Source organism: Watersipora subatra, chromosome 9, assembly GCF_963576615.1.
Source record: "Watersipora subatra chromosome 9, tzWatSuba1.1, whole genome shotgun sequence".
Lineage (NCBI taxonomy): Eukaryota > Metazoa > Bryozoa > Gymnolaemata > Cheilostomatida > Watersiporidae > Watersipora > Watersipora subatra.
In genome coordinates, this window is record NC_088716.1 from 23,765,907 (window position 1) to 24,028,189 (window position 262,283).

General features: G+C 36.1%; 6 protein-coding genes across 8 annotated transcripts; 3 read left to right on the forward strand and 3 right to left on the reverse strand.

Annotated features, from left to right (window-relative positions):
• Positions 1 to 30,174: 30,174 nt before the first annotated feature.
• On the forward strand, positions 30,175 to 52,823 carry LOC137403547 (G1/S-specific cyclin-D2-like). Its single transcript, XM_068089493.1, has 5 exons — positions 30,175 to 30,634; positions 40,260 to 40,478; positions 45,139 to 45,298; positions 50,323 to 50,456; positions 52,154 to 52,823. The coding sequence occupies exons 1-5, from the start codon at positions 30,443 to 30,445 to the stop codon at positions 52,289 to 52,291; spliced, it is 843 nt and encodes a 280-aa protein (XP_067945594.1). The 5' UTR covers positions 30,175 to 30,442; the 3' UTR covers positions 52,292 to 52,823.
• A 5-nt stretch (positions 52,824 to 52,828) lies between these two features.
• LOC137403546 (lipoyl amidotransferase LIPT1, mitochondrial-like) lies at positions 52,829 to 64,516 on the reverse strand. The gene is made up of 5 exons (XM_068089491.1): positions 64,234 to 64,516; positions 61,818 to 62,011; positions 56,983 to 57,093; positions 53,820 to 53,969; positions 52,829 to 53,286 (listed from the first exon to the last, which is right to left on the reverse strand). The coding sequence occupies exons 1-5, from the start codon at positions 64,511 to 64,513 to the stop codon at positions 52,930 to 52,932; spliced, it is 1,092 nt and encodes a 363-aa protein (XP_067945592.1). The 5' UTR covers positions 64,514 to 64,516; the 3' UTR covers positions 52,829 to 52,929.
• A 2,405-nt stretch (positions 64,517 to 66,921) lies between these two features.
• On the forward strand, positions 66,922 to 89,506 carry LOC137405493 (serine palmitoyltransferase 2-like). Of its 2 annotated transcripts, XM_068091785.1 has the most exons (10): positions 68,507 to 68,639; positions 69,650 to 69,811; positions 76,109 to 76,263; positions 77,441 to 77,586; positions 78,188 to 78,512; positions 79,747 to 79,966; positions 81,888 to 82,014; positions 85,085 to 85,220; positions 86,887 to 87,016; positions 88,860 to 89,506. In XM_068091785.1, the coding sequence occupies exons 1-10, from the start codon at positions 68,514 to 68,516 to the stop codon at positions 88,953 to 88,955; spliced, it is 1,623 nt and encodes a 540-aa protein (XP_067947886.1). In that variant the 5' UTR covers positions 68,507 to 68,513; the 3' UTR covers positions 88,956 to 89,506. The 2 variants fall into 2 exon arrangements, with proteins under 2 accessions (XP_067947887.1, XP_067947886.1); XM_068091786.1 differs by lacking the exons at positions 86,887 to 87,016; positions 88,860 to 89,506 and adding an exon at positions 66,922 to 66,940 and having other exon boundaries at positions 85,085 to 85,224.
• A 7,908-nt stretch (positions 89,507 to 97,414) lies between these two features.
• LOC137404912 (uncharacterized) lies at positions 97,415 to 108,050 on the reverse strand. Its single transcript, XM_068091139.1, has 4 exons — positions 107,955 to 108,050; positions 102,311 to 102,491; positions 98,120 to 98,242; positions 97,415 to 97,649 (listed from the first exon to the last, which is right to left on the reverse strand). The coding sequence occupies exons 1-4, from the start codon at positions 108,048 to 108,050 to the stop codon at positions 97,582 to 97,584; spliced, it is 468 nt and encodes a 155-aa protein (XP_067947240.1). The 3' UTR covers positions 97,415 to 97,581.
• A 6,336-nt stretch (positions 108,051 to 114,386) lies between these two features.
• On the reverse strand, positions 114,387 to 137,494 carry LOC137404913 (NFX1-type zinc finger-containing protein 1-like). The gene is made up of 11 exons (XM_068091140.1): positions 137,439 to 137,494; positions 135,285 to 135,448; positions 132,391 to 132,612; positions 130,025 to 130,136; positions 128,617 to 128,759; positions 127,426 to 127,584; positions 126,412 to 126,546; positions 123,467 to 123,613; positions 116,277 to 116,445; positions 114,601 to 114,810; positions 114,387 to 114,549 (listed from the first exon to the last, which is right to left on the reverse strand). The coding sequence occupies exons 1-11, from the start codon at positions 137,492 to 137,494 to the stop codon at positions 114,387 to 114,389; spliced, it is 1,680 nt and encodes a 559-aa protein (XP_067947241.1).
• A 73,436-nt stretch (positions 137,495 to 210,930) lies between these two features.
• LOC137403820 (uncharacterized) lies at positions 210,931 to 240,177 on the forward strand. 2 transcript variants are annotated; one of them, XM_068089882.1, is made up of 14 exons: positions 210,931 to 211,192; positions 217,603 to 217,773; positions 220,761 to 220,896; positions 222,026 to 222,052; positions 226,008 to 226,114; positions 227,136 to 227,255; positions 228,169 to 228,388; positions 230,986 to 231,125; positions 231,966 to 232,126; positions 232,242 to 232,374; positions 233,477 to 233,677; positions 238,395 to 238,491; positions 239,015 to 239,144; positions 239,776 to 240,177. In XM_068089882.1, exons 1-14 carry the CDS (start codon positions 210,995 to 210,997, stop codon positions 239,789 to 239,791), a joined length of 1,857 nt encoding a protein of 618 aa, XP_067945983.1. In that variant the 5' UTR covers positions 210,931 to 210,994; the 3' UTR covers positions 239,792 to 240,177. The 2 variants fall into 2 exon arrangements, with proteins under 2 accessions (XP_067945983.1, XP_067945984.1); XM_068089883.1 differs by lacking the exon at positions 222,026 to 222,052.
• Positions 240,178 to 262,283: the final 22,106 nt, after the last annotated feature.

Below are 262,283 nucleotides of genomic sequence, written 5' to 3' on the forward strand. Positions count from 1 at the left end.
TTCACCCCAACATTTGCCACCAGTTTTAAAAAAGGGGCTTAAAAATGTGAAAAAATGTGTTGCGTCTGTCAGTAGATATTATTACCTTTCAGTGTAGAGCAAATCTCGTTGTAGGCTCAATGTGATAAAGTTTTACTAATTTTAATCTTGGAACATCCTGGCAATCAGATCACCACAAATGTTAAAAATAATTGAAAACGATAGAAAAATACCGATAATTTCTGACAAAATCTACAAAGGTTTTATGTAGGTTCATCTTAAAAGAATGTGAAGATGTTTATCAGCAGATATGATTAACTTTCAGTATATAGCGGAATCTCATTTCAGGCTCAACGTGAAGTAAATATATTTTTGTGGGTATTCAAGTAGTCTGATCACAGCTGGTATTGAAGTTGTCTGATCACGGCTAGTATTGAAGTTGTCTGATCACGGCTTTTATTAAAAGGCTGTTCAATAAGCATATCGCTTGAATTCAAATTTTTTTTTATCATAAATAGTGTGAATAGTTTTTATTGGCTCCATAACTAGAAAATGACTTAACCATTATTTTACATAATGAACAGTATTTTAAGAGCTGGTATTATATCATACGAAGTACAATAAATTTCACATAAATACTCTATTAATACTCTGTTAATAAAGAAAACTAGAATGGGAATAACGGATTATATCTTTGTTCTAACAGATTCTTCTGAATAAAAAAAGTAGAGAAAAACCTTGTTCGTTTTCTTCTAATAAACGAGCTACGTAAAACGCAAAATATAGTCAGTATTTTATAAACCATCATGAGCATTACAATATCCGCCTACTGCAGTCGAATACTAGAAATAATGACAAGGAGAGAGAGAGAGTGTCAGTTGATAACCGGGCGGCATCATTAAACTTTCTTCGCTTGTCACATGGATATTGGGGACTGGCAATTCTGTTCAGCATTTGAAGTAAAAAAAGTCAATTTTTTTGTTCCAAGTTTATCTTGTCTGGGATCTGAGGTGTGTAAAAATACAGGTTGGACTGTATGCTCATACGATAAGAGACCATAATTAGACATATTAATTTTATAGGAAACATACTATCGAATTCCACAATAATTACGGGAGTCGTGGAATGTGTCTAAGGGGCGCAAGTGGTTGTTACCTAATGGGTGTATGACTAGATACTAAACTCCATTTACATATACAGTGTACCCCCCTCCCCCCGGGTAGATCTGGGCGATTAATCGATCAGACAATACCGATTTTGATGCTAGATCGATTCTTTGGCACCAAATCTACTAAATCGATCTTCTTTATATACTATTGTGTCATTTTTATGAACTATTTTATTAATTATATCTTATAAAAAATTGGTTTTTGTTAGCAACACAATACAGCTTTCATCTGTGATTTTTTTTGTATTGCACGCAAACATCATCTGGCTCATCATAGAAAAAAGGATGGTGGCGCACACTCGTTCGGAAGACTTTGACAAGATGAATAAACAAGAGGCTTCGTACCATGAACGCAAGCAAGAAGTCAGCTATTGTGGTAACACTATATACTTTCACAATCATGAACGGAGGAACCATAGTGCTAGCTATAACAGACTTGTTGGAAACAAGCAAGTATCTAGTCAAATGTCAACTACAACTAGTAATAATAGCCGTGGTAACGGCAGTCAGCTGTCACCAACAACTTTGTTTGTACAGCAAGATTTTTCCAAGGCCCAAAGATAAGCGGTTCGCCGATAAGGCCGGAGATACTTGTAGTTGAAATCAATAAAGCAGATGTGAGATTTATTGTCAAAGATGGACTTCTTATCTACACCTTTGAAAATCTTGTTTCCAAAATTTGCTCTCAGTGTTAGATCGTCGCTATCAGCCGCCTAATAGAAAAAAATTCTCCAATAAGTTACTACCCAAACTACAATTCTGAAGTGGACAAACAGAAGAGTTTTCTTATGAACCAATGCTCCTATGTATTCTTCTACTTCCGACTTCTTGTCAAGTAATACATCAGACACAAGTTTAACCATACACTTTATTGATAAAAATTGGTCTTTTCAAAGCAGATGCCTACAGTGCCTCTATACTCCAGAACATTATAATGCTGAAAATATTAGGAGGTTATACAGAATTCCTTAGACAACTGGTCATTGCCATTGTGCGAGTTTAGTGCAATGACCACTGACAACGCTAGTAACACGGTGAAAGCTGGTAGACTTTTCATGATTCCTCTGTTGCATTGCTTTGGCCATTGTTTGCACCTTGCTATCAGTGGTGCTATCAAGGATGAAAAGGCTGCTGCAGTGATTGGTAAATGTCGAAAGATATCCAGCCATTTTACACGAAGCTTCCACCTTGCTATCAATGGTGCTCTTAAAGGTTGACTTGCAACAAATATCACATTACAGTTATTTGGTATCAAAAGGTTTATCATGTCTTACTCTGCTGTGTTGTAAGTGCAAAATATGTGGAAATGTGACTACAAGCTCTAAAAAGCTCAAAAGCGAACAGTTAATCGCAGCCACCACGAAAACGCCGTAGTTTGGAATATCTTTATTTAGATGACGTTCTCAAACATTGTGGTTATTGTTTTTACACGTAATGTATCTTGTGAATTGAAAGGCCAATAAAAGGCTCAATATAAAATGTCTCACAGCACTAGCTTATGACAAACACTTCGAGTTCTACCAAAAAGCCCATATCAAATATAGCTGCTCGCTACTTTACAGTTTTGTTTCGGCTTGGTCTAATCGTCTAGACGTAATCTGATCATGTGACCCATATTCCCTGCCAAACAGCGCGAATAATTTCTGCAGCATTTTTCGACTGTCACAGGTGACCAACAGGCTCGTCATGTTTATCAGACAATGATATGCACTCCTTCTAGCTAAGGTTAAAAGAAGAGATGAATTTTTACAGTAGGTTTTTAGATATCAGTGCTCAAAGTGACAGCATTACAATGGTGACGAAATAGAGGGGTAAGGCCAATAGACATGGTTTTATTGAATGCCTCAAGTATATTTATGAAAATATTTCGACGAATGAGGTTGTATGAAAGTGTAAACAGAAGCCATTGTGTAACCTACGTCCCATTTGAGCCGTTCTGGAAAGGGATTCCAATCTACGGCGTTTTCGTGACGGCTTCAATTAACTGTTCATTTTTTAGCTTTTAAGAGCTTGTAATCACAGTTCCACATATTTTGCACATACAACACAGCATAAGCTTTTTCTCTCAGTTCGAGGTTATTCATTGTAAGTTACAGTATAGTGAAAGCGAAACCGGAAATAGATAAGTGATAAAATGGCAGACGATCACAAAATTCAAGTTTAGTTTAGCAAAATACATGCTGAAACTTAGCTTTCAAGTGTGTGTTTAGTCGGCTAAATACATTTAAGTTGAGTTCAAAGTTTATGTTATATGTCTGCCTCGAAGGTGAGAACTCCTAAGGTACGTACTACACGCAGTACATTGTAATATTACATTTTATTGCAGATAACCGCTAAATATACTAAAGTTACTGTAGGTAACTATAGTTACTAAGGTTAACATATTGTTTTGTTATACAGAACGTATATAAAACTTTGATGATTATTACTATGGGTTTCTATACCAATCTATATGATACTTTCACCTTATGATGCCAACACCGAAATAAATTAATGTCATTTGGCGCATACCTAGTACCTAGCACCTGACCTAGTGAGATCCCTCTGCGAGTATCACTATAATAGCAATCGTTGTGCAGTTGTGCAAAGAAGTGCAGTGTTTGTGACCCCCTTCATCTTTAACAAACTCAAACCTAAAAATTGTTTAACGAACTTAAGGAAAAAAGAAAAATGTTTACTATTCATGAAAAAGTGACTTTATTAGATGTCAGTTTGTTTACTTTTATTTCATGAATTTCTTTCACCGAGTAGGCACAACTCCCTATTAACTGAGTTGTTACAGTACACCAAATTATATTTATTTAATAGAGTTAAAAATAGATGAAAATATAAACTAGAATAAATAGATCTCTCTCAGACTCTTGCCTGGTGAAATCTCTGTGGTAGCACTCGCGATAGTTCACTGTTTTTTGTGTTGTTTTTATGGCATAAACTGCAAAGTACTTGTGACACCCTTCATCATACTTCTTAAATGCTCTCAACCCTAAGAATTGCCAACTGGAGAAAAAAAAATGATTACTATTCTTGAAAAAATGACTCTATTAGATGTCAGTTTGTTCGTTTTTATTTCATGATTTTTCTCTCACCACGCGAGCACAACTCCCTATTAACTGAAAAACGCTAAGGGTTACAGTACTCCAAATTATTGCTAAGAAGTTCTTTTAAAACAGCTTCAAAACAATCGCTTACATGTATGTGTTTGTTTCAGTACTAAAGGCATTCATCACATCATCATTTATTTCTTCAGCACAAAATAATTTTTCTAACTACTTTTGGCTGTAGTACTATTGGCTGTAGTACTATTGGCTGTGGTACTGTTGGCTGTAGTACTGTTGGCTGTAGTACTGTTGGCTGTAGTACTGTTGGCTGTAGTACTGTTGGCTGTACTACTGTTGGCTGTAGTACTGTTGGCTGTAGTACTGTTGGCTGTAGTACTTTTGGCTGTAGTACTGTTGGCTGTACTACTGTTGGCTGTAGTACTGTTGGCTTTAGTACTTTTGGCTGTAGTACTGTTGGCTGTACTACTGTTGGCTGTAGTACTAATGACTGTACTACTGTTGGCTGTAGTACTGTTGACTGTAGTACTGTTGGCTGTAGTACTTTAGGCTGTAGTACTGTTGGCTGTACTACTGTTGGCTGTAGTACTGTTGGCTGTAGTACTGTTGGCTGTAGTACTGTTGGCTGTAGTACTGTTGACTGTAGTACTTTTGGCTGTAGTACTGTTGGCTGTAGTACTGTTGGCTGTAGTACTGTTGACTGTAATACTGTTGGCTGTAGTACTAATGACTGTACTACTGTTGGCTGTAGTACTGTTGACTGTAGAACTGTTGGCTGTAGTACTGTTGGCTGTAGTACTTTTGGCTGTAGTACTGTTGGCTGTACTACTGTTGGCTGTAGTACTAATGACTGTACTACTGTTGGCTGTAGTACTGTTGACTGTAGTACTATTGGCTGTAGTACTGTTGGCTGTAGTACTGTTGACTGTAATAGTGTTGGCTGTAGTACTATTGGCTGTAGTACTGTTGGCTGTAGTACTGTTGGCTGTAGTACTGTTGACTGTAGTACTTTTGGCTGTAGTACTGTTGGCTGTAGTACTGTTGGCTGTAGTACTGTTGACTGTAATACTGTTGGCTGTAGTACTAATGACTGTACTACTGTTGGCTGTAGTACTGTTGGCTGTAGTACTGTTGACTGTAGTACTGTCGGCTGTTGTACTGTTGACTGTAGTACTGTTGGCTGTAGTGCTGTTGGCTGAAGTAATAATGACTGTAGTACTGTTGGCTGTAGTACTGTTGACTGTAGTACTTTTGGCTGTAGTACTGTTGGCTGTAGTACTGTTGGCTGTAGTACTGTTGACTGTAGTACTGTTGGCTGTACTACTGTTGGCTGTAGTACTGTTGGCTGTAGTACTTTTGGCGGTAGTACTGTTGGCTGTACTACTGTTGGCTGTAGTACTGTTGGCTGTAGTACTGTTGGCTGTAGTACTGTTGGCTGTAGTACTGTTGGCTGTAGTACTTTTGGCTGTAGTACTGTTGGCTGTACTACTGTTGGCTGTAGTACTGTTGGCTGTAGTACTTTTGGCTGTAGTACTGTTGGCTGTACTACTGTTGGCTGTAGTACTGTTGGCTGTAGTACTGTCGGCTGTAGTACTTTTGGCTGTAGTTCTGTTGGCTGTAGTACTGTTGGCTGTAGTACTTTTGGCTGTAGTACTGTTGGCTGTACTACTGTTGGCTGTAGTACTGTTGGCTCTAGTACTGTTGGCTGTAGTACTGTTGACTGTTGTACTGTTGGCTGTACTACTGTTGGCTGTAGTACTGTTGTCTGTAGTACTGTTGGCTGTAGTACTGTTGGCTGAAGTACTAATGACTGTAGTACTGTTGGCTGTACTACTGTTGGCTGTAGTACTTTTGGCTGTAGTACTGTTGGCTGTACTACTGTTGGCTGTAGTACTAATGACTGTACTACTGTTGGCTGTAGTACTGTTGACTGTAGTACTGTTGGCTGTAGTACTGTTGGCTGTAGTACTGTTGACTGTAGTAGTGTTGGCTGTAGTACTGTTGACTGTAGTACTGTTGGCTGTAGTACTTTAGGCTGTAGTACTGTTGGCTGTACTACTGTTGGCTGTAGTACTGTTGGCTGTAGTACTGTTGGCTGTAGTACTGTTGGCTGTAGTACTGTTGACTGTAGTACTTTTGGCTGTAGTACTGTTGGCTGTAGTACTGTTGGCTGTAGTACTGTTGACTGTAATACTGTTGGCTGTAGTACTAATGACTGTACTACTGTTGGCTGTAGTACTGTTGGCTGTAGTACTGTTGACTGTAGTACTGTTGGCTGTTGTACTGTTGACTGTAGTACTGTTGGCTGTAGTACTGTTGGTTGAAGTAATAATGACTGTAGTACTGTTGGCTGTAGTACTGTTGACTGTAGTACTTTTGGCTGTAGTACTGTTGGCTGTAGTACTGTTGACTGTAGTACTGTTGGCTGTACTACTGTTGGCTGTAGTACTAATGACTGTACTACTGTTGGCTGTAGTACTGTTGGCTGTAGTACTGTTGACTGTAGTACTGTTGGCTGTACTACTGTTGGCTGTAGTACTGTTGGCTGTTGTACTGTTGACTGTAGTACTGTTGGTTGTAGTACTGTTGGCTGAAGTACTAATGACTGTAGTAATGTTGGCTGTAGTACTCTTGGCTGTACTACTGTTGGCTGTAGTACTGTTGACTGTAGTAATGTTAGTAGTACTGGTGGTTGCAGACATTACTATTACAATGAGATATAGCTTCATTGGATGTTAAATCACCCATGTCCCAGAGATGAGTTTGTCAACCTGGCTTTTTAATGCTGTTAACTTGATAATACAGTGATTTCATTTATTTCTTCAGCACAAAGTAATCTTTCTAACTGTAGTGGAATAAACTGCCTGTCGGCATCGTGCATGGTGATAAACTTATCATTCGTGGAATTTTCGCTTTGATTTTTCGAGTCAGTACAGCTGCTAAAATACAATAATACTACAGATATCTATGTTTATATGGATTCAAGTAGAAAATACAGTTTTCTGTGTTTTTAATAAGTAGACTACAGAGTAGTACTACAAGTAGGCTGCAGACCAAATCAACTGCAACCCCTCGAGACTCTGCCATGTTTAGCTATCAGAAGTCTTTCAAAGATTTTCTTATAGACGTCACCCTTAAAGATGGCCAGGTAGACCTACATGTAATGCTGGCCATCGTAAATAATGCACTGAAGGCAGACAACTCCCTGGGCAGCCTTTTAGACTCACTGAAGTCAACCCTCCTCAAAGATCCTGCCAAATTTCATGGACAAGTAGGTAACTCGCTATATGACCACTAGGTGCCAAACAGTTGCTACTGGGGCTACTGGGGCTACTGGAGCTACTGGAGCTACTGGTGCTACTGAAGCTACTGGTACTACTGGTGCTACTGGTGCTACTGGTGCTACTGCTGCTACTGGTGCTACTGGTACTACTGGTACTACTGGCGCTACTGCTGCTACTGCTGCTACTGCTGCTACTGGTGCTACTGGAGCTACTGGTACTACTGGTGCTACTGGTGCTACTGATGCTACTGCTGCTACTGCTGCTACTGGAGTTACTGGTGCTACTGGTGCTAGTGCTGCTACTGGTTCCTCTGGTACAACTGGTGCTACTGCTGCTACTGGTACTACTGGTGCCATGGGTGCTACTGGTGCTACTGCTGGTACTACTTGTACTACTGGTGCTACTGGTGCTACTGCTGCTACTAGAGCTACTGGTGCTACTGGAGCTACTGGTGCTACTGGTACTACTGGCGCTACTGGCGCTACTGGCGCTACTGCTGCTACTGGTGCTACTGGAGCTACTGGTGCTACTGGTGCTACTGGTACTACTGGAGCTACTGGTACTACTGGTGCTACTGGTGCTACTGGTACTACTGGTACTACTGGCGCTACTGCTGCTACTGGAGCTACTGGTGCTACTGAAGCTACTGGTACTACTGGTGCCACTGCTGCTACTGGTGCTACTGGTACTACTGGTACTACTGGCGCTACTGGTGCTACTGGTGCTATTGGAGCTACTGGTGCTACTGGAGCTACTGGTACTACTGGTGCTACTGGTACTACTGGTGCTACTGCTGCAACTGGTGCTACTGGTGCTATTGGTGCTGCTGACGTTTGATTTGATGTATTGATGCCGTGTATCAATCGTGACATGATAGTGTGCATTAATCCTAAATCAGATCAAGTGAGATCCAGCTCACTCAGATACAAGAACTAGTGGCACTATAAAGGATGTTGTGTGTGAATGGTCTTAGCTGGAGTGTTGATCAGCATTGATCCTTTTTTGAACATCACGTTTTTGAACAACTTTTTGAATGCCTGCTAATTAAGTAGCCTTTACTATGTAATAGCTAAGCATGCACGCCTCTGTTAAAGTAAATCTGATTTCAAGATTAAAGTATATGAGCCGCTTATCCAGACTCTGATACATATCCCCTGATTCATTCTAGTAACTCACCATTGATAGCACGCAGTAAACCTAAATCAAAACAATTCATATTACAAGTCACTCAGATACAAGTCACTCAGATATAAGAGCAAGTGGCACCATATAGGAAGGTTGTATATTGATAGCTGATGTAATTATCAGTGAAAGCTTGCTTTACAGGTGTATCGGCAATATAATTATTAATAACTAATTATTAATAAATCACTAATAATTATAATACACTGTATTGTCCAGACTGCTCATCAGAAATATCTACTATATGATTGTCAAAGCAGGGAATGTTTCATGATAGAATGACTCTTCACCCAATTGTTATCCTCCGTACCACTTGCCAGCACTTGCCATCACTTGCCATAATAACATAATTATACTAATGTTGCATCATGAAGGCTGTTCTAAAGTTATCTATTTCTATTGACTTGTGCAATGAAAGTAAAGCTACAGTATCACCGGGATTGCATAAATCAATTTTCTGAACATTGAACAAATTAATGCTTGCACTTTTCATTACATCGGTAGAAAAAGTCCCGTGAGTTGGAGAAACCCCTTGTTTATCGCTTGTGCAGCCACTTACTGCAGTTTTGGATTGCAGCCCAGCCAAGCAAATGACAGTCTTGTTGACTTCAGTTCATCAAAATTGACCCCAAATATTTATTTGCAAGTTGCACTCTTCTACAGAACAGACTAGTTATCATGAATTTGATAAGATTTAACCAGTGGTGTCAAGAATACCCTCAGCTAGTCTGTACCTAACCATACCACTTCAACTGCTATTTCACTAGAGCTGCTACGTAGTAACTACTTGTCACCTAATGCCAGAACTCGGCTATTTCCCACCTCAACCAACAACTAATATGCAGTGGAACTTAAGAAATTAAATCGTTCGCAAATGTCAGAAATTCTAAAGCCATCTGTTTCTAACTATACCCATCCTCATATGATCAACTGTGCGTAGATACTTATGATTATTAATAAAAACCAACTCAAATTAAGGTTTAAGCTATTTAGATACTATATGTCAAAGTGTCAATCATAGTCACAGATTATTTTTAACCTAATCAATTACAGTATACGCTGTGTTTAATCTACGACTATTATGTTTGCCGGCGTGAGCACAATTATATGCACAGTTATAGTGGCTATTGGTGCAAATGAAAGCTCAAGTTTCAACCTTTCAACATTTTCAACATTTCGGCTTTGTTGATCGAGACTTCAGTTTTAGCAAGAAAAAAAAGAAAAATAATGGAAGCAAATATGTTAAGGCATAAAAATAGTATGTAATAGCTAAGCATGCAATTCTCAGTTGAAATAAATCTGATTTCAATATAAAAGTAGTTCAGCCGATTATTCAAATTCCCCATCTCATCCTAGTACTCATCCCAACTCCCCAAACATACCCCCCATCTCATCCTAGTACTCATCCCAACTCCCCAAACATACCCCCCCACCTCATCCTAGTACTCATCCCAACTCCCCAAACATACCTCCCCCCATCTCATCCTAGTACTCATCCCAACTCCCCAAACATACCCCCCATCTCATCCTAGTACTCATCCCAACTCCCCAAACATACCCCCCATCTCATCCTAGTACTCATCCCAACTCCCCAAACATACCCACCCCATCTCATCCTAGTACTCATCCCAACTCCCCAAACATACCCCCCCCCATCTCATCCTAGTACTCATCCCAACTCCCCAAACATACCCCCCCCCCATCTCATCCTAGTAACTCATCCCAACTCCCCAAACATACCCTTCCCCATCTCATCCTAGTAACTCATCCCAACTCCCCAAACATACCCCCCCCCCATCTCATCCTAGTAACTCATCCCAACTCCCCAAACATACCCCCCTCCCCATCTCATCCTAGTAACTCATCCCAACTCCCCAAACATACCCCCCCCATCTCATCCTAGTAACTCATCCCAACTCCCCAAACATACCCCCCCCCCTCATGACTCACGACTCATCCTAGTAACTCACCTCTGACAGTGTGCATCTATCCTAGATCAAATCGATTCAGATCCAAGCTGCTTACGTACAAACCCAAGTGGCATCACGAAGGATCTTGCATGTATTGATGATGAATGCCTGTGTTGCTCACACAAGCCTATCAATAACTTATCTATAGGATGGGGATTCCCCCAAAATTATTGTAAGGCAAGCACGTAAGCAGTAAGAGCTGCCAAATGCTGACTTCATTATTGCAGTCACACCTCAACATACGAGTGCTCTAACATACGAGTGTCTCAACATACAAGAAATATAAAACACATGTACAAATGTACACATGTGTACATGTGTACATGTGTACACATGTACACATGTACAAAGAAAGTTCTGTGCAAAATTTTGTTTTCAAACACAAGACAAATTTGAGATATAAATATACGAGACGGCTTTTGATGTGGTTAGTCGGTGGAGTATGCGAGAATAGCGTTAGTGAGTCTTTCTCGTCAGATATGTTTAAAAATTTTAAAAGGCCGGCTAAAAGTGAAGGTGAAACCGAGTCAAAAAGCGAAACAAAAATAGTCAAGCTTGGAAAGAAAAGTAACAAACTGGGAACAAAGTTAGAATTAAGTTTAGTATAACTTAAAATTAAAACTTATTTCTAATTATGTCTACAGTAAGTTCTTTTAAGTTCAGTTCATTTAAGTTAAATTTAAAGTTTATATTATCTTACGGAGTGTCAGAAAAGTATAGCGGACTAAATGTGTTACTGTCAAGTCTCTCGCACACTGCTGTTAACAACTACCGTCTGTCTCAAAGGTAAGAACTCAACTCAATACAATATTGTACATAATAATGTTACAGTTTTTTGCAGATCGTAACCGTTAAAAAGCTATTTTTTACTTTATGGGCATAGGTTGTAAATTAGAACAATTAAAGAAGAAAAAAGTTTTCCATTGTAATATCCTGTTTTTGGGCAGTTTTTTTCAGAAGATAGGAATGAATTAATTTGTATTTAGTTATTTTATACAGGAAAGATTGATTTGAGACACGTAAGAATTGTTGATGTACCGTAAACCGGGACTACTTTGAACAATTTTGCATTTCAATCGCAGCTACCATACAAGTACTGCAAGCGCCACACAATCATTTGTGCCCAGTATTGAGGCTTTGGTTGGTAGAAGCCATTAAGTTGATCAGCAACATTAAACAATCTTTGCTTGTTAAGCAAGGTGAGATAAATCATGTGTTCAAAGTAGCCCCTGTCGTGAGGCTACTTTGAACAGGTCCCAAAAATTGTTCAAATTAAAGCAAAACACTAGAGTGAAAAGTTATTAAAACATTTTATTTCATTAATATTGTTAACTGGAAACAAACACAATATGTAATGCAATTTATTCAATTCAATGGCGAGTAGGTTTATGGCCCGTTTATGGGCCCTATCGGTTTTCTATATCTGGGAAAGATATGACCCCTCGATTATTTAACACAATGTAGCCAATCTTGGCACTCACTATCTCTGACCAATCGTAGTGTAATATGTCTGCAGTATTAGGCCATCGCCATCTTGCCCCTTTGCATTTTATCATGCTGCTGATGGTGGCCCCATCTTCATCTACCTCCAGTACTTTGCCAGGACTAAATTCCCCTTCATATTTGAATATAGCAAACACCCCTTCTTCAACCTCGGTCCTGTCAACTCCCTGATCCTCAAAATTTATAACCGTCTCAGTTATCTCCAGCTCATCAGTGTTATTTTCAGCATCACCATCAATAACTGGCATCTCTGTTTCTTCATCTTTGTGTAGTCGTTGCGAGGGTCCTAAATAAGAGTCAGCCATCTCATCAATGACCTGATTAGGGTTGAAGGGAACTATTTCACACTTCCGGAAGCCACTCACAAGGTTCGTTCTTTTAGTTTTTAGTTTTTAGTTCATCTGTGAGTTTGGTCAGCAATGCAGGGAAGCACTGTTTGTTTAAGTTTCTTGAGTTTTTTTGCAATCCTGACTTATACTGTGGGTCCTACCACACAAAGTTGTCGTCAGAATAGTTCTTCTGGAAAAATTATTTTTAAATGTACTTTTAAATTAAGGCAAATGAGCAACTATAGTTTCCATTTAACATTTGTAGTCTAAAAAATAGTCCACTCATCAGTATTTCAGAAATTAAGCTAAGTTATGCTTGTGGCTCTATCACTTTTGCACAAAGATAATCTGAACAATTTTTATTGAGTATGTTCAATAGCTTCTTTAGCTAATAATACGTATGTTTGTGCAAACGTAAAAATATTGTAATATTCTGTATTAAAGAGGAACTGGCGCTAAACTGCAGTAGTTTTATGTTATGTTTCTCAATAACTTGAAGTTTATAATGTGGTTATTTCAAAGGTTTGAAATATTGGGTCCTTCAAGTGTTTGAATAACGGCAGTAGTTTATTCATAACTTGAGATTAGACTGATGAGTACCAAATATGATTTCATTTATATAACATTTTTTTAGCTTCATAGCTTAGAAAAAGCATAAGTATCAAAAAGCTTTAATGAATGATAAAAATATAGCTTTTAGCTTTTCAATAATAGAATAATTGATTTCTTTGCTTTCAAGCATCTCAACATTTTATCAAAAAGTATCGGTAATTTTATCATTTGCAATTGCTTTTGATGTTTGATGTGATCTGACTGTTAGGATGTCTCATGATTAGAGTCAACAAAACTTTATTGTCATTAAACTGCTCAGATTAATATAAAGTGTGATAATGATGTCTATAGCCGTAAAGAGATTAACAGAATAGAGACTTGTAATACTGCAACTTGAACATAATAGCTGATACTAACCAAAGCAACGATAGCAACTAGTGATGTCATTTTGGTTAATATTTTTCTTCTTAGCTTTTAAACCGCAATCAAGTTTTTCTATTTTAATCTTGGAACATCAGATCGCCTCAAGCATTAAAAACAATCACAGACGATAGAAAAATACAGATATTTCCTGATAAAATCTACAAAACTTTAGTGCAAACTCATCTTTAAAAACAGAATGTTCATCACACATCTTCAGTAATTCTACAGCGTGTTGTAGAAGTAATTCTACGGCGTGCTGTAATCCTAAAGCAAATTGTTAATCAATGATAGCCAACTTTAGGAACTTGAGTTATATCTTTTTCAGCTTCATCTAAACAAGTTAAGCCAAAAAAGCTAACTGCCAAAGATCAACTACTGAGAAATTCACCAACTCCTCCAAAGCGACCACCATGGATGACAGTGCATCAGCGAAAGGAAGAGTTTAAAGAGACACTAAGGGGCATGACTGAACAACTGAATCAGATACGACTTGGCGAAAATGTCCCGGCACGACAAAAACCAGGTAATCACAACTTCCTGTATGGAAAATACTGTAGAACTTCTAACACGGTGTAAGCATTCATGACTCACCAGATGTACTAGAGGGCTGAATGCACATTTATGTTCAAAAGTTTATTTAAAGTTAGAAAGTTATTTAAGTTTAGAAAGCTATATACAATTGATCGATGCTCGTAACTCCTCTTCTATTGAACATAAAAAGCTAGTTTTGGCTGCAAACTGTAGCAAACATATCAGTGAATACAATGGGCTTTGATGCGACATTGTTAGATATAGATATGAAATAAAGATATATCTTCAAATTTAGAATGAAATAAAAAATTGAAAGTTCCAACTAATTGCAAAGCTATATACACAGGCACATAGCTATACACAAGCTATACACAGGCTATAATATCATCGCAGGTTAATTGCAAGCAATAAAGATATAGACTGGTAGAGATATTTCTCGGTTTCTCAATGCATATTTATTAAGAGATCTTTGACAAGTTGGAGTTAAGTTAGCAGATTTATTGTATTCAAAAGGTTTAATATTGTTCCACTGGCAAAAGAGAGCAAAATATAGGGGACATTCGCTTCGCCTGTAATAGGGCTAAATTTATCTTCCGAAAGTTCTGGCGAGCCATTTGAAAAATACACCGCCGGTCTCTATTTGGCCGATACTATAGAGGAAAGGTTGAAACAGAAAGTGCTATGGGGTTCATTTAGGGGTTTTATGGTATGTATATTTGTATATATATATATATATATACATACCATATGTATATATATACAAATATATACATACACATATATATATACATATACAAATATGTAGATGTATATTATGCTAGAAATGTTAGTTTCATAATGAATAGTAGAAAAAAGCAATCAATGCACAAATTAAATTATATTATAATATAGAATATGCATCACTATAATATCACGATATCAATACAATAGCAGTTATCTGTTAGTAAATCAGGTCTGTGTGATTAATTAACTGCTAAGTGCTTTTAATATTTATATTACAATAATACATATATACATATATACATATATATATACATATATATATACATATATATATATATATATATATATTATATATATTATATATATTATATATATTATATATATAATATATATATATATAATCTCCTGAGTCAGGAAAGATTTTACACTAATTCCACAAGACATTCAAATTTTAACTGTCCAATTCGTGTGGAAGATGAGCTGTTGACATAAATTTCTCCTGTGACTAAAATAACCAACTCAGGTCACCAAAAGTATCTTCTCTTATTGTAAATAAACTGAATATTGATATTGCTATATATGTATGTACCTTTTGGTAGGCCGAGTATATGTATAACTTGGTGTTTGGAGCGGATCCAGAGACTTTGATTTTCTGTCCTTACTTGAGCTGTGGAACGCCTCTGTTGAACATGCACAGATATATGTCCAGAATTCGACCAGTTACTCCAGGGAGTCATACAGTACAGTTGGATGACAAGATTGAGCTAGAGACGGAGAATGAGGCAATCAACAACAAACCGTCACATCAGAAGCGGTCTGCAAAGACAGAGCTTGAAAATTCCCTTGCAGTGGAACTCTTCGTTTTTCCTTCACGCGATACTCAGTCACAACAATCGGATTTAGGTGTTGTGTGGCGTCAGAGACATAATAACCAAACCAGCAAATTCTCAGACCAGACTAATCGGCGTTCCTTTAGTTCTTCAACTGGTGAGCTCTGATTCAATGGGTACTCAGAACAAACAATATATTATGGGGTAGAGCATTTTATAAGCATTTGTTTAGTCTTACATATGCGTTGGAGCTATCTACTCTTGGAGTTATCCTCTCCATATCACTTTCCGTAATACCTGACTAATACAGTTATAACTCTATCAAAGATCTAAAGAAATATTTTAGCATAGACTGAATTACTTTTAAACATGAAGATAAGATAACCTACTACATATTTTGAAAGAATTTAATATTTATAAATAAAATGTAATTAAATTTATAATTATAAATTTATAAACTATAATTATAAAAAAACAGAAATTAGATATAATAAACTTGAAGATAAACAATTAATTTATCATATAGAGTATGTATAAACATATTTATCTTTAAGTTTATAATTAATCAGCAATTTATGAAGTAGTTATGATAAAATAAAGAAAGTTTCACTTGAACAAAATAAATATAAACAGTTTATTAATTTATGCATGTTTATGCATGTGCGTTATAAAATATAGATAGATATATCATTTTTAAAATTTATGTTTTTCAATTCAACAATGTGACGAAGCAAGCATCCATTTATAGTAGCTTAAAAAAGAATATTCATAGAGATCGCTGGGTGTTTTTAATAACGGCATGTCATGCATGTGCTTGTCATGACATGTGTTTGGTGACAGTGCGCATGCACTGTCACCAAACCCGAACCAACTCAGTTATCGTGTTATTCAAGGCTAAGGTTACCATAATATTTGTGCAATTTTGGGAGGTATGCAATAGGAATCTAAACTACTCGCATATACCCTAAACATATAGCCCTAGGACCTTAAGAATTCTGTAAGCACAACTGTGATACAAAAGATAGCGGAGGTCAGTAATACTAATGTAAAATATTGACTGCAAGTAATTCCAAAAATACTTTTCTTGTCTGAAACATCATGAGCTTGAAGCATGAGTTCAAAGCAAATGTTTTTATTCAAGTTATGCAGATTTATAAGCAGATTATGTGTACTTATTTGATGGGTAGCAGAGGTCAAAGTTTGACTAGGTAAATTGGCTGTTGCCAAACAGCATCCGTGTGCTTGTACCGGTGTTTATCTCCGATGTCACAGACCAGATATCAATATTAGACCAGTGGGTCAAAGAACCACAACAAAATATTTGTTTTACGTTAATATGTTATCTCTCTTTAGAACAAACTACTTTGTTTGTGAATGAAAATACTTTCAGCTAAAACTGTCTTTAGCAAGCGCTATGTAAGTGAGAATCGCAATCAAGTTCTATTTTATTCAATTGAGGACAAATTGTTTCAAATCAATACATGATAGGTGTAAGTAATTCATATCATGCTGTACGTACAGTGTATTGAGTTACCTTACTGTATCTGTGTAAATCCATTACAGCTGTTATCTGTATAAAGTTTACTGCAGACATGTAAGAGCTGTGCAAAGTTGTTATTAAACTTACCTGCTGACAGTTCCAAGTATCTTGAGTTCCAATCTTACGGTATTAGACCAATTAAAGATTAATCTAACAGTATTAGACCAATTAAAGACCAATCTAACAGTATTAGACCAATTAAAGATCAATCTAACAGTATTAGACCAAATAAAGATCAATCTAACAGTATTAGACTAGTTAAAGATCAATCTAACAGTATTAGACCAAATAAAGATCAATCTAACAGTATTAGACTAGTTAAAGATTAATCTAACAGTATTAGACCAATTAAAGACCAATCTAACAGTATTAGACCAATTGGAGATCAATCTAACAGTATTAGACCAAATAAAGATCAATCTAACAGTATTAGACCAATTAAAGATCAATCTAACAGTATTAGACCAAATAAAGATCAATCTAATAGTATTAGACTAGTTAAAGATTAATCTAACAGTATTAGACTAGTTAAAGATCAATCTAACAGTATTAGACCAATTAAAGATCAATCTAACAGTATTAGACCAATTAAAGATCAATCTAACAGTATTAGACCAAATAAAGATCAATCTAACAGTATTAGACTAGTTAAAGATCAATCTAACAATATTAGACCAATTAAAGATCAATCTAACAGTATTAGACTAGTTAAAGATTAATCTAACAGTATTAGACCAATTAAAGACCAACCTAACAGTATTAGACCAATTAAAGATCAATCTAACAGTATTAGACCAAATAAAGATCAATCTAACAGTATTAGACCAATTAAAGATCAATCTAACAGTATTAGACCAAATAAAGATCAATCTAACAGTATTAGACTAGTTAAAGATTAATCTAACAGTATTAGACTAGTTAAAGATCAATCTAACAGTATTAGACCAATTAAAGATCAATCTGACAGTATTAGACCAATTAAAGACCAATCTAACAGTATTAGACCAATTAAAGATTAATTATATTATTCTTGTTAATTATTAAATCAGTTCAACTTATACATCACATAACTTCTGAAAAAATTATTTTTAAATTCACTTTCAAATTTAGGCAAATGAGTTAGAGTGTGTTACTATAGTTTCCATTTAACATTTGTAGTCTAGAAAATAGTCCACTCCTTAATATTTCAGAAATTAAGCTAAGTTATGCTTGTGGCTCTATCACTTTTGCACAAAGATAATCTGAACAGTTTTTATTGAGTATGTTCAATAGCTTCCTTAGCTACTAATATGTATGTTTTTGCAAACGTAAAATTATTGTAATAGTCTGTATTAAAGAAGAGCGTGCGCAAAATATTCTTTAATAGCATCATTCTGATCTTACAATTGATCGATGCTCGTAACTCCTCTTCTATTGAACATAAAAAGTTAGACTGCAAACTGTAGCAAACATATCAATGAGTGCAATGGTCTTTTATGCAACATTGGTGAATATAAATAAAATATAAAATAAAAATATGCCAAAAAATTTAGAATGAAATAAAAATTGTAAGCTCAAACAAAATGCAAAGCAGGACATAAGCTATAAATAACATCGTAGGTTGATTGCAAGCAATAGATTTCAACTGGTACAGATATTTTCCGGCTTCTCAATGTATATTTATAATGAGATCTTTGACAATTTGGAGGTAAGTTAGTAGATTCATTGCATCCAAGAGGTTTAATATCGCTCCACCAGAAAAAGAGGCCACAGTATAATAGGTGGCATTCGCTACGCCCGTAAAAGGCCAAAATTTAACTTCCCAATGTTTTGAACGCCACCAATTTGAATGCTATCTCCAATTGACTGCTACCATAGAAGAAGGGTTGAAAAACAAAGCGCCATGGCGTTCAATTAGAGTTTTTATAGTATATTGTCAAAATTTGTCACATGTGCACCGTGAGCCAAATTGATAAGGGCATCATAGACCACAGTTTCCACTGCTCCAACAATCAAAATTTTACAAATTGTTTTTATATCAAGTTCTTCAATTCTGACACGACAGTTAGATTGCAGTGTATAACTTGTTATGTTAACGAGTTATACACTGTTATAACACCGCAAGTTATAAACTGCCATCTATAGTTTTGAATGTGTATTTATTTCTTTAAATGATCATGTTTCATCTTTATCTGATTCTTAGGTAACCCCAAGCAATACTAAACTACAGTATGCAATCGTAGCAGCACATCAGCGGACAGATCAACATCTAAACTAAGATGTGCTGCTGTACAAACTGTCCTAAAAATGTAGATCAGTCGCTGTTGAAACAGCATGGACATGTCAGTAGCTCTTTGATATTGATTTGAGCTGGAAATTTTCCTGATAAATAGTCATGTTGGACTACATTATTCATTTTGCTAGTAATTGCTTTTAGACTCTTTCTTTGAATATATATGAACAATATATTGTGGGGTAGAGCATTTTATAAGCATTTGTTTAGTCTTACATATGCGTTGGAGCTATCTACTCTTGGAGTTATCCTCTCCATACCACTTTCAGTAATACCTGACTAATACAGTTATAACGCTATCAAAGATCTAAAGAAATATTTTAGCATAGACTGAATTACTTTTAAACATGAAGGTAAGATAACCTACTACTTATTTTAAAAGAATTTAATATTTATAAATAAATTGTAATTAAATTTATAATTATGAATTTATAAACTAATTATAAAAAAACAGAAATTAGATATAATAAACTTGAAGATAAACAATTAATTTATAATATAGAGTATGTATAAACATATTTATTTTTAAATTTATAATTAATCAGCAATTTATGTTCTTCATCATTTGTTTCTTCATTTTCAAGTGATGGATTTCTACTGTAAATACTATGGTGATATTATAATGCTTTTTTGTATTTCACTGTATTTATTTAAAATTGTAATATTAACAGCATAGTTTTAACCATATTCATTTATCTTAATGTTAACCAGTAGTGTTAACAAAAAAAACAATTCAAAAGGAACTGAAAATGATGTCCTGCCGTGATATGTTCGAAGTGCCCAGAGTAGTGATTCATAGTACCCCATCATTGCGGCACTATAAACCAGCAGAGATGGTTTACAAAATTGGGTAATGTTTGAAATTAGCACATTTTTGTGCGTTCAATTGGACAAGCTTAACAATATTTAATAGTTTCTAACATTTAAATTGGTTGTACGTATAACATTCTATTGGCACTGGTAATTACCAGAAAAATGATGTTTTCCATTGCATGCCAAAAGAAAAAAACATAAAAAGACAATAACACTGACACGCTATATCGCAGCGTGTCAGCGTTACTCCCTCTATACAACGCTGGTCGTTTGCAATAACATTGTTCATACTATCACATACACATCTAAAATTACATTGGCTAATAGTTCGCTACATAGTGCTCTTATTATACAATGGAATAGCTAAAACAATGAAAAGCGAGTCCGGCATCAACTATCATAACGGGAAATATAGGATAAGCAATCCAAAACAGCCAATTACCAAAATAGTACATATTGAACAGACTGTCGGGGGTTCTTTATGAAATATGCGAAAATTTTACCGATGCAATGTTTCCAGACATATTGCCGGTGCTCCAGCAATGTCATCAGTTTACGTTGTAGTCAACAAATAGTGTTGAGAGGACAACTCCAACATATGATGATACAATGTGATCTAGGCCAGGGGTCGGCAACCCCAGGCCTAGATCCCTATAGACCCTGATCCCTAGACTCTACCTATAGACCTAGATCCCTATATATACATATATATCTATCTATGTATATATATATATATATATATATATATCTATATATATCTATGTATATATATATATCTATGTATATATATATATATATCTATATATTATATATATGTATATACATTATATTATACATATATAATATATATATATACATGTATACATATATATCTATCTATACATATAGATAATATATATATATATATATATATATATATATATATATATATATATATATATATATATATATGTATATGTATATATATATACACTTGGACCTTCACCCAAGGGTGAGAGAGCTTGCGGAAAATATCATCAACAAGATGTCAGCTGCTAATGATTATGGAAGCAGGGTACCGCTACGAAGAGTTAGCAAGGCCATACCTAAGAAGCTGTTAGAAGACATTAACTTGGCACTGGAGTCGATCTCAACTGGATCAATCAGTGAAACTAATGCCTTAATCTACAGTACAGCAACCGTCATCTTGGAGGAGATGGATATTAAGCCACTGCCAACAAGGCTTCAAGTCATTCCATCCTGGCAGCTGAGGCTACAAAATAAGATCAAGGACTTGGGCAAAAAAGTTAGTAGGCTCAGTGAGAGATCTAACCACAGTTTGGAGCGTCCAAAAAGGGAAGCCACAATAGAAGCTCTAGATCTGCCAAACAGCAGCTAGTAGCACTCTCGGCACGACTGAAGCGGTACACCAAAGAGCGGGATAACAAGAGAATGAACAAACTGTTCATCAATAATCCATCTAGAGTGTATTCCCAGTTCAAAGGTGAACTGCAGAGGCCAATGTCTGAGCCTCCCCGATCTAGCACTTCAAAGTTCTGGAAGGACATCTGGGAGAAAGAGACTACTCATAACACCACTTCAAATTGGCTGAAGAGGCTTAAGGAGAGCCATCAACACACTGTGGCTCAGCAAGGACTCACCATCAGCAAAGAGGACATCAAGTGCAGAGTGCAGCGTATGAAGAACTGGGCAGCACCTGGCCATGACATGATTCAAGCCTTCTGGTTGAAGAAATTGACATCACTTCACACTAGAATGGCGAAGCAGATGGAATGCCTAATAGAACAAGGTGACCATCCAGAATGGCTGACCAAAGGACGAACTGTGCTTCTGATAAAAGATCCAAAGCAAGGGCCGATTCCCAAAAACTATCGACCAATAACGTGCTTGCCCACCACTTGGAAACTGCTCTCAGGAATAGTTGCAGACAAACTGGAAGAGCACATGAGTCACTATATGACCAGTGCTCAGAAAGGAATTAGGCGCAACACCCGAGGAGCTAAACATCAGTTGCTGGTGGATCGGACGGTCTGTCAAGACAGCAGGAGAAGGCAAACCAATCTTGCCATGGCTTGGATTGACTACAAAAAGGCATGTGACTCAATTCCCCATAGTTGGATACTTGAGTGCCTCAGTATGTACAATGTTCACCCTGCTCTTGTGGCATTCATCGAGATGTCAATGACCAAATGAAAGACGGAACTGGAGGCTAATGGCAAAAAGCTGGCGAGTGTAAAAATTAAGCGAGGCATCTATCAAGGTGACTCCTTATCACCGCTGCTCTTCTGCATATGCCTAAACCCTCTAAGCAACATGCTGGAGGAGACTCAATATGGGTACCAGTTTAAGAGTGGCACCAAGATTAACCACCTCTTCTACATGGATGACATCAAGCTGTATGCTAACAAAGAAAGGGACATTGATTCGCTAATACACCTCACTCAGGTATACAGCAAGGACATCGGAATGACCTTCGGTATTGAGAAATGTGGAAGGCTAATTCTCAAGAAAGGCCATTCTATGCTCACAGATGGCCTAAGAATGCCAAATGGTACCATCAAAGATATAGAAGAAGGGTACAAGTACTTGGGGATTATGCAAAGCAACATCAACCACGAAGCCGAGGTACGTCACAAAGCCATTACCGAATACAAGAAACGCCATCGGCAGGTCTTACGGAGCCAGCTCAATGCCAAGAACCAAGTCATGGCAATAAATACCTACACACTGCCAGTAATAAGATATCCAGCAGGCATAATAAAGTGGACTGAGGAAGCCATCAAAGAAACAGATATAGCAACTCGTAAACTGCTGACCATGCATGGAAAACTTCACCCAAAATCTGATACTACTAGATTGTATCTTGTTAGGAAAGATGGCAGTAGGGGGCTCAAAAGTGTACATCAGACAGTGAAAGAGAAGGAGCAAAGCATCAAAGCATATGCAGCCTCCATGGCCATTTCAGATAAGTTGCTAGCTGAATTTCAATCGGCTGCTCTTACAACGGACCTACGCCCTGATGATGAGGAAATTGACTGGCACACGAAACCTCTTCATGGTGCTTACCACCAACAAATATCTAAGGTTGGCGATCTTCGCCAGACATATATGTGGCTGAACAAAGGAAACCTAACGGCCAATACAGAGTCGCTAATCATGGCAGCCCAGGAGCAAGTGCTCCCAACAAGGCAACTCCAAACGAAAATCTATCCCACTAGAGACGATCCTAGATGCAGACTGTGCAAAGATGCACCTGAGACCATCCAACACATCATCAGTGGATGCAAACAACTAGCTGGAAACGCATACAACTGAGCGGCATAATCATGTCGCAGGTATTGTGTATAGAAGTCTATGCGATGAGTATGGCCTTAATAAACTACAACACTGGTGGGAAGCTCCTGGTAAGGTCAATGAAAATGACCGCGCTAAGATCCTCTGGGACTTCTACATCCGAACTGACAAGCATGTCCTAGCAAACCAACCAGATATAGTGGTGGTAGACAAGGAGAACAAGAGAGCTACTATAATAGATATAGCAGTACCCAATGACTACAATATAGCCAGCAAAGAAAAAGAAAAGGTAGAGAAATATCTCCCTCTTGGAGAAGAGATTGAAAAATGCTGGAAAGTAAGAACAACTGTAATCCCAGTAGTCATTGGGGCACTGGGCGCAATAACACCGGCGCATAAAATGTGGCTTGCCCAACTACCAACAACAATCAACTCAGGTGAGTTGCAGAAAAGTGCGCTATTGGGAACAGCTAAGATCTTGAGGCGAGTGCTCAAACTCCCAGGTCTCTGGTAGGAGACCCGAGTTAGAGCAGAATTTACCACCCATACGGAGTATCCGGGGTGAGGAAACATTTTTATATATATATATATACAGTGAAACTCGGATGACTCAAACTTCAAGGGACCGAGCAAAAGTGTTCGAATTATCAGAGCGTTCAAGTTATCAGAGCACTGTCACAAGTCCATGTATTTACTTATTTATTAGTAGATACATGTACATATACAAACTATAATATAAATCAAAAGCACAAATGGCTTGTTTCAAATTAAATGCTTCTAATGTAAAGTTTAAAACGTTTTTATCAAAAAGTATAGAGATTTTTTTATCACTTGAGATTGGTTTGTTGTTTGAGGTGATGTTATTGCCAGGACGTTTTTCAGATTGACATTGGCAAAACTTGATCGTTGCTGAAATGCTCAAAAGAAAAGACATCTTTTTCTTTTGAGCGTTTTACCCACGATCAATCTTGCCGATTTTTCTTGAAGTTTATGCAAAGATTACCTTACTTTACCTGGGATTCATTAAGAGCAACACTCCGAGGCAGTTCAATTAAAAGTTTTACGAGGTTTTATGGTACATTGTATATCACTCACACTTTTTGAATGGATACTTATTGAATGTACACACGTATTCTGTGTTTAGGTCAAACGATGAATAGTTTTTTTTAGCTAAGACAACGTATACGTTTAATTACAACAAGTTTTAAGACGTTTTAAACATTCAACATTCCGACGTTGATTCAACACGGAATCAACGTCGGAAAACTATTCATCACGGGCTAGCCGGGTCACACACTCAAGGATTTTCGCCACGCAAAACAAAACAAAAACAACATGCTGTTTTTGTTTTGTATGTGCGTGGCGAAAATCCTTGCGCGCGTGACCCGGCTAGCCCGTGCTATTCATCGTATAGCAGTATAAATCAAATTTCACCAAACCTTTAGAAAAGTCGTTGACAAAAATATTTTGCCGATGGAGGTAATAACGACGCTTATGAATTACGAAAAGTTGAGGTTTACCTCTATGGCTTGGAATAAAGTGATTTTCTAAAGCGATAGCAACCGTTTCGGTAGCCGTTGGGCAAAAACAGTTCGAATTAACAGTGTTGAGTTCGAGTTATATAGAGCCATTTATCATTGAGTGGGAACGGACCAAGCAAATCCATTCGAGTTAGCCATGTGTTCGCTATATCCGAGGGAGAGTTATCCATGTTTCACTGTATATATATATATATATATATTGTATATATATATATATATATACAATATATATATATAGTAGTGTAGTGATGGGCTGTAGTGATATATATGGGCTGTAGTGATCGACCTTCTGGTCACTCCGGCTGTAGGGCTAAACCTTCAGAAAACCGAGGAAGGCTCAGCCATTGCTAAGATGCTCAGGCTACTGAGATAAAACTTAGAAAACCGTGAAAGAGACACCAAGCGTAGAGCAAAGGAAAAGGGGCGGAGCCTAAAAAGAAAGTAAAAGTATAAAAGGGAGAAGATTCGATTGTTTTGTCAGAGCTGTACGCGCACCCTCTCTGCATGCTTTGAATGTGGTTTATTGCCTGCCATGTATGTAAACTTATATATATAAGTTATATATATTTCTCAAATTTCTCAAAGTATGTCCTTGAGCATAGCTCAGCTAGTATATATATATATATATATATATATATATATATATATATATATATATACAGCTATACTATATACAGTATATAGCTGTATTGTAGTGGTTAGCAGTTTGGACTCGCAAGCAGTAGTTCAGTGGTCCAAATCTCGTTGCAGTTATCAAGAAGGGTATAATGTTGTAAATGGCTTCTGCGCTGACTCCAGGAGTAAAGGAGAATAACCCTGATAGAAAACTTGAGGCAGGCAACAGAGAACCACCACAGTACCCTCTCATAAAAAAGCCATAAAACTTCCAATCAAACAATTAAAGAAGATATTTCGCAAAAAATGTTATCTAAGGAGCATTTTTTAGACACTGGTAATATAGTGCAGCATGTGAGATCGTCAGGTGTAATAACTATACCTACAATTATTCTGCAATACCATTAGGCAGTTGATTGGTGCAGTTGTCATAGTGTTGGTCTACCATGCTGAAAGTTGTGAGTTCAAATCCCAGACAATGCAATCTTTTTTCTTAATCTTCCAGTGTGACTTTAGACATACATGGTTCTTATTATATCAAAAGCTAGTACATGTACCCTGCTAGTCTACCGTGCTGTGAAAGGTGGTAATTGTGTTAATAAAGCTCATAGACTAAATATGTGTACAATTATTCTGAATAAGTAAAGGTGAAAGAACAGCGCAGGCGGCAACATGCTGAGCAACCATTGCACTAGTTGTGGGTTCGATTCTCGTAAAATGCATATTTTTTCTACCTTTAAGAGTGACTTCAAACACACATGTGGACGGATAGAGAGACACGGGACACTGCTTCTATTATAGTAATGACTAGCTGTGCTTCCCGGTGTTGCCCGGGTGTTAAAAATCAGCTTATAAACAAAGGGAAGTAATGAGAGTTGCCTGTAACTTGCTATTAGCCTGAAGTTTGAAATTCAAAGTTTGAGTAAGCTTACTAATGAGAGCTATTCGTCTCCATGAAGTTATGCAATCACCCTGCATAGTACGCAAAGCCGTTGGGTATTTGATCTCATATAGCGACATGTATCGGCTAGCAAACATATCAATCTCTGTAGCCTAATTGGTACGGCATCGGACTGGCTAATGAGAATGTTCGAGATCAAATCTTTTTTGGTACGAATTCTTTATTCCAAGATTTTAATAATAACTATAGCTAGACATACCGAAAACAGACGACAGACGACAGACGACAAACTTTGAAAAATATATACGTATATAGATTGAAAAGGTCGACAAGTATATGGTAGAAGCTGTCAAATTTGATGCATACATGCGTGCGGTAGCCAGCATTGCATTCTGTTACTAAATGGATATGGACAGTTAATTTTCATATCTTAATGTTATCTTACCTTAGGTTAGTATAACAAATATACAAAGGCCAGTCTCAACTCGACAGCCGCCCTTTTGCCAAGCTTTGGAAAGTATTGGTAGAGAGAATAATAGTTGAGGTCTGATTTCATATGATACTTTTTGCAAAGGAAAATGTTCTACTACGATCAATTAAATACAGTGAAGCTTCAACAAACATTTTGGAGTTGCCTTCCTACTTCTATATGATTTCCTACATAGATTAATGCTATAATAAAGTATATTTAGATTAAATATTACAAATTGCATAAAAAACTAGTATTATGTTAATTTGTTTGTCTGTTACATTTCTAAAATCTTTTATATACTGTATACTATATATACTATATAATATATACTATATATTAAATACATTTCTAAAATCTTTGGTTCCGAATGCTATTAGCTGCTGTTTGTTAGTAAAAAATATCAATAATTTATCAATTGATATTTATCAATATCAATCAATAATTTTTAAATGAACTTCGCATAAATTTGTATAACTTTTTATCACCATTGCTGTTATTTTTTGTTTTGTATTCTTATTGATTATTAATGAATCTTATTTTGAAAGCAGTATCATTAGATTTACAGATTTTAGGTGTCAGGTAGTATTTTATCCAATAATCCAAACCTGATAAACAACTTGGTCATTCGCGGTGTTCGAACTGTCAGTGCTTCCTTCGGAAAAGTTAAAAACCATCTGTGGAGGAACAAGCATGTAACCATCTAAGATAAGCGTAGGTATACAAAGCTATAGTCCTAACAGCCCTATTATATGGAGCTGAGACCTAGACAGTGTACCAAACGCATGTGAAGAGACTGCGAACAGTCATGATGAGACAACTACGCAGTATAATGAATCTTACATGGAAAGATAAGGCCAAGAACACCGAAATCCTATGACTGGCAGGCTTCCTATCCAAGGCGGACATTTTGATAGAAAGAGGCCTAACATGGCTAAGCCATGTGCACCGGATAGATCAAGGGCGATTGCTAGTCATCTATTATAGTAAATATATATAAATATAAATTTATATATATATAAATATATATAAAGACATATATACACAGCAAATAGTTTTTGCTATTGTCTAGACAATGCTCGCCTAGTTTATTTATGTCTATAGCCTTTGTTCTAGTTAATTACATAGACATGCATTTTTTCATACGTCTCTCTAACCTAAGGCATCAAAATTTAATAAAGATGCGACTTAGCAACTGTCAACTCTATGTTCAGGGTAAATTTGTATTAGATTAGAAATATATTGCTGGTTGCCAATTGGTTGAAGAGTGTGGACAACTCTGAAGTTTATTTTCACGCCATAAAACTGTAAGGCTAAGCAGTTACAGGCAACTGTAACAGGCAGTTATAGCTGTAACTACAGTTTATTGTTTTTGTTTAGGCTAATTGCATAGATATAAATTCATTATTCCGCCACCAGCACTCAATTTTTTACAATTAATATTTAAACATAACTTAGAGATTAATGTTTCAATCAAGTCATACGTTTTTTAAACAATTAAGTTATTTCAAGTATGCTATGAATTTTTTCATTTACATGCACATATATTTGAGTTAGTTGTGATTGTCAGTAAATACATGAAGAGCAGACAACTACTAAAATCATGTTATTGTTTTTACAGCATACCAGGTGGCTCCTACAAATGATACAAAGTAATAATTATGGAAAGACATCTGTGGATTAAATAAAAGACCACAGGCTACAGTAATAATTATATGATATAGAAAAGTGAGATGATACATCTATGAAAAAGGGTCGTAAAGATTGCAAGTTAAAAGTTAATACAAAAACTAGTTTTTCTTCATGTCTATATAATAAATAAATAAATAAATAAATAAATAAATGGATACATTTAGTAGAAAAGTAATTTGTACAGTTTTGTCATGTTCGCAGTTACCATTTCAAAAAGTGTACTATCGATTAAGTTTGATCAAATTAGGAAATATTTTTCTAATATTTCCACTAAAAAGCCTGACTTTGTTCTATTGAATAACATTCAGGGTAGTTTTAAAATCTCATTCTAACTATTTAGAACATTTTTACGAAGTGGAAAACACTTCTAAAAAAGCCAGTGTAAATTTACTGGCTTGGACTAATTGCTATTTGTTGGAGTTGTCCATACAATAATAACTTGTCGAGTATGACACGTCAGGAGGTTGTAGTAACAAGGTTCTGAGGCTAGGATAGCAACAGATGACTTTAAATCAGTAATTAGCTCAATGGTTTTATAAAGCTGCCTTCATGAAACCAAAAGCATGCTAAAGTGGATGTAAAAAACAGATTAATAGTAAACAGAAGTATAACAAAGATTTATTAATATTATTTTTTTCAAAATTATACTAACTCTTTAAAAACACTATAAAAACTATTAATCTTTTTAAGTCTCTGATAATTTTGTGCCAGAATCAAAAGTGTGACCAGCCTCAGAACAATAAATAAATGGTAAACACATTCAATAAATTAGAATATGGCAGTTGCGACATCTTACAGTTTTTTAAAAACTAAAATAGTTCAACGGTCATAGGCTTTCGACTCCAGGTTGTCATTAGAGTTTGGCAATAAGTCTAGTTGCAGCCACCTGCCTACCCGCGGCATCTTGGTCTATCTTATGTCATAAAAGCCTCATAGACATCCATATATATGTTTAGTCATAATATCTGTGCCTAAATATTATCACTCTCTAGCTTGTCGCTTTTTATCTGAGTTTGTACAGTGTATCCTATTGAGCTTTCGATTGACAAACTTTCTTATCTTTCTTACAACGAGAGCACAACAAAGCAGTAACGCATAATATTGTGAGAATATTTAGGTGGCAAGACTGTCATAAAATATACTTTACTTTGTAGTTTCAATGTACATGTAAATGGAACGATACAACTGTGTGATATAAGCTGCCATGCTTTGTCATCTGCTTCAATTTCCATGACAAAACTTCCAATTCGTTCAGTACACTTGAAGAGTTTGAGTGCAGCCTTAACTCATAATGCAATAACCACTAATGGGACCAGAGTAGAGTGCCCTTCTCTGATGTAATAGACTAAGATCTGAAAACAAACAAGAGCCTGTCCTGATTGACCCTTCCTAGAAGGTAGAAGATTCTTTGTCTCCGCCCACTTTGTTGGCTGATGGGCTATTCAACCACCAGCTCTTATTCAACCACCTTTAGCCAAAAGGCTAACTACTCAGCCGGACTGAAAAGTGTCACTTTTGTATTGCCAGTTCTACTGGCTCGGAGCTGTCAAAAACTCTACTACTGTTCTACCTGCTCAGAGCTGTCACAAACTTCTACTACAAGTTCTACTTGCTCGAAGCTGGTCCACAACGTTTACTACCAGTTCTACCTGGTAAGAGCTGTCAAAAGTGAACTTCAGAAGTAAAACAGGGCCAGTTGTCAGAAACGGAGCATTTCTAAATAGTTGTATTACAACGGCCTAGAACGCTGACGGCGCTGATAGCCTGAGAGCAGCATGGAATTGCTGTGCGCAGAAGGCAACACTATAAAGAGAGCCTACAGAGATCCGGTGTTCCTAAAAGATGACAGAATCTTGCAGAATTTATTGAAGGCAGAAGAGTTTTACTTGATACCCGCCCAGCACCTTGAACCACAAAAAGAAGTTAGGCCATACATGAGACGCATCGTCGTGCAGTGGATGCTCGAGGTAAGCCCGATTGTTCTTGTAGAATTATGTACAATTGGTGAGTGTTGTTAGCATATGGCAGAAAACCATTTAAGACAGACATTCAAGTGGAAAAATCTGATAAACTGTTTAAAGTGTGGCCAAACATTAGAGTCATAACAGGTTGAGTCACTTGAAAACTTGCCTAAAGGTGTGTTCACAACAGAACAATTTGTCAGAATAGTATTTCCGCTGAGAGAGTTGAAGTTAGAATGGCCTCTAGTCTCTTTACGACTTGAAACACTTTTTTTTTGCCAAAAGCTTTACACTAGACCAACTCAAACTCTGACTATACAGAATGGTTTAATTTTTAGCCAATGAAATACAACATTGATATCCATTCCATTAGCTTGTATTTTTGACATTATTAACATTGCGATATATGATTGGTCAATTCCATATTGCAATCCCTCAATGACGACCGACCGTATAAAACGGACAAACACAGTATGCAGCATTTCACTGATCGTGTGTCAGCCACTGAGACAGAGCCGTTTTTACAACCACTTTTTGCTTTATACCACTCAGACTTTGTCAAAGCTGGTGCCAGGGTTCACCAGGTCGTGTGGAGAGGAAGGATATGCTGCGACCGCTGCATATCAGGTGGTAAACGCATCTTAATTCTAGATAGAAATCACTTGGCTATTTCAAGGTGACAAACTCAGCTTTATGCTGATGGTTACTGCCCCTCATGTTAATATTACCACGGCTCTGGCCCATCAAACTCAGATGATAGCATTTATGCTGTGAGACACACACTGCTACAGACACACTACACACACTACATACGCTGCTATGTGTATTTTGACTACATTGATTGGTGCAGTGGACTCTGCTATACGACATTAATTCGTTCCGGTGTTGTAATTGTAAGGCGAAATTGTCATATAGAAGAGTAATAGGAACTCATAGGGATTATCTAATGCAAACACTTTCGGTAAAAACATCAGTTTTTATATACTTACCATACATATTAAAAAATAGTAACAAAATAGAATATTAACTTTATTAACTTAAAGTTTCTAGTAAATATTATATTAAACACTAAACTACACAATAAATTTGATATCATTCCACTCATGCAAGATCAAGCCTTCATGATACACAAAGAATGCTAAACTGAGACAGAGAGAAAGCATCGTATCTCTTTCAGCATCGGCATCGTCGGGACTCCGACGTACGCGGCATACCAACCGCCAAATTTGAATTTTGAGAGACATTTTTGCTGATGTCATGTAGCAAAGAAAATGCCGTAACGAGGAGCCGGAAAAATTTCATGTTCCATATCATAAGGCAAAAAACCATAAGACAGAGGCACCTTAACCCTCCATTGTAGGGGTAACCCTACAGTGGAACCCGTAACCCTCCTCTTAAGGTATCCCCTGTATTTCACTTTTGTACACAAAAACTGTTATTTACTCTGCACGTACAAGAATTTAAACTCTGGAGATGAAGGGTCTCTATAGAGATGAACAAGTTGAAAGTAGCCTGTCCAAACAGCCCTATCTCTGTTTGTATACTCAACCTCGCTGTAGCCACTCATGGAGATATATCTCTCTAGGGTAAGCAGCCCTAGAGAGATATTTGTTCACCATGGACTGTCTGGAGCATCCGTACTAATTCAAACAAACCTTGTTGCATTTCATTGGTTATTTCTGCTACCACCAAGTACACTTTTTACTTTTGCAAAAATTGTTGCATGCTGTAGTTTAAAAAAAAAAGTGAATACTAAAAGGTAACTTCGCTGGTTGATTATAGCGACATGTTCAAGTACTGTAGAAAAATGCTGGGTTTATGCATATAGTTTCCATCACTCATGCCTCCAGAAGTTACCATCTATAAGCATATTCGTACTGAATGTCTTATAAGCGGAGCTATAAATGACTAAACTTCTGAGTGTAGAGATCAAGGAAGAGGTACCGAATCTAGAACCCTCTCTACACTAAATGTTAGAGTCTTACGAGCTCAGCTGGTTAGAAGAGCTGTTATTATGTAATAAATTTTGAGTGTAGGAGGCTGTAATTGCGGCATCCAAGGCATGCATGTTTTAATTACCCCTTACTTAGCCCGAGTTGTTAGTGCATTCTTCAATTAGATTAGTAATCATAGCTCAGGTGTCCAATATATAATGTATATAGCTTGTAAAGGAAGCTAGAACTAAGGTTAACCAGCATTGCCTTGACTAACAGGAATACAGGTCACTAAAAATTCATGGTTTTTCCAGTTTTGAACCTAAACAAAGATTGAACAGTCCAATGAATTGTGCAAGGTTCTGTCATCTTTTAAGAATACTGGATCTCTGTAGGCTCTCTACCAAGTTCCTTCTGCGCACAGCAATTCCATGCTGCTTCCTTGATAGCAGCGTTTGCATTAGTTGTAGTACCACTGTTGAGGAGTGCTCATTTCTGACAATTGGCAGTGTTATACTTTTGCGGTGCACCTTTGACAGCTCTTAGCAGGTAAAACTGGTATTACTTAAAGTCTTTGAAGCTCCGAGCAAATAGAACTAGTAGTACAAGTTTTTGACAGCTCCTAGCAGGTAGGTTCGGTAGTACAAATATTTGATAGCTCCAAAGAAGTAGAACTGGTAGTACAAGTATTTGACTGTTCTTAACTGGTAGTGCAAGTTTTTGACAGCTCTTAGCAGGTAGAACTGGTAGTAGAAGTTTTTGACTGTTCTTAGCAGATAGAACTGGTAGTGCAATTTTTTGACAGCTCTTAGCAGGTAGAACTGGCAATACAAAAATGAATTTACAGTCCCTTATACATTCACCATTGTTGAGTACAAAGACCATAAGAACTAAAGTTCATAAGTAGAAATCTGGACATTTCTTCGAAAGAGTCATTTTCAGATAAAGTTTACATGGTTAGCTGACAACTTCAATTTATTTTTCAAATTTTTGGAGCTGCCAAAATTAATTGGGTTTTTGAAAATATGTTTTATTTTCTGTTGATGATAATAAATTTTGTTTGGTTCACCAATTTATTCTAATTCTACAAAATATGACTTTAACTTACAAGTTTTCAATCGGTAATAGAGTTTAGAAGTTAGCTGGTAGCTGTGTCTGTGTTATACAATGCCAGGTATCTATAGGAATGTCAGTGTTTGTCTTTCTGACATTTTGTCAAACCCTGTGTTTGGTGTAGCGATTAAAATCTAGCTATGATAAATCCACATGACTCTGGATTTGATCTCGGACCTCCAGAACTAGAGGTAATGAACTTAATCATTAAGTTACACAGAATACAATGGATTCATTGGGCAAATAGCTATTGCATTGGTTAAGATATTCATGCGCTAACTTTGAGTTAATAACTAGCATTGTTGACGTTACTCGTAACAATTGTTAATCTGGCCCAAAATGGGAGGATTGTTTTAGTAAAGATCTGGCTTTCCAGGTAATTTACTCAAATTCATTAGGTAATTATTATGTTACCCGTGCCACACTGAGCATTCATCTAGTATAATTATATAACAGTAATATACAATTATTACAATGCCAGTTGTGGGTGAAACTAATCAAAGGGTTTAAATTGACCACTGTTCTTCATACAGTAAAGGTCTTTCTGCTCATGTAAATTTAATGATAGGCCTATACAAATGTTAGAATTAATATGATTATTCATATATCTTTATATTGAATCTGAACGGAGAGATCATACAATAGTAATTCTATTAGTTAAATATTTTGTTATAAATAGCTAGGCTGTATAGTTAGAGAACACAGGCTTAAGCTGAAAATGGCCTGTTAGAACCCTTTTGTAAAACTAGAGATAATAACCTCTATTGTAAGGATTATAAAATAAACTTTATTAAGTCCAGCAGACAATTCCATTAATGGAAATAATTAAATCGTAGTATTATTATAGGAAAAATAAATAAGCTAGCCTAGAAAAATACAGTGTTATGCGTTTGTCCAGTAAAGACGAATTGATAAAACCACTAACAAGCAGAAGGAGAATAGGGCGTAATGCGCTGAAGGAAAGCCCAAACAGTGTGTAGAATATTACATGGACAGAGTAAATATTTACTGAATGTATTCCTTTGACCAATTGAAAATGGTTAATTAGAATTTTTGTAGCCACAAATGAGGCCATCTGTTTATACAAGTGGTTCATAGGCATAGGTCCTTTTCTGTTGCTTCGTATGCGTCACACGACCATCACTCTACTATACCACTCTATGAAAATATGATCTGCCTGTCGACGGAGTGTAGCCCTTCCGCACTGGTGCATCCAGTTGTTGCTACACTATTCCTGCATAGAAACTTGAAAACTATTTCGTGAAGAAAACATAAACATTTATTGTTCATTCCAGCTGATCCATGCAATATTTTCAGCATTGATGTCAACAACATTATAAAACATAGGCCTGTTTAATCCTTTGAACTCTGACAGCTGGTATTCTGGTATTCTGGCATTGAGTAAGGTGTCAGAAACCCTAACTGCTGGTGTAAGTCATTCACATGGCTCTGTTTACAAATGCTGTTTCTAAGTGGCAGCGTATCTAATCAAATTAATTTTTGCACAGGATGTTAGACTAGAAATCTTACTTCCATTTTTAACCATTTATAAATACCTTTATCAACTTCATTTGTTATAATGACAGTTTTACTCGGACGATCGGCAAAAAAGTTAATGTGACTCGTTTGTTGGTATGTGATAGACGTTTGTCGGTATGTGATAGACGTTTGTCGGTATGTGATAGACGTTTGTCGGTATGTGATAGATGTTTGTCGGTATGTGATAGATGTTTGTCGGTATGTGATAGATGTTTGTCGGTATGTGATAGATGTTTGTCGGTATGTGATAGATGTTTGTCGGTATGTGATAGATGTTTGTCGGTATGTGATAGATATTTGTCAGTATGTGATAGAAGTTTGTCGGTATGTGATAGATGTTTGTCGGTATGTGATAGATGTTTGTCGGTATGTGATAGATGTTTGTCGGTACGTGATAGATGTTTGTCGGTATGTGATAGATGTTTGTCGGTATGTGATAGATGTTTGTCGGTATGTGATAGATGTTTGTCGGTATGTGATAGATGTTTGTCGGTATGTGATAGACGTTTGTCGGTATGTGATAGACGTTTGTCGGTATGTGATAGATGTTTGTCGGTATGTGATAGATGTTTGTCGGTATGTGATAGATGTTTGTCGGTATGTGATAGATGTTTGTCGGTATGTGATAGATGTTTGTCGGTATGTGATAGATGTTTGTCGGTATGTGATAGATGTTTGTCGGTATGTGATAGATGTTTGTCGGTACGTGATAGATGTTTGTCGGTATGTGATAGATGTTTGTCGGTATGTGATAGATGTTTGTCGGTACGTGATAGATGTTTGTCGGTATGTGATAGATGTTTGTCGGTATGTGATAGATGTTTGTCGGTATGTGATAGATGTTTGTCGGTATGTGATAGATGTTTGTCGGTATGTGATAGACGTTTGTCGGTATGTGATAGACGTTTGTCGGTATGTGATAGATGTTTGTCGGTATGTGATAGATGTTTGTCGGTATGTGATAGATGTTTGTCGGTATGTGATAGATGTTTGTCGGTATGTGATAGATGTTTGTCGGTATGTGATAGATGTTTGTCGGTATGTGATAGATGTTTGTCGGTATGTGATAGATGTTTGTCGGTATGTGATAGATGTTTGTCGGTATGTGATAGATGTTTGTCGGTATGTGATAGATGTTTGTCGGTATGTGATAGATATTTGTCAGTATGTGATAGAAGTTTGTCGGTATGTGATAGATGTTTGTCGGTATGTGATAGATGTTTGTCGGTATGTGATAGATGTTTGTCGGTACGTGATAGATGTTTGTCGGTATGTGATAGATGTTTGTCGGTATGTGATAGATGTTTGTCGGTATGTGATAGATGTTTGTCGGTATGTGATAGATGTTTGTCGGTATGTGATAGACGTTTGTCGGTATGTGATAGATGTTTGTCGGTATGTGATAGATGTTTGTCGGTACGTGATAGATGTTTGTCGGTATGTGATAGATGTTTGTCGGTATGTGATAGATGTTTGTCGGTATGTGATAGATGTTTGTCGGTACGTGATAGATGTTTGTCGGTATGTGATAGATGTTTGTCGGTATGTGATAGACGTTTGTCGGTATGTGATAGACGTTTGTCGGTATGTGATAGATGTTTGTCGGTATGTGATAGATGTTTGTCGGTATGTGATAGATGTTTGTCGGTATGTGATAGATGTTTGTCGGTATGTGATAGATGTTTGTCGGTATGTGATAGATGTTTGTCGGTATGTGATAGATGTTTGTCGGTATGTGATAGATGTTTGTCGGTACGTGATAGATGTTTGTCGGTATGTGATAGATGTTTGTCGGTATGTGATAGATGTTTGTCGGTACGTGATAGATGTTTGTCGGTATGTGATAGATGTTTGTCGGTATGTGATAGATGTTTGTCGGTATGTGATAGATGTTTGTCGGTATGTGATAGATGTTTGTCGGTATGTGATAGATGTTTGTCGGTACGTGATAGATGTTTGTCGGTATGTGATAGATGTTTGTCGGTATGTGATAGATGTTTGTCGGTATGTGATAGATGTTTGTCGGTATGTGATAGATATTTGTCAGTATGTGATAGAAGTTTGTCGGTATGTGATAGATGTTTGTCGGTATGTGATAGATGTTTGTCGGTATGTGATAGATGTTTGTCGGTACGTGATAGATGTTTGTCGGTATGTGATAGATGTTTGTCGGTATGTGATAGATGTTTGTCGGTATGTGATAGATGTTTGTCGGTATGTGATAGATGTTTGTCGGTATGTGATAGATGTTTGTCGGTATGTGATAGATGTTTGTCGGTATGTGATAGATGTTTGTCGGTATGTGATAGATGTTTGTCGGTATGTGATAGACGTTTGTCGGTATGTGATAGACGTTTGTCGGTATGTGATAGATGTTTGTCGGTATGTGATAGATGTTTGTCGGTATGTGATAGATGTTTGTCGGTATGTGATAGATGTTTGTCGGTATGTGATAGATGTTTGTCGGTATGTGATAGATGTTTGTCGGTATGTGATAGATGTTTGTCGGTATGTGATAGATGTTTGTCGGTACGTGATAGATGTTTGTCGGTATGTGATAGATGTTTGTCGGTATGTGATAGATGTTTGTCGGTACGTGATAGATGTTTGTCGGTATGTGATAGATGTTTGTCGGTATGTGATAGATGTTTGTCGGTATGTGATAGATGTTTGTCGGTACGTGATAGATGTTTGTCGGTATGTGATAGATGTTTGTCGGTATGTGATAGACGTTTGTCGGTATGTGATAGACGTTTGTCGGTATGTGATAGATGTTTGTCGGTATGTGATAGATGTTTGTCGGTATGTGATAGATGTTTGTCGGTATGTGATAGATGTTTGTCGGTATGTGATAGATGTTTGTCGGTATGTGATAGATGTTTGTCGGTATGTGATAGATGTTTGTCGGTATGTGATAGATGTTTGTCGGTACGTGATAGATGTTTGTCGGTATGTGATAGATGTTTGTCGGTATGTGATAGATGTTTGTCGGTACGTGATAGATGTTTGTCGGTATGTGATAGATGTTTGTCGGTATGTGATAGATGTTTGTCGGTATGTGATAGATGTTTGTCGGTACGTGATAGATGTTTGTCGGTATGTGATAGATGTTTGTCGGTATGTGATAGATGTTTGTCGGTATGTGATAGATGTTTGTCGGTATGTGATAGATATTTGTCAGTATGTGATAGAAGTTTGTCGGTATGTGATAGATGTTTGTCGGTATGTGATAGATGTTTGTCGGTATGTGATAGATGTTTGTCGGTACGTGATAGATGTTTGTCGGTATGTGATAGATGTTTGTCGGTACGTGATAGATGTTTGTCGGTATGTGATAGATGTTTGTCGGTATGTGATAGATGTTTGTCGGTATGTGATAGATGTTTGTCGGTATGTGATAGATGTTTGTCGGTATGTGATAGATGTTTGTCGGTATGTGATAGATGTTTGTCGGTATGTGATAGATGTTTGTCGGTATGTGATAGATGTTTGTCGGTATGTGATAGATGTTTGTCGGTATGTGATAGATGTTTGTCGGTATGTGATAGATGTTTGTCGGTATGTGATAGATGTTTGTCGGTATGTGATAGATGTTTGTCGGTATGTGATAGATGTTTGTCGGTATGTGATAGATATTTGTCAGTATGTGATAGAAGTTTGTCGGTATGTGATAGATGTTTGTCGGTATGTGATAGATGTTTGTCGGTACGTGATAGATGTTTGTCGGTATGTGATAGATGTTTGTCGGTATGTGATAGATATTTGTCAGTATGTGATAGAAGTTTGTCGGTATGTGATAGATGTTTGTCGGTATGTGATAGATGTTTGTCGGTATGTGATAGATGTTTGTCGGTATGTGATAGATGTTTGTCGGTACGTGATAGATGTTTGTCGGTATGTGATAGATGTTTGTCGGTATGTGATAGATGTTTGTCGGTATGTGATAGATGTTTGTCGGTATGTGATAGATGTTTGTCGGTATGTGATAGATGTTTGTCGGTATGTGATAGATGTTTGTCGGTATGTGATAGATGTTTGTCGGTATGTGATAGATGTTTGTCGGTATGTGATAGATATTTGTCAGTATGTGATAGAAGTTTGTCGGTATGTGATAGATGTTTGTCGGTATGTGATAGATGTTTGTCGGTATGTGATAGATGTTTGTCGGTATGTGATAGATGTTTGTCGGTACGTGATAGATGTTTGTCGGTATGTGATAGATGTTTGTCGGTATGTGATAGATGTTTGTCGGTATGTGATAGATGTTTGTCGGTATGTGATAGATGTTTGTCGGTATGTGATAGATGTTTGTCGGTATGTGATAGATGTTTGTCGGTATGTGATAGATGTTTGTCGGTATGTGATAGATATTTGTCGGTATGTGATAGAAGTTTGTCGGTATGTGATAGATGTTTGTCGGTACGTGATAGATGTTTGTCGGTACGTGATAGATGTTTGTCGGTACGTGATAGATGTTTGTCGGTATGTGATAGATGTTTGTCGGTATGTGATCGATGTTTGTCGGTATGTGATAGATGTTTGTCGGTATGTGATAGATGTTTTTGATGCAGATAAAGAATTATATAATAGTATTAATAATTTTCCAGATTATTTTGGGCCATAAAATGATGATGAACGTGTGCTCGATGGATACGATGCTACTTGAAAGATTGTTAGAAGTGTTTAAAATCGAACAAATTTTGATGGTTTTAATCGAAAAACTGTGAAAAAATATTTTTATATATTTGGTTGCATTTACTTTGTGTTGTTAGACTTTTTTACCATTGTTGTACCATATATCATTGTTATACGAGCATATTTAGATATATTTAATAGGTTTCAACACTTCCTATCGTTGGACAAATGGCCCAGGAATACTGACACACATTAACATGGACAACCAGGGTTCAAAGGGATAATCATTCAATCTGTGGTCATTCTGCAAGAAACTGTACATTTTGCTGTACAGTTGGACATTTTATACTACATAAAACGCTAAGATCAAACAACTTAGAAATCTAGGTATATCTTGTTACTCTATACAGGTCTGCGAAGAACAACGGTGTGAAGAGGAAGTATTCAGCCTATCAGTTAATTTTCTGGACAGAGTACTTGCCATAACTACCAGCTTAGAAAAAAGACACCTGCAACTGCTCGCCACAGCTTGTATGTTTATAGCCTCAAAACTCAAAGAAACATTCCCATTGACAGCAGAGAAGCTGGTTCTATACACCGACAGGAGCATTAATCATAGGCAGCTCGTGGTAAGTCAGAATATGTTGTGTCTAGCAAAGATTTGCTCCATTTGAAATGCTGAAAGGCTTAAGATATCTTCAGCAAAAGATCACTGTGTTTATGTAAATCACAAATATTAGAAATAATTACAAGCTGCAAAGGCCAGATACTTCAGATGACTTTCTCACATTTTAAAAACAATGCTACCGCCATTACGATAAGCCTAATGTAGCTACAAAACAAGAAAATGTCCTTGACCTCCATTTAGACCTATGGAGAGGCTACGAAAATCCCAGTTTGTAGTGCTTTTGCTTTTGTTTTTCCTTGCATTTTGCATTCTGAAAAAAAATCCCAAACAGGAACTACCCATGCAAACATTTTTTTCGACTAAGATAAATTATCATCCAAGGACCTTAAATGACCTTAACTTAGATTCATCAGCCAATAGGAGACCAGTATTAGCAATTCTTAGATTAAGCGCCGTGAAGAAAGCATCAGCATGCTAGGCCTGTAGCTGTTCAAATATCAGAACATAACAACTTGTTAAGGTGACAAACAAGCACTGCTCACTAAAGATTGCCCCTTGGTATGAAGTGGTGTGGAGAGCATCTCACAATATTTTATTGATTTCTGTAGTGCTTGAAGCAATTTGGTTTTGTGATGAACTAAACATTGATACACTAAGGGTGCTTTCGGATATCTCACCTGCTGCGGTACACGTTTGGCCAATCTCTCACTCCACAATTTTACAAAAATTATAGGAGTTTTTGTCTTGATAAAGGCTCATAATGGGCCACAGGCTATGAATGGTGGATAAGTGCACATAATGGGCCACAGGCTATGAATGGTGGATAAGTGCACATAATGGGCCACAGTCTATGAATGGTGGATAAGTGCACATAATGGGCCACAGGCTATGAATGGTGGATAAGTGCACATAATGGGCCACAGTCTATGAATGGTGGATAAGTGCACATAATGGGCCACAGTCTATGAATGGTAGATAAGTGCACATAATGGGCCACAGGCTATGAATGGTAGATAAGTGCACGCATGATGATGCATCAGCAATATCCACGGCCAGAGATCTTTATATATAACTAGTACACTGGGTGTCTGTGACGCTGTGAGAAATAGTCAGGTGTATCAATATAGTACATAGAATAAGTATGTGCACAATTATTCAGAAATCCTTGGAATGAATGATTATTGCTGGGGTAGTGTGTTGGTCAGTTGAGCAGAGCGTAGTGGGTTCAAATCTCGCATGGTGCAATATTTTATCCCAACCTCCAATCATGGGTTCAAATGGACAGTCATGGCTCCTATTATAGTAAAGATTTTAATGTTTTTAGGTTATGACAACCTTACTAGAAGTGCATTCAGTGTATGCTAAAAATTATATATGCACCTTCTTCACACATAACAGCCAAAGAGTGCTTACTGTGTCAGTAACATACCGTCAATAGCGTATGGACAAAACAACTACAAGTCCATGGGTACCCGTGGATAAATCTGTGTTGCGTACCATATTATATAATAAATATTTTTATGATATTTTACGACGCATCCTCGCCTCTGGTACATGAGAGAACGCAAAGGCATCCTGTATGATGTTCCTGTTGTAGCCTATATTTCAATAGGTAGGTAAACCGTCAGGCAGTTTTCACTTATGGATACACTTAGTTATGGCTACTTTATCATTAGGGTCTATCAGTATCAACTAGGAACGATTATACTTTCCCATTTGTTTGATGCCTTTACGATTCAAATCTCAAAACTACCTAACCATTTCATTATCCAGCCCATGATCAAAGTTTTCAATGATCAAAGATCTCATTCCAATGCAAATTTGCAGTATTTGCCTCCTATTTGTTCTACAGAACCTAGCAAAATCGATTATTTTTACTCCGATTTATAACATCTGATTTTGTGCATTGATGAATGTTGAAGCAATAGCTGTAGTGGCCAAGCAAGTGGAATGTCAAGGTCGTTAACGACAACAGTTGACTCAACCTAGTGTGTCTGTCAATTGTTGACTAAACTTGCTCAAATTTTTCAAGGATGACAGTCTTTCAAAAGTAATCACTTAAATTGTGTCTAATTAGGTCGAAATAATTTCTGTCGATTTTTGCTGATACAATGTCGTTTAATGGTTATATTATATTCCCATCATCCAATGTATCAATTTTTGTCAATCAAATTTATATCGTAGACATGCACTGTGGTGACATGGACATGCACTTAATGGTAACGTGACCAGTTTTAAAGTGAAGGCTTCTTTTAGTTTTTTGGAAAGCAAATTCTTGAGTCAACTCAAAAGCCTCACAAGTTTCATTCACAGAGCTAAATATATTTCCATTCACATAGCCTAGTATAGAGAGGCTTGTACAATTTGTGGCACTGGTGAGCAGCTCAAATCTGTTTCTACTATAATTTGACACCTCACATGATAGAAAATTAAAAGGTGCAAAGCACTTGTTGTTAGTTGTCATGGCGTAGAAGGTCACATCAAGCCACAGAAGAGGTCACATCCTTTGTACGAATTTTGATTGATTTCTCGCACAAGCTATTTGTAAACGATTGTGAGTATTGGTTAAACAGGTTCTTTGTCTGGCCAAATCTACTCATGCAATCTAAACAATCACTTCTCTTATCAAATTGGCTAAATTTTGGTGTCAAAACGAGAATTTCTTGAGATTGTGTAATTAGAGGTGAGGCAAACACTAATAGTTATGGGGTCTCTGGTCAACACACCTGCTGACTCTGTTATAGGCTCTTCATCACTAATAGTCTTGTCAACTTGAAATAAATAAGCTATTGTCTGTTTCCGTTTATGCAAGAAAAATACTTATTACCCTACCTATTCAAGCAGGTAATTGGCAAAAACCCCTGAAAACTGGTTGCAAATTCATTGTCAGGTATCAATCCCCTTGGCTGATACTTTGTAAAAAAATATTTTTCAACGGGTTAGCTTTCATTAGATGATTGGAAAAAAAGAATTTCATTGACAAGTCTATTTCCTTTTACAACACTAACTTTGGTCTCATTGAGAGCAAATGTTTTGCCGTGTTTATCCATTTTGAAGTTAGTATCTTTGTTTTTTAATATTTTTTGATGCATTAGTAAAACTGTAAAAGAATAAAACGGTTGTAGCAAATTGGCATCAATCCTCCAAGAGTTACTCACAAAATGGCTGCATCAATGGTGGTATACTTCAATGTATTGCCTGTCATCTGCCTTCTTTGTAGCTACTCCATTTATTTACTTTTTTCTATTTAAGTCATAGTTTAGAAACTATATGTTTGACGGCAGTAAAACTCCAATGACAATGAAATAGAAAAATACAAACAGTGAAACCTAATTTGGTTTCCTCGAAGTGGAATTCCATAGAAATGAATGTACATGGTTTGTGTTACTTACTAATGTATATTGAGTAAGATGCAATGTACACAAACTGCGCTTGCATGGCCAAATACCTGATAAGGCAACTTCTAATGTATCACAGGAACCAGACTAAACGGGTCTGGAGAGCTCACTTTCAAGGTTAAATAAAAAACAAATGCAATGCCGTTTCTCAGGCCCAAAAAAGACTTTGTAAAATTTGAAAAAAAAATTAATATCGTAAAATTTAAAAAAGTAAAATTAGAGAATTTATTAATGAGGAAATATGGATTGTTCCTGTTTACTTCTCTGCTCTAATTCTGTACCAAGGCAATCGTACAAAGACTAGACTTCCTCCATACGTCTCTTTCCTCTTCCTAGTTTACAACTCTAGACTAACCAAGAGAATAGTTACTCGCCTGCACTCTTCTGATATTCATAGAATTTATCAATGGAAAGATAGAAGAGATTGTTCGCCGCACTCACGTGGTTTTATCTCTGTGTTTAATAGGTTTATCTAACCTCAAACCAGCAGGTTTCTCAATCACTTGTACCCAGAGTTGTTAGTGTCTGATCGTATCTCACCACAACCAATCCTCATAATCAGGCAAAGATCATGTTTCTAGTACTGATGGGCGCTTGAGGCAAACTTACCTGCTGAAAGTAGTTTGTAATATACCTTGTCTCACTAACTTAGGGCTATCTACACAACACAATTTCATGGAATCGAGGTTATAGTTATATAAAAACAACTTTGACAAAGAAAACCACATAAACTGTAAACATAATTTTTTTGCAGTCTTTCCATTAGTCTACCAGTTGTTCCTGGTGTATTCTTGACAGATCTCTCAAGATTAGTGGATTATTACCGAACTATTGCCATTGTTCGTGTGGGCTTGATAAAATAAATGCAAATTAATTTATGGGTTGACTATTATGTTTTTTATAATATATCTATTTATAGTTCATTTCACTCTAAACTGACACTGACAGTGATGTGAAATGTACAACCTGCAGTTGCGTGTCAAACCAGTAGTTAGCTGTCCAACCTGTCGTTAACTGCCGAACATGTCATTACCTGCCAAACATGCAGTCACCTGTAGTTGCATGTCATCATATCATTGGACTCCCAGTTTTACTAAAATGGAAGGAGTTTTTTTGAATTACTATATTTTTTTTTTGAAAATTTTTGTATTGAGGTTTTTTGCATTGTAGCCTCCAAACAGCAGGCTATGCCTTCAACATGCAATAAGTAGTTTTATAATTTTCAACTTTTAGCCTATTATTCTAAGAATTGAATGTTTGCAGGATTGGGAGCTGTTGGTACTGTCCAAACTTAAGTTTGATGTCAGCTCGGTGATAGCTTTAGACTTCCTTGACCTTTTAATAGAGAAGCTAAGACTATCTCGAGAGATGACAGTGCGACTTCGGAGTTACTCCCTGCCATACATCAAACTCTTTCCACTAGGTAAGTTAGTCAGTCTGTAGGATATGTCCTAGTAGTTCTGTAGACTCTTGTCATCTTTGAACCCGGCAGCTGTTGGGCGATATGTTACAGATTTCTCTAATCATAGCCTGTTTTCTTTAAATTACATGAATGCAAATCTAATGAAGTATACAATATTATAGCAATTTATTATTTAGTAGACAAATCCTTAGAGTTTCCTGGTCAAACAGTTGATATGTTCAACGTTCATCTTTTTGCTCATAACTCAAAACCGGTCTGTTTGTTCTTTATTAACTTGTAACAAAACTGGTCAGTAGAACATTCTCTACGAAATGATACCAATAATGGCTCGATCACATGAATACACATGAAATTTTTGTTATCATGGATTTAACGACCAGTGTGTCTGAGAAATTCGATCGTCACAATAATTAGAACTACACTTTGGTTCAGTCACTAAGGTCTAAATGTGACCCATTTTTTCAGTTTTCGATAAAATGGCTCACAGCCAAAGCTGAAAACTTTAAAACGTTTAGATAGACTCTTAGAATGCTCTTCTGGAGTAGCATACGACATCCAACGTTACAGGTCCTAAGTATTTTGGTTTTTCTCATAACTTTCAAGGTGATATGAACGAAATAAGTAATAATTTTATGTTTTACTTCAAGTAGTTCCTTGTTTAGCTCTGTCTGATACTTATATGCATATGAAAAACAATTTTCAAATATTCTGACATTCACGGCAGCCTTAATTGGCTGCATAATTTATAATCAATAATATTCAATCGTTTTGAACTTCCACTTTTTAAAAGAAATCAAAAAAGATAGATAACTTGACAGTCAATAATAGAACATATAAGGGAAAGACAAATGGAAACAACAGAGAAACTATCTGTGCGCAGGGAGCAGATGTTGGAGAAAATCATATGGGTATTTCATGAGTAAACCTTCACAAATAAATCACGGAATGAATTTCACCTGCTATAAACAAGCTTTGTGATTACCCGCTCAGAGATGCAGACGAAATTCAGTGTTCTATTCACAACCAAGTTGCTCATCAGCTGCTACTAGTAGACCAAGACTCATCTGGCGCTCATTAAGGGGAGGAGAGGGATGCCCTACTTAATTTTGATTCCATTTTTAGAAATGTCGTAGCTTGGAAACGATTTCATTGTCTTGGTTACACAAAGAAATTCTTTTGTTTACAAAGTGGGGGGTGAAAATTTGGCGGAGTTCCAGGCTTGGACGCTGGCGTTTGTTGACTCAACAAAGTAGCCTTAATTTGTAATCATACAGAGAATTATCTTACCGGACCCTTCATGAATTTGTTTAAAATTGGAACTCAGTCTACGGGGTGGTTTTACGGCGCAATTTAAAGCGTGGCGATTAACTACCTGCTTTATTGTGTGGACAGGCAAACTTAATTTGCCAAAGCCGCAAATCGAGCCCAGTAAACAAATAGAGTTGAGGTGAAGGGCTTTCCGAATACATCTGCTCTAACATTTCTTCCAACGCTCACCCGGCCTCACTCAATCCTCATACATTTCAACTAAAATTTTTGGACCACAGGCAATACGAGACATCTGATGGTGGTAGGAACGAGCATATGGGGAAATGGACAGATGATACTAGAAACTCATATCAACAGACCCAGTGCTTTTAAACATCACTAGAATAGATATAGGCTATAAGTCAAAAAGCGTAAATTACAGAGTTGCTCAACCTCAAAAAGGATTCCTTTGCTTGAATTATTTTAAATTAACCGTAAATAAAAAACATACTGTAGAATTTCTATTTGAGCGCCACCTTTTTTGTAGATCAATTCTAATAGTATGCCACATGGGGAAAGGTTGAACAATGCAGCAGTGTGGTGCTCAAATAGAGGTTTTACGGTAATTTAAGGAATTTTTCACTACCTTTTGATGACTACTCCCTGATATTTGTATTCTAAGCTATCATTTACTGGAAGACATTTCACATATTTCTAAATGTGAACTTCTCTTGTAATTTTCACCAATATAAATGGCATTGTGAAAAATCTATTGTGAAAAATCCTGTTTCGATGCTAATGAAAACTAGATAAATAATACCTAATATGAGTCATTTTAAAAATCTGCATTTGTAAAAGCTCAACTTACTGTCACAAGGAAAGTACTTTAGAAAACAGTTGAATTCTGTTAGGCACTAGTAGAAAGATCAGTGAACTCCTTCAAATTGTCAAAGTTTAGAAGATTTTTGAACTATACAGCGAAAGTTCAGTTTTTACAAGGCTCAATGGAGGCTGTTCTCAGGTTGTGTCAACTCGCAGATTAATAGGAGTCACCAGGTCTCCGTGATAGGGCTAATCTGCAAGCCTGCCATTCGAAAGTCAAGTGGAGTTTTCTTACTCAAAAATTTTTATGGAATGTTTTATGCTTGTGAAAAAAGCAGCACTAGCAAATAATGGGCAAAAACAGCCTCACAAGCGATTCCATTTTAAATACATTCCGCAAATCAGTCATTCCTATTTCGAAAGCCTGCTGTTAAAAAAGACAGGAGTGCACCGCTATGACTTCTGGCATAGAATCTTTTTTTTAAACAAATCGCTTACATTAATTTGCAACATGAAAATGTGGAACATTGACAGTGCACGATAACTCAACGAGCGCACAACTCCAAATCTACTTAATCCGCACAATGGAAACATCGTGAATGTTGATTGGCCTGTAAACTCAGTTATTCCAACTGCATGTACAGTTAGTTGGCTGTTTATTATAAGAATTTATTATTAATGTACTCAGTATTTATATGCAACCTGCAATTCCATCTTTCAACTCTGATTGTGAATGAAAACACTAAAAAGCTGTCGACAAGACTGCCTTATAAACTGAAAATCTGAGGTGCATACTGCATATCTTTTACATATTAGGCGGCCCACTAGAAGCGCCCCAATCATAAACAAGATAAAAAACAACTTGGTCTAAGAACACTTCTAAAAAATATTCTTCTTTGAGTCACTCCGAGTGCCCGTTACAACGATGTTAGTAACATCCTCTGGCCATAGAAATGATAGACTCTGTGCGCATACCAACGTATATTCTCTTGAAAGAAGGTATCATTTTGCAGCAGATGAACACAAGGAGGTTTTAAAGTGAAAGTGTATTGAATAAAACTAAAAGGCATTATGCAAACACATAGAATAGCTGGCATTTGTACAGACTAACTGAGCAAATATTTCATTCTTTAAGAAAAATACAGAGCAAAATTCTCATAACACGTCTGTGAAAGGATCGGAGACGCATTTTTGTTGATACAGTACTATAAAGGGTTCGTCAAAGACTCAGCAAACATTGCATTATCAGGAACAATTCTGTCCGTCTCTCATCTACAAGATAATTCTAATAGCTTTGTATCACAATGAGATAGCAGAATACAAACAGTGAAATCTAATTTGGTTTCCTCGGAGTGGAATGCCATGGAAACGAATGGGCATGGGCAGTATTAGTTACAATGTATATCGAGTAAGAAGCAATGTACACAAAATATACTTGAATGGATAGGATACCTGATAAGGCTAATTTTAATGTATCACAGAAACCAGACCAAACGGGCCTGTAAAGCTCACTTTGAAGTTTAAATGAAGACCGAATCCAAGGTCATTGCTCAGACCCAAAAAAAAACGTTTCATGAAAAAGCTCTTTGATGACAACACCCCCCAACAGTGTCTGGCCAACTCACAATAACAGAACTAAGGCCATCCTTACCATGATTGCACCTAACATTGCGTTTCAAGGCTACACTGAACGATCATTGTTTTAGGCGCTAGACAAAATGTTTTTTTTAACGATTGCTCTGATTATATTTTAGTCGATGATAATTTCCGGGTTTTATAATACATGTATGTATAAGTTATTACCACTATTATTAAATTTTCGTGAAACGATTGCACATCGAAGGTACACACGCAGACGAGCTGAGGTTATGAAAATAGTTTGCCGATGTTCTTTAGATCGTCATTTGTGATGTTTCAGAGAACTTGATAATGTTACATACTACTATTGAACTCTATGCACAGATCCACACCGTTCTAGTTTGTCATTAAACTTTCAGGATCAGAGGGATGCAAAGCAATTTAATTATAAGTTTAATATCAATTTTTCTGCTATGGATACTGCTGAACTTTATATGTCCTTGTCACCAAAGCCATTATGTCATTGATGCCTTGATTCTATGTAAATTTTTATCGAAATTTATGTATGATGGTTTACAAACAATCACATGATCGACTATTCGACATTCCATCGTTTTGGTCCCAAACTTGGATTGTCTTTTCCACAAGCTTTACTTGTCATCAAAAGAATTAGCCAATGTGATTAAAGTGATGCCGAAGTAATGCATTCTAAACTTATTAGGTTTAGAGTGCTTTTTGCTAATGTTCATTTTGCTGGTCCTCGGGCTAAATCCACCCTTTCTAAACTCTAAAAGAACTCCTGCTCATATCGGCCCCAAACATTTGCCTCTTAAAGGCTGGTTCACACTATAACACCGTTTGTCAGCATTTTCCTTTCCGCGTTTATCATCGATTATGTGAACTGTGAACCGATAGCATCGACAAAGCATCACGGACACGTCAGGAAAGTTTGCAGCTGTCAAACTTTCCTGATATTTCGCCAAGCATCGACGACCTCCTTTCAAGTGTGAACCATTTTGGCGAGGGTTATTCACGGTCAAGGATAGGGTGATTTACTCATATTCATTTGTGATAGTCGCTGCGGGACTAGTGTTTGATTCTAGCACTCAAAAACAAAGAGGTTTCTTCGCGAAAATTTATAAAGATAAATTAAAACATTACTACCATTACGTGGAGTATTTCCTGATACAAACGCGGATGGGTTTGTGATAGTGTGAACATTGTTATCATTGACGATCACCGAAGTATTGTGACATCAATGGTGAGATGCGGCGATATAGTGTAAACCAGCCTTTAGGCAAAGTCCTAGATTGATAGGTAGCACTTACTAACTTACTCACAATTAACACTTACCATACTTCCTGTTTGTGTTGCAGATGAGAAAGGTGTGATTTACCCTCCATCTATGGTGGCTGCTGCCTGTCTCTGCGCTGCAGTCAAGGACATGAGTAATTCTTGGAAAGCCGATCTCTATGCACGAATATTGAGAGACATGATTGGAGCTGACTTGGTAAGTAATACGACTTCTTGTTTTTCTATTACTTGCCTTTTCATGCCTCAAGTTGAGGAGATCACAGTGGGGGAAAATTCACTCTAATGGTTTCATTGCAAATGGCTTGATAAGAATGTAGTTTTATATCAGAAATTCGATATACTGTACAGTTTCTCTACAATAATATAAAATTATTTAAATGTATCATTATTCCTTTGCCAAAATATATTAAGGCAGTTATAGACGATTATAATTCGTGGGCTGAGAGCAAAATTGTTTTAACTTCATATAGAACAAAGGTGAAGTTACAACAATTTTGCGCTCAGCCAACAATATGTAATCCAAAGTTTTTGATTGTTATAAAAGACTCGGTCAGTTTGTAAACTAAGTGCTTGCTGATCACAAATGTGGCTGTTTATCACTTTAGGTTTGCGCCTATCATAAAAACTCTTTACATTAACCAAATTCAACTGTGTTAAATTGAACTTTTTTATGCAAGTAGCAGTAGCAACCAAATTTTTAAACTCACATTTAAATTTGCATATTGACATGCATTAAAAGATTGAGATTGAAATGTCATAAGCTAGATTTAAATGAATGATAGAAGCCTTTGTATTTTTAAGCAGTTCCATTCATGAGAAAATACTACAACTTTTCACGCCGGAAACAGTGCTAATCCATGGGACATTCACAAACGCTTGCCATGAGCTTCATAATTATTAACCTGTTCGTGATTGACAGGTGAATAGCTTTAACTAAATGAAGGTGTTTTATTTCCAAACTGAACCTTTCTGCTGAGGAGTTAGCTGATATCAATCTTTAGATCTTGTTCACAATTGAGAAGGAACATAATGTGAATCACTGAATATGATTCATACTTGTGCAGAATAAACTGGAGTCTCTTTGTTTCTCAATAACATTTCTCAAACTTATTTTTAGTTTGTTGTTCTCGTCTTTGTTACTAGTAAATAAACCAATTATATACCAATAGATAACTATATAGTATATAGTATAACTATATACTATATAATTATACAACACTAAATTTAAAATCTTGTCAAAATTCAGAATATCCCATTAAATACAAAGTAGGATGTACTCAAATTGGAATAGACGCCATTTCTTGAACCGATGTAATAAAAATGATTGGATTGTTTATTTCTGAAATTTATACATATAAATTTTGTTTCTAAAATTTAGTTTTATAGGCATATATGACTAAATAAATAAATATGACTAAATAAATAAACTAAATGAACAAATAAAAATGTACATGAAGTGACCGTATTTGTGTAGATTGTTATTTTCAACCATCAAAAAAAGTGATATGTTCAAAATTTAGCATACATAATCATCGAAAAATATAACTTTATAGCTGTTTGGTTTAAATGTAGGAATCAGGACCAAATGAGGATTAATTTAATATATAATTTATTTTTATTGACTAAATTTACAGTGAGTTGTGAATTTAAAAAAATGTTATAAACGAAAATTTTAGTTCTTCAAAAAGGATTGTTTATGCTGTTCACCGCTGTACTTGCGAGCTAAAATATCTCATTGCTGATTGGAGGGTCACATTGATTCGAGAATAATCAAAACTCATGAAAAACACTTATGTTGTGAAAGCATATAGAAACATCTATGAATAGGACTGTTATAACTATCAGCTTGTGTTTCACCTAAATGAAAGTTGCATGTGCTGACAACTCCTGTAGGACTGTCTCAAGTCATGCTACGAATACTTAGTGAGAAGGGCTGATGAAGCGAATACCGGTACAACGAAATCTACAGAGGAAAAGCATGTTACACAGCCTGGGACACCAACAGATGTTTTGGAGATCAATGTTGACTAGAATATAGTTGGTCACATGTCACTGTTTTGCCTCAAAATAGACTGCATCAAAATCCGTCAAAAAATATAAGTAGTTATTTTTTTACCTTGTTTAAAGGGCCTATCCATATGTTATACCTGCTAGTATTGTTCAAGCATTACCGCATTGATACGCCTTCCAACGCCATGCCATCCATTCACCGTGACAATATTTTTGTCAGTATCGAGGAGACAATTACAACTTGTTGGGACCATTTGCCCTATATCATAGCTCTTCGGCTTTTGTTTGCAATCTGTTAGCTTATAATTTATTATATACATTGTTAATCTATATATGAAATATTTAACTTTGCTAGATGTTTATATCGTTAGCCATTCTCTCAGTTTGTCAGAAATGGCATATCGACTTTTTGTCATTTATCTTTCTAGATGCAATCATGGGAGTGCAATGCAATATTTCACTGTACTTACGCAGTAGATGTGCAATAACAAGTACAGATTTTAAGATGCAATAACTATGCAATACTTTCTGGATGTTTCTTGTGCGGTTTCAGTTTTCCGAATAAATACATAAAACATCAATGATATTGTCATTTTCAAGTTTGAATATTTACAGCAACAGGACATTTTCATGATACAAAAAGGTAAATAAAGAGAGATTCAACTTACTGCAGTCAAATCTTTAAAAAGTTTAACAAGATGACTGCAAACAATATCATTGCTGAGTGTTTTGTCTTGAGATATGACAAAAGGGACAGTGACTGGACAGAAGGGGAGGCCTATGAGGGTACGAATGTTGTCAGTCGTGTAATCAGGGTAATGAGATTTTACTGTGATGTCACAAATTTTTCCACCCTCCACTGACAAGTTCAGAGTTGTGTCACCCTCAATGGACTGATTCAAAGAAAACTTGGGAGTTCTCCCATAAACCCACTGCCAGCTGGTGAGTTCCCCTTTGATCTCTTCGATACCGGGGTAACATCTATCGCAGATATCGCGAATTTCCACATGCGTAACCTGCAAGGTGAAGTATTGGTAGAAATAATTCTCAGATTCCCTTTGCATATTTATCAAGCTATCACTGGCTAACATCAACCATCAATTAACATTCGAGCATAGAAATTTGCTGCACCATCCCACGGCCACTTTAGTATGTCATACCAAACAGTCAAGGAATGCCAATAATCTGCACCAATCTTTGGGCTATAAAATAGGAACACCTTGTTTTAGAAAAAAAACCTACATCATAATCAGAAATGTCACCCATAAGGTTATAGCCATATACAACTGGTTTATGGACAACCCATTTTTCTAGTTTGAATTATCATTTCAAGGATTGAATAGTGTGCAACTTGCAATATATTCTAACAAAATATTTGTCAAAAAGGGTTAATATTCAACGGAGTATAGCATTATACTATTTCAACTATGTAAAACAGTGAAAGACTTTTTTCAAAAAATCAACAATTTTTTAAAGCTGTTCAACTCATGTCATAAGGTTGGACATTCAATCTAAACAACATGATAATAAATTATAGAGAACTTTCTACCTGAGTGTCCTGACACGTCAAGGAGCACCTGCTCTGGTAGTCATCTGCCAGAGCATGCATCACTTGCTCCGAATTAAGTGGGTGATCTTGATTGCTGAGCATAGTAACAGGTGAGGACAGACTCTGCGAAGCATTGCTCTCTATTTTTCCCTGTGGCATAAAGAAAATTCCGAGTCAGCAAGGTCATCTAGCTGACTGTGACCCATCTGACAGTCTTACAACGGACAAATTAAACATCAAAAAGCAATTATCTGTGTCATAAATACTATTAACTTTAACTGCTGACAAGGCATGGCAGGTGATATCCAATAATGTGCTTACAGATAAAGTTGCATAAAACTTAAGAAGATTTTTTCTAGAAAGTATCGTTATTTTTTTATTATTTGCGATTGTTTTTGATATTTGAGGTGATCTGACTGCCAGAATATTTCAAGATTAAAATTGACAAAACTTGATAGCGGTTGAAACACTCTGAAATCGCTGGATGGATACATGGAATCGATCATGCGTACCGAACGACAGAAAAGGTCTTTTTATGCTTTTGTCATCGTTATACTTTTATTTACAATACACATTCACAATGTTTTACAAACCTTAACACAATTTTTACAAATAATATATTTTTAATAAATATTTATATAAGTAATAGATTATTGAAATGTTACTTTAGGGCTTGCCACCTATTTTTCGAAAAGTGTTGGTATCGATAACAAAGTCCAGGAAAGTAATCACTTCATCATCTTCGTAGGAGCAGACCATAATTAAATTTAAGTGAAAAATATCGGAAGAATAGCAAAAACATAGATAAGCAGGATAACTTTTGTACTAGTCTATGGCGCTCGAAGAACCTGTTTCCGCGGCATGAGAGCTATGCGCAGCCACTGCGCAATAGCTGTTTCCTTGCTGCGAATTTGCACTGGCTTCGCACTGACCAGTGCGCAGTGATTTCAGTGCGAAGACGCAGTTTCCATGATTCGGAGAGGGCGCAACTTCGAAGCACTGCGCATCATGGAAACATAGTGATTAATTATCCTAACGATAACAACGCGTGATGTCATTTCACACCTACTTTTCATCTGAGCATTTTAATTGGGATCAAGTTTTGTCGATTTTAATCATGAAACATAATTTTTAATATGTACAGTACATATATAAAATTTTGATGTTTTCGCTAGTGGTGTTTACATTAGATAATCATTATGGGTTTCTATAGCACTCTATATAACATTTTCGCCTTACAAAGCCAACACTGGAACAAACTGATGTGGTATGGCGGGGGTCTATTGTAATTGCTTTTTGAGCAACATTAAATTAAACAGTCAAGTCGCATTTTATTATGTTGAAGGATAAAGGAGTGAGTTTGAGATCTTGGAACGGGTCAGGTAGTTTACATGTATTTTATTGTTCGCATAATGTAAAGTCCTCATAACGTCAATGTTCCAGGAACGAATTATGTTGTACGGACACCTACTGTACTGTAGGTGTTTCGTCCTAGCAAAGCCCATAATGTTGTATGGGCACCTACTGTACTGTAGGTTTTACGTCCTAGCAAAGCCATAATGTTGTATGGGCACCTACTGTACTGTAGGTTTTACGCCCTAGCAAAGCCCATAATGTTGTATGGGCACCTACTGTACTGTAGGTGTTACGTCCTAGCAAAGCTCAACTCAATGATGCTAAAATACGATATTCACATCAGACTGTAGCCTGTCTTGTCAAACTGTTGTTTTTGCGGAGTTGTCCCCCCGTCGAGCGGGCGAGCAACACAACAGCTTGTCAAAAGATTTACTGTACCTGATGCATCAGCTGCACTTATAGGGAGTTGTTCTCTTCTGTCTATGCGGCTTGGTTGCGATGTTATGGCGGTCGCTTCATTGGTAATCATAACGAATTTTGCGCAAAAATTTATGTAGAAAAAAAATGAGACTACAACATTTAACCAGAAACAAGTCTCTGTTGTAAACTTTAGTAGAACTTAAGAATAAAATAAATTGAAAATAAAATCCATAAGAACAAATAAAACTGACTGATACTAAAATAGAAATAAAACTGACTGAGCGCACAAATAACGACATGTTTAGTAGCTGTTGTTGCCTAAGTTCTCAAGTTCTACTAAAGTTTACCGCAGAGACTGGTCGCTGGTTAAACGTTGTAATCTTTTTTTTCCTAAATACGTTTTTGCGCGAAATTCGTTATGATTACCACTGGAGCGACCGACATAACATCGCAACCAAGCCGCATAGACGGAAGAGAACAACTCTCTATAAGTGCAGCTGATGCATCAGGTGCAGTATGTTTTGTGACAAGCTGTTGTGTTGCTCGCCTGCTCGACGGGGGAACAACTCCGCAAAAACAACAGTTTGTCAAGACAGGCTAATCAGACTGGAATTACCAAATCTAAAAACAAATATAAAAGATACTTTGGTTTACTGACACAACACTGTATGGCTGTGCTGACGCAACACTGTATGGCTGTGCTGACGCAACACTGTATGGCTGTGCTGACGCAACATTGTATGGCTGTGCTGACGCAACATTGTATGGCTGTGCTGACGCAACACTGTATGGCTGTGCTGACGCAACACTGTATGGCTGTGCTGATACAACACTGTATGGCTGTGCTGATACAACACTGTATGGCTGTGCTGACACAACACTGTATGGCTGTGCTGACACAACACTGTATGGCTGTGCCTCACATAGCTGAAGGTAAAACCTGAGCGTGAGTTGTGGTTGAGTTAATGATCTGTTAGCTGGAGTCCATTTTATTGTTTCATGTAACAACAGTATGTCGTTGAGGCAAAATTACTTGGGAATCAGGAACTGTACATGAAGAAAATGTGACTGGGGTGAAAATTGTACTCCTGCCCTCTTGACCTCCTGTCTTAACAGTTTATATGCATAGCAGTGGACCAAGGTTGGCTAGCGTGTATATTGCATAGATAATTTTTCTATGAAATATATTTTTCATGTAGTCAGCATATTTTTTCATCATGTCAGTGAAAATGGCCATTTCCTACTTTAAATACATTAATTTAAATTTTTGATCAAATAATTTTCTCTCTGCTTTGGCATCGCGCTAATGAACACCAGACTTAGCATAATGAATATAATTAGTCTATTTGTTAGGAGTCTTAGTATTTCACCTATGTAATAGATTTACCTTGATTGGGGAGTGGAGGCAAGAATGCAGCAGCTCTGTGTCACTATCTACTAGTAGTGTACAGTGATGGTAAGCCTTGGTCCTTGTCATTCTTGCTGCTGTGCCAGAGACCTACTAATCCACAACCACATTTGATAACATTTCCAAACACACTAACATAGAATTTGATGATAGAAATTGTATTCTCTTTTAACAATCAAATAGTCCTATAATTAAAAAGGTGGGGTAGACAACCCCTCAGTTTTTCATAATCCAGTATAGACAACTAGAGACTGTAGATGACTAGACACAAAGTACAGTATAGAACCACAGATAAAACACAAAACTTTCAATAGCCTTTACTATAATAAGAGCCGTGTTTGTCTGTCAGAAGCCGCAGTTGGAGGTTGGAAAAAGATTGCGTCGCACAGGATTTGAACTAGTAAACACAAACTCGAGATATAAATCGCAGGGGTACAGTAGTTAAAATTCCTATAAATTTGCTAAGACTAAAAGAAGATGATTCCCATACACATACAAACGGATTTCACTCTATTAGTAGATTTTTTGAATTTTTTCACAAAATTTAGTCTTATGCCTGATTCAAACCAATATTTTTGGATAAATCATGTGACCGCGTAGAACAATGCTCTTGTGGAGTGCATGCAGGAGTTAGTTGCCTCATCCTGCGATATCATAGCTATTGGGGTCACATCAATCACACACCTGCATAAGCTTGCATAGCTGGGCACAGCAATATATGCAGGTGTGCCTGCAACACCTATAATATTTACTATAATAAGAGTTGTCTGTCCAAAGTCATGGTTGGAAGTTGGGAAAAAGATTGCATCACACAGGATTTGAACTCATAAACATGAATTTAGGCCTTCCACACAACACCAAACTTATTCTATAACGTATATGACAATAAAAATTGGCTAGGTTAATTTGTAATCTTTACATAAATATGCCTTGTGAAACTAAGTGAAGACTTGCACTGCCTTGCAAGCCTTCACTTAGCTTGATGCAAATTTTAATGTAATCCTTCGATTTTTCGTGACGTCATTTTATCGTTGTTGGCCATCTTTATAGACAATTCTATCGTTAAAAACACGAAGCTTTTGAAAACGATGCTTTTGTCTGCAATTTTTTTATTATAGTATCAAAACAACACCAAAAAGTACTATTAAATAAAAGAAAAACGATCGTTTTCTCCAAAATAGCGGCTTTTCCATAAACGAGCGCATGTGCAAACAACTTGATGACGTCAAAAAAAAATGATGGATACCTGTTTGCTGAACCAGGCATTTCCATCAGCCAGGAAATATTGCCTCACGAATCCATCAGTAATGACAGATAATGATGTGGAAAATAGTGGCAGAAGTTTTCTCACCAGGTCAAAGTACAGGAGCTTTTAACCTTACCTAGTATGGACACTATTTAGTTGGAACATTTCCTATCCCCATTATTAGCACTATTCATCAGGCGGTGGATGTAGCCTGGTATGATTAATCAGTGCAGGATAGACTTGGACTTAACTGGAACACGATTGGCTAATTTAGAAAGATGGTTTTATGGTATCCAATGAGCATTATTTGAAAAATGGAATGCTCCTAGCCAAAAATCAAACCCATAGAAACGCTAAAAACAGAAAGCATTCAGAAGCATTCAAAACTACTTTTCCAGTGTGTACTTTAATGTAATAGAAGGCATGAACTCTGATGTCACCAAATGAACCACAACTGTTCCATAACATTCAAGCTCTATTTGCAAAACCAAACTTCGCTGTTAGTTGAATAATGAATATTTACGTTGTGTTATTACTACTGGTACCCTGGCAGTCTCCAATGTGCTGTTAGAGGTCGTCAGGAGTAATAACTACCTATATGTACAATTATTATAGAGCTAGAGGAATGCCCGGCGTTGCTCAGGTGAAAAAGTGCTGTATAACATGACTAGCTGTAATACCCGGCGTTGCCCGAGGATTAAAAATCAGCCTATAAACAATGAGGGGTAATGAAGTTGCCTACCAGTCGCTATTAGCCTGGCACATTGCCAATGAATAATTGGAGTACGCTTACTAATAAAAGCTAACTACAGTGAAACCTCGGTTCTCGACCAATTCGGTTTTCAACAAAAAAAATTGAGATTTGTTCGTCTCGGATCTCGAAAATAGGTTCAGTTTTCGACCAAACCGGATGCGCATTAGAATTAAACATTCGGAACAGCTCCGGAAACAGCATGAAACATCCGTTAACCAAAGGAGAAGTAAGTCACGCCTAATAAATTCTTTACAAAAAAGGAAGGAACCATCTGGGACGACGTCACTCTACCGAAGAGATTAGCTAGGGAGACAAATCTTCCAGTCGAGTTACCCTAAATTGTTTTAGAAGAGGATTCTACTAGCGAATAGGAGGGTCTGAGATCAAATCTTCTTTGATACAGGTTCCTTATTCCAAGATTTGAATAGCTATAGCTGTACATACATATACACGCACACAAACTTTGAGAAATATAGATGCCAGGGGTAAACTGATTGGCGAAGTTGTTAGTGTCAATCAACCATGCCAAAAGTCGATGTTCAAATCCTATACGATGCAATCTTTTTCCCAATCGCCAACCGTGGCTCTAGACAGACGGACACAGCCTTTATTATAGTAACAACTAATACCCAGGCAGTCTGGCGCGAGTGAGAAATCGTCATGTGTAATAGCTATGCGCATAATTATTCTTAAATGTGTAAGGTGATTGAGCTGCACTTTCCTAGTGCAGCTAGTTGCATGCTTGACTGGGAAACTGAATATTCATGTTCGGATCCAGTGTGGTGTAAACTTCTTTCCTAACGTTCTTAGCTCGGCTTCAGACAGATAGACAGACATGGCTCTTGCTATAATAAGGATCGAATGTAGCATTGTCAGAATGATAAAAAATTCTTGAGGCAACATGCCTTCCAAACCCGTCTCATTTGCCAATTAAGCGTAAACTCGAGCGATGTTGGTCATTGAATGTGCTTAAGACAAAACCAAGAACGGTAAAGAGCTTTTAGAATAGATAAAGTATCATCAGATCTTCGTTTTATAGCGTCAATTGATCTCGCTAAGCATCAAACAGAAAAAAATACAAGAGAAAGCAATTCCTACACACAATGATGTACAGTCAAACCTCGACTTCTATAACTTGACATGCAAAGTTGCCAACATGATGTAAACCCTACACCCAAAATAATTTTCAATAAAGTGTTCAGTTTTTTTCAATTGCATTTTTGCAAGTAAAACTGACAAGGTGGGTGAAATTTTTAAATTTTTGTTCAATTTATTGTTTGCAAATATAATTTGGTTTTTTACTTTAGTTTATAAATATTCTATAAAATCCTTTCTCTTTTTTTCTTCCCCCTCATTTCCCCCCCCCCCTCTCTCCCCCCCCTCTCTCTCCCCCCTCTTCCCCTCTCTCCCCCCCCCTCTCTCTCCCCCCTCTTCCCCTCTCTCTCCCCCCTCTTCCCCCCTCTCTCTCTATCTGGTAAGTACCAAATCCAATCACGGTTCTCCCCACTTCATATAACCATGACTTTCCTAGGCAGGTCCTTCTGTTGGGTGTTTTTGATTGAGACACCATAAAGGGGTGGTCACAAGAGAGCCGAAACGAACTAAACGACGCCGCTGTCAGTTGTAAACTGTTCGGCCGAAAACATTTCTCGCCGAAACGAACCATTTCGGTCCTGCTCGAAATTTCGTGATCGAACCCTTGCTCTTATTGGCTGGTTAAAATTCTAGCGAGCACGCGTCACATTTCCCCTTACGAGTGTGTGACCAAAGTTGAAGAAGAAATGAGACGATCTTTTTATTTCGTTAAATAAACAACATGAAGCAATTTACGACAAGGCTCACCCGGACTGGTGATTGTGTTGCATAAATGTAAGATGTTGCACCTAAGTTTTACATAAATGTAATATAATGGTTGTGGTTTTCTTTCGTGTAGAATAGAAACAATGTGCCATACTCATCCTGATGAAGAATCGTTGACTGATTTATTTATGTAAAACCACAGTACTATGATAAAGACTGTTTTTGTTTGCTATGTACTCAACATAGAAAAACGTTCATATGTTAACAAAAAATATAATTTTGTTGATGGGAAGAGTTGGCAAAATCTTTGTATCGAGTGACTTAATTTGAGCAGCTGAACGATCTTCTGATAAATCTGCTGCGTAATTATAATTATTAATTGTTCCTCAAATTTTTTTGTTTAGAATAAAAATATTTAGCTCAAATACATAAAAACTACCAATGAAACAGTGTCCTGCTTTAGATGCCGTGTGACATGTGGCTTAGTCGAACAGAAGCAAAACAACCTCCAAACCGAACCCAAGTCGGCTTTAGGCTAGCTAGCTGATCATGGGTTTGCAGAGAAGCTCCTTCGCCCTTTGTCAGATTTTGTTTTTTGCCTTGCAGGGTCGCTAACCACCCTCTTCATCCAAGCTGGAGCGCAAATGGGGGAGCCGGTTTAGTTGCTGACGATAAGGAGCACAGGAGAAATCGTGGTTGCCACGATTTCCACTTTTCTACTTTACTCACAATTTCTCCTTGAGGGAAAATCCTTTTATCACACGATTTTACTTTCCCACAATCGTATTCTATACAATACACTTATTTAAATGGAATTTCTTAGAGACTTACCAGTAGCTTTTTGAATGTATGAAGAGCTAAACAAAATAAGGGGCTCTTTCAGATAAATATTTCCTCCAAAATAGGAGAGTTTTAACATACGAAGTCGATCTGACTTAAGATCAGATCGATCAGAATTAACTTCATATGCAATGATTTGAGTGTGTCATTGATTAATATAGAGGTAAACATCACCTTGTACTTGCCATTAAGAAGAATATCATGGCGGGAGTTAAAGGAGAGGTCGAGATGAGGCCATCTAAACATCAAGGAATCACATATGAACTCTAAGTTGTCCCTCCTTGAATGCTTTTCCCTATGGGTTATGAAGCTCACGTTGATGTTACCCATGTCATGGTAGACCGCCCCGCCCCCTGACTTCCTCCTAGCTACCGGTACAGAGAGCCAATGAAAAACTGACTACGAGTAGAAACTAACTCCTATGAGGCAGTAAACTATCCAGCCAATAAGAAGCACCATAACAGTTGACACAAATGTATTCTCACAAAATTTAAGAAATAGTTTTGGAATATTTTAAAATGATCAGAAAAGGAGAATTCATCAACTCTTCCGCTACCACAAGCAGCACAGTACAACTCGGCAGAGCGTTTGGGCATGGCCAAAAGCTGCATGGTGCGGCTTTAGTAGACCTCTTTCAAAAAGGTTCTCATTAGTGAGTAGTTGATTAATTAGCCTATCGTATCTGTCCTTAAACGAAAGGAAACGATTATCTGCATGTGTTGAGCCAATAGAAAAGATGTTTGCAACCCATCCTGAGTGTAGTTTCGCTTTGCAAAAACTACCGTACTTTTCGGACTATAAACCGCACCCCTATATAAGCCGCATCTGCTTTATTTTCCAAAAACCGGTAATAAAACAATACATAGGCCGCACCTTTGTATAAGCTGCAGAACTCAGGACGGTGCTTTTTAACACGGCAGCAACTTTCCTGTTTACAACGGAACAGTGCCTAACGGCACTGTTTCATATTAACCGACGCTTTTTAACCTAGTGCCTTACGCAGGGGTCATCAACCTTTTTCACTCAAAGAGCCATTTGAACCCGTTTTCTGCAGGAAAGAAGGCAGTGGGAGCCAAACCCCCTTTGATATTAAAAAAAATAAATACTACATGTAACGTTTTTGTTTAGCTTTTAATGCTGTTATACCATGTTTACACCATAAAATGCATGGGTGTGGCATGTATAATGATTTAACTGCTGAAAAACAAAATTACACTTTTGTAAAGAACAATAAAATAGCTAATAATAACTTGAACGTAATGTGATAATATTATGCTGTTTTTAAGGTTGCTTTCAAGAAAAATTGAAAATTTGTGTTTAATTCAGTCCTTTTAACAAAGCGCCGAACTTAAATTCCAACTGCAGCAAACGTGCTACGTTTCTTCTGTGTGCTGTCATTTGGCGTGTACGGTGATTAAGCGTACATTTCTCATTACATATTAAGCAAACTGGTGAACCAGTCTTATTAGCAGTGAAAGCAAACGAATCAGCCCATGTAGAATTAAATGTTCTATTTTCCTCAGTTACTTTTCTTTTCTGTTAGTATTCACCATAGTTTGCCTACCTAGGGAAAATCAAGAAGTGTCGTGCCGGCTGGTGTAATTTTGGCGGTTTTATTGGCGTATAAATAATGACGCATAACAAGCGACAATGTTTGATCTATCACCATAATTACAATTTTTTAAATTATTTTACAAAATCTAGTGACAAAACTTCTATATTTTTATTTATTACTTGGCATATGGTGAAAAATGAAAAAAATCAAAGCCAAAGGGAGCCGCAGGGAGAGAATGAAAGAGCCGCATGCGGCTCTGAAGCCGCGGCTTGCCTACCCTGGGCTAACGGAATAGTGCCGTTAGGCATTGTTTCATATTTTCTTTCACCGCTAGAGGCGCACTAACCGGAGAGTCTGGTTTATGTGCTCTAGCGGTGAAAAAAAAAGCCACAGAATAGCCGCACCCTTAAATAAGCCGCATGGCTCAAATCATCAGAAAAAAGTAGCGGCTAATAGTCCGACAAGTACGGTATTTTTTTATCACAATTTTTTCTCAGCAAGGACATGTCATGTCAGACGCATTACAGCTACAAAGGTTTCACTAATTTTAGATCTAGGTATTTTGGGTTATATCTATGGAGCAATAGTACTACTGAGAGTCATTATATTATTTGTAGCAGTAATAATAATAATAGTAATAATAATGCTGTAAGCTGTAATAATATTGATGACTCGGGCATGCTCATGGTTGATTGTGAAGAAAATGACTAAAAAAGTGGCCGAGCTCATTCTGCAACACATTTGCAGCATTTTTTGCGGCATCGGCTAATGTAATAAGCTGAATAATTTGGTGTCAAAGTATCCTTTATAAACCCTGTGGTTCAAAATTTATGACAATTTATACGAGCCCTTGTCAAATATTATGTTTTACAAAGAGCGTAATTTTGTCCCGGAAGAGAAATTAATTTGGGAGTGAAAGAGTTAATAGAAACAATCAATATTTATTGAATTTCGACAACAATAAACTTAGAGGGAGATAATCAAAGATAAATTACACAACGCTGAAGAGCTCCAAAATTTGTAGTTAGCACATACCCAGTGGAATGCTCTTGGCTTTCATAACGCTTGAATTACATTCCATCCACTGATTCTGAAACTTTCCAATAACCACGCACGGACGGTTCCTCCAAAAGAGCACCGTTCTATCATCAGGGGCATAGTCAATATTCTCATAGAGCCAATCCTCCAGAGCTAAATTATCAAATATGGAATCTGAATGAGAGACAACAACTGTACTTTTCCTTCGACTGCTGTCCAATGAGCTGGCAGAGCTCTTCCGCTGTAACCACCGCAGAAGCTTGAAAGTCTTCAACATTTCCAAATCTGCAAGAAACACACTATACTGCAGATAATTGATTAGCTGAGTGCATGGAGGGGACAACTCTACTGCTAAAATACTTAATGATGCAATCAAATTAGCTGAGATTCAAATTAGCGGTTGGCACTCATCTCACAAGTCCGCTATTTGGGAATGGGCAGAGTTTAAATTTATTAGGAGTCAATCGAGGACTAAAAAATCCTGATGACCTTCATCACTAAACATCCAAGCTATGCTTTTTTTCTGTAAATAGATTTGTGAATCTCTGTTTGTTTCACGTTCATGGTTCATTTAAATCAATAGCACATTTACATCTGTGCTATTTGATGGTAATAAACTCAGCCATATAACATTACCGCTTTATGTATTGTGTGACAACTGTAGTTATTCACTCGTGGTAACGCGAGCCTTACTTGTGTGCAGGCAGAGAGATACGACTGAAGCATTGTTTGGTTGATGTCACCTGACCTCATGACAATGATCATGATCAGTTATGTTTCACCCATAGGTTGCCAGACCAACTAGTGAACCAAGAGATCTGAGCTAACCAAATTAGCTGAGATTCAAATTAGCGGTTGGCACTCATCTCACAAGTCCGCTATTTGGGAATGGGCAGAGTTTAAATTTATTAGGAGCCAATCGAGGACTAAAAAATCCCGGAGAGATCGCAATTGGAACACAAATATTAGTCCAAAATTATGTTAGGAATTAATCTTGCAAAAGACTAATTCTGCTTACAAAGACTTGCCTATTAAGAAATAGCTTTACCAGCTAAAATCTGTTTAGATTTTTAAATTCAGCATAATTCTTTAGATATAAATACAGAAATCTAGATAAATATCCCAACTTCTTGATATTGGTTGCTATGACCAATGATATACAGCCCACACAGCCTGCGTATATTACACAGTAGCTTGCCATTTTACTTCTAATATTGCATTTTTCTTATTGCAGGGGAGAGATATAAACATATAATCTTTTCCTTTCATTATTGCTGCTTGTTGTACATAATAACACCCAGTACATCCCAGCACCATTGCAGCTACAATTGCAGTTCTCCTATTGCACTGCAGTGCCATTTGACTGCTAATATTGCATTTCTCAACCAGCAGTACCCTTTCTTTTTCCATTATCACTTTGGTCGTGGGCTGTATGATAGGGGAATTTCTAGTTATAATATTATGGAAATTTGTGCTTCATTGACAACAGCAGTTCAATTTTTCCACACAGTGGAAATGGGTATTCATGAGCAAAAAAGGGGCAATTAATTTGTGGTGATGAAGTGATAAGGGGTAGTTTTTTTATTGTGTAATTCAGTAAAAAGGGTGCATTTTATAACATTTTAGACTAGCCCTTGGGGATGAATAGACAAAAGTGAACCCCCTGGGGGTTCGCGCTTCAACCACGGTATCACAGAAATTAAATTCGGCGGTTCATTAGTCTCCAAAGGTGCCTAATGTGATGAAAAATTACATTCACACGAATTAAAAATATCCATGATATTCTAAACATGCCCACTTTAATTTGCCAAAATTTATTCCATAACCTGTTTTTAACAAACCCTATTGGTGCAGCGCTAGCAGACCTGCCAACCTTGGAGTGGGGAAAGGAGTGAGAGTCTATTTTGGGGGCAATAAAAACATGAAGATTTGATAAGTGGGGTTAATTTTCATGGCGTATAAAAACACCACAGCAAAAGATAATATAACTCCATATGGAAACAACATGTCGTAGAGGTGGAGGTTATTGATAGATGAGAATGCCTCAAATATGTTTATAATACATAGTTGTTTATTAGTAGTAAGTATATCATTACTATTTGAAGATTGGGGCAAAAAACAGGTTTGCTTGGGTAAAAGGGGCAATTGCGTGGTACGGGCGTGAGATGCGTGAGGCATGGGGCAATTGCTTGAGTGTCACGCCAAATGCGTGAGAGTTGGAAGGTATGAGCGCTAGTTACAGAAAGGCTACGGGAAGGCTACTAACTCCTTGTTTAATGTACATGATTTGTATGGATAAGAAAAACTGTTAATGTAGACATAGAAAAAGCTCCGTTATCGTTCTAAATTTGTTCTTTTATGCCATAACCATTGCACGCCTTTGACGAATAGTATGACTGCCAACTTAATTTGCTGCAACGACAAAACAATATTTAGTAATCGAATTAACATTTGGGGGATTCGCATCATATAATTTAAGCCGATTGGTCATTTTTTCACAAAGCTCTATTATATAGCTCTAAAATGCGACCGCATCATCAAAGTCACCAAGCATAGCTATAATTACATGTATAGAGCTTGCAATATCTGCTAAAAGGTAAACGTGTGTTCGGTTACCGGAACTTTAGAATAAACGGCATAACTCAACCACGCGAAAATCACGTGGGAACGCAAGATTGGGATCATAAGATCGCAAGTTGGAAACGTAAGATTCTATTATCATAAAATGAGGTCATAGAACAACCCTTACAAAATAGAGTTATCAGATGGAATGCGATATTTGTTAATTCTCAACCTCTGTTTCTTAGCTTGCAAAGTCTCCGCATTCTGCTCCGCCCATTTTGTTTTGTTTCCGTCGGTTGATAATAAAAATGTTGCCATGCAAGATAAAATAACACGATTGTAAACATTAAACCTGTTTTATATGCGATACAATTTATATAACAAATATATTTTAGTTGCGATTATTTTGAACGAGTTCTACAACAATATTGATTGAAATTGGTTGAAGCGTAATCGTAGTCATCATATGTTGTAGTTCTTTCTAAAATGTATTTGTTTTTTGTTAGTTTTATCAAGCTGTTTTATTTACTCAAGTTGTTTTAGATATACTTTGGTTAAACTGAGCTAGCAAATATGAAGTGCAAGATAAGCTGTTTGTTATTTACGTGATGTACGCAATTATACTTTTGCACCATTCACCGAGTGTTGCATGTTATTTCTCACAGCCATGATTTGTAACCAAATTTTAAGTATAAACGATCTTTTTCTATTTTTTAGCTAAACGTACTAGATGGTTGTGCTAAGAGGTTTGAAAATTTATAGTATGTGCAGCTTTCTAGACTGCTGAACATATAAACAATACTGTTCGTAAGTCAAACGCCACAATTTTATAGGCTACTCATGCGTTTCCTGAAAAACGCTACTTCTCTAGCTAAGATAATTGCTTATTTTAGTATTTGCTTGTCAATATTAGAGTAAATAGTCAGTTAATAATCTAGAGAAAATTAACGGCAAGACTTTCAGATGGACATATGGCTTTAGTGATCTTGATGTTTTTTTTAAATGATAAGTAGAGACTAACAAACCCTTAAACGCAGACGGGAGCTAAAAGACCTTCTCAGCTTCAATAAAATCCAATCTCAAGGTCTTCATGTTGTTCATCGGTTCACACAAACCGATTCTCAATATTTTACTAGCCGATTCAACATAGGGTATACTATAGGCACTAACGCAATGAAAAAGTAATTTTTTAATTTAGTATTGAAGTTTTAGACTTACAATTTATTTAACATTTTTGCTCTGTTTTTCACTAGTTAGACCATTTTATCTCCACAAAATGACTGTCACAGGAGATACTCTGCAGAGATAGATAGAATTATTTAAATTATGATAGCCCTGACTTTTTTATCTCTGAAAGCTGTCCTTCATTCACAATTGTTGTAATACATTTACTTTGTTATTAGTTATGGTAATCAGTCATATGCTGAAAATCTTAAATTACAGTTGCATCATAATTTGTATTAGTTGTTCACGTATGTAAATGTAAACTACAGCGGTTTTTTCAATTTTTATGCTATGACATAACTATAAGAACTTAAATCAGCCTTATTGAAGCTAAAAAGTACTTGTTGTGCATGTCAGCCAGCTTTTAACTTCTTTATCTGCTTAATATACACTTTTAGGCCGATCGACAAACATATCTAAACATAATATTGCTACTACATGCACGTAGAGTATTGTTCAAATGACAATTGTGTATTACATTTAGCTATACTATGGGTAAGAGCCAATATCCCAATGAACCCAATCTGAAGGCTGTGAACGGTGCTGCTTCTTTGTACTATAATGGAACTGGAGACACTGTAAACCAACAGATGAAAAAATCAGATGTACCAGTTAAGGTAGTAGTCACCTTAATCCGTCTGCTGGATATCACTATTTTGTTTCCTGCTTGCGAACTATATTTTGTGCCGATGTCTTCCTGCCTTTAGCCACCAATCAACAAATGCCAACAAAAAAATTGTGCAGAGGTGATGCCAATTTTAGCCACTTTAGTTTTATCATATTTTTAGTGCATTTTAAAATGGAAAATACACTGACAGACAATAGAATGGTTGACTTAAATTCTTCTGCATTATTTTCAAGTTTGATTAAAAGCGGCGACATAGCAACAATTAACATTACTGAGTGTTGGCTTTCATGCTAGTACAATATATTGATATAGCGTTGCTTGAATTGATATACGGTAGAACAAAGCGAACTGAAATTCTTTAGCAAAGCTTGCTTCAAGAATTAGATAGAAAGAAAATTATGTTTGTTGTAAAATTTGTTTCACAACGATTATTCGGCCATCTTATATAATGATGTACAAAACCTCTGATATAAACAAACAAATGATAATAAGACATTGTCACAAGCATGAAGTTTCTCAGCTAGCCAAAGTGGTCATCATCTAATCGACATTTGTCATGGGGCTGTGCTACTGCTCATTGGCTGAGGTGCCACGACTGTTTTTTCGTCATTGTCCATCCTTTAAATGAAGATAAAAACTCATTGCATCGGCTTGGAGATCGAAACTTTTCTGATTAAAACTTTATAATTGTGAATTGCTGCATAGAAAAGTCAAATCAAGTAAATTTTACAAAACTTGAGTAATGATTTGAAAATGGGTGCATTTTAGTGATGTGCTCATAACTCTGTGATTATTTGCTCAGTTGGCCAATAAATTTTAAGAAATGGACAATTCTTTTGCTGAAGGCTGTTTTTTAGACATTGAAAGGATGTTCCTTTTTAATTTTGTCAAGTTTTTGTTCTGTTATCTAAATAATGAATTTCTAATATCTATATTTTTAGAGTTTTCTGAATAAGACAACATTTAATCTTTCTCTTAAACACAAATTCTTTTTTACAGCCGCCCCAAGTACAAGAGGCATTCGAGGAGACACCCCTATTGATAGCCATAGTGACATACATAGGCTATGGACTACTCGTGCTGTTTGGCTATTTGAGAGAGTTGAGGACTTACTACGGCTTGGAGAAAGCACACCAGAGTAACGAGTCTTCAAGGAATGAGGTATGCTGACCGGCAGCAGGTCAAATCACTTCCTAATATTCTATAGATTTATAGTTTTCTTTTGTCATTAAGGTTGTCATATACACTTTTATGATCACCATGTATGCTTCATTGATCCGTAGCTGTCATATGTAGATTTGATGACATCGTTTCATAGGCAATGCTAGTTTGATGTTTAAAGTCCTATAGATTGGTGAGGAAGGTTTCGAACTAAACTTTTCATTTAAAGATGAACGTATACAAAGCGTTAGTATATTTTATCAGAAAGTGTCATTATTTTTCTATCATTTGCAATTGTTTTTGATGTTTGAGGTGATCTGACTGTCAGGATATTTCAAGATTAAAACCGACAAAACTTGATTGAGGTTAAAAGCTGATGACTGAAAATTGTAGTGATTTTGATGGTTTTTACCAGGTAGTGATTGCATTATATAATTACTATGAGTTTCTATACCACTCTATACGTCTATGATGCCTTATCATGCCAACACTGAAATGTACTAAAATCATATAATTCTATACCAAATAATTTTTCATTGTAATCGTAGCAAAACAGACTATATTTAACCATTAGCCTACTTGCTAATGATTTCAAATTTACATTTAAGCACCTTTACAGTTTTATTTTTCCTCCTAATTTATTTCAACAAAAAGCTTCTTTCATGATATGAAATTTAAAAGTTTCAGTAGTTTGAAAAAGTTTGAAAACTTTTACAGTTGTTTTGTTGTTTCTCTTAATTTATTTGAACTGCACAAAAAAACACTTCCCATGATATGATGTTTAAAATTTAGAATAGTAAATGTTGTATGCGTTAATTAAAAATACATTTTCTGTCCAAAGATTTTTTATTACCCGGGTACCGCCGGGCTTTCATCTAGTATTTTTATATATAGTCTAACAATTTCCATATTATTTATTAGGTACCTTTTTAGATTTATCTATAAATTAAGTAGGTTATTGACCTTGGTATTAGGGATGGAGATGCCAAGGTCAACCACAAAGCAATTAATTGCTACCACATGTTGTGCTAATACAGTCAAGCGTCAAACGACTGTTTTGAAGTATGAACCTTTTGACATACAGTGGAGAATCTCTAGCAGATTTTTGATTGTAAACCCAATGTGCCGTCCAACAAACAACTTTGAAAGCTTAGTGACAATTTTGTAACCAAAAAGACGTGTGGGGAAAATAGCAAAAGTGTAAAAGATTAGGAAGTGATAAAAAGATATATAATTGAAGTTAGTTTAAGGTTTACCTAGTATAAGTAATAGCGAGTTACTTTTCATGTTTTATCATCTCTGCCTCCAAAATTACAATTATCTCTTTTCACTGATTTTTTTTATTAATTTATTTTTTCAATTTTGTTTACCGTTGTTTTCTTAATGCGCTCATTTCGTTCTAATGTCTATTATATTGAAGACAATATAATATATAATAGATATATATTATACTATCTTTGCTACCCGTCGTTGTTCGGATATTAAAAATCAGCTTATAAACATTGAGAGGTAATGAGAGTTGCCTGCCACTTGCTATTAGCCTTGCACACTGCCAATGTACAATTTGCGTAAGCTTACTAATAGGAGCAACCAGCTTCTCGTGACATTATGCCATCACCCTGCGTAATAATGGAAAGCCATGGCGTATTTGCTCCCATATACTGACATATATCGCCAAGGAATTTATCAAGCTTGTGTGGTAGAATTATTAAGGCGTCCGACTGGAGTACTGGAGGGTCTGAGTTCAAATCCTCTGCGATTCTTTATTTTAAGATTTTAAAAGCTATAGCTGGAACCACACACCAACATTGAGAAATATATAGTGTCCCAATGTTCCAAAATATTCTGTTGTATTTAGTAGGTGTTGTACTGCGGCGCGAATTAAATTAGTTATATTATTATTTTATGGGAATACTTGATCCAACATACAAAGTATCTTGTGTAGTGGTTTTAACTGGGTCAAACTTGTGATCTCTGTAGGCTGCTTACCCACTTCCCTAGTATCAGTGCTACAGTCAAATCTAAGCCATATGTATCATCAACCCCTTGTGAGATAAGCACTCCTAGTGTGGTTGGGCTTGGCACTTGATCCATACTGACTGTATATTTAGCATTTGATGCATACGGACCAACGAAGTCCTGGAGTTATTTATAATGAAAAGCGATTGCATTGAGGCGTGAAGGTTGACCTACCTCCTCGGCTCACATGTGTTCTACAGGAGCTAAGGCTTTGTTTATAATATCCAATTAATCCCTAGTGAAATTCTTAGAATGTAACCTTACAACAAAACTTTTTCTGAGCTTAAATGATGGACCTGTTAAGAGATAGCAATCAAGCAATGCTAACTTTGATTAAATTGCTTAAAGTTACAGCGTTTGTCATCTCCCTATTGGATGGAGCTAAATGTATATTATTGGTCAGTTGTTCGCGGAAAAGCATTGATGTTCAGGTTCACCCAGAATATAACTGGCGTTATCATTGGCCGAGTCAGATGACCAGCTGCTGAGATTCGGTGCCGTGAGACTGCCATGATGAAACTAAGGTTTCGTTTTTTCGTAGGTTTAGTTGAAAATTCGACTTCATTGTTTGTGAAATTTGTTTGGGATCTAGGCATGACTGCCTAAAAGCCTAAAAATATGATCCTCTTCAAAACGTGTTATTTCACTGTTTTACACATGTGCCGAAGGTCACAATTTAAGTTTCAATCAGTTTTCTTTTAAGAACTGACTTTCCTTGCACAAAAGTTTATCATTTAAAATATGTTAAATTCGTCATTAAAAGTTGTCACAACAAAAATCCTATTGGCCTTAAATTATCAATCATTTTGAAAGGCACATTTGTCAACGCTTAGTTTGTGCTGCACCCTGACAGAGCAGCCATTTGAGCAGCTGATAAACCCGTAACCAATATACCTACCAATAAACCTATAACCAATATACCTTCCAATAAACCTATAACCAATGTACCTTCCAATAAACCCATAACCAATATACCTACCAATAAACCCATAACCAATATACCTACCAATAAACCCATAACCAATATACCTACCAATAAACCTATAACCAATATACCTACCAATAAACCCATAACCAATATACCTACCAATAAACCTATAACCAATATACCTACCAATAAACCTATAACCAATATTCCTACCAATAAACCTATAACCAATGTACCTACCAATAAACCCATAACCAATATACCTACCAATAAACCCATAACCAATATACCTACCAATAAACCCATAACCAATATACCTACCAATAAACCTATAACCAATATACCTACCAATAAACCCATAACCAATATACCTACCAATAAACCCATAACCAATATACCTACCAATAAACCTATAACCAATATACCTACCAATAAACCCATAACCAATATACCTACCAATAAACCTATAACCAATATACCTACCAATAAACCCATAACCAATATACTTACCAATAAACCTATAACCAATATACCTACCAATAAACCTATAACCAATATACCTACCAATAAACCTATAACCAATATACCTACCAATAAACCCATAACCAATATACCTACCAATAAACCTATAACCAATATACCTACCTATAACCAATATACCTACCAATAAACCTAGTTTAACGAATGGGTGTATAACTAGCAAACATATAATTAGCAAACTATTTACTGCTGAAGGTATAGCAACATGAAAATACAGAAATTGCAACAAACTTGATGACCTATAAATCATGCTAGTAAACTTGATGACCTATAAATCATGCTAGTAAACTTATTCATCTATATTCATTGATACATCAAAATGTGTGACTTGACTTGCTATAAATGAAACGTGGAACAATGTGATCCCTGCTGTTTTCACTATTGTTTTTATTATTTTGCCTGCCAGCAGCTGAGCAGTCTAATCTTATCAATCATTACTTTGCTATAGGACCAGTTGACATGCCTGCCATGTTATTATTGACAGGGCAGAGTGTTTGCTTACACTGCCTAAGATTAAATATCTATATGTATAACAACTGAACTGTCTTCTGTTCCTAATTAGAGATTCCAGTGGAAAATCTATGTGTGTGGATTTGTAGGCCTATGTGTTCTATAGAAGTAAAAACCTGGGGCCAGATGTGAGAGGAAATGTAACGAAAAGCATCAAAAAACATTTTTAAACTGTTTCAGATTTATCAGTTGGTGGTAATTCTAACTTAGTTCAACTCTGACCTCCGCTGCTCTTCTGGATGACTTGGGTACTTTGGGCGTTATATGGCCCAAGGGTCCTATACGTAGGTAGTGGCATATTTGCAGTCATAATCTTTTCCAATTGGAGATAAATTGGATAAACAGGATTTGCAATGACAGAGTTAGCTAGTCCTAGTGTATTTGTATGTACATGTAGCGTATTCTTGTGGTATAACAAATGCACTTAGTAGGCACATAAAGTGGTTTTATTGTATTCACTAATGAATCATCTCACAATCCTTCATTTTTTCGTGACATCATTTTATTGTTGTCGGCCATCTTTATAGACAATTTTGTTGTTACAAACATGAAGCTTTTGCAATGATCTTTTGAAAACGATGCTTTTGTTTGCAATTTTTTTATTATAGTTTCAAAACCACACCGATAAATACTATTAAATAAAAGAATAGCGATCGTTTTCTACAAATATGGCGGCTTTTTCTTGAACGAGCGAATTTGCAAACTACTTGATGACGTCAAGAAAACGATGGATTTGTGAAATATTTGGTACATTTGGCGTACCATATTTAATAATCCTGTGCGCTGTGAGAAACCGTCATGTGTAATAACTATATCCATAATTATTCCATGACACAGAGAGGCTGTCGAGTGGTGCAGTTGGTATCACGCTTGCCTGGAAATCCAAATATTCAGGTTCGATTCTCATGTGGTGCTATATCTTTTCCTAACACTCTTAGCGTGACTTTGAACAGATGACACTGCTCTGACTATAGTAAGGATTATCGAGTATCATTGCACATGTTGTATAGAAGATAACTCCAAATTTATGGATATGTGCGGGCTTCAATTATTGTTGTCCACATATTCCCATTGAAATATGGAATATTCCCATATTCCACATATTCCCATATGCGTATCCACTGTGAGCCCGCTTGTTGTATAGTTGGATGTTTTAAAAACAAGGTTACTTTGATGTTTTAAGCTGAAAAACTTCATGAAAGCATCAATTTTTATAGCTAGTGTAAAATATTACAAAGGTGGAGTTATCTGTTATTTTCGTCATAAAGTTAGAATGCAAGAGAAGACAATTATTGATCGTTTGAGAGATTAATAACTCATTTACTAAACAGCTATCTAAATTTGCGAAAAAGTAGGCTTTTATGAGTGTTCAATAAATAGCTCATGATTTTTCTTACAGAACCCAGTGTACACCTTGCCCAATTTGACAGCTTTTCAGAGAAGCACAGCTTCTAGAAAGCCCATAAGAGAGGGCAGTTGATATGATTACCAACAGTGACTAGTGGTTGCCAATCCTGTCTGATAGCATATAGTAAAATGTTGTCGGTTGCATTGATAATCTTTGGTTGTAAACAAACTCTGCAGTCATGGAATTTGCCATATATCTCTCAGATATATTGCTAATCAAGCCAGATGCATCAACCACCTGCAACCACTGCTAACACATTCTAACTTTGAACTAATCATCAATTCTCTGGAATGTTGCCAGACATTGATATGTCCATGCAAACAATGCATGAAAATGTCTGTAAACACAGTAGTAGGTTTTCTATGTTGATTAATTCTTTGGTTCAGGGATGGTGTATGCGCTATTAAGGAATGTTTGGTTGATGCATGCTACTGGTAGTTTACAAAATTAAAATAAACAACAGAGACTAGTGAACTCTCGAAAAAAATTTTTAACAATTTAGATTCTGGTCTAGTCTTGCATGGGCGATGTCAGAAGGACTATGGCTTAGTATAGCGGGTCATCTGATTGGACAGAAAAAACATCAGAGGCTGTGATTGGATATAAAAAATAGTGTGGAATTTATAATAGAATAACAAAAAATCTTGAAGTTTAACTTATTTAGATTATTTGTAAAGATATTGCTGTATGACATGAAGAGTTTTCTGCTCCTGCAATGGTTGGAGAGAAAAATAAAATGAATAGCAATTTTGAGATAAATTTGCAGTAAGTTTACAAAATTGTTATGTATATTTGTTAAAAAGGCGTAGGTGTACAGACAGTAAATTCATTAAACAAAATCTCATTTGAAGTAACGCAGAGCTGAGCATTAATAATAGCTGTTCCATTACAGAGCTTTGTGCCACTCTACCAAAGCTTTGAGAGCTTCTACACCCGTAACATGTATCGGAGGATCCGCGACTGTTGGAATCGTCCGATATGCAGCGTTCCCGGCGCCACACTCACTCTTGTTGATAGGAGGTCGGATGACTTCGGCTGGACTTTTGAGTAAGTGTCTCAGTTGCTTCAGTTGGTTCTGTGGTGGGTGTCACCATTCTTCCCGTAGTGAGTGTTGTAATAGCAGATACCTTTGCTACTATCTCCAGCTTTTTATTAAGACTTGGTTGAGATGATAATCATGAAGGTCTTTCAATATTGAACTGTCATTGGCTGAGGTCTTTCATTTCTTTCCATTAGCTAATTGATCACAGAAATCTGAAAGTGTTTGCTTTTTAATATCAATGGCTATTTCAGGTTTGTGTAGTACAGTTATTAAAGCTTGTTGGTTTGTTTGTTAAATACAGTAATCCCTAGCTTTTCACGGTTAATTAGTTTTGACAAAACTACCCTCAGAACGTCTGACCACAATAAAATTTAGAGTGAACCTACGCAAACACTGTTTTAGATCAAAGCGTATATTGTATCTTAATCACATTTTTACTAAGTAATATGATTTTTCAGGTTTCACATTTTTATTTATGTATTTTTTAGTCAGCATCAGTTTTTTTATGAGCATATATACAAACATTTCATTTTTCTTACTGAGACAAATACACACACGCTTTAACTTTTAAAAAATTGAGAGCGATGTCCCCGCCATAAGTTAAAATCCACGATGGAAATACGTACTAGTAGTCTAGTACTGTAACCCCTCGTGTTTCTCAGTTAATAGAAGTTGTGCCCCCGCGGTGAGAGAAAATTCATCAAATGAAAACGAATAAATTCATATCTAATGAAGTCACTATTTCATTAATTGTAAGCATTCTGCTCTTTGTTGAGGCTCATTAGACAATTTTGAGGGTCGGGGGGGGGGGGCTTTTAAGTGGCACGATAAAGGATGTTACAAGAACTTGGCACTTCTCCAGCTTATAAGATGTAACAAGAAAAATGGGGAACTGCTGTGACTGCTAACGCAATGATGCTTACGGAGGGATCTCACTCGACCAAAGTATAAGAGATGTATTTTATAGATTTTAATTTTTTGTTCAAAAAAAATTTTTGAGTAGTTTTTATCTTGCGAAGTATTGAAGACACGAAAAGTGAATGACACAGTACCGATGGATTACTGTAAAAAATTTTATATGTTGACCAATTGATAATTATATTTCAACTGGAAATAGATGTATCAAGAAATAACTCTATGCTAAATTTAGCCTCTTCATTTATTGCTGTCTTTTCTTGGCAGAAATACTGGAACTACCACTGAGGCCCTTAACCTTGGTTCCTACAACTACTTAGGTTTTGCTGAGAACCACGGGCCATGCGCAACTGCTGCACAGAATGCCATTAGGGAGAGTGGAATTGGAGTGGCCAGCACTCGGCTAGAAGCAGGTTTGTCAAGTCGTAGTTGCCTTTAAACTTTAGTATTATCTCCAATGAATGTTTGCCGTGGTTTTTTTCCGAATGAAAGCGTATATTGACAAGTCTCCATTGGGTTTGCTGTGGGCCTCTGGGGTGACATATTTGTGCAATGTTGATGATTGAGGGGAGCCAGCATAATGTACTTGGATAAAACGCCTCTTTTCATGTTCTAGGCTGGGGTTGAGATACCGGGTAGAGCTAGTGAAAGCTTTTCTCAGGCCATTAGGAATTTTAGCTGAAAAACTCTAGCTATTCCAAAACAATCTGTATTTGTCTTAATAAGCTGGTCTCTAAAACGTGTGAAAAATTCAACCAATCAAAAGTCATTGTCATTGACCAGTTTGTTGATACGGTTGTCTTGGTTTCATGCGTTTTTGCTGATATTATTTGTAAGCATTCTATCACATCTGCTCATCAACCCTTTCACAACCATCTCTAGTCTAGTGGCATAGCTTTCTGAACTATTATAAAATCTGATGATCACTCATTTAACATTTTAAATCTGGAGTTATCTCCTCTTGTTCACAGGAGGACATAACTCTAAATTTAAATCAGTGTCCTTTTGTTTCAGGATCTTCGAAGCTACAGTCTGACTGTGAAGAATTGTTGGCTGAGTTTCTAAAAGTTGAATCTACTATAACGTTTGGTATGGGCTTCGCTACTAATGCCCTTAATATGCCTCTGCTTGGAGGCAAGGGAACCCTTCTAATCAGTGATGCTCTAAACCACGCCTCTCTGGTGTTGGGGGCGCGGCTTGCTAGCGCCACTATCAAAGTCTTCAAACATAACAACATGGAGGATTTGGAAAAAATTTTATGCAACTCTATTATCAATGGACAGCCAAAATCTCACCGGCCCTGGAAAAAAATTATTATTATTGTGGAAGGTGTTTACAGGTATGTATTGGCAGGTGTCAGCGAATGTATTTGTTGTCACGGCAGTTGTCAACAGATATCATGTTTTACCGTGCATTTTGTGATGACGATAAATTGTGCCTGTTGACCTTGGTATGCTGAAGCATTGCTCCTCACTGCCAGAGTGACAAGCCTCGATAAGGTGCTTGTCTTCTAGCATCCAGTACTAATTGTCTCAACAGATGGCAATGAGAAGAGCCAGCGATTTCTTAGAGAATGCGGACTATCCATGCATTAGTTGATAATACAGCTTCACGATTTCTCAAAATCACCAGACGATTTATTATTTCAAATAGACGATTAGTGATATATCGCGGTATTATTATGTGACAAAAGTAAATTTTGTTAATATTTTTTGTATATTTTAACACGAAAGAAACCGTTTTGTGTTCATGATAATTATAAACATTTATTTCATATATACATGTGTGCGTGGCCATGGAATGAGCTTATCATAAGACTACAAGTCTTGAGCGTTTTAGTGCAGTATCGCGCACTATGAATATCGTCAGGTGTGAGAAAATCACCATTACACCATTGTATCGTTTATATGATTGGCGATATCTCTTTAAACGGTGGCGATTTTCAAGCATGTACGTTGAAAGTCACTATCAAGCAATTAAATCGTCACACGGTGAAGCTCTAGTTGATAGCCTTAGCTCCATTACACCAGGGCAATTTGTCAGAGCTGCATGTCCTCAGGGAGTGTTGAAGTTGGAACGGCTTCTAGTCTGTTTATGATTTGAAATGTTTTTGCACCAAACCAACTCAAACTCCAACAAAATAGCTCGCTTAAAATTTAACCACTTATTTGGATAAACAAACATAAAAAACACGAAAACATTTTTTGCTTTAAATCGCGTCGTTTTAAGCAGCTCTGATATATTGTCCAGGTGTAACCACACTTGAGTTCGCAAACATTTTCCATTGCGCTAATACTCCCAGCTCTCAAATGCTGCTTTTCATGTTAATAGCCATAGTTCTTACATGTTCCTCTTGAAGCTAATATTTACTATAATAAGAGTCATGTCCTAAGTCCATCCGAAGGCACGCTAAAAGCGGTATGAAAAAAATGGTCTCGCTCAGGAATTGAATTAAAGTGCCTTGCCATATTACGGAACAATTATGGACATGTTTATTACATATGATGATCGCTCATAGCCTGCCATGTGGTTACTAGTAGCTATAGTAGTCAATGTTTGATTTCTTACCGCAGTATGGAAGGGTCAATAGTGAAGCTTCCAGAAATAATCGCTCTCAAGAAGAAATACAAGGCTTACCTCTATCTAGATGAAGCACACAGCATTGGGGCCCTCGGTAGCTCAGGAAGGGGCGTCGTTGAGTACTATGGTTGTGACCCTCAAGATGTAGATGTTCTGATGGGAACTTTCACTAAAAGTTTTGGTGCAGCTGGTGGCTACTTGGCAGGAACAAAAGTAAGCGGTTTAACTGAATTTTAGTAGTTGTCTTCTCTATTCTTCGTGTTGAGAAGATGACTCCTATTATTATTTACATTGTTGTATAACTATTTATAAACTATATATAGTTACAATAATATTAACAATAGTTGCAGTTAGTCAAGTGTGAACACTGAGAATTAATATTTTGTTCTGCTATAATGAACTGAATCAAAGTAACACATCGAGTTAACATTGACGAAGTAGTTGTCAACTCCTGGCTATCGACGAATTAAAAACAATCACTTGAAACAAGTCTTTGTCATGCAGCTGTCAGGTGATTTGAAGTTGCTGACACAGTTTCAGACATTTCTGCACAAAACTTACTAGTCCAATAGTCTAGACTTCTTGAACCGGCTGCAAATTGTCTTGTGTTTATAATGGGCTACGGCGTGTAGTGAGAGGCCCTTTCAAACATTTTCTGAACTTGCAAGATTTGGAATTTGATTCTCTAATGTGCTCTAACATACCAAATATCATTCACTGTATTGTTTCTCCGATCCCATCACAGCCTATCCAATTGTTTTCCTTTTATTTCAGTTAATTTGCAATTCGTTGTACACAACACGCCTTGTGTCTGCCTAACATCCTAACGCTAGACAAAATATTTCAAAATATAAACTTTCTATAATTTTCCAATTTTTTCATAACGTCATTATTCTAGATTTCCTCATATATAGGTTACTCTGGGCAGTAGTCTCAACCAGGGTTGGCTCGGTTTAAACTAAAGGTTTAAACAAGCCGGAAAAAGCGGCATTATGGTTTTTTCATTATTTTTGTGGAAAACATAATATTTTACGCTCCTAGTGGTTCCTGTGCGGTAGAAATGCAATTCTATGTAATTATCAGCTGTGGAAGTTTATTTAGGACACAGTAGTAAATTGATGGCAGAGCTCAAGTTGAAACTACGTGAAATCCTAGCGCAACAATGAATTAGGGAATTTCATTTTCAATTGGTTTTATCAAGTTATATGATGATCTCTTTAATGATGAAATATAAAAGCCATGTGAAATATACTAATCCAATCATCGTCTCTAATAATGAATGAATACTTTCTCAAGTCTGGCCAGTGAGAAAGGATTGCTTATAATTAGAAATTAAAACAATAAAATCCTTTTGGGCAAAAGCTTTAAGTTTGCAAACTAATGTTTCATTTATTGGGCACAAGCAAAAGTAGTTTGATTGTTAGAATTCAGTTTATCAAGTTTTTTGTGTTTTGAAAAGTTAAAGTTGTGCCTCAAATTTCCATCATGCCTCGCAAACAGGATCCCATCTGGCAGTTTTTCACTCGAACTGCAAAAGGCAAAGGTTTTAAGACAAAATGTAATAGGTGGCCTGTCGTAACGCAAAGTCACGCATATGGGTTTAAAACTCACGTAGCAAAATGTCAAGCTGACAACACCAATTTAGACAGTGATGCTAGTAATCAAGTGATAGAAGTTGAGTCATCTGCCACTGTCCCAAACACTAGCAATGCATCTACATTATGCTCTGCTCTACACTACCACACGACTAATCACTGGGATTAAAATTCCTACTTATACATAGAGCTGTATGTAGTATATTCACTTTATGTGATAAGATTTCTGCTCTGTATTTCACCAATCATGTTTGATTAAAGATTCATTTTGAAATTTCCATATGTTTTCCCTCTTTTGTCCCATAACAACTCCCACAGTACCATTTTTAACAGATGATTTCACATAATTATGTATGTTCAATACTCAACTATGCAGCTATAGCAGGTGATGTTAATTAGACTCAAAATTGCAAAAACCTTGGTAAAATTATAAAAACCCGTTTAAACAAAAAAACCTGGTTTTTTCATAAAAACTATGGGTTTTTCCAACCCTGGTCTCAACACCTGCCAATAAATTAGGTTTCTGGGCTATGTTGTAGAAATTCATATCATACATAAGAAACTACTCACACACAAGTGCCTATGCCTCAGCTGTCTCTGCACCTGTGCTCCAGCAGATCTATTCCAGTCTCTCCATCATTATGGGACGGGATGGAACGCAGGATGGTGCGTACCCATTATTCTGGCTATATCTTTAGTCCTGAGGCTAGTGTGCATTGTTCTAACTGAAGTCAGCTAATAGTTCTGGAGAATTCATGATATTTAAAGATCAACTTGCAGAATGTTAGTGGATTTTATCAGAAAGTATCAGTATTTTTCTATCATTTGAGATTGTATTTAATCTTTAAAATTATCTGACTGCCAGGATGTTTCTAGATTAAAATCGATAAAAATTGATTGCAGTTGAAATGCTCAGAGGAAAAATATGCGCAAAATGACCTCACTAGTTGGTATCAGTTATTGTGTTCAAGTTGCAGTATTACAAGTCTCTATTCTGTCAGTCTCTTTGTAACTATAGATGTCATAATCACACTTTCGTTTGATCTGAGCGTTTTAATTGTGATCAAGTTTTATCAATTTTAATCTTATAATACTTTCTTCTATAATTACTTGCTCAAGTTCATCTTTCAGGCTGTAAGATTAGTGAATACACTAATAGAATTATTTTATCAGCTTTTAGGTTTTTCTTGAATGGTTAGTAAATTATACAAATTATAAAATATCTTATATTATCTAGTGAATTATATAGAAACATTTCTGATGTTATAGGATTGTAGTCAGTGAAAGGTGTTGAAGCTTAGAGCTTGTGGTAGGACGTCTGGATGAAAGCTTGTTTTATGGAGCAGTAGTAACTCGCCATGGACTTGAAGAATTGATAGAGGCAACCCTTGTTTGTTCATACTAATACAGACTGCAACAGACCATATTTTAATCTCATATATACTGTGTATATGCTTACTGTACCATATCGTAGCCTAGGAACATGTGTGCCAGGCAACATAGGCTTTTTAATGTACGGTACTGTACATTAAACAGCCCATATTGTCTCGCACTCTTATACTCCTAGGCTACAATATGGTATAATAAGCATTTACAGTATACATGAGAGAGTAAAATATAGTTATACCGACAATATAATATTCATAGCAGTAATAATAACAAGCGATAATTACGGTACAACAAACACTCTGGCGGAAAACACACGGCATGCGTCGCTTGTGTCGTCTGTCGCAGGAGCCACGTATTGGTTCAATTTGTCCCTCCTCAGTCAGACACGTATTTGACAATCATTAGGACAATTAAAGTCCCGGGGCATAAATTTTAAAGAAGGTGGTGGGTCGACTGTACCTACCTAGTTTTAAGAAAATTTTTTGATAGTATGATAACCTCTTGTAACAACTTAGATTCAGGAGGGTTCAGTATGGAGTGCCATTTGTAAAATTTTGTGATATCCACAATATAAAAACTTTTTTAGTATATAAGTTTACATGTTTAATATGTGAAGATTCATGTTTAGTATGCTAACTTACATATTTAGTATGCCAACTTACATGTTTAGTATGTGAAAATTCGTGTTTAGTATGTCAGTTCACATGTTTTATATGGCAAGATTCATGTTTAGTATGCTAATTTTCATGTTTAGTATGTGAAGATTGGTGTTTAGTATGTCGAAATTCATGTTTGGTATGCTAACTTTAATGTTTTGTATTGCGAAATGCGCATGTTCGCTATTCCGCTGCGATCCTGTTTGATATGCCAATACGCATGTTTGTTATTCAACTTTTATTTTATATGCGATCTCCTTTTTATTACATTTCGAAGAAATGGTCCTAAGTCAATCGCGCCCTGTTTTACACGTAGCCCGTGGCCCATCGATAAATAGTTGGCAAACTTGGAGAATTCCTCAATAACTATCTAACTTTTAATAACATCTAATAACTAACTTCCTCAATATATTATAAAAAAAGGTCGTTGAAGAACTCTACGTCGTTGTTACTACAAAACAGAACAGTAACCTACAATACTCACTTGCTGTGATAAAAAATCACATATATAGAAAGTTGAGTCTTAATAGAATCTTGACTCTTACATTTTTTCAAAGTCAAGCAACTTTTGAATTTGAAAGAATTTTCTATTAAACGAGTGTGGCAAAGCTAGCTTCGGATGTACGCAAGTGAGGAAATCTCGCTATAGTGTCTTCGCTCCCCAGGGTTATTGATCGAAATTCTCCACGTTTGCCAACTATTTATCGATGGGCCGCGGGCTACGTGTAAAACAGGGCGCGATTGACTTAGGACCATTTCTTCGAAATGTAATAAAAAGGAGATCGCATATAAAATAAAAGTTGAATAACAAACATGCGTATTGGCATATCAAACAGGATCGCAGCGGAATAGCGAACATGCGCGTTTCGCAATACAAAACATTAAAGTTAGCATACCAAACATGAATTTCGACATACTAAACACCAATCTTCACATACTAAACATGAAAATTAGCATACTAAACATGAATCTTGCCATATAAAACATGTGAACTGACATACTAAACACGAATTTTCACATACTAAACATGTAAGTTGGCTTACTAAATATGTAAGTTAGCATACTAAACATGAATCTTCACATATTAAACATGTGAACTTATATACTAAAAAAGTTTTTATATTGTGGATATCACAAAGTTTTACAAATGGCACTCCATACTTCAGAGTTGGAGAATCTCTTTTGGTTTCTCACAACCAGACAGATCAGATGACATCATTGAAGCATTTATCACCTTGTACGAAATGATTACATAACTTTGTCATCATGAGCTAGACTCATCCTTATAGATATTTAGACTATTTTCTCATGGCATCCTCGGGCTGGTGGTCTAATATTTTTGTGCTTTGTTCGAGGTCTGAAGTGCAATATTCGTTAGTAGTTTTATAGAGTAGTCTTCATGTTTGGTCGAAATTTAGTTAATGAACACAATGCAAACTTTGTAATATCGCGTTGAATTGAAATGTGCTGCTGTCTGTACGTTCTATACTGTTGCTAAGGTAACCATGGTTACAATATTCACAAGAAGACCTTCCATTCTTGATATTCTGGTCAACTAGACAGTTTTTAGGCGTAGATGATTATAAGTGAATTTCTATTCCTCTTTTGTACAAGGGAAGACAATAGCTAAGGCTAGTTGTTAAATTGCTATTATTGTGAACTGTAGGCTGATTGCCTGGTTTTTTAAACAGGGAGGAAGCGTATTGCTCAGCTTGCATCCAATGCCAGGTATTTCCGACAGAAGCTCAAAGAGAACGGATTCATCATATATGGGAATGACGACTCCCCAGTTGTGCCATTGCTGCTCTTCATGCCAGCAAAGACAGCGTGAGTTCTTACATTTGGACCCTTTGTACATTGTTCAGTAGCCTAAAGCCAGTGCATTTATTTATGCAATAATGATAGCTGAGTGGAATGGCAAGTTTTCTTAAAGGTTGACTTGCAACAAAATTCACATTACAGTCATTTGGTATCAAAAGATTCACCATGTCTTACTCTGTTGTTGTAGGTGCAAAATATGTGGAAATGTGATTACAAGCTCTTAAAAGCTCAAAAATGAACAGTTAATCGCAGCCATTACGAAAACGCCATAGGTTGAAATCCCTTTCCAAAACGTCTCAAATGGCACGTAGTTTAACACGATGGCTTCTGTTTACACTTTCCTACAACCTTATTCATCGAAATATTTTCACAAATATACTTCACGCATTCAATAAACCATGTCTATTGTTCTTACGCGTCTATTTTATCGTCATTGTAATGCTGTCACTTTCAGCACTGATATCTCAAAACCTATCGTAAAAATTCATTTAATTTTTCAAACTTAGCTCGAAGGAGTGCATATCATCCTCTGATAAATATGAGGAGTCTGTTGGTCACTTGTGATGGTCGACATATGCTGTAGAAATTGTTCGCGTCATATGGCAGGAAGTACGGGTCACATGATCAGATTACGACTAGATTATTGACCAAACTGAAACAAAACTGTAAAGTAGCAAGCATTTATATTTGATAAGGGCTTTTCGGTAAAACTCAAAGTGTTTGTCATTAACTAGTGCTACGAGACGTTTTATATTGAGCCTTTTATTGGCCTTTCATTTCACGTGATAACATCACGTGTCAAAACAATAACCACATGGTTGAGTACGTCATCAAAATAAAAAAGATTCCAATCTACGGCGGTTTCGTGATGGCTGTGATTAACTGTTCGCTTTTTAGCTTTTAACAGCTTGTAATCACATTTCCACATATTTTGCACCTACAACACAGCAGAGTAAGACATAGTGAAACTTGATACCAAATAACTGTAATGTGAATTTTGTTGCATGTCAACCTTTAAAAATGTATTATGGACATACATTCAAATCTCGACCTACAATATTAATCCATATCGACATTGGCTTCATCCGGCGTAACTTCTTATGTTGGAGTAGATATTCTTATAAAAGCAGTTGAAACAATAGTTTGTTATTAGCTTTTAGCCACTGTCAGTTTTAAGGATGCAGTCTTTAGGAGCACAACCTTCAAACTATTTATGTATATTTATATGTATAGATCTCAGAGTTTGTGCGTTTTGGTTTGTCCAGCTATAGCTCTTAAACTTTAGGCATGAAATATCCATTTCATGCCTAAAATATCATGAAATACCATTTCATGAAATATCCATTTCATGCGGGATTCGATCACCGAACCTCTTGTTCACCAAGCAAATATTTTACCAATTGATGGATTCTTTGGGCGATATATGTCGCTATGCGAATGAAAATACGCATTACGCTCTTCGTGTGGTGCAACGTCATTTTAGGCTTGCTCTTAGGACTCTTATTACTAACTTCAGCAATAGGTTACTCAAATTAGCCATTGGCAATGTGTCAGGCTAATGGCAAGTGTCAGGCAACTATATTACCTGTCACCATTTATAAGCTGATTTTTAATGCCCGTGCAATGTTGGGAATTTCGCTGGTATATATGTATACGCAATATGCTGTCACAGGGCATTTGGAAGGGAAATGCTAAAGAGAGGAGTAGCTACAGTGGTTGTCGGGTTTCCAGCCACTCCTATCATAGAATCTCGGGCTCGATTTTGCATTTCAGCCGCTCACACACCAGAGATGATTGACCAGGTACGATCTCTCAGATTATCTCAAGTCTCTCTCATAGAATCAATATTTCATGGGTACATCTATAATCACAAAATATTTTACTGATGAACAAATTTGCTAGTATTTAAAATGTGTTACGTGAGCAGGTTGAGTGAAGTTGAAGCGAACTTCAAATTTGGACTTTCGGTTATGGCTTGAGCAGAGAGAATCACCTCCAATTTTATTTTCTTGACTAGGTCATTGCCTTGTATGTGGCGCTTGCTAGTTTCCAAACAAATATACCACGCCCACTGTTTTGTATAATTTCTGATGGAGAGACCACAACATTAACAAACAAAAATATCTCTCAATTGCATTAGCTCTAAAATTGATTGTTATATTATACACCATTTGAAAGAGAGCAAAGTTCCCTATTAGATGATGCCAATAATTTTATAATTTAAGAGAAGACAACCCTTTTAAAGCTCAAATTACACACAAGTCTTACATAAAGTAGCATATAGCTTAAATTCTGATAGTTTTTGTATCTGCAACCAGTTTCTGGTTTGTGTTTTTAGAGGAGTTATATGTTTTGATGGCTGTGCAAAAACGTTGGGTGCTGCTGCTAAAAAGTCAACAGATATAACAGCATAGTGGCTGGCATCAATTTTAGAGCTACTGCAAATGTAAATTATTGTTGTTTGTTAATTTTGTGGTCTCTTCATTAGAGATTATAGTAGGGCTGACCTGATTGTTTGGAAACTAGCATATCTGTTTTGGTTTTGATTACACGACTCTCTCATAGATGGCACTGGACTAGATATGGTGACCTCTTGTGGTACATTCACTAGAAGTTAGGTTGTCTTTAAGCCTATGCCTTAACAATAGAGCACATGCGATGGTTGGTTGCTTGGTGATGTCACCTCTTACGTTTCAACTAATCCTCCAATCAGATACCAGCTGACACGAGTGAGAGATAATTCTGCTTTCTTGTGTTGAGTATTTGACACTGACTGTTAAAACAGACAGTTCTGGTGCCTGTCAAAATCTTTCCATCATATGCCATATTGCGATATTCATTCGCAGGCAATATCGCTGCCGAAGAGTTGAACTTGGACTACAGTTTTTCTATGGCCATTTCAAAATGCTTATAAAAATTATATCAGTGAGTTTCTGGAAAGATTTTATTGCAGGAAGTTGTGAAATTTTTTGCGAAAGGTTGCAAGAAGTTTATAAGTGCCATCACGTCGGTTGTTTAGAACAGGTTACATCATATTATTTTTCTTGAAAAATGACATGCAAATGTAAAAAAAATAACAGCAAACAATTAAAAATTAGAAAGTTGAAAGTGTAATACAATGAATTAGTAAACGCTACTAAAGACCAATTAAATGCAAGCGTTGCTTGTCATTGTTTAGAAGTTTTAATTCCATTCAATATTTATGGTGAGGCTTTGTGCAGTCTTTATTTTTTTAATAATTTATGAGCTATAGTTCCATTTCAAACAGATAATAGCTAGGGCATTAGTAAAGGAGCTTGCAATGATATGTTTAGAATAATCGCTAGAGATTGTGCTGTATTCAATTTGTTTTTAATTTGAAATAAGTTGGAAACCTGTAATTGTCATGTGAAAAATGAGGACCACAAACCATGAGAGATCTTGAAACCTATGATTGCTTTAAAAGTTTAGCATGGGAGAGACAGAAAATGCAAATATTTGAAAGGATAATTTGTTAGAATAGGATATGCTGGAATATGTGTTCTATATTCACAAATAACTTATCAACAGTGTCTAATTTGACTACTGATACACTCGTTTTTCCATAAGTGGCATGCCTCACAGGTACTCTGTCAGACTCCATTCATCTAACTGTAATCTTTGCAGGCACTTGACACCATCATAGAGGTCGGCGAGTTACTCAAGATCCGTTACAGTTCTATTCCTTATAAGGCGTCGACGGCTAGCCCATCCCTTGAGTGACACACAAGAACTGGTGCTTGCATTTCTACTCTAGCATCTCTATTAATGTCATACGGTACTTGAGATGCTTGCGTTGCGTATTGGAGAACTCTATTGGTAGCTATATGCTACGAATTCTTCATAACTCTCTGTGACTCTCCCAAAATTTTTAATTTTGTTTTGATAAGTCCTGTGTATATGCAAGAACAGACCTCCTTGTCAATTTATTGTGCCAAGGCTGAGCAATTTCTTCACATTTGAACAAATTTTGTTTCACTTATCATATATGTATTCTCGTTTGAATTATATTTAATGTTACATGAAGTCCTGCGCCTTCCTGTTCTATATCACAATCGCTACTCCATCTTACCTCCGCTGCGGCTGACCTCTGCTCCGACTGACCTCTGCTTGGCTCTTATGGCTCTTCCATTAAGATTGTTTGGTCATGGTTTGTTTATGTGATTAATTTGCTATTTATGATATCAAACATTTTCTATCACGTTATTTTCTTGTACATCTCTGCGTGTCAGGGACAATTTTCTATTTCCCGATTAACATTGTTCTGTCCTTAATAGCATTTGATGTGCTGGCTCCACGCGGAGTTGTCTACTTTCAAGCCTGTATTGTCTACTCTGTAGTCTATTAGAGGTTGGACAAAAATGGCCTCTCCTAGCTCTAATCTAGGCAACATTGGGTCAAAACTAATTCGGTGAGATGGGATTTTAATTGTGAGAATAGTATGTATTTTAAATTACACCAAAATTAAAGTCTTGAAATTCGAATCAAAGTTGAACCAAATTAGATCTAATATACATGTAGAAGTATTGCAATATAATATAATAAGCACAAACAGCACATAGCTATGTTAGAGCATGATGATAAAATGAGTAGCGACACAAGAATTAGTGCATGCGTGCAAAATGATATGGTTAAATAGTTGAAGGAAATAACAAACTACAATTTTTTTAATCTAGTTTAATTTATGACTAGACGTGATGGTCATGCAAGTTTTAGATATGTTAAAACATGCAGCTTTGGATTCACATAGACGAGGTTAGCAGCTTACTGCAATTTTCCATTGGCAATGTGCCAGGCTAGCAGCTTGAAAGTTACACTTGTTTGACAGTTTTAAAACCTTTCCAGTTGTTTTAATTTTTCTCTTAATTTATTTCAACTACACAAAACACTTCTCTCATGATATGTAGTTTGAAAGTTAGAATGGTAAATGTTGTTATAACTTATACGTTAAAAACAAATCAATTTTCTGTCCAGACTTTTTTATTACCCGGGCAATGCCGGAAAGCACAGCTAGTTATATATAAACAACACACGCATATCTTAACAGCTATTTGCAGACTTTTTGGATTTCTACAGCCTATTTTTGAACCTAGGGCATGTTACACAATTTTCCTAATCACCTAACAAGGTTGCCTGTTTTTGAATGGTATTTTTGGAAATACTCCGTTTACATCCTTTGGTATTTTGTGATCTTTCCAAATATTATTTTTTCTTGTATATCGCTGGCAGATATCATGAGTAAGTAGGACTATTGTACTATAGAGCTCTGTGAACTTCATGTGTCTCTGAGCGCAATGGAAGTCACTGAATTTTGAACCAACTACTTTCTGCATGTATGTGCGGAGAAGACGCATTAAGCAGTAATTCACCCTGAAGAGAGCTGTTGGGAAATGCTGATGGCTTTAAATGCCAGTCAAAGGAAAAAACTAGCTTTCAATGGAACTTAAGTGGGTTTTCCAATTTACAATATTAAGGTTATGAAACTCGACAGTAAAACCAAGTTTATAATCATTTAGAGTTTTTACTTGCAATATGCAAGTTGAGATAACTCTTGAAGTCTTCCCAAGTGCTCTCGGAAAGGTGGCAAAGCGTTCAATTTTTCATCAACACTTCATCATGGATTTTGTTGTTAAGTAACCGTTCCTTCAGGAAGGATTAGTGCACAGAGTATATGCACAGCGGTCTAGAGAGACACAGTTAAAACGTTCTGAATACATGTAATGCACAACCTATTAAGACAAACATTGCAAAAGCATACATATGGCCTACAGAGAGGCACAACATCAGAACAGTCCTGTACCAAGCAGGTTTAGAAGCTACAAAAGAGCACCAGTTCATTTCAAATGGAGCATAGCTCTTGTTCCGCATCTCTTCTGACCTTTTCCACCGCCTCCAGTTCATCGCTGAGCGCCCACGGTATTGTCTCAGGGCAACAGATGTTACAGTTATACCAGAGAAATAGCTTGAAGCTGTTTACTTGTCTACGTTTCATGTAGGCTCTGTAAATTGATGAGTGCAAATAAGCAGAACATTTTAAAATTGTTTTAGTTAATTGCAATTGACTAGACTGAGAGTCAAACGATTTAGTGAAGCTTTTAGTTTGAAGAATTGTAAACAAAGAATTCTTACGACATTAAAAACTAGCCTCAGGGCTAACAGTATTTGGTAATACATTTGATGGACATCATCTGAAAATAGGGATTCATTCTTTTCACTCTAGAGAACTACTAGATAAATACTTTGGTAACTTACACTAATTTCTTACTACAAAAAATTACATGTTGGACTTATTAATTTGATTTCCAGTTTTTGAAGTTTATAATTAAATGTGTTCTTAATGATCAGCTGATCCGGTTTTAACAGCAAAATCTGTCCAATTATCAACTTGTGATCACACAGTTTTACATCATTAACAAAATAATATTATATATTAATAAACCCCACTTTGTCATTGTGCTTGTCTGTTCGTCCACCTAAACACTGCATTGCCATATTTTTTGAGTGATTTTGTCCAAACCTCACACACATATGCCTTCTGCTAAATAAAAATACAAATATTTGATTTCAAAACTCCATCTGGTTCAAGATAGAGAACCAGCCTCTTAAGCACCTACTTGCTGTCTGTTTAATTAAAAATTAAAGAAATACCAGGCATCGCAAGGCTTTCTGCTTATAAAAGATCTTTCACAGTTGTGAAGTTTATGAAGGTTTACGCATATCCTGACATTTAGGTGTTCATCTATATGAGTAAATATTTAACATGAAACGTTTGCTGTGCATATGTTCAATAACAAAGATGAAATTTCCTTAAAGCTTTGTGCCACTCTTCAATGATATTTTTTAATACATTTTCAGTTTTTAGATATCAAACACCAACGAATAAAAATGTTATAGTTAAGAACGTATTACAGTAGATAATTGACTTTTGAACCTATTTTAATGCTTATGTTGAGTTACTTTATAATAATAAAACAAACTAATATGTTGTTACTAATATGTTGTTACTAATAATCTAATATTTTCTTAAATACAGCACATCGAAGATAGACTAAAAACATTAGGCCTGTTATTGAATGCAGTGGTGGTTATTGAGAAACAAGCAATCAAAATTATTCCTCACTATAATTTGTTGATTAGCACACGCTTTGCTCATGTATTGTCTTAGATAAAATGAGAAGATATAATTATAATGAGAACATTGTTAAACTAGTAGGGAGTTTTTTGACCAATCGGTAATAGCGTGTTAAGTATTCTAATAAATTTTCTGATTGTTTCCATACAAGTTGGCAGTCCTCAGGCTATACAGTTATAAACCGTTTTGTGGCCGATGAAGGTGGATGGTTTTTATTCTTTAAAATATGTTGATGCTACAAGCCATACACATTTTACAAACCATGTTTAAGTATGAATGACAACAATTCAAAAAGCAGTGCCATACTCGATGCTAGCCTGTGGTCCTCAAATAATTCCATGCTTCTAAATGCTGATAAGACTGTAGTTATGTATATCTCTTTATCTCAGTCCACTTGATATAATAATGTTTTAGTAAATAATGAAGTAGTTATCTCCCCTAACACAGAAACTAAGTTATTAGGAGTAGTTGTTGATAATAATTTAAGCTTCAACAGCCATATACACCAGTTGGTACGTTGGCATGTTGCCAAAAAAACTAGTCATTTGCATTTTGAAGATTTATAATAAGCTCTGATTGCCCAAACTACCAGATATCAAACTACAAGATTTTAGCTAACATAAACTGCTCCGTCTTGAAAAGATACCCAGAGGGAATCTCCGACATCTTTATCCTTAATTTTTCACAGATGATTTCATGATGAATCAAACCATTTTAGTTTCAATTATATGACATCAATGTGATTAAGATTTTAAACTTGTTCAGAGTATCCTAATCTGTGTGTTATTTCAAATCAGTGCACTGTGAGCGAACTGGAAAAGCTTTGAACAGGCTAGCCTCATCATGAAGTCACCTGTGAACCATTAAGGATAAAGATGTCAGAGATTCTCTCTGGGTATCTTTTTAAAAAGAGCAGTTTATCTTCAAAATGCAACTGACTAGTTTTTTGGGCAAAGTGCTGTTTTGATAAAAAAAGCTGAGCTCATTATAGAGGTATGAATTGTAGCATTTGCTGGCCGTAAAATCAATTTAACTCAAATTCAACCCGAGTTCCAGAATGGCCTTATAACCCACAAAAACTACTCAAAATTTTATTGGAAGGGCTCTTACCTGTTTGTTGTGTAAAAAATGCAAATAACTCTCATTTTAATAGCATTTTAAAATGGGCGGTATTAGCAAAACTGATAAGAATTGTGATTTGGTTTACTAAAATAAACAAAGTCAAGTACCCAGTTCTTTTTACTCTCTTCACACAAAGGCTGAGCCTAACAAATGCATAGATCAAATTTAACCATGAGTTTCTGCTTGTTATTATGCTATTTATGTAGTTGAGTTGAACTATGAGCAGATAAAACCTACCTGAGCGAGAGAAGGGTGATAAACGCGATGAGAAACACACTCAGGTAACACATGATGAATATAGTCTTCCAGTGGTTGAGTGCATCTTTCATGCTAGAACCTTTGCTCCTCCAATTACTCTCTACCACAACATTATGGTAATCCTGATGATTAGTTCACAGGCTAAGCCCACATTTCTTATGGATTGAAAGAATACTATCGATAATATAAAAAATTTTTTTTAATGAGAACTGGGCTGTAATGAAAAACCTAAAACTTTGTGTTGAATAAAAACCAAAAGGTTTGATGAAATATTTCAGACTCATTGAAAACAACTCACTTTTGTAATTTGATACATACTTTGTTGGAATGTATTCCGCTAAATGTAATTATAAAAAAGATGCTCGCATAAAGTTGGAGAAGAATATAAGGTGAGCTTACCTAACATATGCATAATGCTCTGTTCAAGGTACAACTGTAGTTGTGCTATACGTTAGGTGATACGCTGTGTCATAGGAGCAGACGGTAGCTACTGGCAACATAGAAGGACTGTTTTCAGGTATTGTTTGCTTAAAAGCTATGGTTAGAAATTTTGTTAGGTTTAAACTAAAATAAAGACTAGAAATTCCACTGTCATACAGCCCACGACCAAAGTGATATTGGAAAAAAGAAAGGGTACTGATGGTTGAAAAATGCAATATTAGCAGTCAAATGGCACTGCAGTGCAATAGGATAACTGCAATGGTAGCTGCAATGTACTGGGTGTGGGTGTTATTATATACAACAAATAGCAATAATGAAAGGAAAAGATTATATGTTTATATCTCTCCCCCTGCAATAGGAGAAATGCAATATTGGCCAATATTAGAAGTAAAATGCACTGATATTATTAGAATAACCAATATTATTAATATAGTAATAGTATAAAACCAATGCACAATTTTGTTTACATTTCAAAACGTCATAGCTAACAATATCAAGAAGTGATATTTATATAGATTTTTAGAAAATCTATTTAAAAAAGTGTTTGGTCATGACAAACAGCAATAATGAAAGGAAAAGATTATATGTTTATATCTCTCCCGCTGCAATAGGAGAAATGCAATATTAGAAGTAAAATGCACTGATATTATTAGAATAACCAATATTATTAATATACATATTAGTAGTAATACGTGTAATAATAGAAAACCAATGAACAATTTTGTTTACATTTAAAACGTCATAGCTAACAATATCAAGAAGTATCAAAAAGAATATCCAAACTTAGTAATAGTAATACAGTAATAATAGAAAACCAATGCACAATTTTGCAGCGATCTTTAACAGGAAGCAAGTATGAGCGTTCACGCGTCTGAAAGTTTTCTGCAAACTGGAGCAAAATAAAAAAAGGTTCTCGTCATAAAGGGGCGCTGTAGTTCAGCCCTAGCATGTACATAAGTTGTAAAGAATTTCGGCTAACGTTTTCAATAACGAAGCCTTCGGTGATGAGACAAAAAACATAAGCTGATAAACTGTGTACCACAATTTCGTACTTATAAATCGGTCAACGCCTCAAACGGTCTACGTTTATTACAGAAACCTTCAAATAAATTTGATTACAAGTAAACAATGCCATAGACTGGTGAAATGTGCACGTTATTTTTTCGCGAAACGCGCATGACTTGATCGTTCTATTCTCTGTCGACCGCCGTTTCAATTTCCGGTCTTAACTTTTATTAAACTAAGCTTTTCAAGCGTTTTGTGACGATTTTCGTCCTAATAAATCTGTCTATTTGTGTATAATCCGATCAGATGGGTAAGTTTTTCGAGAATTTCGATAATTTACAAAGACTTGATAACATATTTAAATAGGCCTATATGTGGTTTGTATCGTTATTATACTTTAACTAATCTACCAAACGATGGTTAAATTTGTTGATGAAATTTTCAAACAAGGGTTCGTCTCAATGTTGATGAATAATTTTCGTAAGTTGTGTGCACGTGCATTTATCATAAAAACTCCCTAACTTCGCATTCGCTCGTTTGGTCGTGAGAAATTATACTTCTTCAAATGTACACAATTAGTATTAATAAGCTATTTGTTTTGTAAGTTATATTTTTTCAGGCTAATTTCAGTCTCCTAGCTAGGCCAAAAATCTTAATTTTTTCACATCAGATGCCGATGCAACTCTGTAGGGGCTCTTTAGACGCATATGTTAGCTAGATGTTGGTTTTTTGTCGCTCACTAACAGCATAGATAGTCTTTAACTAATTACATAATTTAAATCATTTTTTGACAGCGATTTGAAACATGCTGTTTATCAAAATACCCGCCCACAATCGATTATCAATATTTGAATAGGGAAATTAGGTTAAAAGTGTCTGACCTTTTGGTTTCAAGCTCTAGAAAAGGTCGTTTTAGAAAAGGGCTTCCACTCAGACCTGCCAACCCAAGAGTGGGGCAATGCGTGAGATTTGGTTTTGGGGCAATTGATGTATCAATAATAGTATACATAAAATTGTTGAAATTGGGGCAAAAATCTCACGCATTTTCATTTTTTCTTTGGGGTGATTGCGTGAGTCTCACGCCCAATGCGTGAGAGTTGGCAGGTATGGTTCCACTGCCAGATTATTCTCTTGAGGTTGATCCAAACAGCATGTGATAACAAAAAAAAATAATAGCTAATCAAACAGCACTGTCTTACAAAGCATCAGTTTGATTTTCTGCTTAGCTGCAGCTTAGCTGCAAAATGTTACTGTGGTTTCGAGGGGTTGAAAAGTTTTTGTACAAAATAGCAACAGATGCAGCTCGGATATAATTTTGGCCATATTAGCACCGTTGATGCCATATCTTATAATACATTGATGACTGAGTATGCATCGTATGTTTTAGTCGGAAAGGTCATCAAAGCTGTTAGTTTGACTAATTTTCCTGAAACTATCAAGGTTTTATATGTAAAATAATATGGTGTTTTGATCTCAAAAACAGCTGATGATGAGCTAACTAGTTGGCTATCCAACTAGTACACATAGCGACTGCAATCAGAGTGTCAAACTTGCTAAATAAAATTTATGGGTTGAATGCTATCTTTCCTGATTAGTGAATTTTACACACGCTTTTAGTTTTACCGATTTAGGATAAATTACTCAGCGAATATCTTCAATGTATTTACCTTCACTAAAAATCTCGTCATATTGTAGGTCTGGGTATCCACTTATTTGAATTAGACATGTATTGTCTCTCTCCCCTCCCCCTCCTCTCTCCTCCTTAGTCACTCTCTTCTTATAGTCTCTTTATTTGGTTGTTTTATCTTCCCTAAATGATGATTTTTTATTGCCATTGTCCATGTCCCCTCCTCTTTCTGATCTTTCCAGATCACACAGAGACGTACTATCTAGCTCAAAGGCAGCTATATCCATGTAAGAAAGGGTTAAATATGTCATCACAAACTATTGCAAATAGTGAAACAGATGAACAATTCATTGAAAGAAGTGCATAGATGTTGCAGTTTATTGAAGGAAAGTGCTTTTTGGTATCCATAAGGCTATGCTCTGACATGGTGGGTGAAAAGTCAATCAATGATGGTACAAAGATGCTTATGGCAAATGCAAAGCAGTGGATGCATTATATACCTGAATGCATAGATATTGCTGTAACTCAAATATGTCTGTGTATTATAATGAAAGTGATTATATCGATTATACATCATCATGTATAGAAGGCAAAAATAAAAGTGTTAAAGAGAATAGTAACAACTATTAGGAGAAGATAAATCCTAAAATACCAAACTATATAAAGTAGAAAGTAACTGAACAGATATCGAGAGTAATTATTAATCTATATTTAGCAGTAGCTGAAGAGTGTTCTGATTGGTTCAATTCTTTCTCTTCCGGCATCTACTTGCGGCGTTTTTTGCCAGATTTGCGTGATTTACCACTTTTAGGTGGACTGTCAGAGTCCTGGCCTGTTAAATAATATTTGTACAATAGATAAAATTTTACCATTGATAACAGGGTAAGAAGCAGCTGCTATCAGACAGGATTATTACAAGTTAGCATTTGGAATTCTTCGAATGCTCCCAACCTCCGCTGGTACTTTAATTGTGTGTCGTAATATGTGTCTTGGACTATATAAATTGCAAAAGCTGTTAGAATCGTGCTCACTAATACTTTGTTTAGCCAATTAAAAGTGTTTCATTGACGATTTGGGTGTGCATGCACAGCTCTGACAATTCTGTGAATTTCAGTCGAATAATTCTGTTTTTCATTCATTTTGTGATTTCGGTCAGAATCAATGACAAAATCGTTGCGTGTGGCCGTATCTGCTAGTAGAATTAGAGTCAGCACATTTGGGTTAGGTGCTTACAGCCATCGGTTAGCTTATCACCAATTGCTACCAGTATACAGTAAATAATATTATTGAAACAACCTTCACCTTTAGCCGCTTTCTGTTTTTGAGCAGGCCCCTTTGGATGTCCAGCTTGAGCCTTTTCTTCTCTCTGCTGCTTCTTGTTTTTCATCCGCCGTCCTTTTCCCTTGGGATTTGGGTTTTGCTCAGCTAAAATGATTAACAGCAGATAAATGAACCACTATTGAAAATATATGGAGTGCAAATAACTCCAAAACTATAGCGCTGGTGTTTGAAGTTTGATTTACAGTTGTGATTGCAAACAATGCTAGAACCTCCTAATGAATAATTTGTAGCTATCACCAGAACCTCTTCAGTAGGGTTGAAGCTATAACAGATGAATTTTGTTGATTGTTGATGCTTACATCGGTTATTGTATGCTCTCTTCAGATAGTTTTACCCAGTTTATAATTACTTTTCAATGAGGCAAAGTTAGGCTTAAAATTTGTTCTAAATTGCTATCATTTGTTCCATATCTCTTTCTATGGCCTGAGGCTACAAATCACAGATTACAAGTTGTTGGTGTACAAACTCAATGCTGTCAGTATGTAATTTTATGATCATGAATTATAAACAACTAGTACACTGGCAGTCCAGGGTCCTGAGAGACATCAGGTATGATAACTAACGGCACAATAATTGTGAAGTTCTAAGAGGTGGTTGAGTGCAAAGGTACAGCCACATGTAACGATATTTTCGTTGATTCTGACCGAAATCACGAAATGAACGAAAACCACAAAACTATCCAGCCGAAATTGCACAGAATTGTCAGAGCTGTGCATGCACACCAAAATCGTCGACGAAATGATTTTAATTGGCTAAATAAATTTTTAGCAAGCACGATTCTTGCAGCTTTTGCAATTGGTATAGTCCAAGAAACGTATTACAACACGCAATAAAAGTACCAGTGCAATTCAACATAGCACATACAATGCAACTGCTTAGATTGCGCTATTGTTGGTTTTTTATCGTTCGGACATCATGGCTACCAATCGTTTCTTTTTTAATAATGACAATTTTTATTTAGCAGCAAGATTGCCGTTGTAAAAAGAGTTGCCATATTTAGTGCAATCGAGTCAGTTGCATCATATTTACTATGTTAAATCACGTATTTTTCTTGCGTGTCGCGTCATGGCTTGGGCTATATAAATCACAAAAGCTGCTAGAATCGTGCTCGCTAACAAATGTTTCACCCAATTAAAAGCGTTTCGTCGACGATTTCGGTGTGCATGCACAGCTCTGACAATTCTGTGAATTTCGGATGAATAATTCTGTGTTTTTTGTTCATTTCGTGATTTCGGTCAGAACCAACGAAAAAATCATGACATGTGGCCGTACCTTTATTCTACCAAGCTGAATGTGGTGAGTTTGACACAGCTGTGGTGTATGATGAACACATTTTATCCCAACCTCAAACTTGGGCTTCAGCCAGACGAACAGACACAGCTCTTACTATAGTAGGTTATTTGATCTTAGTCAATTTAAAGCTGATAGATGACTGATAAATTATGACGATTATAATCTTTCAGATTTTTTATGGGAGGGTCAAAGCTTCCTTTCAGCACATGCACTTCATAATATTTTCTTCAAACTCACACATATGCTAAAAAGGTATGGAGTTTTTTCAAGTTGGATATTGCACTTGTCTGATACTTAAAAATAAAGAGGCGAGTCTGTTCAGCTAAGGCTAGTCAAAAAATCAAAGTTTAAACAACTTCCCAAAGACAGACTATTAATGTTACAAAACTCCATTTAACTTTGTCATCAATTTTAACTTGCACTACTGAACGAATCTTGTCTAGCCTTGTCTTATAACCAGGCACTTGGGAAGCACAGGCTATCTAGATATCTTTCTGTGCAAACGCTTTTAAAAGTAGAATAATAAACATATTTTCAAATTTTCTGAAGTTGGCATTAATCTGGCTTCCTTTGAACAAGGTTACAGCTAAAATATGACAGTGTTATGGCTTTGGTCACAATGATATAACTCAACGGGTAAAGTGTGTCGGTCAGCGGGTGAAATTATAATCCTTTAATCATTTAATTGGCCTTTTTTACCACCTGTCCTGAGGCACATGCTGCCTTGGGACACATGCTGCCTTGGAACACATGCTGCCCTGAGGTACATGCTGCCTTGGGACACATGCTGCTCCCAGGTACTGTACTACTCACTAAATGTACTCAGAAGGCAAGTGTTGCATAAGAATATAAATAAACAGAAAATAACAGCGCCTAAATTCAGCACTATGAATTTTAGAAAAACCGGTGCCATGAACTGTGACTCTATTTTTACTATGACTCATAATGTATATATGTTTAAGACCCTAACTGTTGCGTGGTTTTCTCACAGTAACATATCCTCCAAGAACATACATTTTTGTAAAACATTTCATATCATTACACTGTTAGTAAGATTGTCTAAATATACGTCTCTGTTTGTCTGTCGGTTGTTTGTCGTTTGTGTGTCCAGTCACAACGATAAAGTTTTAGGAATTAAAAATCAAGCTTCGTACTGGATTTCAACTCGGATCCTCCAGGTTTATAGACAGGCGAGCTAACCCACTACACTGTCCTTGCCATACTATGGAATAATAGTGCAATACTTACGCAGTGCTTGCAAATAGACTAGCATGCTGTAAGTTCATGATTGCGTAAGAGATAATGGTAACGTAACAAGCTGGCTTCAGATGAAGGACAACTCTTATTATATCAAGCCGTCAGCTTTACTAGCTTAAATTACTCAAATTCATTGGATAGTTATTTTATTACCCGTGCAATGCCAGACATTCATCTAGTCTATATATAAATTACAGTGTTTGTTTGGCTGTTGGTCATTTGTACATCCAGTTATAACAATAAAGTTTTAGGTAGGAAAAATCCACTTCGTAGCGGATTTGAACTCTGAGCATCCAAGTCTGCAGACAGACATTCTAATCACTAAGCGATATGACTTACTTAAAACAGAATGAATAACTTTGCACGCAGTTATTACACCTGCCAATCTTTAATGGCGATTGGGTAAAATATCTACACTACGCGCTAGAACTAATTTACTAGAAGAAAAATTTACTGAGAAAAATTTTACTAGAAGAAAAATACCTGCTCAGACCTCCCGAAAATGCTATAAATATATGTATATATAGCATAAACTTAATTAGACTTATAGCACATGCAGAAATGAACAAACGTCTCAATTTAAAAGTTAGATAGTAAATAAAAGTTGATTTTCTGAGAAAAAACCTTTTTATTACCTGTTCACCACCAGGCATTTAGTAGTATAGCATAATTATGCAATTATAAACAATGAGTCATTGAAACCAGGAATAGTACATTTAACAACACAGTCTATATTAGTGTTGGGCCGGTATCTAATATAGTGCCGGATCGGATATCCTTGCACATTTTTATCGGTTTTTCCGGTATCGGTATCCTCGGTATTTACCATCTTCGGTATCCTTTGCCAACTAAGAAAGTTTGGTATTGTCGGTACTATTGTTCGGTATGTGGTTATCAGTGTGTCTTTAAATTGTTTAAACTTTAAATCATAACTGTCTCGAACAATTTTCATCGTTGTGCAAAAAGTAGCCTGTGCAAAAAAACATTCTTTAGTCAGCAGTATATTGTTACGGCAAAGAGACTCCTTGTTTTAGAAAGCCAACAAAGATGGAAATATAATTTTCATGATAGATGTTTTTGTTTATTCTATTAAAAAATATTGTTATTGATACAAACGTTATGTATAATAAAGAACAGATAGATAATGGCAATGGGCTCTCTTTGTTAAATATACTGAAACAGTTTAAAAAAAATCTTACTATCACATATTGTAATCAGGTAATGTAATCACATAATTATACGCAGTTCAATTAGAGTCCAGTCCCGTTAGAGTCTTTATACGTCCTCCCATCTGTGTAGAACTCGCAAACCTTCGAGGCTGGTGACATTATCAATGTAACGTAATATAATAGTAGATACAGTAAGCGTGGAAATTTTGAGATTGGCATGTTCGTCATGAAACGTTTTAAAAATCTCTCTGGATATCCGTATAACCATATACCGATAGACTTTTACGGATAAATACCGATCATATCAAACCGGCCGCGGATACCTAGCTGACACCGAAAATGATTGGTTTCCTCGGATACCTAGAATCCCTCGGTATCGGTAAGAGCGGATAACCCAATACCGGCCCAACACTAGTCTATATTAATATTCTACCTTGTGATGAGCTGTCTTCTGTTGGGGGGTTCTTCTTGGGAAGGACCACTACATGAGACATCCGCTTGTGTTCCCGAGTTCGGCTAAAGTACCTGCGGGTGTTCCACAATGGTTTCTTGCAGAAATTGTAAGGGCATGCCCATTCATGAGTTTTATACACCAAGTAATGCATGTATGGTTCCTACAAGAGAATGGTATCACTACATACCAAACGAAAAAAATTATATTCTCTGAAATTAATATGAAAGGTTATTGGCACTTCGGCCCCTTTAGCTCAGGAGCACAACTCTCAATTGTAGGATGAGGTAGAGGCTGAGAAGAACAATCAGCTACAATTGCTCCTCTTTCAACACTACATGTATTTGGTTTTTATTGTACAATTATTCGAAAAACGGGTCATGCAACCAAACTTTAAAGGGTTATCTTGCTATGGTGTTAGTTTATATCGGTAGTTTGCTCAAATGTGCACATTTAAAGGTTTACTTGCAACAAAATTCACATTACCGTTATTTGATATGAAAAGATTCACCATGTCTTACTCTGTTGTGTTGTAGGTGCAAAATATGTGGAAAGGTGATTACAAGCTCTTAAAAGCTCTAAAACGAACAATTAATCGCAGCCATCACAAAAATGCCATAGGTTGAAATCTCTTTATTTTGATAACGTACTCAAACATTGTGGTTATTGTTTTGGCACATGATATCATCACATGAATTGAAAGGCCAATAAAAGGCTCAATATAAAACGTCTCGTAGCACTAGTTTATGACAAACACTTCTGGTTTTATCGAAAAGCCCTTATCAAATATAGATACTCACTACTTAACAGCTTCGTTTAAGCTTAGTCTAATCATCTAGTCGTAATCTGATCATGTGACCCGTACTCCTTGCCATATGGCGCGAACAATTTCAACAGCATTTTTCAACTATCACAGGTGACCAACCGGCTCCTCATTTTTATCAAAGGATGATATGCACTCATTCGAGCTAAGGTTAAAAAATTAAACAAATTTTTACGGTAGGTTTTGAGATATCAGTACTCAAACTGACAGCATTACAATGATGATGTAATAGATGCGTAAAGACAATAGACATGGTTTTATCGAATGCGTGAAGTACATTTGTGAATATATTTCGATGAATGAGATAGCGTGAAAGTGTAAACAAAAGCCATCTTGTACAACTACATCCCATTCGAGCTGTTTTGGAAAAAGATTCTAATCTACGGCGGTTTTGTGATGGCGTGATTAACTGTTCGTTTTTGAGCTTTTAAGAGCTTGTAATTACATTTCCACATATTTGGCACCTACAACACAGCAGAGTAAGACATGGTGAATCTTTTCATATCAAATAACTGTAATGTGAATTTTGTTACAAGTCAACGTTTAATAACTTTCTTTACTTATCCGGTCGTAATTGTTCACAAAACTTTAAAACAAAAAACCGCATGCCATTTTTCTTTAAAGAATAGAGAAAGCATAATATTATTATGCTTTATTAGTTATCTTGAGGTGTTGACTGATGTTCTAAAAAAAGAATCAAGGAGATTAACCCACTAGAAGAACCCTACAAGAACCAACTAGAAGAGTTAACCCACTAATAAAGAATCAGAGGAAAACCCTTCGAAAATCCCGAGAACTGTGACGTATGAAATCGACTTAATGGTCATGTGCCAGAGTTGCGCACCCTTACCGCCGTTACTTATAATGATTGTTTTGACTACGAGATGTGAAACGCTTCTCACGATAGTAAATAATTTACAGACTAGCTCTGGTTTCTCAGGAAATTCAAGCAAACATTGTGTGGTAAAGGCATTTGCCCACAACCCCTCGCCATGATTTTTCAAAACAGAAGAGCGGATTTTAACTATTGGGCTTCAAATTTTAACTCGATCTCCACGGATATGCTCCGAAGATCCTCTGTTCAACGAACGGCGGGTGTATAGCCTATATGCGACATCCGCGATTTGCAGTTTGCTTAGAATATGAAATGGGAATGCGATTTTTTGTTCAATCATCATTTTTCTACTGTGTATCTACTGTAACATTCAGTTGATTTTCATGATTATCGTCACTATTAACAGACTGTAAGTTCACTACAGCCATAATCTTAATAAGAATAACTTGACCGTGCTGCTCTTGCTGTAAGAAAAGAAAACGATAACTTTTGATTTGATTTTTCTATCGATCTATTATCTAATCTATGATTATTTTTTATGATTAATATAATAATCATAATGCATATTATACAAAATAATAATATAACTGCGTATAGAATAAATGATGTAACTAATATAATTTGTAGAAAATTCAAAATGATAACCGAGATTGATGATTGATTTAATTGATTCCATTTATTAGCTATAGTTAAAAAAATCTGAACAACGCTAAAGATGAGTTTGAATAGGGAAGCTAAGTAGGAGAACAACAAAACTGAGCTGAGCTAGCAAGATAGCGAAATGTTGCGAAATAATAGATGCGTGTAATCATTTTATGCTAAAACTAATCTACACGTCAGAGGGACTGGTTCGGAATTCTCAGAGCAATGATTGTTAGGCCCAACTTGATTGTTTTATACTTCCAGGGATTAAACCAATTAAAACGCCGTGATTGTTATAGGAGAGCGCATTAGTTGGCTTACTTGACCAATGGCACACAAGTCGATTTCATACGTCATATTACCAAAACACTTATGTTTTTTGGTAGACCTATGTTTGGCTGGCTATATCTCAGCTTCTGGTTGGTCAATCTCCTTGATTCTTTTTTTAGAACATCAGTTAACACCTCAAGATAAATAATAAAGCATAATAATATTATGCTTTCTCTATTCTTTAAAAACGAAATAAAACACGAATACGCAGCAAGACTCGTAAATAAAGTACATTCGCCTAGGCACAGCAATGGAGGTCTCTAATGTATTTGTATAGTGCAGCAGGACATCCAATTTAAAATTATCAGTTATTATCGCTTTAAAGTTATCGCTTTTATTTATTGCAAATAAAAGCGATTATCAATTAAATTAAATTCTTAAAAAATTGGACCTCAGATCTATAAAGTCTTTCAGGTTTTTTTAAGTGCTCTTAAGTTCCTTAAGACCTATCAAGTTTCATTAGCTCATAAACATAGCAAAATAAGCAATGCTAAGAATTGTGATTCAACTATTGCAAAATCATTACATAGCAAGTTTCAAAATCTGTGCATTGATGTCTTGATATGCAAATCTGTAAGTACTTCATATGAAGTCAGAGTTTGATTTAGCCTGTGATTTTGTGTACCTATGAAGAATTTGAGAGGCTGACATAGACGCACTAAATGGCAGCATGAATGACTAGCCACACAATATTCTTGCGCATGACAGGAAATTAGCATTGCTAGTGATGACACTAAAATTCATATCGTTTTTGCTGTTTGTATGAAGAGCTCAGGACATTATAGTATACGTGGATGTTGTACTACGACTAATGTTCCAAGAGGGGACAAGATTTTAGCTCCTATAGTAACCTTTAAGAGAGGTTTAACACACAAATTTCTTCAACTTTATATGACGAAGGGAAATGCTTGTTTGAGCTTTGAATTTTTGTTCTGCATTCGAAGCAAACTAATCTCTGACGCTTTGTTAAAACTCGAATTTGTTCGAGATCTGAGAAGTACGGAAATCAAAGTTGGGCTTGTGACTATATCAGTCGTAACATTTGACTCTAACGTAAATTATGCTATTTTAAATAAAGTTTTGTTAAATGCCTCAAACAACAGAAAACAATGTGGTAATAGTATGTATTAAATTTATTTTTTACGATTGTTAGTTTATTATTAATATTGTTTTTGCATTAAGTTTATTATTAATACATATTAAATTTTATTGGCAGTCATTGAGATAGTCAGCAGCGTAGCTATGATGACAAACAAGACTTTGTATTTGTCCTTGACCTGTTTCATTGTTTGCGCAAAATCATGCCATGCAATTATCTTTGTTATAAGGACATTACTGTTGAGTAAATTAAAGTTATCTGCCACAACCCTTTTTGCAGATGAGTACACTTTGCAGCTGTTAACCCTTTGACTGGGGAAATGACCAAAATGTCGTCTATTGGTTCCGTGAGGAAACAGGTTTTCTGTTGCTTTTGGTAGACGTTTATAAAGCTGTCGCCTAGTAACAATAAACAAATGATATAAACGCTAGTAAATCTTAAATATTATCAACAATATATTAGTCGATGAATTAAAATATGAACCGATTATCTGTGAGGCATTGCTTTGTGCTAAAAGCTAAAGAATTGCAAAATCGCGACTCCTTTGAAAAGTTGGAAAAACCATTCAACATGCGGCTCAGCGCACAGAACGAAAAGATAAAAATTTATTTGATCCCGCCATCGTTAGTGATCTTTTGTCTGATCAGTATAATAATAATTCAGATGATGGTAGTGATGTAAACTCTGAAGACTTTGAATATACAGAGAAAAGTGATAGCTATGGTAGCTCGGACGATGACGATGCCGCTGGCGTTGGCTACGCTGTGGCGTTGGACTCTGCCAAAAGGAATGCTTCCAAGCATTTCATACATGGACAATTGTACATAGCCGTAGCTTTTTTTGTAGCAGTACATATGTAAATGAATGTTTATGTACAAAAGATTTTGTTAATAAAAAAATTTCAGTTTGAGCTATGTATGTTCTAAGAATGCTGATTTTATTGAATTAAAAAAAATTACACGATTTTCGTTTGTTTTTGCGGGGCTTTTACACAGCCACCAAAGAGTTAACTTCTCTTTTAAAGGTTTCAATACAGCAATTGAACTGAAGCTCCTGATAACAAACACCTCATTCACGAGAATCAGTTGAAACCAGAACTGGCTTCAAGTTTTCAGTTTATTTTCTGTCACGCACATGGGATGCTTGAGTGTCACTGGACAACTTATAATTAGCGAATCAAATTTTCAATTAATTTTCTCACATTGTGTACTACCTAAACATGGAATCACACCATAATAAAACAGGAAACAACAAAAGCAATTTCAAGTTCAAGAGCTAGCAATGCTTTTCAAAGAGTTTGATTTGATGAGGTGCTTTTGAACAAATATTTTCATAATTGCTATTTCTTTACTGAAAATAGCCTTTCTTTTTGACTCATTGAAAGCTTTAAAATATGCGCAATTTGAAACATTCAGTTCTGGTGTGTTCCGTCCAACCTATGACACTTTTGGTAGAAGACCTGTTAGATTGCCATCATAAAGCTTAAATCAAGCTAACTTTGTGCTATCTATTCTACTAAAGCTAAATATTTTAATACAAGTTATGCTTTTGTTTAGCTATTTATTAAATAGCCATAGCTAATGGTTATATAAACCAAGTCTGGAAGGCAACAGTGCAATACATACTATGAGAGTGAATAAACCAAATCTTGTGTTATTATTCATACAGGTAACATTTATTACTGTTATACTTTCCTTGTTGTCTCTACATGTTAAGGCAATACATACTGTGAGAGTGAATAAACCACATCTTGTGTTATCATTCATACAGTAACATAACATGACCACTAAAAGCTTTCAATCAATGTGTTCAATCGATCAATTTATGTTCGGTTCAAAAACATTCTTGAACACTGTCAAGTGGTTTAGATAACAGCTCATAAGCTTGGCACACCTACCAGCATCATATGCTTGCAGTCTTCTAGAACAATCCATCGCATAGTCATCTCAAATTTTCTATATACTCCTGGAAGATTTTCACTTAGCAAATCCATCTGACGAGGCAAATCACACTCAGGACACATGAAAGGGCATCGCTCACCACAAAGACCAACACAAGGATATTTCTACAACCAATAAGATGTCTCATTAAAGCTACATGTGGCTTTTTTTACCAATTGAGGCTGTAAAAGGCCAAAAAAGACTAAAACAGCTGCAATGAGTAAACAACTCCTTAACAGCTTTACACGTTTATTTGAACATCTGGAAACTGCCTCAAAAAAAATCGCATTAATCTTTGGTACATAATTTTTTTAATAAATGAGCTATTTATTAACAACGATAATCACAAAAAATCTAAGAGCCATGTCTGCTCTTCCGCCTGCCTGAAGCCATGGTTGGATGTTGAGATAAAAAAATTGCTTCATGTAGGATTCTAGCAACAACACCAACCAACCAACAACAATTTAGAGTTATTTGCTATATAGTTATAATACCTGAGGATCGCTCATGGCACACGGGGCTACCAAGGTATTAGCAATGTATTAAAGAAATGATAATTGTTCACTGTATACGGATTAACAATTGGTGCAAAATGTCATGTCATCAGTGACCATTGCTCAATTTTTCTACAACCAGGACTAATTGGTGGGGAAACTACTTGGTTCAAGGTTTAGTCTGATGATGTCCATCCTGACTGGTGTGCACAGGTATTAATAAACTTTAGGTTTTAAAGAAAAGGGAACCACAGTGACAGCTCCAGTAACATTCTAGTTTTACTGAATGGCTGCAAGTACATGTAAAGTTAATGAGATAACTGTAATGCTCTATCCATATAAAAATTCAATATAAAAGTTGTCTCCTCTTTTATGGTTTCTAGCAGAAGATCTAGCAAGAATTTGTAGAATGGTAGGTCTTTGGTACAACTTTGATTTTAATCAAAAGCTCATTTATACCTTACTTTATTATAATATGATTCAAAATTTTTATACCAGATGCAACTGGAGCTGCATAGAGTTAGTCAATACTCAGCTTGTGTTCAATATCTTTTCCCTGTAAGCGATCCATCCACCTACATGTAATAGTAGTTCTTCCCAAGATAAATTGGTGCTAAACCTAAAAGACTTGTTCAATATAGAAAAGAAACTCTTATTTATGAAAACTGCCTAGTAGGAAAGTAGACAAAATACACAAAAGTGTTGTAAACTAAAACAGTTTGGTTTTTCAGCATAAGTAAACTTCAAATTGAAATGTATTAACAAGAACCTCTTGCACCCACCTACATCACCCAGTCCCTCACGCTGAGAATATACCTACCTTACCTGCTACCCACAACGATAATACATGTGTAGCTACACTCGGTTTAATGAGAAATCATTTCCAAGAAGCTACAAACACTATGAAAATAGAAATACATTAAACAACGTGCGAGCGCTCATGATCAATTGGTATCGTATTTAGTTTTTTTTTTTATACTTTTATTAATGTATTTTAATATTTAGTTGTTATAGATGTGCTTTTAGCAATCACAACAATATTTCTTGTTAAACAAAACTGACTTGAACAGTTTTGTGGCCAAAGAATATATTTATTAGTTATTACCTATCGCACTCATGTTAGCATTTAGCCTATGTTCATCACATGAACATTACACTCAGGTAAATAATTAGCTTGTGTTCACCATATATTGTATACCCCTACGTATTAGCTAATTATAAAATGCAAAAAAGTTACCAAACCTAGGGGTCAAGCTTATACGCGCCTAAGTCTGATTGAAAGCAAACCAAATGACATGCTAACTTATAACAACTGCACCTCTAACCTTTATTGACTCAAGTTTATTAATAAAAGAAAAACAAAACAATAATAGTTACCACTAGCATTAACTCTTTTGCTACCAAATACATTTTTTTACAAAGACAATTAAATATTCAGTAAAACCAAATGTTTGACTTTGGTGCATATAAGTTGACATAACATTTGACCAAATTGACTAACATAAAATTGTACATCATCTGATGCCATAAAAAGGTCACATAAGTGTTGCAGAACCAGTTGGGACACTTTTTGGTCCTTTTCATACTATCATAGTGAACAAGCTAAGCATCTTCTGAGTCAGATGAGTTACCACTATTACTATAGCCTACAGCATTATTATTACTGTTACAAATAAATACTTACTGTTACTACTACTCTGGTGCAATAGATAATCAACACAAGTGTATTGATCTACAACTTGTGAAACCTACATGTACATAGCGGTAATGCGTCGGATAATCGAGAAATACCTACTGAAATGTGTTTTTGCAAAGCAAAACTAAGGTCCATGTGAGATGCAAACATGTTTTTCATTGTTTCAAAGAAAACATGATTGTTTCCGTTCGATTAAGTAGAGTCATAATAAGCTAATTATTCAACTACTCACCAACCAGAAATGTTCTATACTAAGGCTGCAAAAGCTGCTCAATTTGGCAATCTTTTGCTGTGATAGGTACGACGGCGTTTTACGATTTATAGGGCTGTCTTATATGCGAATTCTAATAAAATCCCTGATTTAAGGCGGTTTTTCTAAGTTTTGCTTATATATAAGTAAGGCTTATATGCAAGGACATAAGGTAAATATTACACTAGCATTTAGCCTGTGTTCCCACATACATATCACACTCAAGTAGGCATTTAGCCTGTGCTCAACAAATACATATTACACTCACCACATACATATTACCCTCAGATAGGCATTTAGCCTGTGTTCAACATATACATAATACACTCACCACATACATATTACCCTCAGATAGGCATTTAGCCTGTGTTCAACATATACATATTACACTCACCACATACATATTACCCTCAGATAGGCATTTAGCCTGTGTTCAACATATACATAATACACTCATTACTAGCCTGTCTTGACAAACTGTGGTTTTGCGGAGTTGTTCCCCCGTCCGCGGGCGAGCAACACAACAGCTTGTCACAAGACGTACTGCACCTGATGCATCAGTTACACTTATAGGGAGTTGTTCTCTTCCGTCTACGCGGCTTGGTTGCGATGTTATGTCGGTCGCTCCATTGGTAATCATAACAAATTTTGCGCAAAAATTTATGTAGAAAAAATAAGATGATAACGTTTAACCAGCGACCAGTCTCTGCGGTAAACTTTAGTAGAACTTGAGAACTTAGGCAACAACAGCGACTAAACATGTCGTTATTTGTGCGCTCAGTCAGTTTTATTTCTATTTTTGTATCAGTCAGTTTTATTTGTTCTAATGGATTTTATTTTCAATTTATTTTATTCTTAAACTCTACTAACGTTTACAACAGAGACTGGTCTTTGGTTAACCGTTGCAATCTTATTTCTTTCTGCATAAACTTTTACGCGAAATCCATTATGATTACCAATGGAGCGACCGACATAACATCGCAGCCAAGCCGCATAGATGGAAGAGAACAACTCCCTTTCAGTGCAGCTGATGCATCAGGTGCAGTATGTCTTGTGACAAGCTGTTGTGTTGCTCGCCCGCTCGACGGGGGACAACTCCACAAAAACAACAGTTTGTCAAGACAGGCTAACTCACCACATGCATATTACCCTCAGGTAGGCATTTAGCCTGTGTTCAACATATGCATATCAAACCCAAGAACAGATTACTTTGTTTTCAATTATTTCTTGTCCAAAAACCATTGGTAATTCCATAAATCCTAAACATAGAGTGATGCCAGAGTAAAATATTCTCATCTCCCATACAGAGGTTCAGCTGAGTGAGAAACGTTTGCGAGCAAGAACATAGTGATGGTGCAAATTTAATGACAGACAAGACAGAGAAGTTTACTTCCAACTTGATTTATTTAACAGTATTCCAACCACTCTAACAGAATCTTGAATAAATTAAACGAATGTTCCTATATAGCTGATTGGATAGATTCAGCTCCAACTTACCTTTTGACACTGTTTGCACTGGATAAGCTTGTCACACCCTCTGGGACATGGAGGGACTGAGCAAGGCTGACAACAGTCCTTCTCACACTTCCTGTGTTTGCAGCCGATCCTGCACTTGAGATCTTGAGAACTAATTGGAAAGCTGCAGTCTTTATAGCAAAGTTTGGGGCACTTCGAGCCATGGCCACATCTGCAAGCAAACAATATTTAACCTTTACTGCACCAGAAGGCCAAATCAGAAAAGTTGCTTAAAGCAATGGTAAACAGGATGAAGCAGAAAAGTTGCTGCTAATGTTTCAACTCAAAATTCTGCAGTAACATGCTTTTAGGTCTAAAATTTGTTAGAATGTTTATATAAATTTTTCTTACTTAATTAAACATTTTTAATAACAATGATAATGCTGTCAAAAACAATTTGCAACTTCAGTATCATTTCATTATTGGCAGGAAAGCAGCTCTGTTTATGCAAGCTATTTTAGTTTGAGCCTGATTTTATCGAAAAGCTCTTTGCACTAAATGAACATTTACATTTTGCTAGTTAACTCTTTAGAAGATCAATTCCATCGATTCATCGTGTGAAATGTAAGTGTGTGGTCAAACCCCCTGGCAGCAATAGCGATATTGTTCACTAGAATAAACTAACTTCTGATAAGCAGCCCTGCATTTGAAAAGCTTTTTGTTTAACATAACAAATTGTGACAAAAATTGATTTTGATAAAAATTTTCCTATTTATTTCACATTATTCTTTAATTTATATTATTTATTTAAATAACATTTAAATTCATCCCATTTAATTTGTTATATATTTGTTTTATTTATTGAAATAATATTTTAATTAAGTAATATTTAACTCATGTGATATATTTATATTATTTATTTCAATTAATTAATAAAGATATAATTCTAGCAAAATATATTTTTTTGTCCAAACAACAGATTTTTTGTGTTCGGCTAAAAGGTTGTGGGGACAGAGGATGATAATGAACTGAATGATAACAATTGGACTCGTGACATTCAAACATAGTTTGTTAACCCTTTGACTAGGGAAACGACAAAAATGTCGTTTATCGGTTGCGACATTTATTATGCGACATTTATTTATCGGAAATGACATTTATGTCGCTTTCGGTAGACGTTTATAAAGCTGTCGCCTAGTAACATTAAACAAAGGATATGAACACTAGTAAGTTTTAAATATCATCAACAAGATATTAGTCGATGAATTGCAATATGAAACGATTATTTGAGAGGCGTTGCTCTATGCTAAAAGCTAAAGAAATCACGCCTCCTTGGAAAAGAATAAAAGTTGGAAAAACCAGTCAACACCGACTCGACGTTCAAGACGGTAAAATAAAAATTTATTTGATCCTGTGATCGCTTGTGATTTTTTATCTGATCAGAATAAAAATAATTCAGATGATAGAAGTGATGTAAACTTTTTGGACTTGGAATATACTTGGAATATAGAGAGAAAAACGATCTTTATGGTAGCTTGCACAGCTACGTTATAGCGTTGGACTCTGCTGAAAGGAATACTTCCAAGAATTTCTTACAGGACAATTGTACATGGTTGTAGTTTTTTTGTAGTAGTAAATATGTGAATGAATGTTTGTGTATAAAATATTTTGTTCATAGAAATAAATTTAAGTTTGAGCTATACATGTTCATAAAATACCGATTTTATTGAATTTTCAACAATAAATTATACGACTTTTGGGTGTTTTTGCAGGTTTTAACCCAGCCAAATGGTTAAAAACACTCATGCAAATACATTTGCTTATCTATAAACTTACTTGAGCTGACAATCTTCTGTGCAATCACCATGACCTTTGGCATCCGTACAAGTTATGCATCGCTTCTTGCACACATGACCGCATCGCTGTCTTTTACCACAGGGTTTTATACACTTACTGTGGCCTGTTGTACCGCTGTAAGCATGATCAAAGTATTGTCAGAGCTCTTCAAGTAACATCAAATCATGATATGATTGAAATTTATGAAAAATAGCCAAAAATTGTCAAAAAAATCTTGCATAGCTTTTTAAAAAGTAACAATATGGAAAGTTTGTTCGGAAAATATGAAAGAAAAATTCTTCAGTTTTGTGTATTCAAAATGTAGTAATTATTTTGCTAAAAAAACGTAAGGTCTAATGATGTTACATGAGCAGTAACTATGAAGACAGGAACTTGGGGTTCGAGGTTCTGTTGGGATAAAGAGGTGAAAGGACAGTCTTTAACATTAACAGCATAATCAGATATACATTTTTAGATTTTCTTTATAAACACTCAGTTCACACAAATAAAAATCGTGAAACCTATTTAGTTTTCCAACGGATAGTCAGTGATTTTGAGACACTAGTAAGTTGAGATTCTATCTCATCAACTTTCTGGTTGGCTGAGGAGGTGGTTTCCTGAAGCCTTTAATCAAAGGCAATCAACTAAATTGGACGAGTTATTCAAGGCACCAAATGCTCATGAGGTATTTCCCACCTCCTTGGTGTTTTCTCAGATGTAATGCCACTGGCTTTTTGTGACGGTGAGCGACAACTCCAATGAGAGAAGCAACTGGTCTAAGTAAACAGCACTCGTCATTGTCAGCGACAACCGGTGCTCCCCTAAATTATTATTAGAGCATAAAATATGACCTACAAATTTGCTATGCTCACCATTGATAGCACACTCCGCGGCATTTGTGACCACATGGCAGCTCTGAGTTACACGGTGTTTCACACTGGAAGCTATACTTAGAGCTTTGTGAAGACAAAGAAGTTGCCATTTCTTTAGCTTCATAGCATCTCATCTTCTTGAGCTCATTGCATCTGGAGCATGCCCTCTCTACTTGCACTTTGCATATTCTTGTGCAGTCCGCTGAGCATCTAAATTGAAGACAAAATATTCACCTGAACAACTCTGCAAGTGTTTAGGCATATAAAAATAAGTTGAAAATACAATTTGATCAGAAAGACTAATCATCTCTGTATAAATGAGCTATTTCAGATATAATAACCTAGAGAGCCAGGTGTTTGTAAAACTTTTAAGCCCACCAACAAACTTATCAAGTAAAAGTTTTATTGATTGTGTATGAAAAATCATTTTTTCAAGCGACAATAAAGCTGTTCTACTGGTTACAAATGTACTATATTTTACAGTTTTAGTTTGCATTTCATATCTAAAAGACATTTTCGCCTTACGATGCCGACACTAGAATAAATTAATATCATTTGACGGGGGTCCGCTTTATAACTGGTGGGGGTCCACTGTACCAAAGAGGTGAATTTTAACGACCATACTGTATTGCAAGTGTTAATCACGGTAAAACTGGTGCTTGGAGATTAACATGCTTGTAAATTATACTTAAACTGTAACCAGCATTATTTTACTTTGAGAATATTTTGGAATTTATAGTTTATCTTTACACCATCGCTACCTCAACGACCAATAAAAAATTTAGTTTAATTTCATTTTTAAGCTAATATTTATTATATTGTATAGCTTATAATAGGTGTATATAAATTATGAAAATAAATAACTTTCTTGTAAAATTACATGTTAAAGCATATTTTTAGTCAAACTTTAATGAGGTTCCGAAATCTGGCGATTCTCATAATAAAAAATCATGTGGATTCCAGTCAGTGTGCTTTTAACAGAACCTCTACATATCGGATTGAAATCCCGTTCATATTTACATTTTGCCTTGACTGGTCACACAAGAACCCAAAATAACCGAGTCACATAGGATAGACTACTACATGCGTGGATTGAAAGCTATTGTCAGATCTTTATAGATATTTTTATGGTTCAGCTGCGATAAAATATTTTGTTAAACTTGTTAATGAGTCATCAATAAAGTAACTGCCATACTTGATCAGGTGTGGAAGACAACTCCAAGCTTATGCGTTGGATTAAGCAAATGCTCCTTGCTTACCCAACTCAACAATAGATATTGTTTCAACATTTTGTAACTTGCATTCCTTCAGAGAACACAGTGCTTTAGAGAACAGATAGGGCACCCTCGGGTAACCTCAAAAAAGTCTACTTGTAAATCCGTATTGTTAATGAACAAATGATACAACAGAAAAGCCATGTTCCTGTTTGGGGACCTACAGTATGTAATTGGAACAATCAATCGGATTTTACTGGCTGTAGGGAAAACTTGTTAGCAGTTATGTCCTAGAAGGAATTATGGGTCTGTCGAAAGATACATTTGAAACATGACAAACCAGTGGTTAGTGTAAATACTCCTCAAATAGAATATTGATAACCCAATTATTCAAATAAATCAAATCAAATAACAAAATAATTCCTTGAACATATATAATAAAAACTGTAGAATGTAACTTACTTCTCAGCACATTTATGTCCACAATCAGGTAGCGTCTTGGAACACGGAGCAATACATTGTAAAACTGACTGTTTAGATATCATGTGGCAGGCAACTTCTCGAGTATGTCCACATACAAGAACTTTGGACACCATCTTGCAGCACTCTGGACACTTCTGATGACACATGGCTTCAAACCAAATATATACTTAATGTAATTGGGGTTTGATGAATTTGCAAAGTTTTGTAAAGCTGTGGGCCTTCTAAAACTTGAAAGATCTACATACTTGAAGGCCAAATTCTGGTACTAATATGAGCACTGACTTGTTTGGAAAAAACGGCACTAATAAAATGGGAACCAAGTTTAACTTACTGGTGGTGTTTTTTTCAGAATAGTTGTGCATTACCCGCGTATCGTTGGATTATTTTGTTCATGACGAGTACATTCAACCATTTTAAAAATTGTTAAATTTACTCGTCATGAAATCAATTAAAAAGTTATCTAAAACTTTGAGCCTTAGGTATTTTATAACCAAAAAAAATATAAAAGATATTTGTAATAACTTCACTGGTTTTTGCTATAAAGCATAGGCCTGTGTAGCCATTTCCTCTTATAATATGTAGATTAAAGTTCGCAAAACAATAATTTTATCTATAAACTATAATTCTACCTATATATGTAAAATATAGCAAATGATACAGTTAAGAAAAATGAGACAAAATGTAAAGAAATGCTTCCAGAATTAAAGTAAACTGGAAAACTTTAAATTCAATATATTTCAATATATAAAAATCAATAATTCAATCGGTTTTATTTAAAAAGAGATTATGTGTCTAGACAGCAAAAAACTTAGGAATTTAAAAAGACATTTTCACCTTCTCTTGCTAAAACTATGCCAACAACGACCAGCTCAATACAGTACTTTTTTCAAGAACTTTAATTCCATGTTGCAACATCTTAAAATGTTTGTAAATATAACATAACACATTTTTCACAAAAACTAATCTAGATAAGTCTTAGTGTTTGTCTGTCCGTCGTTCATGTGTCCAGTCACAGCGATTAAAATCAAGAAATGAAAAACTTGTTTCGCAATCGAATTGAACTCAAAACCATCTTTTCAACAGACAGGCGAGCTAACCACACTGCCAAGCTAACCACCACACTGCCAAGCTAACCACCACACTGCCAAGCGGCTGCATTGCTGCACAATGGTCATACTAACTACAGCTGCCAGTCTTTAATGCTGATTGATTAAAATAGCACGCTTTATCTAGCATGCTTGAAGATCATGATTGCATAAAAGACCTCGACGCAAACTTTTTTCCTAAAGCTGACTTTAGATGGACAGACACGGCTCTTACTATAGTAAAGATTGAAACTAGCTTACGTTACTCAAATTCATTGAGTAAAGAAACTTAGCTGATTAAAAATAAGCCTTGGGTAGTCTTGATTACCAACTAAATGGGGGCAACTGAAAATTTTCACAACTTGGATTTTTCTTGGATTTCAAACAAAACTGCTCCAAAGTGATCTTGTATTTTGAATTTTTTGCAAATGCATGTAATGTAGACAAAGTGCATGTAGAATTTCCACATAATTATTTTTGAAGAAAAATCTTTTGTGACTCTGGCGACAAGAAAGTTTAGTGTAACTTCAAGCTAGCATAACTAAGTCTAAGGTGGTTAGCAAAATTTCAGTTTTACTAGGTGACACTGTAACACCGATGTTATCATCTTTTGCTTAGCCAACGCATCATCTATTTGTAGCATTAAAACGAACATGTTGGTCTACATGGTAGACATACAACCGATCAAGTTTTATTTACTTCTGGCTTCGCTCTGCTTAAAGATAGTCACAAAAGCTGGTTTCATTGCAGATTCGCTTTAGAAATAAGATGACAACAGCTTTTAACGCAAAAAACTCTTTATATATGGACACAGACACTCTTTGTGTAACAGATATGTGAGAGAAATTGGCATGAATTGGATCAGTTTATGAAGCCTCTGAGATAATTTTATTAGTTATAAGTCTATTGAAATGCAATTTTGCTTCTAAAGCTTGATTTATGTATAGAAAGAAAGCCATTTTGCGCTTGGCCCTTTTATCAATTACATGCAGCGTCTTTTCCAGCATCATCAAGAAGAAATGTATCAAACAGCTGCACAAATGCTATAGCTATCACAAATGTTATTGCTATCACAAAGTGATGATATGTCATAAATATGCTGACAATACTTCAATAGAAACATCGGCGAGGATGCCATGGCTTGTAATCTTGTGTTACATACTGATTTACATATTTACTGTCATACTTCGACATACGAGTGCACCAACTTACAAGAAATTTGAGATACAAGCAAAATTTTGATCAAGATTTTGTCTTGAGATACAAGACAAATTTGAGATACGAGCATACGAGAGACCGCTTTTGAGAACAACATTGCTTGGTCTTTTTTTTTTCGATTAGTTTAAAACAGTTTTAAAAAAGGTCAGCTAAAAGTGATAGTGAAAGCAAGGTAAAAAAGTGATGAGGAAGATAATGAAAAATTAAAACCAAAATGAAATTAGAATTAAAATTAGTGCAAGATTATAATTTATTTATAAGTGTGTGTTTAGGAAGCTAAATAAATTTATTTTAAATTTAAAGTTTACGTCATGTTACTCATCGTAAAAAAGGTGTAGCGTACCGAACGTGTTGCCGTGAAGTCTCTCTCACACCGCAGTTAGCCACTGCCGTCCGTCTTGAAGATAAAACTTTATACAGTACATAATAATATTACATGTTACTCCAGATCATAACCATTAGATAGGTCTTTGTTACTTTTTGAGTGTAGGTAGTACATTACAACAATTGAAAACACATTTTTTATCATAATATCCTGTTTCAGGTAGCTTTTTCAGAGAGTGGAAATGAAATAATTTGTATTTAGTCAATTGATATAGGAAATACTGTTTTAAGGTACGAAATAATTGAGATATGAGCTCTGTCTCAAAACAAATTAAGCGTATTTGTCAGGGTATGACTACAGTTCACACTCGAGATACGATGTTAATCCATCCAAGACTGGCATCGTATGACGAAAAAATCGTATGTCGGGGTATAGAAACCATTGTAATTATAAAATGAAAAAAAAGAAGGTAAAAATCGTCCAAAATTTTATAAAAATGCTGTACATATTGAAAATTAGTAACAAAATAGTATGTTAACTTTAGTAACTATAGTTACCTACAGTAGCTGCATTGTGTTAAGTGCACCTAGTGATTATAATCTTCAATACTGTAAAATTGTAATTTGTGTACCAAATGCAGATCGTACGGTAACAAGTTCTTACCTTCAAATGTACGCATAACATAAACGTTGAATTCACTTCAATTAAGTTTAGCTTGCCAAACTCACCCTTAAAACCAAGTTTTAGTATGTATTTTGAACTATTTTAATGAATTTCAACTGTTATCACGAAATTTTATCCTTCATAAGTTTCTGTCTTCACTTTCATTATAAAATTTAGCGTGTCTGGTTAAAACCTTTTTCAACCAGAATTCAATAAGGCCGAGCGATGCAGTTATCAAAAGCAGCCTCTCACACACCTGACCATTTAATGGCTACCGAAAAAAAAATAAAGTTTTATTTACTATACAGGACGTTCATACCTTTGGAGTAACGTGACTTTAGCTGGTATATTGTAGCAGAGCTGTGCTCAAGTACTTTTTTTCAGTTCAAGTAGAGTAAGTGAGTACTCAAAACAAAATCGAGTACAAGTACAAGTATACACATGTTTCTGCCTTCCGAGTACAAGTAGAGTATCACAACTTGATTCCGAGTACAAGTAGAGTATCACAACTTGGTTCCGAGTACAAGTAGAGTTATTTCTCAAATTTCAAGTTCAAGTAGAGTTTTCCTTTTGAATTTCAAGTACAAGTATAGAGTAAATTAATCAAATATCAAGTACTTTTTATTAAATTAAAGTAAAACGAAGAAACAAATAAAACAGCCAAATTAACCAGTACAGGTAGGCCTATATATATAATATGATAATTATTAGGGTATGATAATAATATGATAAAATAATATGATAATATAAAAGTATAATGTTCAACTATCCCCGGGTTCTAGTTTTCTTTATTTATACTAGGCCCTGCAGCCTGTTGCATTTGCAGAAAACAAGGTTCTCCAGAATGGCATCGCTCATTGAGGCGCGATGTGGCCTCATCAAGATGCCACCGTGAGAGAATATCCTCTCGACGGCAGCAGAACTTGCCGGCACACTCAACACTTTTTGGGCAAGAGGGTACAGCTTAAAGAGTATTTCCCGCTTTCGGTGCCAGAACACCAACGGTCCTGTCTCTGCCATTGTTAAAATAAATCTCTCCTCACATTTTATTTTTCTGAATTCTCACAGACACTTAACTATCATACCATGTTACTTGCACAACATTTCAGTAGTCTATGTGACCTTGGATTGACATTTCAATAAGAAAAAGCCCTTGTTCCAACATACATTACACACGTACAGAGTACAAACAGAGAAATTGTGGTGCTGAACAAAGCAGGTAGTACACAATACAAATTGGATCACAGTCTACAGTAGGTAAAGTAAAGAAAAATATTGTGTCAACAGGGAGTTGACAACTCCCTGGTGCAAGTAAGAGTAGAGTATATTTGATGTAGAGTAAAGTAGAGTAGAGTATTTTGATGTAGAGTAAAGTAGAGTAGAGTATATTTGATGTAGAGTAAAGTAGAGTAGAGTATTTAAGTTTGCAAGTAGATTCCGAGTACTTTCTTCCCAAGGGAGTACAAGTAGAGTATATTTATCCCATATTATGGCCCCTTCGAGTAGAGTAGGGAGTAGTTGAAATCGGTACTCGAGTAGTACTTGTACTCGAATTTGTACTCGAGTAGCACAGCTCTGTATTGTAGCGAATAAAGCAGAGAAGAGGCAAATGGGTATCAATGCTAATTATGTTGCTGTACACTTGAAGATTAATTTAATACGTAATAAAATGGAATTTTCAGCAGGCTAAAGAAGGTTGTCTAGTCCTGTCCAATTTTTTTTCTGGTTAAAAAGAAAAAAATGCTGGTGCATTGCAGAAAACTGCTAGCTAGCTAAAGCTTGTAGAAGGATCCGGAGAAGGTGCTACAGTAGTTTTTCTTGTATGGAATGTGCACAAGAATCAATGTAACCATACGTAAAAATTTTGTACGTATTTATACCCTAGAGGAAAGGGCTTTAACAAGTTTCAGAAAGTAATGTAAATGCGTCAACTATCTTGAGTAGTTAGTTATATGAGTTACATACATACGATGAATTGTATTCAAGTAGGAGATAACAAGCCCACTTGCAAAGACATGGTTAAACAAGAAAATAAAACAAAATCAAAAGGAAACAAATAAAATGAATAAAATATGAAAAGCATGCCACGCAAGAGATAAATAATATATATTATACATGCATTGTTTTAATGTACCAGTCCGCATCAGTAAATTAAACACTTGAAATGTTTCTGCTAATGTGGGGTTTTCTGTATCTTCTACTTCCTCGCCTTTACTAAATGGTTGCTCCTTTTGAATGCTGATCGCGTGCATGACCTAGCTCCTTCAAATTTTCAGTCGGAAGCTTTTTCTTGTGCTTGCTTTAATGGAGTTCTTGTTTTAATAATAATTGCAAATGCTGATTGGTTGCGATCATATTCCTTGACAATGTTAATAATACGGGTGCTTTCTTATTTACGACATCCAACTTTGTTGACATAGAAATCATTTTTCATTCGTTTTGTAACGTTTTTATCAGTCTCAGATTCCACAGCTAACGAATTAAATGTAGATACTTGGAGTTATATTCGTATGCTGACTTATAAGTTTAGTAAAAGATATAATAACGCTACAAATGAATATTTGCTCTCGCTCATGTATTTTACACAAAATTTTCCACGCGGAATGCTGACATGAGAGAAGTCGATCATCGTGTCTCTTCTAAACGTTCTGAAAATGTTTTCGGCAAAGTATATTTCGGTGTCTTTTTTATTTCGATGTGCGTTATGAGCACACCGACCGCCAAATTTTAACTCGGGCGAAACTTTTCTCAAAATCGAATGGTGAAATAAAATTCGTATAGTGAGGTGAAGATATCACAATGTTTGACTTCGTAAGGTGAAAAAAATCGGATATCAGGGCAATCGTATCTTGAGGGTGCACTGTATATTTCTAGCAAATGCATGCTTGGCCAGCAATATTAGCGTGAGTGCATGCTGAACTCAGATGTATCTCATTTGAACAGTTTGTTATGGTTCATTTGAACACCATGTTATGCGTCATTTGATCAGCATGTTATTATCATTTGAACAGCATGTTCCAAGTCAGCACTCCACTGGGTGCTAGACCAGAAGAGCATAAATATTTACCATAATATAGCAGAACAACCAACATCGTTACTCAAGAGTCAGCTATTCTTGACTTCAAACCTGAGCCTAATAGCTTGGAGTAAAACCAACCAGTGAATTGGGTGGCAAGTAAACAGACAGAAATAATTATCACCACTACTACCATAGCAGTCAAGTGTGCTGTAAGAGATTGTCAGATGTGCTGATGAAGCACCGAAAATGAGTATGCACGCAATAAATCGACAATATGAAAAGTGAACAATTTATGCAGGCAGTAGTGTGCCAGGTGTTAAAGCCCCAACATTGGCTCGAATCTGATCCAACATTTTTGCATACCTCCTACCATGGGTACAGACAACAACAATACACAAAAAAAGTTTAGCTAATTAAGACGTTGACTGTAATTACATGTCCACCTCACAAATTTACTCTTATGCATTTTACAGACATCTCATGATGAAGACCAATAGCCATTGGTCTATCTACTTGTACAAGCGAAGCTTCGCATAATAGCGTCAGTGTTTGTGGCGACAACAAATATCTACTGTACATAATGCTACGGCTATGCATTTCGTCAGTGTGCGTAGCCAGGATTTTAATTGTACGATCATTTCTAAGGGCGCTCTACTACTACTTACATGCAAAAATGATGTTATTGGTAAGTTGGGTTTTGGCTGTGTATTCTAGTCAATCGAACAAAACAGGGACCACCTTAGAGCTGTTAGTAAACATGCTCAGCAGAGATATGTGAAGAGTGACACACTTCTGGCTAATCCACTTTTCTGCTTTCAGTCAAGTGATACATTATCAGCTTTCTAGTGAATCTGCTCACCTGTGCAAGGATGACCACAAGGGTTTAGAAGTTTTGAGCAACTCTCGGTGCATTTGTACTTGAGATGGTTGGGGTCTCTGCTATGGCATGAGCTCTTGCAGGTATGGCCACAGTCTAGCTTGGTGTCGCACTTCAACTGGCAGCCACCTGTAATGTAAACAAGGTTAGAAATAAGGTATTGAGCGATGAACCTTCAATAGCCATAGCTGTAAAGCTTTGACTGCATTAACCGGCTCAAGGGTGACAGAGGAGGTGTGACACAAGGACTTCATAAATTCTGAAACTGAATATATCGTCAAACCTATATTTGAACGCCAATGGAAATTGAAAGATTGAAAGCATCGACAAATTGCAATGCAGGCTGTAATATCATCAGAGGTTAGCTGCAAGCAATAGATATCAACTGGTAGAAAAATTTCTCAGCTTCCCAATACTTATTCAAAGATTTATGATAAGTTAGAGGTAAGTTATAGCAAGTTTCTCACATCTAAATGGGTTAATATTGCTCCGCTTGAAGGAGAGTTTAATATATAGATGACATTCACTTCACTCAAGAAAGGTTAAAGTTTTTTTCCAATGTTCTGACAAACTGTTTGAAAAATACAACACTACCCTCTATTTGAATGTCACCTGTAATAAAACCCCACTATAGAGAAAGGGTTAAAATAAGAGTGCCACGACGCTAAAATAGACGTTTTACAGTATCTTTCTTAAAACTCTCTATAACTCTACAGCTATTTTATCTTTACTAGTACCAAGACCGTCTAGGATGTTGTGAGAGTTCATCAGGTGTGTCGATAAAGCACGGAGAATAACTGTCTGTACACAATATTGTGAATGCTAAGAAAGCAGTTGATATGGTGCAGGTGTTAGAATAAACTGGATACCACGAGTTTGAATACTGCTCATGGCACTCTTTTATCTCAACCTCTAGCTTCAGACAACCACATAGAAGAGCAAACACTGATTTTATTGCAAAAGCTAACACCCTGGCAGTCTCATGTGTCGTACTCTGGCAGTCTCGCGTGTCGTACCTTGGCAGTCTCGCGTGTCGCACCCTGGGAGTCTCGCGTGTTGTACCCTGACAGTATCATTTGCTGTACTCTGGCTGCTTTTGCACTCTCACGTGTGTACATTGGCAGTACCATGTCCCATACCGTAGCAGTCTCGCGTGCCATACCCTGGCAGTCTCACGTGCCATACCCTGACAGTCTCGCAGGCCGCACCCTGACAGTCTCACATGCTGTAACCTGACAGTCTCGTATGACGTACCCTGGCAGTCTCGCGTGCCGTAACCTCACAGTATCACATTCCTTATGCTGGCAGTCTCACGTGTTGATCTCTGACAGTCTCACATGCTGTAACCATGCAGTCTCGCATGCCATACTCTGGCAGTCTCGCGTGCCGTACCCTGGCAGTCTTGCATGTCGTACCCTGACAGTCTCACGTGCCGTACCCTGGCAGTCTTGCGTGCCATATCTTCGCAGTATCTTGTGCCGTAACCTGACAGTCTCACGCGCCGCACCCTCGTAGTTTCACGTGCCGGACCATCACAGTCTTGCATGTTGTACTCTGGCTGTCTCATGTGCTGTACCCTGGCAGTCTCACATGCCGTACCCTGGCAGTCTCGCATGCCATATCTTGGCAGTATCTTGTGCCGTACCTTGACAGTCTCACATGCCGCACCCTCGTAGTTTCACGTGCCGGACCATCACAGTCTTGCGTGTTGTACTCTGGCAGTCTCACGTGCCATATCCTGGCAGTCTCGCATGCCATGAGAAATTGTCAAGTGGGTTGATAAAGCACAGATAATAACTATCGACACTATTATTCATAGTCAGTCTAAAAGCAAAGGTGTTTGAACATCGGTCTACCACGCCAAAAATTGTGAGTTCGAATCCTGTATGAAGCAACATTTTCTCAAATTCCAATCCTGGCTTTGTATGGGTCGACACGGCTCTTATTATAATAACGATTATTAAAAAGATATGTAAGTGTCTGTAACATTTATTAAAATGCCATGGCAGGATTTTAGGCTGTGGAACAAATGAAACAGATAACAACATTTTTTCGTGCAAAAGTTCGATCTTACACACAATGATTTTAACACATGTAGAAGGTTTAACTCTTTGGCTGGGTTAAAGCCCCGTAAAAGCAACTGAAAATCGTGTAATTTACTTTTGAAAGTTCAATAAGATCGGTATTCTATGAACATGCATAGCTCAAACTGAAATTTATTTCTTTTAACAAATTTTTTTGTACATAAACATTCATTTACATATGTATTACAAAAAAGCTACCACTATGTACAATTTTCCCTGTATGAAATGCTTGGAATCATTTCTTTTGGTAGAGTCCAATGCTACAGCGTAGCCGTGCGAGCTACATGTACCATAACGATCAACTTTCTCTGTGTATTCAAAACTCATAAAAGTTTACATCGCTTCTATCATCTGAATTATTTTTTTATACTGATCAGAAAAAAGATCACTAACGATCGCGGGATCAAATAAATTTTTATTTTACCGTTTTAAAAATCGAGCCGATGTTGACTGGTTTTTCCAACTTCCAGTTTTTCCAAGTAGTCACAGTTTCTTTAGCTTTTAGCCCAAGGCAACACCTCTCAGATAATCGTTTTATATTGTAATTCGTCGACTAATATCTTGTTGAAGATATTTAAAACTTACTAGCGTTCATATCCTTTGTTTAATGTTTTTAGGCGACAGCTTTATAAACGTCTACCGAAAGCAACATAAATGTCATTTCTCCAACTCAACCGATAAACAACATTTTTGTCGTTTCCCCAGTCAAAAGGGTTAAAAACAAATTTAATTCATACTAAGAAATACTAAAATTGAGTTAAACTCCAAATTACCTCAGATGATTGAATTGATTCAATAACCGCATGTTCAGGTTGTGCCAATCATAATTAAGATGAATAGTACCTGCAGGTGCCTTTATCTTGAAGTCTCCAGGTTTTGACACTTTGGCTTGGTTTTTGTGCATTTCACAGCATATAACCAAGCTGCTGCCAATCTCGTTGGCATCAGTCGCTTGCGTCACAATATCCTGCCATAGTGCTAAAATAGATAGAAGCTATGTATTGTATTGGTTCGCGACAATGGAATGCTTATACAATCATTAAGAGAGGACAACTCCTTCATCTGGTCATCCTTCACTTATACCACAAGTATCAAATGAAGGTAAATGGAGCAAGTGATATAACAAGCCGTGGTATTGTTTCATGATGAGTCTGCCTTAGTCAGATCACACGGTAATATGATGTGAAATTATTTCTTAATAAAACTTATTTAGTACTAACAAGAATAAAAATTTAATTTCAACTCGACTCAAAATTTGTAGTTTATCAAGATTTTGCAAAGACAAAACTAAAGAAAAGAACTATAATAGCTTTTTCCCCTATGAATTTGTAACCAATTGTTGGAGCAAAAGTGAAAAGCTAAGATTTTTCTTGTCATCAACGTTTTTTAATCTATGTTACTTCACCAAACCTTTATACTGTTGATTTTGTTTTTTCAGTATTAAATTAAATTTAGTAACACACCCCACTTTTTCATTGCGTGCGTGTGCACGCGTGTCAGTCTGCAAAGACGCTATGCATTCCTACATTTTTTTGACCAATTTTATCCAAACTTTACACTTCAACAGGTTGCTAAAATATTTTGTTTCAAAACTTAGTTTGTTTCCTGAGAACAAGCCTCATAAACACCCACCTTCAGGCTGGTTGAAAAAGAAAAAAACTAAGGCTATCGCTAGTTAACTGCTAGTAATTGCTAAGCATTATAGTTTGAATTTAAAACTGAACTTTTATAAATTACAATGAAATTTTAATTTATGAAAATTAAGTTTTAAAGGTGTAAGCCTGAGAGCAAACAAATTTTAACTCCATGAGACTCACTCAAAAATAGGCTAAACAGCCAGTCTTAATTGGTACTTACTAGATCCCGTACATAACATGTCAAAGTTTCCAAACACATACATCCCATACTGAGCTCTTGAAAGCGCAACGCAAACTCTGTTCTCTATCTTCACAAAGCCCAAATTCCCTTCTTCATTACTTCGGACAAGGGAGATAATCACTACTTTGTTCTCTTCACCTGTGTGAATATAGACATTGTGAGTAGCACAGGCTATTATAACAAAAGTTTAAAGCGTATAACTAATAAAATACACTCCCTAGAAATATTTCTAACATTTCTAACATTTTGGCACATTCGGTAAAGCTTTTCATTCTAGTACAACCGCGTCTGATGAGCGCATCGCATGAAACTAACTTGTAGCACCATTACTAAAAGTTTACTTTCTTCTTAATATTTGTATAATCTTTGTAATTTGTATTTAATATGTAATTGTAATTTATAATGAGGTTGCATGAAAGTGTAAACAGAAGGCATCTCGTTCATCTACATCCCATTTGAGCCGTTTTGGAAAGAGATTCTAATCTACGGCGGTTTCGTGATGGTGACGATTAACTGTTCGTTTTTTAGCTTTTAGGAGCTAGTAATCACATTTTCACATATTTTGCGCCTACCACAGAGCAGAGTAAGACATGGTGAATCTTTTGATACCAAATAACTGTAATGTGAATTTTGTTGCAAGTAAACCTTTAAATGCAGTTTTAGTATGTATTTTAGTAAACTTCAAGCTTTCAACTAAAGTTTTTTCACTTATTTGTTTGAGAATCCAATTTTACCTTTACGGATAACGCTGAACTGAAATAGCGGCACAATAGCATATGAAAATAAGACGAAAAAGCATTGTTTTTAATAGTCAGGCAAAAAATATTTTATAGCAAGGACATCATAACCCGTAGACGCAATGTATTAATTAATACGTCATTTAGTGTGTGCAATCGAGAAAACGGTATACGGTATAGAATAAAAGCAATTAAATTTTAAGGACTGTGTAGCTCAGTGGTTAAATGTGTGGTTAGAAACTTGCAGTTGCGATCCTGTTAGTTCAAATCTGGTGCGAAGTGAGCTTTTCATTCCAAGGTTTTAATAGCTATAGCTGGACAGACTGAATCACAAACCGAATCACAAACAGACACTGAAATTTAGATATTTACATATATGTACATGTATATGTAAATTTATATATACATTATACATTAAATATATATATATTACCTTGGAAGTTGTCAACAGATGTTATCTTCATCCCTTGAAACTCCTTCCGCGGCATGTACCGTTTGATGAGCAGAAGTTGTCCTGTGTACATAGTGATGATTGTTATGTGTTCAGGTTTATAGTTCTCTTGTTGCAACAAATATCTGGAATAATCCGCAGCTATGTGGATGATAAAACAAATCATAGGGGAATGACATAAAAATCATAAAAGTGAGAGTATTTATTATAATACCATATAGAAATATATTACACTCGACTAAAACCCGGAAGTCGAGAGTGCTGTGAGAGAGCGTCAGGTGTAGTAACTATACGTACAAGTATTCTAAACCACCAGTGAGTCATCTACAACCCACCAGGATATCAGTCTATGAAGCTGAATGATGTGAGTTCGAAACCTGTGTAAAGCGATATTTTATTTCAACCTTTAAACATCCCTTCGGACCGAAGTATAGAGTTGGACTACGGCAGTCCAGTATGCCGTAAGAGATAGTCAGGTATATCAACTAACTGCACAGTGATTTCAACATGTGGTTAGGTAGTCTATAAGTGCAGGTGCTAGAGTGAATGTCTGGTGAGCTGAAAGCCGTAGGTCTGAATCCCACAGAAAGCAATCTTTTTTATTACCGCTAAGAGTGACTTTGGACAGACGCTTCGAACTGTCACTTATATTATGGATGAATTTAAAATCAACTCGCAAGACCATAAAACTGTGATTCTATTGTAAAAAGTATTGGAATCTTTAAAATAGGTAGTCACTTTTGTTGTTATCAATGATCACGCTGGCCTACATTGAATAAAGGTGCTAGCATTATCGTTTATTAGCTACCATCTTAGATATAGTTCAAATCAATTGACTAAAACACACTACTTGCTACAACTTAGCGCATGTGGCTGATTACAAACAATGGCATCTGAACTTTTAGAAATTTTGTTGAGCGAAGTGAACCACATACAAAAAGTTTTTCTTTGTGAGGATAAAAAAACTCATATGTTGAGGCAATCATAAGGAAAGGTTTAATCCCACAGAGAATAGCAGGTAATGCTTCAAACTTCAAATTTTAGTGAATGCCCAACCTTATAAAATGGACAGATAAGTGTGTGAGTTATCCTCTCTATTCCTGTCAGGTTACCACAAGTGGCTTAAAATTAATCTTACGGTTTATACCTACTTCTACTACCACCTCTACTTCTACTGTATGTACAGATAGTTTACCTCTACTTTTACTATATGTACTGATAAAGTTTACCTCTACTTCTACCATAAGTACTGATAAAATTTACCTCTACTTCTACTATATGAACTGATAAAGTTTACTTCTACTTCTATTTAAGTGCTTTATTCCTAATACTATCTTTGATGTAAACATAGCCAGTTCTTTTAATTACTTTTTAAAATAAGTGAAGTTACCTGGCTAGTTCTACAACTAGCTGAGCTTCAAAGGCGTTAGACTTGCTCCCCGTACTCTCATCTGATTTCTCTGGGTTGTCATGGTTAAAAAAGAAGACTGGGCTCTTCATGCCTACAATTATACATAGTAATTACTTTGACTTATTTTATGCATAACATACCAAACCTAAGGTAACATTAAAAAATATGTGCAAACAACAAAAAACTAATTTTATAAGTTTTATAGGCCAAAAGTGTAAATAATTAGATACCTCTGTAAAAACATTTGCTGCTTTTTCAATAAAAAGATACTTTTCTTTAAATATAAAGAAACATTCTAGTGCTGAGATAAATGCTATTGCATAGAATATAAAATAAAAAAGGATTTAAGATTATTTCAAGTTGCTGGTAAAATATGTAACACAATGGCTGCCTGATTACAACATTCTATTTGCTCTCTAACACTTTCTGTTAACAACATAACTGTGATTTATAACACTATCGGCAAAGCTAAAATACTCTTGTAAAACTAGTTTTTATGTTTACAAATTTTGTTGTTGTTATATTACAAAAAAGTGAGCCCGTTTTAGAAGAAAAGCATTTTTACAACAAACAAAAGTAATAATTTTTCAATGTTTCAAAATTTCACAAAGATAAGTTAAGATTTGGATGTACCGTACTTTTCGGACTATTAACCGCATCCCTATATAAGCTGCATCTGCTTTATTTTCAAAAAAATGATAATAAAACAATACATAGGCCACACCTTTGTATTGGCCGCAGAACTCAGGATGGTCCTTTTTAACACGACAGCAACTTTGCTGGTTCAAACAGAACAGTACCGTTAGGCATTGTTTCGTTTTTTCTTTCACCGCTAGAGGCGCACTAAAGCGGCTAATAGTCCGAAAAGTATGGCACAATGAATGATTTACAGCCCAAAATGGTAAACTTGGTTGCAATACAGAGAAACTCGACAGGAGTAATAAGTAGGACCATATGAGGGCCTGTTCTTTAAACCAAAACTGACCATGAAGCTTCGAAGGCATAAAAGACAACCTTTGTCATGCTTAGATATAGGCCCACAACTCCCAAAAATATTTCTACAAGGATAAACGCATCAAGGAGAGCACAAATCTTATTATTTATGCTTCTAACTACTAGTATACAGCAGCAAAATATGACTATATATACATGTTATTGTCTTCCCTTGTATTAGAGTTTTGTTTTCTCGTATTTGGGTATTTTACCTTTTACTGCTATATATGTATTTATGGCAGACAATATTTTGACAAATCAAGTTTCGGCTGATTAAAAAATGCTTAATGGCTTCCTACAAATCAGAGTGGTAGTCTTCTCTCCGAATTCACATCAAGCATGTGCATAAAATGGCTGCTTTAATTTTTAAAGGCAGTCATTTGCAAAAGTGTGAGAGAAATGTGCAAAGTAAAAGTTATAGCATGTATTAAAATATTATATACATTACCAATGACTTTTATGATATTAGCTGATGTAAAATTTTATGCTAATTAATTTGGTGTAAAAACTTTTTTTTAAGATCGTGCTTCAAAGCTTCTGAAGTTATGACAGTTCATATCCACCCTTGTCAAATATTTGGTTTTACCGAATATAATAATTATGTCGCCGTAAAGAATTTAATTTGGTAATAAAAGAGTTAACAGACTTTACTGTGTTGACTCTAGACGCTGATACTGTGTAGACACTAGACATTGGCAACATGCGAACTCTATTTACTAAGAATGCATGGGCTCTAGATTCTCACAATCTATGGCCTTTGGACTGTAAGAAAGTGTAGAAATTAAACTATGGGACTGTGTAATATCAACAGAAATTCTTTGCTCCAAGGAACATTAAAGGTACATTACTAAAGGTACATTATTAAAGGTACATTACTAAAGGTACATTACTAAAGGTACATTATTAAAGGTACATTACTAAAGGTACATTACTAAAGGTACATTACTAAAGGTACATTATTAAAGGTACATTACTAAAGGTACATTACTAAAGGTACATTATTAAAGGTACATTACTAAAGGTACATTACTAAAGGTACATTACTAAAGGTACATTATTAAAGGTACATTACTAAAGGTACATTACTAAAGGTACATTATTAAAGGTACATTACTAAAGGTACATTACTAAAGGTACATTATTAAAGGTACATTACTAAAGGTACATTACTAAAGGTACATTACTAAAGGTACATTACTAAAGGTACATATTAAAAGAAACAACTGAATAGTTGCACAAAGCTTAGTAAGATAACAATGTTGCCACAACTCCTGCATTTTACAGATGACATTGCTAGCTTAAATGCTTACTTAGAATAGACTGTCTTGGTGTATTATGACTATATGACTGACCTTTTACGGCTGCCCTCTCAAGGACAGATGGATGGTCATCAAGGCTATCATAGACATGTCCTCTGATGTATTTAGAGATCTCTGGTCTCATTCTATGCTGGATGTTCAGCGTGTTTACTGGTAGACCATTGTTTACCATTCTCTCAAAGAGTGAAAGGTCCAGATGGTACTTGACAGCCAAATCATAAACTGTAGGATTAGGCTTGAGTTGCTTGTGGTCACCTGATAAAAATAAGGAGAATAACTCACATACTTTTCTGTCCATTTTATCCTTTCGTCGAAGTTATCATTGATTTATACATTGTAGAATGAATTAAATAAATTACTGTATAATATAATAGAATTATTATAACCATGACTTTAAAGCACATAAATTACATAATTTTTTATTATATATTTCAATACATCAGAGTCTTGGTTTTCGAATAAGCCTATATTCAATACACAAAGAATAATACGTGTAGAACTATGAAACACAGGGTATGAAAAGTATGTCCTGCGAAAAACACACTTGGTTCAGGTTCTCAAAATGTGATGTCACAATTATTATTTAGCCTTAGGTAGTCAATCCCTTTCGCTGCCATTGAGGCTTCACTTTTCTGTGACAATCAGCGCTGTGCTGTTTAGCCCAGAGAGCGCTAATAATAAACTAGGATTCTAGATAATCAACAATGCCCGCGATCGTGCTAACGCTGACCAATACAAACACATGTTCTGGGTGAAATTTATAAACAATAGCTTTCCGCATAGATGACGCTTAAACCGCCTATTGCTAAACCGGAAACAGTCATGTTTTGTAATGAAAAACCGGGAATTTTGATAGGGAGATATTGTGAAAAAATGTCGGCATGCTTCTTCTCATCATTGGAAGAGGCCAACAGTTTTATAAGAAAAGAGGAGCTACGAACAAGCGTTCAATGGTTGACGTACAAAACAGAGAAGAAGTTCTCGGAGACTATAACATTTGTTGGTATGTAGGTCGTTAATATTAATTTTTAAGATGATGCAAACCCAAATCTAGGTCGACCCTAATGCTTCCAAGAGTTATAAAACTGCCAACAGTAACAAGTTAAAGAGTCTAAAAGGACAAATCCCTTGTGAGATAAGTTACTCGTGTCTGATCCCCGATATCTCTAAACATCAAAACCAAACTATGGGTGAGGTATGTGACCGTTAGTAATCAAGAGCTTTTTTATTCCTTTCCCTCCCCGTTCCTCCGTAGGGAAGGAAAGGAGGGAAAGGAATAAAAAAGCTCTGATTGTGAGGATATGCTGTGAAACATGCTCACAAAAACAAAAACATCTGCTGTGAAGATGTACAACCAAAGTATTTCTAAGTATCTCCAAGATAGACCACGACAGATGGTCCTTCACTGCATGGATCGACTAAATTCAGCAAAACAATCAGCTCCATCCGATGTAATCATGTTAGACTCTGTTTATAAGTATCAAGTGAAAGGGGTGTCAGAGCCAATGTATGAAGTCAACTTCAATATGCCTAGTTGTAGTTGCATGGATTGGGAGCAGAACATTTACCCATGTAAACACATATTCATGGTAATAGAGCACAGCGGTTTGGAGTTTGTAGATCTTCCAGATAAATACCTCAACTGCCCATGGATGAAACTTGACAAGCATGTCATCTCATCAGTGATGCCACTGCCAGACTACAATCACAGTGCAGAGACAGAACGATCAAGCTCTACTCATATGTCTGATGAACCAGCTGATGACCCGCCTTCCACATTCACTTCAAGTTGTCAGCCCCTGGAGCTTGCTAGAGAAACGTTAAAGAGAATTACCAGCCTCACATACCTGGCTATTCCACCAGAAGATCAACACCTTTCACACCAAGACCTTCTTGCAATGGAACACCGGCTGCTAGCCTTACTGCCCAAAAAAGAGGGTATCGCCTTGGCAGAGCCTAAAAAATCAATTCGACGACTCCCAAGAACTGCTGCTCTACCAAAAAAAAAGGATGTGTACCAGAAGTTTCGTGATGAAACCTCTTGAGCCATCTGACCCAGCCCTTGATGATCAGACTTGCATTGTTGTTTCTGCTAATGTACTGGAAATGAAACGGAGTATCAAGTCCATAATCAATATATAGATTTTATTTCCAATTAGAAGCTGATGCTCAATATGGGGCAGTATGCGTATGATTATTGAAAATCCTGTTTGTTGGTATTATTGCCAGTGAGGGTGAGGCCAAAAATATAATTGGCCAAAAACCAACATAAACCACACAGTCGTTTCCCCAGTAGTTTCCACTCATGTGATTCAGCACCATTGCATCAAACAAAGCATGCGGCAATGTTTACGTTTACATTATTCAACGATATGATTGGCTTTCGGCTAACGGCCTGTGATTGGCTGCGGAAAGCTATTGTTAATAAATTTCACCCATGTTCTGGGTTAAATAATTATGCTTTAATAAATGTACTGTCGTTGATAAAGGTAATGAAATCACATCAATTAAATTGTGACCTGCGGTTGCGTGGCCCTAGGACTATATGTCAATCGCACTTTCGCGAGATCACGCAATGCTTGGAACTAATTAGTCTCAGTCGCGACCCTCAACACCACAATAAAATGAGAGGTGTAGTTACTGAAGTGTAAATTGTTCGCCCCTAAACAGGGGGAATTCCATTTCAATATGCCAACAGTCATGCACTTACACAATTGAGACAATTAAAACGTTGGCTAAAGTTGGGCTTGAACCAATGACATTCTGCTGATTATACCAACACTTTAAACAAGTGAGCTAATCAGCTACCTCCAGAAGTCTCATAATAGTTGTACCAACGAGGAAATAAAATTGGTTTGTGACAGACGTACACACAAGTCGAGAAAATCCATCTTGTCACTATAAATGAAGTCGCATGAGGAACTGACCAATCAGGATGAGGTGTTGGCAGTGTTTGCTGAGAGCTGTGACAATGTGGGCCTCAAGTACTTCTGCTGCCTCTTCTACCACTACTATCCTTGGACCAACCTCCTGAAGTACCGTCTGTAACCTCGCAGCACCAGTCGTTGTCATGCCAATAACTCTGGCATTTCTCAGAGCATCAATTTCTTGTTGCATTCTGTAAAAATATAAATCTTTTACTCAAATATTTGCAGAGTTCTGATATATTCTGGAATATTCTAGAGAAAACTCCAGTAGACACTACTACAACGTAAATAGCGTTTTAAATTACGGGATTTTACATTAATATGAAGCATGAAATACATGTAAACAGTTTAATCCATTTCAAGGTTTTCCCAAACTTACCCCTTTGGCCCTTCAAAATGGAAAACCCTAAAATTGACTTATAGTAACAGTAACTGTGGTATTATTGGTTTGTATTGACAATTTTTTTCTCTGTTCTAAAAACTTTTATTTGGTTTAGAGTTGATGATTACAGTAATTTTACGCCAAGTTAAGGGAATTGCACATCCTTTCGATGTCAATTTAAATCAACTTTTTCATTTTTTAGACAGCAAGTTGTATGCTGCAAAAAATAATTATATGCGTCTAAAATAAAGTAAAACAAAATATATCTTAACTCTAATAAGAACGATGTCTGTCTGTCTACCCATTTGCCGCAGCCAGAGATAGAGGTTAGGATAAAACATCACTTGCAATGATGCTCCAACTAGTGATGTATAGCTTGGTCGATTGAAACTAACTCCTTTGCCAATTGACTGCATTTAGGCATTTCTGAACAATTGCGCAGCTATTTAGACCATGTGCTTTATCGGCACTCTTGATGATCTCTCACAGCACACTACATTGCCAGAATACTAGCATAAGTAATAGAAATACTACTATACACTGTTTTTTATCCAAAGTGCAACAAAGGAGAAAATGACATTTTTAAGGCTAATTACGAGACCCTCGTTATTCAAATCAAATTTGAGAGTTTGCTCTGACATTATATAAATATTTCCTACATAATATGAAGCAAAAGCTCCTCCTAAATTATTTACATTAACTGTAACTTTACGTAAAGCTGTAACCCTTCAAGCTGTAAACTTTACGTTTGCTGGAAACTGTAGGAAACACATCAATGAGTAAAATGAGCTTTAATGCAACATCTTCTATATATATATATATATATATATATATATATATATATATATATATATATATATATATCTCAAAGTCTGTCGTTCGGTCTTTCCAGCTATAGCTGATTCTAGTAACCTAGCAAAGAAGAATCCGTATCACAGAAGATTTGATCTCGGAACCTCCCATTCACCACCCGATAAACTAGCCCATTGAGCTATGCGAGATACAGTGGGTTCATTGGGTGATATGAGTTGCTATCTCGGTTAAAATATTCATAGCAACTCTACGCCCCCTACCGCAACATCACTAAAGCTTGCTCTCATGGCTCTTATTACTAAGTTTAGCTATACAGAGACTAGTTTACTCAAATTAGCCATTGGCAATGTGCCAGGCTAACTACAGGTGGCAGGCAACTCCATTACTTGCCACTGTTCATAAGCTGTTTTTTATACTTGTGCAACGGTGAGCATTAAGTTATTTGTTAAATATAAATATAAAATAAAAATGCATCTTCAAATTTAGAATGAAATAAAAATTGAAAGCTCAAACAAACTGCTATGCAGGACACAAGCTATAATATCATTGCATAACTGCAAGCAATAGATATCAACTGGTAGAGATATTCTCGGGTCTCAATGTATTTATTAAGAAATCTTTGACAAGTTGGAGGTAAGTTAGCAGATTTATTGCATCCAAAAGGTTTAATATCGCTCCACCGGAAAGAGAGGGCAAAAAATAGGCGCTATTCGTTCGCCCGTAAAAGGGCTAAATTTTTCTTCCCAAAGTCCTGACGGGCCATTTGAAAAATACAACACCAGCTTCTATTTGAGGAAGCGTTAAAAAATAGAGCGCCATGACATTCAATTAGAGATTTTACTGTACTTTCTTAACTTAAATTTGTTTAAGTCTACGAAAGGTAGTGGTTCAGCACAAAAGGATTTTGGAGTTGCAGTAGAACCAAAGGCTACTAAAGCAATCAGAACAAGGTAACTAACCTGAGATTGTCAGCGAGGCTAACTATATTCTGATACTCCCCTTGCAGTTCCTTCATTTGCTCTACTAGTGTTTTTTCATAACGCGAAATAAGGTATCTGTAGAGCCTCCACCTGAAATGTAAATATTTACTCAACAGCTCTTCCTAAAATTAATATACCCTGTACCGTAAACTGAGATCTTAAAATTAATTTGAAAAACGAAAAAATGGAAAGTACAACAGGAGGTTCACATGCTATATATGTTTAGACTTCTACTCGGATGCAAGATTTAGTATTCTATGTCTACTTTATTATAAAATAATGAAAATTGAAAAATAATCTAATATAGTGATAATCTAAAAAATAGTGATAATCTACTCAAAGCTGTAAAAATCGACTTTTTTGTATTAAAAGTTACTGAATATATAATAATAATATATAACTGAAATAATATATAATAATGTTAATATAACTGAAATCTTGTGCAAATTTATATGAATACATCAAAAAGCTGTCTAGGTATTAAAGAATAAAGCAAATCACTTCTATGGATAAAATTATTCCTTTCACTTCACTAGAAACTTTATATTACATTTTAATTGCATACCATTTTTTCCATTAAGTTGCGGAGTAGGAGTTCCTAAATTATGATTAGTTCAACATTGCCTCTGAAGTTTCATAGTAATACTGTTACCGTACAGGATGAAAATATTCGTCGGTTATAAAAATTCGCGATTTCGCGAACAGACAACTCTGCGAATTATAAAATTCCGTGAATAATTAGTTCTATTTTTAATCACAAGGGAGAATAACTACTGCATCAAATTAAAAACTAGCCGCTAGGCTGGTTTTTAATATAAATACTAAACGTAGTTGAGTTTGAAAACATTTTTAAAATCATTGCCTGGGCTTTGAGCTAACACCATTGCCAATGCATCACATTTTTTTACAAAATTATTCAAGGTTGTCACAAGATATGCAGAATGGCGTCATCGCAAAAATAGCCACTAGGCAGAAGTACTAAACGTAGCCGAGTTCCAAAACTTCTTTAAAATCATCGCCGGGCTTTGAGTTTTATTGCCATTGCATCAAACTTTATAAAATTATTCAAGGTTTTTACAAGTTATTTGGCATGGCTTCGTCATCGCAAAAAATCTCTCCTAGTATTTTTACATTGAAAACAACTCCATCAATCTCTAATACCGAAGTTGAGGACAATCATGATTCTGATCTGGACATTATGGTGTGTAATTGATTTGCAGTGCAGATACGTTTTTCCATAATTAACTGCATTAGTTAATTATTTTGTTTAAAAACTGATCGCTTTCATTAAATACTTTAGCTATTGTTTTTGTACTTGACACTTGTTAGTATTTTTTCTTTTTTGTGCTTACTGCAGATTGAGAATGAAACAACCTACTCCGATTACGAAAGCTAGAGACACGTAGTAATATTCATCAAGGCAGGAATATTGGCAGAGAAGCAACCAGTCAACCTAGTAGCAAAGCAACCAGGCAGAAAAGCAACCAGTCAACCCCTTCATCGACAACAACTCCTTGATATCGCTGCAGCAAACATGATTAACTTATATATTTTATTTCATGTATAGATATATTATAATTTATTGCAAACTTGAGTGTACAAATAAAATATTTCAAATACAAATAAAATTTTACAAATGATGAATGGAATAAATATAAACAGTTTAGTCATTATGGCGGTTATCTAGCAATAAAATTAAACTGGTACTCTTGATAAGTGAATACTAGCGTGTAATGGTGCTCTCTGACTAGTAATTTTGGTAATAGCAGCTCTGTCACTGTCTTGGGTAGATGTCAAAGGCGATTATCTCGCTACTACATGACTGGTAAGGCAGTTATCATCAGAACTCTCTTCGTGGCTCACTATTGTAAAGTTCTGCCGGTTGGCCAAAGATTTGTGCTCGTAAAGGCGTTTTTTTTTTTTAAAACATATATTATTCTCGTTAGTAGCTGCGGCCACTTCTACCTCAATTTCAAGACCACCCTGAATGATTGGTGATCTTCTAAGAATGACATATCTACCACCCTTGCAATCATTGTTCTTCCGTGTATGATGAAAAATTTCTCTCTCACACTAAAACAAATAATGAAGCGGTAGGGATGGAAAAAATAGATATTGCGTTTTACCGAAGAACCAAAGTAAAATTCAACTAATTTAGTAAATGTGAAAAACTCATTACTTACCACAATTGTTGGTTCATCAAAGGCCTCCAAATCTATGAATATTCGTGAAAACCTCTGAACGCAGCAAAGAATTTATAGCTTAGCACGATCCACCCGTAGTTGTAAGCTAAATAGAAAACAAAATGCGCAATGCGCGTAGCCACGCATGCGTAAGATTAACTCTATTGCTAGACGTAATAGAATTAACTTTTCCTAGAGAGTGGCAGTTTTCAACCGCGAATAAATTCATCCGCGAATATGCATGAAAAGACAATTTTCGCGAAATATAACTCCGCGAATAAATTCATCCTGTACGGTATGTGGTAACCAACAAAAGTATACCAAAAATGTGTAAGAGTATTTTTAAATCTTTGAATTGAACAGGATTGAGTTGAAAGTTTATCAAACTTAAAAACTCTGTGATAGACTTATTTTTTAACAAAAAATTACAAATTAAGCCACATTGCACTAAATTGCAGTACAGTGAAACCTCGGTTCTCAAACAACCTTCTGGAATAAATTTTGTTCAAGATCCGAAGCAATTTTTTTCATGAGAACTAATGTATACCCCTATGTAAATTTTAATTTGTTCCAGGTCGAGAAAACAATTTCAGTAAAGTATTTTTTTAACATATTGCACCATAAACTGTACTGTATACTGCATACTATGAATAAAAACGGGTAGATATAGATCGTGTTCAAATAAAAAATTTGCTATCTATAATGATGAAAAGAAACAAAAACAAAAAGTAAACATATTGTATATTTTACTCTTAACACATCAAAAACATTAAAGGTTAAGATACAATACCAAAAATTGCAGAAATTGTTAATGAAAAAGCAAATAATGCAACAGATTAATTACAGAAAGAAATGCGTGAAAAAGAAAATATAAACAGCAATGGCACGTTTAATTCACATCTTTGAGGAGAATCCTCTTCCAAAACAATTTAGGGTAACTCGACTGGAGGAGTTGTCTCCCTAGCAAATCTCTTCGGTAAAGGACGCCGTCATAGATGGTTCCTTCCTTTTTGTAAAGAATTTATGAAGCATAACTTGCTTTTCCTTTTGTTTGAGAACCCTCCGAAAGTGGCTCATAACGTCGTTAAACGTATATTTTCCATTTCCGGAGCTGTTCCGAACGTTCAATTCCAATGCGCATGCTCCGGTTTGATCGGGAAATAAATTTATGTTTGAGATCCCCAACGAACATATCTCAATTTTTTTAGTTGAAAACCGAAGCGTTTGAGAACTGAGGTTCCACTGTACATTTTATTGCATTAAAATGCACTGCATCAAACTGCATTTGCATTACATTAATTGTTAAAGCATTACAGTAAATTCTACTGCATTACAATGTAATGCAGTGCATTGTGATTTAATACAATACATTACTACGATTACTAAAAAAATTGGCTACGTTTAATTTGGTTGAACACACAGTTAATTTTATGCTTTCAATTAATTTTATACTTTCATATGTTTTTGCAGCTCAGATTGCAAGAGATGTACTTTTTAGTCATATTTCTAACACGATTTTCAACTAAATAGTTATTATGACCTTAATTCTATGCCAAGCCTCAACTAAAAAAGGTTTCTGTTATAAAAACAAAAAGATAATCTTTGAGTCTAAAATACAAGCAAAACACGCGTTTATTATTTAAACACTACGCTGATTCCTACCTCTCGTTCAGAGGAAGGTCTACAATGATATTCCGCTTCTCGCCTGCAACCAGATGTTTCAGTTTCCTGAATTCCTCTTTTGTCATAATGTCCGTGGTGTTTTTGAGTTTTGCTAAAAGTGCCTTTTTGTCATGGTTCTTTGATTTTACTTTCTGAAAACCATCGGCATCCACTTCAGGACTATTTCTTCCAACTGCAAGAGACAAGTAAATATTATACAATAGTAAACAAACAAACAGTCTCTATTTACTAGGTGATAGATGTCTCTCTATATGAAGGTCTAATTGACTCTCTACACAAAGTCACTTTTCCGCCATTCTCTAGTCCTCTCCCCACTTTCTCTCTCTTGTATTTATATATATATAAATCTCAAAGTCTGTTGTCGTTCGGTCCAACTATAACAATTAAAACTAAGAATGAAAGATCCACTTTGTGCTGGATTTGATCTCGGAATCTCTCGCTCACCAGACGATAGCGTAACCAACTAAGCTACGCGAGATGCAATGGATTTATTCGCGATATTAATTGTTATCTGGGTTAAAATACACATAGGACTCTTTGTTACGTTATGCAATGTTACTAAAGCTTGCTCTCACGGCTCTTATTTGTAAGTTTAGCAATACGGATACTAGCTTACTCAAATTAATCATTGACAATGTGTCAGGCTAATGGCAAGTAGCAGGCAACTACATGACCTGCCACTGTTTATGTGCGTGTAAAAACACCCGGGTGTAAAAACCCAGGTGTAAAACCACCCGGCGTTGCACGGGTGTTAAAAACACCTGTGCAACGCTGGAAATTAGGTTAGTATATATATATATATATATATATATATGCATTTAGTCTGTATCTAGATAGATACAGACTAAACACACACACACATACACGCACACACATGTGAAATCCTGCTTAGAAATGGTTAACTAGGTAATTTCTATTGGTGGTCATTGACTAGGCAGAGCACATCATAAGATCTGCTAGCAATATCTATTTAAAGGTAACTAAAAAAATTAAACTATATCTTTGTCTAGAAGATTTAAAGACAGTTTTAAGCTAAAATTGCGCCGAAGCTACTGAACTATCACCCTCATCATGGATAATTGCAAGCCACTTGACCATCTCCCTCTTTGTGAATTAGGCAAAGCTGCTAGGCTATTTCATCTCTATTGATGACTAGGGTTACTACTCGATCCCGATATTCCCTCTTTCTACACTACTAATGGTTTAGCCTATCACCTATTTATACATGCCTGAGGGATAAGCTATCTCTTATTTGCATATGACTAAAGGTTTTAGGCTAAACACGTTATACATGACTGAGGTAAATAAATCGATTCCCTTCTCTACATAGAACAATAATTACAAATTAGTTTACTTGAGTTTTCCACAGTTTATGTTGTCACACTCTATGTCTATGTTGATAATTGAGCTCCATGATTAATGCCATCTACACTGTATGACCATGATATTCTATGCTTTTCATCATCATCACCACCAATAAATCTAAACTTGTTACACACCTACCTTCAGTGCTATTAGTATGATGATGGATTTGCTTCAGAAGGTCATCATTATAATCTCCTAAATCAAGCTTTCTAGCTTCCAGCTCTCTGTGTGCATCATCTTCTATGTCTATTCATAGAATTAGACATTTTGAAGTCGTACCACCTTTGATGTAGATTCATTTAGTAGAATGTAGTCTAATGTACTAGTGATGACCAAACAACCTTATATAATAACATATTTGTAGCTTCTGTCTATCTGTTTGTTTAGGAACGTTTTCTGGGTGTTTGGAGATTGTTAAAGGTATTCATTGCTGAACAATGCTTTGCATTTCTTATAGTGTCTGTATGATTCCTTATCCTTTATTCAACATCAACTCCAGCTTACTGTTTTTATAGTCAATGGCTTTTCATGTTATCAACGAGCATGCTGGGTTGTATTTTAGTCAGAGCGACAACAAGATGACGGTGAGTATGAAACTCCAAATGCAACCCGCAGTGATTCTTACATTGATACATGAAATGGGTGACTAGTACATTCCATCATGGCACCATATCAGTTAAGCTAACACATCAGTCCAGGTGCCGCAACAGTCAAGGCATCACATCAATCAAGGTGCCACATCAATCAAGGCACCACATCAAACAAAGCATACACTACATAAATGAAGGCACTAAATTATTGAAAGTACCAAATCAATCAGTACCACATCAGTCTATGTACCAAATCAAACGAGGCACCACATTAGTCCAGGTACCACATCAATCAAGGTACCACATCAGTCAAGATACCACATCAAACAAGGTACCACATCAGTCAAGGCGACACATCAAACAAGGAATCCCATCAATCAAGGTACCACATCAGTCAAGGTACCACATCAATCAAGGTAACGCATTAGTCAAGGTACCACATCAATCAACGTAACACATTAGTCAAGGTAACACATCAATCAAGGTAACACATTAGTCAAGGTAACACATCAATCAAGGTGCAGACTAGACATGGCAAGATTCTAGCAATAACCAGTTATTTTTGAAAGACTTTCATTTGCTATAGAACCATTTAGCACAATATCAATGGTGAGTCACATGCAATGTCTTACCAATCAAGTCATCATCAACTATGATGAACTCTGGCTCATCACTGCTTGATCCTTCATCAAAATCAGCAATATCATCTTCGGCAGCACTACTCTTAGCAGCACCACTCTCCCACTCTCTAAATGGAAAGTCTAAAAAACCACAACAAGCTTGAACCTGCTAGCATGAAAACATTCTAGGGAAAACAAATGAACAAATATTATACAAGTTATACAGTAGACACTCCTATAACGTAAATTTCACATAATGTGAATAATCTATGTAAAGTTTCTGCTTCATACTGCATACACAATTTCATATAAAATAAAGTGTGCAGCCGACACAAAGTCACAAATTCATTTCTGAACAATGCCTTCCATTTTTTATTGTATCTGTATGATCCCTTATCCTTCATTCAACATCAACTCCAGCTTACTGTTTCTATAGTCAATGGGTTTTCATGTTATCAACGAGCATGCTGGGTTGTATTTTAGTCAGAGCTACTACAACATGGTGGTGTGTATGAACCTACATATGTAACCCACAGTGATTCTTACATTGATACATGTAATGGGTGAATATTGCATTCCAGCAAGGCACCACATCAGTCAAGCTAACACATCAGTCTAGGTACCAAATCAAACAAAGCACTACATCAATGAAGGTACTGTGGCAGATGGCGTCCCTTATGTTTAGCCAAGCCAAGCCGAAGCCAAGCCAAGGACATGCCGAGTCCAGACCGAGCCGTGCCTGTCCAGCCAAGTAGAACGGAGGCGGAGCTTACTAGCTATATAAGCTCGAACATTTGTGTAGAAGAGCAGAGCTATTCGGGGCCTGTTCATTGCGTGTTACTTGATCATTCTTGTACAACTTATGAACTTAGCAGAAATATATGTATAAACTCATGCACTGAGTCTTGTACTATTGGAGGAAAAGTGAAGGTCGCACAAAACCTTTACACTGGTGGCAGCAGTGGGATTTCTAACGATTCCAAGAACTCTACCACAGGACTTGCATCAAGATCACTGGACTCTGGATAAACTGAGCTGCCTGAAAAACGGCGACACTGCTCCTACTGGAGGAACTTCCTGGCAACAGGAAGAAACCCAGAGAGAGCTGTGGAAAGCCCTGCAGCATTGGATCTAGTAGAAGTACTGCTCCGGGAGCAGAAACCTACGAAAACCTCCGACAGGACTTGCCTGAGGAAGCAGCGTGCTCCTACTGGAAGAACTTCCTACAGGAAGAAACTCAGAAAGAGCTGTGGAAAGCCCTGCAGTATCGGACCCACTAGATGTACAGCTCTGGGAGCAGAAACCTGCTAAAGGCTCCGACAGGACTTGCCTAAGGAGGCAGGGAGCTCCTACTGGAAGAACTTCCTACAAGAAGAAACCCGGAAAGGAGTCGACAGCCACGGACATAGTAGAGGCACTGCTCTAGGAAGAGAGCAGAAACCTACTGAAAGCAAGACATGGCCAATAGGAGAGCAAGAAGTGCTGATCCGGAACCCAACCGACTAGTCGAAGCACTAGAACGGGTACTACTGATGCCAAGGGCTCAGGAACCGGCACTACGTTTTAGGACTCTCCAGTACACTGGAAAGGGAGATGTGGAGTACTTCATTGCTCGCTTCACGGAGGTAGCCGACGCCAACCAGTGGACGGAAGGAGCAACCCTACTGCATCTCCGACAAGCACTGGGCAAACAGGCTGAAGACTGCGGATGGGCCGAGGACCAGGAGGCCATTTTCAATGGCCTCTGGGCAAGATTCGGGCTATCCGCCAGGCAGGCGCTAAGCCAGCTCAATGCCCTTGGGCGAGAAGAAAGGATCACACTCCAGGAACATGCTATGGAGGTTAAGAGGTTGGTACGCATTGCGTACGGGGACCTGCCGAATCGACACCGAAATAGTATGGCTATGGAGACCTTCAGCAGCTCACTAAGGAACCCTGCCCTGCAGCAACATTTGTTGGTCATACATACGCCTACGCTGGCTGGCCACAAACGACTACCTCCAAATCCAAGGAGGCAAGCGTAAATCCACCGAATCTTCGGTACAAATCCTGGAGGGAGAAGCCTTCGACCAGGTGAACTCGGCTGAAACCGATGTTATAGGACAATTAGCTCGGCTGGTCCAAACTCTCATGGACAAGGTGGAACAGCTCCGGGAGCAGGTTTGCACTCCAACTGAGAGGAGGAGCCAGCCAGCTACCCTTTGCTGGAAAACTGCCTTTGCTAAACCAAACCGGCTTCGGGAAACGAAGAACGGCCACAAGCAGTAGCTCCGACTACTGGCTGTGTCAAGGCCAAACAACCTCGGAAACAAAATAGGACTACACGGGATTCAATGACAGCCGACGGATGGTTTCAACCAGCAAGGTCTAGGCCGAGGAAAATTCGTGCACAGGAAAGGCCTGTGGAGACACGAAACTACTACCAGTCTTTGAGTGAGGCCAGTCTGGACATTCCCACTGTCCCGGATATCGTCTACGTCTCTCCATGCAAACGGCAGGGACGTAGCCTACAACGGAGGAGGGTAACCCCCAAATGCCCTCCACCCTAGACATTGAGAACCACTCCCACTGGACCGGATGGTCAGAAGCCTGCCTTGAAAGCGGTAAGGCCGACCACTTTTCCGCCTTGGGAGGGGCGATTACAGGAGCTGCGAGTCTACCGTGGACGCAGGACAGCCCGAGTGACCGACCCCGCCCCACCGCGGAAAGGAAGTCTCTCAGGCCTCACGGAAGATGTTTTGGAAGACACCACTAGGGCGCAAGCCCTCAGCCGACCTCACTCCACCAGCTATTTCCTCCCAGGAAAAGTGGAGGGGTGGCCCATTCAGTTTCTTTTAGACACAGGATGCACCACAAACCTGATCAATAAGCAGGTCTTTGACCGTTTGCCCAGAGCCGTACGGGACCAACTCGAGGAAAGTGACAGTCGCAGCCTATTGGCTGACGGAACACGGCTCTCCTTCTATGGGATAATCCGTTTGACTATCCGCCTGAGGGATGATAACAGAGGAAGTCTTTGTGGTTAGCCGTCCGAGCGTGGATGCCATACTCGAAATGCCATTCTTCGTGGCCCATCAGTGCTCTCTCGATTTTGAGCAACCGGTGGTCCGAGTGGATGGCAGACAGCTAGTCTGCACGGATCGACATGGGCAGCTGCCACAGAGCAAGGTACAGGTGATAAGGGTGGTGGTGGTTCCCACCCGGACAGAGATGGCAATACACTGTCGCATCACCACGCGAAATTACTGCCCATGAGACTGGTCGAAGGATTTCCCGATGGACCTCCGGTAGCAAGTAGCCTGAATCAGCCGGGACTCAATGGACAGATCATCACCCGCTGCATGAATGCTACGGAGCGGCCATTGACTTTCCGGTCCGAAGCCACTATCGGCATTTACACAGGAGTGGAGACCCCGCAGGTCGAAGAGGACAATCCCTTACTGTGTGACGCCAGTCCGACTTCAATCAATGGAGTGCCAGCTCACTTTGAGGAGTTGTTCCAGGCGGCCCGGCTGAACTGTGAGAGGACGAGTCAAACAGCAAGGTTGGCCTCCTTGCTGAGTCGATATGCCACAGTTTTCAGTACGGGTGACGATGACGTAAGAAGGACCTCCGAGGTAGAACATTCCATTCCACTTAAGGAGAGCACCCGGCCAATCCGGCAACCCCCCCTCACCACAGACTCAAATAGGAGAAGGAAGCCGAGGCCCAAAGGCAGGTCCAGAATCTGCTCAAGCGGGGGCTTATCGACCCAGCCGGAGGAGCTTGGAGCTCCCCCGTGGTGTTGGTCCGGAAGAAGGACGGGAAGTGGCGCTTCCGCATCGACTACCGGCGTCTGAACGCCGTCACCGAGCAGGACTCCTTCCCTCTACCCAGGATCGACGACAGCATGGACGCCCTGTCCGGCAGCCGCTATTTCAGCACGCTCGACCTGGTAAGCGGGTACTGGCAGGTACCCCTGGATGCAGAAGCGCAGGAGAAGTCGGCCTTCTCGACACAGTCCAGATTATAGAAATAGAAGGTGTTGCTTTTCGGATTTACGTCCGCCCCTGCCACCTTCCAAAGACTCCTGGAACGCAATCTACACGGCCTCCACTGGAGAACGCTGCTACTATATTTGGATGATATTATAGTCATCGCCCCAGACTTTGATACCCATCTGCCTCGGCTGGAGGAGGTTTTTCAGAGACTCCACAAGGCCGGACTCAAGTTGAAGCCGTCCAAGTGCGAACTATTGCAACCCCAGGTCCGCTACCTGGGCCACATAGTAAGCCAGGACGGAATCTTTACAGACCCCAACAAGGTGAAGGCAGTCACGGAATGGCCGAGCCTGCACGGAGTGAAAGAACTCCAAGGATTCCTCGGGACGGTCGGCTACTACCGACAATATATCGCGGAGTTCGCCATTATAGCGCATCCCTTGCACTGGCTGACTGCAAAAGGAGAGCCCTGGAAATAGACAGAAGGGAAACAGATCACCTTCAACATGCTGAAGGATAGTATCAGCACCGCCCCGATCTTGGGCTACTCGGATCCCCGGAGGCAGTACATCCTGGACACAGACTCCAGCGGATGTGGAGTAGGGGCTGTACTGTCCCAAGTACAGAAGGGCTGCAAGAAGGTCATTGCCTACTACAGCAAAACCCTCACCCCTCGGAACGCAATTACTGCGTCACTCGACGGGAGCTGCTTGCGGTGGTAAAGGCAGTTAAGCACTTTCGGCCGTATTTGTATGGCCAGGAGTTCCTCCTTCGAACGGACCACGCGTCACTCCGGTGGCTATGCAGGAAGAGAGAAACCTCGAACCAGGTAGCCCGGTGGCTCAAGAACCTGGCTGAGTTCCGCTATGTCCTGGAGCATCGGTCAGGGACTTGCCACGGGAATGCAGATGGGTTGAGCAGGCAAACCTGCGAGGACTGCCAGCAATGCGCGAGCATTGAGCAGAGGGACGGGGGCCCCTCACGGAAGAAGTTGGCAAGAGAACAAGAGCCATTAACTGCGTGGGTACCGACCAGTTGCCTGGATGGGACTCCCACCCTCGACAGAGCGGGATTGACCCTAGGCAACGTCGCATACCCCGGGGTGCCGGAGGTTTCCCCGAGAAACTATCAGCCCCACCAGGACTGGCAGGACCAAAAGGCGAATGAGCAAGGACACAGGCCACCGAACAAGGACCAGTGGCCATCATGTACTGTGCCATTGCCACAGGAGAAGAGGTGCCAGCAGAACACCTGGAAGTCGGAAGCAGAGAGCTGGATATCCTGCATCACATGCGCGGCTCTCTACGCATACGACAGGACGGCGTGCTGGAAGCACGCATGGCCCCGCAGGGCCACGCCAGACGGTGCGCCATCTGCCCCCGGCCATGTGAGAAACCATAGTGTGACAAACGCACGCCCTGGCTCACTCTGGGGTGGGAAGAACGATAAGCCGCTTCCGGCTGACTTGGTACTGGCTCGGACTGTCGTCCACAGTCAGACGGCTCATCAAGAGTTGTGAGGTGTGCCAAGCCACAAAGCATGGATGGACAAAGGCGGCCAGAGGAAAAAGGCTTTATACCGGACGACTCTGGCTGAAGGTGGCCATGGACCTGGTGGGGCCATTTCCGTTCACGCCCAGGAAGAACACGTAGGTGCTGGTCCTCACTGACCACATCACCCGATGGCAGGACGCACTGGCACTGCCTGATGCCACGGCCCGTTGGTCGCTAACGCACTAGATGAGTGGGTCTTCTGCTACTTGGGATTACCTGAGCAGACTCACACGGACCTGGAGGCGCAGTTCGAGAGCCAACTGATGGTCGAACTGTGCTAACTCTGGAACGTGGGAAAAACCCATACGACTCCATATCATCCACAGGCTAACGGAATTGTGAAGTGGAACAACCGGGGACTTCGAGACTCCTTGAGGGCACTGCTCATGGCTCAGGAACAAGACGAATGGGACCTTCTGCTTCCCCAGCTGATGAGGGCATACCTAGGCACACCCCACTCCGCGACTGGAGAGATGGCCAACATATTGATGTTGGGACGGGAACTGAGGTTGCCAGACCACTGGGAAAGCCACCCCACTGACCGAGTTCTTTCCTGCCCATGAGCACGCCCTTGAGGTGCAGCAGAGGTTGCAGGCAGTGCACGAGGCACTACGGCAAAACCAGATGGAGGTGCGGCAAGAGGAAAGGGAGGAACTACTGCTATACGCCCCAGGCGACTGGGTATGGCTCACGAATAAACGGCGGAAATGGGGAGAAAGTCCCAAGCTGCAGGCAAAGTTCGTGGGACCATACCAGGTTCTAAAGGCCTGGGGAAACTACACATATCCGATGGAACGGCAGGGCCAGTCTTCCATTCAGAGTGAAGGAAGGCTGAAACCTTATCATGCTTGCCCAGAAAGGTTGGGGCAAGCCCCGGCCACCCTGGAGCCAAAGAGAGGTCCTAACATGAAAGGAGCTCAACCCAGCAGGCTGGAGAGGAGGTAGGAGGTCAGAATAGACTCTGTACCCATAATGCCGCCCTCCAGCTGGGAAAAGTTGCTGCTAGAAGCTGCAGAAAAATGAGGGCAGGAGATAATTTCGGGAGAAAATCCGGCCGGACCGGAGGAAGCCAATGGCGATCTTTGAGTTCCGAGGAAATCAATCCGGCTACACGGGAAAAAGTTCCGGGAGAACCTGAAGCGAACCTGGTGGAGACCGAAGAGACCACAACACCAGATCCCATCAACCCCGCAATCCAATCAACTTTGGTCCGGCACAATCCGAGACCAGCCCGGACAACTAAGAAGCCGAAATGGTATGGAAATGGTGTATGTTATTCTATGGAATTGTTGGAAAACGGTCCGGAGGTCGCGCAGGAAGGTGGTAAAACGGTTCTCACGGATGCAACTAAGGCTTTCCTTTTAAAGCACTCGTTTTCTCTGGACGACATCAGAGAGCTGAAAAAGATGGATAGTGAAGGCAACACATCACTACAGGACTTACTGACTTCGGTCACAATTAGCTTGAAAGAAGCTGGAGAAGGCATGGATAGGCCAACACCGGCAAAGGTGGTAGCCTACAAGGGGCTCGACACGGAGCTGGATATGACACGAAAACCGGACTCTGCCGTATTAGAAATTACCGAAGAAGGAGCAGAGGTGCTGTTAGATGCAACCCTAACTGACGAGGAGAGAGTGGAGGATCTGCTCAATGAGACCAGGCCAGAAAAAGTGGAAGAGGAGTGCCGGGTGGCTGCTGTAAGCACTAAGAGGAGACGAGTCAGCCTCTCCTCACCGGATTTGTCTTTTTCTCCGCCGGCTGTTACCGTTAGAGAAAGCACGCTCGTGAGAGAGCCGGAGCCAGGAGAAACCAGGTCGCGGAGGAAGACGATAGTGAGGACTATCAAATACCTGTCTTCCCGGACTGTCTCACGAGTGGAGGAACAGGTGAAGGATGGGAGCTGCCGGATCTGCCAGTTTACGACCAGGACCCGGCAGATCCACTTTCATGTCTTACAACACTACGCTGTGTTTATGTGCCCTTGTGACTGGCAGCACATGTCGAGAGATCAAATGCTATTACACCACGCTACTCACCAGCAGGGAGGAGTGGAGCCGGTGGTGTATCTGGTCGACCAGGACTCCTGGGAGCAGTTCTGTTAGGAGAACAGGCGGGGATCTCTGACGGTGGCTGCCTGCACTCCCACTACTAGAAGGAGGCGCTGTAGCCCGCGAAGGGGGGTCCAGCAGGCCAGGACTCAGCTGTGCCTCTCAGCTCGAGACCGCCCGGCCTTGACCAGGAGGAGCTTGATGGCCTTGGATCCCGCCGGGTCACGCACGCTGGCCGAGGTAGTGGGACGGACTCCGGCTAGCCAGACCCTCCTGCAGACGCAGCACAGCCGGGCCCGGTTGTTGGCACAAGACGCCCAGGAGTGGACAAGGGCTGCCGAGACAATGACGATGGTCTTACGGCAAAGACACTTGGAGGGCCGGGAGCGCCAGCTACTGTTGAAGGAGGTGGAGTGCCTCCGCGATGGAGCCCGCCAGCATGAGGCCCTGGCCCAACTGGTGCTCCCTCAGGACATAAATTGGAGACCTTAGTCGCCAATGGGGGGAGTGTGTGGTGGATGGCGTTCCCTTACGTTTATCCAAGCCAAGCCAAAGCCAAGCCAAGCCAGAGCCATGCTGAGTCAAGACTGAGCCGTGCCGGGTCCAGCCAAGTAGAACGGAGGCGGAGCTTACTAGCTATATAAGCTCGAACATTTGTGTAGAAGATCAGAGCTGTTCTGGGCCTGTTCCTTGCCTGTTACTTGATCATTCTTGTACAACTTATGAACTAAGCAGAAATATATGTATAAACTCATGCACCGAGTGTTGTTTTAGTGGAGGAAAAGTGAAGGTTGCACAAAACCTTTACAGTACCTCATCAATAAAGGTGCCACATTAGTTCAGGTACCACATCAATTAAGGTGCCACATCCGTCAAGATGCCACATTAGTCTAGGTACCACATCAATCAAGGTACCACATCAGCCAAGGTACCACATCAAACAAGGTACCGCATCAGTCTAGGTACCAGATCAAATGAGGCACCACATTTATGAAGGTACCTCATCAATAAAGGTGCCACATTAGTCCACGTACCACATCAATCAAGGTACCACATCAGTCAAGATACCACATCAAACAAGGTACCATATCAGTCAAGGTACCACATTAGTCTAGGTACCACATCAGTCAAAATACCACATCAAAGTAGGTACCACATCAGTCAAGGTACCACATCAGTCAAGATACCACATCAAACAAGGTACCACATCAGTCAAGGTACCACATTAGTCTAGGTACCACATCAGTCAAAATACCACATCAAAGTAGGTACCACATCAGTCAAGGCGACACATCAAACAAGGTGACACATCAATCAAGGTAACACATCAAACAAGGTTCTAGCAATAACTAGTTATTTTTGAAAGGCTTTTATTTGCTATAGAACCATTTAGCACAATATCAATGGTGAGTAACATACAATGTCTTACCAATCACGTCATCATCAACTATGATAAACTCGGGCTCATCACTGCTTGATCCTTCATCAAAATCAGCAATATCATCTTCGGCAGCACTATTCTCGACAGCACCACTCTTGGCAGCACCACTCTCGGCAGCACTACTTTTGGCAGCACTACTCTCAGCAGCACGACTTTTGGCAGCAAATGAGAAGTCTAAAAAACCATAACAAGCTTGAACCAGCTAGCATGAAAACAATCTAGGGAGATCAAGTAAACAAATATTATACAAGTTATACAGTAGACACTCCCATAACGTAAATTCCACATAATGTCAATAATCTATATAACGATTTTTGCTTCATACTGCGTAAAAAACTCCATATAACGTCAAGGGTGAAGTCGGAACAAATTCTCAAATTGTTAGCCTTAAATGTATTACTTTCTCTCTAGCCCCACTTGAGAGAGAAAATGGCGTATAGGGTTATCGCTATTGTACATACTAGTAGCGTGGCAGTCTAGTTTGCCACAAGAAATTGTCAGATGTGTTGATATAGTGCAGATAAGAAGCTGCACAATTATTCGGTGCGTTACATTGTCGATCTACCGGTCTGAACATCACCAGTTGGACTATCGTCAAAAGCTGTCTTTAATTATAACTTTGAAATTTTTCAACATGTATACACATGGACGGATAGACGCCGCTCTACAGTAGATAATTTTTTGTTTCACTTTATTTTCGACATACACAATATTTTCATTGTTTTCCTTTTTCGCAATAGACCTTGCTGTCTAGAATAAAAAAATTACTGCAAGTAAATTGACATTGAAAGTGTGCATTCTCCGTATCTCATAGTAAAATTAGCACATGTATGAGCCCTGAACCGAGTGAAACTGAGAAAAATGAGAGAAGAAAATGAGAAAAGTTGTCGATACGATACAAAGTAACAATACTAAAGTTATGATAGTCATTAAATTAAAAAGTTAAAACTTATCTTTTTCCTTGTTGACGGACTAGAGGTGAGTTTGGGAAAATATTGGAATAGATTAAACAACTTGTATTTTACTGTTCGTATAACATAAAATCCCTATAACGTAAACGTTCTTGGAATGGATTGTTTACGTTGTAGGAGCGTCTACTGTATTTGCAAGTACCTTTTTCTGGATCAATAGAGTAGTATCTGTGTTGGTCAGATATCACTGAAAGCAACACATACAAGAATGTATGAATACATGTCCTAGACAAATGCTGTTTGTGTACCCAATCTGTATATATGAAAATCAAAGTTTGTGTGTGATTTTGCGTGTCCATCTGTAGCTATTAAAATCTTGGAATGAAGAATCTGTATCGCGTAAGATTTGATCTCGGATCTGCCATTCACCAGGCAAATATCTTACCAATTAAGCTATGCAAGATTAATAGATTCATTGGGCGATATATGGCACTATGTGGGTAAAAAAAACACATACCGGGCTGCGTAACGCAAGTCATTAAAGCTTGCTCTCACGGTTTTTATTACTAAATTTACTAATATGTTTACTGACTAGCTTACTCAAATTAGCCATTGACAATGTGCCAGGTCAATGGCAATTACATTACCTGTCACTGTTTATAAGCTGATTTTTAATACCCGTGCAACGCAGGACATTCCGCGAGTACAACAATAAATTTGTTGTTGACATTTTCTCAAGTCATTTCCCCAAAGGAAAATCCAAAAGGCAATTGATGATTTCTATATAACTCTATGTAAGTATCTGTTATACAGCTATATTACCAAATAATGCTTCCTTATCTGGTTTCATGGAGTCTTCAGGTGTTGTTTGGTGGGCCACAATAGAAGCTTCTACAAAACCAGATAATAGTCTATGCAAGTTCAACAGTACAATGTACCCCTGGGTTACGGTATCTCTGCCTTACGCTTTTTTCGCCTGACGAAGTGGAATGCAAAGTTTTTTTTGGCGATTCATAACAGTATTTTTCCTGCCATAGAGCATCAACAACAATGTCTCTCTAAAACTCAAATTCGAAGAACATCGCTTGACTGTTCTTGTAAAATTAATTTGAAATTTTTTTAGTAAAGTCAGCTTGAAGTTATAGTGAAAGCGAAGGAAAAAGCACCAATCCAAAATCAAATAAGTAATAAAACAATAAGATGAGGACAAAATAGAGTCAATTAAAATATTAAAACTTAGCTTGTAAACTAAAATCATTTAAGCTAAACTTAAAGTTTATGTTATGTTAAATAGCGCCGCAAAAGTGCAGTGTACCAAACGGATTTGGTATGGACTTGGTACCCGTATGTCGTATGGTGGGGTCCACTGTACAATTATTTTGGAAATATTCATTAGACTAGACAAGTGCTTCTCAAATCGAGGAGCGGCCGTCAAAGGATGTGGGAACACATTTGACTTTGGGGGAATCCGCTAATTATTTTTTTACCTTTATTTTTTACTGTCCCAGAATAAAATGCAGCTGACTTCCACTATATTAGGAGGCAGTGGCTCTCTCACTATCAGAGTGTGCGCAGAGAGCATTTGTTTCTGTGTCACGTTTTTTTTTGTACTGACCATGTGCACCACACGTAGAGCAGTATTATGAAGTATTGATTATTTTCTGTTACAGTTAATAAAGTTATTGTATGTTTATGTTTGTGTATGCAACAAGGTTTGTGACCAAAATATCAAATCATTCACAACTCACTGTTACGGTGCTAAATAAAAGTATTTTTGACTGCCGGTATAAATATTGATTTAATCATTAGGTAACATACTATCAGTGAGCCACACAGTCATTGCATCTTTGAATATTCCCCGTCTTTTGAGCGCATTTGCATAGACTCTGAACTGTTTGGAGAATTCGGGAAAGTCATCGAGAAACCTCGGTGTCTCAAACTCAAGGATTTTAGACCGTACCTGATGCATCGCTTTGTTAAGCCTCTCAACGTCGCCCAGTGTCTACAAACAATTAGTCAATAGGAGAAAGGTTGAGCATGATTAGCTGAAGTAATAACAATATGAGACTCATTGCTGCATTTTATTGGCTAGTGAGACAACAACCTCTAGCTGAAGTAATAAAAAATCATTCCATTAGTATTTATGCATATTTTTCTCGCAACATAAAATTTATTAGGGAGTGGCTATGGTCTAATCTCCTGACCTGCAAACAAGGGATTGGAGTTTAATTTTTGAAATGGCCACCAGTGGTAACAAGAATGACATCCAACCTTAAACCATAACTGTCACGAACAACTTTTATTGTATTTTTCTAGGTAAACCAGACACGCTGATTCCGATTTTGTACTCAAAATAAAGATTGGCTCACTAACTTTCAAAGTCGCGAAGGCTTTTTTACAGCATTTCAATATCGGTTTCGCAAACAACACAATTGACACAACAAGCTCCGCCAACAAATAAGTGACATAGCCTAGCTTTTTAGGATTAGAAGTTAGGGATGTTTAGTCCGATCTAGAATGATAGAGATGGGTGTCTTAAAACCCATTATTTTTCTAAATTCAGCTTTCAAAATATTCTCAGTTTTTTTTAAAGGTATAATAAACTATTTAAAATTGCTTGTAGCTTGTTACAGGATGTTTAATAGGCTGAACGCCGAGAAAATTGAGCTCAAAAAAGCGCGATTTTATCACAAACGAGCGTTGTTATCAGGCTTTTTTGAGCTCATTTTTCTCGGCGTTCAGCCTATTAAACATTCTGTAACAAGCTACGAGCAATGTTAAATAGCTATCTACCTTTCAAAAAAGACGGAGAGTATTTTGAAGGCTGAATTTAGAAAATAATGAGTTTTAAGACACCCATCTCTATCATTCTAGATCGGACTAAACATCCCTAACTTCCGTTCCTAAAAAGCTAGCATACGTTACATATTTATGGGCGGAGCTTGTTGTGTCGATTGTCTTGTTTGCGAGACCGATATTGAATTGCTGTAAAAAAACCTTCATGACTTTGAAAGTTAGTTGAGCAATCTTTATTTTGAGTACAAAATCGGAATCAACGTGTCTGATTTACCTAGAAAAATGGTGAAAGCTGTTCGTGGCAGTTATGGTTTAAATTGCTCTCTGCAATTAGGGATGTCTCCAGTCATCAAGATTGATGGAAGAGTCTTTTTCATTGTCACAGTGAGCCAAAATCAGCATTGTCAACAAATCAAAAAAGTTACAAAAATTAGTATACTTGTTTATCAAAAGTTTTATATAATTCTGTAATGATACTTTGTGCAAATATATCTTTTGACTTTTAGCCCAGCTTCCGAATGCTCTATGCTATAACAAATATCTTACAATTTGTAATTTATATATCTCATTGGCTAAATGCTAATGCCATGCTTTGTTTCACTGTAGCAGAGAATTCTATAGCCTAATAGCATAAATATTACTGGTGCTAAATCTCATGCGTTGCCTTAAGGTATATGTAAACAATAAATCGACCCTGTTCACAGAGACAAATGTTGTTGTAATAATGGTCCGACTGAAAAGTCATATTTGTTCATTCAAATGCAAGACTCTAGCACCACTGCAAAACCAAAGTGCTTTAAACTTAAAAAAGAGAGAAGATATTTTACAGCTATTCTGAGAGGATTTAGAATCAAGTTTATCATTGATTCAGATGCAGTCAAAAAAGATCAATTTTCATGGACTATTCACTTTTGTCCATTATCTCCAAAGCTAGTTACAGTTGCTAAAGATGATAGTATAGAGACTCAGTCTGGCCTTTTGAGAGTAACTTTTTACAAGGACAAAAATAATTGATATGCTCTCTCTCACTTCTAATAAAATAATTGCGACCAAAAACATTTTTATTTTATTTTTCAAAAGCTGTTGAACAGTCTATTTTCAAACCCAGGTCCCGACGTTAAAGTAAAGTTTATCAATTTAATTTAGTAAGTTTGACATTAGTTGAAAATAAAATAATTCTTTCAACCTTTCAAAATAATTCTTATACCCCTGAAGGTGTTACATGGCACCAAGGTAAATTATTAGATGGTGTGTAACAAACCTGATGCAAAACTGCAATTGCTACAATATAAATATTAATAAATTATGATGAAACCAATTTTAACCAGCTTTAAGCTATAGGGAACTACTTAATTAAAATTTCGTCTAAAAAAACAGACAGTAGATGCCTCTACAACGTAAATAATCGGTTTTGAGAATGTTTATGTTGAAGATATTGTAAGCTATACAAAGAGTGTGCAAAGAGCTATACATGTAAATTGTCTAATCCTTTCCAAAGTCTTCTAAAATTCAATGTTTTGGCCCTTAAAAATGAAACCTAATTTCTGAATTGAACGACTGTACAGTAACTGTACTGCGGGATTATTGGTTTGTATTGACAAATTTTCCTTATTTTTATTATCACTTACACTGGTTTACGGTTGATGATTACATTAATTTTACGTTATGTTAAGGGAAGCGAACATCTTCAATGTCAATTTAAATCAAGCTTTTTTCACCTTTTATTTTCACAACAAGATCTATGCTGCAAAGACAAATTAAAAATTATTGCATTTATCTAAAATAAGGTACAAGAAATATGTAATAGATATCACTATGCATTGTTTTCTTTCGTAGCTACAGCATGATAGTAAACAAGACTTTTAAGGCTAACTATTATAAGACTCTCATTATGTAAATAAGGAATTTGAGAACCTGCACTGACTTGACGTTTTACGTTATAATTTTTTTACAAAATACGATGCAAAAACTTGCTATAAGTTTCTTACGTATAGTCGAGTTTACATAAAAGGAGGCTGACATCAAAATGGTGTCTACTGGTTTATTATCTACTGTCTACTGCTGTTTGTCATCAAAGTTTAAGTGTGGTCAGCAAAATATTTAAGGCACAAGTCCTTTTTTAAAATAGCAAGAGGACGTCATAGAAAACAGTTTATAAGGTTTTAGACCCTTTTTGACTTAACATAGGATTTTGGTTTGGAATAATCTTCTTAAAAACTTTTACAAAAAATTTTAATTCTCTGGTCCATCATTCATTATGACTATAATTATTTTCATGGAGAAATGTTATAGAGTGGATTTCTTCAAATCTTTCAAGCTTACATTGCTGCTTTTATTATCAAAATCATTCACCATTCACGCTATACGAAATGAAAGTAAAATACACTTTTGAGTCATAGCACTTTTGACATTTGTCTCCCGATAGGGAAATCAGTCTTCCACTCATACCCTTCTAGCATTTTGGTTACACAAAATCAAGCCTTACTATAACAAAAGCATTGTCTGCCTGTCTGATCAAAGTCACTCTTTGGAGGTTTGGAAAAAGAATGCTTTGGGCTGTATTCAAACTCACAACTTCATGTTTGTAGATCAATGCATCATTACTGTACTACCTCGACTCTGCTACCTGTGCCAATCGACTGCCTTGTCACATTTTGGAATAATTGCGCTGTTAGTTATTACACTTGAAGGTCTTTCACGGTACACCGAAATACCAGGGTACAGGTACATAATCAATACATTAGACACTCCTGTAACATATACCTCCTAAAACGTAAATTCCAGATAACGTAACGAATTTATGTGATGTTTTTGCTTCCTACTACGTAAAAGATTCCATATAATGTAAAGTGTCAACTCCGGCAATTCTCTAATTCGAATTCAATGTTAGTCTATCTCGCTGTACTTGCGGAAGCAAAAACAACTTGCATATAGCGTTTTACCTATTATATATACAACTTTTGCCACATTTTAGTTCGTCAAAATAGATGGTCAGATGTGTCGAAAAAACTGAGAATAGGATAGCTGCGCAATCGTTCATAAATACAAAGGCAATCGAGTGGTGCATGTGTCACATTGTCAATCTACCAATCTGAATTTCACGAGTTGGAGTAGCATAGAAAGTTCTCTTTTATCCTAACCTTGACCCCTGGGTACAGATTGACAACGAACAGGTAGAACCGCCTTTTATTGTAAAAATATTTTGTTGTTTTGCCTTATTGTAGACGTATAAAATATTTGTTATTAATTTTACATTGCAAAATAGACTTTGCTGCTTAGAAAAAAATAAGAACGTTGAAGATGCGCAGTTCCCATCAACTTATTGTAAAATTACCTCAATCATGTTCTATAAAGCCAGTGAGATCGGCCAGAAAAAGAATAAGTTGTCGATGCAAACCAATAACACTGCATTTACGGTACAGACCACAAATTAAAAGAGTTAAGTCAAGTTATTCCTTTTTGTATGGCCAAAGGGGTGAATTTGAAAAGATCTTGGAACGGATTAGGCAATTTACATGTATGTCACTGTTCTTATAATGTAAATTCCCTATAACGTAAACGTTCCTGGAACGGATTATTTACGCTGTTGGAGTGCCTACTGTAATGTTAGAAATCTAACCTCTAGTGATGTTTGTTTAGTGCGTAACTGCTTGTATGCCACACGAAGTGGATCTGTGATCTCCTTCCGATTTCTGAGGTTGCACTGCCACAGCAGCTCGTTTTTACTTCTGCTGCCTACACGCACCATACCTGTGCGTGAAAACATCATAAATGGATAGGAAGAAGTGAGATCAGGCTAAAACAATTACAAGCTAAAAAATTTTGAACCATTCAACTTTCTATTTTAAGTTCCGAACTGGAAAAGAGTATTCTATTCTTACCAATTTCTTATAATACTAAAAAATGTTATAAAACTAAAATGATATAATTTTTAAAATTATAAATTTTGCATTTTATAATAAAAATTAAAAAGTATAAAATCTAAAACATATATAAAATTTATGTACTTTAAAAATAAATATATAAAATATTTATTTTATATATTTATTTGTAAATAAAATTTAGCATATAATATTCATCTTAATAATTTTTTGTGGTTTTTTTCATTATTCAAACTTCATTCAGAAAGCATTAAGGTGTTTTAACTTTGATTAAGTTTTGTCTATTTTAATCTTGAAACATTCTGGCAACCAGATCACCACAAACATCAAAAATAATCGCAAATGATAGAAAAAACACCAATACTGGCTGATAAAATCTAGTTAAATTTTATGCAAGTTTATCTTTAAACACTGGCCTTCAGGCTAATTGAAATTGAAGAACTCTCAGTTGAAATTATCTAGTTGAAATTAAAGATTCTCAGGCACCACCTGGCTTACCCGCTACCCAGCCTTTTTGTATGCCTACTGACTTGACCAGGTGCGTATTTTGATAATTATTTTGCAGTTTAGTCTTCTGTGAGAGAGATTACTATGGAAAAACCAGCAGTCTATAGGTGCTGGCTTGCAGGAAACATACTACCACTATGAACCCTGTTAACAGTTGATATGAAATAAATCTTGAATTGTAAAAGCAAAGAAAATCAATTCTTACGATCAATTGGGCAGAAATTGAGCATTCCCTCGAGGAACTGGTCTAGCGCATGATTGGTGTAGCAGACGATGAGCATCTGGTTGAGCTTCCTCTCTGGACAATGTGTTTTTCTCTCTGCTAGATTTCCTGTTCCAGATGCAAACAAATGTTTCTTCGTTGCTAAAACAACACAACATAATGCATCAATCGGCAATTTTTTGTGCTACTTTCTCACTTTCAGCATCTCTGTTAGTGAATCCCACAATGTCATTGTGAATGTGTGCATGTCAGTCTGTTAGTTATCGTAAACGCTATACATTTTGACATTTTTTGCCTGATTTTATCCAAATTTCACACGTATATGCTTCGCACATTCCACTATCAGGTCATCAAAATATTTGGTTTTAAAACTTCATCTGGTTTCTGAGAACGAGTCTCTTAAATGCCCACCTGATTAGAAACTCATGAATGAGCCTACGCATGCGTTAATGAGAATTGCCCTCAGTGAATGCTTTGTTGGTCTACATGAGTGAAAATGAAATAAATGTCAGGCAACAGTTAATGCTAGTCAAGATTTGAAACCACAATAATGAGCTAAATATGATCAGCTCATTATTAGAATAATCATGATTATTATTATTAATAATAATTATTATTAATAATTATTATTAATAATAGTTATTATATTAATAATAATTATTATTAATAATTGTTAATAATAATAATTATTATTACTAATAATAATTATTAAAAATTATTATTAATAATAACAATTATTATTAACAATAATTATTATTAATTACTTAATTATTTACTAAAAGATATACGCCACTAAAAGTTATGAAATTTTAAATTTACAGTGGCTTGAAAACCTCTACAGCTGTTTTACATATTTTTAATTTAGTTGTCCTGCACAAAACCTTTTTCTCATGATATGAAGTTTGAAAGTTACAGTTTGAAAAAGTTTGAAAACCTTTACAGTTGTTTTTTATTTTCTCTCTTAATTTATTTCAACTACACAAAACACTTCTCTCATGATATGTAGTTTGAAAGTTAGAATGGCGAATATTGTTATATTTTAAATACAAATCAATTTTCTGCCCAAAGACTTTTTTGTTACCAGGGCAACACTGAGTAGCACAGCTAGTATAGTTATAAAAAAGCTTTAAAAATTGAAATGAAATAAGAAACTAAAAGTTCCAAAAAATTGCAACACAGGATTTAAGATCATTGTACGTTAATTGCAAGCAATAAATATCAACTGGTAGAGACATGTATCAGGTTCCTCGTGTATATTTATTTAGAGATGAACAACAAGTTGGAGGTACTGTATGTTAGCAAATTTCTTGCATCAAAAAGGGTTAATGGCGGACCGCCTGAAGGAGAGTGCAAAATATACGCAATTTTCGATTTGCCGTGAAAGGGTAAATCTTATCTTTTCAATGTTCTGATGAGATGTTTGAGAAGCACAACACCACCCTTTATTTAAGGGTGACCTCTAATAAAACGCTGCTCCAAGGGAAGGATTGAAAAGTAGAGTGCTATGGCGTTCAAAGAAAGGTTTTACGGTAATTATATTAGCATTCCCTTAGAGAGACTTACCACTCGCAGCTGTTACTTTATCCATAGGAGCACCTGGAACTCCATACAGGTTGTAAAGCAAAGTTTCCACTATTTTAAGGCCAATGAAAGTTTTGCCTGTGCCAGGCGGACCTACAATTATTAGAAAATATTATGATACTAGCTGTACTACTCGGCATTGCTCAGGTAATAAAAAAATCTTTGCACAGAAAATTTATTTTTATTTAACATATACAACATTTCACATTTTAACTTTCAAACTACATATCATGAGAAAAGTGTTTTGTGTTGTTGAAATAAATTAAGAGAAACATAAAAACAACTGCAAACATTTTCAAACTTTGTTAAATAACTTTTAAACTTCATATTATGAGGAAAATGTTTTGTGCAGATCAAATAAGTTTTAAAAAAAATAAAACAACTATAAAAGGGTTTACATATATGTGAAATAATTAGCAAGTAAGAGCTAAATTGAGTCAGTTTTGCTACGATTACAATAAAAGATGATTTGTTAATGATACAATTAATACGAACTGAGAAAACAAAATAAAAGTCCTGAATATGTTGAATTAATAATAACAGTCCTTGCATAGAAGTATGTGTATAAAAAAAGTTACTGTTCCACCAGAAGATATCCATCAAAACTTTGAATACAACGATACTGGTATCTGTCGATACTGGTACAAATATAAAAACAAGATATCATAGTGTCTTTGTCTGACCGAATGGTGATAATGTCGAGGCTTGTCCTACGGAGGTAATACATATGTCTGCGTGAAAAGAATTGGCCTTGACCACGGATATAGCAATTGAACCTTACGAAAAACTGAAAATAGAAGTTCAAGAAAACATGAAAAGCATTGTGTTTCATAGGGTTAATAGAATTCCTAGTTTCAAATAATACGTCATTTAGCATGTGCATACGCTCTACTGTATAGTTATGATAGTGCCTGTCATCAATATGCCTCGAATAGCTCAGTAGTAGAGCGTATAGATATAAAACTTGTGGTTGCAATATTCGTGAGTTCAAATCCATCATAATACAAAGTTTTAAATTTCAAGATTTTAATAGCTATAGCTGGACAAACGCACATTTGAAAAACTTCAAGAAATATATATCTACATGTATATAAATTATACAATCATCAACAGTTTGTTTTTATGAAATTTAGGTCTCATCTATAAATCTATACATACATATGTTTTTCAAAGTTTGTGTGTGTATTCGTGCATTCTTCTGTAGATGTGTTTGTCCAGCTATAGCTATTATTAGAATTTTAGAATAAAAATCCATACCGAAAATGAATTGATCTCAGATCCTCCCGTTCACCAGTCCGAGGCCGTACCACTTAGGCCACCGAGATTGATATGTTCACTGGCCGATAGATGTCGCTATATGGGAGCAAATGCCCAACGGCTATGCGTATTACACAGGGTGATTGCATAACGTCATGGAGGCGCATAGCTCTCATTGGTAAGCTTACTCAAATTTTCCATTGGCAATGTTCCAGGCTAACAGCAAGTGGCAAGCAACTCTCATTACTTCTTATTATTCATAAGCTGATTTTTAATACCCGGGCAATACCGAGAAGCACAGCTAGTTTACGGTATAAATTCAATTTTCCCTCTACAGATCAATTAGAGAAGGTTCAAGGACTAGATGATGCTGAAAATCATTTACGAGTCAGCTGGTTTTTGGCCCCTTCGATCAAATACTTTCGAATGCAACAAATTTGCATCAGTGCATGAAAAAACTGAATCGTGTTGCTCATAGCTGGTGGCATTTGAAGATTAAGACAAACAAAAAAACACAAGCCAGTTGTTTATGCTAACTACCTTGTAATAAATAATTGGCCTGTGATCTAATAGTATTCTAGAACATTCTCAAGTGTTATTCCACCACCTTGTAAAAGATAACTGACCTATGATCTAGTAGTATTTTAGAACATTCTCAGTTATTATTCCACTACCTTGTAATAGATAATTGGCCTGTGATCTAGTGGTATTCTAGAACATTCTCAAGTGTTACTGTAGTAGCTCATCGTAAACAAGTGACACATCCAATACATGCTAACTTTGTTCTGTTCCAGTTACCTTGAATGACAACAAATTCTTTGGTCAAGGCCACTTTGTATGCTTCGTATTGTGACTCATTGAATCCCAACTCTTTCGCTGAGGGCCATTCATCAAAATAATCATCCAATATGGCAACTGGAGGAGTGACTTGATTGGCTTTTGTAATGAACCTGTACATTGTTCCAACTCTTTCGATATATCTTGGTGCCGACACGTTAGGTTCAATTCTAAAAAATGCAAAGGCAGCCTGAGTCTACAAAAATGCTTGATTAATCTTTTTAAATTCTCTAAAAATAAAAGAGGTAAATGTTTTGTATTTACAAATGAATACATAATAAACAATTTCATTTATATTGGTATATTATATGTTGTTCACATACAATATGGTGAATATAAAAATTAATCTTTTAAATTACAATTAAAGAATGAATTATAACATTGATAAAAATAAGATTTCCTAAGCACAAGCACCATTACAGCCTTTTGCTACTTCTACAAGTTTGTAGGAAATGTTCCCCTTGTTTTGCATTCATTCCTGTACCAAGATAGTTGCAGCAGTTGCCTTTTACCTTGGCAGGCTTCTCTTAGGCTTCATTTTTTCTACCCAATAAAATTTATAATTTATTTACTGATTTGCATATATATATTTGCAAATGTGTTGAAAATTATATACATGTACTGTAACAGTGATAAACTCTAATATTTAATGAACCTTTGCCTAGAAAGTGAATTTAAATACATTTATTTGATCTCACATCTAAAAACTCATTTAAATCATTTTATCAACTAGTTAAATTAATTTGAGACATTTTATATGAATTAGCTACTACGATAGGTATTTCAGCAAATAATAGAACAATTTCATGATGAAGTGGGGTGGAAAAGGCCTTAGAGCTGTTTTAAATCTAGTCTAAATAAGTGGTTGTTACCCCTGAGTCAGGAACATTCCTTATTTAGTTTTGACTGGTGTCAACTAAAAACATAGTCTGTCTAGCAGGATGACCACCATTTTCCTAAAGTTGTCAAAAACTTGTTTGTAATTTTCAGCTGACTTTCGTGAATACTACTCTTTTCGTCTAGTTGGTCAATAGACATTTAATAACCAGACAAATTCATCATTCCTACTGACTATTAACGAATTCCAAAAACAATACAATTTGTATTTGCACTAACCCAGGGGTCGACAACCTGCGGCATACGGAGCCGCATACGGCTCTTTCATCCCCTCGCTGAGGCTCCCTCTGACTTTGGATTTTTTTTAGTTTTTCCTTTTTTACCATATGCCAAATAATTCATAAAAATATGGAAACTTTATCACTAGATTTTGCAATATAATTTAAAAAACTGTAATTATGGTAATAAATCAAACAGTGTCGCTTTGCGTCATTATTTATGTTATATTATTATTAGTACCTTATCACATGATCCTTATATGGCTTCAACTTCAACATAAAAGTACAGCAAAACGTACTACCGGAATCGCGAGGAGGACCACATCGCTAGCTACGAGGTACCTTCTGATATTATTTCAACGAGCTGGGTTAAACAATTTTAAATCTAGTAAGGCTGGCCAGCCATTTAGGTCCGCAATATCATCAACAACACTACTGACAAACAACAACACTAGTACAGGTAGTACACCTTATAACAATTTATGCGCCAATAAAATCGCCATTATTATTTTATTGTTCTTGGCAAAAATGTAACTTTTTTTAACAGTTAAATCATTATACATGCCACATCTTTTCGTTTTATGATGTAAACATGGTATACAAGCATTAAAAGCTGAACAAAAACACAAGATATATTATTTATTATTTCTTCAATTTAAAATATCAAAGGGGGTTTGTGGCTCCCACTGTGTTCTTTCCTTCAGAAAACGGGTCCAAATGGCTTTTTGAGTGGAAAAGGTTGTCCTCACCCCTGCACCAACCAAATTTCTGGCATTGCCAGGTAATAAAGTGATCCCTTGATAAATTTTATTAACTTACTTTGTAAGGTAGTAAAGGTAAGCTTACCTTTACTAAAGTAATTGCTGTTTGCAGACATGCAGACATTCCGTAACACGGAACTGTCAACCGTGTGCTAGTTAATGACCCAAGCGCTTGAGTATCTCAACTGATGGATTGAAGGTCAAAACAATGGTAGTGTAATGGTTAACTTCGCCACCTCTAGATCTGGAGGTTTCAAGGTCATATCCAGGGCCATGTAGATTTTTTATAGTTAGATTTTAATTGCTATAACTGGACACAGAATTAACAAACAAAAAGACAAACACTGAGATTTATATACATGTATATAGAGGTTTGCATTCAGAACAACTGAGCTTATTCTGCATGAGAAAGTGAAACCGCTCTTGCAGTCCGTAATGATTTGTTGTCACAACTGTACCATTTTCTGTAAATTGCACAAGGTCAAACTAAAGTGCACATAAGTTTTTTGGCCGACTAAAATTGAAGATTTTTCAAAATGTATCAGCGGAATGAGATTTTGCCAAATCTGCCAAAGTGTTGACTAGTGTCCTCATACCTAAAGTCTTCACTAAACTAGAGTACTAACCGGACAATGTGCTTCGCAAAAGCAAAGTTGGACTTTGATAACTTTTGCATTCCCTTCAGTACATGCTTGTAGGCTTCAAAATACGCAGTCGACTCCACAGCAATGAAAGGAGCGTCACGATTGAGCAACTCACGATAAGCAGTCTGCGAGTCCGGCAGAAATTGGATTTCAAATATTCCATCTAAATAAAATAGACATGTACCTGATAAAGTAGAACAGCCTTTTATTTCAATTTAATTAAAGCTATATATATATATATAAGAATAGATGAGCTTTTTCAAGAGTTGTCTGACCATGAATGGATGTTGTAGAGTTGAAGACATGTATTTTCATGGCTGTACTTGTGATACTTTGAGATATAATATCTCCAAAGGTTTGAACAACCACAAATATCTGCTATAACCTCAAAAACAGATTATATTCTGGTTAGATTGGAACAAAAGATTTTCAGTTGAAAAATAATTTGCTGTAAATGATCTAAAAACTGTCTTTGAGGTTATTATTTTATAAGTCATGTGACAACCTATTTTTTTAGTTTATTTTTATCCAGCTTATAATTCAATGTCTTTCACTAATTGCGTTTTCTTAAGGGATTATTCATTTTTTAATAGAGAATGGTTTATAATAACTTTTTTTTGTTTATCTAGTAGGACTTCAAAGTGGCAATCAATTTGTCGATCAACAAATTTCAATTTGTTGATCAACAAATTTGATCAACATGATCAGATTACGACTAGATGATTAGACCAAGCCGAAACAAAACTGTAAAGTACCGAGCATCCATAATTGATACAGGCTTTTTTGTAGAACCCGAAGTGTTTGTCATAAACTAGTGCTACGAGACGTTTTATGTTGAGCCTTTTATTAACCTTTTAATTCATGTGATAACATCACGTGTCAAAATAATAACCACAATGTTTGAGAACGTCGTCAAAATCAAGAGATTTCAAACTACAGCGTTTTCATGATGGCTGCGATTAACTGTTCGTTTTTGAGCTTCTAAGAGCTTGTAATCACATTTCCGCATATTTTGCACCTATAACACAGCAGAGAAAGACATGGTGAACCTTTTGATACAAAATAACTGTCATGTGAATTTTGTTGCAAGTCAACCTTTAAAGCACTTAAACACAAAAACAAAACCTTAAACAAGTGAAACCTCCATAATAGCTACAAGTGAGCAAGTAAAGAGATGGTGACAATACAATATTAATAGTTGTATATATGAAACCTTTGAGAGTCAATAGCATCGGAACTAACAATAGCAACTAGCAATACTATGTTGCAAGCTACAGTGGAACCTCAATTCTCAAGCATAATCTGTTTCAGAAAGTTGTTCAAAAACTAAGTTGTTCGAGATCAAAACAATTTTTCCCATTAGAATTAATGTATGTAAATTTTAATCCGTTCCAAGCCGAGAAAACAACTTTGGTAAAGTATTTTTTTAACATTTTACACCATAAACTGTACTGTATACTGCATACTATAAATAAAAACGAGTAAATATAGATCGTTTTCAATGTTAATAAAAGATTTTCTATCTATGGTGATGAAAAAAGAAAACAAAAAGTAATGATTTCGTATGTTTTGCTCTTAAAACATTGAGAATATCTAAGGTCAAGATACAATACCAAAAATTGCAAAAATTGATAATGAAACAGCAAAAGATACGACAGATCAGTTACATCAAAAATCCTGTAAAAATGAAAATACGATTCGTTATTTCGAAGTCGACTTTGGCATGCCAAACTGTTTAGCCGACACAGATACACACACACACACACACACCAGATTCATATTTAGGTAGCAAATGTGTTTCACAGATTTAGCAAAACATCTCTTGTTGCAAGCAAACTGTTCAGAAATTTTGTGATAAAGTGATGTTAACCCATCATATGAACGATAACTGATAGATTTATGAACAGGATAGCTAATGTTAACCTTACCTTTTGCGATTGTCTCATTTTTTCGTTCAGAAATTGTCGCAAAAAGATTGATTCTGTCAAATCCATCTTGTGAGAGACATATGAGAGAGCCATACATGAGCCTTTTGCTTGCCTCCCAGATTATTCTCTTGAACACAGTGCTTGTAGTATCTAATCTGCAACAAATCCCAATAGCATGAGCCAGTAAAATGCAGTAAAACAGTTTTCAACTTTTTTATAAGTGAACAAAGTTCATTTGGTCCACCGGCTTTTTAATTGGCAAACCTTTACGTAAACTTTTTTTTGTACTGTATTGTTCAAATTAGTTCAGTTTATGAATTAATCTAAATAAATATTGCCTGTGTTATATACATATATATATGTATACTTATGTGTACATATATGTGTACACACATATATATATATATACTTATGTGTACATATATGTGTGCACACACACGTATATATATATATATACATTGTATAAGTATTTATATATATATATTTACATACATATATATAATGTATATATATATGTAAATATATATATTTTTATACATGTGTGTATGATATACACATATATACATGCACTAGATGAATGCCCAATGTTGCCCAAGTAATAAAAAGGTCTTTGGACAAGAAAATTATTTTTATTTAACATATACAACATTTACCATTCTAACTTTCAAACTTCATATCATGAGAAAAGTAATTTGTGGAGTTCAAATAAATTAAGAGAAAAAATAAACAATGAGTACATAAAAGACTGTGTGCAAAAACAAGGGTTTATTTTGCAGTAGAAGCTCAAAGTTTCTATGAATAATATTGAATATGAATAATATTGAATAATATAAATATGAATAATATTGAATAATATAGTATTCAAAGTTTCTATGAATAATACTAGTACCTCTCAATACTGGTACTTTTCGATACTGGTACAAATGTAAAAATGAGATATCGGACGTTCTCATTCTGATATTTTGTCTGACCGAACAGAGAGAAAATGTAGAGACAATTCCTACTTCAGATAATACAATTGGCCATGTGAAAAACATTTAGCTCTTACAGATTTACTAAAACCGGAAATATGAGTATAACAGCAGATTTGAAGTTGAAACCGTACATTAAAAAATTACTGATGAAAAAAATAGGTAATGGTAAAAAACTAACCTTTTAAAATGAAGTAGAAAACATGCTCACTCATAGAGCAAAGAGCTGCTATAACATTTTTGATAGGTGAAGGTGTAAAACCAAGTGTCATACACAGTAGAATGAAAAAACATTATGGGGAAAGCTGTATGTCACGAACAAGCTGTTACAGGTGGGTTGAAGAATGGCAAGATGACATAACTGATGAGCCAAGAAGTGGTAGACCAGTGAATGTGTCAACTCCACACACAGTAGCTGAGGTAGAAAAGCTGATTAAATCTGATAGAAAACCTACTAAAGATGGTGTTGCCGATACCATAGACCTTTCACATGAAACTGCACACAATATTGTCCATGAGAAATAAGCCTTCAACAAAGTCAGCACAGGCAGTGTACTCAAGATGCTGACTGAAGATCACAAAGCGCAGCGGGTTATGGCTGCGCTTTGTTAGACTGAGTGGGGATGCTTTCCTGTCTAGGATTGTAAACACAGATGAAACTTGGGTGTATCGTTATGAACCGAAAATGAGAAGACAATCAGTGGAGTAGAAGCGTACAGACTCCCTTGAAAAGAAGAAGTTCAAGTCCAAGAGAGTGACACGGAAAGTAATGCTTGCGGTATTCTGGGATGGAAAAGGTCCTATAACTTTGGATTTCAAAAGTCAAGATAACACTGTAACTCTGAAAATTACTGTGAAGTTCTGGCTGTAGTGAAGCATGACATAAGAAACAAGAGATGAGGCTTCCAGGCAAGAGGTGTTGTGTTACACCAGGGCAATTCTTACTCATGTAATGCTGCCCCTATGATGGCTAAAATGAATAACTGGGCTGGGAAGTGAAAGTACATCCTGCTTATAGCTCAGATCTGGCGCTAAGAGATTTTCATCTTTTTAGACCATTAGAGAACCAAATGAGAGGCAAGCACTTCACTACTGATGCAGCTATCATTGAAGCAGTGCGTAAATGGTTTAAAACCAGCCGCAGAATTTTATTCTGCAGTAATTCAGAACCTTGTAGGAAGGTAGAACAGGTGAAAAGAAAAAAGGAGACTATGTTAAAAAGTGAAAAGTGTAAAACTATCTTATTGCGATTAAATTTACGATGAAATTCTCACTACTTAAGGCCTGACCCTTGTATGCATACACACGATTGCACAAGACCTGAGCTTGAGTAGAGACCACCTACTACTTTAGTTAACTGGTATGAGAAAACTAATTTTATATGTATATATGCCACTAATTCATAATAAATACAGTTTAAATTAACTCAATGTACATTTGCTATTATTTTTATGTAAGATCGAATATTTGCTCATGTTTTATGTCATATGTAAAAGTCGGTACGTAGTAGAGGTGTGCTAGTATTAAAATTATATACAGGATTGATAAGTTGTCAATCTATATATATCTCAATGTTTGTCTGTCTGTCATCCATTATTTGTGTCCTGTTATTGCGATAAAGTTTTAGGTACACAAAATCCGCTTCGCAGTGGTTTTGAGATCGGAACCTCCAGGTCTGCAGACAAACATTTCATCCACTAGGTCAAACAGCTACATTGCTATACAATGGAATAATTGTGGTCATACTACTTACATCAGTTAAAATATGCATGCTTAAAGAGCTTGGGAAAATACAATTGGTTACTTTCGTTCTAGCATGCTTGAACATCATGATTGAGTGAGAGATCATTTTTGTGTAGCGCAACATTTATTAAGCTGACTTTTGACGCGTTTTTATTATAGTAAAGATTTAGATGAGCTTAAATTACTAGCTTAAGTTACTTAAGTTTATTGAGTAATTATTTTATTAGCAGTGCCTGGCATTAATCTAATTACACCACAACCACTATTACCTGAACAGTTTAGTGTACCGTGATAGGTTGTCAGAGGTAATACTTATACATACATTTGGAAAAAATGGGTGGTTGATTTGTGCAGTTTTAAGATATCAGTCTACTAGGTTGGATCACCCCAGCTTAAACCCCACACGATGTATTTGTTTCCCCAAACCTCCAACCGTGGACCCAGACATACTGACACCGCTCTTATCATAGCAAAAACTGATGATGGCAGCTGCGAACAGTGCTTATTGACTCGCAGTAACTGATGAATGTTAACTGTATTTTGCAAGATTAACTGAGACTATTGACTGTTATTTATAAAAATCTAACCGAACTTTGTAGTTCAAGCATGTGCGTCCAAAGTTTGGATCCAGAATCTCCAGGTTTTCATAGATTTTCACATCTCCTGATCTGAAATGGTCATTTCCAAGTCTCTTTCTGTACTCTTGAATTCCAAGTCTAAGAGTGGAGACAAAATCTTCTCTGAGTAGACGGAACTGTATGTCCAGGTAGTCATCAACGCTCTCAAACGCTGTCAATAATGGGAAACTACATACATGTGCTACCGGTGAATGAAATTAGCTATTAATTTGTGTTGGTGTGGTATATTCTAATAAGAAGGGGCTGGTCACCCTCAAAGCTGTCAATGGTAGAACAATAACATGAATAACATGAGATACAGGATAGATATACTTGCTATCCAAGCTATATTTGCTATATAAGTTATATTTGCTATACAAGTTATATATGCTATACAAAGTATGTTCTGGTTTTTATAAACATACCATTAAAAAGCATCTAAAACTATTTTATTTGCATGCCAAATATTTAGACAATGCCAAAAACCAATAGGTTAATGACGGAGCAACACAAAAATTTTGCAGCTGAAAAGCAATAATTTTTCTATCCAACTTATTATGAACCCTTTATTTGAGGGCCAGTTTTATTTAAGCACTTTTAATAGAATGCCACTAAAGAAGAAAGGTTAAAAATACATGGGAACCCTTTAATTGAATGCCACCTTCATTAGACCGCTACGTTGACATTCACTATATTTGATCTTTACAAACACATTAAAAAGTGATCAGTCAAAAGTGCCCTGAAAATGGCACTAATAATGACTCGGTTACATCAACATGTAATTCTTTAATTGTTGCTGTAGTGGTTGCCATGAATTTATGTCGGCGTGTTTGAGAAGACTGACCATCACACTCATCAGAACTCTGAGTCAAAGTACAGTAACTAAAGTCAAAATCTGATCCATTGTTTTCAGATTGGTCTTTAGGGTGGTTTACAATCTGATCTGAAGACTTAAAAAGTTTTGACAAATGATGAGAATACCTTTCAAGGACACCGTATGAAATAATAACAGCTACTATTATGGCGTATCAAAGTCTGTTTTCTAACTCTAAAGCTTTAGTTTTTCATAAAATTTTGAAAGCAAAACTACTGAAATAATAATAACTGTATCCATCTAATATGTTTTTACCCAAAGTAGTTCTTTGTATAACTCAGTTCAACACTTCGACCTGTATGAAAAACGGTTTAGTAAAAATTCTAAGGCTGACGGCATTAATGTCTCTCTGTCGAAAGGGAAGTGCACAATATAAGCGACATTAGCATCGCTTTGCCAGTGATACAGCTAAATTTATCTTCATAAAATTCTGACCAGCTAGTCAAAAAATAAACATTTTATTTGAATGTCACCTCTAATAGAACGCCATTATAAGGAAAGGGTTGAAAAATACAGCGCCATGATTATCATATAGGGTTTTTAAGATATGTTAAAATGCTTTACAAAACTAACTTTGTCTACCCTAAATGAGATATTTGCACAAGTTGCTGACTGCTGCTTATACAATGCTTCATATATAATTAAAAGTTAATAATTTAATATTTCTACAGCAAATAAACATGGAAGATACACATGTTATTTTCATATTCAATACAATTTATGAAAAAAACTTCAATAATAATAATTTGCATGTATGTAGCAATTAAAAGGGCGATCATATCAATAGACAGCGACACACAGTGTACTTAACCTTTCAACCTTTAACCCTTTGAACTCAGACCGTGCTTGTCAATGTGTGTCACTAACCCTGGGAAATTTGTTCAACGATCCGAAGTTTTTAAACCTTCATTAAAGCACATCAATCATATCAGTACTGTTTTAGCTTATTCAGGTTCTTCAATATCTTGGCTTTCAAATGAGCTATTGTTTGCCATGGTGAGACAAACATTGGTTGGTGTTTATTGGATTTCACCAGAGCTCTACCACAGAAATGTTCAATGGTATAGGCTCACAAATTATGACGTCACAACTTTCATATTCGGTGTTGTGTGCTCTTACCGCTTATTTTTATCGCTTACCGCTTATATTTGTCAACTACGATAATGACGCAGTGGCAGGCGAAGGTAGGACAAAGATGACAAAGGAATCAGTGTCATTGGCTCTCTATGTACAGACTATTTCTGTTATAACTAGCTCAGATTCTAAGCACCATACTATGTTTTCCCGATGATATTATGCATTAGCCCTTTCTTTTTATTGTTATGTTGAGGGGCACGACTGAGGCTAATTAATTTCAAGCATTGCGTGATCTCGCTAAAGTGCAATTTACATATAGTCCTGAGGCCACGCCACTGCAGGTCCCAATTTAATCGTTGTGATTTCATTACCTTTATCAACGGCAGTATATTTGATGATGATGAACTCTTTATTGATTAAAAATAATGCATAAACAAAAACAGAAAAATGCCCCTTTTGCGAGCCAAGATGAAAGATTCATATTTGAGAGTGTATGAATACAATCTACAGTGTACTTGTTCATGTACAGATTTTTACAGTGTTATAATGATATAATATTGTAACGATAATATAATAATATATACAGAATGATACTTGAAAATAAAGATTGTATGAGTATTAGATTGGCAATTTTTGAGGTTTATATTCCATAAGTGATTGTGCTGGGTCCTCTGGGATTTGGTGTCTGCGGCTCTGGTTTCCATTCCATTAGCAACAGACGGCTCTAGTCACCACAAAACCGAACCTCAAGCACCAGTTTGTAACTATAGGCTTTAGCGTTGCCGGTTATTCCCCAGTGGGGGTATAGCCTTGTTATAGCCTGGCCTTGGCTGTCATCTGGATTGAGTATTGTTAGAACATCAGTCTTCTCGTGAGATTAAGGAGTGAGATGACTGATTTCCAGTTTTCTGTCACGGAGTTAGTATGGGCTCTGACTGCATCATAGTATGCAGAGGTTCATGTAGTGATTCGCTGTTTCTTATTCACAGTATATTTATTGAAGCATAATCATATTTAGAAAACAACATGGAAAGCAATACGAATTCTTCAGATAATAATACTATAAATTTTTAAAATGAACGAAAGGATGAAAAAAGCAAACTCTAACAATCACCCGAAACCTTTTAACCCAGAACATGTGTTTGTATTGGTCGAGCGTAAGCCTTGATCCCTGGGCATTTTTGATTATCTAGAATCCTAGTTTATTATTAGTGCTCTCTGGGTTTAAGAGCAGCGATTGTCACAGAAAAGCGCAGCCTCAATGGCAGCGAAAGGGATCAACGACCTAAGGCAAAATGATAATTACGACATCACATTGTGGGAACCAAAACCAAGTGTTTTCTTATTGCAGAACATACTGTTGACACCCTGTTTTTCATAGTTCTATTATTCTATGTGTATTGAATATAGGCTCATTCGAAAGCCAAGACTCTGAAGTACCGAAATATACGTATGATAAAAGTAATTGATAATTGATGTGCTTTAAACATACCTAAATGTGCTTATCATACAATGATATTCCCACTAACAAACACGAGCAAAGCGATTGTTTAGGAGCTTTATGATAAATTCATATGCGCACACAACTCCCAAAATTTTTTCCATCAACTGCCGTAACCAAACCCTTGTACCGAAATTCCATCAAAAGTTTTAACCATTTTTGTGTAGATTCGTTTAAGTATAATAATGATACAAAACACACATAAACCTACTTAAATATGTTACCAAGTCTTTAAAATGTTGAGACAATATCTTAAAACTTACCCATCTCATCGGATAATACATAACTAAACAGAATAATTTGGCCTAAAATTGCCATTAAAACCTGTCAAGCCTTTTTCAATCAAAATTAAGACCGGCAAACGAAATGCCAACAAAGCCGTGTGACAGATAGTAGAACTATTAAGCCATGCACATTTCATCAGTCTATAGCATTGTCCAATTGCCAAAGGTTTCTGTAATAAACATAGAAGTACTGAAAAGTAATCGTTTCTTTTTTGCCGATTCTACCGGACTCTGACATTTTGGACACTTATAATGAGTACTTTGGTATTCCAACTGACGTCCAAAGGAGTGAAAGTAAAGGAAATGACAATGATATTTTTCTAACAATTCTTATAAGATTATTATGAGATTTAGTTATAAGAATAATTATTTGAATTTACAAGATCGAAGTATATAGTGACCGATGGTGTACAATATGTTACTGCTATTGTTTTTTTAAAGATTTTGTTGATGATACTGCGGCTGTGCCCAATATCGCGGTACTGCCAAGCCGTTTTTTAATATCTGCAAAATTAAGTAATAGGCCTACATTTTCTTATAGATATAATTCTATTTCTATGACAACCAGCTGAAATCTGTTTAGATTTTTAAATTCAGCATAATTTTTTAGATATTAATACAGAAATCTAGATAAACATCACAACTCCTTGATATTGGTTGCTATGACCAATGATATACAGCCCCCCAGCCTGTGTATATTACACAGCAGCTTGCCATTTTACTTCTAATATTGCATTTCTCCTATTGCAGGGAGAGATATAAATGTATAATCTTTTCCTTTCATCATTGCTGTTTGTTGTACATAATAACAACCAGTACATTACAGTTACCATTGCAGCTACCATTGCAGTTCTCCTATTGCACTGCAGTGCCATTTGACTGCTAATATTGCATTTCTCAACCAGCAGTACCCTTTCTTTTTCCATTATCACTTTAGTTGTTGGATGTATGACAGGGGAATTTCTATTTGAAAAAACACTATTAAAAGTCAGGCAACCTACAGCAAATGTCATCACACAGAAAAAAACAGTATTTCACCATTATTCGGGCTAAAACTATAAAAATTCGTAAGATTTTAAAAACACGGAAAAATATTTACAGTAGTATCATATCCATCGAGCACACATTCATCATCATTTCATGACTCAAAATAAACTGGAAAATTATAGTTAGTATCATAAAATTTTTCATTTGCATCACAATCATCCATGACCTACCAACAAACGAGTCGTATTGATTTTCTCACGTTCTAATAAAATTTGTTATTATAACAAAGTAGATATTTGAAAACTACTACAAATAGAAGCAAAATTTCTGGCCTAACATCTTGTGCAAGAATTAATTTGATTGGTTTATTCTGTTACTTAGAAAATAGTTTTCGTAAACGGAGTAGTGTAGGGCCGGTACATAATTTAGTGCCGGATAAGATATCCTTGCACATTTTTACCGGTTTTCCCGGTGTCGGTATCCTCCATATTTACCATCTTCGGTATCCTTTGCCAACTAAGAAAGTTTGGTATTGTAGTTCAGTATATGGTTTTCAGTGTGTGTTTAAATTCAGCTTACCTACTGCCCATTTTTATATAACTCAAGTGGGGGATAAATGAAATATAAAACATATAAATATATCAAACGTATCAAATATCAAACGGGGGTTTCATCAAATATAAAACGTAATATACGTTTTATATTTGATAAAATATAAAATGTATATTACGTTTTACATTTTATCAATGTAAGACATAATATAATACTAGATACCTATAGGTAAGCGTGGAAGAAAGGTAAGCGTGGAAGAAAGATATTCGTTGAAGAAAAATACTATAATTCGCATGTGCTTTCAGAATGTCTGAGACAAAAAGTTGTGATTGCCAATGTGCGCTGAGAGACTCTTTTTGATTAGCGTGTTCGTCAAAGAGGCGCTTTTGCAATTAACTATAACATCAATTGATGCACGATTGTAATCTCATTCCGTTACATGGCGATTGTGCGCGAGATGTCAAATGAGCTCTTTCATAAGCAGCTCATTGTGCAGGAGATTCTCCCGCCCACGACGTCGCTGAAAACGCTGTAGCCTGTCAAATACAAAAATCTATTCGGATAAGCATTTACCGATAGGCTTTTACGGATAAATACCGATCATATCAAACCGGCCGCGGATAACTAGCAGTCACCGAAAATAATTGGTTTTCTCGGATACCGGTAATACCTTAGTGTCGGTAAGGCGGATAACTCCTTACCGGTCCAACACTACAACAGAGCCATGTGAATGCCGGTATTCCGGCCGCTAGCGTTTCTGACACATCTTACGCAATGCCGGAATAACGGTCATTAGGGTTTAAAGGGTTGAGCTATTTAGCATTGTACCTCTTAAAATTAAGGAAAATAACAGACTATTGACAATATTTATGGCTCTGTGTATGTGATGTAAGTGCTCGCACTGGGTCCTTTAAAATACCTAAATGCAACTCAGTAGTGTTAGGTGAAAAGACAGTAATGTTAAACTTTGCAAAAACCACAACAGAATAAGTAATCAAAGCTGCTCTGTTAAAAACTTATTTTGGTACTTTTACCCCATTTTTAGTTGGTGTTAAGCTCTTATTTCATTCAATAGATTCAAAATAAACTATATTAGCCAAAAACAATTTTGAGACTTTTGAAAAAGCCTTTAAACTGACTCTCCTAATTTTCCTGATTTCTAACTGATTATCTGTATATATATTATATAAAAAAAAATATATATATATATATAACGGTACTCTTAGCTATATTTGTATATATAACATTATTCTTGGCTATATTCGTAAATGGGTAGCACTACTTTCAGCTATATTTGCATATGTATAGCATTACTCTTAGCTATACGCAGACTAACCCGGCAGTACCAGCATGACTATTTGAATTCGCATTAATAAATTAATTTCTCTGTAACCAATACCTTGATCAGTACAGTTTGGCCTCAAATGTACAAGTGCTGTTAAGTCCTCTTCTGTTGGATAAACTGGGATCTCTCTAAAGTTTCCAGTTGGTTTCTCATCTACCTCTAATCTTCCAGACCGTCTCATATCTCGCATTCTGGAACACATCATGCTATTTGGTGATTTGTATCAAAAATATTAGCCATATTTGTTTGAAAAATTTATAAAGCCATTTATAATACAGTATCAAACTGTCACCTCTCTTTCTGATCATTTTCCTGCTTCTCTTGTTCCTCCACCTCAGCAGTAGCCTGCTTATACAAATTGTGAACTACTTTCAGTTGGTCATTCTCCGTAACCTTTGCACTCACCATGAGTTCCACTATTTGCACCTGTTCAATGAGGGAGTCGGAGACAAGAGAATCTATGGCGCAGAGGTGGTGGTAAATATCAAGGAAGTTGCGCAGAGCTCTCAAGAGTGGACCAATCTTGCGAGATAACGAGCCAAGTCCCTTTCTGAATCTTCGGGTGCATGTCTACAAGCAGTTTCTAGACGTGACTCGTAAAAATGATTCTCACTGTTGACACCAATGTAAGATATGAGAAGCATGAAGGTTGTTGTTATTTTTTTATATGATAAAAGTAACTATTTACTTTTTGCGGGGAATTCTGAAATCTGACCAATTTAGTACAAAATAATTTCTGCCTAATGCTTCTCTCAGTTCATTTTATCATGACGTAGGCAGAGCCTCTGCTTACAAATTATTTTGTTCTGGAAATCATTTGGGTAGGTAATTTTGTTAGCAAAAATTAATTTTACCATATCAATGCTCTAATCCATTCCAAGCTTCCAAGTACAAAACTTGGACACGAAATTTGTACAAGTTATAAAAAGATTTAATTGTTAAAGCCTGTAACGAATACATGTTAGAGTTATACATAAATAGATTGATACATAATAATTAGAAAGAGTACACATGGAAAGAACAGAAAAATTATGAATAAAAACCACAAACAGTACATTCGTTTGTTTACCTTTGGCATTGGGGGTTCTAAAGGATGCTAAGAGAAGACCACAGAAAGTGGGAGGCCAGCGGTAGAATAGGTAGGTGTTGTATTGTTTTGTTCATAATAAATGTTTTAGGAACATAATTAAAAATATTTATTTACATCGACGCTAACTGAAATCCTGTCATCGACTCATCATATAGTAAACACAGAACTTGCATTGCTAGAAACAGTGAACAGGGGAAAAACACTTGTTTACTGACTTTCACTAGCGAATGAATTTGAATGAAACACGCTGGATGTCATGTCATGTCCATGGAAAGCAAGCAGGTCAATATACACAACAAATAGGCCAAAACACAGAAGGCTTTACGGTCTTTTGTATCTAGAAACATCTTTCATAAGTTGATGCATAGTTTCTACTAAAAAACGTTTTGTAATTTCACTGGAAGAGTTAGAATTGGATTGTTTCGTTAAAAATTGCAAATGTAAAGTATTTCATATGTAGAGGTGCCACTTTATGTGTATAAAAATTTAGAATAGGTCACAAAGCTATGCAAACGTGTCAGTAGGATTTTATGTTCAGTTGACAGCAAGTTTGTGACAAGCAATCAAATTAAGTTTAATATCAGTAAATAGGCCTACAGCCTAAACATTAACGCCATTAAATTATATTACTATTGTCACATTTATTTTTGTATTTTTTACGTAACATCGATTTTTTTTCTTCAGTCTCTTCATTTAGACTTTTTACTTTCAAAACTGTGATGCTTGAAAAACTTTTAAAAATTGTGAAATATAGAAACTATCGCAAAGAGTGAAATATTTGCTTAGACTTGACTTGCTTACACTACTTACTCTCAACATCATGTTTGAAAACTTGTATATAGAATGTGAACTTGTGAATGTACACCGCTTAAAGGTTGACTTGCAACAAAATTCACATTACAGTTATTTGGTATCAAAAGATTCGCCATGTCTTACTCTGTTGTGTGGTAGGTGCCAAATATGTGGAAATGTGATTAAAAGCTCTTAAAAGCTCAAAAACAAAAAGCCGCCGTAGATTGGAATCTCTTGATTTCGATGTCGTATCCGCGGATTTTGGTTATTGTCTTGTCACGTTATGTTTTCCCGTGAATTGAAAGGCCAATACAAAGCTCAATATCAAACTTATCGTAGCAATAGTTTATGACAAACACTTCGGGTTTTACCTAAGACCCCGTATCAAATATAGATGCTCGCTACTTTACAGTTTCAGCTTGGCCATTTCGTCCGACTATTCCACATACGTGTACATGTCCGAGTTGCGATCATAAAAAATGTCAAATTCTCAAGAGTTAAGACCCTGGCATTTCGAGCCTGACGCTCTATCTGAAGAAGATCCTTAACAGAATCAAACCTCCCAGCAAGTAAGCACCGCCACTAGCCAGCTCTTATGTGCCAAGCTAGCTAGTAGTAATAGTTTTAGCTTGAGAGTGATAGAACGAATATTATTACTATATACATGTATATGATTTTAATAATGATCGCTTCATACTGCGAAAAAATAATTAGATTTTTCTCGAATGACAGTATTAACAATTTTAATATTTAAATCTAGTGCTGCACTGATATACTGTTGGATAACATCGACCTGATGTATTAGCTATGGTTGCATAGACATATCTGTTCATTTCTTTAGGAGCTAATACCACCGGCTACAGAGTGGTGTGTCTGCAAGCGCTGTCAAGACATGCCATCTCTTTTTGAATGTTTGTGCTGCCATGATGCTGAGTTTGCGCATCGTCTATATGACCGCGGGGAGAATGAATGCCTGTGTATGCATCCTGGTGTGGACGAACTTGTGGCGTCCACCCCATGAGTTGAAGTGAAATAATTACCTGCGATATCATAGTGAGTTGGATTTTCATTTAATGCCAATAACACTAAAGCTATGCTAATGTGTCATGCATAATCTACAATTCTTGCGTTACACATTTAATGCATCGGTTGAACACACATCTGAACTAGTGGAACAAAAGGAGAATTGTTATATTTGGCTTGTACATTTACTACAGTAGAGAGTGTATTAGTTTTATGATTTTATTATATAAAGATAGAGATTATTTTGATGATCAGCAATTATTGTTTTTCAATAATTGTTTTGGTAGATAATCTATTCCCATTTGGAGAGCCATCGCCAAATGCTCGCAAAAGGTTGTGTGCATACCGCAATCTTGTGTTTTGGTTTATGCCGCAAATCTTGTTTGCAAGTCTGCAAACTCTTCTTCATCATCCGTTGGTGGGAAAAGAGCCCGAATCTTAGACACCAAGCAGGCAGGTAGAGGCCGCCGCTCACCGCGACGAATTTGCGGCATAAGCCAAAACACAAGCTTGCGGTATGCACACAACCTTTGTAACAACATCCGTTGTAGTGGACCTCACTCTCAGGCCATGGGAAATTAGATTGGACTGGCATCGCTTGAAGCCTTCAAGCTCCATGGCGCTAGAGCTGGTGGTCTCCGCTGACTGCAAAGTAAAAAAGTTACGACCAACATTCACTTTCACATTATTTGAATGAATTATTTAGCTAGATCAGCAACTTCATGTTTATGTATTAATAACTAATAAAAAATTTCGGTTTTTGTCAGGCTGTGAAGTAAAAACTTAAAGTTTTACCTTGACAAGATGGCTGCTGACTATTAAACCGCCAAATCAAGCTCCCAATCGATTGCTGCCATCAGTCCCTGGTTATGCAGGGTGTACTGCTCAGCATCACACTGCAAATATTGTAAAACTTCATTATACAAGATTAATTTGTATCATTATCATTAGTCTAAGAATGTAGAATCCTCTTCCACCTTTTTGTGTTATATTATGATGAAGAATCAGAATTTTAAATTATAATATATTTCGCTTGAAGGATGACATATTTTCATTTCAAGAAAAAAATTGTTTCTAAATGTCGTTATTCAATTAGTGTGCCAAGCTTTTACTCACATTTTCCAAGTTTATGGGTAAATATTAACACTCACACCATGTAAGTATTCTCTTTGTTGGTAGAGGCAAACGCTGTGGCTTGGTATCGCGATGTTCAGGAGCGACAGAAAACGGAGGTTCTGCGTAAGGCATCCGCCAGAAAAGAGTGATGCAGCTGCCAGCAGAGGGTTGATGACGTGAGCTCTGTTCACCCTGGCAGTTGTTTCCCAAGTGTACGATTGGTGACAGGAGGCACATGTAACCTTGAACTCTACCCATCCGCCTTCTCGCACCATCGTGAATGAGCAGGGGAGGGCGCAGGAGTGGCAGTGAAATAGTCGCTGGAGTGCTGTCACACTTACTATTATTTTCTCCACTTTGAAGGAGGGTTCGGGTCTGAAATCACAACACAATAGTTGACTTGCAATGAGATTTGTATAACATCATTTCCTGTTATTATATCATATTTGCTTGATCAGAAAAAGAATAAATATATAGCCATGCAATCATGACACAGATTTTACAAAACCTTATCAGAATCCATGATATTGTAAACATAAAAATGTGAGTAATAACTCTATGGATATTCTTTATATTTTGTCAAGTTTGGTTAAGTTTAGCTCTATCGTACATGTAATTGGAGAGTGTTTGACGCTGGCCAACATAGCGCTCAAACTCTTCCCAGTCTTCAGTGGTTGGCACAAACTCTTCATTATCTAATACTAATAATAATCATCTAATAATACTAATATGCTATTAACGATGATACCAGAAAATGACAATAACTATTTTATATAACATATCTATAAGTGAGTGGGGTTAAGAAATTTGGCGAAATTAATCGTGAAACTTATAACATTATTTTATCAATTATAGATTAATATATTACGTTTTACAGATAGATATGCAGTATGAATTAGTTTTGTTATTATAATAAGAATAATACATGTAATTAAAAAGATAAAATACTAATAATATCATATTACAATTAAATGACATTAATATTGTAATATTAAATATAGATTAATACAGTAGTATTAGGAGAATACTAGAAAATAACCCGAGTTACTACTACTAATACAAGTGGTTCATAAAATAAATTACTCACGTGCTTTGGTGGCATGTGGAGTATGCAAACAGGTTAGAAAACATGTCGTCTTTGAAATGGCGAAAACAAAGGTAAGAGTAAACAGGCGAATAAATAAAGTTTGTCACATCCAGCTTCACCCAGTTGCTCCACGCCCGGTGAAGGTCTGGTCTTATCTCTGCTCTTGGCTAAGAAAAAAGGTGCTTCTCAACTTGCCAGCTGCACAAACACGATGTGGCGCGTTAGACATTATGACGAATTGAAATTAACAAGTTTAATACGAGAAAGCGTATCTGTTATTTGCGATAGATCAAACTTGAACTGAAACTAACATTATCTGATCATGTAACTTACAATTCCCGCCATATGGCGCGAACAACTTCTACAGCATTTTTCGACCATTATAGCGAACCAAAAGGCTCATCATTTTTATCAAAGGATGATATGCAATCGTTCAAGCTAAGTTTAAAAAATTAAACATATTTTTATGCTATGTTTTGAGATATCAGTGCTCAAAGTTGCAGCATTACGATGCCGATAAAATAGTCGCGTAAGAACAATAGACATTTTTTTATCGCAAGCGTGAAGTATATTTGTGAAAATAGTTCGACGAATAAGGATGCATGAAAGTGTAAACATAAACCATCTCCCACACATACGTCACATTTTAGCCATTTTGGAAAACGAATCCAAACTAGGGCGGTCTTGTGTGGCTGCGATTTTCTGTTCGTTTTTGAGCTTTTAAGAGCTTTTAATCACATTCCCACATATTTGGCACCTAATACACCAGAGTAAGACATGGCGAATCTTTTGATACCAAATAACTGTAATGTGAATTTTGTTGCAAGTCAACCTTTAAGCAAATCAAACTGCTCATAGCTATTCAGTATGCAGTTACAATTTCTCGGAAACCAACAATGTCTTGCTGCGCAAGTAGAACTTTTAAAGGGAAATGTACTGGTCAATATTTAAACTGCTTACCGATTAGCTTGTTCAATCAATTCCATTTCTCTTAGTTCAGTGCAATGTTTGCAAACTCTAAGAAGTGTTGATGATTTTCCAAAGTAGTTTTATTACTTGCACAACACAATCTGTACAGCGCTTTAAAATACTACCTTTTTCTCTAAACACCACTTGACTTTTCTCTAGAGAAAGCTTTGCTATAACCACATGACATACCTGGCTGAGAAAGAGTGCTGGTTCTTCCAGAAGACTTGATTTCAATGTTTCCAAATAGTTAGCCATAGAGTCATCTGACTTTAGCGCCTTGTTTATTATTACTAGCATGAAGTCAACCCAGTCCATAGTCAGGGAAGCATCTTTGAGAAGTTTTTGAAACAACTTCTGGTGACAGAAAATGGCTGCTTCTCGAGATGTCTCTTTTGACTTCTCAAGCCTACATGCCACACATGTTTGATAGCTTCTGGCAAACACTCCATTACATAAAGGTGTCAAACACATTTTATGATCATAATACTGAATGTATGAACAAATCATAGTTTGCATGTTGATTGTGATCAAACTTTACAACGACAAAAACCTCATTTATCTAAAGCGGACTTCCTACATTGAAAGACATCAGCTTTGAGAACAAGCTTCCAACTTGCTTTAAGTGCATCTGAATTTATAAATTTATAGGACTGTTTAATAATAAAAAATAAAAGTTTAACTCTTATTTCCTCATCGATCGTTTGGTTATATCATTATTAGCAAAAATAAAGTTGTGTCAAAATAAAATTAGCCAATTTTTTATAAATGAATGTAATTAACTTGCATCCCAGTAGGTCAGCAGTTTGTACATCGAGGTTTTAACTCGTGATGATGTTAGCGAAAAAACAAGCATTTTTACAGAGCAGCTGCCAGCGCCCAAGCCTATACTCTGGCCTATGCTTGTCCAAGAGTTGGACATTAACGCGAGGTAGTATAAATGAAAATGTTTCTTATATTGTTTAACTTTGTATCCATTCAGCTTGTTGACTGGCTAAAAGGAACTAGGCATGTGGTTCCTCTCTAGGGATGACCACAGCTTTCAGCTACACTAATTCTCACTTACCGTTCGCGGTTAATCGAACCGGCGCTCCCCTCGGTAAGTGAAACTCGGCGAAATAAAATCTAATAAACTCACATCTAATTAAGTCACGTTTTCACTAATCGTAAGCATTTTTCTCCTTTTTCGTGTTAAATAGACTAACATGAGAGTCAATGGCGTTTTAGAAGCATGATGAAGGGTGTCACAACTAATGTAAAATGTACTTTTAAACTTCACAAAACGTAAGAGAAAAGTAGCTAACTGCGACGCCTGCTGAAACGAGAGTGATCGCGGAGGAATATCAGTGAGCTAAAGTCTAAAACATTTATGTACATGTATTTTATGTATTCAACTTTTTGATTTTTATTTATGTTTATTAGATTCAATTTGTTTTATAAATAATAACATTTCTTTATTGTATATATTATAAATGTAGAATTGACGATTACTACTAATGCTTCTACTCTGCGAAAGAGTGAAGCCGCGAAGTCGTGATAGATCACGGTATGCAGTCTGTTATCAAACGCGTTTTCACTCCCTCTTTTACTTCAGTTGTTTATTTTCACTCCCTCTCTTATTACAGCTGTTCATTTCTACTCCCTTTTCTGATACAGCTGCTTATTTTCACTCCCTTCGTTAGTGTTTTAGTTTATCTAGCCAGGGCATGGCTCTCGTGGGGATTGGGAGAGAGAGCCCGGGACGCATAGCGAAAAAAAGGTAAGATAACTTCGGCAAAACGAGCGACATATGTTACATATGACGCTCAGACTGATACTAATGAAAGCGTGTCGATAGATTCCGATCTCACGATGTATTAGATGTGGCGCGTTTAAAAGCCTATCGTCACGGTAACGTGACTTGATCTAGTGAAAGGCCCTATGTTTTTGATAGACTGGGTAGTTATGCAATACCCCGTTTGATAACAAAACTATGAGAATCGTAGGTTACTATTCTCTTGCGTTTTCACGTTTGCGGTTTCATTTCATTTACTGATAAAAAATTGAGCAATTCAAAAATCATCTATCAAAGTTAGGCATAGTCACGCTGAGACCAAAACAGTCTCAAGCTTCACAACATATTATCGTAGGCTTTGATTAATTTATAGTTCTTCCTACTAGCTTCGGAAAAAGTATTTGCTTTCAGCAATGATATACAGCCCCCAAATGAAAATATTTTGACGAATGAGGTTGCATGAAAGTGTAAACAGAAACCATCCTGTAACAACTACGTCCCATTTGAGCCGTTTTGGAAAACGAATCCAAACTACGGCGGCCTCGTGTAGCTGCGATTAACTGTTCGTTTTTGAGCTTTTAAGAGTTTGTAATCACATTTCCACATATTTGGCACCTACAACACAACAGAGTAAGACATGGTGAATCTTTTGATACCAAATAACTGTAATGTGAATTTTATTGCAAGTCAACCTTTAAACAATAGCATGATGTTGAACTTAGCAACTTCTCCATGGTAGCAATTAGTGCTAGCCTGGGAAAGTTTTTCACCAATCCAGCACTACTAAGCAACACTCTCGTCGCTTTCTCACTGTGGTTGCAAACTTCAATCACCACAGGCGAAGACAAAGTCAAGCCACCACGATTCTTAACTGTGATTAGGGAATGCTTGGTTTACGTCATAGTTGGTAACATCCACGATACTAGTGATACAATCATTACATTTCAGCTTTGGTGACCTAGCCAGCTGTAAAATAATCATTCTGTCTCATTTTTGACTTAAGACATACTTGCATACTCATCATATTTAGTCATGTTTAGTTCAGCAAGATATTAGTCTATTTACCTAGCCAGGGTCTGGCTCATTGAGTGGGTAGGCTATTTGCCTCCCCTCTCCTTTCTCCCTTCTTTCTTTTCCCCTTCTCTCTTCTCCTTTGGAGAAGGGAAAAAGAGAGAACGGGGATGGGAGAGGGTGGCAAATAAAGCCCTGATGGCTCATGATTTGTTTGCAACAATTCATAGCTTTTATAGTTTTAATCTAAGGTGGTTATCAGATATTATCACAGAGTTGCTTTAGTTTACTGGATTATGTATCCAAGAAGGTTTTTATGTGAAAATAAATGTAATTTTGTCACCTTCTTCTCATTAGCTCCATTGTAAACAACAGTGCAGTCAAGCATGAGGTACAATACAATGACGTTACGTCATGCTATTTAAGTCTGACAAGGCAACCGATGGGAATAGCTATTATTGGCCAATCTAGGTTTATATATCTATGGTTCTACTATAGCCTAGGGTTTCACTGTCAACTTTCATCCCCAAGGGCTTGACGAAAAAAGCACGTTTAGGAGTAATTTTATGTGGCCAGACACTCTAGAGCGTTTTCATAAAAAAGGGTATGTTTTAGCTTGGTGAAGTGGATAGGGGCCAAACTTGTCTCATCAAGTTCTACACAGTGGAAAGAGGTATCCATGAGCCAAAAATAGGGGGCGAATAGTGTGTGATGATGAAGTGATAAAGGGTAGTTTTTTATTATTGTGTCAGTCAGTGGCAAGGGTGCATTTTATAATATCTCAGATTAGCCCTTGGGGATGAATAAAAGAGAGTGAAAGCCCTGGGTATTACAGACGCTTATTTCCTTATTTCCCTTTTTGTTGTACCATAGCTGTTGATTTTCTCTCATTATTCTACTATTGCTGTTTATTTGCTGAAAACGCTCTTTAGTTTAGACTCTTACCAACTATTGTTGAAATAAGCACAGCATTTGGTTCAGTTGTTAAGTAGCCAGCCTTTTACATACATATACATGCAGATGTAATTATTTTTCCAAAAATTGCAAAAAAATACACAGTTAAACGAGTCTAGCAATAAAATATATAGTTTGTAACCATATCAACAAACATCATAGAGTATCAGTGTTAATGCTACATTCAGAAATGGCTGCAGTTGCTTGTGTATGCTACGATGTAAGGGCCGGCCTAAGTAAAGGCCGGCAAATTCCTTCACACTAGCATAGCTAATAACTACCAGCGTGTCACAATTGTCAAACTGCAATGTCATATTCAAAGTTAAGACGGCCGGCAATAATAAAATACATTATACAATAAAAATAGTCAAAATATTGTCTATAGATGCAAAAGTAATCAGGATATATTCAATAGGTGAAGCACTGACACCCAGTAGATGCCGTGTCTTATCAGAGGTCTAAATGTCATATAGATAAGTCTTTGTTTTCCTTAATGGTTGTTGTAGTGTACCTGGAATTTGCCCAAGAGTTGTTTAGGAACCAAGCGACATACTTGAGCTTGACCCAGGGGTTGTTTATAAAACAAATAAAGTTAGTCTAGCTCAGTCAACCAAAGTGACCAGAGGTTCCTATATTGTACGAAGCAAATACCAGGATTCATTCAGATAAAACTTGCTTGAATATTACTTTTAATTGAGTTAACTTATCCGAATAAAAATGTTTATTATAAAAACCATATTATTACATTATTTGATATTCAAAAGCTTGCCATAAAGAACTAAAAGTTGTTGTATTTAGATTTGATTTACTACGAATAACAACATTAGCACATGCAAAATCTGTGTTTTCCTGCCCTAGAAATATGAGAAAGCCCATATTTTATCTCTTACGATATACGCGATATATTATATACGATATAGTATAGTGTATACAATGTATACATATACATGTATATTCGTCATATACGATATATATGAAAAATATGCATGTTGTTAAATATATATATTATATATATCTTTTATACTATATACATTATATACATAATATATAATACTAATATTATATAATATATCGATACTGTATTAATATATAATACATATATGTAAACGTATTATATATAATACTATATATAATATTAATAATATTATGTATTAATAATAATTATATCTATATATGTCTACATATATCTATATATAACTATACACATCTACTAGGTGAATACCCGATGTTGCCCGGGTAATAAAACAGTCTTTGGACAGAAAATTTATTTCTATTTAATATATACAACATTTACCATTCTAACTTTTAAACTTTATTTCATGATTGGTGTTTTTTGTGCAGTTTAAAGGAATTAAGAGAAAGAAAGACAGCTGTGAAAGTTTTTAAATAATTTCAAACAACTGTACATTTTAAATTGCATATCATGGAAGAAGTGCAATAAATTTCACATTACAGTTATTTGGTATCAAAGGATTCACCATGTTTTACTCTGCTGTGTTGTAGGTTCAAAATATGTGGAAAGATGATTAAAAGCTCTTAAAAGCTCAAAAACGAATAGTTAAAAAACGGCCGTAGGTTGGGATTCCTTTATGTTGATGACCTACTCAACTCGACGTGGTTATTGTTTTGACATGTGATGTTTATGTAAAAGGGTATTTCAGAAAAATTTTGAAAAGTCCCCAGAAACAGGCTTCTTTGCATATGGTTTTCTTCAAAATAGAAGTCAAGGGTCCCATGCTAGTGATGGTTCCTATGGAAACGAAGTTGGAAATAATACAGATATTAAAAAAAAAAGCTGACAAAACAAGCATCATCGGCAGAAATAAGAAAAGCTGTTGTTTAGTTTGAAAACCTTGCTAGATTTATTGGGTAAAAACACCTAGAAATTCTCACAAGTTATCTTACAGACATTATTAATGACAGGTTCATCTGTTATTTTATAACTATTCACAGGAGTCGCCAAAAACTATTTTCATTTCTGATTTCTCTAAAATAGAATCTTCAGATAACATAGGTGTTACGACGCCCCGCCATATGGCAATTTCACCTTACGACCCCAATCCCAAATAGATTGCTGGCATATCTCGATGTTCTACAGTGAAAGCAACCAATTAAGAGACATTCAGATAGATAATAAAACATACCCAAAAGGTTTTTATCCAAAGTACCAATAGTAGTCATTTGGGTTCCAGAGAGGTTGATCAACTAAGTACAGATTACATTATTCAGATAAAGTCCGGTATTTTTGCGACGTGATTCCTGTACATGATCTGATATTTGTCACAATGATATTTATTTGCACAATCCGATATTTCTAACGATGGTATGTACTTGCATTACGCGGTATTACAGTGATGTCTTTACTCAATCTGGTACTTATACAATGCAATATTATATGCAATACTTATACGACGCAATAATATATGCAATACTTATACAATGCAATACTATATGCAAAACTTATACAATGCAATACTATATGTAATAGTTATACAATGCAATGATATATGCAATACTTATACAATGCAATACTATATGCAATACTCATAAAGTGCAATAATATATGCACTACTCATACAATGCAATATTATATGCAATACTTTTACAATGCAATAATATATGCAATAGTTGTACAATGCAATACTAATGCAATTTAAACTTTATGATTGCAAACATCTTACACATATGAGCAACCGTTTTGTACTTATTATATCCTTACTGACATGTTTCTACTGCTCTGGGATAGAGTAGCTTGTACAACATGGCAGCTATGTTTTGGTGCCATGTTTAAACAGAAGAGCAATTTAATACTAGATGCCATTTTTGTCAGCCTGTAGCAGGCTAAAACCACTGACCTTCTGCTTGGCAGTCCAGGATGATACCCACTACACTATGGCAGAAGTCATAATGCTCCAGTGTTTTCTAAGTCAATACTTACAGTTTATATCCTATTTTCCTTTGGTCCTCGTGATCTCTTTCTTCACCACGACCTCTCTGACCTCCACGACCTCTCTGACCTCCACGAGCATGGTCTCTAGACGCTACTTGCCATTCATCACCATCTTCAGAATCTCCATCCCAGCTGAGAGACTGATAGCTTTGACTTTGTCTCTCGTTTCGACCTTGACCTGTTCCACTTCCTCTTATACCCTTACCAAAATCTTGATACCCCAAATCTCTGGCCATTGGTTTAGGCGCTTACATCCATGAAGATAACAGCTACAAACAAGAATCTAATGAGAATCATTGTTATTAGGATAGAACTATGGCTACGCTATAAAAACCATGTTTAGCTCCAATTCACATGCTCGATGGTTTCAACTTATTCGCACTGTGGATCTAGTATTATATTATATTTATATTATATATATATTATATTATTATATATAATACAATAATATAATATATTATATTATTATATACAATATATATTATATATAATAATATATATTATTATATTATATCTACATTATAAAGTTCTTCTGTTATCATCAACTGTTCTTTTGTTATCAACAACTCAGCTGTTAACATCATCTACTCTGGTCATCATCATCTACTCTACATCATCTACAGCTCTGGTTCCTCAAGCCTTGGCTCATAACTTGACATTACTAATCGATGCAATAAGAGCTCTGAACTGATCGGCTTACTCTGAATTTTCTTTATGGGTGCTTGCACAAAACAAAATCCAAAAGCGAAAAGTTAATACGAATTGCGTAATCTACCATCATCAGTAGTAAAAAAGTGTGTGGAACTAAATTACTTTGTGTATACATAGAAAATTTAAATCTTTGACAATGAAATAGTGATATATAACTTCAAATAAATACCCTCATACAATCAATGTAACAAGTAAATTCAAGGAATTAAAACATAGAACATTTTGATGAGGAGATAATCACAAATCACCGCGTTATAGGTATTGCATCTAATAGTTGATTCTTATCAACGACTCCAATTTTTTCTTTTGAGTGGAGGTAAGACGGGCACTGAGCAAAATCTATATATAGAACAAGTACAATAGAGTCTAATTACTAAAGTGAACTTGCTTTAAAATTTATACAAACGTCAAGTGCTTGAAAAAGTTTTTTTCTATTGCTTGATGATTGTACATATTGTAGCATGATTTCGTTTTAGTAAAACCCATTTACTTATTCTATAACTTGCTCTCTACGTAGTATACTGAACTTTCTCTTTGAGGTTGACCGCCCAAAACCCATTGAATTATGTAGAAAAATTGAACACATTGAACGGGTACAAAATTTGATTTGCTACAAGAAGCTAATTGGTTTACATTGGACAAGCACCAATCCATCTAATAAATGCATGAACATGTTTTTAGATGGTGGCAGATGCCCTTGCACAATAGCGAACAGTGGCATTGGGGGCTACCTCTAGCAGCTTTGTCTCTGTTTATAAAGGTATTATCCATTATTGACATTAATAAGCAGTCTGTGTGTTCGCTTACACAGGAACCTATACAAGAGCAGTGAAAATCATCCCATTTATTGATTTGCTAGTTAAAAAAATCGATACATGAACTTCACAAGCAATGGACCTAGGAAGACATTTTGCTGTAATGCAATGATGGGGATATTAAAAGTGAAGTTCAGGCAAATATTTGCAAAAATAGCCTGTAATTTGTTGGTTGAATATGATAAGGCATTATCATAGATCCTTGATCATGTCCTCAGTCTTAGGTCGTTGAAGTTAGGTCCTTGATCTGAGATACTTGATCTAAGGCCCTTATTCGAAGGTATTCAATCATATGTCCTTGATTATAGGTCATGGCAAACTTTGCTAGACTAACAAAGCAAACTTCAAGAATTGCTAAACCTAGAGTTAGTTTCCCAGATTTAGCAAGAGAAACAAATTTCAATAAATATGCAAGCAAAACTGAAGATACAAGGCTAGAGTCAGCTTTATAACAATCAAAGATGTCTCTAGAATGGCTGATTATGAAGCGCTTAAAAAATCCAGTACAATCAACTTATAGCTTGTTAAGTACATACATGTGTGTATATTCAATAGGCTACAGTATTGGTAACGGTTTGCCTCGTAGCACCCTACCTTGCAGTCTGCAGATGAACGATGTAGCAGAGGCCGGTAAGATGGGATTACACAATAACTCCGTTGGTGTGAAAACCAATGTACTGTACATGTACATTCATCTATGTTTTGCTCAGAGGTCGTACTCAGCAGCCAATCAAATGCAAGAAAATCTTTTTGCAAAGGCCAGCTGGGGGATGTCCCGTGATGCTAGAGGGAGGTTCCAGTTGTTGACAACAAGTGTGGATAAGTGCGTGCCGTGTTTGTGGGATTGAGGGCGGGGCCAATTATTATTATTATTGGCCATTATTGCCTAAGCCAGTAGCATTATTGGCTTAGTAGAAATCATATTTCATATTAATCCGAACTCAACAATGCGGAGCAGCACATTAGACATATATTTCAATTTTTTTTATTTGCGTTTTTCCGCAATCTCAACTTTAAACAAGACAGATTACTGCTGCATATTCATAGTTGATTGTTTACGCTTTAAAAGTATTTGTATGACTTCAATCAGCTATCTTTAACATTGAGAATAAAAATATATATTTATGCAGTTAATTTATGGGTTTTATTAGTTGCAAAGTTTTATGGCATTGTTGTTTTGGTTTTGTTTAGCAAATTTAGTTTTTATAGTAATAGTTTTTTAATTTCTGTAATTTTGCTAGGATTTATCCCGCCTTGTCTCACCACATGCAGCTAACATATTGTAAGCATTGCACGTATGGATTGACAATACTTTGAATATTCCTTTTTTTGCAGTGGCACATGCTATTATCGTGTTTGCTTTGGTGTATTTGCTTTTATGATTTCTTTCGTGTTTGGCTCTTATTTGAATTGAGTAGTAAATTAAATGTTTATAATTGACGCTTGAGAATCACCATGCACTAACAAATTGGGTAGACAACTCCGGCTATAAAGAGCCACAATTTCACTGAAACCTTTAATTGACCGCCACCTCCAATTGACTGCCACAATGAGAGAAAGGTCGAAAAATCGACCGCCTCTCTCCAAGTGAACGCCACCTCTATTTGACCGCCACTTTGACATTAGTTGATCTTTACGAGTCCATAATATCAACTGATCAGAAGAAAAGTGTCTGCAAAATCGTATTAATAGTAAGTTGTTTATATCAATAACAATTAATTCTCTCGTTGTCAAATTCCAAAACTTTTTATTTTTTTTATTAAAACTTTGAAAGCAACACCATAGCAATAATTAACTCGGTCTCAGGCTAGTAGTAGCTCTCTGTTTAACGCGGTCTTCCTACTTCGAAGTAACCTACATGTATATAAAAAACTGCTTAAGTTTATGATGGTGGATGAACTTTCAAAGCAACACTATAGAAATAATTACTGCCTCAAGTTACTAGTGGTTTCTTGTTCAACGCGGTCCTGATACTTCGAAGGACACGCGTATAAAAGCCAGTTTGGAAGTTTTGGACCAAAAGTTACGATTATTGTGAGCAAAACTTTTACGAGTTGCATTGGTGCTAAATGCAACGCGTGAAAATTTTGCTCTGCTAAAAATTTGTTTAGATTTTGCTAATACCAATTAGTTCAGCAGTGCAGAAGAAGCTTTGAGGCCAGAAGAGATTGTGGAAAGTATTGGACAACTAGAAGATGTTTGTTCCACCGAAAGCAATAATCAGAACACAGCTATCCGAGTAAACAATGCAACTATTTTTGTTTTAAACACAGTAATTTTTGTTTCTGCATGTAATAGAAGTATGGTTCGTTTATGCCACTTGTTCATGAATATATATGTGTATCATTTTATAGATTGTTATTGTATAACTTATAAATATTCAGGTTTATAGCATGTTATTTAATAGCACCTTTATGGCTATCTTAACACGGCTTACAATGGATCAATGCTCATAACTCCACTTCTACTGCACATAAAAAGCCAGTATAGGCTGCAAACTGTAGCAAACTTATGAGAGAGTGCTTTGAGCTTTTATTCAACAATGTTAAATATAGATATGAAATAGGAATATTTTTTCAAATTTAAAATGAAATAAAAATTTAAAATGCCAACAAATTGCAAAGAAGGGCACAGACTATAATATCATCGCAGGTTAATTGCAAGCAATAGATATCAGCTGGTAGAGATATTTCTTGATCGTATTATGTTTTTCGATGCACATTTATTAAGAGATCTTTGACAAGTTGGAGGTAAATTAGCAGATTTATTGCATCCAAAAGGTTTAATATCGTTCCACCGGGAAAAAAGAGAAAAGTATAGACGACATTGGTTCCGCCTGTTATGGGGCTAAATTTATCTTCCAAAAATTTTGACAAGCCATTTGAAGAATAGACCGCCAGTCTCCATTTGAATGCCACCTCCAATTGACCGCTACTAAAGAAGAAGGATTGAAACAGAGCACCATGGCGCTCAATTAGAGGTTTAACAGAAAGTTTTACTATTTTGATAGCTGTTTTTTACTACAGGGTAAGGAAACTTGGAGCTCTGAAATCTAAGAAAGAGCGGAGCTGGAGGTAAAACTAAAGAGAAAGCAAGCTCAGTGGAAAGCCACAGCTGATTGAAATCACAAAATGTATCAAAGTTTTTGATGGTTGATAATTAATAATTAGTGAAAGGCATCTATAGCAACTTGATTGCCTTCAATAATTAATTAATAAGTAATTTAAATAGACCAAAAGTGAGTAGTGCCCAGATCAACATCAACCTGATATACTCAGTAAAGTCTTTGTGTATGTTGTCTCTGTCATCTCAAGTTGCGCCAATCTAGTGCAACATTTTTCATTTTGTTGAACAGACAGCATTAGCAAGGCTAGGAATTTAATGATTTTCATAATTTTACTGTCATCTTTGAATAGAGTAGCCGTACTAATGTCTGCACCTTTCTGTACAGACATTAGTACAGACCTTTGCTTGGGTCGAGTGAAGGTGGCATCCATGCACTAGTACATCATATATGGTTTTGGTGGCTTTCCACAAACTTGATGGATAAAGTAACTAATTAGTTTTTTTGTCATGTTGCAAAAAATATCAGCCTTTCTTACTACAACCGAAAGGTTTGTATATTCTCATGTAGCCTGCAGTTACTGAGAGTTCACAATAATATGCGGTTTTTGCTACAGCATTTGCTTGTTGAAGTAACCTTCTTGCAATATATGCATATTGTGGGAATAGCAATATCATAACGATGACAATGGGCATATTGCTTTATGCCCATTGCATATAGCAAATATATATATATATATATATATATATATATATATATATATATATATATATATATATATATATATATATATACTATATACTTTTTCTTATATATACATGTATATAAGAAAAGAAAAGGTAGAGAAATATCTCCCTCTTGGAGAAGAGATTGAAAAATGCTAGGATGTAAGAACAATTGTAATCCCAGTAGTCATTGGGGCACTGGGCGCAATAACACCGGTGCATAAAATGTGGCTTGCCCAAATACCAACAGCAATCAACTCAGGTGAGTTGCAGAAATGTGCCCTACTGGAAACAGCTAAGATCTTGAGGCGAGTGCTTAAACTCCCAGGTCTCTGGTAGGAGACCCGAGTTAGAGCAGAAACTACTACCACCCATACGGGTTAACCGGGGTGAGGAAACAATTTATTATATATATATATAATAGTAATTAAAATTATATATAAATATAATAGCTTGTATACATCTAACTTATTGCCAATAATCAACTTTATTTATTGGCTACAACTGGATAAACTCTACAATATATATTAATAGATACAGCTTTGTCATTGTGTATGTATCTGTTAGCCGTTTTTAAGCTTTTAAGAGCTTGTAATCACATTTCCACATATTTGGCACCTACAACACAACAGAGTAAGACATGGTGAATCTTTTGATACCAAATAACTGTAATGTGAATTTTGTTGCAAGTCATCCTTAAATAACTCTGTATAGTTCCTGATAATCAGCCTTTTAAACACCCACATGTAGAATATCTAGTTGACCATGAAAGAAATCTTGGGCATCATTGGGGTTACTATTAGTAAATTATTAAATGCATATGTCCCTCTTTTCCTCTCTTTTGCTCTTTCCTTTTTGAAATCATTTCCAAACCGTTTAAAGAGGTAACTATTCATGTTGGCTGCCTTTACAACTTCGTTTACAGATGCATACTCTTCGTTACTTTGAGAAAAATGCAAAATTGGTTAAATGAGAGACAATAAATGTAGTAGCACTGTTACTACATATTTTTGTTACAAATTATTTCGCTCATTTTGTTAATCAAGTTTTTTCGTATCTCTTTTGTGGGGTGTTAGCCATATTATTTTTTGCCAGGGACTGTTTTGTGAACCTTATCCAACTTTCATGATTCAAACCTAAATATAAAGTTTAAATAAATATAAAATTTAAATAAATATTTAAACCTAAATATAAAATTACTTAGTTTGGTATAACTGGTTTAACCTTATAAATTTCGAACTGATTTTTATGCATTTCCTGTTGAAAACTGTTGAACTGAACACAATCTGATGAAGAGATAAAATGATCAGCACCTTGAGGCTTGCTCAGTAAGGCCCATCGTAACACCACTATGGTATGGTACATGGAGACTCAACCTTGAGGCTTGCTCAGTGAGGCCCATCGTAACACCTCTATGGTATGGTGCATGGAGACTCAACCTTGAGGCTTGCTCAGTAAGGTCCATCGTAACACCACTATGGTATGGTGCATAGAGACTCAACCTTGATGCTTGCTTAGAAAGGCCTATCGTAACACCACTATGGTATGGTGCTTGGAGACCCAACCTTGAGGCTTGCTCAGTAAGGCCCATCGTAACACCACTATGGTATGGTGCATGGAGACTCAACCTTGATGCTTGCTCAGTAAGGTCCATCGTAACACCACTATGGCATGGTGCATGGAGACTCAACCTTGATGCCTGCTCAGTAAGGCCCATCGTAACACCACTATGGTATGGTACATGGAGACTCAACCTTGAGGCTTGCTCAGTAAGGTCCATCGTAACACCACTATGGTATGGTGCATAGAGACTCAACCTTGATGCTTGCTCAGTAAGGTCCATCGTAACACCACTATGGTATGGTGCATAGAGACTCAACCTTGATGCTTGCTCAGTAAGGCCCATCGTAACACCACTATGGTATGGTGCATGGAGACTCAACCTTGAGGCTTGCTCAGTAAGGTCCATCGTAACACCACTATGGTATGGTGCATAGAGACTCAACCTTGATGCTTGCTCAGTAAGGGCCATCGTAACACGTCTATGGTATGGTACATGGAGACTCAACCTTGAGGCTTGCTCAGTAAGGCCCATCGTAACACCACTATGGTATGGTGCATGGAGACTCAACCTTGATGCCTGCTCAGTAAGGCCCATCGTAACACCACTATGGTATGGTACATGGAGACTCAACCTTGAGGCTTGCTCAGTGAGGCCCATCGTAACACCTCTATGGTATGGTGCATGGAGACTCAACCTTGAGGCTTGCTCAGTAAGGTCCATCGTAACACCACTATGGTATGGTGCATAGAGACTCAACCTTGATGCTTGCTCAGTAAGGCCCATCGTAACACCACTATGATATGGTGCATGGAGACTCAACCTTGAGGCTTGCTCAGTAAGGTCCATCGTAACACCACTATGGTATGGTGCATAGAGACTCAACCTTGATGCTTGCTCAGTAAGGGCCATCGTAACACGTCTATGGTATGGTACATGGAGACTCAACCTTGAGGCTTGCTCAGTAAGGCCCATCGTAACACCTCTATGGTATGGTGCATGGAGACTCAACCTTGATGCTTGCTCAGTAAGGTCCATCGTAACACCTCTATGGTATGGTACATGGAGACTCAACCTTGATGCTTGCTCAGTAAGGTCCATCGTAACACCTCTATGGCATGGTGCATGGAGACTCAACCTTGATGCTTGCTCAGTAAGGCCCATCGTAACACCTCTATGGTATGGTGCATAGAGACTCAACCTTGATGCTTGCTCAGTAAGGTCCATCGTAACACCACTATGGTATGGTGCATGGAGACTCAACCTTGATGCCTGCTTAGAAAGGCCTATCGTAACACCAAAAACAGCAAGTCTGTTTTATGCTGTCTAAATAAGTAGTGAGAGTGAGCCGATCTAAAAATTAGTTTCTTTGCAACAGATAAATTGGAATATTGGCTTACATAATTATTTGATTACTATTTAATGTGCCACTTCATAAGAAAGTTCCAGAAACTTGTTTGTGATTTTAGATTTGGACTACATACTACACGCCTAAACTTTTTGAGAGCATCTTGGGATTAACTTGACTTTTGCTAAAGGATTTTCAACCAGCGACAAATTTTGCAATCTTTACTATAATGATTTAATGTATAATACTAATATTATATTAATACTACTATAATAAAATAATATATTACTGTATTATATTAATTCTTAAATAAAATAATTATATATGTTAATAATATATATAATTAATACCTATTATATAATTATATATATTAATTATATATAATCAATATATATATAACTAATATCTCCTATATAATTATATACATTAATTATAAATAAATAGTATATATACTTATATATACTAATATAATTATATATCCTAATTATAATATATAATAATATATTTGTAATACCATATAATCATAATATTATATGATATTAATATTATTATATTAATACTATAATCTTTGCAATAATTTACTATAATCTGCATAAAATCTGTGCCTATTCGGGTTGGTCTATCCATCTGAAGGTTGGAAAAAATCTCATTATAAGGGATTCGAACCTGTGACATATGGCTTTATCACCAGCGTGCTACCACCTGCACCGGTTGTCAACTTTTTGAGCCTACACTTATTTCCTGTGTTCTAATGACAGAAATATGACAATCTCTTGCAGCACGCTAGACTACCAGAACACTGGTCTTCACTATAATGAAAGTCCGTACCGTCTGTCAGTCGAACGCCATGGTTAGAAATTGGGATACAAGATTGCTCTGTACTGAACTCGAACTCATGACAGCTTGCTAGCTCGAACCTTTAACACCTGCACACAAACCATCTTGTATCATGAAAGATCAGTTGTGGGAATACTTAATCTCTGTGCTTGGTGATAGAAAAGACCGACAGAAATTATATACAGTACATGCGTTTCGAAAAAAAGACCATTTGCCCCGGAATACCTGATGATCTCCCACAGCAGTTTAGACTGCTAGGCTACCAACAGTTCTAAAAGTACAGCATTGGTTTAAAAATTTTATTTAGACATTCTCTCTTGCAAAGTTGAAACTTGTCTTTACGATTTGCAGTAGCTTCTTGTAATGCTAGTACTGCCCTTGTGGGTACAGTCTAATGGTTGTAGCATCTAATGGTATAAGTCTATCTCTTTTTATAAATGTACTAGTCCTAGTTCTGTACTAGTCCTAATCTTCATAATCCAAGTTTAAGAGTGACTTTGACATGCTGACAATTTCACTGCAGTCAACCCCTGTTTCTAATACAGTTGACTCCTGTTTCTTCGGACTTTACTTCCCTAAACTTACCACTGTCTGGACAATGTTCGGAGTCTGAAAAATTGTCCTATTCGGCCATGTCTGTCTGAAGATTGACAACTTTGACATTGGTTCGATAGGCGGCTCCCACGCAGACAACGGGTGCACACGAGTTTCCAGCTAGAGTATTATACTGCATTTTTCATTTGTTATTATTACTGCTATTAGTATTATATTTTACCACATTTATATATTAATATTATTTTGTAGATATAACCACGTTTTACACTCTAATGAAGGTGTATTGTATATGCGTTGAGTATATATGGATTATGTGTCCGAGATAATCGAGGTTGTTTAATGTACAGTGTTGTACAACACTCAACTTTCAATGTCTGTATATGCCCAGTTTGTATTTGTAGGAACTAATGAAGGTTGTCTGTACAAGAACATTTTTGGTAACTTTTTCAAAACATCAAAATTTATAAAAATCCGGAAGCGCTTGTAAAAGTACTTTTTTCTCCTAAATTTTAATGGATTATAATATTGTACAGTACTCATTTTTCAATCTCAATACTTTTTCAAACAAATAAGAGTTGTCTGTATTAAAAGATAGACAACTCCAACATTTATAACAGTCCAGAACTGCTAGCAACAATATTCTTTTGATTTTTTAGGATTTTATTGGCTATTTTAGTACTTTGCCAAGATGATCTGTTTGTCTAAACTTGATCCACTTTAAGCCATTGTTGAGGCTTTTGGCGGCCATCTTTGCATCGAATTTACGAAATATGGCTGAAACCAACTGACACTTGGTGTGCTGCAGTCTATATTAGTATGAACAAACGAGGGTTGCCTGTATCAAGTCCCCAGCGAGTAACTACTGCTCCGTAAAACAAGCTTTCATCCAGGCAACAAGCTCTAACCTTCAATGCCTTTTACTGACTACAATCCTATATCATCATAAATGTTTCTATATAATTTATTATATAATAATTTATATAGTTTACTACCCATTCAAGAAGAATCTAAAAGCTGAACTATTGATCCGTTGCGGTCTGTATTTTGAGTACAAAGATGCGACAAAAAAGCCCAATAACTTGTAGTCAGATCTATGGAGCGTACATATAGCAACTCAGCGAGTTGAAAAACTCGGCTTAGAAATGTCTACAATGACACAAAAGAAGTTAAAGAAAATCAATATTATTGATTGACTGTTTGAGTGTAGCTCATTGAGGATATATTACCTTTGCTGTTCAATGAGCTATTAAAAGGGCAAAGTGATTAGATATCATTTATGATGCTTTTGAGAAAAGAAGTATTGTTATCAGAATAATACCTTACCAAGATAACTCCTTATCAGGATAACTCCTAATCAGGATAATCTCTTATCAGGATAACCACTTATCATGATAACATCTTATTAGGATAACCCTTTTACAGGATAATTGCTTATTAGGATAATTCTTTACCAAAATAACCTTTTATTAAGATAACATGTTTTCAGAATAAACATTTATCAGAGTAACCCCTTATCAGGATAACCCACAACAATACGAACAACTATGCTGTTAAAAATAGGCAGACTTGCACTTATGCTGCCCAACTTTTAATTGAGGATAAAGTTGTTAAAATATCATACTGTGATGGTAATTTTATTGGACTAAATTGTTTTCTGCAAAGGCCAAGGACCCTCTAAAAAGAAAAACATGTAAATGAATTCAAAGGTCATAGAATGGATTGAAGTCTACAGTAGACGTGACTTCAAGTTAAGTGAGTAAAGAATTAGAAAGCTATCGTTGTATGGAAAGATCTGGTCTTCTTGGATGTAGCATTCCATAAGTAAGTGAGTAAGTTACATGTAAATCAAGTACGTATATAACAAGGATTGAAAAGGTAAGTTAGTAAGTTGCAACACCAATCTCTTCAAAACCTCCTACAATCATATTTGTGTTGGGAGGTTTCTAACATAATTTACTCATTGTTGAGTTTGTCTAATGCATTCAGATGTTTAGTTTGCCTTCATTCAATTGAGTGTATACCAAAAACTATAATTTTTTTAGCGCTAATAGTTCAAATAATTTTATGTTTAAACAAAATTTTTTGTGATGCGTTGGCGAGCTATAACAGATATTTTACAATGCCTAACCCAATAAGAAATTTTGTGAGCAACAAAAAATAACTCCATAAAACAATAATAGTCAATAATGCCATAATATATAAATAATACCTGAATGGGCAATAAAAACTACCGTAGTTTATAAACATTACATTACATTATCTTACTTGCTACATTACCTTTACACTACATTACCTGCAACAGCTTATAAGCTGTTTTTATAAGCCCGTGAGGCCAGCTAGTAATCGTTACCTGTGACACAACGTCATAATGCAGATTTCAGATGCAGATGGATATGGATATGTTCACCATTATAAACTGTTATGATCAGGGCCTAATGAGTAGCCTAATGAGTTGGGTTGACTGTCTGCATGCCTGGAGGTTCCAAGTTCAAATCCTCTACGAAGTGGATTTTTAAAACTTTGTAGCTATAAATGGACAGAAAAATGATATATATAAAAGTGCTTGATAAAAAATTTCTTCAACCTAGTTTCACTGAAAAGTAATCAAAATGTTTTTATTTCATGATAAATAACAAAGTTATTAGTTCATACAAAGTGATTAGAGAGTAAATATATTTTGAATGTCAACAAAGCCAATATTTGTCAGTGAGCATTTGTTTCCATCTAATAACTATCTCAACTAGACTTAACAATATACGGACCATCTCTGTAAGCATTTTGTATTTGTTGCCTCAACAAATTACCGGAAATATCTATGAAATATATAAAATTAATTGTTTCAAACACAATAATTTGAAGTATTTATCACTGTTTTTGGACTCTCAAATTGATTAAACAACATGCATTGGAACATTATAAAAATATTTGAGCCATCATATGCCTGTTTACACAAACAAAGCAAATATTAAAACAGATTAAAAGGTAAAAAGTGTTGTATTATGGGATTTGTTAGGCTCAGGCTATATTGGTGTCTGAGCTCAAGGCAGTACAGGTGGTTTTGGTAATTACGGTTAGTGCATAAAGCTGGATAAAGCTAGTGGGTAAAGCTAGTAGATAAGCTAGTGTAAGGCAGTATAGGAGAGGATATAAGGAACTGTAATGAAAGACAGAGGCTCTTCTTCATCTTCACATCAGTACATGTGAGTACATCGATTTATACAACAAAAAAGATGATCTTGAAGAAATTTCCACATAAAAGGCTTAAATCACAAATAATATATGCAATATTATAGTTATAGGTTATACTATATGACTGTTTGTTTTTTTTCTGCAAAACATGATCTACTTTGATTGCAGTTTATTTATATCCTTTTTCTGACCTCATTTTAACATTTTGCATGCTTACACACTGTTAGAATATTCATTTTGTAAACATGGACTGACTTGCGATTCACTCATGGAATAAGTTGGCCCGCAAAAACAGAACTAACTTCTTCTTTCTAAGAAAGTTCAATTTAGCTTTATAATAGAATACTTTAGCTTTAATAGAATACTAATTAAACTGTTTTGGGTAATGCTGACTTTATACAATTATTTTTTTCAAAAGTTTTAAAAGTGAAAATTAAATAAAGCAAAGGGCATTTTCGTTGTAAATTAATATTATTAAACTTTAAACAGCTCCTTTCATTGAAGGCTCAATACTCAACCCTAACAAATAGGTGTGATCAAGGTTCCTTCAACTTGCAAATAAAAATTCAACCTTACGTTCTACTTTCCCTGTGTTAAAACATCTGCGCTTTGGTTGACAGTCTTTACACAGTTTCATGGCTCTTATTTGTCAATGCTATAAATATGCCGACCATCACACTTCTGTTTGATTGCCTAAGTATTGGCCCATGCTAGGTCAATCATGCTAGGTGTGGACTGTAGACTACACTGTAGACCACAGCATGCTGTGGTCTACAGTGTAGTCTACAGTGTAGTAGTATTCATACTAATTTACAATAAGACAAATACGTTGTGAATAAATTGAGCCAATTGTTTGCTCTAAATGCGTTTGGTACAGCTTCCTCATATGGTCGAAAAAGCTACCGTACATGAACTCTGCACTAACTATTAAATTTTGTAACTGAAATATTAATTTTTTTCTGAAGCTGACTTCCTGTAACCACCTCAGAGCTATTCTACAAACTGTTTCATTAAAGGTTGACTTGCAACAAAATTCACATTACGGTTATTTGATATGAAAAGATTCACTATGTCTTACTCTGTTGTGTTGTAGGTGCAAAATATGTGGAAAGGTGATTACAAGCTCTTAAAAGCTAAAAAACGAACAGAAAATCGCAGCCCCATGAGACCGCCGTAGTTTGGATTCCCTTTCCAAAGCAGCTCAAATGTGATGTAGTTGTGAGAGATGGTTTCTCTTTACACTTTCATGCAATCTTATTCGTCGAAATATTTTCACAAATATACTTCACGCATTCAATAAAATTATGTCTATTGTTCTTACTCGTCAATTTTATCGTCATCTGTTTTATCGCCATCGTAATGCTGTCACTTTTAGCAGTGATATCTTATAAATTACCATAAAAAATCGTTAAACTTTTAAAGAGTTAAAGAGTACATATCATTGTCTGATAATCATGACGAGCCTGTTGGTGCCTGTGATAATCGAAAAGTGCTGCAAAAATTATTTGTGAAATAGTGGGTCACATGATCAGAGAACGACTTGACGATTGAATAATGCCGAATAAAACTGTAAAGTAGCGAGCATCTATATTCGATACGGGGTCTTCGGTAAAACCCGAAGTGTTTGTCATAAACTAGTACTACGATAAGTTTTATATTGAGCTTTTTATTGGCCTTTCAATTCACGTGAGAACATCACGTGACAAGACAATAACCAAACGGCGCGGATACGTCATCGAAATCAAGATATTCCAATCTACGGCGGCTTTTTGTTTTTGAGCTTTTAAGAGCTTTTAATCACATTTCCACATATTTTGCACCTACAACACAACAGAGTAAGACATGGTGAATCTTTTTATACCAAATAACTGTAATGTGAATTTTGTTGGAAGTCAACCTTTAACGATTCAATTTACAGTTAGAGCAGCTATTAGAAAAGGTTTGACTGTAGCATGATTATAAGAAAGGTGAGATAACTCCATTTGAAGTTCATACCTAGTATGGGTTTATAAACATCTTTACTGTATTATCAATACTAGTACCCTGACAATCTGTGTGCATTGATGGATCGTTAAGTGTGCCAACAAAGCACAGAGAGTAATATAGGTATGTGTACATGTGCATGTACAAGAATGCACACAATTAAATGTAAATATTCTACTGCGCTGTACGCAAAAAGATTAGTGCACGTATTGAGCCCAGGGTTTTCACTCTTAACTTTCATCCCCAAGGGCTCAACAAAGAAAGGACGTTTTAGCAGTGTTTTTGGTGGCCTGACACTCTAGAGTGTTTTCGTTAAAAAGGGTATGCTTTTTAGCTTAGTATATGATTACCCCTTTCTATAAAGTGGAAAGGGGTATTCAAGAGCAAAAAAGGGGCAATTAATCTGTGGTGATGAAGTAACAAGGGTAGTTTTTTTATTAATGTGTAAGTCAGTGGAAAGGGTGCATTTTATAGCATCTCAGACTAGCCCTTTGGGAACGAATAGAAGAGAGTAAAACCCCTGGGGTGTTGCATGCCAGTAGTTTAGGCGAAAAAGCAGGAGTTCGAATCTTGTATGATGCAATCTTTTTCCCAACTTCCAATTGCATCTTCTGGCCATTGTAGTACTGATTATAGCAAAGATTGGCAGGTTTGATCAGTTGTTATAGCCATAAAATCTCCTTTGGAGCAGTAAGGCAATCGTGTCTACCAAGTGATGCCCGGGATTTTTGTTCTGATAAACGCCAACTATTGATTAGCTATGAAAGCTGACACAATGGCAGTTTCATTTCAGATTTCTATTCCATGACGTAACTATGTTTGAGAAGTGTGCTGTTTAGTGATCATAAGAAACATTTACTTGCATTAGCTAGTGCTCATGAGCAACACCTCTCAAAATTAATTAGTATTATTACTACTATTAAATTAGAGAATTACATAACTACGTAAGTACTTCCTCTTAGAGAAATCTGGTGAACAATTTATTTTACAAAAGCAAACAATATTTTTTTATACAGTGTGTAGTATTTGTATACTTGAGCTGTAACTAATAAGCAAGCTAAACAACATAAAACTATGTTATCCATAAACACAAACTCTGTTACATGAATGCCTATTAGGACGTTTAGCTTGAGGGAGAGTATTTGTATGTTTATTCACTTCATACAGACAATGGAACTAAAAAGGTTAGATGTTGCAGTCTGTAAATTGTAATTGAAAAACGGGGACAGTTTTAACAGATTTTTATGAAGGTAAGTAGAGACTGGGTACAGGCTGAGACAGACAGCTTAGCGATGGATACTCAGCATACCTGCCAACTCTCACGCATTGGGCGTGAGACTCACGCAATTGCCCCATGCCTCACGCATCTCACTTCCGTGTCACGCAATTGCCCCTTTTACCCAAGCGAACATGTTTTCCCCCCAATCTTCAAGTAGTAATCATATACTTACTACTAATAGACAACTATGTATAAACCTATTTGTGACATTCTCATCTATCAATAACCTCAACGACATGTGGTTTCCATAAGGAGTTATAGGTATTATCTTTCACTGTGGTGTTTTTATACGCTATGAAAATTTACTCCACTTATCAAATCCTCGCGTTTTCATTGCCCCCAAAATAGACTCTCACTCCTTTCCCCACTCCAGGGTTGGCAGGTCTGATACTCAGCCAAATGTAACCTAAGGCCTATGCTGTAAAGGGAACTAACTTTAGGAATTGTGGCAATTGTAGTAATCAGGCTACTCATATTATTTTAGCTGTGAGTAAAAGTTAGGCGGTTTACATCAAATATGTTTGCGTTGTCATCAAAAGAGTGACATCCACTGTTTATCTCGTACGAAATCTCGAAATTATTAATTGTGGCGCCCGCGTTACGAAATAAAACGAAACTTCTAGCGATTTGATCACCGCAGTGGAATTCCCATCGAGATGAAACTTCTACGATTAAATTTCAGCCGCAATAGTCGCAGGCCAGAACATCGAATGACTCAATTCGACAATCGCATTAACGATCGCAAACAATTCTAGGCTTACTCTGACCGTCTATATCAGTTGTCAGCAACGCTTTGGCTTCTACGTTAATGGCGTTTCAGTTGCGCAAACGCAACCAACTAGGTCTTGGATACGATCGTAGACATTTGGGAAGACATGTAGAGCATAGTTTGCTTAGAAAGTCCGTTTTTGTGATGCGTTTATGGACGTAAAATAAGTTCGTTTTTGAAGTTATTTATAACTTTATCCATAGGACTAGTTTTTACAGCCAGCAATTCGAATAGAAGCAAATAATCCGTATTCTAGTCGTCATTGATATCTACCAAAATTACTAAAAGTTGTACAATATCGAATACCTTCTTACAAAACTTGTGATTTGTTCTCAAAACATGTTCTACCTAAAGTTAGTGGTCATTAGTTTGACCAGAGCGAGAAAAAACAGTAGGTTATGCTCATATAGCAGCTAACAGGCCATATATTAATCAATCGAGAACTTTTTGAATTTCTTTTGCTATTGTACTGCATCGTAATCAGACCTGTGTTTTATGTCGTGGCACAGAAGTAGCATATTATTGAAAATTAGTAATGAAATACTACCCGTAGATGAAGCGTTAGACAAAAGTGGTTTGAGCTATTAAGTAAAAGTGGTAAGCAGAGTGACAGCATAACCATTACTTTGGTTTTAGTTAATACAGAGAGCAACAAGATGGACTAGCGCGTGTATGTAATGAAGAATTACACACTGGGCTTTTTAGATTTAGTGAGATAATCTCTATACGGATGCACATTTAATAAAAAAAGTTAGTCGTTTTACTCGGCGCAAAATTCTGTTATCATTCCGTCCTTTTTAAAGAAGAGAACAGGAGATCTAATAGTTCCTAGTTAAACGTCTTTAGTCACAATGTATTTTTAAAAGATCAATAGAGTATTTTCTACGTTTTAAATATTTTCTAGTGTTGTCTCAGTCGTTATAAAAATAATCTGATTTTAGGCATGGGTGCTATACTGCTTATCTCACTCAACGCATATCATAACTTTAGCAACTGCAAATCCTTTGTTATAGCTTGTATTTCTAATGTTATAACTAGGTGATGAATATAAATTCTGTTGGTAACTTCATGAGTTCAACACGAAGTCACTGTAAATTGCCTAATCAAGCATTTGACACTAGATTGCTTATGCTTCAAATAAGTAGCGTTCTGGCCAGCTGGTTTCTAACTTTAAGTATTAACCTAGGTATTTAGGTTACAATACTCAACACATTTGAAGTGATTTTTCATATCAAAAATTGTGTGATTCAGCTTCACTGATCTTGAACTTCAACAAATGTTTAAACATAGTTGCTAGAGGATGTAAGAACCAGTGCTTTCATAGGTTTTAAAGGAAGCTAGAGATAACGTAATAAGTATGTAGAGAGACTTTAAATTAATTGTGTTTTTATCATAGTTTTTGTGACTAAATCGGTTTTGGAATAATGGAACCTTTGATAATCTTTTGAACTTGAATAAAGGCCTTGCCATAAGTGCCACAATGGACTTTGAAGTGATAGAGTAAAGTCACTGTGAATTTGAGTCATTGTCAGCTTTACCAATACTACAATAGATTATCCGTTGCTGGATGTTTCAGTGTGCCCAGCTTTAACCTTTGTTTTTCATTGAATGGCTACATCCAATTGGCTAATGAATCTATGCATCTGTCAAGGACTAGCCCAGCGGTATATTCAGCTGTTTTAGAGACAGACTATTAAACTTCAGTCTATCCATATTGTTTGCGCTCACCCCGATTTGTCGTTTCAAGTATAGAGTCAGTCAAAAAGCAGTGTGCACGGGGCCTTTAATCGATAGAAGATAATTTCACATATAACGTTAGCATACACTATTATATATGAACTGTTTAGTAGTGTTTGCTGAAAGTGAAGTGTTAATTAGGTGGCATGATGCTCATTTATGTATATATTTTGGCACATCTGGCCGGATCATGAAAACACATAGATGTTTAGTTTTACAATAATCTCACCAGATCTGTTATAATATTTTATGATATTTTTATTCGCTTTTATTATTGTATAATATTTTTATATCTTTTGTAAAGGTTGGTGAAATGATAGGCAGTAGTCTGGCTAGACCCTTAAATGGGTTCTGAGTCATCGAAGACACCAGAACAGAAATACACCCCTTCTTCGAGTAGCAGTGAACCAAAGCCCAAACCTCAATCAAAAGAGGAGGTCAAACCTATTCAAGAGGCCTCAAAGCCTCTTGAAGGTTCAGCCGCATCAGTACCAGCAGCAACTTTGAGTACGGAACCTGCAGAAACCACAAAAAAACCAGCTGTAAGATTCATCTCATTTACGTTTGATCAAGTGCAACATGTGCATATTTCATGCTGGTTTTTTGCGCGATAGAAATGTTGTTGAATCTAACAAGATCTATGCATTTATTTATGAATATTCTAGAGTTGGTGGAAAAGTTATATTTTTACTAGGACCCAAAAAACTGCCGATTGGTTTTGTAAATGACTACATTAATAACATACACTAAAAATGTTCTGGATGTGACTTAACAGACTTAACAACTTCCTGATTTGTACTAAACATTAGCATTAACATTAAAATACTGTCAGTTAGTTGACTCTACTTCTGAAGTAATGTCCAAGATTTTTCAAACCGTCAGTTATTTTAAATGGAGTTAAAAATAGAAAGAATAAAAAATATTTTAATTGAGTTCACTTCCACTTCACTTAGTCTAAATTTGAGGAACTGTTTGGAACTTTTACCGGATCACCAATTGAATGGTCTCTAAGGTGAAGTATCAATAAAACCCTTTTTATTGACCGCTTCAATAATTCATTCTTTACATCTTCTTTGTGATAGTGTTTGGTATTATAGTTTTTTTGTCTGAATTATAAAGAAACAAATTACAATATCTTCTTAAAGTAATCGCTGATCATGCAGTGAACTAATTTTGTGCATATAGCCCTTTGGCTGTATATGGTTACCCTGATCTGAAAGTAGCTGATTGTTTTTATGCTTGACGCAGACATCAGTTAAAAAAATGTCAACCATGATGAAACGGCGAGCATTTGTCGGTATTGCGCCACAAAATACCTTTGCCGTGTATTAAATCTTAAGCCATAGCATGGTAGAGAGTACCTGCTGTTGATACCAAATATAATACTGGCTAAGCATTCACTAGTAAAACGGAACATTTTAGGGAGATAATTCTGGTATTCATTATAGCAGGTCCGTTAAGTTGAAATGATGTTAATGTTTCGACTGATGATCCGCATTAAAATTTAGTTCCTATTATATTTGCCTATCATTTAAAGAGTACAGTTGAGAAAAAGTGTGGAAAATGGTGTTTCTTTGGAATCTGTGTTGTAAAGGACTGCAACTTCTGGCACCAGCTACAAATCTACTACATTTGAGTGGACTGTGGTTATTTTTACTATAGTATTGCATTTGTTGAGATCTCTAAAGGAACCAGATGTAAGATACATCTCATCGATGTATGTATCCTACAGCATTCCGTACGACAGTGGAAATTTCCATACGGTGGTTTAGCACACAGGTGTCCTTTAGTGGGATATTGCCGAGGCCGAGCCGTAGGCTACACACACACAAAAACAACAAAGGTCCACATAGTTATGAGCGAAAACAAAATTATCTATCCAAATATCTCACCAATCCGATGAGCAGCACACACAAAAACTAAACCAATCGACAGGACCACCCATCATGTCAAAATATTCCAAGTTCTAAGTCATGTCTTGTATAACTCACCTTATGGTTTATCAAAACTTGCCTCTAATACCTATTAATATCCCTATTAATATCCCTATTAATATCTTAATATATTAATATCCCACTAAAGGACACCTGTGGTTTAGCAGTTTTAGCAAAATGAATTGAACTCAAAAAAACGACCACAGAGTAGCTTTTATCCACCTTTTTTTCAATCTTTCTGGTATAATTAGTTGGATGTGATTGTTGTCATGGAGAATTTAATAAGACCTGTAACCATGGAATTTTTGTTATCATCAAACGGATGCTTACAGGAGCTAAATGTGTGGCAGCTCCTTTTTAGTGCTGTTGGAACTTTCTAGAATATCTCATATGATGCAGTTTTTACTACTAGTTCAACTTTTGTAAACATTGTCACAAAATTGATTGGATATTCATAGAGTTTTCTAGAATCCATCTGTAAGTCAATATCAGTACAAATAGGCTGTTCCATAGTTTCTTATAGTTGCAGAACAAGAACAAGCTTTTTTGTATTTTTCTGATATAGCTTTTCATATTTTCTGATCGACAGTTTTCTGCAGAACAAGCTTTTTTGGTCATCACTACATTTCAATGATTTAAAGACCAGTCAATTGTAACTTCCTTTAAAGGTTGATTTGCGACAAAGTCCACATTACAGTTATTTGGTATCAAAAGGTTCATCAAGTCTTACTCCGCTGTGTTGTAGGTGCAAAATACAGTGAAACTCGGATAACTCAAACTTCAAGGGACCGAGCAAAAGTGTTCGAATTATCAGAGTGTTCAAGTTATCAGAGCACTGTCACAAGTCCATGTATTTACTTATTTATTAGTAGATACATGAACATATACAAACTATAATATAAATCAAAAGCACAAATGGCTTGTTTCAAATTAAATGCTTCTAATGTAAAGTTTAAAACGTTTTTATCAAAAAGTAGAGATTTTTCTATCACTTGAGATTGGTTTGTTGTTTGAGGTGATGTTATTGCCAGGACGTTTTTAGATTGACATTGGCAAAACTTGATCGTTGCTGAAATGCTCAAAGAAAAGACATCTTTTTCTTTTGAGCGTTTTACCCACGATCAATTTTGCCGATCTTTCTTGAAGTTTATGGAAAGATTACCTTACTTTACCTGGGATTCGTTAAGAGCAACACTCCGAGGCAGTTCAATTAAAAGTTTTACGAGGTTTTACGGTACATTGTATATCACTCACGCTTTTTGAATGGATACTTATTGAATGTACACACGTATTTTGTGTTTAGGTCAAACGATGAATAGTTTTTTTTAGCTAAGACAAAGTATACGTTTGATTTCAACAATTTTTAAGACGTTTTAAACATTCAACATTCCGACGTTAATTCAACACGGAATCAACGTCGGAAAACTATTCATCACGGGCTAGCCGGGTCACGCACTCAAGGATTTTCGCCACGCAAATACAAAACAAAAACAACATGCTGTTTTTGTTTTGTATGTGCGTGGCGAAAATCCTTGCGCCCGTGACCCGGCTAGCCCGTTCTATTCATCGTATAGCAGTATAAATAAAATTTCACCAAACCTTTAGAACAGTCGTTGACAAAAATATTTTGCCGATGGAGGTAATAACGACGCTTATGAATTACGAAAAGTTGAGGTTTACCTCTATGGCTTGGAATAAAGTGATTTTCTAAAGCGATAGCAACCGTTTCGGTAGCCGTTGGGCAAAAAACAGTTCGTTATAACAGTGTTGAATTCGAGTTATATAGAGCCATTTATCATTGCGTGGGAACGGACCAAGCAAATCCAGTCGAATTAACCATGTGTTCGCTATATCCGAGGGCGAGTTATCCATGTTTCACTGTATGTGGAAATGTGACTACAAGCTCTTAAAAGTTCAAAAACGAACAGTTAATCGCAGCCATCACAAAAACGATGTAGATTGGAATCCCTTTCCAAAACGGCTCAAATTGGATGTAGTTGAACACCGATGGCTTCTGTTTACACTGTTATGCAACCTCATTCGTTGAAATATTTTCACAAATCTACTTCACGTCTTCAATAAAATCATGTCTATTGTCCTTACGCGTCTATTTCACCATCATTGTAATGGGGTCACTTTGAGCACCTGAAACCTACTGTAAAAATTCGTTTAATATTTTAACTTTGGCTCGAAGGAGTGCATATCATTGTCTGATAAACATGATGAGCCTGTTGGTCGCCTGTGATAATCGAGAAATGCTGCAGAAATTGTTCACACCATTTGGCAGGAAGTATGGGTCACATGATCAAATTACGACTAGATTATTAGACCAAACCGAAACGAAATTGTAAAGTAGCGAGCATCTATATTTGATAAGGGCTTTCCAGTAAAACTTGAAGTGTTTGTCATAAACTAGTACTACGAGATGTTTTATATTGAGCCTTTTATTGGTCTTTTATTTAACATGATAACATCACTTTTCAAAACAATAATCACAATGTTTGAGTACGTCATCAAAATAAAGAGATTCCAAACTACGGTGTTTTCGTGATGGCTGCGATTAACTGTTCGTTTTTGCGCTTTTAAGAGCTTGTAATCAACTTTCATTGCGTCTCCATGCTTCGAATGGGTTCGATGTTGCCGGCTGCAGATGAACCCGCACCCTAATGTTTCAACGATTCGCAGTTAAACGATAGATCTTTTCAAGATTCGTGATGTATTTCTTATAACAAAGCAAACTTGTTAAAGTAGACTCGCTTTCGGGTCAAGGTCACTTTCCAATTCATGCAGTCAACTAGTTGCACTGAAAAGTAATTAGTTAGTCATCGTCGTATGAACAACCCATCCTTGAAATGTTAATGGAAGACAAAAAGTCAAGCAGAGACAGTAGTGAGTAGCTGTAAAACGTTTTCCCAGCTGAGAACCACGGGTTGTGCGCTGATATTTATTTACCTCGATTTGGGAGATCTTAGCTGAGTATTATTGATTTGGTTCCATCAGCGGTGAGCATTTGTAAGTCAGAGCACTCTCACAGTGAATACCTTTGCCATCAGCGGTGCGCATTTGTAAGTCAGAGCACTCTCACAGTGAATACCTTTGCACAACTTCGCCGAAGTTAAATTGTGTCGAATATGCTCAGATTTTACAGTTTCTATGATTTGCAGTGAAAGCAGCTCCAAAACCATTTGATGCATGGAAATGCGGTGTTTTATAAACTATATTTGGTTTATTATAAATTTTCAGATTATAAAAATACCAGATTAAAACATTTTCAACAGTTTGAGTCTGTTTGCCAACTTGGTTTTTAGCGCAATAATCAACTTAGATTTATAACTTCAATGGCCCTATCTGACTATTGAAACTGTTCTGAGCTGCTTTTTAAAAGAAACAACAACTGCTAAAGATTTCCCGGGGCATAGAAACTCATACGAAACTAAATTTGATTACCAAAACCCATATCAGTCTCGACGACGAGTTGCGGCTGCTCCAAACTCACATCTAATAATAAGTTTGCTGACTAACCAAAGATTGCTGTCGCTGTTGAACAGCGTGCAGGGCAGGCGTTAGTATTGGTTAGTTTAGGGTATTTGCTAGATGTCAATTTATTTGCCGGCCTGACTACCTGATTCATAAGCTTACAAGCTTTAGTCATGTTGTTATGGTAGCTGTTAGAAGCAACTTCCTGGTTTAGTGCGCTCAGTAATTTGATCTGTGCATTTCCAATGGCATGAATCACTAGTGGATAGGCAATATTTGTTCTTATATAATGGTGGTATGTAACCTCGTTGATAAATGACCTCTGACCTCGCTCAGATATTTGCTCTGTATAATTCCAACTGCATGAATCACTAATGAATAGGCAATATTTGTCCTTATATAATGGAGGTGTGCTGCTTTGTACTCTAGATAGTATTAATGGAACTCGATGTTGAAGGGAAAACTAACTAGACACCTAAATATTCATTGTGTTGATGTAGGAATGGCGATTGTTTTGTCTTTTGGTTGGAGTTGTCTTTCCGAAAATAAATAGGTTGCAGTCATAAAAATTGGTTAGGCATATTTAAGGAAAAACTTTTAGAACTTCCTGTTTGTTATTGTGAGAAACTCTTTCACTTCCTTTGCTTTAATCCGATAATTTCCGCCACAAAATGTGACGGGTGCTTGTAACCAAATGGACTAATAATCTATGATACTGAAAACTGTACCACAGAGCCACAAAGAAATATGTAAAGAATGAATTAACGAAGCGATCAATAAAGAGTTTTATTGATACTGCACCTTAGAGGCCAAGCAATTGAATCTGCTATATTTTAGTCAACTTTGGTTACTTTTACAGTCGTTATGCGTCTGTTGAGCTCTCTAAACACGCATTCCATACCACCATGGTTTAGTAGTTTCAGCAAAATGACTGGAAGTCAAAGAAAAGGTCTTAAAATCGCGTTTGTCTACCTTTTAAGAAGTGTTTCTAGTATAATCAGTTGGTTGTGATTGTTTTTATGGAAAATTTAGCTCAATATGTCCAGCTCAATACTGTTCCATGAATGAGGTGCCGAATGAGAAAAGGTTTTTGGAATGCACCAGTCTGGTGTTTCGGAAGGGACAGACTAGAAATGTCTGACACTAAGGGAGACCAAAAAAACTGTTCTACTCATCTTGTAGAATAGGTGACAAGGTGGTTTGTCAATGCTTTCATTCCACTTTTAATTTTTTATTCACAATTCAGTTAGAAGTTGAATATATCATTGTTACTTTACTGGTACTTGAATGAAGTTGTTGTTAGTTGACTGAGTTTGTACTTGAGTTAAGTCATCGTTACTTGACTGAGTTGGTACTTGAGTTAAGTCTTTGTTACTTGACTGAGTTGGTACTTGAGTTAAGTCTTTGTTACCTGACTGAGTTTGTACTTGAGTCAAGTCTTTGTTACTTGACTGAGTTGGTACTTGAGTTAAGTCTTTGTTACCTGACTGAGTTTGTACTTGAGTTAAGTCTTTGTTACCTGTCTGAGTTGGGTGTTGTAGATGGCGATGGCAGGCTTAGAAGAGCAACTGAGGGAAATGCTTGAATGCAAGATATGTTTTGAGGACAAGGAAAAGCAAAAACTACTTCCGTGTCAGCATACAATATGCCTTGACTGTCTTAACAGACTTGAAGTGAAGCAATCCAAGTACAAGTGCCCCCTATGCAACCGGGTAACTTAGTCTATGCCCATTTGAATGATTGTTTTTGTCTGATGTTTATCTTTCAAAGAACTAAAAACAAATGGAAACTGTAATTTCTAAAGATGTAAACTGCCGTGCGCTATATCTGGTTTCTATTAAAGATCAATAATTGATTTAACCTTACATTATTTTGATTTGAACTCCAAACTTTACAAATTGAAGTTGTTAAGCTCCAAAAAGTTCTTTCCTAATAAATTTGTATGTTTATTTACAAAAGATTTGTCAAAAATTCAGGCTGCTATAAGTGATATATATGTTATTTATATGTCAAACCGCCTGTTGTAATGTCTATCTTATTTATATCTGTTTGCCATAATGAAAATTAATTTAAGCTATTTCAGTTCAAATACTAAACTCTGATAACTACTACCCTAGGACACTTATTTCGCTAGCATTTAGTTTCGTGAGTAGCACACAGAGTAAAATTTCGCTGCAACTTAATTTCGCGGCTCTAATGAGTGCGAAAATATAGTGATGTGAAAATAAATGCAGTGGAACAAACAGATTAGATTCCTCAGGTCCAGTTCGCTAGTAAAAAAAAAAGTTCAATGTTGGACTAGTTTGTATTTGTAAACCGCAGGTAAAATGTGTGGGCGAGATCGATAATTCAATTTGATCGCTTGCTGCCATTTGTTTCTTGGACTATCAATGGCGTCTAGGTCCCTCTATATATGACGATTTTATTGTGGATATCAATGAACAAAGCTATTTAATTTCGCGTTTTCGCTCGTTCGTTATGATAGTTTAGTTTCGCTCATGAAATTTTCGCGAGAAGATGACTCCGCGAAAACGCAAAGCATTAGATGACACGAATACATAAGTGTCCTAGGGTACCCTCACAAAAATTTAGTCGGAAACCACTGGAATAGATTTGTAACCATGTTGACTTTTTTGGTATGCGTTAGTTCATGAATCCATTGTGTTCAGCGCTACCATCAGCTAGAATCTATAAAAATCGGTTACGATCCTCGCCCTACAGTATGGAAATAATCTTCAATCGTTTTTTTAAGGAAACACGACTCCTGCAAAGGATATCTTTGAAGGGCTTTAACACTGTGGTTTAGCTAACCTGCATCAGTATTACGAATGATGCTGCTTGTCACAAATAGTCTCCAACATATTGCTGTCTCATGATTATGGATCGTTCTAGAGGCCTTTTATCATGTGTTTTGCTGATAAGGTTATTCCAGTTATATGAATGAGATCAGATTAAACAATTTAGGTGTTCAAAGGTCGCTTTACTGAGCCTTTGGTATCACTCCGGAAGAATGTGATAGTTACAGTTAACAATGATGACTGATTCCAGGCCTTTGGAGGCTTCAGGATGTATTGTTTTAGTAGTGATAGAATTTGACTGGCGTGTTTCGTCAAAAACATGAATAGAATACTAATTGAATGGTAATATTGTTTTGGATAACGCTGAATTACTCGGCAAACAATCATTTTAGAAAATTGAAAAGTTGAAAGTTGATTATAGCAAAGGGTAGGGCCTATCTTCATCGAACATTAATATCATTAAACTTTAAACAGCTCCTTTCATCGAATGCTCAATACTCAACCCCAACAAATAGAATAGGTTTCATTTATTTTATTTGTAGGGGCTTAGATTTGAATTTCAGCTAAGATACACTCAAAATGAATTTGTCTATATTACTGCTAGTTGACTTCCTTTGAAGTTGATGGTTTTTAAAAACTCATTCAGAGTTCTTGAGACTACTTCTGTACTCTTATCACCTTGATTATTGGGATATATAGTAATCATCTCTACCTCCTGGTTCAGCTTTTACAACTTCAGTATTTTGCAGGGTAAAAAATATTCATTAAAAAAATACAGGAAATTAAAGAAAAGAATTGAAAATAAAAAGTTAAAATATATAAATCTCTCCCATGCTTTTTCCTAGTGAGAGCCCGCATCATTGTTATAGCTGTCTTCATGTTACGTTTTGGGAAGCGTAAAAGTGCTTGTGACACCGTTAATCATGCTTCTTAAATGCCCTTGACCCTCAAAATTATCAAAGAACATAAGTAAAAAGAGGAAAGTGCTTATGATTATCGAGCAAATTGTCGCAAATGTCTATAAGATATGAGTTTATTAGTTTTCATTTTGCAGATTTTAACTTTTTGCAGGAAGCTCCTGTCTCGATTAATTGCGGAAAATAAGAAATTACTGTATTTATTTTCTAATGACAATCTATTTTTTTAGGCTGTGTGGCGACTCTATCAGTTGATGGCCTGTGAACCACTAACAGCCATTTAGCTTTGATTAAAACCCCTGGTTTTATTTGTTCATTTTGTATTTATGTTTGACCTAACACTATAATGTTACAGAGATTAGCAGCTCTATTTTACGTATAAACACAAACCAGCTTTTATGCATGGGTGGTATGCTCGTGTTATGCAAAGCAAGGTTTTTCAGCTTTGCAGAAAAAATTATGCTTTGCTCGTGAGAAATTTTGTTTTCTTTTGAATGGGCATACTCAGTTGTTAAAAACTGTACTGGTCTTTTACTTGAGTCTAGGTGTGAACGATTAGCCAATCAGAACTCAGATTACACTGATAGTAAATGACTAACCAATCAGAACCCAGATTACACTGGTAGTGAATGATTAGCCAATCATAACTCTGATTACACTGGTAGTGAATGTAGGCAGCCTAAACTTTCTTCACTAATAATAAGTTATCAATCCAACTTAAGGAAATAAGCACTTTTTCATTTATTATCTGTTCTAGTTTTTATTCTAATACTAGTGAATATAAAATAATCAATAACTCTGAATAATACGACACAATCGACAATATTGGGATAGCCTTGTCTTATCCAGTCACACAAAGTGAGCAGGCCTGAAGATGTCTAGTTTTGGCTGCATTAGTCTTTCTTTAAAACACCTGAACACTTTATTTCGGTCACGGTGTGACAACCTTTAAGGTTTATTACTAGACGAGATTTCGTCTTACAGGAAATGCTTGTGCCGAATGGAGGCTTTGAGGCGCTGCAAGAGAGCCTCATCACGAAGCAGCTCGCCCACCTCATAAAACCCCGGCCTGCGAGTGCTGCGGGTCAGCCCGCAACGAGACCAAGAGTTTCTGTTCCTGGTGAGAAATCGTTGAACAAAACCATGGTAGCGATAGTGTTTATTTGTATAAAAATTCTGCATTTATTTGGTTCTAGAAAAATGCATATTTTTGTGTTTTTTGCTCATAAGTTGTTAAATACAGGTCAGTCCAATGTACAACCTGGGGTTCCATAGGGTTCCTCAGGCTAACAGCAATTAAGTCAAAGTCAGGTGCAGGTTAATTATTCAGTCAACAAATGAAACCTTTCTCTCCTTCCTTTTTCCTATTTAACCCTTCTGTTCCTCAACTCTTTTTTCTCAGCCCTCTTTTTCCCTCTACCTTTCTCCGTCTTGCCTCTCTCTTTCTTGTCCTGTTGTTGCCTCCCCTGTTCTTCCTTCAACATTTTCCTTCCTCTTCTTTTCTATGTTTGTTTCTCGCCATCCCTCCTTCTTATTCACCCGTTGGCTACTCTATTTCTCCCACCCTTCCTATCACCTTCTTGGTCTGATGATCGTAAAACCTTACAGCCTGGTTTTTTTTCCAAAGTAGGGTAAAAATAAATTTGGATTTATCTCTCTCTCGGACTGATTAAACACTTGTACATTCTAGCATAATTGCAGATGTTCGTGCAATGATCATATCAGAAGTTTGAGCTTGTTTGCTATATTTAGGTAGTTTGAATTGTCAGAACTGTAATTTTATGTTTTCATTATTATTGAACGCGAATATAATTAAAATAGCATTTGTACTGGGCTGAGGGTTGTAAATATTTTGGACTTAATAATAGGGAATAAACAATGACATCGCTTTACTTCAGTTCTTTGTCAGTGTACAACTGAGTTGTACACCTGTCAGTGTAACCTGAGTTGACCTGCTAATGATCAGCCCACAATTTGGCAACACATGAAATACGACTTTGATAATGATAAACTAGGTTTCATAAAGAGAGAAAGGACTGATACTGCACATGCTTGCAAGTTGATAAAGGAAAGAGTTTTGCATTTAATTAATTCTAATAGAAATGAAGTTGTCTTTCCTCATATTTTCAGCAAATGTGTAGCATTGAGCATTGTTACCAATTCTTTATCCTTAGCTGTTCCTGTTGATCCCTTTTCTATCTATGTCTATGCATATATCTCTACAACAAACGCTTGTGTTTATGTTCTAGTGCAAATATCGGACGATTCTGAAACTGGTAAAATATCTTGTGTGTGCTTTGTTAGTTGTTTCCTCCCACTCACTGGGTGCACTAATTTTCTTCTCACTATTCTCGTCTGCTATGTAGTTGAGTTCCACTGATGCTGTGCTGATAGCTGGTTGAATAATGATACTGTACTATATATGTCCTTTTATGGGGCCATGTTACAGCGTATATTTGATGATCTTATGCCGAATATTCATGTAGTGTCAACCATTGCATTGAGCTTTTATATATTCCTAGTCTATATACAGTCAAAGAATAGCCAAAAATAGATCACTCTAAAGACTTAAGCATATGGGAGAGAGAAAAGGTATCAATGTTAGAAGTGATATATGAAATCTCTGGTGATGCCATTGTTGTCGATCTGATTAGAGCTTTTTGAAAATCTAAATTGACCTCGTTTTGAATGTGAAGATCAACCTAGTTTGTTGTCACAAGAACTATAAAATGTTGATATACCATTTTTGGATTCACTGACACATTTTCACACATCTATAAACCGTATCTTTGATATACCTTTATTTCCTACAAACTCACACTTGGTGTTGTGCTGCCGCTATACTGTATTTATTCTATTGCTTTAGAATGCAGTGTTGTACAAGTCTTTTTTGAACGTCTGTTTGTGATGTCTGTTACTGACCTGTGTTTTTGACGTTTGAAAGGCTTGAAAACAGAATATTCAATATTTCAAAATGTGTGTTGGAATAGATACTATAATAATAATACATTGCATTTCAAGTAATTACATATAACAATTACATTTAAATAAATTGAATACATAGAACTGTAGAGAGTTAAATTTATAAACCCAAGATATCTAGAAATGAATGTAATCAAGTAGCATTTGTTTGTGTTGCTATTTTAATTTGAGGACATGAATGAAGTGTAGACTCAACAGTGAAGTGGGGAATAGAACCATCGAGCACAGCTTGCTTTTACACCACTAGATATAGTTTAAGTTATTCCATATTTATACATTTTCATTGTTTTCACACTTTTTATTTTTGCCACTTTTTTTTTTATTGCACAACTGCAAGGTTTTAAGAAATTTTATTTATCATAATATGTCGAAATGAATATTTTCTTAAATTTTAAGGAGTATGTCGAAAAATTCGATAGTTGAAGTGATTGTGTTGAGATGTGCCGTAACAGTTCACATTCTGTTGTCATCAAAAGTAGTTGTGTTTAGTTTTGTATAAGCAACTGATCATCAGCAGTCACTACAAATGATATCGACTAGCTTCTAAGAGATGAGTTGGTTTTTCACTGCAGTGGTGCCTCGGGTGCTCGAATCTTTCGGTTGAGCTCCGAATCGTTTGAATACTGAGCCACCTTTGTGCTTGGAAACCGGTCATTCTGAAATATCGTTTTTACGTCTAGCTGGTTAGAATGATTAAATGCTATATATATATATATATATATATATTATGATGTTGCTTTCCTATAAACTAGTGCAGTAGAGACGCTACTACTTGCTCTGGCGAGCTTCTGCCCATTTCTAGTATCACTAAAAGCCTGCTACTGTGGGCTCCATGTCAGTTTGCTAGTTCATTGACTTCCGTAATTCTAGATAGTAGAAAAGGATGAGTTATTAACTTTATCGCGGTTAAACTGCTCAGATCAATCAAAAGTGCGATTATGATGTACTTGTACGTATATAATTGCAAAGAGACGGCCAACAGAATTGAGACGTCTAATGCTTCAACCCGAACACAAGAGCCGATATCAACTAAAGAAACGATAACAGCTAGTGATGTTATTTTCAAAGTATTCTTTTCTGAGCGTTTTAATCAAATTTTATCAAGTCAAGTTTTATCGATTTTAATCGTGAAACATCAGCCAGTCAGATCACCTCAAACATTAACAATAATCTCAAATGATAGAAAATATCAATACTTTCTGATAAAATCTATGAAAATTTTGTGTAAGTTTATTTTAAAAATTGTATTTTCTTTTTCACATGTGTTTCTACTAATCCATGGCTTAATAGCAGTGTTTTTATTGCAGAGTGTATTCGGACTAAATATATACAAATAAACCTGAGGTGATGAAAATTGTTATGATAGAAAAAAATTGTTTTGTGTCTAAATTTATTATAGGAGTTTTACGCAGATAAAAGCTTACTAAAACATTTTAAATACAAACTAAATGTTCTAAGAAAATTAATAGTAATTAAAAATGTACAACGCAAATGCATAAAGTTGTGAACCACAAAATGGTTATTATGCGTAGCCTATATTTAGTAAGATAAAATTGCTTGTTGGCTGTCTTTTTCCTCCGCGTCAATGAAAATGTAGTAAAAAGCTTAGTAAATAAGGAAAGGAATAAATGTATTACTTGTCCGTATGTCCGTACATGTTCATTAGAAATAAACAACTAAGACGCAAAAATCACTAGCAATGGCAAAGAATGCTACAATTTATTAGTTTCAATATGTGAGTAAATTTTTAAGAAAATTAAAAGCGCATGTGAGTCTTAGAATTTTTGTTTGAAGTGGTAAAACTAAGAAATGCAGCAACAAGAATAAAATTATTTCACAATTATTGGAGGGTATTTTTAAAAAGCAATTGAAGCGCCCTAAATAGTAAAAATTGTTTGAATCGGTTACTATGGCAATTTGTAAAAATTCAACTTCAAAAAATTCAAAATTCAACTCCGAAATTGACTCCAAAGAACTCAGTAAAACAAACATTAACGATCTTACAAAATCAGAATGGCTTAGAAGATGGAAGATGCAACTAATTAATGGGAATTGCTCAATAGGAATAATTGCAACTCTCCCAGTAGACCATTTATTCAATAACCCAATACCTCTAAAGACAAAGGAAAGCACTTGCTGCACTGTGAAATCTGCTAACTGGTCATAACAAGCTGCAACTATTCCAATACACCATTGGAGCAACCTATACATCTACATGCACATGTTTGTTGGAAGACGAAACTAGTATACACTACCGCTACCAATGCTCAGACTATAATACTCCTCGACAACAGATAGATCCAAACACTATGATATGGGACACTGTTATTAAATTCATCGACAAAATAGAACGCCTATACTATTAAAACTCCTTTGCATAAAGACAATACAATTATATATTGCTACATAAATATACTCATGGAATAATATATGCATATATGTGAGTGTAAATATAAATTTATTTTTTAAATCATATGTAGCCTAATATCAGGCCTGCAAATAGAGGCAATTTTTCTTTTTTCTTTTTTGATTCTTTAAAATAAAGAATTAACTTAAAATTCAAGATGGTGGTTTACGCAAATTACACTTTATGACCATATAATTAAAAAAAATTTTTATGATATGTTCTCAATTTAAATCTTAATGAATTCCAAATTTTCAAAACAATAATCTCCTCACTAATAAGTTTCAAAGAATAATTTTATAAATTACAAATTTTTGAAAACTGCTTTTAAAACTTTCGACAAGTCTATAGGTGGAAGTGACAGCTGTATCTTGATATTCTAATATCTTGATATCCTAATAACTTGATATCCTAATATCTTAATATCCTAATAACTTGGTATCCTAATATCTTGATACCCTAATATCTTGATATCCTAATATCTTGATATCCTAATATCCTTATCTATTTATAGAAGCTTATCTGTACTGTTTCAGTACATCCCTAGTGCTCGGACATCAAATTCTTTTGCAATTGGCTAATAAGTGTTATCTAATGGCACACGAGGGTGAAATAATTACGTCCAGTGGTTGTTGTACACTGGTTGGTATATCTTTTAGTTAGTAAAAAAGGCTGTTGAAAACTTTCAATGTAAACACTGCAAGTCATGACACTTGCTTTACTGTTAAATCATTGTTTATTGGTTTTTTTATTTTCAACTGCACTTTTTTTATGTTTCATTTGTTAAATGTGCAAAGCATTTCTACAATGTTGGTTAAATTTTACCCTTTGTTTCTATGTTATAGCTACTTCATCGGATCCTCCAGCCAGCATTGCTGTGGCTGAGATACAGAAAAAGCTCAGTGACAGCATCGAGAAAGGAACTCTAACCCTCGGCCAATCAGAGGTCAAGGTGAGTGTTTACAGTTTCGTGATGATGTTCAAAGTGTGTTTCCATCGCAAAGCATGATGAGAGTACGTTTGTTTGATGTCAGAATGAGGTGGAATTTAGTTTAATTCTCAGGGGGAACTGAGAAGATTTGTGTGTTTCAATAAGCGGTGTGAATATGTCTGATCAGATAATGGTAATGAGATGTTTGCTTTTCATATTAAGGCCGGATGATTGGATCGTGACTCTTTCATTATGAAAACCCGTTCTAATGGCTCGCCTATCCTGTTCATTCTGATGCTGAGCTGTTGTAAGGCTTGCCTTAGTAACTATACGAAAACATTCATCAAAGACCATAGCATTAATAGATTTACTCCAAACTTTGCTACAACAAATTTAAGAGATTGTGTTATCATGTTGCCAAAACAAAGCGAAGCAGTTAGTTTTTTTTTCACTCAGAATTTACAACATAAAATCGTGGTCTGAAATCTTTTTTATTTTCGCCTTGAAATGCATAGAAAGAAAAATTGTGAACAGCTATCTAAACATATTTTTGCAGTCAGCGCTAATGAAATTCTGGAACATTAGGCCTCAGGTATTTTTGATAACTATATTTCTATATACGAGGTCTATATATGAGGTCTATATACGAGGTTTATGTACGAGGTCTATGTACGAGGTCTATGTACAGTCTACATACGAGGTCTATATACGAGGTCTATATATGAGGTCTACATACGAGGTCTATGTACGAGGTCTATATACGAGGTCTATATACGAGGTCTACATACAAGGTTTATATACGAGGTTTATATACGAGGTTTATATGCGAGGTTTATATGCGAGGTCTATATACGAGGTTTATATACCAAGTCTATATACAAAAACTATATACAAGGTGTATATACAAAATCTCAGATTGAAGTGAAGCTGTCTGTCTTCATCAGAATGAGGTAACTGTATACATTTTTCAAAGTGAGGTTAGGTTGTGACCTGGTTTGAGAATAAGGTAAGAGTATGGTGTGAATTACATTAATGTCTGCAGATAAAGAGTTGTGCATCCATGCTGGATGACCTGGAGGAAACAGCAAAACGAATGAAAACATCCATAAACAACCTGATGTCAGAAACGATAGACAAGCTCATGGCTAACGCCAGCAAGAAGGTTAGGCAGCACCTTACATGGAAAAACAATTTCCTTCCGTGGAAACATCAATTCTGATGTTGTGATAGCATTTAAAGATGATTGTGCGCAACGTTTTTGTAGATTTTATCAGAAAGTATAGGTATTTTCCTATCATTTGCAATTGTTTTTGATGTTTGAGATCTTCTGATTGCCAGGATGTTTCAGGATTAAAATCAGAAAAACTCAATGTGGTTAAAACACTCAAATAAAGTATATTATATATTTTTATATAACCTTTTAAGCGCTAGTGAAACACTGTAAGATATTTTTGACATGAGCTGATTTATGTCAAAGCACATTTACATTGCTGTCAAAATTGACGGTTTCGCAGATGCTTCTCAAAATATTGCAAAGTTGATTTAATCCAATCGATGAAATGCTGCAAAATCAATGTAAAACTAAGCGCACTTTTGTGATGTTTCTAAAATACTCCACCAATTGCCTCAGTATTAATCGTTTTTAACACAGCACCAAATCGCCACTGAGGGCATTTCTCTGGATCAATAAAAACGAGCGATGAACCTAAGCAATGAAACAGCTAAAGTAGCTTCATTTCTTGCTAAATTAAATGAGTATACAGTGCAAATCGTTCTGATTGGTTATGTGTCAAGTTATGTCACCCATTTGTCAGCGCTAATGATATTCACATGCTCAACAAAATTTATATAGTTACGTAGCTGTTTGAAACTAGTTGTCAAGTGCCTGCCACATTGTTTAGATAGTGACTGACAGGTGCCTGCCACATTACTTGATAGCGCTTGGCAGGTGTCTGCCACACCGTTTACTACTAGTTGATAGTGGTCGGCCACATTTTTTATTCCGGACAAGTTTCTGTCACATTGCTTGACACTAATCACAGGTGTCTGCTGCATTGTTTGGTATCTGTTGACAGGTGTCTGCTATTGATGACCTAACTCAGAAGAAAAGAGATGAACTTTTCGCTGTCATCTGTAAGTTGCAGGACGCAAATGCGAAGGCGAAGCGAGGCATCGACCTTATGCGATCGAGAGTGAGCAGCCCACGGCAGACCATCAAGCAGATTTTAGTCGGAGAGGAGATGCAGAATACGCAGACTTCTCTCAAAGACTTAGAGGATCTACTTTCCAACCTTGGTAAGCACTCAGGCTACATTTGGTCAAATTTCACATTAGAATTAGGTTGTTTCGATTGTGCCTAACATATGCCTGTGATAACATAAGGTAGTCGATACATTTTTAGAGTACTTGGCTAGGCAGCGCTGATAATAATTAAAATATTTGTTATTATAACTAAATAATAGCAAAGATTTCTTAAAATCATCAAAAGCATTCATATAAAATGCTGGCACATCTATAAAACACGTAGTTCATTTTTGGCATGAATGTTTTTCTATATATATTTCTCAAAGCATGTCGTCTGTGGATTTGTCATTCCAGCCATAGCGATAACGCACGCTGATTATTTTACCGATGCGACTACCTGTTACGATGCTCCTGTTCAGAAATCATTTTTGTAAGGTTCAATTACTATGTCTGGTGTCAAGGCCAATTCTTCTTGCGCAGACAATTATATTGTCTCCGTATCTATTAAAAGATCCGTATCTATTATCTATCGCCGTATATATTAAAAGATATACGTCGCTGAACTCGCCATGGCAAGTTATCCGTTATCCAATATCCGGTATCCGTTATAATGAAAACGATTCGTGAAACTTTTGTTAAAAGTTTGAAGTTTACTAAAATACAGAAAGAACACGTTGGTTATTGTCCTTACGTACTACATGCTTTCTAAAAACAACAAAGAAAAAATAATGCAAGGAAATGTGATTAATTTTAATGTAAAATTAAATACATACAATAGCAGCTAACGCTAGCATTTGCCAGGGAGAGAGAGATAAGTTATCCTTCATTACAACAGTTGACTTTGATAAATTTGGATTTTATCAGTCTTAAAAGACAAACTTAGAAGCAAACCTAAAAGCAAACTTTCATTTTTAACTTAATGTAGGCCTAATTAAAATTTCTTCGGCGTTCATAGTTTTAAGTTTCTCGCTAGTGAGCTAATTTTTTCTTTGTTTCGCTCTCACGACCAGCTGGCCGTTTTAAGAGAAACCTATCTAAGGACATTTGCCTTTGTCGTCCTTTCAACATGTTGCGATTAGGACGAACATAGGTGTCGTCACAAAGGGTTAACGCATGATCACTAGCCAACTTGTCCGAATGCCTATTTTCATAGTTTTGATAGATAGCACTGGCCTTTTCACATAGCATCGTTTCAGTTACGCTGTCACCGGCCAATTGTTTATCTTTTATCCAATGCCTGAGCAGTCTCTCCATCAGCGGTCGTGAAGATCGCAGCGCCGTTTAGAAACTATGGTTAGTCCTTTTGCAACTAAATGCCCTGAATATAATCCTTCTGTTTGATAGTTGTGGATGTATTTCTGTCATATTGCTGAGCTAGCTCAATCACGCATACACATTTCGCATAATTTTCCGTTTAATATCAATTGTTATTATTCGCTTTTTTTTGCATTATCTTTCATTTTACTGGCAAACTTTCGGTCTACGAGCAGTACTTTTAATTCACATAATTCTGCACTGAAAATCGCGCACAAAAAACACGATACAAAAGTATAACCTGAGCAGTTGAAAAATACGGAGTGGTGCTGTTCTCATAAAACACCTCCGACATACTTGGCAACTGACTCACGTGCTCGTATCTCAAACATGGCTCGTATGTTAGTGCTAAAACTTGCTTAAAAACTGGCTCGTATCTCAAGTTTCTCGTACGTTGGGGCACTCGTAAATTGAAGTATTACTTTAATGTGTGCCCATTAAATAGATTTTATTACTAGAGTGCATCTTTGGTAGTAGACAGAATGTCTAGGAAATTTGTTTTACAAATATGTACAATATGTATGGTCTGAGATTATAGGGAAAGGGAGTTTATGCCATCAATGAAAACTATTATTATGAAATTACTAGGTGGTCGCTAGTAATGATGCACCGCTAGTAATGATGCACCGATGTCTTCGATGTAACATGCATAAAAAACCTTTGCATATTTTGATAACATACAATCACGCATCATACCAGAAAGCACCTAGGAAGCACCTGCATACCTTTGGAAAGGATCAGTGCAGTCCTAGGAAACAACTGCATACCTTTTTAAAGGACCAGTGCTGCCCTAGGAAGCAACTGCATACCTTTTGAAAGGGTCAGTGCAGTCCTAGGAAGCCACTGCATACCTTTTGAAAGGATCAGTGCAGCCCTAAGAAGCAACTGCATACCTTTTGAAAGGAACAGTGCAGCCGTAGGACGCACCTGCATACCTTTTGAAAGGATAGTGCAGCCCTAGGAAGCACCTGCATACCTTTTGAAATGGTCAGTGCAGCCCTAGGAAGCACTTTCACATCTTTAAAAGTGATCAGTGCATCTTTAGGAAACACTTACACACATTAAAAGGTGGGCAGGTGCTTCCAATGCACAAAAAAGTGCTTCTTTTGCTTGCATAGGCACACAAATGTGTTTCCTTTGCTTCTCCAGGCACACAAATGTGTTTCCTTTGCTTCTCCAGGCACACAAATGTCTACTAATGGCAAATACGCTTGCAGATATTTTCATCAAATCACGACTACAATAAATTACAAACCCTAGAAGTTGTTCAGTTTCTTATTTCAGTTGTGCTCTGGTTTCTACACATCAATAATTCAACTCTGATCTTACTGTAGATGCTGTTGGTGGCAGCTTTAGAGCCGGTGACAGCGTGCGCCTGAGAATGGCTGACTCATTGTTGACTTCTGAGTTTCTCCTCAGTGACCTCAACCACTACAGCATCGGCTTTATTCATCAGGTCGATGATGACGGGGATGTACGTACTCGTTATCACTTTAAGTAATTCAATCTCCTTCTGGAGTTGTCATCTCCTTCAGGAGTTGTCATATCTGCTCTTCAGTCTGCTTTGCTACTGTTGCTACCTGTTACAAAGTAGAAGCAGTTAGTTTAGCTATAGGAGATTGTTTCAGTTCGCTGCCATCTCATGGCTCTATATGCAGAAATCTGTGTAAAGTAAAGTGTTTAGTTACCTACCAAACAGGAATGGCTCATGAAAGTCTGTTCCAGTTTATCCATCAGTCCTTAGGCATGCCAATAGCTAAGTTTATCACCTGGCTAGTGCCATATACTTTAATTGGGCTGCTGTCATAAGGCATCAGTTTTGACCTCTGACCTAGGGTTGTTCTTTTCAACCTAATTTTCATAAATCTCCCAAGCTCTCGCCACGCCAACAGCTATGTTATGTATTCTTATTACATATCTGACCTCTTAGGGCATATACACAACATATTTTTTCAAAAATTTAAGAAAAAAATAATGCTTGAAAAAATTGACAATTTTAATAGATTTCACTTATTCAACTCATTACTATTCCAAGTTTTTTATCAGTTGTTGATCATCACAGCTTTATCACAGAATATCACAGCTTATCACAGCTTATCACAGATTATCACAGCTTATCACAGATTATCACAGCTTTATCAAGAAAAAAACTAAATTTTTGCACTTTTTACTTGCGGAAGTAAAAGAAACTATGATATTCTTATGTGGATTACCTCTTACTATTTTTGTGCTACTCATGGTAAATCGCTGCTGTGATCGCTGACTTGAGGGATATATGAAAGCCAGACTGCACCAGGGGGACGCTATATTGTAGTGCGCTGTGATATTTCCTGAAAACTCTCGATGGACTGGTAACATCTCTTCTCTTGAGAAGTCAGCCACTAAACATAATCTGCCAGTCATAGGGGATCGGGTCAAGGTGAAAGATTCTGTAACCTCACCTCACTTCAAATGGGGTCTCGTCAAACCTGGCAGGTCAGTTGATCACAGCGAAATGTGCCTTTGACCTGTTTTCGGTTTTAATTGCAAACTTAGTGTCTATGTTTACCATGCAAACATCCATGATTGAACATGTTGGTTTGCATTCTAGCATCGGAATTTTGACTGAGTTGAAGAATTCAGGGCCGAGCAAGGGTCGTCAGGTGGAGGTTGACTTTCCAGAGGATCATGACTGGTCTGCTCTCTATGACGAGTTAGAGAGGATTCCCCCAGAACCACTTAAGGTGGGTTGTTTATTGAGGCGTTGGTCAGCAACCTGCTAATAATTGCATAATAGCAAAATACAGTGGCCCTTCACTGCGCGGTTAACCAGGACCATCGGCTCCCACAAGAAATGAAAATCTATGAATTCGAAACTAATTGTCAAAGTATGAGCAATAATTTTAACACCAGAACTCTTGAACTGTTTTCTAAACTTATCGTTTTTATTGCGTGAGTTTCATATATAATGATAGATTATTAGATAAATTAGATATAGATAAATTAAAGTTTTCTTTATCAACTTTCAGTATATATTTTAAGCCATAGAAACCACTTGGGCATTAGTACGAACTTGATCTGGTCTGAATATTCAGGCTGGTGATTAAATTGGCTTGTTGTGAGAAGGAAGTCCCGGCTGTAAATATGAGAGAGGGGATAACTCTCGTAAAAGGATGTTGAAGCAGTTTTACATATGTTTCTTCCCATACTTTCTTGCCACCGTCGCAAAGTTATTGCCTACTTTCAAATAATTTACGCATTTTATTTATTTTTATGGTCTCAACTTTTTAATAAATATCTTTTACCCCAACAAGTATTGAAGCCACAATAGCTGAATCGCAAAGTAGCGAGGCGTTATTGTATCTGTCCATATATGGCATGTCACGAAACAGTCTAGGAGTGCTATAGAAAGTTTTCTTATGGGATGTGCATTACGTGGTAGGTTGGCACTTATGACAGAACTACTGAATGCCGGGTAATAATACAATTACCCGATAAATTTGAGTACCTTCAGCTACTCTAAATCTTTACTATAATAAGAGCCGTGTCTGAAGCTAGCTTAATGGTTACGTTATGCGTAACGATCTCTCAAACAATCATGATTTTCAATGTGCTATGTGTATATATATATTCAACTGTGTATTGTAATCGATCTGATGAGTATGCCCACAATTATTCCATTGTATAACAATGTAGCTGCTTGGCATAGTGGTTTAGTACGCCTGTCTGCAGACTTGGAGGTTCAAAGTTCAAATCCGGTGTGAAACGGATTTTTCTGACTATTTTTGACACACAAATGACAAACACTGAGATTTATATATGTATAAATTTTCATCTGCTGAGCAGGTTGGAGAAGAGGTTTGGATGGGAGCTAAGGTGACTGAGCCAGCAAGAGGTTGGGCTGGGGTCACGCCTACCAGTGTTGGCACTCTCATGTCTGTCAATGATGGAGAAGTAGAAGTTAACTTTCCTGAATGCAACAACTGGAAGGGTCTTCTGGAGGAGATTGAGCGGACCAGACCCATCACTGTGGGTGACAAAGTGAAGGTAGGATTATGGGTATTTCTATGACTTTATACAATTACCGTATGTCTCTGCATATAAGCTGACCCTAAATAAACAGTACTGAAGTCTGGGGATTTAGAAGAATTTGCATATGAGCCGACCCTGTGAACAGTAACACACCCGACATACCTATTGAAACAAGAGAGTGGCTTTTGAAGACTCAGTACAAAACGTTTCTTATTGTTGAGTAGTTGTATAGTTAGCTTGTTATGTCTCCGCTTAATCAAAAGGAAACATTCCTCTGTTTGCGTGGAGCCAATGAAAAGCATGTTTGCATCTCATGCTGACCTTAGTTTCGCTTCTTAAAAGCACAGTATTAGCAACACCAGTAATGATGACCCTGCTATACGATTTATAAACTCATATATACCGTAAAACCTCTAATTGAACGCCGCCTCTATTTGAACGCCACCTCCATTTGACCGCCACTATGGAAGGGTTGAAAAATAGAGCGCCACTCTCCAATTGAACGCCACCTCCATTTGAATGCCACCTCCATTTGAACGCCAATTTTCTAATTAATGATCGAAGGACCTATTGCTGTTTCGATGAGCTTTCACACTTCGAGATTTACTAACAAATATACCGCACATTGATCTCGAATCAAACACGTGGTAAATATTTATAGATCATGCGCACATAAGCCTACTAGATTGAGAACCTTGCATTCAATTAAAACGTACCTACCGCATATTACTACCGCGGCTAAACTTCTGCAGAGCATCATGACAACTTAGCAGACATGTCAAGCAGACATGTCAGCCAATTTGAAGAGATTACTCCTTTAAAATGAACTAAATATGATCTGCAATTTAAGCTGGATGTCGCTTTGTACCCTGAGAAATATAATAAAACCAAGTCTGCCAAAGATATAAAGGTCCCTCAGTCGTGTGTAAAAGATTGGATGAAACAAAAAGAGAGTGCATCAGACGTTTGCTTGACGAGATAACATAAGACGTTTTCAACCGTGCCTCAAGTTTTCAACTTGAGGCGCGGTTGAAAACGTCTTATGCTATCTTGTCAAGCAAACGACTGCAAGGTGCAGGATGTCTTCTGCATGACAAGGACTTCGACGAGAAGCTCATCAGCTGGATTCGTCAGCAACGTCAGAAGAAACTTCGTGTCAGTCGAACAATGATTCAGAGAGAAGCACTCACATTTGCAACAGATAAAGATTTCAAAGCAAGCAATGACTGGTTAGAAAAGTTTTTGTTTCATCGCAACTTAGTCTCAGGCCGTCCAACGACTACTTGCCAAAAGGGGCCAGACGAGTACGCCGAGAAAATAGTTAATTACTTATTAATTTTCGAACAGTGGCGTCAATCGTCGAATTATACTTATATCTATGCTGCTTACGAGACTGCCGTTTATTTAGATTATTCCAACAATCTAACTGTTGAAAGTAAGGGAGTCAGAGAGGTTCCTGTAAAGACGAGCAGTCACGACAAGGTACATGTTACTGTCATGCATGCAGCTAGATCTGACGGGTTCAAATGTCGACCATATGTACTTCTAAACAACAAGCGACCAATTAAAAAAATCGTCGAGAGGTTTATGCATACTCTGTCTGTGTTGGGCCGGTCTCTCTTCAACGATGATCTGACTGCAGATTTTCTGCAAAAAATCTTAGGCTATTTTTTGTTTGAAAAGCGACTTTGTCTGGAATTCGTACAGATGTCACATCAGCGATACCACAAAGATACACTTAAAAAAGCTTCGGATTGATACGACAGTTATTCCAGGAGGCTGCACAATTTTTATCCAGGCCCCTGATGTCTACTGGAATGCCCCGTTTAAAAGTGACATCAGGCAGTTTTACGAGGATTGGATGGTGCAGGGCGAGAAAACTTACACGTCGTCCAGAAACATGCGAGCCCCATCAATGGAGGTATATTTGAAGTGGAACATAACCTGGATACCAGATAGCAGAGCACAATTCATGTTTAGTTTAAAATTTAGGGTGTAATGCTTGGCGTCAATTACCAGATGAACTAATCGTAAAGTCATTAAAAGGATGTGGGTTAATCAACGCTCTCGATGGCTCCGAAGGTAAAAAGATCCGTTGCCTTAGATCAGATGGTTCTATTAGCACCGAACCGGTTCTTTTCCAATGAGCGCAGGCTAATGCTGGCAATAGCAATGCAAATGGAATTATTCAACAACTCGACGCTGACACAGAAGCTCTTGAGAATGACAAAGACGATTGTAATACCCTAGGACACTTATGTATTCGCCTCATCTAACTTTCGCATTTTCGCGGAGTCATTCTCTCGCAAAAATTTCATATGCGAAACTAAACTATCATAACGAACTAGCGAAAACGCTAAATTAAATAGCTTTGTTCATTGATAGTCCAAGAATCAAATGGCAGCAAGCGATCAAATTGCATTATCGATCTCGCCCACACCATTCTACCTGCGGTTCACAATTACAAACTAGTCCCAAATTGAAATTTTTTTATTGGTGAACTGAACCTGAGGAATCTAATTATGTTTGTTCTACTGCATTTATTTTTACATCACCATATTTTCGCACTCATCAGAGCTGCGAAATTAAGTTGCAGCGAAAGTTTACTCTATATACTACTCACGAAACTAAACACTAGCGAAATATAAGTGTCCTAGGGTGGTGATGTGCCACTTGATTTTAAATAGTGAATATTTGATTACTCATCAGTAATCACTATGCTATTTTGTACTGTCCTTTTACTAATACAATTATATGCTAGATGCTATCATTAATTAAATTTTACTTACAGTATACATACATGAAAGAGGCGATTCAATTAAAGACATAATTAACCCACTGCAGATAGACCATAAAGGTGAACATCGATGATACTCGCGCAGACAGATGATAGTCATCCAATTATTAATTAACCATCAATCGTTCCACAATAAATACCTATAGAGCATTTAGTGTTCAGACAAACACTTGCATATACTATCAATTTATTTTGCATCAGTTATCCCGCGTAACTTATTTGAAGTCATCCTCTCATGTAAATTTTCTTTCAATTACACAAAAATTTTAAACTAAACATGGATTGTTCTCTGCTATCTTGTATTCAGGTTAGGTTTACAGTTTCCATTTTATTTGATTATATGTATGCATGCAAATAGAGGCCTTTTTGTTATTAACAAAATGAAAGATTACTAACAATTACCGGTAAATTTACCGAAAATATTTTCCTGAAATTCTGACTAGCTAGTTGAAAAATTGACTGCGACTCTCCAATGGAACCTCCATTTGACCGCCACTATGAAGAGAGGGTTAAAAAATAGAGCACCATGGCGTTCTAGTTCTATTAGAGGTTTTACGGTGTATGTGTCTGTGTTTTAGTCTGTATTTAGATAGATACGGACTAAACACGTGTGAAATCTTGCTAAGAAATGGTTAGCTATGTAATTTCCATTGGTGATCATTGATTAGCAAGGGCAAGTCATAAAATCTGCTCTAATGGTAACCACTTGTTTCAAACTACGGAATCTCCAACACTTCGCTTCAAGTATGTCAATTTGTCTGACTGACTGGTTCACTAATCAGAATAGTGTAAATGGTGTTTTTACAATTCTTTCTATTGTTCAATCAAAATAGTTGAGGTTGTGTTGTTTTCAAATCGCTCTCAATGGCAGCATCGTTGCCCAGTTAATAGGCATGCCTGAAGAAGTTGCTCTGTAAATGCCTAAGGGTAAAGGCCGCGTACTCATGATCTTTGTGGCGCTGATGAAATAGGTCATCATACATACCGGTGGTACACATCACTTGTTTGCTTATAGCTATTACAATAAATATTTTTACTGCTAGAATCTTCCGTGGCAGCAAATTTAAAAAAACCATATTTTCCTAGATACAATAATATAAATAAATAATATATAGAAATATATATATATATATATAGGAAACTACGTATTACTGTATGTAGGAGCTGTGCTAAATATATACATGTATATATTTCCTACATACATATTTAGCACAGTTTTATAGAGCAAACTATATAAAACTGTGCTAAATGTGAGATTATAATCATTTTAATTAGCTCTAGTCGATGATCTCATTCAAGGTCTTTTGGGGCTGCTTAAATCGATACCTTAGCACTTGACGAATAACCCATCTTATGTAAAACTAGTATTACTCCCAGAGCTGCCCAGGGTTTATTTCATTCTTATCAGACAGCTTGCATCATGCTTGTGAATTTTCAACATAAATTGCTACACGACTTTTATGACAACAATCCATGAATATAATCTATTATATATGTATTGTACCGGTACTTATGTGTTTTTGTCCATGTCCGCTAGATATGTGGAATTACAGAGAAACTTTTGTATTTCTTGCAGCGTTTTGCTAATTTGTGCTCATCAGGTAGCATTTACTAGGCAGATAATGTAGATACATTTTGCAGCAGGTTTTCAAATAATAAGCTTTTATTTACCTTCTTGCACAGTCACACATTAGGGGTAAGTTACTACGCATGATTTTTTTTTATACGATTTCTCGGAAATATAAAAACGTAGCAAGAAGCTTTATAGCCTGTAAAATAACTATAATATTACAATGAAATTATAAAAAAAATTGTAATTACAAAAAAAATGCATCTTACAAACAATTATTTGTGTTCCAGAAGGCAAGGATACATGAAGTTGTTTATTGACAAGCAAGAGTGTAGATATTTGTAATCGTCTGTTGTATCTGTCAGGTGAAACGATCAATCACCGAGCCTAAGTTCGCCTGGGGAGGAGTCGATCATGACGATGTGGGTAAAGTGGCCAAGATTATGAACAGCTCTGAGCACGGTAAATGCTTCTTTTGTATTTACCCTCGGTGTATATGCTGGTATAGTGAAACCTCTACTTGCGGTTCTCCTAACATACAAACTTTCCAACCTTGAATGTAAAATCTAAGAGTGTACATGTGTTTGGTTTTACAGCTGAAGGAATTTCTAAAATACAAAACTAGGTGTTACTTAAAGTGACACAGTTTTGTTACTGAAAATGAAAAGATTAAATAGCAAAATTGAAAGGCCAACAAAAATATAGAATTGAGAAAACTTCCGTTCAATTCTTCGTCCATTTTAGCGAGGCTATGATGTTGATTTTCATATTTTGGTGTATTGTGAAATTCAGCTGTTATTTAACTCTATTTGCTAAGAATGCATCTAAATTCAGACCAAGTGGTGAATGTGGCTTGTGTAGTTAGACTGTACGTAAGTTGCTAAAGTGGCCTTTGTTTTTTAGTCCAATTTTGGAAATCCTAGGTCAAGTTGTGAAAGTTGTTTGTATATTTAGGTCAAGTTGTGAAAATTGTTTGTATGTTCAGGTCAAGTTGTGAAGGTAGATTTCCCAAATAGACTTGGACTCTGGCAGTGTTTGATGAGTGAAATTGAAATTGTGAGTAGGCACACTGGAGGTGAACCAACTACACGACAGCGTAGATCTAGCGATGTTCAGTGAGTATTGTGGAGCCTTTCTTAGAGAAACCATAATGCATAGCTTGTCGAAGATCTTCAAAACATTAGCTGAACAACTAAAACACCCGAAACCCCTCGTAACTGTTGTTTTTGCAACTATGAGTGTAGCACGTGGTAACAATAAATATGCTTTGCATTTCATAGATCTTTGCCTTCATATCCTTACACATTATTTCATAGAGTTATTAAGAAGCGTTTAGAGCTATGTAAGCTGAAATGTATAGAGCAGGTTTTCAATTTTGTAATTTATTTAAACTTGTGTCGACCATTAATAGAGTTACTCGGGCATAAACTCTAATTGCGTTTCTTGTTTTCATCTACCTGCGGTAATACAAAACATTCGATCTAGATTCCAGTTTTAGATAAAACTACCATCATTTATTTACTGTGTCAAACCAAAACACAAGACATGTTGGGCAATCAACCTAATTGTAGCATATAGCCTCTTTTTCAATTCTGCTTCATACCTCTTTAGTTCTGCAATAGTCAAATGTTTTACTTATCAAATTAAACTTGTTAAAAAAAACTTGTAGATTTATGATAAGTATTTAACACTTGTTTTGATTGGCTGGCTCTTCTTTACTATCATCCTTATTCGTATATTTTTTAGATGCCCAACGCAGTGATGACTTCTGAATATACAAATGAATATGCTATAGATTTGTTCTTCGATTGCGATGTGATTTATACTGACTGATTTATGTAGCCTCAGCTCTTCATGTTTATCTAGCGTGAGTGTGGTTCAATTTTTTGCATACCCAATTCCATTTCTTATTTTTATTTCACTTATATAACAATTTAGCTCATGGAAACAGCAGTCCAGCCCAATCAATGTTCATGTCAACATTTTCTTATTGCTTTTTGATACTAGCCAATGGCCGCTTCTAGTATGTTTTCTGGTGTTTCGCACGTCTTTTGTTGTTGCTTACTTTTTCACGTTGAAATCAGCCAAAAGGCAAGCTGACATGCAATATATTATTTACTAAATAAATTTTAATTCGTGGCTCTGTCATTGAAATTTGGTGATGCAATTCTTTGTAGTTGTAGAAGTAGCATGAAGACTAAAGAAATATATAAGGCATGTTTATTTGGTGCAAGATGACCTTGACATGGTAAAGAGTACAAGTTTTCTAATGTTATTGTAACATGCAATTAAAACATGCAACCGTAACATGAAATTGTAACATGTGGTCATAACTTGCAATCATAACATGTAATCGTAACATGTAATCATAACATGCAATAGTATCATGAACTTGTAACATGCAATTGTAACTTGCAATCATAACATGTAATTGTAACATGCAATAGTAATATGAAATTGTAACATGCAGTCATAACATGCAATCGTAACATGCAGTCATAACAAGCAATCGTAACATGAAATCGTAACATGCAATTGTAGCATGTAATTGAAACATGCAATCGTAGCATGTAATCGAAACATGCAATCGTAGCATGTAATCGCAACATGCAATCGTAGCATGTAATCCAAACATGCAATCAGAGCATGTAATCGAAACATGCAATTGTAGCATGTAATCGTAACATGCAATCGTAGCATGTAATCGTAACATGCAATCGTAGCATGTAATCGAAACATGCAGTCATAACATGTAATCGTAACATGCAATCGTAACATGTAATTGTAACATGCAATGGATAATCAACAATGCACTAAATCGATCAACTCTAACAATTCTGATGACTGCAGACCAGCAAAAAGTGGTAAATTTTTCTCGTGCTTCAAGCACCATGGCTGGCCAACTTGCAATTACATATTTGTTATCAAGCTACGACTGAAAATATTTTATTTTTGATGATTTGTGTTACTCAGCTATAAATGAATAGTTCAAGTTGTCTATCATACTTTATACCTACTTTGAAAACTTACCTTAAGTAATACTTGGAAGCCTGGCCCTTGGATAATTCAAGACATGACTTTTCCACCTGATCCTTCACCCGAGTAAACTCAGCCGTGTAGTTTCACTTTGTGTTTCTGCACTTTCAATTTACATAAGATTACAAAATTTTGGTCGGTTTGTGCATAATAAGTTTTCAATATAATTTCCAAGTTTCAACTGGAATGGGCTATTAGTTCTTGGGATACCGCGCTTTTAACTTACCCCAAAATGAAAAATGGCTGCTGACAGGACATTAGTTTCTAATGGCGCACTGGTTGAAGTTCTTAGTAATGGAAGATCAAAAAGAGACAAAGCCAGAAACCTCAGCAACAAGAGCTTTCCAAAACAATTATTTATTTTTTCTATTCGTAACAAATATACAGACTATTAAACTCAGTGGACTACAATCAATGTTTTACCAGGTACCTCTTAAATGTCACATCTTTGAAAGAGTGAGAACAAAAACTGGTTACTCTATTTGGTTTCTGCTTTTTCATCGAGTTTTAAAAGCTTGGAGATTAATATGATGTTCAAAAAGGAGTTGTGCTATCTTAAGCGCTTTCAGAGTTTATGGAAAGTTGTTAAAACACTCTAAGATCAGGGATTCCGCTTGTTTATACAAGACTAGGATTCATTTGTTAAACATCTGCTATTTCAAAATTTTTACTGATATAACATTGATATACAAAAGAAAATAACTTATTCTTTTGACTGTAAAATTATGTTATTTTAAGAAGAATATTTGAAGCAGCACCCATCATAAGTAAATGGAATGTCCAAAAAAACGCCCGAACGTCAAAGTCGCGTATGGAAGTTCTTGTGCGGCAGTCCTGTTCTCATAAGTCAATTCTGGAATGTTTTATGTCATATCCTACATAGCATCTAAAATGCAAGTCATGAGCTATTGGAATAGACAGCTATTGATCTTCAGTCTTCTATGAGGGCTCGGTGTATAAAAGCCGTCTGCACACTTTGGAACCCAAGCTATTTAAAGCAAATAAGGTGATAATCATTCTAGAAGCTGGTAGCTATAGCCAATCTAAGCACTTGAAAGAAGATGATGAGAGAGCTAAACGGTTTTAGGTTAGACTTGGGGGTAGCTGTGTGATTGAACGTGGAAGCATAGACTGGAGTTATGTACATACTTACATAGTTTGGATGCGTTTAAAAAGGTATTTATCTACCCAATTGCCACAAATGAATACTGCACTGTATATACCAGGTGATACCACAAGTTTATAACCTGATAAAGGATGTGTTGCTCATGATTTCTTCAATTTTCAATCAGATAGCGTGCTGCACACTGGTAAAATTTCAATGCAAATTGCTACAGTGCTTTCATGATAACAAACCATAAAAGTGTTAATTGAGAGTAATTGTCCTTAATGCATGCAAAGGCACTGTCTTTAGCTTTCAATCAGATGGGTGTCTAAGAGGATGGTTCTCAGGAGCCAGACGGAGTTTTGAAACACATTGAAGACTTCAACGGAAGAACAATCAATGTCACAATTGTTCAAACTCGAGATATAGCCATTTTAAAGTTTAAAAACTTGGACATCGATCAGTTTTGCAAAGAGCTAGTTTATTTTAAGTAGGGATATCCCTTGACCTGGATATCTCTAGACCTAGATCATCTTTGCTGAAAGTTTGTCACAGAGACTAAACTTTGTGGCCAGCACTATCTAATGAAAGATAAACCTAGTATTTTAAAAAATTGTGACGTTGATCGTTCTTCCGTTGAGGTCTTCAAATATTTTGGCACCTTGGCTGAAGGTGCAAAGCATACCCGTGTGAAGTTTGGATAAAAGTGGCCAAAAAATACATAGCATTTATTTAGACAGACAAATACAAAGTGGGGTGTATAAATATACACATAGATGTCCTGATGTAGAGAACTTTTTGTAATTCAGTAACTTAACTTTTGTAATTTTGTACAGCGAGAAGTCTATAGCTCTATTTTCAATGCTTTGCTCAAAATGTATATAGCTACTAGAGTTAGTGTTTAACCCTAAGAGAAAAAAGAAAATAACTGTTAAAATATAAAATGGATATCAACTTCCTGTGTAGGTATTCGGTGAACAAGCAAATATTGTGGATACTATTAAATTGTTTCAAATAGTAAAATAGGAAGGAAAGTTACAGGAAGGAAAATAATTCAAAATATAGTATAGTTATTAGGAAGTTGAGTAGAATGATGGACAGAAGATAGAGATTGTCTTTCCTTCATTTATAAACACTTTAAACAATCTAAACAGCCAGCAATAGTGCAGTAGAGGCAGTTTGTATTCGAGCATATTCATTGGCGGTAGCCGAATTTATTATATTCATGTGAAAAAGCTGTTTCACTTCCAAATTATTAATTTAAGCTCATCTGAAAGATTCTACACTGCTAGCTATTATGATTCAACACCACTTACAAAGCATGCAATTACATCTTTTTTAGTGTTTTTAGCTATGATTTGCACGAATATATTTGATTTGGATTTATGTCCTCTTGCTTAGCATAGCGCATCTCAGTTGAGATTTTATGAGGCAGGCTTACCCTTGCATTTTGCAGACAGAGAGCATTAAGTACGTTATTCAACATTTCACTTCCAATTTATATCAACTTGCACCTAATTTTATAATATCAAAATAATCATTACATTTTCATATAATAAAAATAATTTATTTAAAAGTTATTATATATTGTTGCTCATAGACGTGTCTGCCTTGTATAGAACCAACATTTGATATTGTAGGGTAGAGATGGTAGCAAAACTCATCTGAAATCTTTAAAACTGCAATGTCATAAATAGTTTATTTTTATCTTGTAGAAATAACCAATCTGTAACGACTCATAGAGATTTTTATTTTTTTGAAAATATTTTCCAGTCTGGAGCACTCCTTAATCTCTGCCTCATTTGGTGGTTTCGAATGGTTTGTTTCTTCAACTTTCTAGCAATGGATGGTGCCTCTCTGTGTATGCTTTTGTCGGCAAACGAGCTCATGTTGTCTTGTGCGCTTTCAGAGCTTCGCACCACATGCAGTCGATCGAGAGCATCATTGTTTCTGTTTAGATGTTTTGGAAACACAACCAATTTTTCTCCTTTCGGTCCTGTCATGATCCTTGTGTTTTTTTGTCTCAGCTTTGGTGGGTCTGCTGGTGCATTTACTGCCTTCCTTGGACTCCTAAACAGATTGTAATCGACTTTTAGAAACGCACAAAGTGTTTTACAAAGGCTTTTTCATTCTTCGGCTTCTGCCACTCTCTCCAGATCAATAGATGTCAATGCACTATTCTAAATATACTTAGGTAAAGGTTTTATCTGTGTCAAGATCCTATAATCCTTAGCAGTTCACAGAACAAAATCTTCTTCTATACATCTAGAATGTTTTACTCTGCAAAGATATTCTGTTTAGACTGCTTTGTTTTTAAAATAGGTTAAAAAACTGAAGATGGAGGCTGAAAAGAATTATAATACTTGACATTTAGTAAAGTCTGCTGACAAAGGTGGAAAAAATAACTGTGTGTTAGCCCCGTTTAGCCACGACACGATTAAGGGTGAATATAGATAGAAGTTTTAGGTAGACTGACTCAACGCAATGAAGCCATAAGCCTATGAGCAGGCAAAATGGAGAAGGGAATTAATGACACACAGCAAGAGAAATAGACATGTAGAGAAAATCAATATGAGAATATAGTGAAGTATATTGAGAGTTACTAAGGATACTTTACTGAGAGTATAGTGAGAGATATAAATAGATATACTAGGAAAGAGTGAAATATAGTGAGAGATATAGATAGATATAATAAGAGAGAGAGAGTGAAGTATAGTGAGAGAGAGAGATAGATATAATTAGAGAGAGAGAGAGAGTGAAGTATAGTGAGAGATATAGAGATAGATATAATAAGAGAGTGAAGTATAGTGAGAGATATATATAGATATAATAAGAGAGAGTGAAGTATTGTGAGAGATATATATAGGTATAATAAGAGAGAGTGAAGTATAATGAGAGAGAGATATATATATAGATATAATAAGAAAGAGTGAAGTATAGTGAGAGATATAGATAGATATAATAAGAGAGAGAGTGAAGTATAGTGAGAGATATAGAGATAGATATAATATGAGAGAGTGAAGTATAGTGAGAGATATAGATAGGTATAATAAGAGAGAGTGAAGTATAATGAGAGAGATATAGAGATAGATATAATAAGAGAGAGTGAAGTATAGTGAGAGATATAGAGATAGATATAATAAGAGAGAGTGAAGTATAGTGAGAGATATAGATAGGTATAATAAGAGAGAGTGAAGTATAATGAGAGAGAGAGATATATATATATATATAAATATAATAGGAAAGAGTGAAGTATAGTGAGAGATATAGATAGATATAATAAGAGAGAGAGTGAAGTATAGTGAGAGATATAGATATAATAGGAAAGAGTGAAGTATAGTGAGAGATATAGATAGATATAATAAGAGAGAGTAAAGTATAGTGAGAGATATAGATAGATATAATAAGAGAGAGTGAAGTATAGTGAGAGATATAGATAGGTATAATAAGAGAGAGTGAAGTATAGTGAGAGATATAGATAGGTATAACAAGAGAGATTGAAGTATAGTGAGATATATATATATATATATATATATATATATATATATATATATAATAAGAGAGAGTGAAGTTTAGTGAGAGATATAGATAGGTATAACAAGAGAGATTGAAGTATAGTGAGATATATATATATATATATATATATATATATATATATATATATATATATATATAAGAGAGAGTGAAGTTTAGTGAGAGATATAGAAATAGACGTAATTAGTGAAAAGAAAGTAAATGAAGGAGAAATGGTCAGAGAGCAGAAACTAAAGCCTAAGGAGAAGGTAAAAAATGAATTGAGCAGCTAGATGAAGTCAGCAAAATATAGTTCAAAAATTAGTTTTAAGTCAGCTAAGTGAACACATTGGAAAAAATGAATGTAGTCAGCCAGCCAGATACAATCAATAAGCAGTATATAGTCAGCAACTTAGATACAGTCAGCAAACTAAACACCGTCAGCAAACTAGCTGCACTAGTAACCGCCAGCTGTCCTGCAGCCAATAAACTAGTTAAAATCTGTAAGCTAAGCAAAAGACCAGTCCTATTACCACACTCTATTTCTCACTTGTAAACCTTGTCTTATGCTGAATTGAAGTGGTTAGTTCCTAAGCACCTACCTTATTATTGTATCCTGAAGCTGGATTATTCTCTTTTGATGTGCCTTCTTTTTCCTCATCAAATTGATCTTGAGGGGACTTCTTCCTTGAACCCTTCCTCGAAATTTACCAGGAGTACTCTGTCCGATCGCCTGAATCATATTATTTATACTCTCAAATATTCCTGTTAATCTCCATAGTATCAGAAAACAAACAATTTATTCTTATGAGTTTGCTATACAGATTGTTATTTATATAGTTATAATGATTACCACATACATGTACATGTTAATGTAAACTTAAACAAAGCTTGATTATTTTTATATTTTATTTATTATATATAAATACAATATAAAAATATATTATTTATAGTCATATAAAAAAGTTATATATAGTATATAAATAATATAATACAAACAATATTTGTTCATATATATAATTATATTAGTTATATATGTGAATGAAAGTGTAGAATCCGAGCGGAGTGTTCAATGATAAAATCGAAGCAAGTTAAAATCAGCAAAGAAGACTAACTTTGAATAAAACACTTCATTACTAATAGTTTCATGCTTGCTGAAGATTGCTTTCAGCAAACCTGAACCTATTAGTAATGAAGTGCTTTATCCAAAGTTATAGTCTGTTTTGCTGATTTATATATATACTAGTATGTATACTACCTGTGCTACCCGGCGTTGCCCGGTATTAAAAATCAGATTATAAGCAATGAGAGGTAATGAGAGTTGCCTGCCACTTACTATTAGCCTGGCACACTACCAATGGATAATTTGAGTAAGCTTACTAATAAGAGCTACCAGCTCTCGTGATGTTATGCCATCACCTTGCGTAGTAACGGAAAGCCGTTGCGTATTTGTCCCTATATAGCGACATATATAGCCTAGGAATCTATGAAGCTTGTGTGGCTAAATCAGTAAGGTGTCAAACTGGTGAAGCGAAGGGTCTGAAATCAAATCATCTGCAATACAGATTTTTTATTCCAAGATTTTAATAACTATAGCTGAAACGGCACACCAACATTGAGAAATATATATACATGTAAGTAATATATATGTAATATAGATAATATATGCTATATAAAAAGATATGTAGTATATACATATAATATATACGATATGTATTCTATCTGCATACTCGATAGTACTGTTCATCTATCACTCCATCTGTCACATTTATGACTTCTCCTGAGCTTCCTTCCAACACCACCGGGTCAAAAGAACCGTCATCTGCAAGTTATATTCAGCATTATGTTTTCAGCTGTTAGCACAAGATAACAGAATTGTTGACTGGCACTTAGTCAAATACACCCTGACCTATGTTTTCTAAATATTGTCATCAGGATAACACAAGAATGATGTGCCGAATCCAGGATCAAGGAACTCAGTCTTGCATTTTTCCATTCACACCATTTTAATATTCAAATAAAACTTTTTGTAATGCGCAACAAACTCTTTTCCTAGCATGATAACCTAACACATCCGATGATGACTCTTTCTAACTGTAACACTGTTGAGGGTCTACCATGGCTTCAAAGCAGCTTACCATCATTTTGAGTTGTCCGCTCTTGTTCTCCAGTGTTTACCTGATTAGCTACACGTACTTGTTTCTTTGTCTCACCATCGTTGATCTGTCTTTCATCAGGTGCTTTCGTTACGTTGCTTTTTATCTCACCTGGTCTTGAGGTAGCAGCCTCCGCACGAGGTGCTGGTACATTGTTTTTCAAAACTGTAGTTGTTGGGGTTGGTGGTTGAGGAACAGAGATGGTTGGTGTCGTATTCTCTACAGGCCCTGGTGGCACGTTGGTGTCATAGTAGTTGATGCCAGAAGGTTTGGGTGCCATCAGCTTTGCGATATGATTCACTGTGTTTGCAACAGTATAGAGTCCTGGGTTTGTGCTTTCGTCTTTGTCGTTGACTAAAAGAAAAATTGAGTTCAAAGCTTACCTTTAGAACTTTTAAAATAATTCAGTGGCTCTTAAAGCACCTTAACCAAAATTCTAATTCACTGCTACACTACTAGTCCCTTGCACTGTAAGAGTTTCTCACGAGTAATTCGTATGTGCATAATTGAATTATGCAGAGAGGTGAGAAGGCTGAGTGGTGTAGTGGTTAATGCTTTGGTCTGTAAAACTAAGTATTGACCTTTGAGGCAATTGTTTCTCAATGCTCTTAACGTAGCTTTAGACAACCAGACCTCGCTCTTATTATAGTAACCAAAGAAAAATTATCCCTAGATAAACCAAATGCGTTATTTCACAGCAGATAACATAATGTTAGTTTTCTAGTTATATCTTAGAACTACAGTTACGTAGAACTTAGGTGACGAGCTGGTAAAACAAACTATAGCCTCATAGGTTAGTTACTTGTGCATTTACTATATGCTAGTGTTTTTATCTTGTTCTGACTTTAAAAAGTTGGCTCATAGCCAAATCAATGATGTACAAAAACTTCAATTGTAAATTTATGTACAAGTAAATCTGGTTATTTTCCGGAATCAAACAGAAAGAAATTTTAAAAGCTGCTATTGAAGATTACAGCGCAAATGTCTTTTTCTGGTAGCTTCTGTGCATTGACGTATGCCTAAAGAGAAGAAACAGGGCTTTTATGTATTCAGAAATGTGCACCACCAGAGAACTAACTGAAGAGTTCTGCCTGAAAGGAAATGTGCACTTGCCAGAAAATAATGTACACTAGAAATACTTGAGACACGTTCTACTATCCCAACTTAATCAGTGTAACGGAGCTAGTAACCTACTTGATTAACTTGATATGTGGAAAGGTGAATCTACTTCTGTGTCCTCAATTTTGTGAAACTTGTGTCGACTGTTTCAACAAAAGTTAAAGCTTTCATACCAAACATATTCATTTAACATGTTTATAATGAATGAAAAGCTATGGGATAAAGCTAAAACTTAATTTTGTGAAGTCTACTACAATCTGTTTCATTGAAAAAAGATCGTTTGCTCAAGGACATTTTTATAAAATCTGAAAGTACTCAATGAAATGATCCTTACAGATCAGAATAATATTTTTGTATGTTTGTTTTTAAAATTTCCTATCTTGTTGCTCTTAAGTTAGAATCTAAGACAAACTAGTCCTTAACTAACCTATAGTTAATCAAGCTAGCCAAAACTTACTTGATTTAGTTGTTGCGAGTTTAGATGGTGCCTTTGAGCTCGTAGTTCCTGGTGGTGGAGCAACTACTTGTACTGTCTTATATGCATTCACATCGACTACTTTTTTTTGAGACTGCTTAGTGTCAGCATTTCCTTGACGAAGTGTAAGCGAGTCTTTGGTTTTTGCTGCCAAAGCTTGTCCCTTTGAAGCGTCATTAGATAGTGGCTTCTTTTCCTTCTCAAGAACTGTTTTGTAAGTCTGTATTGATGTGTTGGTACCAACATCAACTGGTCCAGTCATGGTAGTGCCTGCATCCTTGGTGATTTTCATTCTGCCAGTGACTGTCTTTTGTTTGCTGCTTCTGTCCATTTCTCTCTTTGATGCCTTCCTTTTTCTTAAAGCATCCATGGAAGAGTCTCGTTGCAATGACGCCTTTAGTTTTTCAGCTAAAAAAAAATTTTTCTTGAACCAGTTTTTCCAACATAACATGAACAATGGTCAATATGGTCAATGGTCAAGATGGTCAATATGTATATACAAATTGACCATCTGTACAAATGAATGTTGCCTGAAAGGTTAAAAATTATAAGATTACAAAGCTCTGTGTTTGAAAAACTGCTAAATAGACCACAAATGCAAACACTAGATATTTATGTTGAAATAGGTTTTTAACAAATGATTCAAAACATCAGATTAAAAGCCCCTATAATCCTATCAATCATTTTTGATACAAAACGTCATCTTAACCTTTTATGGATAATGATGGATGACATACAAACTGATACTCTCAGTATAATCATCTAACAATAGACCATATCAACTCTGACTTGGTATTGCATGATGACATACAAACTGATACTCTCAGTATAATCATCTAACAATGGACCATATCAACTCTGACTTGATATTGAATGATGACATACAAACTGATACTCTTAGTATAATCATCTAACAATAGACCATATCAACTCTGACCTGATAATGAATGATGTGAGTTTTTTTTAAGAATCGGTCTTGATCTTGGTCGCTGCCAATCATCTAATGCAAAGTGAACATTTGGTCTTGTCTGGTCAGCATATTGATAAGCCAGTCCTCTGCCTGTATTCCCAAGAAGGTTCTGAAGCTCGACTTTCATAATCTCCTGAAGCCGATCTTCCAACTTTTTTGTATCCCCTTCTTGTCTTCCTTTCTGGTTCGGTTCAGCAGAATTCTTTATGTTGATGACAGCTGGCTGATTGGTTATGGTGTGATTAGTTGGGTTTTGAGATTGTCCTTTGGATAACTTTACATTATTTTTATCTAACTTTTTTCCAAGAGAATTTATCTCATGCCAGATGGCTGAGTGGATAGCGTCTGAAGAAGATGCACTGTGATAGCCTTTCTTCGCTGCCTTCTCTTCAAAGCGTCGTTTGTTGATTTCTTTTGCCTTGTACCTTTTTAGTACTTCATTTGATGATGAACTAGCAATAATAGGCCTTAGTAAGTTGGGTTGGTTTTGCGGTCGGTAACAGACCTTCTCCTGTGTTTGTTTTAGTGTTTCACCCATCGTATTCGATGTTGGACTCTGAACCATTACTCGGTTTTCAGCTTTGGGTTTAGTTGGTGAAAGTTCGATTTTGTTTGTTGGGGAATAGTGCTGATGAATGTTGATTGGTGCGGGTGGTACTACTACATGCCCCGAGGTTTCTTTACACAAGGAACTTTGGTCAGGTTTTTGTTGGTAACATCTTTCGCAAGATTTTGCGGTTTTTCTTGCAGGATGATCCATAAGTGAACGCGACGCGTCTAACTCTTTATGGGAAGGAAGATTTATGTTTGGTTTAAATATTATAGTGCTTTTTAATCCTCCTGATTTGTCTTTACCTATGCTGAGGCATTGACACTTACCACAGCACTTGGCAGCTACCTTTGAACATTGTTTTGTTTGGTAATTCTTACTACTAGCAGTGACAGTTTTATCGCGTGTTCTCACTTTTGCTTGGGTATGTCGATGCTTTTTTTTGATAGGAGAAGTATTACAAGACTTTTGACAGCAATGGGGTTGTTTAGCCTTTGTTTCCTGACATGAATAAATGTTACAACATCCTTGATCCACTTTTGCCAATTTGCATTTTGGAGAATGGTGATTGTTGTTCTCAGAATGATGGTCAAACATTGGATATGTTTGGCAGTCAGTTACCAGGTGTCTCCCGTGAGAATGCTTCTTTCTTTTACCATCTTCCATTTTGTTTGTGTTTTCCATAGCATGAAGGTTTGACAGGTTGGTTTGCTGCTTTGCTTGCTTAACTTTATCTTCTCGTACGATCGTAAAATACCCTTTTGGAGAAATTTTCTTGTTACCTAAATCAGCATAATCACAACTAAAGGTGTAAATTGAATTGAAGTATAAAACAAACTGAATTTTGAATAAAAAAATAAACCAGGTAGTGTCTAACTAAATCAAAAAAGTGAGTATTGCTTTTTAATTGATATTTTAATAATTTTAATAATTTTTTTGTTTCTTGTGAACCATCAATAATAATCAAAAACAAAATATCCACAAAATAGTGCTAAAACCAGTTGTGCATCTTAACATAACTTTACGAAAAATGGTGTGGATGTGAGCTTGCATAGTTATACCTTGAGTATTATTTTGTTCTTTTTTGTTACGCAAATTCAAGCAACTCGTTTCCTTTTCTCCCGAGACAGATTCTGATGCTGAAAATTTTCCTTCTTGAAGACGTTCACAGCAACTTTGGTTCACTTGTTTGTTACTGAAACAGCATAAGTTAACACATTGAATATTTGAGATTTATACATAATTATATGGTATTGTGGTGGAAGAAAACTGACCCAGTAAGCGGAACATCGACCTAGCTCGGATCGGACCCACCCAGAGGAGGCAGAGCCTCAGCCCACAAGCGCTATATAAAGACCAAGAGTCAATTTACACTTTCTTGTAAATGATTCTCTAGTACAACTTCTAAGTAGACACAAATGTATTATTATGAACATAAAACATGCGGGCTGTTTCGGTGAGCGCAGAGCTAGTTAAGGAACATCTCAAGCACCTTTTTTAGCAGTATTTTACCTATAGATTATTGCCAGGCTGTAACAACTCTGTATGAAACAACAGAGACAGCCAATGGAAAGTTTTTAAATCTACTGAAAACTATTTGATCTTATGCCAAGTGCAGCATGACTAGACGGTGATGTGCTCCTGTAATGCAATGGCTAGTGTCAACAAGCGCTTTTAGTTACAGTCCAAACTGTCATGTATTGAAGCAAATATTCTTATAAAAATACATTGTATTTTGTTTGATTAATTCAAGAGTCAAGAAACAGTGACAAATACTTACAGTAATTATATAGCATTGAAACAAATGCATTATATAAAACTACTAGTAAAATGCCCAACATTGCATGGGTATTAAAAACAGCTTACAAACAGTGACAAGTAATGTAGTTGCCTGCCACTTGCCATTAGCCTGGCACATTTCCAATGGCTAATTTGAGCAAGCTAGTAATTTAAACTTACTAATATGAGCCGGGAGAACAAGCTTTGGTGATGTTGTGCTGTAAAGTAATGCTATGCATATTTTAAACTAGATAATCACTCATATCGCCGAAAGAATCCATCTATCTTGCGTAGCTTAATTGGTAAGATATTTGCCTGGCCAACGGGAGGTTTTGAGATCAAATCCAGCAAGATGCGAGCTTTAAGTAACAACATTTTAATAACTATAGCTGGACAAACTAAACTACTCACACACTTATTTTACGATTTATATGTATATAAATATATATAGATGCAAAGCTCTAAGCTTTAAGAGGTTCACTGCTTTTAAAAAGTAAATCGATACAGAAAAACCACCAAAAATAAGTTTTTATTGTTACTTTACCATAGAAACACATAAATGGAAGTGTAGACTCAGCAATGTGTAGGTTCAGTGTTCGAGTTAGTGATAGAATACATTGGGTAACTTACTCCAACTTACACTATAATTTAAAACTATTTAAAAGATTTTTATTATTATTTTGCTATTTTATTATTACCAGTTGTTTTACTTTTGTTCACAAACTTGTAATGTGTTATAAAAAATTCAAGCATTGTAATTTTGGGAATTACTTTAAATGGCAACACAAATATTTCTTTACATTTCACACAGTGTATGTAGATAACTTGAGTATAAAGGTAATCACATGTTAAAGTTTGACTGTGTTCTCTTGTTCTATGCTTGTAGAGTATAAGCTGGATATATCATGGAAACTCATAAATTGTAGAAGTTAAACACCTACGATGCTAGCGCAAAGGGTAAACAAGAGAAACAAATAGTATAGTACTAAAACAAAATACCAAAAAATAATAATATTAATTGAAATATAAATTTTATCACATGAGGTACAAACTATGTAATTTACAATAGAGTAGTTCAAATGTCAAAGCGGACAACTCCAAATTCTGCAAAACAAAAAGCTTGAGTCTGTAAAATCGCTTACACACAGGCATGCACAAGCTCAAAGGGACACATGCTCACAGGCACACACTCACAGGCACACGCTCACAGGCACACGCTCAAAGGCACACACTCAAAGGCACATGCTCACAGACACATGCTCACAGACACATGCTCACAGACACATGCTCACAGACACACTCTCACAAGCACATGCTCACAGGCACACTCTCACAGACATGCGCTAACAGGCACACGCTCACTGACACACGCCCTCGACCAACACGCACGCACACGCGCCCACACACACATCTGTACCTTCCAAAAGTTGAATTAGAGGAGGTTGGTGAGCAGCCACTTCTTTTGCCACTGCTTGTTTTCTCAGAGACACTGTTGGTCTCATCACACTCTGAACCGCACAGTGAGGTCTACAAGACAATCGAATAGTGATTATTTATATAAAGGTTACTAGCAATGAGAATAGTTTAAACCAATTCTGTCTTACCTCGGTAGTTGAAGCATTCACATTCCAGTTTCTGTTTGATTGAGTTTTTCGTCTATTGGATCGCTGAGTTTCAGATACAATCTTCCCACCAGACACAGTTTGCTCTTCTCTCTCTTTCTACAAGTCATTCAAGTACTGTTAGTACATGTACAGTAACCTTGAAAAAGTTTGGCTGAGTGATTAGATAAAAATACAGGTTTTGTGTCATGAACCTGAAGCTCTGCCTAAATAATGTACATGTACATCGTAAATACATCAAAGCGAATAGAGGAAGTCTGATTTTTCAATTTAGTAAAATAACATAATAATTGAGGTAATTACAGCAAGTTTTACAATTAAAGTAAGTACAAAAATGCTGATAATTAAGGTAAGTATAAAAAGTTTGATAATTAAGGTAAGTACAGTAAGTTTGATGATTAAGGTAAGTACAGTAAGTTTGATGAATGAGGTAAGTAGAGCATGCCTGATGATTAAGGTGAGTATTGTATGTCAAGTAAGTCACTAAATTACAACACAATGTCAGGCTAATAGATCTTGTAAACAACCAGCCACCATTTATTTACTTATAGAGGTAAATTTGCTCACATGAATCCCAGCTTTGAGTCTCCTGACAACCTTTTGAGGACAACGAATACTTGTACAGCAATAACACAACCATCCTGGTGAGATGCCTTCTTCATCTGCCCAGGAATACTGTCTGATATTGCTTATGGAGCTCTGCAGGTACCTTGCATTAATTATTCCGAATGCCTACATAAAATAGAATTTATGGCTAGAAGTGTGCAAAGAAATCTATATATATAAATCTCAGTGCTCGTCGTTTGTTTATTGGTCTGTATCTTGTGTGTCCAGTTATAGTAATAAAAAGTTTAAGCAACAAAAAATGCACTTCACACTGGATTTGAACTCAGCACCTCCAGATTTGAAGGCAAGTAGGTGAATCCATTAAGCTACATGAACTACTTGCAACACAATGGATTAATCCTTCTATAGTCATAACATTGGTTGAAATACACAGAACAACGTTGTGTGATGCATAACTTCCATTATAGCTAGCTCCACGTTCTTCACAGCTTTTATTAAAAGTAATTTTAGTAATATAATAGCTAAAGTTACTCAAATTAGCCAATTTGCTAATGTGAGAAAGCATGATAAAACATACCTAATGGCAACTACATTACCTTACCATTACATTACATTACCACTGTTCATAAGCTATTTTTTATTGCCGGGCATTGTAATGCCGGGCATTCAGCTAGTATTCACATATTTCTAAATTTCTCATCCATCATGTATAGGACTGCATGTTAACTATTTGAAGATCTCATTGGTTTTTATAGATTTGCAACCCAAATTACAACATCGAATTGCTAAAATGTACCTTCTTGTCAGTCTGTGAGTTTAATCACTTTGTGACTGATTTTAAAAACTTTTTAAAAGTTGATATAATATTTATTATTAGTTGTTTTTATTTGTTTATTTATTGTTTTTATTAGTTGTATTTGATCAACAGTTCATTGTGTTAAAAATTTTAACCAAAGGATAAGCACCAAACTTTTCTTTAGTTAAGATATTGCTAAAGTTCAAAACTGCTACAAAAAATTTTATTTAAAAAATATATCCATATACACACAGCAAATTAATAAGAATTAATTTTTTTTAAATTGACCAATTTTGGCTAATTGATATTCAATTCATAGTATATCACTCAAGGCTTTTTAAAACATGTTTTTTTACCTGTATGAGTAGGCAAAGCAGCATTGCAGATATGAAGGTCCATAATTTCTCTTTGATCAACTCATTGTAGAGGGGAGTTAGACAGCCAGTTTTGCTGACCTTTGAAGCAAAGGTTGAACTGCGGCATCGAGAGCCTTCTACAACCAAGCAACAACTCCAAGGCACCACTTCTTCTCCATCCATCCAACCAGTTATATCTGGGGCTCTAAACCAACCAATAATGTCAATAATATAATCCACTATTAAAACAAGAAAAATTAGAGTTGTACATATACTTGCTCCTACTGCTATAAGAACTACTGGATCTAATAGGCTACTGGAACAGAGCATATTAGATCTCAAATTTTCAACAGTAAGTTGTGGGTGTGTTTCGCAACTTTGCTTTGAGTTTATTCCACCTACAGCAGCTGGTCGTTGTTTTAGGAGTTTTTAAAATTTGAGTTAAAGATTTTTAAGAATTATTTTTTTTATTAATAATCTGAAACAGCTTCAACAAACACAAAATTTTTAGATACTTGCATAAATAGAAATGGAGTTGTCTTAAAATTAGACATGACAATTCCTTAGTTTATCGCATTTTCTGAAAAGTATGAAACTGGATATTTGAGCGGTTTTATATATGATGAGTTGGTTTGTGTTCAAAAAAAGAACTCAACCTTTTTTCTTTTTAATATGTAATGAAAAACATGCCTTTGTTTGTGATTACCAGTGCCAAGAAACAGTTAGTCATACAAACTAGATATCACTGATAATCTATGAAATGCTTTGCTCCTCATACGTGTTGAAAAGTGATCTACAGTTTGCTGTTATGCACACTTTTTCGCAACATGATTTGCGTTTAGTGTAATTTGATTGTTTTACTGTTTTTTCCATATTGCGCTTAGCAAAATCTATTCTGTTCATATCGTGAGTTCAGTAAAAAAACATGTTTTAAAAATTCTTGAGTGATATACTATGATTTGAATATCAGTTAGCCAAAATTGGCCTACTTATAAAAAAAATTAATTCTTATTAATTTGCTGTGCGTATAGAGATGTTTTTCAGATTAATGGACTTATGCTGAGTTAAGAAATATTAGTAGATTACAAGGACTGATTACTAACAATACATACTGTGAATCAACGGCTCTGCCCCACTGCCAGTCAACAGTCAACCAATCCTCATAGGAATGTATTCCACAACATTTCAGTCTCATTTGTAAACCATCCAGTACGTTCTGCAATGATCAGAGATTAGCTTTATATTTGCTTAGCAAGTAATGAAAGCAGCTGGTGTGGATTGCTAAGTACTTACTACATTAGAAGCTCCTACAACGTAAGTAATCCACAATTCTGTAAATATATAAACTTTTTATTTAAACCTTTTGAAGAATTTCGGTATAGCACAAAATGCTATACTGTTTATTGGAGTGTTTACTGTAAGTAAACTACAGTAAACACTCCAACAACATAAATCCGATCTGAGAACTTTTACGTTGTAGGCATTTTACATTGTACAAAGTGTAAAATACATGTAAATAGCCATAACAAAAATTTTCAAACTTACTCCATGGTTCTTCAAAATAAAAAAAATACCCTACACCTCAATTTAATGACATACGGTAACTGTGTTACTGGTTTGTACCGAAACCTTTTCCAATTTTTTCGGATCACTTACACTTGGTTTAGGGTTCGTGATTACAGGAGTTTTATGTTAAGGAGAGTCCACATTTTTAATGTTACAGCAAAATTCATGCTGCCAAAAAATTGTATACGTCTAAAATAATGTGAAAAAATACAATAGATACCCATATACGCCGCTTTCTTTTAAGACTAACTACGAGACTTTCATTATTAAAATCAATTTTGAAAACTTGCACCGACCACAGAGCTTTACATTACATAAGATATTGGCAACTTTACAAAAATTTTTTACGCTCAGTGGAATTCAAGTAAAAAGGTTCATATTATAGGAGTGTCTACTGTGCATCCATCTCTCAAGCAGGGAAGTGTCGGTGCAAATCCTGCTTACTGCATATAAAATCTTTTTAAATAATAAAAGGTGTTTTGAACAAAAATGTAGAGTAATTATAAAACAATATAAATACAGTAACTCTTAAAAGTTTTATCTTGAATACTCAGAACACCTAGTTTGCAATGTGAATTATGGTCAGTTTGGAGTTATGTTCTCATGTCAATCATGTACAATACTTTATAGTTACTTATGTTAACTCGCATTTGATTTCATTAACTAAAATAATTTGGTAGGAGTTTCTGGGCTATAATACAACAAGAGGCTAGTTCTTACTTGTCAAATGATCATGACTAACCCTTCTACTTCTGCAAAAATAATCTAAAACAGTACCCCATTAAGCATGTACTGTACTCTACCAGATACAACTCAATGGTAAATTTTTTGGCACAGGATTCGCTACAAATGGACGATTTTGTCTGCTGGTAAACATTGCTACAATTTAGTGCATATACAATGACTGTAATGTCGTACTTTTATTTTACTTCTTTGTTTATAAGAACTCAAAGCTGTCTGAAGGTCATCTTTGAGTAGATTGAGCGAGTCCGTGAAAAGAAAACTCCAACAGAAAAGCAAAGTCAGCAGAGTGGATATCTGTAAAGGCAAAAACTGTTAATTAAAGAGAATCGACATGCATAGAATATATTGAGTAATGAGGTGTATGTATATATTTGTAACATTTCAGCGCTATCAAATTAATAGTGTCCAGTAGTTGTGCATGTTATAATATAATGGTGTAGTAACAAAAATTAATATGACTACTTGAGGGGGCTCTGCCTGTAGACATAGAGCAGTGGTTCTTAACCCTGTTGAACGTACTGAGCCCCACCAGCTTCATATACCCTTTTACTGAACCCTTTTTTTATTGAAACAGAAAACATGATTTTTTTACACTAAAAACTGTGTTACAGGTATACGTTTTACTGGTGCATAAACTAAACTGGGAATTAACATCACAGTGTTCAAAGCACAAATCTAATACAATGCATGAATTCACAGCCAATTACATAACTTTTTATAAATACATGACTTCGGAAATCAGTTTGACTTTTGCTGTTACCTTGGAGAGACTTTCACTGAACCCCTGAAACTCACTGAGCCACTAAAGTTCGATCAAACTCAGGTTGAGAAAATGTAGAGACATTTAAGCAGAAACTTTGCTGCTCGGCATGGCAAACTGGAACTCTAAGATTGGGTGGCACAAGTAAAAATGTATTTTTAACCAAGAGCTAACGACTGTAGTCTTCAAATAAGTAGGAGTTTTTGTTTCTTTTTCAGTTGATTTGGTGCGATATGGACACACAGACAGAATCAATCTTCTAACTGCTACAGTAATCTTTACCATAATGAAAGCCGTGTTTGCCAATAAGTACACGCGAAGACGAAAAAGCATCATGTTTCATAGAGTTAATGGAGTTTTAATTATTACGTCATTTAGCATGTGGAATCGGGAAAAAGGTAAACGGCGGATGATAAAGGTAATTGAATCGTAAATACAATGTAGCTTAGTGATTAAATGCACGGTTCAATACTTGTGGTTGAGCTCTTTGTGAGTTCAAATCCAGCAAAATGTGAGCTTTTAATTCCAAGATTATAATAGCTATAGCTGAACATACCAAAGGACAGACAGACAGATTTTGACATTCATAGATTTATAAGCTGATACTGTTTCGTTAATCATACTTATAATTAACCTAATAAATGACCTAGAAAAACAAACATGAGTGCTTATGGATACTTGTAGATTATGAACTATGTTTTTAATGGACAATATAACATATAGTGGGTGTGTAATGATGATGTACTCTGTCAGCACTAAGCCACGCTTACAGATTAAAAAAAAAAATTCATGCCATGAGAATTGAACTCATATATTTGGCTTGGTAAACCAATGCACTAACCACTGCTCCCTTTGACCATGTTGCACCATGGAATAATTGTAAACATACTTATAACCCCTAATAATCTCTCAAGACGCACAGGACTGCCAGTGGGCTAGTGATATATTCAAACAGCTTCTACAAAGCTGAATGAGATTGGACCAAAATATTGAATGCGACAGAAAAAACTTTTTTCTATAGAGCGCTTTTTTATTACTTTTGGCACTCTACTAAGGATAACTCTCTATGAAAAAATGATGCTTATTGTGGCTTGTTGCTTTATAAGACAACTTTAATAATTACAATTATATGATATTTTTATTCATATTTTGGAAGGCTGAATTTTGGTAGCTCAAAGTGAAAGTACAACAAATATGCCACTTTAATGCAATAGGCAATGAGCTAGGGTATATCAACCAATAACACATCAAATGCACTGTTGCAGATGCTGCCTGCTTGAAACCTTATTATAAGATTTTGCTAAGTAAAGGCTCTGCCTCAGTTGAAGCCACCCCGAGCAAAGCTGAAAAACCGGTCTAAATCTATGGATCGTTGTCTGTCATTCTTGTACTAAGGCTAGGTCACATCATCAATGTTTCATTGTCAATAGAGTTAATTACTTCAAATCAAAACTGTTGCCTACTCTCTCTACATGATCGGTTGTGACATAAACGGTAAAAGAATTTATAAGATGCTAGCTACCAAATAGTGTGGCTTGCACACCTAATTATAGAAACATAAATCCACTTTCACAGGTTTTTCTGTTTAGAGTTACTGTAATATTTTATACAGTTGCAAACATCACTTTTTTTTACAAATGTCATACAATATTAAACCCTCTCACTTAAAATACTGCTAGCTCAGCTTGTATCAAAAGTAGCTATCCATTTATGAGTGAACAGTAGTTATTTAAAAAAGCATCGATTATTTGGTTAGATAAAAATGCACATCAGGATATTTCTAATCCTCGCCAACTAAACTGTACCATTCACCAAACTCCTTCAAATATTGTTTGATGGAAACTAGACATAAAGATCTGCTAGTTTTACTGTTTCAACTTCTTTGTGTTATCATTAAAAATATGTTTTCATTTTAACCAGAGAATCACCTGCTGGTAATAAAATGTCCAAATTACACAAGAAAGTTATCAACTCATACGAATAACAATGCTTTGAAAGTCAGGGTATGTTATCTGCTAATTGAGTTGCTTACTGTTACAGAGTAGACCGCTGTCAGACTCAGCCAACCTCCATTGTTGGTGCAGCTGTGGATAGAATATCTGGTGAGTGGTCTCTGCATCGCACTCATCAGCATGATGATGGTAAAAGTGTTGTAGAAAGAGACTATCCATGAGAAAAGGAAAGGCAGGAGCAGAAGAGGCCAGTACCAAAACTTCTAAAATAGATGAGAGATGTTCTAGTTCATTATTCGGTCCCATTTAGCTGACAATTTCATGCTGCCGAGTGACATCCATGATGAGTAAACCTCACAGTAATATAAAAGGGTTCAGCTTAGCTTTAATTATATTATGCTTCAAGCTTTTGCTTGCTTTGAAATATATTGTACTTGAGCAACTTGAGCAACATTTTTTTTACAAATTCAAACTCATAAAGAGCCTGAACATCTCTTCCCAGAATAACAGCTACAGATCAAATTGTGAAACTTGTTTGATGTTGTCATAAATTACTAGAAATTTACAATTTAATTTAATTAAACATTATTTTTTTTATTATTTTATTGTTTTATAATTTATTTTAATTTTAAATTCATAGCTTAAATTAATAACTTTGATTAAAAAGCAACAATTTATGAAATGCTATTTGAACAAGGGTTGAATGTATAAAAATGATTAAAATTTAAATTTATAATTCAAATTTATAATTACTTTGTTTATTAAAAAGGTAAAATTTATAATAAACTATTTAAAACAAGCAACATGGTTAATAAAAATAACTGATAGATCAAAGCAGGAGAAGATATTACAAAAGAAGATGATCCTACAAAATACACATTTAGTCTGTTTGCGCAGGTAAAGCTATTTGCAGCAAGTAGATGTTATAGTATGCTGAGGTAAAACAGGGATACAAAATAACAATAAAGCGTAATACATTACAAATACTCATTTAACAATTGCTATTGCTTTTAGCATTGGCTATCATTGGTCACGTTTGTCTAAAAATATTCTAAGTTATAAGCTTTGTATTAAATATCTACTGTTTTTGTTCTCTACTACTAGTGTGGGTTGATTTTATATCGATAGTTGAAAAAATGTTCCGCCTATTTGTTAATTATTATAATATTAATTCAAACCCATCAGAAA

Coding starts and splice junctions, on each gene's coding strand:
- LOC137403547 (XM_068089493.1), top strand. CDS start 30,443: ATGGAATTGCTGTGCGCAGAAGGCAACACTATAAAGAGAGCCTACAGA. Junction 30,635..40,259: donor TCGTGCAGTGGATGCTCGAG/GTAAGCCCGATT, acceptor TACTCTATACAG/GTCTGCGAAGAACAACGGTG. Junction 40,479..45,138: donor TTAATCATAGGCAGCTCGTG/GTAAGTCAGAAT, acceptor GAATGTTTGCAG/GATTGGGAGCTGTTGGTACT.
- LOC137403546 (XM_068089491.1), bottom strand. CDS start 64,513: ATGTTGAAGACTTTCAAGCTTCTGCGGTGGTTACAGCGGAAGAGCTCT. Junction 62,012..64,233: donor AGCCAAGAGCATTCCACTGG/GTATGTGCTAAC, acceptor CTGTACCGGTAG/CTAGGAGGAAGTCAGGGGGC. Junction 53,287..53,819: donor TGACGTGTCAGGACACTCAG/GTAGAAAGTTCT, acceptor TTCACCTTGCAG/GTTACGCATGTGGAAATTCG.
- LOC137405493 (XM_068091785.1), top strand. CDS start 68,514: ATGGGTAAGAGCCAATATCCCAATGAACCCAATCTGAAGGCTGTGAAC. Junction 68,640..69,649: donor AATCAGATGTACCAGTTAAG/GTAGTAGTCACC, acceptor TCTTTTTTACAG/CCGCCCCAAGTACAAGAGGC. Junction 78,513..79,746: donor ATTGTGGAAGGTGTTTACAG/GTATGTATTGGC, acceptor TTCTTACCGCAG/TATGGAAGGGTCAATAGTGA.
- LOC137404912 (XM_068091139.1), bottom strand. CDS start 108,050: ATGGATTTGCTAAGTGAAAATCTTCCAGGAGTATATAGAAAATTTGAG. Junction 102,492..107,954: donor ACTGCAAGCATATGATGCTG/GTAGGTGTGCCA, acceptor ATTCTCTTGTAG/GAACCATACATGCATTACTT. Junction 97,650..98,119: donor AAAACAGAAAGCGGCTAAAG/GTGAAGGTTGTT, acceptor ATTATTTAACAG/GCCAGGACTCTGACAGTCCA.
- LOC137404913 (XM_068091140.1), bottom strand. CDS start 137,494: ATGAAGGAACTGCAAGGGGAGTATCAGAATATAGTTAGCCTCGCTGAC. Junction 126,547..127,425: donor CATGTTATGTACGGGATCTA/GTAAGTACCAAT, acceptor TATCTATTTTAG/CACTATGGCAGGATATTGTG. Junction 114,550..114,600: donor CGCGGAGTGTGCTATCAATG/GTGAGCATAGCA, acceptor ATAATAATTTAG/GGGAGCACCGGTTGTCGCTG.
- LOC137403820 (XM_068089882.1), top strand. CDS start 210,995: ATGGGTTCTGAGTCATCGAAGACACCAGAACAGAAATACACCCCTTCT. Junction 220,897..222,025: donor ACCAAGAGTTTCTGTTCCTG/GTGAGAAATCGT, acceptor TTTATGTTCTAG/TGCAAATATCGGACGATTCT. Junction 238,492..239,014: donor TATGAACAGCTCTGAGCACG/GTAAATGCTTCT, acceptor TTGTATGTTCAG/GTCAAGTTGTGAAGGTAGAT.